Here is a 285,227-nt window from a genome sequence, read left to right as displayed (position 1 = left end):
TAACAATGTGTGCTTTGGAGAAAACAGCAGCCAATACGACACATTACAAGACACTGCTACCTCCTGTTATACCCTCTCCACATGTTTTCACGCTGATAAACGACAGATTTATCCTGACAACTTCACGACGTGAGTGTAGCGCGAGGGTTCAGATTCTTCCCCAATGACACGGCACGAAAAGAAAAAAATCAAACCTGATCCTTGTGCGCTTGAGAAGCAGAGCATCCAAGTATTTAGATATTTACTGTAGTTTCAGTCGGCGCTGATCATATGGGTGTTCCCAGTCAAGACCCGATAACTGTCCATGAATAGGGATGCAAATGGCTTTGAAATGACACTAAGGGCTGATTGTGGTGAACTTGGCTTGAGGCACCAAGAGGCCATCTGCCAGTGTTGTGACGGGCACCCTCTGGACTGGCTGTGGCTCGGACTGACTGCAGCCTTCTACGAAGAACAGATGCCTCTGAGACTGCCTATGGCTACATACGTAATGCGCTTTGAGAATGAAACCGTACTGGGAGTAATGCGCCCCAGATGAGGCCATACTGTATATCAACAAAATCAATGCACTGTTAATTTGGCTGATTTTGGACAGAGGGTACAGTGTAAACAAACGTGGGATTGATATGATTATGCCACAAACTAATACAATAAGCAAAATGCCATAAATCTTTAAGGGTCACTATGCACTTTTGGAGAAGGACTCTGAAACTCTGACCTAAATTATCATTATCATTATTATCAATGAGGCAATAACTGAAATTCAGAAATATACATTTCTTCCATAGCTGAATAAACAAGCTGTTTTCAGCGGAAAATAAGGTCCCCAGAACAACATTTGAAGCTAGGAAGATGGCAGGGTATGCCACATACAAACAAAGTCAAACAGTAGTTTCTCAACAGGAAATGCTACAGGGGCAAAAACAAGGCTTGTTCCTACTGGTCATTATTTTTACATGCAGGAGGAAGTGACAGGATCTCACAACCGCTCGCAGCAGCACGATGAAACTCATCTCTGCACCTCTGCTCCTTCCTCATGTTTCTAACACTTGTGCGCCTCTACCGTCTTTCTCACACCTTGTTTCCATGGTAGCAGACAGGGGATTTCAGACACACGATCAGAGAGACGGCGGTATTGTTCAGAGCTCTACATGCGTTCAATTACTTCCAAGATAAAAATAATTTGGTATCCATGCGGGCAATTGTTGACTAGAATCACTGCATCGGTGCAAGGAGTAGTGATTTCAGAAACTAGCCCCAATGTTGAGCCTCTACTTCTCTCTTGGCTTTGTTGTATGTAAAGTTTGTCAACCTAACGTGATAATTAAGGTTCTTTCCTAACACTTTTTCAGCAGAACATACTATTCGTCTATCCCCTCCCAGCTTCAGTGTCTTTACCTGAGCGCATTTATCAAATAAAATGTTTTTTTGTTGGAAACATAAATTCAGCTGTGAAAATGAGTGGCTGCAGGCGAGTCTTTTTGGAATAGCTGCTAGGTGAAGTAAATCAAGAAACATTCCCCAAAGAATGTTTTCAGGTCAGAAGAATGCTTGAGACTCCTGAGACCCTCCGGGGATATTGTCTACCTGACCAGGCGTGTTTCTCATGTCAAGCTTTGCATTTTTGAGGGCGTGCAAATGGAACAACTAATGCATTACTGTGACTAAATCCCAGCTTCAGCATGCTCATTACAGACAGCCACTCAGTACTGTTGTGTGTAAAATCACATAAAATGACTTCCTGAATTTGTTTATTGACGTTAAACATGTTTGCGACTGTTTTTCCTTGTGAATGTGCAACAGGAAAACCAGGATTCACAGCGGAAGGTCTCCATTTTTTGCTGAGCACTGAGTATTTCTTGACTTTCTTCTTGTTGCCTGTTTTTTCCTACATTCAAACCTGTAGGAGAACCTCTTTTTCCTTATAAAAACAACAGTCACTATCAAATTAGGAATTCATTTCAAGCAAATCATCACATTAAACGGGTGTGTCTAGTTATCGGTTTTGTTCACTGGCATGGGGAAACAGAGTAGAATAAGTATTATATAATAAATACATAAGAGTATTCAAGAATATTTACATGAAGAAGAGGGATGATATCAGATGAGACTTTCAAGAACAAATATAGGTCACAGAGGTAATCAAATGCACATTATCATGTATTCATGAAAATATTATTAAGGTGATAAAATCTTTCCTTGTATCTAAGTTTTACTCCATTTTCCATGGGTGTGGTAAGAAGCTGGAGCTGGGACAAATATGTCCATTCATCTGTGTGAGGATTTTCAGCGTCTTTATGTTCTTGCATCAGAGCGCACCCGGGGAAAGGACAATTCATCTTTGTCTTCTTTATCATAGCCACGGTGGGAAAAAGCAGTGCAGCTATTGTGTGATAGGTAGACACAAAAGCTGAGGGTGTGAGCCGGCCAATCCAGTGACACACCATAATGGTTGCTATGTGTGACAAAGAAACTCCCAGAAATGTGCCTTGTGCTATACTTGAGATTTGTGGCAGAGGGGAGATATTTACAATCTGAGCAGTTCGCAGAGATACACAAATATTTATCTTGTGCTGATTTTAACGGTAATCTCTGGAAAATCTTAGAGGCCGTTTAAAATCTAAGACGGCCATTTGAAACCTGATTAGAAGAGCAAACACAAAGGCTGAGTAGCCGGACCTGTTTCTAATTCTCAGAGGGCTGTTAACCTTTACTCAGAGAAGTGAAGAGTAAATACCTACGAAGTTGAGAATGCACCTTTGCATTAATGGTGTTGGTCCTGCAGAATTACATGACAAGGGAGGCAGCCAAACTGACAGAACAAAGGACAAAACATAAGTTTGTTCAATCATTTGGTCTATAATATATCTAAAATTGATCGACAGGTAAACTTTATTTTGTGACGTATGTAAAAAATTGCAGATGGTTTCATTATTCTACATCCATTACATTGTGCAATCTGCATTTACTTCATAATGATGCGGAACACTTGAGAAGCATGTGACAACATGTGTGAGACACAGACAAACTGAAGTGAAAAAGAGGAAAGAGTACTATTAGTGAAACTATGCGCTGGTGAGTAGCCAGGACTTTAGAAACACTGAGTTCAGGAGTCAAAATTCCTTTGTAGCATAAATTCCTGAAATATTTAAGTAGTCCTAAGACAAGCTCAAAAATGAAGCTAATAATAAAAAAACCTTTTTATTCAACATTCTTTTTTCTTCCTTGTGCAGTAAATGTTCTAATTTTTTCTCTACACTGTGACATCAGACAGACATCAACAGCCAAAGCACAGTTACCAGTTAGTCAGGCAAAGACAACGTATTCCGAGAAGAAAGAGTTGGCTCCGTCTTTGCCTTGCTGCCGTTGACTTTTTGTGGTCTGATTAGCTGGGCAGATGTGGCCTGAGTGCTACGACCGAGACGCAGCATAGAGTGATTCAATGTGACATGTGCATGCAACCTCTCAGCTGCAAGAGTCACCCTGGTGAGCTCACTAGCTCACTAGCTCACCAGCTGTGAGGCTGGCAAACCAAATACCCCCCTTTTCAGCATGACAGACTCGTGTACAGTGTGTGTATGTCTGAACAGGAAGAATTCACGGTGTAACATGCTATTCTCTACTTGTGGAGTGGTCTACATCCATTTTACAAACTGCGTGTCAGTCTACTTCCTGTCAACTCCAAAGTACCATCTCTGGTATCATTACCCTCATCTCCAACCTTAGTAATCACAGCGCTTTCGTCATCCTGACGTAGTTACTTCATTTTCAAAGTTAGTTTTGAATACATACTTTGTAACAGTATTGGTTTTTCTCAGATAACAGTTAGCAATGTTAGCTACTCAGTGTAGTGTGTTCATATCTTAGCTAATGTTAGGTTACAACTGCTGTTTATGCATGGCTAACTCAGCTAACAAGCTATGGATATTCATACAGAGTACCAGAGTAAGCTAGGTTTTAAAAGTGAAGTAACTAACTGAAGAATGAAAAAGCACTGTGATCGCTAAGGCTGGCCAAAGTAATGCTGCTGTACAGCTGAGAGGAAGTAAACGGTATTCGTCATACTAAATTGTGCAAGTTGGACTTACTTCAGAGCTACAACCTGAAACAAAATGAGGTTTTGAGCTGGAATACGACAACAGTGATCATGTGTAACAAAGAGACAGGAAGTGAGAGGAGTAAGTGTGAAGTGAGACGCCAGTGTGCATGTGTTTGAAGGGGGAGATATTGTGGCAGTAATCATGTGATGTTAGCGCTGGAAGTGGGTGTTTTAGGTCGTTGTGCAGAAACAGTTTGTGAAAGAGCAGATACCCGGACATGCTGAGTTAAAGCTGGCAGCTGAGTGAAGTATCTGACATCTGCAGCCAAGAATTACAAAAGACATTTAGAGAGGTGACTCTTGAGATGAGCTCTCAAGTCATATTCATCAGCGGAGTGACTGATTCATGTTAAGATAAGGTCAGAACTATAAAAACCGTCCTATGATCAGTCTGCATAATGAATATCCTTGTCTTGACATTAGCTCAAGCTGAGAGAAATGCTTGAAAGGTAGAACTCAAAAAATGCTAACACTGATGTGCATATGCAGTAATTTCAGGCTTTGTCCTTCTGTCGCAGGTGCTGAGTAAATGGTCCTTTGATCTGGCAGGGTGGGCTGCACTGCAGCATATACATGAATGAACGTCCTCTGCAGGGACATCCAGTTATTAAGTAAATAGGCAGATGAATTTTATGGCTTTTATCTTGTGCAGCTGTCTCCTCTGTGGTGTCTTTTTTGATCGACCCTTTGTTCGCCACGCTAGTTTATGTGGATGATGCTTTGTCACAGTCACAGTCACAACTTTTAGTCAGAGGAAACAAAGTGGTTTCCTCTTCAGTAAGTGTCTCCGTCTGTCCAGTTGTGTAGACTAAAGTTGAGTTTGAAGCAGTGACAAGAACATCATACGTTAAGTCTGACCTCTGCAGCGCCTCATAAAAACGACCCCCCCAGTTTTGTTTTTCACTGTCATATACTGTCTTAGTAATCACATGACAGACTTCTGCCAGTATTTCCCATGAATAATGGGCCAAGGCTTTGATACATCATTGTTGTGATTGTTGTTATTGGTCACAAAGAACCAAAGCTCTGCTAATGATGTTGCCCTGCAGTTAAGACCATGTGTACACATCATCATACCAGGGTAGGAAAATGCTCTTCAGAGCTCGTCAGTGTGTCAACCTCTCCTCCCACTTGCGCAGTCACATTGATGTTTCTCTAACTTGCAGTGCGGCTCTCTAGACTGCTTATTACACTGTCTGCACGGGATTATCTGCTCGCCGAGATGATGTTGAAGACATTTCTGAGCTCTTACAATGTGCAAGGCAAGGTAAAGGTTTTGTAAGAATGTACATTAGGCCCCACCACCTAACTGACAGCTGAACCAGGACAGAACAGCGAATATAGTACTAGGGCGGTTTTCTTGCAAGGTTTGGCTCCTGGCAACCCTGGACTGTGTCAGCAAGGATAGCTTACCGAGCTAACGGCAGCTAAATACATTTAGTAGCAGTTAGCGTTTACTTTAGCAACAAAGCTACCAGTATCTGGCTACCAGGAAAATCCATACATCCCCTTGGTACTGTGATTGGCTTCTGACTTCGCTCGACCAGGCCATGTACAGCCCTGGTCTGGAGGCGCTCAATGAGAAGCTACTGTCTTATCAGTATGTTTGTTAGCAGTTACTTTAGCAACAAGCTATCTGTCTCGAGCTGCTCCTGACAGAGCAGCCCGAAGGCAGCAGAGGGAAAACCTGCAGATTTTGTCTCCCTGAAGCATGACCCAGTTTCACCCGCATACCTGTATAAAGTTACAAAGTTGTGTTTTTGTACAAATTATGAAGTAGTTTTTTTGTGCAGTAATCCATGAAGTCCGGTCACGAGAAACACACGCCTCAAGCATCGTTCCTCCATTAATACATGTGCAGGATGAGTCATCATCATTTTAAATTTGTTTCCAGGAAGTTACAAACTCTAAAATACCACTAAGAGTACTTAGTAATACCTAGTAATATGTTGGGCCTGATAGTGATGTTTAGGTGAGATATGGTGCAAGATGCATCTAAAAAAGAAACAAAATAAGTGATTTTGGCTTGATGGGAGCTTTAAGACGGCATTAAAAACAGATTATTACCACACCTTAGTACACCGGTCTTGTCATAATGTGTCCGTCTCTGGTAAATTTCCTTCACATCTCACCGATTTACAAAGTTTCTGAACGCTACAGGAGCATGTTTGTGAGAGCTCTGAACGCAGAAGTTTCAAAGGTGTGTAACAGGATGTGGTTGAAAAGCTGCAGAGCCATACAGTAGAAGCAGAACTAACATATGAACTGTACCAGAGGCATTACAGCATATACAGACTGAAATACTGTTCAAATAAAACCAAAGATTTTGCAGATCTGATTCCTCATTGCTGAATTTGAAATGGCAGGTCGGGAAGAGGAACTTGTTCATCATGTTACTCATAAAGTTAACTGATGATGCAGATTAGTGTCATCAGATCAAACAAAGATGCCTTTTAAATAAGTTTCATCAGACCAAACAAAGATGCTTGTATTTAAGTTTCCTCAGTGCTTTACAACACCTCTGTATTCTCTTTAAATAAGCTGCAGGTAAATAAAGAAGTGTTTGCAGGGACTTTAAGTTAACTTACAAAGATGTCAAGGGGGTGTTACTTTGTTTGCCAGGATTTTACACTGTTTGTCATATGATCATCAGTATGAGCTGTCTCAAATGTCAACAGAGGTGAAGAACACTGTGTACCAGTTGCACAATGTACAGAACAGCATGATTAATGTGTAGCAGCACCCATTGTACTTCTGATGTGTGAAACTGTGGTGCAGGAGTCGAGTTGTGTAACTTGAGAACTTGTGATGCTGACAAAACGTATTTCAGGCAACATGTATGAGTATGCATTTGGCATGTTTTTTTGTTTGTTTTTGTGTTGTGCAAGCATGTGCAATTCTGCTGTTATTCAATACTATGCACAATGGTCTGGAGCAAAGTTAACTGGAAGTAGACTGAAACCTGGACTGAGACGGCTTGATGAAAACCGTCTGAGGAATGTGCTTAGCTATCACTGCTCCAGTATAGGCCTGGCAACGTACAGCATGTATCCTTTGCAAACGCCTGCAGCCATGTTTTCGTTTGTGATATCTTCATAAAAGCCGGCAAACTCCCGTTACATCTGATGTGTTCTGCGTTTGTTCAGTGTTTGCAGTCGTCCAGAAAGCTTGTTGTGAAACAAGCCGACTAAAGCTATGGCATTTAGATTTGGTCTGAGAATGGTTTGATCTCCCCTTAATTAATGTGGATAAGCACTTGGAGATTGTGTGTGTGTGTGTGTGTGTGTGTGTGTGTGTGTGTGTGTGCCTGTGTGCATGAACAGCTCAAAGTGGGCCTGTGGAAGACAAAGAGACAAAGCCTGTTTCTGTTTTTTGAACTGTAACTTCCGACTTCTGCTATTTCTGACATTTTCTCTCTTCCTTTTGCGGCAGGCTGTTTCTGCTTCATGCTGTGCACCGCTACAGAGGAACATGTAGGTGTCACATACAAGACTTAGTACTGTCTGCTCACATCTGAAACATTATGCAAATATGCATTATGAAGAAATGCATGTTAAAGTTCACTCAAAAAAATTTAAAATACTGCCTTCTCTGGAATATAATGAAACTAGATGGTACTCAGCTTCTGGTGCACAAAGCAACACAGAAATTATGACCTGTTTACTCAGGATAATCCACAGACCTTGTTGTGAACAGTTTCATGTAAGGATTGTTTTCTCCCGAACTACACCCATCAACCGTTTCACTGCACAGGAGGAAGTGTGCTTCTGCTCACTGGCGAGAGGCTAGTTTATAAAACAACTAAGATAGCTTGCAGAACAGCTTAGCATGAGCCTCGTTAACGTGAGTAGATGCATGCTGACTTCTGTGCAGCCATATGGTGTAGTTTGGCCAAAAAAGGTCACATCTAGTTCCATTAAATTTGATAGTATCATGACTTTTCTCCTTCCTGTCTTTGTCTTTTTCCTCTGTTGTATTTCTCGTCACCTACACCAATATAATCTAAACAGATAAATAGCACTACAGGTAAGACAAATATATATTTTTGATTTTGGGGTGAACTGTCCCTTTAAATTACATAATTGTGTATGTATATAACACCAAAACATACAATCTGCTCATACCTTACAGCTTACTAATATATTGTATAGAAAACCACAGTTCATTACTAGAGTCTTTGTGTATCCCTGCAGCTAAGGCTACAAAGCTTATTCTAACAAGAAACAGGAAATTAAATCTGCTTGTTTTCATTGCGCTGATGACCACATAAATCTATAATAACAGCACAGACATGTATATTTCTGGAGCCTTTAACCCCTGCAATAGAGCAGGGACATTAAAACTCTTGTGCAATCACACAGTGAAGGTTAAAAGTGATACTGCAGCATGTCTTATCTTGTTAGGCATGCTCACTTTAAGGTGATGTGTAGAATGCTCAAAGAGTACATAGTTGTGTAATTATACCCAGCATGCCCTTCTTGATTTAGAAAGAATAAAGGGAAGTTTTAAACTCTGACCCTTGGGGTCTTACCACTTTAAAAAAAAAGGTTAAATGGCAAATTGAACCCCCTGCAGACATCAAAGAAAGATGCAAACAGTATAAAACTGTATCACTGTGAAAGAGGCTTCATAATCACAATAACATGTTCCTTAATTATAGCTTTGGTAATAGCAGCATGGAAAAGTTTGTTTTGTATTACGCCGAGAGAACATACAAGGCCTGTGACGGTTCCCAGAAGTAATTGAACAAATGATGGCTTTACCTATGATCTCCTGGTATGTGTAGCATGAGGAGAACGCAGCAAACATGAAGGTTAAAGCAGGACGTAGCATTAGTGACAAAAAGAAAAAGGATTAGGACCTGAGAAAAAAGAAAAAGTATTAAAAATTATAGGTAGGTTAGGTATAATAAGTGATTCTGGAGAAAGATAGTTGCTGGTTGAGTGTCATTCCCACGTCTTCAAATGCCAAGGCTTTGAGTTGGTCAGTCGTGCCATCACCAACCCAAATCGTCGGTATTCAAAGGAGACCTTTTGTGCTTTTTTGCCTTTCCTTCAGGTCACACAGCTCCTGAAACACCTTTAATTCTGTGACTTTGTGACATCGCACTACGTCACCACGTCACATGTTTGCATAAATTGTGACTGGCAACTAGTTTGGAACATAGGATGGATGGATTTAGCAAAACTGCTCTATTGTTGTTAGCGATGCTGGTTCATTCGTACGTGAGCTGACCAATGAGATCAGACTGGGTATTCAGGATGAAGACTTAAAGAGAGAAGAGCTAAAACAGAGTATTTCAGAAACAGGAAAGAGCTGCAGCACTGGACAGTATGAGAAAACTGATGTGTTTTTTGAGCACTAAAGCATGTAATACCTATTCTAGTAGTAACACAAAATTAAACTATGAACCTGAAAATGAGCATAATATGTATCCTTTAAAATTAATATATAAAGAAGGTTAACAAAACAGGCTGTTTAAAAGGGACATGGATTTCAATCTAGTCATGTGGCAGGTGCGTGCACTGGAGAAGTTCCCTGTTAACTAGCCACACATTTGAAGAAACGGAAGTCAACAAACCTACTGAAACATCTGTAGACATGTTATGCATACAGAATTTGTGATGGTGTATGAGGTCTGGTCAGGATCCACTAAGGAGAATGAATCATCAATCAGACTATTGAAAAGTCAGCATTATTGCATCAGACAAAGGCTGGTCTCCTCCTCTAATACAGGAAGACTGTGGTACAACTCAAGCACAGCAACGGATGTAGTTCAGTTAAGCAATATCATCAGCAGCCCAGCAACAGCAGCAGCAGCAGCAGAGTGGGCATCATGGGAGCTTTGCTGCCACTGTGACAGATTTAATAGGCCACTGTAATGTCTCTGACCAGCCAAGCCTATTAATAAATAACAGCGGGCCACACATCAACCCTCTTGAGATGTCTGGTGCTTCCCCATCAAGCCACCCTCACAGCATGGCACGACTGTGTCTGCTGCCGCTGCTATATTATTAATGTGAGGAGAGCGGGGAGGCGTCCAGCTGAGGCCGAAGCCTGCGTTTAAACCTGTCACACCCGTCACATTAAGGGGTGAAAGTGTCTGTGTGATCTCTGCCTGAATCCCCCAAGGTATGACTCTCTGGTTGCATTGGGTTCAACCTCACTTAGCAGCAGCCTGTCATTGTGTTATGTGTGGCCAGCAGATGTTCCAGGAGGAGCACCTGGACCCTTGAATCCAAATTACAGGAGGTTTCTTTTGGGTCAAGGAAAGGACAAAAGTGCAAAACTGAACCTTGAAGTAACAGAAGTGAGGCTTCTTTGGACACCTAACATGAAAAATATAAATATCAGAATGTTATCTTGTATAAAAGTAGATTTGTAGGAGACTCAAGATGTGTTTGATTGTGAATGACAGATACTCCATTTAGAGTAAAAAAGATTTCTCAAGGTCACATCTATAATTGCACGAGGAATTCATAGCTCCCCGGGCTCTGTTGCACAGATCTTCCGAAAAGTATTTCACAATTGATCGAGTAACTGTAATGGAACAGAAAATGTCTTCTTTTGGCGATAGAAACTTTGAAGCAAGAGGGATACTTTTGGTCTAATATATTCAAATAGGAGGGCACCAATAATAGCCTTTTTAAACTCGACTGTTAGATAAACATCTGTAAGATGAGATAGCAGTATTCGAATGTTTCTGATGAGCAGTGGCCCATTTTCACTGCAGTCAGTGTTCTCTGCAGAGCATTCATTGCTCATTTCGTCTCCCACTCAGGGCAGGATGTGGTTGTGTACACACATCACTTTCAAAATAACTTCTCAACAGCCATGTCTCTCCTTTTATAGTAAAAGCCTTGCTCAGTGTGCCAAGGGCCTCGATGAGGGCCTCTGAGTGAATGACTATGTGTGCCCGCGTTGGGGCCACTGACTTCTTTGAAGAGTGGCATGCATCTTGCAGCTGGGTGGAGGGGGTGGGGGTAAAATGGGGTTACTGGAGTCTGCTAATCCAAGTATCAGCTGCATTATCAGATTATAACTTTATCGACTTGTGTCTGCAAGCCTGGAGCCGATTAAAATGAGAGGAGAGTATTGGCCTGAGTGCATGCCAGGAAGTGGGGAGGCATACTTCCTGAAGCAGCCTAAACAAAGTGCTGCACTACTTGCAGCCAGTTTAAAAACGTAACGGAGAAAGAAACTAAAGGTCAATACATGAAAAAATGTGACTTGATTCTAAATTTAAAACAAACTGTAAATAAAACATGAAGAATCAAACACTTTACCGTTCAGAACCCTGCTGCAAAAACCAGTTGCTGTTTTTTTTTCAGCAGGGAACTGCATCTTAATAGCTATGGGAAACAGCAGAGTAAAACACTCATGCATCAATAACCACCTTTATAATGTGTCTGAAACTGTAGTCTCACTCAGAACACAAAGAAGTCTGTGCTGACAGACACGAACGTCTGCTGAGAGAAAAAAAAGACGAAGCACACTAGAAAATTCAACTCACAAACAGTTTTCTGGTTTTCAGGTTTCTGTTCAGGTCGTTGTAGCCAACAAACCACAAGCCGAACCTGCAGTGTTCAAATACATCTGCATTCCAGGTGACAAAGCACAGCTAAGCATGTAGCAGCAACATATGGCCCTTTTGTCTACCTCCAGGCTCTTTACATGTCTTGGCAAGAGCTAATCTATGTTGCCCTCTCCTGGAAGAAAAGAGAACCGAAGATAAGTAAAGAGTCAGAAACTTACCTTTGTTGTCCCTAAAGTGATAGTTGGGTTTGAATGAGGTACTTACCATGAGTCAGTGTATTACCTGCAGTAGATGACTGTCAGCTCTCGCCCTGTGTGGAGAAGCAGCACATAGCACAGAGAAGAGAGCATTGCACTGATCAACAGCCCCGACAGCAAGATGTATTGTAGCCAACTAAAAGAAGGCACACCTAAAATAAATATATATATGTTTAAGTGTACACTATATTTTCAGACAGTCTTTTTCTTTGGCACTACATTCCCTCAGTGCAGCTGTGCCTGACCCGCACTGTATTACTAGGATGTCTGATGACAGTGTAAAGCACCAAAAATGTTCAAACTATAGTGTACACCTAAAAGGATTTATATTCTTTATACGTGGGCCTTTTTTAAGGTGGCTAAAATACGTCTTGCTGTCTGTGCTAAGTGTTGCTTCTCCACACAGGGGGAAAGCAGACAGTCATCTACTACAAGTGACGAGGGATAAGCACCCCATACAACCCTACATCAAAAGATCTGAACTATCACTTTAAGACATGATTTATTTACACTAGGCGCAAATCAGACGCTAAATCATAACTACAGAAACATAACACAGTAAACATACTTGTAGTGTTGTAAGTTAACTATTTTTCCCAGCCGCCACAGCATCAGCTGGCAGTGTTGTCACCTTGTGAGTCTGTGTGTGTGTGTGTGTGTGTGTGTGTGTGTGTGCATGTGTGAGTGTGTGTGTGTGTGTGTGTGTCTGCGTCATCATGGCATAGTCTTGGAGACACAAATTACAGCAGAAGCAGTTTTGAGTATTTTGTATTTGACATGACTGTCTCTCTGTCCATGGACAGAATTTTGACAGAGCAATAGCATCACAACTGTGCAAGACACAGTCATTAAACTTCATATGTGTGTAGTTGAGATCAAAATTATTGGTGAGTTTGAAGATGGGCGTGGTCCACCTGATGAGCACTGAGTAATCTGAATAAACTCAATAAAGATTTTAAGTAAAGTGGCTGCTTAGAAAACTCCAGGTCATGAACACATCTCCACCCCCTTGTGATTTTGTGGGACATTAATGTGTCATACAGTTGGTGTTAAGATCAAAGTTACTGGTGCAATGTGACAATATGTTAAAAATTAGATTAATTGTTGATGAACTAAGTACTAAATATTAATTTCAACCTGCTTGAGATAATTTCATGTTGTTTTAATGTTTTATGTTTGTTTATTTTTTGTCAGAAACTATTATCATAAGTAATAATTTTTGTCTAGGACTTTACAAGTAAGGAAACATTCTTCTGAATTCCAATTCCCAAATTGTGTGGGTCACTGCTGGTCTCAAATGCCAGGGCTTCCTCCTGGACAGAAGATGGTGCTGTTGCAGTGAGAATAATGGCTCCAGCAGGTTCACCCGACACCGACAGCAGCACAGAGCCCACACAGCCTGACATAGCAGCACCAAGGAAACAGCTCTGATAGTACGCATGGCCCACATGCTTGAGATGTCACTCATATAGACTCAGGTTGCAGACTAGAAATGGGACACACGGGAAAAGTGTGTGCGTATATTCGTGTGTTATTATATAGCATAAGAACTCCCAAGATAGCATCAAATGTAGTACGTTAAAAAAGTAATACATGATGAAAGAACATAGTTGCTGTGCATAATATCATGTACAATGCTTTATGGAAACAATTAATTTATTGTTTAAAGCAGTATCACAGATTGGAGCCTGACACTGTACAGAAACCAACACAACAGGTCATTGTTTTGGGGGAATGCAATTCTCATTTCATTGCCTAGATTATCATTCTGTCACGTTTCATAAATTTCACTGTGAACCAGAATAAACCACCATCTGACATGGACGAATTCAGAGTATTAAAGAACGTTGCTTCAGGGTCCTGCTATTGTGCATGCTGGCCCACTGTCATGTCTCACTGGGACGCTTAAATACAGCAGAGCCTAAATTAATGTTATAAGTAACACCTGTGTTTCTCCTGCTATGACAAGTTAAGATGGCTGCAGTGGAAAAGGCCTGTAAAAGTCAGCTAGTTCTAAAGGTTCTCCTCTCAAAGCACTGAAGTGTTATTCATATTCAGTTTTTAAAGTAGACAATTATCCGACCAGGCTTATCCACCACACTTACAGTTAAAGAAAACATTGTTTTGGTTTCCGATGTCACATGTTCAAAACACCTTTCAATTAGTCCCAAACACCTCTCAATTATACTGTATTTAACTACAACATAACAACCAGGTGGTCCTTGTGGACAAACCACTTGGAACGAGTAAAACTACTTGGATTGTGGTCATGACAACTAAACTATTCAGTTAAGCTCCTAACAGACTTCATACTCTCTTGCTAATTGCCGTTTTCCACAACGTCCACTGCTATGCAGCAGTGCTACGACCACTGCTTTGTTCCCAGCAACCAAACTTCTATCTTCTTAGCATCCCCCTGGATAAGCACTGAGGAGTTGCTGCATGCGGATTCACCGATATGAGTTCAGGATCATCTTAATTGCTGTTGTGTATGTCCCCGACTCCGCTGAGGAGTGTTTGAGAGCTCAGAATCAGGTCTATGCATAACTGATCTGATGTGGCACAGCAAACCCAGATGTGTATTATTTTTTCAATAAACGGGTGCAACAATTCGGAATGTCCGGACTTGATCTGCTTTGACCTCACACTGTATAAACAAAATGAAATATAACCAACATTTAGCAAGCTTTTGTAAAGTTTGTGCTTCCCGACATGAGTAATGAATGTCTGGCAAAATAATCACAGACTTGTATGGTGACCTCAACTACAGTGTTTAACTGGAGACTTCCTTCTCATCCGAAAGCCGTTTCCATTGCAGTTTGCAAATCATTTTGCAGTCCATAAAACATTTCTTGAGCTTCACGGCAAAACAGTGTTGCGGCATTCTCCTAAATAACTGAAGTAGATGGAAAAATGTTTAAAAGTGTAAAGAAAAAAACAAACATAAAATGGCTCCACACAGCATGTTCAGTGTAATCCATGTATTTTTTGCAGCTACTTCAGTTGTTTAGGAGCCTGCTGCAACACTGTGAAGCTCCAGAAATGCTATGTGGACTACGAAACCTCACCAGACTTTCTAACTGCATAAGCGTCAGTAATGAATTAATTTACATATGTGGGTGAACTTTTCCTTTACGCCTCCTTGAACAATGCAGCAGTGGGCAGACGTGCAATCTAGCAATGTGTAAATTATATTAAGCGAAAGTGCAAAAGGACCTCTGTCACACTGCACAAAACATGAGAGCTCCCACAACATTGCTTGTCTGTTTGCAAGGGTACAGAGGACCAGGACCAGATGTTGAAGCTGACTTTGAAAGCGTGAAAACTCATTAAAAGTTTTTTACGGCTGAACTTGGAGTTAGCATGTGTGAGAGAGCAACGCTTTATGTTCTACCTGTGAGAAAGACATCAAAGAGCACCGGAGCTGCTAATGACAGGCCATAGCATGTCTGAGTTCCACAATTAACTGATATACCTAATTATCCCCCCCTAAGAAAATATAACTTGGGCTCACCATCAAGCAACAAATGCTCGTGAAGCTCATGTTATCTCAGAAATGGCTCAAAATAAGATCAATACACTGCATCTGACATCAACAGTATGATTTTTCCTTTTTCCGGCGAGTGATCTGCAGGAGGACTTCCATGTGGTCTTGTATAGGGTTTCAGTGAAGAGAGGAGCACCCCTAAAACACAATCCCCACCCCCTGTACAAACCCACTCCTACCTCCAAAAGTCGCAACCTATCCCTCACCGTTCACCGTGTGTCACTTAAGTGTCCGGAATTTCAGAGAAGAAGGAGAAGAGGAAGCATGATTGTGGGACGTAGAGTATAAGTGAAAAGAGAGAGGGAGAGAGAGAGAGAGAGAGAGAGAGAGAGAGAGAGAGATTTTTTTTCCCTGAAGGAGACTCTGACTTTGTGCTCTGAAATTACATGAAATCCGGTGTGCTTTGTGAAACTAAGACTTGTTCCTGTCTAAGCACTTTAATGAGCATATAAGCCCCCAGGAGGAATATTCGAAGCTCTCACCAAACCAAAGTCAGCCCCCCCGTGGGAAACAAAGCTCTCCGGCTGCTCGCGGTCACAGACATGCAGCCGCTCACCTTTGTCGGTGCTCTTTTTCTCCTGCTCCACGTCTCTTCTGGGATCACAGAGGCTCACAGGTAAGTAAATGAACTATGCAGCAAAAGAGTGTCTGATGTCGTAATGTTTCTACCCTTAAAGGTGCACTGTGGCGTTTTAGAGAATACATTGTTAATCTGAGGAGAAAGATCTTTCTTGATCTTTACTGATTTTTATGCCAAAACAAACTAAACTAAACAAACTCTCTTTGTTTTCATGACTGATTAAACTGAATAAACAAACTGACCTTAAAGGACAACACAATTTCATACTGTTTTGCTTTGTTAATATGTGGCAGACCCTGCCACCTTTCTTAACAGAAATATTACTGAGTTTGTATTATTAACTCATTCATATTGTAAATATTAAACTCCTGAGTTTAAATTTCCCCTGCCCCTTTAAACCTGCAACAGGTGTAAACTTTACTTAGACATTTGATTAGATAAGAACTTAAAAGACCTTCCAGGATCATGTCAGATTGATTTCTATGAATTATAAAGTTTATATAACTATATAACTGCAAAAAAATATTATTTTCAATTTCGATTCATCTGATGATTATTTTTCTCGGTTGATTGATTAGTTGTTTGGTCAATAAGCTGTCAGGAAATCATGAGCAGTGTTTCCAAAAGCCCTAGATGGCATCTTGAAATATCTTGTTTTGTCCAAAACCCTGAAATATTCAGTTTGCTTTCATAGAGGAGTAACAAAACCAAAGATATTCACATTTAAGAAGATGGAATCAAAGCTTGTTGATGTTTTTTCTTTAAACAAACATCTGAAGCTAATTAGCAGCTGTAGATAGCAATGATAAATACACTTGCACCAGTAAAAAACCCAAAAGTGTCACTTACAGCATTGGCAAATATACAATTTGGCCCACTTCCTGTAGCCAAAAAAAGTATTACTGCCATTTTAACTGTTGGTTCCTCTTCATGCTTCCATTTCGAGAGGAGCCTAATAAGTAACTTGAAACCCCCCCCCCCTTAATTTCCCCGGAATTATGTGCTTTAAATCTTTACTGGTAAAACTGTTGTTTTAAGATGTTATGTGCTGCTGCCCCTGCCAGCACAGGACTGTGAGAGCGATGACAGTGTGTCAGCTAAATGTGGCACAGCAACTGTTAATAAGTGAAGCGCACCTGTCACACTTAGGAGCCCCTCTCCTGTGGGCTATTCTGGTTGATTTCAATCAAGTCTCAGATTCCTCCAGTCCCGCTGGAGCCGAAGCTGCTTATAGGATGCTTCCCCTGCGACGACGAAACATCTGGGATATCAGAGTTTGGCAACGAGCTTAAATGTAGACGTAATGATGCTGAAAGCTAAAAAGCCAGATTGGGATGTGAGATTGTGACGTGGATTTACATATCTGTGAAGTCAACCTTCGCATCTTAATTGAATTTACAGGTTAAAAATACACTCATGCAATATAATCTATATGTGCAGCAGGTTATTTTGAATGCAATGCTGACTCTCCGGGAATAACTTTACAGTAAATTCTCATCCGCTGCCAGAAATTGGTGTCAGGGGAAGATCAAGGTGGAGTAGAAAAAAAGCGGGAGGACATATGGTTGTGCAGAAGGCATCAATGTGCAACGCAGGAAGTGTCTGATTAGTGTGTTTTTCCCCATCTGTAGCCTACATCCTGTCAGCTGGCTGCTGCTCCACAGGGAGCCACACTTTTATCACTGAGCAAGCCTGTGAGGAGACACTTTATTTAGATTGTTTGTTTTTCTTAAGTACCATTGGGACCAAAATTAGAAAAAAAACGAATGGCTGAGAATCTGCAATATGGAGAGCTTAGAGAATGTGTCATTAGTGTTTCATTGTTGATATTGTGATAAAATTAAGCTTAAAGGTCATATTTGCGGTCTGATGTTCCATGTGTTTACCAGGGTGGGCTATAAATTTTGCTAAGACAGTGAAATTACACATCTTACCTTCTCCTCCCCCTCTCTCTTTCTACGAAGGCACTACCGACAAGTCCTTACTGGAAACCAAGCAGGTGTGTGTCGCTATGGCAGGAGGCTGGAGTGCTGCTACGGCTGGAAGAAAAACAGTAAAGGACAGTGTGAGGGTGAGATGGATTCAGACACTGGTTTATCACATACATGCAAAATATTCATGTCGATAGGCGACTTTTCTTATTTACACATAAAGCTTTTTGAATGAGTAACATGTATATTTTTAGAGACAGAATCTAAATTTACTGCCACAATGCACAATATCCCAACCACTGTTATTCTTTTTTCGTGAAAGGTATTTTGCTAACCCAGGGAATGTGGAGAAAATAACAGTCTAGATTGAAAAACCTTCTCTGTGTAAAAGAAACTTGGGGTTTGACTATAATCCACTCGCAAACCACTGATATTTCTGGTGGTATTTTCTCCATCTTAAATGTTTTACCAGCTCAGTGTGACCACGACTGCAAGCACGGAGAGTGTGTTGGCCCCAACAAATGCAAGTGTTTCCCAGGATACACCGGAAAGACGTGCAGTCAAGGTGGGTATTTGGGGGCCGGGGGAAGAGGGTCTGGAAAACGTGGGTCGAACTGGGTACAGGATAATTGCATTTGCAGCTGATAACTTGCATTACAAGCTAATTCGTGACATGTTTTACTCCAAGCAGATCTTTATCTCTGGTGTTTAAATATAAGCATTCAGAATGTGTTTGAATAACAAGGTTGACTCTTGGTTCTAGATCTGAATGAGTGCGGCCTGAAGCCTCGTCCCTGTGAGCACCGCTGCATGAACAGCTATGGAAGCTACAAGTGTTACTGTCTCAATGGCTACACCTTAATGCCTGATGGATCTTGCACCAGTGAGTCATATCATTTATGCATACCTCACGTGGAAACACAAAGAAAATCAACTTATATGCACTTATATGTACTTATTTGCATTTATATGTTAAACATGTGTTTTTTTGTGTTATTGAATGAAGATTCCAGGACATGCTCTCTTGCTCACTGTCAGTATGGCTGCGAGGAAGTTCAGGGGGAGATTCGCTGCCTCTGCCCATCGGCGGGGCTGCAACTTGCGCAGGATGAGAGGACGTGTGTAGGTAAGCGACCACACTTGTGCAATTACGTTATGTTTTTTAAGCATAGAGAGTCATGCTAGGAAACAAATGTCAGGTATGATTCACGATTAGAGACAGGCCAAAGCAAGAGTGAAAAATCAGACGGAGCAATAACCTTTCTCTAAACAAGGAGCACAGAGTGGGAAAAACGATTGTCTTTGGCTAGTTTCCGTCTGGACTGGGAGTTCTTGCACAGTGGAACAATTCTGCAATCATTGTATTATGTGGCTTCTGCATGCTTGGTTTGTAAATCAGATGGATGCAATTAAGTTATATTTCTTCCAAAAGTGCCTGAGCTCTGACAGAGCCAGTCCGACACACTGGTCACTGACGGGCGAAGGAATGTAAAGGAAAAAGAAGAAGAAGAAGTATTATAGTTCTGGAGCATTACAATTCAGGATTACCATGGCATCCAACACACTCAACAATAGACGCACAGCAGGAGAACACTGCATGACAGGATGTACTGTACTGTAACAGACAAAGAATGAGCCATCAGAAGACAGAAGCATATCTACTGTATCTATCATGAAAGCATCAACTACTGCAGTACAAATTATATGAGTAGCAGTCTTTCCGTCTACAGTAGATACAAAAGACCCCTGAATAGCTGAAGGCCCAGTATTTAAGTTGCTGAACAGAAATACAGTAGATACATGTCAAAACAAGCATGCCGATTAATGGAAGTGAAATAACGTAATTATATGTCTGAATGAAAATACAAGGTAACTGACTGACTATATAATTATCTCTATAGGCTGATAACTATCAGTATTTGGCACTATATCACATTCAAAAGGATTACTAAAGGTGATATCACTAGTATAAGCTTAAAAATCTCCTTATACACATGTTGTCTTGTGCTAAGTAGTCATAGCAACCACAACAATACCAATAGCTAAGTTACCACGCTCAGTGGAAACACAGTTTCCTGCCAGTTCAGACCAGGAAATGCAAATTAGCAGCGATGGCTAATGGGAAGCTAGTGAGGATCATGATTACTAGGATGGTGTAAGGCGCTCACTAAGCCATAGAAGGTGAAGCTCCCTGAACTGCCAGATGGAAAAGAGCTGCTGATGAGTCCATGTGAGTGAATCAAGAAAACAGCCAGGAAATGATAAATGAAATGATTTTTTATCAAAAGATAAAAAAGAAAAAAAAAACCTAGTGGACTGATTTCCTCAATATTGCCTAATGTGATGTGAGTTTTTTATAGACATGCTGCAAGAAATTTTCAAATAGCTATGAAACAGTGCCAATTTAATACTGCTGCCGCTATATGACCTATATAAGCAAAAACGAGCATTAGTGAGAAGCCTTGCTATTTCTATATGGTTATTATAATTAATGCTTGCAACTGGGTTGGATTCATATATAGGATGGATTAGTCATAAAATGAAAACTATTTTTCATGGCTGAGTGCTGAGGATGAGTCAGTCAGCCTGAGAGAAGAAGCTCCTCTGTAGTCGGGTGGTACATTGCGACACTAAAACCTTTTTTTTCATATTACAGTTATTAATTAAACATAGCCACAACTAGATGCATGACCTCTTCACTAAGCATCCTGCAAACAGCTGAGTTTAAAAAAGAAATGTAGTATTAAAATCACATTACATCTTTTTTGTGCTCACTTTCATAACAAATACACGTGCCAGTGAGATCAACATCGTTAGATACGATGTAGTTGAAACACTACTTTTGTCCATGGGGGATGCCACAATTAACAAAAAATGGTGTTCCTTGTATCTGCTTTAACAGTTCTCATGGGGTTGCATATTTTTGTTCTTTTAAGGGGTACTGCCTCAGCAGCAAGGTGTTGTACTTGGTACAAATAAGCTTGCGTTTTTTCAAATTCCCTCATCCAAATTTCATGAATATTAAATCACAGGCCCTTAAATTCTTCCTGTTTCCTTTCCCTTCAGACATTGATGAATGTGTAACTGGGAAGAACCTCTGCCCGTACAACAGACAATGTGTGAACACCTTTGGCAGCTACTACTGCAAGTGCCAGGAGGGCTACGATCTGAAATATGTCGACGGCAAATATGACTGTGTAGGTAAGGTATACGCATTTATTACGGGGAAAAACATTTGTGGCTCAGTTCTGTTCCTCAAGGTACAAATAGGCTTCTTCCAATTCCAGACCATGATGAGTGTGCAGCTGGCACCAACAAGTGCAGCCACCACGCTGACTGTCTGAACACTCGAGGATCCTACAAGTGCAAGTGCAAGTCTGGCTTCAGAGGCAATGGCTTTGAATGCTCTGGTGAGATCCAAGAACTGCCACACAGAATTATGAATTCACAGGTTAGGGATGCCTTTTGATATGTAATAAAACATCTCAAAAGAGATGTTTTAAATCCTCATGTCTCAGGCCATTCCCAGACAAGAGCAGTCAGTCAGATAGGTCAAGAGAAGTTTTACGGCCACATATTTCATTCTGACTTTTTAAACTTCAGCAAACAACAGTCCTGCCAAGGCTGGTTTCCTGCTTTAAGACTCCACTAATCTTTACAGATGTTAGCGAGAGACAGCCACAGATAGAAAACACACCTGTGAAAATATGACATTGTACGGTAGCCAGCCATCTGAGAAATAAGGAGAAAGGCAGGTTGTGTTGTACTCTTTGAACTGGGCCCAGATAGCAACAGGTGAAGTTCCATGTAGCCAGATGACATAAAGGGAATAGGCCAGAGGTTTAAATGAAGATGCCTTTATTTTTCTGTAGTCAAGCCGTTTTATCAGAGGTCGTGGGATGGAGACAAAGGCAGTGCAGATGATTTCCTCAATGGTGAGATTGTGTGAAATCCAAGACCCTGCATCCGCTGTGCACTCCCTGCAATGCAACCCCATTCATCCCCTCCTCTTGCATACTTTTACGAAACAAACTCTTTGCCTTGCTCGTGACTGGAAATGTTGTACGTTCACACAGCTTGATGTGACACCTGGAATCCTCAGCATGACCCTTTGCATTAGGGGTGGGCAATCTGACACTTTTAGACCATGATCGATCGTGAAGCAGGCGGTATTTAATGTCCTCTTACGCCTGTTACCAAACTTCACACACCCTTACTGAGAAGCAGATCCATGCAACGTGAACAAACCAAGAATGATGTAGATGTAGAGAAAAGAAAATTGAGAAAAAAAGGTAGCAGTTCAGATGATGGATTGGGTTATTACTTTGTGGCCAGATTGCCCACCCCTGCTTTATAAACTGAATGTATGTGATAAAAATGTCTCAGTCAATGTTTGTGCAATAAATGTTGCTGACGTCCGTCATCTGCATGGAGTAGAACGACAACAACAGCTGCAAAGTACATGAGAACAAGCAACAAACGCATCTGAAACCTGGTGAAATACTGTATCTGCCACTCATGATTGCGCTTCCACATGTCTAATCTGGTTCCTCTTCCTGCCCGCAGCCATCCCAGACTCCCCAGTGAGGCCCGTGATTCTGGGAGGCAAGCTGGACAATGAGGATATCAAAAATGTTATTCCCGAACCGGTCGCGACGCCGCCCCCTAGGCTCCACCAGCAGCCTTTTGACTATGATGGAGAGGTCTACATTGGCACCCAGACTGAGCGGAGACCGGAGGAGGAATTTCCAGAGGAAGAAGAGGAGGAGGAGGAGGAGGAAGAGGGAGACAACGGGCTCAATCCAAGGGGAGATGTTTTCAGTAAGTGCCCCCTTTTTTTTTTTTTTGGCTCCCTCGCAGTATTTCTGTCGCTGTCGTTCTGGGTGGTCCACAATGTATTAACCATGCACAGACTAAACAAACTGAGTATGTAACTACAGCGATTTTGCTTGTGTGTCTACACAGCATCTGAATACAATTATCGATTTCTACGGTAGGCAGCTGAACTAAGTAGGAATTAGCAGGTCACGTCTTAGACCAGAGAGAAAAGAAGCTTGTTGCTTCATGTCCCCTCTCGACCTCAGGCTCCTCCAAGTCCTCTGTAACTCTTCTTGGAAGGTTCTCGTTGGACTTAGATACGACTCTGGTGAACACTATGCTGAGACACATTGAATCTGATTAGTCAGATATGTCCTAGTCATGCTAATCAGTAGGGCTGCAACACATGATTATCTTCTTTGTCAATTAATCAGTTGATTATTTTTTTGATTGATAATTTGTAATTGACAAGTTGTTTGGTTTCTAAAAAAAGTGGCAATAAGTGTTTCCAAAAGCCAAAGATGACGTCCTCAATCCTCAACCATATTAAATTTACCGTCACAGAAGAAGCCACACCCAAAGCTGGATTTAGAAAAATTATTACCCTTTTCCTTAAAAAAAAATAAATAAAATAAATACTTAAACCAGTTAATTGATTAGCAAAATAGGTGATTAATTTAATTGATCAATTGTGACAGCTCCACTGACATTTCCACCCACATAGAACCCCAAGTGCTATTATTGTCACACTCTCTTGTCCTTTTGTTATTGAAATATATGGTTAAGATCAACTCTAAGATGGTATTTTTAAAAACTCTTTAGTGATATTAACCCACTGGCTCAAACACAGAGAATGTACGAAGATCAGTTACATTTCCATCTATTTATCATGAGACATGATGTCATCCATGCCTGAGTTATGTGTGTACATTTTGTCAACAAATTCAGAAAATGTCATCAGATAAACAGTGAAGAGTGGGCAGTGTGGTCATGCAGTGGTATGCACTTCACTGAGAAACCCCATAAATGAGTAAATGAGACGTTTCACCGCTAATCTTGCCTTTATGGAAACATCTGACTCAGTGTAAGAACTCCAATAGCAAGAGGAGACAGGCCCCGAGACATCCATCACCTCCAGGGAGGAATGTTACTCTGTTGGCATGTGAGAGCCCAAGGATACAACCCATCCTGGGCCTATTTCCCATCTCCTGGGAGGAGGGTGAGAAGCCTCCAAGCCTTTTATTATGTTTTCCCCAAAACAGCTGTTGTGCAAACAGACTTGACTCCAAGTAGGAAGGTCTGTCATCAGCACTCTCGACCTTTCTAACACCAGCCCACTCTGGCGGAGCAGGTTCAATAACCCCAGCTGCTGCAAGAGCTTTAAAATACTTCGGGGGGTTGTATCTTGTAGATCCATCTGAAGACAAGAGTGACAGCAGGGCAGGTCTGCACCTGTTAGTTAAAAGGCCCTTTCTGGCTTTTGTTTCATTCTGGAAAATCTTTCGGGTGCATAATTTTTAGGATCCCATAGTTTCACAGGAAATGATAGGAAAAATGTTCTTTGTTATATTCATGAGGCAACATTTAAGTTGAAGATTTTATAAGATGTTGTAAGAGTGTTATTGTGACACACTTGTGTCGGCTTTGACTCTTCTGCTATTTTCTTTTTTTAGCCGAAATATTACACACTCAGTTGCCAGGTTATTACGTACACCTTGCAAATACTATTGCAATCAAATGCAACATTCCTGCAATAAATCCTTCTTTGAGACTGAACATTATAACTTTCATAAAGGCAGGATTTACTGCAGGACTGTTGTATTAGACTGCAATAGTTAAAGCTATGTGAACCTAACAAACCGGCAAATGGTTGTATACCAAAGAAGACCTATAACACTTTTTTGTTTTTCCCTTTCCCTTAGTGCTTCATATGTTCTTGTGCATGTTAAAAATCTCAAAATGAAGCTCCTCTCTCCAACAGAAAAAACTGCTCCTGAAACACCTCATCTAATACCGCTTTTAACCCTGTGACTTTGTGACATCACATAACATCTCAGAGTCACACATTTTGCACAATTAATGACTCATGGCTAGTTTGGCATGTAAGATTTGATTTAGCACAGCTGCTCTGTTGTTGTTAGCGGTTTAGGGTCATCATGTGTGAGCCAACCAATCAGCAGACACCAGGTATACAGGGGGGTCCTGAAAGAGACAGGAGCTAAAACAGAGCATTTCTGACAGAGAGGGAATACAGAGCTGCAGCACTGGACAGTATGAGAAAACTGATGTGTTTTTTGTTCACATTCTTGTAGTGACCCAAAATAAAATTGTGAACCTGAAAATAGGCATAATATGTCATAAAGACATAAAAGTTGAATATTCCTCAATTCACACTGTTTTTTTTTCCCCTTTCATCTCTAAACACAGTATCAGAGGACTTTGAGTCAGTGTTTGGCCCGTCCACAGAAGTCAAAGAAATCCAAATAAAACCAGTTCAGGAAGGTAATCATATGTCTGTTAATGTGCCATTGTTTTATAATCACTGTCTATGTGACTAATTTCCTAAATTGCTCCAATTGTTTTTCCCTCTAGAGTTCATCATGGATTGCAACTTTGATCAGGGTGCATGTGAGTGGGTCCAAGACAGGGCTGATGACATGGACTGGAGCGTAGCCTACCACGATGACGGTAACAGAATTATGAATCCTTTTTGTTGTTCTTACAAGTTATTTTGTTTCCTGCATTCACATATAAGTGTTAAAAACCCCTTCAGGTGCTGAGTACTACATGACCATGAGTGGGCTCATTGGGGATCAGGACAACGTAGCCAAGCTGAAGTTGCTCCTCAGTGACCGGGCTCAGCAGGGCAGCTTCTGCCTGACCTTTGACTACCGCGTGGTGGGTCGTGACGTGGGAACTCTGAGGGTGCTGCTGGATAACAACGCTTACCCAGTATGGGAGCAGAGCCGGAGCAGGGACCAGGGCTGGCAGACGGAGCTCCTCACTGTGGCTTGGAAGGAGGAGGCCCCTGGATCTGTAAGTCATTTCATCTTTTTATAACACATATTTCTTACAGTATGTTTGAAATACAACTCATCTTGTTCACTCACTGCTGTAAACTACAACTTGAAGGTGAAATTGTACCACTGAATGTCTTTCAGATTGTCTTTGAAGCTCAGCGTGGGAAAGGTGTTGGAGGAGAGATTGGGCTGGACAATGTTGTGCTGACCTCAGGGCCCTGTCAAGAGGATGTTGGCCCCGTCTTTTAAGACTCTCCGCCGCAGATTTAGCCTTTGAAAATCTGCTCTAACTGACACATGTCAAAGATTCCTGTTTCCTGTCCGTATTATGGTCCCTTCCCTGTGGCAGTGTTTTCTCACGACTTAGCCACAGGACGTCCACATAACCACACAGACACACAGCCTCAAGGGAAGATTATGTACAATCAGTGCATGCATGTTTACTTCATCACCATGCTGCTACATCCTCTATTGGGATTTTTAGACTCAGATCTCAGGAATATGTGGGAATGCTAACTTTGTCTGTTAGTTAGGTTAAACAGTATTGTGCTTAGTCCATTTTTGTGTATGTGATCGTGCAGTGCAGAAGTTACCTGAAAATAATCTATGATGTGTAATGTGAATTCTTAGGTGAATTATATCTGAAATTCAACATTAGATAGATAACTTTTTTTTGAAGGCTGGTTAGTATAGAGTGCATATCTGCTGTAAATTTTGCTTTCATATCATCCTGTACTATTTCATTAAATCTGTTTGTTTTTTTTCTAACTCTGTCTAACGTTCTTGCACACATGAGTGCGCTATCTTGATCATGTCATCCACTGTGGGTTTCTGCAGATATCTATCATCACCTGCACTATTCTTATAGAGGTGAGTGCGGTGGTATCATGGGCTAGTGTTACAGCTCGGGCAAAATCCAAGATGTAATGACAAAGTAAAGGGGTAATTTTAGGAAATTCAATCTGCTGACTGAAGAAAATAACACCACAAACGAGCCAGACATGTGCCAGGGCTGGTATTATATGACCGGAAATATTTGTGGTAGTTAATAATACCTGACTTGAATGAGAAAAGTATGCTGTCTCGATAATATACAGTGGGATTCAAAAGTCAGAGACCACAAGCCAAATACTTATATTTTGCATTTGTTATGAATGTAATAGTTTTTTTTTTTCATTATAAATGATTCAATCAGTTTAACAACTTGTGTCCACACATGTCCACACATTTCAGAATATCTTACTATTTGCTATGCCCCCCTTTTGCTTTTATGACTTTTTGTAATGAATTCATTTTAAGGATTCCATAAGTTTGTGTAAAGCCTGATAGCTATACGTGCCAACCATCCCAATTTTCCTATTTGTCATTGCCCTCTCCTGGGTTCCTCCCCGACGCATATTTCTCCTGTTTTCCCTCTCAATTCATGAGAATGTTTCACACTTTTCCCCGTTTTAGATATCTTAAACTGCCATGGCACTGCACGTTTATGCTAGAGAGTGGATTCATCTGTGGTGTTTTCTGAGAATGAAAAGCAGCATTCAAAAGTAGTAGAATTAAAAATATCATACACAAAATGCTGTTGCATTTTCAACAGAATGCAGGAAACAATCCTTAAATCTCAAATTCTTCAGGGGGCAGACTCCACTTTGGTTTTGAAAGCCTACCTATTTTGTATATTGATGACTCATGTTATCCCAGCATGATTTGATAGTGTTCCACAACGTTTCTTGTGCTGCCACCGAATACTTGGCTTTCTTAGTCCTCCAGTCAAGATTCAATGTTCAATGGAGTTGAACAAATGGAGTCCATGATAGTCAAGACTCCTCGGTCTTCAAGTTTTTGCAAAGCCTTGAGGTGTGTTTGGGGGTCATCTTCTTCACAAAGATACAAACCAGAGGGTGTCACGTGTCTGAACAATGGAAGTGGTGCTTATCCCTGGTCAGGGTGGAGTCGATTCTGTTCAGGTATCCCAACTCCAGAGCAGGCAAAACACCCCCAGACTTTAATATTCCACCACCAAGTTTCCCTAAGGGTTTCAAGAACTCTGGTATCCTTCTCTCTCTCTGCAAAGATGAATGCTGGTATATCCTAGCCCACCTCAAGTATCTGGCCTAGTTTCCCCTCTTGGGATGTGGTTTAAAAAATGCTGCCCATCCTCTGAGATCACTACAACACTGTCTTCTTTTGGCAGCACTGTAGTTAATTGGAGTCATGCGCTCTTTATTCAGCAAATTCTTTATCTGTGATGATGTTGCTTTTCTATCTCTTGGGAAACTAAGCTTCATGTACTGATATGTTCTGGTGGCGCGGTCACTTTGGGTCTGCCTGATCGTGGATAAAACCCATCCAGTTTCCGTAAAGCGTTGTTGTGAGTTACGTTACAGATTTGAAACCTTGAGTCTTGCCAAAGCCTCATTTGACTTCTGCAACTTTCACTTACTTTCTGAATCCTCAAGCTTCCTGATTATCCCCAGGTTTATGCTACAATATTATATATTTTCAATGTGGACGTTTGGACACCACTGTAGATATCCATATGTAAAATGTAAAATTCATGTAATACCTTCTGTTGAGACCTCTAGTGATAACAGAACAAGTAGCTAGGTGGAAATGTCACAGTATGAAGGGTATTTTCGGTGAGGTCGACTGGATTTTTGCAGCAGATGAAAGTTAAATGTCGCTCTCTGGTGGCCGTGCGTGAACAATACAAATAATTCAGTTAAGCTAGCGCTAGCTCACACAAGTCGACGAGAACATGTCTCGCTTGGTTTAAAAGTAAATATTGAATTGTACTGGTGCTATAGGAACGATATAATGCGTATTCTGTGAATAATACTGAATAATTTGTAGGGGCCCGAAACGTTACCTCGTCTCTCGTTGGTCCTCTCTGCCTCACAAGATCACATGATCCGAGTCTGCCCATGTTTCGTTAGCCTGTTAGCTAGCTAGCCGCTCAAGCACCACCGAGCCTCTGGAGTGCTCCAGGAAACGGTGCGACCTGACGTTATCTCGAGCCACGCCAGGGCGAGGAGCTGTCAAACATTTGCATTCACATAATTTCGGTTGTTTCGTGTGTGCCTTCTCGTTCGCTCTGCAGCGGTCTGGCCTCAACCGTGAAGGTACGTGACTCGCAATATTGCCTGCAAGTAAACCTGAGCTAGCGAAATTTGGTATATTTCATTAGCCTGACTCCAGCTGTGCTCCCTTGTTTTCCCTGTTTATGTTACCCTAGCTCAGCTACACTTGCTGATGACATAGAATGCACTCTCTGCTAGCATGTTACATCTGTCGTTTTAATACTGTGTACATATATATGCTCATCATAGTGCCAACAAAGGGTTTAATGGTAGCTTGGTTGCCGTTTATGCTTTATTGTAATGGCGCTTCTCAGTAATAACTAACTGCTGCTCTGGGGCCATCTGTTAACCAGGAAACTGAATGTTTGTCACTGTGATACGGCTGGTTAGACGTTACCTACATGGCTGCCCACATCAACAGTAAGCAGATGAGCATGTGACCAAAGATCAGGGTCTACAGCACATGATCTGGAAAAGTGGAGGAGGGCAAAATCAACCAAGGGTGAGACAAAAGCAGAACATCCACCCAATAATTGTTCCTGCAATTGCATTTTAAGTGTTTCTTACTTAGAATATTATATTTTAAACTGATATGATGCTGCTCTTTTGATTTTACTAACTACATTGCACACACAAAGAAAAAAACAGGTTGGATCAGTAAAAAGAAAATGAATATATATTCATACAGTGCATATAGTAAAATGTCTTATGCCAATTGCATCTTCCCATTAGGTACATTATTTCACAGTGGTCGATCACGAGTGAACAGCCATGACAACAAAGACATCCCTGCTGAAAGTCATTCTGTTGGGTGACGGCGGTGTGGGAAAAAGCTCCCTCATGAATCGCTACGTCACCAACAAGTTCGATGCGCACCTTTTCCACACCATCGGCGTGGAGTTCCTCAACAAGGAGCTGGAGGTGGATGGCCACCAGGTGACCCTACAGATCTGGGACACGGCTGGTCAAGAGCGCTTCCGCAGTCTGAGGACTCCTTTCTATCGTGGCTCTGACTGCTGCTTGCTCACCTTCAGCGTAGATGACAGCCAGAGTTTTCTCAATTTAGGCAACTGGAAGAAGGAGTTCATCTACTACGCGGACGTCAAGGAGCCGGAGAAGTTCCCATTCGTCGTCTTGGGCAACAAACTGGATGTGACGGAGCGGCAGGTGTCTGCTGAGGAGGCTCAGGAATGGTGCAAAGAGAACGGCGACTTCCCCTATTATGAGACCAGTGCCAAGGATGCCACCAATGTAGCGGTGGCCTTTGAGGAGGCAGTGCGCAGGGTGTTGGCATCGGAGGAAAGAACGGACCACCTCATCCCCACAGACACAGTCAAGCTCCACAGAAAGCCTCGCTCTGCAGCCACTTGCTGCTCATAACACCCAGGAGTTATCACTAACATTAATTTGCTGTTATGCCTGTTATGTGATGAGGCTGTAGGTGCACTATGCTGAAGTGACATCTTATTTAAACACATGACGCTCTATGATTTGTTATATTGTTGAAGGTTTGATAAATGCTAGTTGGACTTCTGCTTGAAGAAAAAGCGAAGAAACACTAAATCGAACCCCCGTCAAATTCCAAATAAACATTGAAAATCACTGAATGACTCACTCGGTCTGCCACAGTTCAAGATTCAGGCTTTGGTGTAACAGGAAAAACAACTGTATTCATGTTTACCCAAGCCTACCTGCAGGAAACTAAAAATATCTCATGACAGAACAGAGGCAGTAATTATCCCTTTCAAATGGCTGGGACTCTAAAACTGTTTGTAGATGTTTACAACCTTGGGAGTGTGATTGTTATAGGATCTCTGAACCTTACTCCTAAATTAAATGAAGTAGAGAAGAGTGATGACCTGTGTTTATAATCAGAAAAACAACTGCATAATTAAATAACTTATACAGCCCATTTACTTTATTCCTGAGAATTATGAAGTAGCTAAGGCACTACTTTGTGTAACTAACAAATTGAGGCTTGTCGTGATTATTGCACATTTAGTTCTTGTTTGCGCACATTCTGCATAGTGAATAGATAATGGCTATGTGCTGGAAGCACCGAGGGAACAAGATTCCTTCAAGAAGATACAAATTAAAGCAAAGATAACATGCATGGCATATGGTGTATTTAAGTTTCTGGAAACTTTTGTATTTTTTAAACTGTTTTTACCATTTAAAGAAATCACTGAATCATCATTTCCTTTGCGAGAGTGGATGAAATACCGGACGTGATTGACCGAACCTTTTCTCTCATTATTAAGTTTGTTTTAGCTGATGGTTTCTGATGTTAAAATACTGTTTAACTCTTTTTTCTTTTATATACTTTCAGTTGAAAGTCTTTTCAAACAGTGTATTATTTAAACCATTCAATTACCTTAAGTGTATCTTTCAGATTTCATTTTTTATTTTTTTCAAAATTGTACTACTGGTATGCCAAACGATCAATAAACCCCCTGAGAATTGTCGCTTAAGCATGTTTTGTAGTCTGAAAACTTAGTTTATCATTCCAAGGTTTGAACGAAACTGAATATAACACTTCTGCTGTGCTTTTTAACCGCTGCAATTATACTGTATGATGCCTGATCGCAACACAAGATCTTGCATCTTCAAGTCCTAACATTGATCATCAGCATACAGTAATCACAGCCCACCCTATGCATGAAATCAAAACACAAACATCCCAATATTACATTTGACAAGAACATGTTTTATAGAAAATCCATGTGTTGAATACATTTTTACATGTGTTAAATCAGAAAAGACAAAAAGTGACACTAGACAAGGGTGTTAGATAATATGTACAACAAACAGACAAGATGCTTTCAAATCCTTCTGCATGTGATGAAGTGATTAACTCAGGAGATGCTTCTTTCCCAGAAACTGTACTTTCCTCTCAAAAGCCGTGGAGCGAATCGGTGCGTTGATTTCATAGAACGGATTCATTGCAAACTGGAGGAGAGAATAAATGATTAAAATCAAACACACACAAAGGCAAATGAAAAAAAAATGTTAACATATGTCAAGGTATTTAAATCATATCGAACACAACTCACCTTAATGTATAAATCGTACACATCATTAAAAAAGTTTTTGATTCCATCTTCTTGTCGCACATCATGCAGCATGATGAATCTTATATGTATGGCAGATAATTAAAGAAAATAAAGCCACGGTAATCAATTATTTTAAAATATGAATAGTACATAATAATGTCAATGTCTGACTTAGAAACTGATCCAAACTTATTTGTTAGATAATGACGATCAGGCTACATCTGACAAGTATTGTCATGATCATTTTCTGTCTAGCGTAATCTGTATACTGGGATAAAAAAAAATGCCCATCACAACGTCCCAGAGCCTTAGGTGACATCTTCAAACTGCTGTTTTTGTTCAACCAACAGTCCAAAGCATTAAGATAATCAGTTTACAATGACATAAAAACAATAACGCAACAAAGCTCCATTTGTCAGAATATTTGACATTTTTGCTTGATAATTTCCAAAACCATTAAAGTTTCAAACCAATAATTGAAACTGTTGGTTACATTTCTGTGACTGGACTATTTGTCTCCATTATTTTTTTCGATGCATTAATATATCCAAATTACAGTTGAACACCTCTATTATAAGTTTATTAAAAAATAATATTCTAGGCATTTATACTACTGGAGATGAAAAAAGGATATGTCCTGCAGTGACGAAGGCAGACACAAACCACTCATTGAACTTGTCCACCGTTTTAAGGTACATGTTGTTGGACAGCCACATGTTCTCATCCACCAGATCCAGGGCTGCATGTGCAATGAACTGGTTCAGGTGACGATGGTCATCCTGTGGTGAAAGAAACAAATCTCATCAAATACTTAGAGACATTAGGCCTTGAACTAGGTTACATTAATGGAGTTTAGTGTGGTCACGGTTGCATGGATTATATGCCCTGACAGTTATTCTGTTATCAATGTTCGACCCTTACTGGACTATATATACTAGAATAAATGCTGCTGTTATTGATAAAGCCATCTTACCTTGGATTCAGGCTTCCCAGCTGGCAAGAACTCCATCTCGAACACCGGGTTGTCTTTATGACCAACCATGACAAAATAAAAACTCCCAGACATTGTTTGCCCCTTCTCCTTAGCAAAGCCGAGCAGTCCTGGAAACAAGTGAAACCAAACGAAACAGGTTGAACGGTTGAATCTTGTCAAACATCTGTTAATATCACCCTAATGATTCTGATGCTTTAGGCTAGCAAGCTAACGTTGGCCGCAGTGCTCCACATACTACTGGTGTCGTTCAAGTCTTCAGTTATTCTTGTGAAACTATTGTAAACATGTTAGAAATACAACGATGATAAGAATGCAACGTAAATGCAATAAGAAAGAGTATTCGCTTGATAAAACCGATGTTTGTTTACCTATCAATTTTGCTTCCTGGAGAGCAGCGAGAGTAGTCGCCAAATGATGACGACATGATTAGGAAGCAAAATATTTCTATCAGCTCTCTGCTATAAAACTGTTAACTGGCAGTTATTGCTTTTATGGCTTTAAACAAGGTATTACTGAATCAAATTATGGCAATTTGTGAAGTAAGAATAAAAAACAAATTGCTACGTTTCTCGTTACGTCATAACTATGAGACTCCCGTCACACGAATTTCCGTTGACGGATTTAAATGTTTGGGGCACACCTCCTCGAAAGGGACGCGGAGACGCTTACTGGTCGTTAGGCAGGTAACTACAGAAATGATTCGATTTTTTTGTTGTTGCTTGTTGTTTCAGACGTTCATAAGACATTGTGATAAAAGTATAAGTCCAGATGAAAATACTTAAAAGTTGTGGAAAACTGAGGGTTTTGTTCTCTAGCTTGTGATGCTAGCGTCACCGTGCTTTCGTCTGTTGTTGTTTCCCTCCTGTCAGGACCTACAAAAAACCCAGATATGTCCTCGGCCAAGGAGGATGCGTTATCCCCAGATGAGCTAAGAAAGAGACTCTATCAAACTTTTAAAAGTAAAGGAGTGCTCGATACACTAAAAGTAAGTCATGCTTACACCTGTTGATCCTTGTAGCCTCTCACCCAGCCGTCAGAGAGAGTTTGGTCCTCATCTCCTTGTTCTCTTCACCAGACACAGCTGCGGAATCAGCTCATCCAGGAGTTGAAACACCCTCCTTTGACTGGTGGAGATCCAGTTCCCAGACAAGTGCCTGTCAAATCTGAACCCCATTTGGTCTCAGCCTGTAACAGCATAGTGGCTGATCATCTCTGCACCTCTGGGTATGAGTACACCCTTTCTGTATTCTACCCTGAAAGTGGCCTATGCAAAGACAAGGTGAGCATACAATGCATTTGTCTAGTCTACTGTAAATTGTTCAGAACACCTTTGCAGATGAAGAAGCTTATCTATGATCTAATTATGCAGGTGTCAGCGAAAGGAGACCTTCTGCAGCTTCTTAGAATTAGTCCCCAATCAGCCCTTTACAGATCCCTGGTAATTACTCATATGATTTACATGTAGAATATTGTTCTATAAGAAATGGATATTGTTAGTAATAAAAGTGTTGCTATTTCTTTTTTTGCAGTCCTCAAACAAAGATGACAAAGGTAGCTGCAGCATTATGTTCAGTTCATTACAGTTGTTTTCTGCCGCAGAGGGCTCTACTTGATGTGTTTTGTCTTTGTGTAGCAGGGTTCCTGATCAGCCTTCTAACACATCTAACCCACCACCATACTCACGGCTTGTGCCGGGATGCTGACACTCAGACAACCAGCATGGCAAATTACGGAGAGTCTCTCGGTACGATGAAACCATGTCTTGAATTGTATTCTTCAGACCTGTTTGCATGCAAATTTTTAATGTATATCTTTTCTGCCTCCACAGTTGAGAAGATGAAAATGATTGATAAGGAATATGAGAGCTTCAATTACAGTGGGGACAGGTATTTTTCATTCCAATCCAAACTGGCTGCATATAGAAAAGAAATCGAGGCACAGGTGCAGGCGGAAATGAACACAAAGGTACATTTTTTCACAAAGTTAATGAATCAAAAACTGTACCTGTATCTGCAATAATCAACATTTTAAAAGGAATTAATGCTTCATCTTCTGGGAATTAACTGCTGGTTATTGGCCTCAACATTGTGACTTTTTTTTTTCTTCTAAAGATGGAACATTTTAAAGATGTTGAATTCGCCAAGGTAAGGATGGAAGAAAAAGCAAAATTTCACAAGGAATTCGACAAGCTGAAGCAAGAGCTGGAGAGGACTTATGAAACGAAGGCAAGGGCGTTGATGGACCGGGAGAAGAATGCCATTGATCGATTACAAAAACAACAAGAGGTAGAAAACTTCCAATATGATGCTGCGCTCTCAACGTCACAGTGTTCTTTGGCTGAATTTACAATTGCTTTGATTTGAGACAGTGTAATTAATGCTGTCATTTGTATTTCTCGGTTCGTTAGATTGAAGAAAAAAACGTGTATATGCAGAGACAGTCGGTCCTGAAAGAAATTGAAACGCTGCGGAACAGAGAGAATGAGCTGAGGATGAGAATGGAGGCTTTTGAAAAGTAAGAGCTTTTTTTGTTTTAACCATTCATGTTATGCGCTCTCCTTGTGAGCACTGGTTCGTAAGGCATTTTGCTGTGTTCGTACGATGACAGGACTTGTCAAATGCACGAGGAGAAGGTCAAGACCAGTGAAGATCTGCTGAGGAGGAGAGAACTGGCAGTGAAGACTATGGAGGACACATACAACCAGAGGCTGAAGAATGAACTTTCCAGGTATTTTAACAGATGTCTCATTTGTACAGTTTCTTTATGGCCCACATTGTCACCACAAGTTGGATATATTTTCTTTATTGAATATATTCTCCCTATCCTGTTGGTTCACTTTACCCCTCTGAGTGTTTATCCTTGTTAGAGATATTGCCATTGTGTGTCCAGATGATGTCACTGTTTTATAGGTTTAAAAGTAAAATCAGCTTCCTGTACAACGTACACAGAAAGTAGATTTATTCTACAGCTAAATGTTTTGTTCCAAGTGTCCTTAAAGCTGTCAGTAACTGGGTATCCTAGACATATTTATGCCTCAATGTCCCAAAAGCAAATTGTGTCAAGATGCTTGTCATTTGTTAATACATCAAAAGTGTGACTCGAGAGATGTTACCATGTGACTATGGAGTAACATACAGTAAGGGACTCGACTGTCCACTTCACCAAATAATATATTGCTTTGATGAGTCTTTTGATGGCAGCTGGTTTGGTTTTGTTACCCTGCCCTCTCTAATAGGAAAAGGACGCATGTATTTTTTTCCACTTCAGTATCTTTTAGTCACATTTTCAAATGACTTACAGCAACAAAGAAACTAAGAAGTTCTCATCCAGCAAGAGAAACACTGAAAGTCAAATAGATTATTGTGCAACATTAAAAGTGAGCCCTCCCTTATCCGTCAGACATTTGGAAGATGTTAACAGAGACTAACATTTTTTTTAAAAGAACAATAAAAAAATAACTAAATATAATTAAAATAAATAAAACTATATGAGGTTCTTTGCTTTTCCTAAGGGTGCTTTTCATTCAAACCTCAAATGTTTTTAAAGAGTGATTGTTCACCTTTAATAATCAGGGTGTATACAGGTGCTCGAAATTCTTGAAAAAAAACTATGGTGTGGTAATTTCAAGTTTTAAAAAAGTTCCTGGATTTTAGATTTACCGTTGAAACAGCTCATCTTCAAGAGAGATTTTTGTCATGGTGAACTAACCTATGAAGGAATTGATTTGACATAAGGTCAAAGGTCAGCATAGTATAGAGTTTATTCATTTTTGAGGTGATTTTGAGGTCAGATTTCTCCACATCACTGCAGTGGAATCTAACCAAATGTGTACCTGTGATAGAGTAAGACCGCAGGAAGACGATGCAAAGACAATGATGAGCTAACCTTTATTTTCAAAGTTAAAAACTTTATATTGGCCCAATCAAAATACAGGATGCAAAGTCTATTTACCAACAGGTGACACAATTGGAAACATGAAACTTTTTTTCCTTTCCCCTTTTATAGGTCATCCTGCTGTAGACTGCCATCAGGAAACCATATGTTTCTTGTTTATGGCACAAATGCATCTGATTTGATATGATGAAGTCTAATAATCATTTTGAGTGTTTGTGCTGTATCTAAATATATAATTTACCATAGTTGTAAGGTGTAAGAAAGCTTTAGAATACCACATGAAACAGTTTGAAATTGACTATTGAAGATTTAGGAACCCTGAATTTTGGTTTACTGGTCTTCTTCCATGGGAGTGAGGTAATCCCCTTTTGCAAGCAGTAAACAAAGATCCAAGGCAGCACTAGACACATTCATTTTTAAGATGTTTTGTGTGTGATCGTTTGTTAATGTGCCTTTTTATAAAATCAGGTATCAGCTCGAGTTGAAGGAGGAGTTCATCAAGAGAACAGAGAAACTAACAGAGAACGAGAACAGAAACAAGAGTGAGTATTTAGATTAATGCAAGGTTTCTGACAGGTTTGCTTTGTCCCATTTTCTGAATTGTGTTTACATTCTTTTTTGTTCCACAGTGGAAACTGCTCGCATCCAAAATGAGTCAGCTGTAATTGATGGGAAATTAGAGGAGCACAGCAGAGCATGTTCAGAGCTGAGACGACTGAAGGTAAACAACACATCTCCAGTCACAGCAGTATTTACTTAACCCTCTTCAATAGAAAATAGGCACCATATTTAAGTCCTACTAAATGACTGAACTCCTGTCTTCAGACAAGACTTTCAATAATAGTTGTATGTGGCATAATGTCACTGATAAATTAAGTGTCCAGCTTCCCTTTGCCTGCTCTTCTCACGTCTCTTCGGTTGTCTTCCAGGTTGAGCTTGAGACAGCGCAGCAGCAGATCTCTCTGCTGACTCAACAGAAGGAGCTGTTGAGGGAAAGACTGGAGAACGTGAGTGACTACCCCAGCTTGAAAAGAGAGAGAGCAGAGCTGCAGGGCCAGCTGCGGCTGCTAAAGACGCAGCTGGAAGAGGCCCAAGAGGAGAACCGGCTTCTCCATGCAGGTGAGGGCCGGCTGCTGTTGCCTTTCCCAGAGGAGTCTTCCTATTAATTTTACCACGAGAGATTAAGAAAATCAGGGTTTTTTGTAATAATGTACAACTGATTCATTATTATTATTGTTGCTAATGTATAAACCTAAAAAAAACAGTACCTCTTTTTTTAAAACTGAGATGAATCCAGTTCCTGTGTTGCATTCAGAGAGAGCTTGAGTGCTCGTTGTGAGCTGTGGGAGATGCAGTGTACTGTGAAGCATTCATGTTAGTCTGTCCCACTGCTTCTGGCTCTGCTGAGTCTTTTTGAATGTGTCTTGCCTGCCAATGTGGGGCCTCTGTGCTGTGTTTGTAGCCCTGCAAACTAAAACAGTGAGGGAACAGGGATGAGAAGTGGAGTGAAGGGGGAGCAGAGACAGAGGGCTCCCTTTACCCACACAGCCAAAACTTTACTTTTCTCTAAAAAACAGCATTCTTCCTATTTGAGGAAGGGAGCAGTGGACCTCATCGATAACAAAGGGCAGACACATCTGTGCTGTACTCATGCTGGTCAGATCCATACAGCCACAAATCATGAGCTGGAGCACTACAGAAATAACATGATCAGAGCAACTTCCATGTATCACGGGGTGCTTTTTCACCGTATAGCTTATCACTGAAACAGACACCGGACTGACAGAAAGGATTTTCACTTTAAGATGATGTTTTGACTCTGATAACTCCTCTCTCAGATTTGGGCAAGCCGTCCAGAGAGCAGCTGGCCTTGCAGACGGAGCTACGGAGGCTGCAGAGCGTCCGCAGGCAGGATGAGGAAGAGTTTGACAACCAGAAACAGGTGCTGCAGGCACAGCTCCAGAGTGAGGTCAGTCACATCAGCACATCGCTGAGTGTGGGAAACTATGCAGTCAGCTTTATTTTTTACTTTCTTTGTTTTCATGAGATTTTGTCTCACTTTGGGGGATTTCTTTTAGTGCTGACTGAACCGTATTTTAATCATCATTGGGATATGAACCTGCAACATAAACACATCACAAAAAACTGCCTGAAAGATTGACTATAGTTGAACTATTGATACTTGAACTAGTTGAATGGTGAACTAAAAAGCAATAACTAAGAAATGGTTAGACAAGAATCCACCAACAAAAGGCGTGTGGATAGTGATTGTAAAGAAAATATATGATGGAAAAACTGACCTCCTCCCTTAGACTTTGTACGTATAATTTCATAGGTATTGGTTAAAGTGTGTATTACAGACATTCTTATTGTCTTCTCTAATGGTATTTCATTAAATCCCCCTTAAGTGTGATATTTTTATTCTTGAAGGAGCTACTGTTGCGTACCAGTTTACCCCTTGGGTATCAATAAAGTATTCCTGATTCTTATCAGCTACCCTCAGATTAATTGGTTTCTTTTTCGTGGTGATTGCGATGTTAGATAGCACGAAGAAGGAGACAAGAGCTAATATGGGTAATTCAATGTTTCATTAATTACCGCAAATCATCTCATCACGAAGGCCTATGTTCTCATATAATTGTGATTTGTCCTCACATCTGGATTGATCCGAACAATAACTTCTCACGTGTGTTGTCCTATCGTCTGTTGTTTCCTGCAGGTGGAGAGGTGCGCTCAGCTCAGCGCTCAGTTGATAGAATGTGAGGAGAAGTCACAGTGGACGAAGAACCACATGGAGGACATTAAGATGCAGCTTCGCCAAACTCAACAAGGTACCCCACGACCGGGTGGCGTGCATGTCTCCCACATCTTAGTGTGATTCGTCTGTTTGCAGTTATGTATGTTACGATCAGTAATGCATAACTTTAACTGTAGTTAGATTAATTCTGCTTTTCATAAACTGGCCTCCTTTTTTGGCTCATGTTAACATGGGACCTCAAAAGTCCTCTTTTTTCATTGACTGGAAAAACATTTCAGCAAATATAAGAAAAGAAGGCATGTTACAGTAGTGGGTAAAAAATCATAGGTGTATATGCATGTAAATGGTTATTCCAAATTAGTTATATGTCCCCTTTTTTTGTGTTTGCTCTTTAATGGTGGTTGGTCTTCTGCATTAGTGTTCAACTCTCCTCTTGTTTGCCTTTTCTTTTCTTTCCTCTCCCCCTTTCCTTTGTTGACATCCATACGGTGGTGGCAGCTCTTGAAAATGAAGTGCTGCGTAACCCCAAGCCCTCTCTTGTCGATCGCTCAGTGCTGGAACTGAGCGCTGACAAGCTGGTTCCCCCAGACATCTATGTGGACAGAGCTCTGCTGAGGGCCAGGGTAGGTTATGATGATGTTTGTCAAGCAGGTGGGCCCGTGCGAGGACACAAGCCACCCTGGAGCGACTCTCCGGATTCTGACATGGAGCTGGTGGCTGAAGCCAAGGCTCGGATCCAGGAGCTGGAGAAGGAGGCTGAGACCTTGGAGGAAGCATACAGGAACTACCAGCAGAGGGCAGTGCGCTCCACCTTTTCACACATGCTTCCCCCAAGAGCTCTTTCCTCACATCGCCCTGACTCTCCTCTGAGGAAACGGATCTCTCAGCAGTCTCCCCACAAATCAAAGGTCTCACACAGACCACTGTCTCCACAGACTACCAGAACACCCTCCTCAGCACCTTTTGACTCCAGAAACACTGTACGACCTGCACAACACAATGTGACCTTCTCAGAAGAGCAGCCCCAGTCCACAGTTTTCACCGACCACAGTCTCCATTCACTGACTGAACCTCTATTTCTAAGAGATGGAAGCAGTCCTCCATCCAGACGTCTGTCCTCCACACCGCACTCTTCCTCCAGGAAAAAGCCTCAAAGAGAGATTTCAGAAGGTACTTCAAAAAATGCTTTATCCTGTGAACAGCCTTCAAAAGGGATTAGATGCACCAGCCTCTTTTACCTGTAAATAAATAAACAATTACATAACTCCATGTAGAAACAGTCAGCTTACACCTTGATATCACTCTTTATTCCATGATAGAAGCAGTTGCTTCTCCAACGGCCTTGCCGGAGCTCTTACCTGACAGACAGCTCCCTCCTGCCCCCCAGGACGAGGTAGCGACCTCAGGTGACTTCACCTCTGAGCTCAGTCCACCTCAGAGTCCTCAGCTCAAGAGCACAGCACGAGACCAGTCCAGGTACCATCTGGCCTCGCTTTTGCAAGGACATGACATCATTTTTTTATAATACACTTTCAAGTGGAGATGGTGAATACTAATGCCCTCATTTCTGCCCTTGTTTGTCAGTCCACCGCAGCTGCAGCCTGTGGTCTCCAGTTTGGAGTCTTCCCCACAGCCGGAGAAAATAAGCCTGGAAGATCTCACAGGGATGTTGTCAGGTAATCTGAGCTCGTATTTGTGGGTGTGTTTTTTGTTTTTTTTTCTTTAATGGACTGCAGCCTTCTTGTTGTTATGTGAGACCCAGTTTATATCTACCCTAGTTATGAATGCCACATGGGAGTGGGATAATACTTTATTATGGAAAGGCTGTTTGGTCGTGTCATCGTGCTTGACATATAAGAACTGTGATCCAAAAGGGACTTTTAATCTGTTGCACCACTGTGCATTATATCAGAGGTGCAAAAGTGCCAAAGCAGTCTAATTGTGTGAGATTCATCCATCCATATAAAATAATATTAAAAAAAAAAAGGGATCATATTACAGATAAACAGATATATGAATAACTGGCCAGGCTGATTATCGGTCTATCATATTTATCTATCACTCATATGGGTGGAAAACACTTGTATTTCACTTTGGTGTTTTCAAGTTTTGAAAAGTGGCTTTGATTTTGGATACAGTGCTTGAATTTGTAACGGCCTTATTTTCATAATTATTATTTTATATTGGCTCAGCCAGCATGTATAGGATGACAAGTCTATTTCCAAATAGGTGACACATTTTGAAACAATAAACACGTTTGTCTTTTCCTTGTCACAAAACCTCATTTTAGCATGTGTTGCACAATCGATACATAGCATTTGCACTCATCCAGGCACTCGTTGCTTGAAACGCCACTTGTGGATGTGCTAATAAATTGCACTTAAGGGAGCGACAGTGTGCAGACTCTTGTGTTGTGTTGTACAAAACATTAGATTTAATGTGAGGAAGTGAAAGAAGGGAAGTGAAACGGTAAATAGATGTTTAAATGTATCTATGAAGCTTGAAAAGTACTTGAATTTGAATATGGAAAATGTTTAGAAATCTTTAAAGAAATCATTGTATTGACATGTTTCATAACCTGTTTTCATTATCATTAATTTAAACAAAATCCCAGTCTCAAAGTGAATTATATCCGGTATGGAGGATTTTGGAAAGGCTGCTTTTTAATGAGTGTGTGACTGGCCTCCAAAGTGTCCTTTCAGTGGCCCCGCACAATGGTGAAGATGAAGGGCAGCTGATTATGTATTCTGTGCCGGTCCTCTGGCCCTGTTGCATTATGGTGGAGCATAAAAGATCTCTTTGTGTGTGTCTCCCTCCAGAGCCCGGCCACATTCCAGAGCTTCTCCTGGACACTGCCGTCCCTCTCTCTGAGGAGGCCCCTGACGGCCCCGCTGTCCCCCGCCCACCAGACCTCCCAGAAGACCCGGTGGACTTGCAGGGCCAAGCGGGTGAGTCGTTTAGTCTCCCCATCTGTTACTGGCACTTAATCTCGGTTGACCCCAAATAACAAGAATGGCTGCCTTCTACTGTACACCATAAGTCTGACTGTGTGACTCCTATAGTTTAGCCACAAACTGACTGATTCAATCTACATGTTTTCTGTAAGTTACACAAACTTCAGGTGAGGCTGCCAGGAATGAAGATAAAGATGAAGAAGAGGATGAGGAGCAGAGGTGGGAAAGAGAGCGAAAGGAAAGACAAGAACGAAGGCAGAGAGAGCAAGACGCAGCCAGGGAGAGGGAGCTGCAAGAACTTGAAAGGCTGGAGAAAGAGATGGTAATGATCATCTCGCACCAAGCTCTTCTAAATCTCCTCTTTCTGATCTTCCAGATGAAATGAGTATTGAGAGTGTCTACTGTATGTCTAACCAGAGTTTGCAAGATGTGGAGAAACCAGGGCAGGAAGAAGAAGACAAAGAAGATGAAGGCGGTGTAATTAAGAAACAAGGAGATGAAGAGCAGAAGCAAGAGGCGGGTAACGACGGGGAGGAGTCTAAAGGTGAAAATCCACTGGAGAAATACATGAAGATGGTCCTGGAAGCAAGAGAAAAGCAGCATGCACAGGTGGGTTGAGCTCAAGGTTCTCTGTGACACATGTAGAACTTTGCTTTCATGATGTAACTTTTTGTTTTGTTTTCAGACTCCCGGGAGAGAAGAAGCAGGACACACAAGCCCAGAGGCCAAGAGTTTGTCTGATGAGAAGGACCACAGGTAACTAAAAGGACACAGGATTGGTAGACTGATGAACAGCTTTCCTTACTGTAAGATAGCCAAATAAATATATAAGCCTACATAATCCTCCAAAAACATTTAATTTCTTCTCTGGTTTCTCATGTCCTGCTCTTGTTGATGTTATTTGTTCTGGAATTAAGTTGTCTTAAGGAGGAGTACATTGAGATGTTCTTTGCTATTTTTGGTCATCACTTTTCTGTCCCTCATGATTTTCTTTCACTAATTAACTTGATTTTGTTTTCCCAGCATCGCAGCATATTCACCCAAGGATGAGGAGGATGATTTCTGGTGAGCTGGTCGCCCCAGAGTGCGAACATGAACTGATACATTTTACAAGCCTCTGTGGTTTTCCACAGTTTCAACAAGTGAGGAGCATTTGTTGTTTATGTTTTAAGACTTTGCTTATGAGCGTGTATATTTGACACCATTTTTGTATCAATAAATCACATTGGATTGTTTATTTTGTTGGATTGACTGTGAACAACCAAATGATATTCCATCGTACGAAAGGAGAAACACCACAACACAGAAGTTTCTTTTTTTGTGTTTTTTATTTTCATAAAAACGGTCAACAAGCCAGTTGAGTAATGTCATACAGGGGTTTCCAGTCAGACAGGATGCTGGATTGTTGTCCTCCTGGTGATTGATAGGTAGCCTTTTTTTCTTTAGTTTTTGGTTCATTCAATAGTAAACGGAACACAAAGACGAGATGAGATGTACACTAGCTTCATGTACACCTGTGGCTGTTAGTCCTGCAGAGAACTGCAGGTTTTTTTTACTACAATATCTAACAGATACTGTGTAAAACACTGGAAAGGGAGTCAAATTGGCATCCATACTTTGGTTGAATTTACCATTCAGATTGCCGTCCATTTTATAAATGACTGATGTTGCAACTAATTGTCATTAAAAAGTTTAATTTAAAGTATCAGTAATTCGTGAGGAAGCCCTTGACATTCGTAGAAAATACAGGTATACTATCAAGCAACAAAATAATATAAGACTCATATACTTTTGACTTGAATAAAAACCTAAAAAAGAACAGCTATAACTAATCAGCTACATAAAAAGGATTAATTTGTATTCAGTTAGAAAAACAAAAAAGGAAACAGGCAAACACTGCCTACTACTGATGTCAGCGTACACGACTGTACATCACGTGTCACTGCGGAAACAGTTTTTCTTCATGCAACAAAGAAACACATCACGTTATCCCTGTAACTCAACTAACAGAAATAAAAGATTACATGAGTAATTATGTCAGCATTATGACAATTGCACATCGAAAACCGGTGCAATTATAGAAAATTAAGAACAAAAATGAAGTGGTTTTGATCTTCAAAAATAAGAAAACACTAAAAAACCTGACTTAACAAGTTTACATATTTCACACCTTTAAGTTCTTTTGATCTGCTGTAGGTTTTTCCGTCGTGCTGCTACACACACACTTGTTTAATAAGATTTATCAAAATCAAAAACAATTTGATCATATATTACAACGTATGATCAGACATTACAATCGATCAAGGGCTTAAAATCATGAGCTCTCTTTGTTGGCAATCCTTCATCTAAGTTTTTTTTTTTTTCATTCACACAAATGAAAACAAATGGATCCAAACTTTTAAGATATTAAATACACTGAACATCATTCGGTCTCATTATTGGCAGCAGTCCACATATAGCAAGCAAGTGATTCTTATGGCATTTATGCATACTAATTAAATCCTATGATACTGTGATGTAAAGGAGCTCTTGGTGCGTGTGTGTGTGTGCTATGCAGCTACCATGATACATACTGTGTGTCTCAGGCATCTTTTTTACAATGAAACCGTAGTTTTACGAGGGAGAAGTTTCAGTTAAATTGTTCCATAGGCTCTAGTGCACATCTGAGGTAGTGTTAATGTAGGCCATGAATGTTCTGAGTGACTTTAAAAGGAGACTTATTATACTCATTTTCAGGTTCCTTCATTTAATGTTGGTTCTACCTAACATGTTAGTGTTTAATTCCATTTTACATATTACCAGTTTTCTGCTGCAGCACTGGATTCACCGGGTCTGTTTTACAGCAGCTCCTTTCTCTTTAAGGCCCCTGCATGTCATCTCTAATTGGTCAGCTCACACAAGCCTGAGCCAGCAAAATACGAACAACAACAGAGAAGCTGTGCTAAATCAATTCTCACGTGCCAAAAAGCCGCGAGCCGCTAGGCATGAATCAAGCAAATGTGAGACATGGTGAAGTAGCGTGATGTCACAGATTCACAGGATTAAAAGGTGAGGCTACTGATGAGGCGTATGCGGAGCAGTGTTTTCTGTGGGAGAGAGGAGCTTCTGTTGGTGCAGACTTTTTAACTTTTACATGTATGAGAACCTGAAGGAAAGAAAATATTCAGTAGCTGTATAATGAAAATTAGAACCTAAAACCAATTAATAACACTTGGATTATCACTACAATTAAGATGCAGTTACATTCTTGAACTGGGTCCAAACTCTGTATTTTACCTCTTTCCTTACTGCAAAGTCAAAGCAGAACATTTTGTCATGTGCCACATCATAAATCGCGGCACGCTAACTCTGGTTGGTGTAAGGCCTTTCATGTTGTGTGTAGTGAATCTGCATTTTATTGAAAACAAGTAAAATAAACATTCCCTTGTGGAAGACTGGCCACCGCAGCTCAAGACAGAATGACAGAGCAAGCCTGTAAAACAAAACTGACAAGAATAGTGCAATGTCTCAAGCTTCGCCAGCAAAAGGCTGGCTAGTAAAAAAAAAAAGGGCCACTACACGAATATCAGAATTTTTTCCTTTCAGAAAAAATAGAAAAAGAAGAAAAAAATAAAAATAACAAAAAACAGCATATATGAAATATGGAGTAGCAGTTCCAAAACAGAGTTAGTGCAGAAAGCAGCACTGACGCATTAGTGTGTTAGGAGCCTGGTTAGTACTGCACAGCGTCACAGCAGTTGGCAGGTTACTTTAGCTGAGCGTTGTCTTGGTCCAGAGGGGCCACAGTGGTTGGCCACAGTGTGTGTGTGTGTGCGTGTGTGTGCGTGTGGATTCTGAGTGGGTAATATCCTTATGTGTAGGAATTGAGGCATTCCTTTGAGCGTGAGGTGATGTCCTGCAGCTCCCGCTCTTCCTTCATTTTGATGTCTTGGTAGGCATGCATTTGACTGGCGTCCTTAAGGTAGGCCCAGTTTGCTGAGAGAATCATGAGGAAGTGGATCTGGAAGAGAAGGGTGAGGTGGATGGCCGGTGAGCATGTCAAAGATGCAAAGCAAGCTACAGGAGTCAGAGCTACAATCACAGACATACACAAACATAAAAAGTTAAGCTTTTTTTTAGACTGACCGAAATATACAATTATTGTAACATCACTGTTACAATTATTACTAATTCTGGAGTTATGTCGCTATATCGCTATGCACATTGCTACGGAAATGACATTTTTAAGGCGTGAGAATGAGAAGAGAAAGAGTTTGGGCGTGCAAGTTTTATGCTGCGGCAAAAAAAGCGTGAGGTTAGTGCAAAGCGTGAGATTTAACATTTTCATGAACCTGACCCTGTTCCGCATGCAGTTTCCCGCATTACGTCGCTGCTGTAGGATTCATAAGAAAATAGACCAAGTGGGGATACTTTTGTAAACAAAGATTGTTTATTTTATAAAGAAAGTAAAAGCTACAGTCTTGAAAAACTTAAGGAGGAAATTAAATATATGAAATATGGAATATAAGTAAACTATAAACAGATCAGAGAATCTGGAAACTTGTAAGCATGCAGGCTCAGTGTTAAGATAAAAACAAATGGCTCTTTAATGGCACTTTGAGAAAGAATAAAGAAAACAAAAACATCAACTTCACAGCTGAGGCCATACCAGCGCCAGCCCTCATTGAAAAAAAAAAATACATTTACTATAGTCTAAAATAGGAGAATTTCTTTCTTTCTTTCTTTTTTTTAATAAAATACATGAAATTAAAGTGAGGCTTAGGGCCTCATGCATAAGTTTACCCCTGGTACTGGCCTAACCCTTCATAGCGTGCTGTGCTTGCTAGGTATGTGCAGTTACTTTGAACTCTACAATAAACACAACTGGTCGCCATAATACTCATCAGCATTATACAGTTGGTGAAAGGTTTTTAGTTTAGTTTAGAATCTAAAACTTGTGACAAAAAAAGATAATACAGGATATTCTCCATGTAGCGCTTTCGTGGTTTCGTGAGGCCGGCACCAAAATCTTACGGCTAAGGAAGGAAATCAAGAAAATATAAAAAGGACTTTGCCACCGTAGCTAGTCCTTTTTGTTTTTAACAAATGTATCGCTAAAACTCATCCTCACCAAAGCTGCTAATCGGGCAATCAAAAAGCCTGAGAACACCTTTAATATTTGTCATCGGACGTCCTTATGGACTCATTTCAGAGCTTAATACTGTACATCTACATGGGCTCTGCGCAAAATGGTCACATTTCCAATTTAGATCATTTTTATTTGACGTTTACGCCTCAGGAGTTTCTGCACAAATTCGCATGTCGGCTCCGACTGAAACCGATGCTCGTCCTGTTAATCAAGGTGAGGTACTGCATGCTAAATACTGTGTCTTTCATCTGGAATACTCATGCAGCTGACGTGTCTGTGCAGGTCGAAAAATCAGCCTCACACATTACGAATATAAATAACACTGTTGTGGTAGCTGTGCGCATCGCTATAAAAATCCCATGGTGACAAATTTCTAAAAAAAGTGAGTGCCAAGGAAAGCAGAACAAACCCAGTCAGCTCAACACCACCCCAGTCTGAAGACGACTCTCACCAGGTGTCCTCAGACAAGCAGATATCCCTGGATACCAAATGCTAAAGGAAGCATACAATCAGCTATTTACACTAATCGAGAGAGTTTTGATTTTTTTTGTTTTTTAGTTTGTTTGTTGTCAGTGGCAAGTGTCTCTACTCAGTACAACCTCTTAGAAAACAGTTTTAAAACTTAGTGCAGCAGTCTTCTCGACTCTTAAACTTCAAAACAGCAAAGTTATAAGTGGTAGCCATCATGTAGATCAGCTGGTGGAAGAGAACAGAAAAGGTCGTAAGAGAACATGCCGGTGACCTCCTCGTCACGTTAGTGAAGTAACCAGTCATTTTTGCAAAACGTTAAATCATTAAGTCCATCATTTTACAATATTAAACTCATGATTATTATTTCTTTCATGACACACAAAAGGCAAGCCCCAACTACTCTTTCTTCCATCCATCCTAAGTTAAAGAACAGGGCCGTGTGCATTTAAGCAGATGGTAAAACAGCAAATGGAATTGGAGCTGAGAAAAAAGCCTACGTGTAAAACTTCCATATGGGAATGAGGAGGGGAGCACTCGACACATGATCTGCTGATACACACCGTGCAAAGATGGACTAAAGGGAGAGGATGGAGAGACTGGAGGGAAGCTTACCAGAGCGATCACGGTGGCTCCGGCCCCAGCGCACGCTACGATGTACAGGTGGTAGGACAGGTAGAACTGGAGGAAAGAAAAGCAGCCGTGACTATCATTTAGTGTAAGTGATGCCTACGTGATGCTTTTTCTGCTAATGTGTGCGTGCCATTTTCTATGAATGTATGTGGATGGAAGAATCTTACCTCGCTGGTGTTGCAGATGTCACCTAGCGTGGATCCACAGGCCTTCCCTGGTGTGGCGGTCCATGGGATAATTCCTGTTGACGTGAAATTTGAATGGTTAAATTCATCGTACCACGTGAATAATGATCAAACCCGCCAAGTACTATGAGGCCACAGAGCACGAAGAGTGAAATGGATTTATGATGTCTGAAGATTTAAAGGGGCACTCCACTGATGTCTCTTCAAATCTAAATGGAAAGCCTGCATTGTGGACAAGGCGTGAGCAAATCCTGGCCATATCAATCACGGAGGGCAAAAAATGCAGTCGAGTTGCATTGTTGGCAATGTAGTATTCAGTGCTTTGAAAGCCTCACATATAGAGACAAAAAGTTAAGCTATTTTGGCATCTGCTGCTTTGAATAATTGGAGGATTATTTCATTTTAAACAATATGTCAAAACTTCTAAAGTTCTGTCAGAAGTGCAGGACAGATCAAAATAAAGTAATCTCCCAGTGACTAATGGTTTAATGAATATGACAGCAAAAAGGTCACATTTCCAATTGCTGCTGCAATGTACACGCAGGCATCCACTAGATCATGCATTAAAATGCATGTATTAAGTTCGAACCACCAGACATCGTACTTCTATCTCTCTGTATTGATGCATTTAAACAGCCCGCTAAGAACTTCCTGGATTTGTCTGAAGTCTCTGAATCATATGACGATTCTGAACTTCAGTCGCCGCAACTCTCTGTACTCGAAGGCTCTGACACCTTCATGTTATAGATTGCCCCCACTGTCACAACCCCTTAAGTCAGGCGGCATGACACACCTTCAAACCTCCTAAGGCAAATCACTGCTGAAGACACATTAAAACCAAATCACTATTTTGTTATTCGCTGACTGTCCTCCTAATGTTGCCTTTTTTTCCTTGTAAATTCATATCAATTTTACTCAACTGCTCAGATAAAAAATGGGAATATGTGACAGACGATGAGGGCTCACCAGGTTTAGAATATTGTTGGTGCCGAGCCACCTAAGTGTGTGAGCTAATAAAAATCTATTAGTTATAAAAGGAAGTAATTGATGCCAAACGAAGACGAAGTGCCACCCTCTTACCGTACTGACGGACATCCACGCAGATGGAGTCAATGTTGGTGAGGTTGGCCATGGTAGTCCTCATGGTGGCACAGGTGGACCACATGTTGTAGAAGAGGAAGACCGGCACAGCGGAGAAGCCGAACACACCGAGCCAGGCCACACCCAGGATGTATGTGAGGAACACAAACTGAGGGCACAGAGACGACACAACAAAACTCATGCTCATGCTCCGATGATGAGCATCTTCATCTTTGCATGTCTGATCACATGGAGTGACACCTATTGTAAGCACTCTGTGTCTAAGAACCAGGTCGTATACATACCATTCCACTGATGCAGCGTCCACAGATGGTGGTCTTGAACTCGCTGTGCAGCTCCTTGACTGCGCTGGTTGTGTAGAAGCCCTCAGCCAGCAGAATGATCCCGTACAGGAAGAAAAACGAAGCGATGCCATAGATGACATACTGCATCAGCTGTATTCTGTTAAAGAGCAATGTCACACATCAGCTGTAGTCGTGCCAGTAAAGCTGCGATAGGTAAAAAAAAAAAAAAAGCACAAATCAACCGCCAACATGTTTTTAGCCTCCAAATGAACACCTGGAGAGACCCACTAAAAATGTCAGGTAGAGTAAGAGCATGACGTGTGTGGAAAATAGCTGCTTACACTCATTTGCATTTTTTTTGCATGGAAACTTTAAAACATGAGTAATCATGAACAGATGGTTAGGGTTAAGGTAGTGCTCCAGCTTCCCCCAGGAGACGTGAAGCCCAAATGTGGAGATAACAGGTGAGGTATGTCTCTGGGAATCATCCACCGAAGAGACAGTCTGCCTCTGTAGACTTCTTAAATTAAACAGTCCACTACGGCAACATAAAACACATGTGCAGTCCTCTCCCTGTCATTCCTCTTTTATTGTCTGGACTAATGGATGCACTGTAAATTAAAAAAGAAAAAGCTCCATATTAGGACTGTTCTCCAGGATAGAGTGACGAGGGAGATATCATCAGCTAAAAATAGCCTTCAAAAAGTCAACCTCATTACAGGTGTTATCTATCTTACCTTCAGGGCCTCTCTTTATGTGACGTTATGTAAGGACAAATTATCAAGGGGAGCATGTTTAATGACAGATCCCACTGTGACGTTCAAGAAGGCTGAGGCAGTCGTGTAGTACTTACACGTCAGTCAGCATGGCGTGATCAGTGGTGACCTTGGAGAAGTGGGTTTCCAGGATGGTCACGGTGCCGGTGAGAGCCACATGGCCACATCCACAGAACAGGGCCACACCGGAGAAGCAGAGGATTGTAGCCACCAGCGACGCGTACGGCACCCCGCCTAAACATTTGATGCAGCACTCAAAGCAACCTGAAGAAAAAGAAAACAGGAAAAAATCTTTTTACTTTAAAATGGTCTAAAAAAGGTCAGGTTCATAAATGTTATTTTGGATATTTCCTAGAAAGTTTGTAAAGCTTTTAAAAAAGGTGCAACATGTAAGAATTGACCATCTGTTGATTTCATACTCCAAACAAACAAACAGGGGGCAGCATATCACAAGAGTAACCACTAACAGTAGCTGCTAGCTCTGCAGCTAGTGGTGGTATTAGATTACCCTGCCCTAACTGGCAACTGTTGGTCACCTCTTGAGGCACAAAGTGGCTAGCTGGTTAGCATGCTAATTTCAGTAGATACATCAGCAACACATTTCATAGAGTTCTTGAACATAACATCAAAACTGTTATTTCTTCGCATCCAGTTAGTACCTTTTGCTAACTTTTAAATGTTTTTACTAACATTTTTACACCTTTAATATAAAAAAACACATTATTTTTTCTCATATTGTTGACTGCTGCAGTACCTCTATTCAAGATTCAAGATTCAAGATTCAAGAAGCTTTATTTACGCTGAGGGAAATTGCTGTGCAACAGTTACAATACAAATTGGGAAGAAGAAAATAGAGAAAGTAGAGATAACATTAATAAAATAAAATAGAGTAAGATAAAAATAAAACAGAGGCTAACTTAACATAAATCAAACAGCAACTCAATATAACATGTAACAAAATTGTAGTAAAAACCTAGGTATATACAATATACAACAATACGCAGTGCAAAATCGAAATAAAATAAGTACAACCTAAATGAGTAATGAGGAGCGATTGGGTGAAGTAATTCACCCTCTTTGTCTCTTTAAGGCCCCTCCTTCCAAGAAGCCCAGTCTGCTCTGATTGGCCAGCTCTCACATGCCTGAGCAGGCACCGCCCACCGTGTTTCCACATCACCTCTGGTGGTGTTTTTACAACTGTTTGCGAGGGCATTGCTGACAGTGATGACTGCGTAGTTGTGACATTAGAATGTTACAGAAGTCCTGGCTCGTTTAAACGCACAGTTTCCAGATAGGGACTGTATGCATTTACCCATGGATTGAGTATTTCGATACTTACAATATTTGTTTAGCACCTAGATGTGCTTTATAAAAATATAACAATATAAAAAAGAAATATCACTTTCTGCAATATTGGACCTTCAAAAAGCCACAGAGTAAATTCTTTGTCAACATCAGTCCATGATTCCATGTAAGGGATTGACTTTTACTTGCAGGACAGAAAGTGATCTCAAGGGAACTAAGTATGAAACAAATATTCACATGACTCATCTATTTACCCACTGAGCCTATCCCAGAACACAGGCGAGAGCTGTGGTTCACCCTGGACAGATCACCCGGCTAACATATGGCTACATGAATCATTGTCTACTTAATCACCCAAAGTGGTGTTTTGTCACCCATCAGGACACATTTAGGGAACTCCACACTGACTTCACTCCGAGGTTTAAAGAACAAACTCATCCACAGTGCTGCAAAGGAAGTCATACAGACAGAGCAGTCAAGTCTGTTCAAAATAGGTCTCATAAAATTTGGCCTGTGGTCACACTTGATGCTCCGCACCTCCTTTCGAGACCTTTGCGATGTAAAGTACCAGCAGAACCAGCGCGTACGCTGTGTGCGGCTGAGGATTTACACTCTTCACTCTCTTTTAATGTTTCCTCTGACAGTTCATCACTACACTTAAAAGGGCACTAATGACCGTCCAGCAGGTCAGAGCAATGGCTGTCTACCGAGCCGTAATGGAAATCAATGACAACTCACAACGAGGGAATGAAGTGACCCAGATGGATCTGCCCTCATGCAATGGGTTCCTCTGCTTTGTGAAATGGAGCCATGCAGTCATCACAATGCCCTGTCTGTGGAGGCATGCAAACAAACCACAGTGTGCTTCCAATCAGAGCCACATGTGGCTGACAGGATGCCGTAGAGTCATAGGACGTCCAGGTCAATGGCTGTTAATGCTTTACAGGACTCACATGTGCCTGATGCCACACTGCAACGTCTGTGTTTAGAGCTGTAATCAATAGTTTTACATTAACAGCGGATCAAATGACAGAGGCTGCTCGAAGTGACGGACCTACAGAGAATTATCTCTTACTTTACAGTTCCCTTCAGTTCTACAGTCCATTTTAGCCTCTTTCAGCTCATTGTTTTGCCAGATTCAAGATTCAAGCTGAGCCAGCACGTTCATACAGAAAAGCCTCCAAAGAGCCACTCATTTATTTAAGGAATTGGTGGAGACCAAAGCTGAGCCAGAAGGAAAGTGATTATTGGACTTGTACATATGTATGGTGCACACGACACATCTCCAGATGATTGTTAATGCCACTCCGTATCCACTGGATGAATAAATACTGTAAGTGACAAGATTGCCATATTAGTGAGTTGCACTGCTCCCAAGTGGCCATAGCTGAGAAGCACCAACCTACCAAGAACAGATAATGCACATTTCAGCACCATTACCAAATCACAGCTTATGTAATCAGTCAAGCATGCATTCAACATTTAGTAGAAAGTAGCATGTGCATTATTTTAAACTACTTAGTTCAACACAAATTTGAGTTTTTCTTCAAGACGTCTCCTCTACTTCCTGCCTCATCCATGAGGCGAGAACCCGAAAGTTCATCTGTGTTTGTGCTCTTAGCCGTGACTAAGGAAATTAAACCAGATATACTGCTGCTGGGCCAATACTTCTGCAGTCAGACGCTTCATCCTGACTGTTTGTGTAGTACAGGGAGATAAAAACATTTTCATCCCATGGTGGGTGAATAGGAGTTGCCATGGCAGCATGTTAACCACAACTCAATGAGTGTGCCCACAGCAGAGTCTCTAACTTCCACCACAGGCCACATTTCTGTGATGAACATGTCGGGGAGGTCGAGCAAGCTGCTGGGAGTTGGAGCGCAGAGCTCCACAGGATATTGAGCCCAGCTGTAAAGTAAACACAGTCCATTTAAACGGAAGAGCTGCTCTTGTAGTGGTTGTCACGATCAGGTAGTTCTGATCCTCCAGCAGACTACGTATTTGCTATAAATCAAGTAGCTGTCACCCTGAAGAGAAGAAATGTTTCCATATGAAAAACTGTGGTTAGGGTTTATCTCCATTACCAAATCGCTCATTTTGTATGTGCGGAGAGTGACAGAGCCAGCAACAACAGTCACACTGGTTTATTATGAATCCATTTGATGTTAATCAAATATGACACGACAATCAGCGTGGCTGCCCAACTCATCAAGTGTCTCTTTGGTGTCCAACCCTGCCTTGAAATGCGTCACTGTTCCCATTAGATCAGCTGTCTAAAAGCTGATAGCACGGTGCTGAACAGCATATTATCATCATCATCATGACAGCCAGTCCGCCCCGACTGACTGAATTCTCGCTGGATCTCAAAACATCTGAACACCGAAAGGGATGTCTATGAGAACTGTTTATAGGCCGTTTCTTCTTTTAAAAAAAGGTCAGATTGACCATGTATCCTCCCTCCCCTGGAGCCCGTCATGGAGCAGGTCAGACTGACATGTCTGCATCTGCCATGCTTGTCTAACTCGGAGCACTTAGTGAGAGAAAACCGGCATTATGTTTGAAAGCCACCAATCCAATCGATACGCCATCCGTTTGATTTGTGTCCGTTCCACAGGAGTGGTTTGCTTTTGAAGCATCCAGACTGAGAGCGCTGGTTAGACATCTCTCTCTCAACGGGGAGACCTTGTGTCAGTTACTGACTGTTATGCCTAATAACACAATGAATCCGTGGTGGTATTTTCATAGCTGGACTTGACATGTTGGCGGGTTGGTATAACTCCGTTCTGGCTGACTGAAACAACACTGGCACAAGGACCGACCCGCTTCAACTATTAGCAACCTCTGGAATACTGCACTGTTCACAAAGGGCCTCTGTGCAGGCCTTTAGTCTTGGTATTAGACAGGAAGGGAGACAGGAGCGACATGAAAGCACCAGTACTTTTAAGTCGCCGTGCTCTAAGTACCGCGGGGACAGTAGTCCGCCAGAGTGAAATCAGTTTCATTCAGTCGATGGATTCAAAGCGGAGGAAGGATTGTGAAGTAATCGCAGCGTCTGTGAGATATTACGCGCATCCTTATCATGAAATCTGCCGACTTTATAGAAGGCTGCGTGTTTATCCTTCTTTTGTGAGGTAGGCGGGGCTGCGCTTTTGGATGGAACTTGGGAAATTTGCTTATTCGTTTTCTTGCCGACAGTTAGACGGGAACATTGACACCACTCTTATTTACACCAGTAAAACTACCACACAGCTCAAGTACAGACTGTTTGCACTGAGTGCACTGTGTGGGATTTCATAGAGTACAGGACATTGCAGGGCAGCAGACTTAAGCCCAAATCATCCTCCTCTGCAGCAAACCACGGTAGGAGCTGGTGACTCTTCAAACAACAAGCTCATCCTAAATGGATCATGCTGGCTTGTTCTGAGTGGAGCACCACAAATGAAAATCACGTTGGGCCCCTTTTTTCCCCTCTGATGACTTTCACATGCTCTCAAGTCCCTGACTAATACTCCTGGTTGGGGATCAACCACTTCAAAACTCTCCAACTAGCTGCTACAGTACATGAATGAGAGAGGAGGAGAGACAGAATGAAAAACAGAGTGTGAGAGGGAGACACACAGACAAGTTAGCGACTGTCTGTAATGACAATGTCAGGCCTTACAGCCGAGGCTACATTTGCCACATCGGGATCACGAGGGAGGGAGAAAAAAAAGACGCTTGTGTGAAAAAAAAAAAGTGTGTGTGCATGTACAACATTGTGTGAGAGAAAAAATAGAGACAGAGCGAGAGTCCAAGAAAACCCTGATACAAAGAGCCAGTGTGTGCAGCTCTACACTGTCCATCACATTGGACTCTCAGGGGCCATTCAGAACGGCAGTGAACCACGGTCCCGCTCTTCCGGCCCGCAGGCTTGAGGCCCAGGACAAGCCCACCGCTGAGCTCCATCCTGTGTGCCCCCCCCCCCCAGCACCGCACATAGCTTGGCCACAATGGGCCACAGCAGCCCACTTCACACTCCAGGAGGATCCTGTTTGTCAAAGCAGCTCTAACCGTCCAGTCTGTGGATGAGATGGCTCGTTAAGACCGACGTGAGTGGTAGCAGGCGAGCTGGCACACGGACCCACAGACGGACAAACAGACAGAGGCACAGCTAGACACAGTGGGCAAGAAAGCGAGGGCACATCTTAGCCTCGCGCCCTAATGACGACAGTGCTAGACCCCAGACTTGCAGAGGCCCCCCCGAGACCCCCAGGTTTGATGTGGGTCAGTTTTGTTTTTTTTTGTTGTTGGTTGTTTTTTGAACATTTTAATACGTTTATTTGATAGCCAACAGGAGAGCAGGAGAAAATGAGGGAGGGAGAAAGAACGAGGGAATGATGCGCAACAAATGTCCTTGGGGGCACACGTTCATAGTTGGTGCCTTAACCCTCAAGCAACCAAGGGCGCCCCAGTTTTTGTTTTTGGTCTTTTTGTTAAGGAATTTGCATGATTTAACGCACTTTAAGGAGTTTTTTAACCAGTTATGAAACAGTCTTCATTCAATACTGAAGACTCTATATGACTTAAATAAAAAAAAACTCAGGCAGGCTATTTCTATTGAAGTTTTTCTTAATGCCTGTCATCGGATCACATTAACTGAGAAGTCATAACATTACTAGGTAATGTTAACTTACTTATTTCACTCGCTTCCAAAACAAATTAAGATCCTTGTTAAACATGACAGTGGTGCTCATACCGCTTTTGCCCACAGGGGTCGCCAGAATCACCAAAATATTCAAGTTCCTTGTTACTGCTTTAAAAAGGACAATATCAGCTGGGTCCGGCATCAACCCGGTGGCACTATCTTTTTTTCAAAATCTAGTTCTAACACTTTTATTATTTTAGAGTTTATTGTGTTGACATGTTGCCTTTTTATTAAATGTAGACGTCTTCCATCAAAACACCACAGACTTACAGAAAACCTGGGGCCAGGCTGTTTTCCAGGAGTTAGAGCTGCGACGATTAATCAACAACTATTATATAATTATCTGGTTCTCTTAGCTTCTCTCCTTTTTGGACTGTTGATCAAGGAAAACTAGCCAGACTTGCAGTCCTAATCCAGAGACTACCGACTACTTACTGGGGCTGCAGTCACATCTGTTGCACATTTGTTCCATAACATGCATAGGAGAGGGATGATTAGATCAGAAGTCCAGCATACTGTCTAACCTTTATTTGCAATGTTTCAGATAAAGGTCTAGTACTAAAACGCTGCAAATTAACATATTTTTGCTGTATGAACAGTACTTGACAGGTTTGGGGGGCAACAGGGGCCCAACAGCAATTGTTTGCCACAGTGCCTCCAAAAAGGTTAATCCAGCCATAGATCACCACAGTTTGACTCATCACACTAACAACTGCAGCTGGCTCTGCTTCATCACCACCCTCCATCCTTCAACACATCCAGACCTCACGTGTCGACAACACAAAGCTGAAACCTTCCAACAGCTGGGACCTTCGGTGGAAAATAGTGGGGGAAAAATGCCTAAATTAGCCCCGATTGCGTAGAGAAACACCAACTGGCTATGATCAAGTGAGCAGCAGACTTTTTGAAGAACATTGTTTAATATGATGTCCATACCAGACACACCCAACACCTACGCAAACAAAGATTCACATGCAAGACAAACACAAACAAGTGCCACATAATCACAAGTACGAATTCAAAGTATACGTTTCTGATAAAAACAAAGCTGGCTCTCACAAACGCACACAACTTATGATGAGATGTTGCGGCTTGTCCATCTCACGCTGGTTCCAGCGCTGTCCACAACAGGTTTTAATCCATCATGTAGCCTCATTGCGTCCAGATGTGTCAGTTTACAGCTAGTGCTAAGTGTTGTTGTTTGTTGCTTCATTGGGGCGAGCTGCCAAAGCACCATTTATGAGAAACAGTCTCATTTTCCACACTCTCTTCCACTTTGAGAGGAGCGATACTTAAAAATGCAATAATGGCTATAATGGCCGTCCTCGAGGGACGGGGGAGATCTGAGCCTGGAAATTGGACAAAAGTGGTCTCACTGTTTACTTATCCAACAACGGAAACTTACACTCTGTCAGCTAATAGCTGTTGACAGCAGCTCACCCATGGCTGTGTGTGAAATGAGCTGAGGGAGACGTGTGTACGTATTAAATGACAATTAAAGGCAATGATGGCCGTAATGGCTCATTAATTGTGTTTGAGTACAGCAGAGGAGTAAATATGTGAATACCACTTGTGTGATTAAATGATGGCTGAGTGGAGTCAACTCTGATCAGTATCAGTACAATATACAGCGTCTTAAAGGGCTTCATATACTCATAGATCCTAACCTAGGACCAAGCCATCTCATACAAAGAGCAGCTTTATATGTGCAAGACATGTGATGGAACATCCCAGGCTTGATGGAGGCAGGGGATATTTTTTTGAATGCCATGACCCATCTCTATTTATCCTTATTTCCTGTCTGCCCTTCACTGGCTGTATTTAAAAAGTCCCAAAATATTTGAAAGTAAGACATAAGTAAATTATTATTATTATTATTATTATTATTATTATTATTATTATTATTATTATTATCAATAATAATAATAATAATAATAATAATAATAATAATAATAATAATGATGATGATGATGATGATGATGATGATGATAATAACAACAACAACAACAACAACAACAACAACAAAACTTGGCACCCATGGCTGGCAGTGAACTATAATCAGAGCTGTAGGGAAACGGGCAGTTCCACAAAATGTTCCACCAGAATGTTGCAACATTGAAATATTGCAGATTAAAATATAACTCTCATACTAATAATACAAATCTAAGAAGTCAGGAAAAATAGGGTCCAGTTAACTGGAAACCAATACTTAATTTCCTATGATGCCTTGTTTCATGAGTATATATAGTGTTACTAAAAAAGTACTGAATGATATGTAGTTCTCCTGGCTGTAGAAATAATCCACAGCAGCATTTAAGTACAGCGTTGCATCAGGATTTAGAAACAAGATGAAATTGACTGGCAAATACAGAAATCCAAACTAAAACCTTTATTATTTTATGATAATTCAGATCATTTGGGGGTGGAGGTTACTATTTGAATGGACAAACAGTATCTGTCTCCAGCTTCTCAAATGTGGGGACTTGCTGCTTTGCTCTGCTTTGACAGTTTTATATACCTGTAAATGTAACACGTTTGGATATTCAATAGGGATGCATGATATCAATGATTATCAGTTATCGCAGATAAGGGAAATAAATGGAGCCAATAACCTGAAGACAAATTGCTTTTGCTGGCAAGGGCAGCAAATACAAGAAAATTAAGAGGAGGAAGACTACAATGGATTTGAATAAGAAGAAGAAGAAGACGACTATAATGCATCTGAAGAAGAAGAAGAAGAAGAAGAAGAACATAATAATGCATCTGAAGAAGAAGAAGAAGAAGAAGACCACAATACATCTGAAATAGAAGAATCTGTATAGGCTGAAAAAATCCATATCAAGCACCCCTAGTATTTAAATGTTGGTCTGACGAATCTTGTGAGGGATAGGTATCGTTACCAACATATTTAATAAATGACAAAGTGACATTGTCAACATTTTCATTCATCTACTTTCGGAACAGAATTTAGATAATTAAATATCACTTTAAGAGTTGCTTTTGCCGCATCTGCCATTAGAAAGCACCGTGAGAAACACCACAGCCTTTCTTGGGAAAGGAGCTTGTTTCAATGTGCAACATTCTACCTGGAATTAATGTTGAGAACAAAGAGCAGCAGGGAAATCAATGATCCCTGCTGATTCCTACAAGAAGCAGGTGAGCAAGTTAATGACTTTCTCTCTCTCCTCAGCGTACACACTCCTCACGGCCATGTATCTGTGAGACCGGTAACGTCTGGTTCATTTATCTTTCTCCTTGCCAGCCCCTCATCCACCTCATTAATCATCGCTCCCCGCTGAAAGAACAACTCAGATGCACCCTGAGGTTTGATTGAGCGGCTGTTGATTCTGCACCGGGCTCGGTGTCCTTAAAAAGTGACACTAGCATGATGGTGATGATGATGACGACGACCGGGGGGCAAAACACAGCACCCCTCCTGCTGCAGCAGAGAGGTCTGCCGAAAACATCCCACATACTTAAACTAATTAGATCATAAAAAAAAACACAAAGCACTGCAGGATGAAAACTCCCTGGAAACATGACGGATGACAATTCTGCAGAGGCGAACGGAATATCAACAATTAAATGCGCGCAAACAGTGAAAAAAGGATGCTGTACTGACAGAAAAAATTCCCCGCTGAGCTGAATCTACCCAACTATTGTGCAGAGTGAAACCAAGCAGGCTGGAGTAGGTTAAAGCCCCAGTAAACACAGCAGTGAAAAGAACTGAACTGGCTCTTTGTGAGCGCTCATTGGTACCTCTTTTGTCCTCCCTCTGGTCTTGGTTTTCTTCTGATGGAGTTTCCATGGTTGTTTTTCTCCCATCCAACAAAAATGCTTCCTTTCAGCAAAATTTTCTCTTCCTCTCTCCCCCCCTCTTTACTCTCCTGTCCTCTCTCGTTCCCTCGTTCACTCACTCCCACTCATTTATGCTCTCGCTCCCGCGCTCTCCCTTCCTTCTCTTCGCGCTTCGCTCTTTTTTCGACTCGTCACGAAGGCACTTCTCGTCCGTACATCACAGTTCCTTTTTTCAAGATGCAGAGGTCCTGTCAGAAGGGATTTGGGTTGAGCCTAGCGCGTGCCCCCGGTCATTTATCACTTTCACAGTTAAAAATGTGCCTCAGTTATTTATTTATGCTTTATTTGACAGGGAAAGATACAACAGCTGTCCGTCGCAAGTATTAGTGTTTACAGCAGATGCTAATTTGAGTACACTTTCCTGGAAGAGCTTTTATGAAAATAAAAAATCAAAACAATGAAATAAGAAGAAGACAGTAAAATTCTTACATTGCATTCTTACAAACAAAAATAAGACAGGTTTGCGGTTATTAAAAATGGTGAAGTTTGCAACGTGCCACATGGGGAGGGGGACGGTTACAGCCAGGCAAGAAAGCTGCTAAGCCAGGGACCACCGTTCAAGACAGTGTTTCAACATTTGGATATTTTCAAAGGAAAAGTTGGTACATCTCCAGCTGTGTAAGTGGTAACAAAACTGGTTGCTTGTGACCAAAATCTGGACATTTCCAGCTGTGTTTGAGTTAAAGAAACTTTGTGTTTATAACAAAACATCTGGCCATCTCCAGCTGCGGCTGAGGTGACAAAACTGTATTTTTTTTTTTTTTTTTTTTTACGAGACACCAGGAAATCTCCTGCCGTGTGAGTGCTGACACAACTGGGTGTTAATAACGAAAATTCTGGACACATCCGCTCATTTTTGTGCTAACAAAACCAGTGTTTTAAGTCATAAAGTCCTGCTCCTTACCCTAACTAAGTGGTTTGTGGGCCTTAACCATATTGTTGTCAAGAAGAGAAGGCAAGAAATGTAAGGGCTTACAGAAACGCACATTGCTCACATTTATTCTGGCAATTAGGTTGTGTATTAGCCTCAGGGCTGAGGAGTGTTTAAACACAACACGCTTTACATATTGAAAATCAATAATGTTTGCAAAACTGCGACTGTTTTGGAATTCAGTTCAAGTGAAATCTGTCTTCCTAATGACACAAAAAACAACGCCTGTGCCTCAAACACACTCCCTCTTCTCAGGTGTCCCTGCAGTAACATCCTGTAAAGCAATTAAGGGCAAGGTGCCTGCATGGTGACACAGGTCTGTTATAACAAAGAGGGGTGAAACAGGACCCCCACTTTAGTTGACAGAGTGGGTGAAAACCCAACTCAGAAAGAGTACAGGGACACAACCACCTCAGTCCAGGAGAGGGGGAGAGAGTGTGCGTGCTCTGGTGTAGTTGAGAGAGGGGGGGTTTTAGCCCTTCATCTTCTGATTTGCACCATATGCCCTCTGCTCCTGCAGCATACATTAGCAACCTCTGACCGCTGTCTTCCCTCCATCTGGTGGTTTCTAACTCACATAAAAAGGGACACAGGAAAGAGAGGCAGATTTACATTTCCTAAACAAGGAGACCAAACGTCCTCTGGGCTGATCCGAACAACAGAGGAAACAGCGTGTGGAAATGGGAGAACCAGAGAATCACACAGAGGGCTAAAAGAGCAGAAAAAAAGAAGGTGGGAGAAACAGGAGAATGCTAAAGGGATGATACAGCGAGGAACAACTTGTTAAAGATAACAGAGACATAGGAAGACGGAAAAGCGGGAGATGACCAGGGAGACAGAAAGCGAGGGAGACTGGGAAGAAGATCTTGGCTGTGTTTGTTTGGCAACAGCAGGCCGAGGAGCCCCAGGGGCATGCTAATGAGAGAGAGAGAGAGGCCTTTCAGTGGTGGGGGGAGAGCCCTGCCGGAGCAGCGCTGGAGTAGGGTCTTCTCACGGATACCAGACCTCGGGGGGGGGGGGGGGGGAATGATCAGCAGGGGAGGGGAGCCTCAGGGGTCAGGGAAGTGAACTTAGCGGGGATCCCATAACAACAAATGCTCCACTAATCTTCAAGCTTTTTCACCGTTAGCCCTGTAAAACGCCAGCAGAACCGACATCCAAGTGAAGCGAGAGTGGGGGGGGGGGGGGGAACAGAGACTCTGGCTCATGTGTAGAAGAGATAGTTGCTGGAACTCTTTAAAATGTGAGAATACAGCTGATTTAGAGGAAACCGTGCTTGTGATTTCCCCGAAGTTGCACTACGGAGCTCAAGGGATGCTTCAAAAGGACTCAATAAAACATGACTAATAAATGAATCACAACGGAGCACACAATGCACCGAAATCCAAACAGATCAGTCATCCATCTGCAGGTCTTTAAAGAAAGTGTGTAGACGGCGCAATGTCGGAGTTTACTGCGCACACATGAAAGGAAATTCGAAACATGTGATCGGGCCCTGTCAAAATGTGTTTTCAGACCGATATTAATGCATTTGATTCTCATACGAAGCAAACACATGCTCTTGATTGGAAAGAAACACAAATCAATCCAACAATTAAAAATAATGCTTCCGCGGCTCTGAGGTCAGGCATGGATAAAAATTCAACCCTTAAATAACTCTTTCATTATATCACAAGAACTTGAACTCTTGCAAACTGCGATTCCGGCTTTATTTTTTTTGCTTTTAGACCTAAAAAAATATGTACACAGTGGCCCTCCAATGCGACTACAGTTTGCCACTAATTTGTTGCTTCTGTGTGTGTTTGAATGCATCATGGATTAGCTGGTTTAACAAAGTGAATGAAACGCTTGAAGACATGACATCATGCGTGAGGTGAGTGAAGAAGTGTGCTCAAACCAGTGTACAAGTACAAATGTGAATACAAATCTGTGATTTTGACGGATATGCATATCCTCCACGTTGGCCCTAACTTCTGTTTCAGTCAGAGACCCTCATGCCGAGGAACTGATGAGTTAAGACTAATGGTTAGATAGATTTGAGTTAAAGTCAACAATGCCTTCATTTTAGCTAGGGTTACAAAATTAATATATTAATTATATTAATATTATCAAAATCATAATATGGCAAAGTGCAATATCCAAACTGCAGACGATGCAATTGTTTAATAAAGGTGAAGGTGACATAACACCATCATAATGAAGTACTGCAGTGCTCTAAAGATGCCCTGGATACAAAGACGACCATTCCTACTGATGGACCAAATACGACCGAGCATTACCAGTCAGCTGGTCGCCAGTCAGCTAATGCAAGCACAACTGAGCTTGTTGATCGTTGTTTAATCTGTCTATTATTCTCTTGATTAATCAATTAGCTGTTTGATTTATGAAGTCAGAAAATTGTGAGTAATATCAAACAGTGTTTCCCGAAGCCCGAGATGACGTCCTCAATTGTCTTGTTTTGCTCACAACCCAAAGAAATTCAGTTTACTGTCATATATGAGTAAAATAACTGTAGCTGCTGGTGGATAGTTCAGTTAGCTGTGTAGCTAGCCAGCAGCTTGTAGCACCAGGGGAGTGTTGGTGTTTACACCACTAGCACAAGAGCTTTTGACCCAGACAGGCCAGGGCTAGTTAGTTAGCATGCTAACTTCAATAAATATCTCTGCAACAAAATACACAGACGTCATAACATCAGAACTGTTGCTTATTCACATTCTGGTGATTTTTTTTTAAGGTTTTCAACTTAAATTCTTACATATTGCACCTTTAATTGTAGTAGTTGACAATTAATTATTTTTTCTATCAATTCTTGCATCTCTAGTAGTCATACAACTTTACAGTCAAGAATACTTTCAAAAAGTTACAACTAGAGTGTTTACAGACTTCATCAAGACATAAAAAGTTGTCAAACAAATCTATGAGTAGTAAATAAATCATTTAATCATGCTCAGTAGTCTATAATGGAGCAGATACAAATCAAAAAGCAACCCTGTATTAGCATTAATTTACTGTTAAGCTGTGTTTTCAGCCATCTGATAATTCTAAGTCCAACATTTACCCTGCTTTGAGCTCAGCTTTGGTCTCCACCAAATGGGAAAACAGGTCTTTAGCAGTAAGATGTTCAACTTTCCCACCAAGACTGTATTGTGAGTCTATTTAAATTCTTGCAGGAAACATCTGTCCGTTGCAAGGGTTGATTTTGAGCAGAGAAACTAAACAATACCGCAATAAAGTCAATGTACTGGCCTTAAATGAGCTAAAAAAGGAGTTTAAATGTTGTGTAAAGCTGCGGAGTTGGGTGATGAAAACACCCTCTGTGCCAGGCTGAGTGTCTGTGGGAATAATCATGTGAAAGCCTGAGTGCCTCATGCTAAACTCCAGCACTGAGAGACCGACACTCCCATACTCGAGGACGCAATCTGAATGACGATGAAGCTCATACAAATGGAGGAGGCTTCATTGTGGGTCAACCTTTCATGCTGGGAGACCGGGGGCCCTGAATACTCCTCAGTGTTCAGTCACCCGTGAAGACCTGCACCCTGCTCGATTCACACCGAGGGAAGGAGTTTCTCATGGACGGAGGTCTGCGCCGGGCCCCGGAGCACCACTTACAGACTCTAACTACAGCCTGAGAAAGCAGCTAAACCACACCAGAGCAGAGGAGTACGGGCGAAGCCAAATGGGTGTGTGGAGTGCCCAAAATGAAGTATGACTTAGAATGAAGGCGCAAGCGTGTTGAAAGGAGAAGGAGGGCCAAACTGATCATCTTAATACCCCTTAATAATTCTGCTGCCCTCACGGAAAAATCCCCTTCTCTTTATTTGACAGTGATTGCGACATCAGACACCGAAATTCCCGTAAACATTGTTTTGTAGCTGTCAGCAAATCATTCCTAATACTGCAGCGGACTTTCACCGACCTAGATTTTAAATGCAGGACATCTTCATAGGTCAATCTGCTCTACGTGGCCGCTTTCATGTTTGGCACGCTGAATCCGAGTCATTGATCGATTTAAAAAAGCATGGCGCTACAAACTCATTACACCGATCCATTCCCTTGTTTGCTGACCCATTTTGCTTGGCGAGTCTGCAGGACAACAAAAGCTTCCCCAAAAAGTCTGTAGAACAATTTAGTGAACGATTCGTTATAACAGACAACGTTTTTGCCTTTAACTCATCCTACAAGAACAGATGATGCTGCCATGCAATGATTAAACAAACCAATCCAACCAACATGAGCCTCTAAGTTGCATTCCTACTCCAGCAGAAAAAAAAAAAAAACTCTATCTGTAATGGAAAAAATGACTACGCAAACTCTCTTGATTCATTATAGCAAAATATGTGGACAGCGAGGGGAGAAACCACAATTGGCTGACTTATAATGAGTCTGGTGCTTTCCTTTAGGAACTGTCATGAAGTTTTAAACTAAGAAGCATCAATATCAAAAATTGAGGGAGACTCAGATTTTGAGGAGAGTGATGGTTAAAAAAGGGATCAGATTCTTTTATGGTCTCAGGCTTTTTAACTTTATACTTGAACTTCGATGAGTGCATTCGGTGTTTCTCTGTTCTCCGTATCTCACTCCAAACGCATCAAACAGCTCCCCGGTAAAGTGCTCCTCAAGTGTGGTACCACAAAGACAGAGAGAAGTTCAAGTCAGGGTGATGGTTGGATGGGTCACACACTGGACTTTCCCTCCGAAGACCAGGGTTCTTGTCCAGTTTGTGACCAGGATTCAAGAGAGATTTGTTTTTGATGTTACGTTAGTATGTTGAAGAGACACAAGTTACGTCTTTACTTATTTTACTTGAGTGACATACTTAAGTTACTAAGTACGGCAAGCCATGTTACCCACAGTGCAACTTGACTCCCAATTGCTCCCTCTGAGATTCTGGTGTGTTATGCTTGCAGCGGCTGATGTAGCTTCAAGCTTTTAGCCCTCGAGCAGCTACGGATGTTTGGTAAGTTCACTTCTTTCCAACTCCAAACTCCAAGATTTGTTTAACCTCAAAATTGTAGTTTTTTGCCACAATTGACGCTGACTCGTGTGACATCCCTTGAGGCAGTTTATCAGGTAAAAAGTCTTAACATAACTTTTTTCGCATAAACCTGTAAACGCTGGTGTAAAACTGTGGAGTTCTCTTATAGTTCCTCTGATTCACTCAAAGAGATATTGGGGGCTGCAGCTGATAATGATAATGATGAATATCAAAGCAAAACATTTTTCTTTAAATATTATCGAAACCACAGTATGGCCAGGTGCAATATCCAAATCACAAGAGAGAAGGTAAAATATGTTACAACATACCATTATAAATTAGGCATTGTGGTGCTACGGAGATGCCATTTAAATCATATTCACCAGTAGTAAGGGAAACATGCTGGTTTGGTACAGATGGGGTATTAAAATAAAAAGAAAATTACTGTGAACATATTACCATTAACACTGCAATGTCACTCATTTTATAATCACATTATCTATCAAAATAACTGCAATCTGATTTTTTTGCATATACCTTAATACAGGTTTGTCGTCTGATGTCTTCTTTCCTTGATCAATTCAACATTTGGTCTACAGATTACCAGAAAACGGTAAGAATCCAAATCACAAATCACTGTTTCATAAAGACCAAAGGGATGAATAGCTTGTTTAAGTAGCTTGATTGGTCTGACCAACAGTCCTCAGCCCAAAGATTTCTGGTTTACCACCGCATGAGGAACAGACGAGAAGCAAAACCTCACTCGCTTTTTTTTTTACCCACAATGTCTAGAAATCAAAGATGGGCTGTGCTCTCCTTTGAAACACTGATTCAGACTTCAAATTCAAATTCAATGAGGTTTTGAAGCAGAATTTTACCAGCAGCTCACTCACCTAAGTTCAAGTTGTGGGTGGAGAATTGTTCACTCAGCCAGCTGAGAGTTAACCAGTCCTGATATTTATGTGAGAACCTTATGAACTAAAGACCTCGTCCTCATGGCCTGCCAGCCCCTAACCTCAAAAATCTAATCTTACAACCGACCCCTGCAACACTTTGTGGTGCAAAACGCCATCCCACAGTCCAGCACATTGTTCTTCAAGCTGAAGAACACTTACGTTCTTGCAGCACGGTAGCGGAAATCCAACTCTGCTATTCGATTTCAACCATTCCCTAATAGAGACATACTTTGTGTTGACGTTTCGTCCATTGTACAATTTCCAGATAGTATTTTTCTCTCCACTGTAATTACAAGTGTTTGACCAAACAATGCCCGCGGTGTCTGACTCTGCACTTCTCTAATTACATGTTTGTGTTACTATCGTGTTAGGTCTGGAAATGGAGCAAACACTCACTAAGGGATGCCTGGCAGCCATGTTTTTCCTCTAAAAATGCCTTCACAACCCTGACTCTCTGGCACCTCCACAACCACTGTGGTTTCAGGGAGAGTGAGAGGCGCAGATGCTTCGTATTATCCGGGCCTCCTAGCTTACAGTACTTTGGAAGCTGCCACCACGGCTTGGCCGGACAGAAAAACCAATGCGATATCAAAACCTGAAGACTAAGAATTTCATAATCAAATCGAGCGGATCAGTGCCAGAAACACTGGCCTGGAAGAAAGTGGAAGAGAAAGTAACAGAGGGGAAGAGAAAGAGGTAGTTGTACTCCACAGCCCCCCTATACAAGCCATGGAATACTGCCATTTTACAGAAAAATAAAATGTCTTTGCATAATTGTTTGTTTGTCTTTCAGTGTGCACTAAATAATTTAATGATACAGGTCTGGACGAGGCTTGGCTGTCTCTGTGGTCGGCCACGCTTACATTATGGAGCCAGTGAACCAGCCAAGAGGTACAGCGAGCAAACACCTCTCCATTATCCTGTTAGAATAATGTTACATGATTACCACCAGTCCTTTCAATATACATTCTAAATCATACTTTGCCAAGAAGTGGGGGGTAATGAAAATGCCCAGCTACCCCCGAATCGTTTGTCTGTAAGCAAAATTTGGGGGTTTAAAACACGTTTTTCATTCCCAGTGGGAGCACAAAGATCATTCAGAGGTTTACCTGGAACAGATGAGCCTCGGAGTGCACAAGTCTTAGTAAAAGGTTGCAGAAAAGGTTATATAGCAGATATGGAGCAGTATTTTCATTAGCATACTCAAAACTGGTCTTGGAAGTACAGCTTTTAGCATCAGTGCAGCAGTCTCATGGAATCGCTTGCAAGATGACTTAAAACTGAAAACTCTGAAAACTCCAGGAAACTTCGGGAATGTTCTTAATAGCTGTCCATCAGCCCCTGTAACTGCTTTCACTGAGTTTTGTTGAACTATATATTTGTATTTCATACGGAACTATTGGAACTGTTGAAAAGTTACTTCTCTGAAAATCTGGAAAAAGGAGACATTATTGTTATTTACAGGTTCATAATTCTATTCTGAGTTACTACCAGAACAGGTTTACGTGCTTTAATAATCAAACACACATCGGTTTTCTCATTCTCTCCAGTGCTGCAGCTCTGTATTCCCTGAAACAGTCTGTTTTAGCTCCTGTCTCTTTAAGGCCCTGCGTCCCGAGATTACCCAGTATGCTCTGATTGGTCAGCCCACACACACCTGAGCCAGCTCAGCTCACCGTGTCTCCGGTCGGCTCCGTCGTGTTTTCAGCTGCCTGATATCTGACCCTCTACTGTGTGTGTTGGCATTAATTATACAAATGCGATGTAGCATGATGTCACAAGGTCATGGAACTGAAGGAGGGACTACCGATGAGGGGTTTCAGGAGCAGTGCTTTTCTGTGGGACAGAGGAGCTTCTGTTGGTGTGGACTTTGGGCTTTTTAGCTTTTAAGATCTTTTACAGGCACAAGAACGTTTATAAAACACTTAAGGAGAGGAAAATAACAAAAAGCGTTATAGCTCTACTGAAATAAAGTATGTTTCTAGCCACCTAAGGAATAAAAATCAAAAATTAATTTATTCATTGATTCTATTTTGGTCACCATAAACTCCTGAGATAATGTCTGGCTGTTTAGCTGCTAAATGTTCACATATGGCCACGAGCTAGTAGCTAACTGAAAGATGCTAGCTGAATGACGCTCAAAACGTCAGGTGATATTTTTCTGTAGGCTCATCACGATAAGCAACATCTTCTACATACAAGTAGTTAAGTGATCCTCTGTTCATTTATAAATATTGATTACAGCCACTTTAAAGCTCCTTCGTGTGATCATGCCCCCCTGAGGTGTAGATGTCCTTCTAATCTGATTTAATCCGTCTTCTCTCTGTACATATTAACTGCAAACTGCACCCACCCTGCAGTCATTCTGACACTGAGCACCTCCCAAAGCCATTTGAGACATATGACGGTCCATTAAACTGCACTGAGTACGAAATAAATCCCACAGGTACTTCCCTTAGTGGTGTTAATCCTTTAAATACAATACCTGTCAGCGCAAGCATTTTTATTTTTAGCTCAACACAAAGAGCACTGAGTGGACAGCTGTCAGTTTGGATGATAAGGAAATTAGCAGGTTATTTGTTTTATCTTGTACGACACGTGCACATATATCGACTGAATTATGAATACTCTGTTGGAAAATTAAACAATCAAGAGCACGCTGTTATTATTCATTATTAACTAGCCGTTAGCATAACATCAAACGTGTGAAACTAGCTCCTGTAAAATGTATCCCAGTGGTCTGTGATTTCATTCATGGCAATAGACAATATAATTTAAGACTTACTGTAGGCAAGGATGGTACTAACAAATATTTTCATTATCAATTAATCTGCAAATGATGTCTTTAATGGTGCAATATATAAGAATTGGCCACCTGTCGAATTCACCCCTAAAACAAATAGGGAGCAGCAAATCACCAGATTAACTGCCAACTGCTGCTAAATGTAGCTGCTGTTAACTAGTTAGCTCAATTAGCCATACAGCTAGCTGTCCCGACTCCGACTCTGGAGCATTGGGGAAGTGTTGATGTTTACCCCACTGGCACAGCAGCTTTGGATGGGGAAGGGCCAAAGCTTGCTAATTAGCGATCTAACCTAAGTAGATCTCACTGTAACTCAAGACGTAGATGTCGTAACAACAAAATTGTTACTTCTTCACATTCATTTATTTATTCTTTTGTAATTCAATTATCTTTTGAATGTTTTCAGCTAATTTCCTTGCATATTGAACCTTTAAAATGTCACAAAATGGTGAAACATTTCTGACCCCGTTTCTCAGAATCCAAGGCGAATGTCTTTTTTTTAAATTTTCTGACTTATCGGTTAGCATACTCATCCTTGCAGCAAAATGCTGAATCAAATTTCATTTAGAATGACATTCATTAGGATATTTATAAGGAAAAGGTAGCAAGTTATGTCAGGGATCTAAAAATTGTGTGAAAGCGAGAGGATCTCCACAACCCAAACTTTCTCACACTTCAGCCACCAGGATGGCAAATACTGTAACACAGGGCTGGAGACAGGCTTTTATTTTCCTACTTGTTGTACAGCGCATAGGCATGTGAACACACACACACACACACACACACACACACACACACACACACACACACACGCACACACACTCTCACTCACACAATAGAGACATAATGAAGCATCGAGACATGGAGACATCAGTCGAGACTCTCCAGCTAATCTTGGGGTTGCTTCCCATGAAGAGCCCCCGCCCTCCTCTCTGTCTGTCCCAGCTGCTGGGATTTCTTTCTCTGCGTCGCTCCCGCCGCTCCTATTGTCCTCCGCTTCATGCTGCCAACCTCTCACCCCTGACCCGAGACATTCCCCCTTTCAAACCCTCCAGCACTGTTCCCCCTCATTAGAAGGAGCAGAAACTCTCCTCCTCCTCAGCCCCAGCTTGTCGGGATTCATCACCAGCGCTATGACAACAGAGCAGATGACACAGAGATCACTTTAATGCCATTGTTCCACGAGGCAATCCTCTCGTGTCTCAAAACCCTGCGTCCTGCGGCTGGATCCTGGAAGGACACAGAGTCAGCCATACCTGAACCTGACACTTCCACCCCCGCAGAGACGCATTTGTCCTCAGATTCGCAGTTAAGAAGCGGACTAAGTGCTTCACAATGAGTGGGAAAAAAAAAAAAAACAGTTCATCACAACAGAAAGATGGAAGCTAATCTCTCTAGCGGTCGGCTCATGCGCTCCCCCTGGCTGACCTCTGCGAGAGTGGGTCAATCCATTACTTTATTGCTTTAAGCACTGATAGGCAGTTTTCCAACAGCAGAGGAGGCTGTAATGACATTTTGTCCATCATCCTGGAAATGAGAGAGCATCCACTGAGCAAAGTAGAGCCCATTTATGGCACCGTCTGACATGATGTAGTCGCTTCATCACTATCAGCGTCTAAACATTTACACTCTAAGGAATGTTTTCTGTGCACACTCTGTCTCTCAAATGATGTGGACGTATCCGTAGATGGAAATACATGCTGCACACACACACACACACACACACACACACCACTCTGATAGTACATTATAGGAGACATATGAGGCTCATTATTTTAGTTTGGGTTACTACTAGAATAAGTTAGTATACCTTAATGCTGACAAAACACAGCAGTTTTCCTGTCTCTTTAAGGCCCACCTTCCGAATGCCCAGTCTTCTCTCATTGGTCAGTTCACACATGCCTGAGCCAGCACTGCTCACAGTGTCTCTGGTCAGCTCTGTTGTGTTTTCAGCTTCCACTTAGCTTGACCTCTACCATGACTGTAGGCATAAAATTACGCAGATGTGTGACACGGTGACAAATAGTGATGTCAAGAAGTCACAGAATTAAAGGCGGGGCTACTGGCGAGGCATTCTAGGATCAGTCTTTTCTGTGGGAGAGAGGAGCTCCCATTGGTGTGCACTTTGAGCCGCTTACCTTCCAAGACCTTTTCTATGCACAAGAACCTATAAAAAACACTGAGGGCAGTTTGTGACAAAGTGGCGAATGTGATGTCTTCAAATTGCTTCTTTTGTCCGATTAATCATCCAGAACCTAAAGACTGCTCATTTGCTGCAATGAACGACAAAGAAGAGCAGCAAATTCTTACATTTAGGAAGCTGGACCCAACAAATGTTTGACACGTCTGCTTGCAAAATGACAAACAATAAACTGATTGTTAAAAGAGTTTCCAGGCGGCGACCTTTGTTGCACCTCTCCCCCGTTTCCTGTCCGCCTTTCAACCTCACACGCTGTCCAGTAAGGTGCAAAAGCACTCAAACATGTCATATTTCACTTTCAGATCACTTTGAAAAACATTGAATACAGAAAATCATGCTCTACATCTACTCGGAACATTTCAACAAACATGTGACAATGTGTAGAAACACATCTGCAAGTTTTCACACATTTTTCACACTTGCACATTCCAGATGCTCCGTTCCTTCACACCATCGCGTTCCCATTTTCAGCTGTGGCCGGCTCTATTGTTGCAGTATTGTTTTCCCATAGAGTGGAGGTCAAAAGCTAAGATGACTTATGAGGCCTCTCGGTGGTGTAGCTGCGATATTAACGCTGCTAACTGATCTCTCCTCTGGCCTGCGTGTGGTTGGGGGGTCGAGCTGTTTTTCAGACAGCAACATCTGGGATTTCCTCTCCCCTGAAGCTGCTGTTAGCTGGTATTTTTTTCTCCTTTCCTTTTCAACCAAGTGAACCTACAGTCAGTGACAAAAGCATCAAAACCCCATGAAATGTGCAAATGGTAAAAGCATCACAAGATACGGAATGAATGTGGGTTCAGCGTATGCCAGTTTAATTCATTTCAAATCCAGCGTTCAACAGTTTAGTCAAATTGAAATCTATCTCCTCAAACTCCCAAACTGTCTGTCTCTGAAGCAAACGGCCGTCCCCCAGCTATTGGGTTTCCTGCAGCTGTCGCTTTATTGAAGCTCCGCTATTGCAGATTTTCATCTGCTTGGCAGAAGTGCCTCTTCCTGCCGATCAAACCTTTCTCCAGAGGATAATAAGCAGACAATGAAAACTCTCCCTTGGAAACCTTTTTTTTTTTTTTCCTTGGGCAGGAAAGTGACTCCTGGCATATGAGAGAAAGAGTGTGTGTGTGTGTGTGTGTGTGTGTGTGTGTGTGTGTGTGTGTGTGTGTGTGCGCGCGCGTGTGTGTGTGTGTGTGTGTGTGTGTGTGTGTGTGTGTGTGTGTGTGCGTCCAGTGGCCTCCAACTCTGGTTTCAGTGTGTCACATGCAGCACCACATCACAACAACATGAGCAGAGAGGAGTCATGTGCATTTCATCTAAGACACGTAACACAACAAAAACGAAGGAATTAGTCTCTGCAGTTTTGCTTTTGGCACCGTATCATCACAAAAACATCTTTCAGTTCCTCAAGTAGGATTTTACATATAATCCTGACTATAGAGGTGAAGAGAAAAGTAATTTAAATTCCTGCTTAATTCATCCCAAGCGTAGCATTTGGCCGCATCCAAATAGTCTCTGGCTGTCTGGCACGGCTCTTCATATGGTGAACATTTCTCATTGGTGTGCTGGGGTACCCCAGATTCTTTTGTCTTACGGTTGTTTAGCAGCTGCGTAAAAGCGCCAAGGACAAAGACCTATCTGTGGAGGGTTGAATACACTCAGTGGGCACACAGCCAACAGCTCAATCCTACAAGCTCCCACAGTTGAAAAGCAGACTAATGCATTCTGCTCTCACTCCTCACAGATGATCTTACAGGGAAATTAGCTGGGAGGCCCCTATTATTTCTTCTCGTTTCACCTAACCACTCTCACATCTGAACTGTGGTCGCATCCAGATCCTCAATAATCAAAGAAGAAGTTTGTGAAAAAACATGACATGCACTTTGTTCCGAAACAGGAAGAACGTATACACGGTGTTGAAAGAACAACTCAGTTTGACGTTCATTTTGTAAATTATAGTCTCATTTAGACTGAAATATATGATACAGTAGGTCTGCTTTGGGGCATGGACACATTGCTATTGACAAGTTGCTAATACAAGTGTCTTGGAATACTCAATCAGCTCCAATCAGGATATCCTAAATAAACGCCCTCTTATCCAAATTTGGTCACTTCTGGCTCCAAAAAATGGCGACGACCTTAAGTCCAAACTTGAGGCTAGAAAACAGTAGTCCACAAACCACTTGGGGACACCACAGTGGATTTGCATTTTGCCAAAAACAACTTTATTAAAACAATACAAGAGGTTCCAGTGATGTGGGCGTGTTGCTTCTTGTACTAAATTACGATCCAGGAAGTCCAGTTAGAGGATCGGTACGTTTGAAGGCTCATCCGACAGCTGATCCAGGTTCAACTTACAGAACAACACTGTTATGTGCTGTTTTGCAAGATTTTGTTAACCTAATTCAAATGAATAAGGATGACCTTTTTCACGCGAGGCTAACGTCAACGTGAACTCAACTTTAGAGTGCAGCCGGCCACGGCATTTAACCCTAGTTCATCCCAATGCTAATCCTCTGGCCCAGATCCTGACCATCACAGAGCAGAGGCATTAGCTCCATGTAGCACGGGTCTCTCCGCCACAGGCATGCAATCACTCCACTCAATGACTGCATTACGATCTATTTACTTGCTTTCACAAGACCGGGCGAGAGAAAATGGGTCATTGCGGGGAAACATTATTGACTATTTAATCAATGTCCCCCTCTGCTCATGTGACGGAGAGTGGATCAAATGCGGTCATACAGGGTTGCTTTGGTGATGTGGTTTACTGTAGATAGCAGAAAATCCTGCAGTGATGCTGAAAGCCTGTTGAATGAGTGAGTGCATGTTCATCAGCTGCAGGGGCTCTTTGCCTTTCGCCAGCCCCATTATCTCTCAGAGGCCTTCTGGAACAATCATCTGACTGTGAACAAAACACTGATACAGATTTGCTGCTCCGCTGGCAAATATCACCTCCGCACTCGATGTGTGTGAACATGCACTGAAGCCAACATATTGTCAAACTAGGGGGGGAAAAAAAGAGGCTTTATTATGCATGTATTTGGCAGTTTAACCTTGAAAATCGTTTTTCGGAAGTCTTGCAGATGAGATAAAGGCCAGATTGTATCTTTGGCATATTTTCTGCGACACCGGGGTTCAGCTGCATGTGCACATCTGAAAGCCCGTGGTCTTTTGCATATAGGATATTTTCAGATATGGAAATGCCATCCCGCTTCCACCATGTGTGCAGCGCGACTGTGACATCTCTCTAGCAAGGGGTGAACTTGCACACACACACACAGTGAGAGAGAGAGAGTCACCCACGCACCCACTTCAGCTCAACCGTGAATGGGCTTTTAGTAAAAGTGACGGCCGAGGCACATGCTTGAACAAGCATCCCCACTCAGGAACTTCTATTCCTATCGGTTCGTGTCACAATACTCAATGGCCCCCTTTGTTGTCGGAGGAGTTATTAAGCTCAACAAATTAACATGACTGCTCTGGCAGACCTGCACTGCTGGAGAGAAACAAAAAGCAGTGACGATGAGAGAGGAAAGGAAACCCAGAGAGAGAGAGAGTGAGAGTGAGAGATGAGGGGGGATTCAGAGGAGCAGGAAGGGAAGCAGGAGATGAATGAAGACTTGATTGAACTTCTTGGAAAAAAAAAAAGGGTCTCCTTTTTGTTTTTTTTTTAGCTGATGCACGGTTGCAAAAAAAAGCACTGCAAGGGCCTCATCATCTGTATAATTACCGAGGATGCTCGGTCATATCCTATGCCAAATGGAAGGAAGCCCAGAAATCATGTAACAATGTCAGCGACTACCTCATTATGGAGGAGATTCGGTGTAATTAATGATCGCAAACCGAAGACGAGAAGCAATTTAGGAATTATTGATGGTGACATAAAAATGTGGGATCAGCCATCAAAAGGTTAGCACATACTTTATTTAGACTGAACCACATTTCCGACTCAGGGAGTTATCTTTTTGGAGTTAAAGGAGCAGTTCACCCATAAATAAAAAAAAGTCAGACATTATCTACTCCAGATAATGTCTGACAGAGACTTGGAATACGCCAGACAAGCAATAAGGAGCCATTTTATATGTGCTTCTTGGTCGCCTTTTTATGTTTTAAAGCAAAGTCCCTTTTAATTTCAGTTCTTTAGGTAAATGCTGCAGCGCTGTTTAACTTGGAAGCTCCAGAAAAGTTTTGTTGACTGCAAAACTTCACCTGATTTTCATTGGCATCGGTGCGAGTAGATGATGACTGAATTAGCAATTTTGGGTGAACTGTTCCTTTAACATTCTTTGATTCGAACAAGTCCAGAACAGCAAAGTTCACTTTTGCTCCCAGCACCCTTTGACCATCTCTGTAGTGACTCATCCTTACAGTCCTGTCTTGTTTTTCTCTTGGAAGCAGAAGCATGACCGGGACATTACAGCGTGCCTCTGAGGACACTATCTCCATGAGTCAACTAAAAGCAGGACGGGGGGAAACTATCTGGATCTCTGTTATTGCTCTGCCATCGGTTGACAACCTGTTGATTCCGCACAAAACACCTCCGCTGGCTCGGGATTAGCAGTCATGGGTCTTTCCTCTCCTCAGACTCAGGATGCAGGGTCACAGCACACACAGTCCGTGTGCCCTTGACAGTGACCGCCGCCGCTGCTGATGTGTGAGCTAAATAATCAGACACTTTCCAGACATCCTAGTTCAGATGGAGGAGGAATGTGATGAACATTAAAGAGTGCGAGAGAGCCGGTTCTTTGGAGACACTCCACGGACACACATGCAGAAATCAGTATGAAGGTCACCGTCCAACTCCTGTGTTTGTGGATCACTGAGGAAGAGAATCGATTGTCTTCACTGCAATCATTAGATTAACACTTAGGCCTCTATTTGCTCACTTGCAAACTCTGAGTCGGAACAGCTGAGCCGTCGAAAACTACGGCGAGATGTTTAATTAGGGACACATTCAACGCTGTCAGCTGTGATTAACTCTCTCTTTTTTTTTTTCTCGAATTCCTCAGAAACAGTGATGTAACATTTGGAACTGGTTCGCATCCAGCCTCTGTGGCCTTTTCCACAAGACCACCACGCTGAATAGAAAACACTCCGACTAGGAGGTTTCCATAAGGAAAAACAATCTTTCCCCTTTTCTTTTTTCCTTTTTTTTTTCCTCTTTAGTGACCCGGATCTGGCTCCGAGAAGAGAAAACACAGCGTTCAAAGCTGTGTCTGTAATTTGCTGTATTTGATTAGTTGAATCTCCTGTCATGAGTTGGCTTTAAATGCTGAGTAATTCGATTGTATCTGTGAAAGACATAAATTGAGAAGATGGTTAATTCTGCACTATGTGTGAGACTGACAGCTGTTTTCCAAAAGGGTTTTAAAAAAGGGCACTACGTAGTTTTGGAGAGTTTAAATTAAAGAGTTAATGATACAAACTCAGAAATGTAACTGAATAAACAAGCAGTTCTCAGAGGAAAATAAGGTCTCCAGCTCATTGTTCTAAGCTGGAAAGGTGGCAGGGTCCGCCAAATATGGCTTTGTGTTGTCCTTTAAGGTTTATTTAGTCATGAAAACAAAGAAACGTTGTTTATTGAGTTTGTTTAGGCGTAAAAAAGATGTTTCTCTTCTGATTAAACTACGTGGTGCTCCTTTAATCTTTATGTTTGACAGTTTTCTATCTCTGTGGCTTGAGGGCTGTAATCTGCAGCAGGAAGCATCAAGCTTTGCATGCAGTCATGCTATTCTTGCTAAAACGAGTATGATCATCAGATGCAAAAAGGGTCATTTTTTTCTCCGGGGCCAACAACTTTCTCTTCATATCTTCAACTTCATTATAAAACATTGTCATAAACACAAATAAACACATTGTCCTCCAGTGTGTTTGGTTATCGAAGAGGCTTCTTGGCAACCGAATGTCACAGGACCAACACCAAGAACCTGACAAGATATTTGCGGTACACAACTTGCTGTCTCCCTCTGAATCGAGCCCTGACGCCAAGTTTTCCTCCCACATCCTTCACACAGGCGCTGTTGAAGCGTTCGCGGCGAGGACATAGGAGAAGGAGCCCTCGGAAAAACATGTGGCCCCTGTGCGAGGTGAAGGTCAGCGTAAAATCGAATCAGACACGAGTTATAACTTCTGACTGACATCTTCACTTCAGCTTTTTCGAGACGCCCCGTTTGTTTTTGGGGAAGTCGATCCATTTTTTTGTTCTGCTTTCAAAGCGTTTTCACGAGAAATAAGGCAAATCACAGCACAGCGGTGTGATATCCGCTCCTCTGACACAACAACAAAAGGCGACCTTTACAGCAACTTGCATGTCTCCAAATTAACAACACGTTTCGCTGTTTCTCCTCCAAAAAGGGGCCATGGAGATTCTGTGAATATAAAACAGGAGCTTTGGTATGTGGACAATGCACAAAAGGTCGAGCAATATCCTCCATGATACAGTGAATGAGGGTCTGTGGGGAACTGGTTCACAGGGCCCACAAACTTGCAATTCAGTGAACTTCTCTCTCTTTCTCGCTCCCTCTTTCCCTCTCTCTCTCTACATTAAGAGCCACTGAAGTCTCACAAAGGAGCGGCTCCAAATTAGGAGCACAAAGACGCCTCTGTGAGGAGCTTCAGAGCGAATTAATGAGCATTGATACACATTCGCACACAGTGTTCTTCTTCCCTGGCCTCAGCAACACCGCCGCGAAACAACACAAGGGGAAAAAGATGCTGTGCAGAAAAAAAATAATGCAACGCAAAAACTCCAACGAGGATGAGAGGAGTGTTTTTCCATTGTACTCCCCCCCCCCATCTGGTCCACAGGTTATCACTGCTGAGAAGTTTACAAGAAGTCACTGAACATCCACGAGCACGGGCGCCTCGCTCCCCCCTCCGCGCAAAGGTTGGGAGCACAGATGGCCAACACTTGTGGCTGATTTCAAGACAGGACTGTGTCAGCACAGGCAGTCAGATGGCAACGACAAGCTTGGGCACAACACACACAAACACACAAAAGATGGCTTCAGCTATGGAGCATCTGACTAATACAACATGTTGCCTGGTTTTCCCCAACAAACATCCTGTGTGCAGTTCGGTTCAGACACACCAGCACAGCAACCAACATGATCAGTCACTGCTGACCAATAATGATCAATGAAGACTCATCATTCAAAAAAACAAAATTAAAAACAAGGTTGTAATGAAGTACAACAGACAGGAGAGACAGTGAAGGTAGCAGCAGCATGTTGATCTGGACTTAGCACACACTTGTACAGAGTTGACTGCAGGAATCCTGATGGACTTAATCTGTCTAATCGCTTTCCTCAGGTTGCTCCAGCAGACTGCTCCCTCTCTCTCTAATACCGACACACTCCTGAAACCGGGTCAGGTAAACAGCCCGCGTTCGTTCGTTCGTTCGTTCGTTTGCAGCACTGGAAGCTGACATAAAAACAATCGGCGCGCCCCGAAAGTTGGAGCGACAGTAACAAAAGTATGCAGCATGCTGTCATGAAAGTAGTGGATGGGGGGGAGGTGGAAAGGCGGTATTTATATCCGACTTTCAGCCACATGAACAAGACTTACCCATCTTGGTAAGTGTTTTCCAAAGTGTCCGAAGTGAAGCGATCGGCTGAAAGTTGAGCCCCGGCTACGGCTGATGTTGCGTCCTGGGATGCACACTGGCCGCCTGGCTGCTCCGACACTCAACCCTGCGTCCCTTTGGAGACAAGCCTGTGTGACGTCACCACAGAGGGGGATTACTGATGGGAGGACGGAGCTCGCCCTCCTCCTCCTCCTCCTCCTCCTCCCTAAACTCCTCAGTCCTCACTCAGCTCACCATTGGCCGCTTTATCTCGAAGCTGCAGTCCTGCGCGCAAAGTCCTCCAGTAACCACGAGAGAGATATAACTGTCATCAGATGTTATCAATCAAAATGCAACTCAAGCAAGGTATCTCTGTGCACACGAACAACACAGCAGGTCAATGCTGGGGGTGACAGACTGACAGGTCCGGTGAGGTGTTATCACAGGTCAGAGACCAGCATCAAAGCTGTCCAAGACCAGCTGATCATTAGATTATCAGAAAAATAAAATGACCAATGATCTTTGGACACTTACACTGTTTGTTAGAATCCTTACAGACCATTTAATATATGAGATAAGATTTTGATCCTGTTTTCCAAAGTGTGACTGTAGTGGCCAGAAGATGTCTTATATCCAGTGTTGTAAAAGAACCCAAAAGTCATGAGTCTTGAGTACAAATAAAGGTATTGTGTTTAAAAGTTAATTTGTTAAAAGTGAAAGTCATACGAAGGGTACTTACTAAATTCTTAAAAGTCTTAAAGTATCTGATATAAAATGTACTTAAGTACCAAAAAGAATTTTCCTGGAAATAAATGTACTAAAGTAGAAAAAGGACAAAAAGTTAAATTATACATATATTTACATGTTGTATCCGACGTGCAGCATTTGTCTGATGATCAGCTTTGTGTTGTTTATTTTTTATCCAACTGCCAAATAGATACATTAATTTAAGTAGGTGCTTCTTTGGCTCTGGTGCTGCAGAGAAACTAGTAACTGAAGTTATAAACTTGAGAGGAGTGGAAGTTTAAAGCAGCCGAAAAACGAAACACTCAAGTAAATTACAAATTCCTCAAAATTATACCCAAAGGTCCTATTTGTAAGAAAAGTTCCCAACTAGACAAAAGTGCTCTGGGATTGTAGGACGGGTCGACCGCCATCCCAAAGTGTCAGTTTTGAAAAGTTGGGAACAAGACCTAAGAACAGTAAATGTAAATGTACTCAGTTACATTCCCTGCAGGAAGCCAGGAAATATCTTCAGTTTTGTTAAAAGAGGTCAAGAGTCATACTTGAGATGAAGTAAAATCAACATTTACAAGTTTGAATCATCATAAACATTGTTTCACATCCTGCAGTCTGAGCAAAGACGTGTCAAATCCAGTTTCCTGGTAAAACAGTTGAAACTCAGGAAATTGTTTGTGCAACAGGTGAAATTTTTTTTTTTCCCCATCCCTATGGTAAGAAGAAGCTTTAAGAGTTTTTATACCTTCAGAACAGTGATAATTGTTAAATGACCCGGGTCTCCCAAACATCACTCAGGATTTATTTCTCAATTCACCAGTGTTTAAAGGTGCACTTTGGAGTTTTGGGGAGGACATTTTGAATTGGAAATCGGGCCACAGAGTCTGACATCTATACTCTATCAAAGTGGGGTCCCCAGGGGTTCTTGAAGGGGGTTCCATCGGGCCCCCCGCAAAAAGGCAACCTTTTTTTCCCGCTGTCATTCCATCCATAAGTAACACAATAACAGGATGCATGGTTATTCTGGGCCTGTGTTTTATACACCTTCTTTAAATTCTCATCACACGAGGGAAACTGGGACGAAGATATTCAACAAATGGGAGTCCGTTGTCTAACATGTGTCACTGTGGAAAAAACAATAAGTAACCCCTTTTTGCATAACTACATGTGCATTGGTGTGTGAGCTGTCTGCATTTAAAGATATAAAGATATCTCTTATGTTGGACATTACTTCTGTGAACTTGTGGGATAAATCATTCCCTTCCTTCACAAAGATGAGGCCTTCACAGAAACAATGCCAATCACCATCACTCCAGTGTGCTGGTATCCGGTATCCAAGGAGTTCTGAGCACCCCCTAATCCAATCCAACCTTTTCACTGGTGGCCAAGTGGCAACTCTCAATGGGCTGTTTCATGGCCAAACAGGGCATCTGCCCAACATGGCAAACACAAAAGCCTCCGAAAGGCAAATATTGAACTGGTCAACTTCAGCGTTAGAAAAGACAATATCATCCTTATTCCCAAAGATATTTTTTTTGTTTAATCCGCTGTCCTCATTAATTTATTCTTTTTTGTTTGCTTTCCGTGTCACTTTGGGCTGTGATACAGAATCAGCAGGTCAGGTTTACTTTCTCAACGTTTTCACATTTGTGTTTCTTCAGATACAGATCTGCAACACCTGCAAATATGCTCTCCAGACACACTGTGATCTAAATCTGTGAGTGGTCAAGCATATCTGTTTTTTCTCAATGCTTATTCTATCATTCAGTTACAATCCTGCTATTCTGCAGTTTTGTTCCATATGTGTCATAAGTAACATACATCAAGCAGGTCTGCTGTTTAGGAACTGTATTTAACCCACATCTCCATAAAGTGGAGCTGTCTGCTTTGCTTTTCGACTTCCCTCCTGTCCGTGTACATGAGCTGCATGTCGGTGTGTGAATAGAGGATCTGCATGGGAACATTCCAGCACCGCGCTGGCTGTTACAGCAGGCACTGCAGCTGGCAGACAGCAGGCATGCAACTGTTATGAGGGTGGACCAGGGCAAAACAAAACACATCGGACAAAGCCTTTTTATCTAACATTAGACAGCACATATGGCCGTGTCACTTATGGAGCGACACAAGGTGGGACATGCCTTTTGAATTGATTGGTGGATGCTGTATTCTGCAGAAAACCTTCAGTGTTTTCTTGGGAAGTCAATTATTGAAGGTGTAATATGAAAGAATTGGCCATATGTCAAGTTAATACTCCAAACAAATGGGGAGCAGAATATCACCGGAGTATCCATTAACTGCTGCTAACTATTAGAGGCTTTTGCTCGTAAGCTAAGTTAAGCAAAAAAAGATGATGAACAGAACAGATATATCAACTGATATATCAACTGAAGTAGCATGCTAAGCAGTTAGCCACTTTGTGCCTCAAGAGGTCATAGTCTGCCCCTATTTGTATTTTCGAGTATGATTTTGACAGGGGCCCATTCTTAAAGTGAAACTCTTGCCAAAAAGCAACCGAGGTCTTAATTGTGATTGAATATGAGTCAAACCGTTGTGTAAAAGCATATTTACGACAAAAGAGGCACTTTTAAGATTTATCATAGTTTCATTTTCGGGCAAGCTAAATTTCAATGGAGTGCATGGGGCACTGGCATGCTAGCATCAAAATCACTATTTTTAAAACACTAGAAGGCTCGACACAACATGAAACTTTGCTCGTAGTATCACCAGGGTCTCTACACATGAACACGAGCATTAAGAACATTGTTTGTGTACGCAGAGTTTACTAAAAAGAAGGTTTTTGAACTACTCACAGTAGGAGCTGGATCTCAGGGGCGTCCCCGTCATGGCAGACAAAAAGTGTTGATCCCCGAGTGCGACCTAACAGGCAGCATAGTAATGGTGGACCGATCCTCAGGCCTGCCTGTTAGGTCGCACTGAGGGATCGACACCTTTTGTCTGCCATGACGGCGGCGCGCCGGAGGTGCTACTGCTAACGTGAGTTGTCCAAAAACCTTCTTTTTAGTAAACTCTGTGTACACACACAATGTTCTTAATGCTCGTGTTCATGTGTAGAGACCCTGGTGATACTACGAGCAAAGTTCCATGTTGTGTCGAGCCTTCTTAGTGTTTTAAAAATAACGTTTTTGATGCTAGCATAAAAGTGCCCCTGCACCCCATTGAAAATTAGCTTGCCCAAAAACCGAAAGTACGGTAAATCTTAAAAGTGCCTCTTTCATCGTAAATATGCTTTTACACGAAGGTTTGACTCATATTCAATCGCAAATAAAGCCTCGGTTGCTTTTTGGCGAGAGTTTCACTTTAAATATTGCACCTTTAACCATACTGCTAGTGGTCATATTAGCTAACTCTGCCCGGACTGGGAAGTCAAGAAAGTGGGAGTGTTAGTGTTGTTTACTGTCAGACCATCAACACTTGAGGTACAAACTGGCAAGCAATTCTCTGCAATACAATACATAAACTAATAAACATCCCAAAGTTCCTTGCGATGGTGCAATAAAGGTGCACTGTGTAAGAACTGGCTACCTCACAAGTTCAAACTCAAAACAAATAGCGGGCAGCATATCAGAGTAACCACTTACTGCTGTTAACCATCGCTGGGGTTAGCTTGTTAGCTTAGTTAACCTTTCAGCTAGCGGTCGTGTTAGCTGACTCTTCCCTTCACCAACTGGGAGCTCGGGAGTGTGGGTGTTGTAGGCTATAGGACTATTGTTGAAGAAAATCATTCAAGTCCTGTTGAGCAGTTTGCTGTGGTGATGTGTTTATTCAAAGAATACCGGTAAACTGGTGAACCGACAGGCACAGAGCGGGTCCGAGCCGGTGAGTCGACCCAGAGCAAATGAAACTACAGCATCTTATACAGTACGAACAAAGGCGACAATATGGCAGGTTCAAAGAATAGGAATACAAAGCAATAAGGGGGGGGGGGGGGGGGGGGCATTGTGGAGAGTGTGATTAGCTCATCACAACTGATCACATCAGTTTGATCGCATTTAGCATGGTGATCAAATTGGCCCTAGGTGTCTTTTGATTAAAGGGATAGGAGACAGACAGGAATCACCATTTGAGGTCTGGAGGTCAAAGGGCTCCCCCCACTCCAAATGTGTATTTTCTTCCTCAATCCACCCTTTTTTTTTTTTTTTTTTTTTTTTTAAATACACGCAAGGTCACAGTCAATTTGTATTTCAAACGGAGAATTGAGATTTTCTTCCTCTATTGGTGGAGCAGGTTGGGTCACAGTGGAGCACATGATTTTAGTAGTGGTTTGGGTGATAAGGGATTTGCACATAGATTTGAGGCAAGTGATCAGGGGAGTGATAACAGTCAAGGCTCCAAATGCAAACAAAACAAATTCAAAACTTAAATAACCAAAAGACCCTAGCTTTTCTTTAAACCAGTCCAACAAACAAGGGGTAACAAGGTTATGAAATGTCTTGGCAAAGTTATGCAAGTGGTTCGTTATTTCTTGTAAGGTGGCATTGTGGTCAGGTATGAACATACAGCATCCAGTTCCAATTACAGCACAAGTTCCTCCTTGGGAGGCCAGTGCCGCTCGAATTTGTAACGTCATCATTCTTCCTGTGGTCATTTCTTGTGAGAGCATGGACATGTCTTTTGCAGTGGAGTTTGCAAAATCTTCCACTGCATGGGAAAGGTCTCTTATTTGGTCCAAGGATGCCATGAATCCATAACTTGGAATGAGAGCACCAAAAATCTTGTCCATGGGGTTTGTGTGTGTGAATATAAGTCTCTCTTTACCATGTGAAGCTCCGGTAGCCCGGTATGGACTCTGATAGCTGGTATCACATGACCCAGACCACATACTCCAGACCATCCTTTTGGTAAGTATTCGTAAGCCTTTGTGCTGCAAATCCAGTACACACCATTCTCTGCTCTGTGGATGTGCTGGTGGGTGTTCCACAGCTTCTTCTGGGCCTCCAGTGCCAGCGTTGCTCCTCTGCTCCTCTGGAAGCCAGCGTACATCTTCTTCTGGGTCTCTGGCGTTGTCCGTTGCGGGGGGGGGGGAATCCTTCCCAGGGCCCAACACTTTATGGCTCCATAGGCCATAAGGAAGATGGTCCACTGGATGTAGAGGGACCCTGCGGATTTCTTATGCATGGACGGGGTGTCTTCTTACAGTGTGATGCTTGGATCCAAGAGGAACGACCCTCACGCTTGACTTCTATGTTGGTGGTAAGCAGGACGTGTTGTGTTTTCGACCAGCGGGGTGTTTTTCCTCTGGAACTTTCTGATGCAGACCCAATCTCCTGGTTGTAGCACTGCTGGCTGCTAGGAGGTGACTGGACAGTTTTTACTTGTCTGTGGAGTAGCTGAATAGCAGAGGTTAAGGCAGAGCACATTGTTCGCATAGACTCATCCATGGCATGGAGGTTCATCTTCTTCATCCTTGTTGCTTGGCAAACATTTCACTAAAGAAACGAAATCAGCCTTCTTACAGGCCCAGGCTTCAGCCCGGTTGGACAACGTATCTACACATACAACAATATTGTCATATCCAGAATCAGCCTTCTTGTAGGCCCAGGCTTCGGACTGGTTGGAGAACGTCTCTATACATAAAAGAATATTATCATATCCATTACATTTCTAAGTACAAGGAAGCTGGTGCCACAACGCGGCCGTCGTTGTGGACCCACACATTATTTACATTTTTACAAACATGGGAAAGCCACAATTTATGCTCCTTCACATCACGGGATCACATCATTATGAGAAGCAAGATTGTTAGCGGGTAGGGAAGGACAGAGCTTTACAAGGACAGGAATGTCAAGTTTTGCTGCTACTTTTGGCTGCATGATCAGCTAGAGCACTGCCTCTTGAACCAGCGTTCTTGGATTTGGTGTAAGCTTCCCAATTAACAACAGCAAATAGATGAAGGAAATCATGTAAACATCCAAAAGCATGTTTGGAGTCTGTGTAAATGGCGACAATTTTACCTTTTGCAAGATGACATGGTCTCTTCAGTGGAACAACTCAGCTACGTGGGCGGAACTTGAGGGTGGCAGGGCGGTGCTATCAATTATTGAAAAATTATCACAAATTGCATACCCTGCGCATGGCACTCCATTTTCTCTATAAGGAAAAATTATCAGTGTAGAAAACTAGATCAGAGTTGGAAAAAAGTTTCTGAAAGGTCCGGAAGAGGTTTAAAAGAAAATTTGAAGTGGTGCAGCAAGTGAGGCATAGTCACTTATCCATTGTCTACAATGTCATTCCTAGAGATGTCTTCATCTGTGACATATTTTTGGGTTTTGGCATTTCCACTATAGCTTTTATCCTGGATGGAGGAAGGACTCTTGTAGAACCGGATCATGTGTCTCCAAAGTATTTCTGACACAACTGATTACCTTCTTTAGTGAGGCTTTGGTGGCCCTTTGCTGCTAAAGCTTTGAGAAAGACAACTGTGTCAGCCTCACATGCAGCAGTAGAGGGAGAGGTCAAATGCAAACAGATACTGGCTATCTTTATGTAGAGGAACAGAGAAAAATGCACTGCAAAGGTTGAGATCGTATAATGAGTCGAATTGGCTGATACTGAAGATAATACAGTTGTAGGATTTGGAACTAAAAGAAAACAGGGGAGTACCACTTCATTAATAGCTCGCAGATCTTGTACAAATCTATATTTTTATCTTTTCTTTTTTTTTTTTTTTTTTTTACAGGAAGTATAGGAGTGTTACATGGACTGTTCGATGACACCATTATCCCTTGGTTTAACAGAGATAGAATTATGGGACAAATGCCTTCACTCTTTTCTTGAGAGAGGGGATACTGCGAGATCCTTGACAGGGGGCATTCTGTTTTATCAAAATGTGTGCTGGCTCAGCGGTTTTAATCAAACCAATGTCATTAGAGGAAGAGGCCCATACCGAGGGGGGCACACTAGACACAACTCTATCATGGACTTTCCCTTCACCTATTGGTTGATTTTGATCTATCAGAGCATCTAACACAGTTGTTTTGTGTTCATTAGTCTCTAAAAAAGATGCCATCAGGTTTGCAACAGATGGTGCCATTTAGGTCATGTAACAAATCTCGTCCTAACAGATTCACGGGTGTGGTATCTGATAGAAGAAAGGAGTGGAAGGTAGTGAAACTGGACATGCTTTTAGTGAAAGGATCTATAGATACTGGAGTAGTCTTAGATACAGGTAGGCAAATAGGAATACTTCCAACCCCCACAGCTCTAACTGTTTTCTTTAGAAACTTTAAAACGAGAAAATGTAGTTGGTTTTACTTGAGAAAAAGAGATCTCCTGTATCTATCAAGAATTTTGTTAATTCACATTTATTATTTAATAAGGTTATTCTTTAGTTTTTGCTAATCTAATTAGTGGAGCTTGAGTTACCGTTTCTTCTGTTTCACTGTTGTCACTGTCTTGACAGCGTTACTGGTTATACTGTTGCGTTGGTGGGTCTTCTGTTTGGTTAGTTGATGGAAATGCCATGGCAGAGTACGTGGAGCTACTATGTTTGGACAGTTTCTTACCCAGTGACGTGGCTCACCACATAAGAAACACTTCTCATGGTTAGAGAAAGGTGGCCTGTGGCTTTGCTCATGGTGCGAGGGCCAGCATCTTTTGCACCCTCTCTCTTTTTGGAAGCTTCATTTGCCACTGCGTTCTCCTCTGGTTGTTCCGCCTGTGTAGTGAGACACTTGAGAAACCATTAGCATTTCATGCATTCTTCATATTCTTTGTTCTGTGTTATCCCAATCCCAATCGTGTGGTGCTATTTCTACCAATTCAGTCATTGGTTTTCTTGACCACCAAACTCTCAATTGTACCTTTGTCCTGATTTTTGGTTGAAGACTATTCACAAGCAAATGTTGCATGTAATCAGGTGGAATTTCAACAATTGGACTTGGTGACAGACCCTATTTTCCTTTGCAGTTGTCATCGTGCACACAAATCTCCATTCTTTTAATATTTTTTGATGATTTGTCCTTACATCCTTGGGAAAATTTCTGACTATTGCTTTTAGCTCCCTTCAGCTCCAAGGTTTGTAGACAACATATTCTCCCATTGTAATTTGTCAAGGTAATTTTGCTGGGTTTGTTTTCTTTGGTTTTCAACTTTTTCTTGTTGGAACCCACCCTAGTTCCTCTACTTGAGTATTTATCTCAGGTCTTCGTTATTCAGAAACCCAGTCTTCACCAGTGTTATCAACACTGGTTTCTTTTATCTCTCTTACAGGATAAAGGCTGTTTATTTTGATCGTATTTCTTTGTTTTAGTGTTTCTACAGGACATGTCCGTTTGACTGTCCGGCATAATCTTAGTCTGCGTTGTGTTTTTTTTTTTATTGTTTTCTTCTTCTTCTTCTTCTTCTTCTTCTTCTTCTTCTAATTGAGCTATTAGCTTTTTATTTTGATCTGTAAGAGAAACTATTTTAGATTCTGCATAACAGCAGCTACTTTCATCCGTCTAAATTTTGAGGGAGGAGAAATGCTTATTTTTATCTTATCTGGGAGAGTACTAAATATTTCTCTCATATTTTCCAATCTTAGAATTTTTACTTAACCCAATTTAAACAAATGTTGCAACACATGACAAACAAACAACAAACAAAAGCTAGCGTCACCATAATTATCATGCATGTACTTCACAGGACCAGTAAATCTCTCTCAGACCTTCTACTGAAACAACTTCCCATTTTCCTTTTGAAAATATAAAACGAAAACAAAAAGTTTCTTCATACTCTCTTACTTTAACCAACAATTCACATACAAATCTTTTCAATCAACGCTCTACTCAGAAGATACAAATCATCCCTTTTTTGTGTAACGAGAATAAATCAGATCGTTACGTAACGAGAATAAATCAGATCGTTACAGAATAAAAAATATACATCAAGTATTGGGATTTCTTATCCCTGGGATAACAAATTATCCCTACTGCTTCCTACTGGTCCTACATAGGCCTATCTTCTCAGTGGGCAAACCTCTTGTTCCCCAAATCAGCGCTCTATATCACCATGTGGATGTTAAGTAAGATGCTAATCCCTAGATGCTTGGCCTTTATGAGAGCGAATCTTCATAAGACTAGGAAAACACAAGCAATTCCACAACTAATCAAAAGCTATGAAAACAAGCATTCCTATACATCTAAAAACTAACTTCCCAATAACATCGGTTTCGAAACCATACAACACCAAAAGGAATTTCCACAAAACACACAGCAAACTTACTTTAATGTCGGATGGCGTCACCCTTCTTTAGGACTCCCTCCTCGACAGACCTCCAACAATGCACAGCAACAGTAATTCGGTTTTCAAAAGGACCTTTTACCTCTGCAATTTGGTTCTCAGGTCACTGGCATGTTGTTGGTCTGGAAAAAGGAGTCTCTGTAGAAGGTTTGTTGCCATCCGGGTCACGGCACCAAATTGTTGAAGAAAATCATTCAAGTCCTGTTGAGCAGTTTGCTGTGGTGATGTGTTTATTCAAAGAATACCGGTAAACTGGTGAACCGACAGGCACAGAGCGGGTCCGAGCCGGTGAGTCGACCCAGAGCAAATGAAACTACAGCATCTTATACAGTACGAACAAAGGCGACAATATGGCAGGTTCAAAGAATAGGAATACAAAGCAATAAGGGGGGGGGGGCATTGTGGAGAGTGTGATTAGCTCATCACAACTGATCACATCAGTTTGATCGCATTTAGCATGGTGATCAAATTGGCCCTAGGTGTCTTTTGATTAAAGGGATAGGAGACAGACAGGAATCACCATTTGAGGTCTGGAGGTCAAAGGGCTCCCCCCACTCCAAATGTGTATTTTCTTCCTCACTATCAATACTTGAGGTACAGACTGGCCAGTGGCTAGCTGGTTAGCATACTTACCTCAATAGACCATGGGAATATGGTCTATTTTGTTGCAGAGATATGCTATGTGGCAGACATTTAGCTGCTATTTTCCTCTGATGTCACACTTGGGTTTGGATGTTCAAATACTGTACCTCTGTGTTCTCAGGTGCAAGTCATATAAGTGTAAGTAATCTGACAAATTGTTGAAATATCAACACGTTGGCCGAACGTGCCTCCAGATTTTCCCTATCCATCATCGTTTTAGTTGCTGATCAATTGGGAAGCTGTTCAATGACAACAGTTTGTCTGATTACCTACGTTTATATGACTCGCAACCTGGAATACATCAGCACAACATCATACCGGCATTTTTCACCCTGAGTGTGACGTTGGAGGAAAATGGCTGCTGTGGTTGTGGGATTGATATATACTGTAGATGAGCAGCTAGTTTCTCACAATTACAGCTTTATCTGCTTGATGTATTTATGTATATAATTGCAATGCCATCCAGTAGATTAATAATAAATAGGTGAAATAAAAATGATCCCTTCGCATCCTAAGTTTGGAGCTGTCATCCTACTGATTTATTATGTGTTTGATTTTTGCAAACTAATATCTCAAATATCTCTATGGGCAAAGTATCAGATACAGTAATACTGTCTTTTCTAACCAGGGAGGCGATATAAGGGGGTGCAGCTGAAGACCAAGCCTTTCTTGAAGCAATTTCTTCCTGCCTAAATCATGCTTCTCATTAAGAATAAGCACAGTCGAACGAGGATGATGGCAGGCAGCAGAGGCAAATTGAGGTAATCCTGCAGCGTCTAATTGCACATAAAGAAAAGCTGTTGAAGCACCGTACTAAACACAACAGCCACCATGGTTACAAACCACTGAGAAAATGGCAGACGCCGCGAATGGGCTCAAAATAAGAGGCAGTTTAAGGCGTACTCGGAGTGAAGTTGGCATCAGCCCCTCGGCTTGGTCGGGTGATTCTGGCCGGCAAAGTGTTCCTCAGTGTGTCTGCTTATAACAGAACTCTCAGAAAAAGCAGAAAAAACTCTCTGCTCATGTCAGTGATTAAATAGGACAACAGACTTTCAAAATAATACAAAACATCATCATTTTTCTGGAGATATGCCGTCGAGTTGAATTGGTTTCTTCAGTTTTTGCAAATACCTTTCTCGGGTAAACAGATGTTCAGAAATTCATCAGCAAACATTCAGTGACTACACACATTAACTGGAAGTGCTCAGTGGGGTTAATACAGAGAAACTTCTTCCAGCTCAAATGTCTTGTGGCTGAATCTGTGGCACTCATTATACATGGACACATGGGACTGTTTTCCCAGAAAAGTCATGGTTCAACGTGGTTCAAACACAGATAAATATTCTCACATATGACACTTCTTAGTGCTTTCTGTATCCTTTATCCTTTGTCACGGAGACGTTGAGTCATTTTTTGCACAAGTGAGCATCGGTGACTTTCCTGTTTTAAGACGAGTTGAGGGGCTTAGTTGCTCCTCGGTGGAAACTTCTTACCTCATAAAACCTTCTTAAACAAAAGCAAATACCTCGACAGGAAAACGATGGAGAATGTCTCAGAAACTGAATACAACTGTTCCTGAGACTTTGACCTTGTAGTGAAGTGAACAACACATGAGGTTTAGTGTGGAATTAACATCTGGTTTAGCATTTGAGAAGAAGTGGAAAAACAATGTTTCATTGCCATCTTAGGGAAAAATACAGAGGAAACATATTGTTTACCGCTACCCACAAAAGGCTATCAAACGAGTTTAATCCATTCAACTCGCCTATAAAACTAAATCCTGCTTACAAGTTGAAAACATATGCCACTTAGGGACAAAATATGTTTCTGATTGAGGCTTTTAGCCAGTGTTTTTCTGCTTTAATCCACATCGTGATCTCTGATCACGTAAACTTATTGGATCTTAGAATTGGCCTCTGATCAAGTGAGATCTCGAAGGGGGTTGAACAAAAATAGCTGTCATGTCTTGGAAAGGTTTTGGAGGTATGTCAGTGTCTGCTGGAGGTTCAGCAAACACATCGAGTCAAAACAGACTGTAGTGAAGCTGTGGTGACCGACTCAAGCAGGTCAAGGGGAGTGATGAACATGTAAGCAACCACGCTGAGCTCATGTAATTTATCGCCCCCGAGGCCCCCAGGCAGAGGGCAGCCACAAAACAGCACCACGCACAGCTGGGGGCTGGGCAGGAAGTTACATCCAGGCTAGTTATCTACTCAAAACCATTTGTAAAAAGAGAGGGATTATTAAAAAAAAAATTTTAGAAAACAAGAAAAACCTGAGCCTGAAATGGAGTGAGGAGACAGAGTCCAGATGCTGCCCGACAAATTGTGTTACATCTGTGGCTGCTGCCCCTTGGTTTCTGCTGGTGTGAGGAGTGAAAAAGAGTTGGGAGTGGCCAGATTTTTGGACGACTCAACAGACAGACTTGACTCCGGGAATGGAAAAACAGAGAGCAACTATGTACAACCTCGTGACTCTGCCTGTAGAGATAATTGGGTCAGTCCAGCGGCTCTGTATACAGGATGCATCATGAAGAGAGCATCAGAGTTCAGATTAACACGTTTGATTCCTGCACATGTAACACGGGGAGCGGGGGGGATTAATAGACATATGTCAGGAAGGAAATTCAGATTAGAGTTAGTTCATCTTGGACACACTCTAAAGCAAACATCGCCCTAGTACTGGTGTAAACCTTTGCGGAATTCCTCCACCACTCCCATCATTTGCTGGCTGGCAGCAGCAACCACTGGCAGGCTCAATGTTACAGTGAATAATTCACCCGAGCCCGACAAAGTTATGTTTAGGGCTTCTTTTTACATCTTGTTTGAAACTGTTTCACAGAAAAAGTGAGCTGTATGAGAACTTTTTTGCTGGAAAGGAATCCTTAAAATGTATTGATACAGTCACCGAACTGGCAGTGACATGGATGCTACTCTAGACTGTGCTGCCATCTAGTGGATTGTTTAATGGTGCCCCACGAGGTGCAAAAAACATTTAACAACACATTTTTCCTTTATAGCTCATATGCATTCGTGCCAAATGTGCCCTAACGCAGCAAGGGCTTAAAGAGTGTTCACTTAAGTTTGCATTATTATCACCAAAGAGTGGTTTACAGAGGATTTACTGTTAGTGATTTCCCTTTAAAGTCCTCTTTACAAAGGTCTTAATCTTGTTTCCAGTGATGGTGTATCTGCCCCTGTTCCACTGGCTCATTCACTGTGTGAGAATATGTAGCCAGTTTCTAGGTTGTAGTATATTCATTCAGTCATCACACATAATACAATTCATATAAACAGCTGTGTAACACAGTCAACAGTGTATGTATTAAGTCATAAATGAACAGGCTTTTAAGCAGAAGCAAAATGCCTATGCCCTGAAAAGATACAGCTTTGCAAACCTTTCTGTTGAAAGCCGAATGTGAATTGCACATTTTTAAGTTTATATTTGCATCATTCCATTATTCAACCCTAACAAAAGTAATACATCTCTTTTTTTCATTATTATTTAGCTATTTGTACACAAAGTTACAAACACCTCTCAGATCATGTTTGCTCTCCTGAATCGAAAAAACACAGTCTGGGAGAAACTTTGAGTTTACTCTGAACATTATCTTTTATTATTTTACAATAAAACAAGTCATTAAATTTAATAACATGGAAATTTAGAGACAGCGGGTTTGTGTGGGCATAATAATCAGTCCTGTAATAGATTTTATACAAGGCCAGATGATGTATCTCTAGATTTATACAGGATTCCCACTGACTTTGAATTTTTTCCTCTGGTAGAGTCAATATGTTGTTTCCATGTGAATTTATGATCAATCATAACCCTGAGGATTATGCAGAAGTAAAAAAAAAAAAAAACTCTGACTCAGTTAGTGAAGTCACATCTAAAGAGCCATATCCCTGCTGAGTGTCAAAAAATGAAATGAAAGGAAAATTAGAAGAATGTGCAGCTGTGTACGTGTAAAAATAGGTTTTGATTTTGTCACATAAGACAAACTGAGGCTCCATCAGGCTGGAGTCAGAGAGTCTTTCATTCCTCAGCCTGTCCAAGAATATCATCAGTTTATCCTCCAAAACAGTCTCCGTTCCTCAGAGGAAGGAATTCAGGGTGAAGATGGAAAGTTTTCAAACACAAATGTTGTAGCCACGTTTACACATACGGAGGTCATGGACCCGAGTTAAACTGTTCATACAAAGCAGTTTTATCCGGTATAGTTGTCATTTCCAGGACAAGATTACAGTGTTACAGAGACTCTCTGATGTAACCGTACAAGGGACGGAGCAGTCAACACTTTCCGTCACAGATGTTGTTAATCTTAAGTACAATAAATGAATGAATGAAGGTGTGTGAAGCTAGATCTTTGACAGGATGCACCATCACACTATTTTGTTATGTGATGCTGAACTGAAGATAAGTAGTGCTATCGGTCAAATTCATCTTTGTTTATTGTGTATTTTGTCTCTTTTTTTGTCAAATTAATTAGGCCTAAACTATGAGTGTATGAAAAGAAACTGTGGGGGGTGCCAAATCACAAAAAATGCCCATTTCTACATAATGTTGCTTTAAGAGGAGAGGAGAGACCCCTCGCTCAGGACGGACAGACAGACATGCTATTGATGTTACAGAACAGAACAACAAAAAAACACTAGAGTTTACAGTAGAAAGTATTGTCTGCCTAAACATATGTTCAGCGTGTGCTCCTAGTTTTTAATATTCGTTCAGTTTTTGTTTTGTTTTCCCATTGGGATTAATAAAGCAGTATTTATCTGTCTAAATAAGGCCATGCTCTCTGATTTGTATATGTTTTTTTTAATTTGTCCAATGATGATGTGCTTTGTAGATCAAGGCCACTCCGTTATTTGAGTAGTGTTGTGACATTTATCATCCTTCAGTAAATCAGCTTTCTTCATTTTTTACCATAACAACGCAACACACCACACAAAATGTGTCGATAACACTTAAACCCCTGGTTGTGACTGAAATGTTTTAATTTGCAAATTAATCAGGAGCTAATGTTTCTTCAGACAGAAGTCACTCATCTTTACTTTGACATTCACGGGACAGTTTCAGTCATTAGTGGGTTTAAATTGGCCCTGATAAGAAGACATCTGCATGTAGAAATGGCTCATAAAGTCGACGCTGTCCGTTTGTCAGCAGATTAGTAGACGTTTTCAATTAACAACGGGCATTAATGTGATTTTCTTCATATCGCAAGTGTTGAAAGTCAGATTTCTCCAGAGGACTCCTGTTATGTTACTTGACAGATTAAGAAAGTGGTGCGCTCGAGTTTACCTGAGGGAAATTATCAACTCGTTGGATGACAGGCGACTTAATGTTGTTTGAATGGTATCACCTCCGAGCAGCTGCTCTCCTGTTGACTCTCCAGAGTCTGAAATGAAAGCATGTCATCATGTGTGTGCATGTGTGCGCCAAACATCTATATCCTTAAGATTACCACACTTAAAAAACTGTAAATCCAAGGTACAAGGAGTTGATAATGGATTATGAAGAAGTTGCCAGCATTTATTTAAAAATGTTGTCAGAAACAGTATGGTACTAACATGTGTGTAACAGCCTTTAATTAAGAGTTAATTTGTGTCAAATATTTTATTGATGTCTTTTCAGAAAGATAACACATTTTTGTCAGGTATTTAAACTGCACTCTTTTTTTATGGATATCTGTATGCATTTTGTCAGACTTTTGCGATTTATTTTGAAAATAAACAAACAAATAAATAAGCTACAAAAATAAAATTTGACTTTACTGAAATTTTTTTACAGAATGAATTCTGGAAAAAAATCTGTAAAATGTTCTCTCAAAAATCTTGAAAATATCTTAAAATTATTGGGAAAATATCTGAAAAACATTTTTAAAATGTGCAGAAAAGAATAGTGAAAATATTGTAAGATAAAAACGAGATTTAACAGATTGTTTTGTTGATGTATTGTTGTTGTTGTTTATGTTGTTGACATTTGTAGTATTTATTTTGTAAAAAAAAATCACTAATTTATCAGATTAATGTCTGTAACACAGCCTGTCTCTAAATCATTGGTAAAATATCTGAAAAATAACCATTGAAAACAAAAGTAAAATGTTCTTTGGTTAAAATGTGAAAAATTACAAGAAATCAATAACAGTATTATTCCAGTATCAGACAAAAATCAAATCATGAAATAAATCTGGAATATTCAACAAAAAGTATTAAAATGTCACAAAATGGGGGGAGCCAAAATATTCAAAACAAAAGGATGTTTAGCAACCGTGAGCATGCTAACACGCTAAACTACGATGGTGAACTTTGAGAACGCAGCTTAACATCACATTAGCCAATGGCATTATCACCGTGATCATACTGATGTTAGCATGTAGCAGCATGTAGCAGCATGTAGCAGCACTGTGCCAAAGTACAAACTCGCAGATTTCTCGCCTCGTCCTCTGTAACCTCTCAAATAATTATGGTTAACTGTGAATGTGCCTCCCTCCCCCTTCAAAAGACTGATGAGAGGTGTTCTCACTGTACGGTTTAGTGATGTACAGTCTCCAAATCAATATATTGATAGCACTGTGTGGTTTGCCTTCACTTGTTCTGTAAGCATATGTTTTCTCTGAAACTATTACCATTCCTAAAGGCCATTATGTCAAATTGAGCGGTGGCATCGCTCAGCTTTTATATTGAAGCAATGCATCACGGCCTCCATTCGCTGGCTGATTACTCTCCACCAGGCTTACACATAATTTCCCTGCTGTGTCTTTCCCCAAACACAACGTCAATACTAATTAAAGATAAATGCATCTTCTCATATCTTATTCATTTACAGGTTTGGTGACCTCCAAACAGCGAGGTTTCAATGTGGTTTTGTACTTCCTTCAACAAACAGGACGTGAAGCCATTAGTACGCCAGGGTCGCACATTAACACGCCGCAGATTGCCAGCTCCTTCTATTGTTTACTGTAATTACTTATTTGCAAAATGATTTTATCTACATGCTCTCTCTGGTGCTGTCACAGTTTGCCCGGGAAGAGCAGAAGGGGTGAGCGCTGCGGTGAGGACTGGCGGGGTCCGCCACACTCATATCAGTGTGACACAGATGCGTTTATTACATCTGAAGGCTTTCCTCCTTTTATTATGACCACATTACACACATTTGCTTTAACACTTTTCACACACTCTTCACTTTTGTCTTAACAGGCTGTTTATGTTGATGTCACTCTGGAGTCTTGCCTGCAGCTCCTCTCCATCAATAGGAAATTGGGCTTTTATACTGAGAACATAATGGTAGATTATCTTTTGCTGACCTTGCAAATAGCATGCACGCATTACCATTTTCATTATTTTACCAATGGCTCACTGAAGCTTTTGAATGCTGTGCTGGTTTTTAGTCTCTGTCACGTTGGAGCAATTTGACCCAAATTTTCTTTGCTTTAGATCTGTCATTTCAAAACAGCCAAATATCTAATCTTACTTCTCACGCTCCCCGTTTCTTTTGCAGCATGAAATGGCTTTTGCAGGATCTTTGCACCTGCGTGTCATTAAATATTGCCGTGGCTCTGCTCACAGCCCCCACTGTAAAGGCAGAAAGGAGCGTGGTCAGGCTCTAATCAACGACAAAGGCCAGTGGAGTGTCATCATTTTCTCAGGAGGCTGTTTTATTAGAAAACAGACCCATCATATTGCCAGCGGGGAACAAGTTCATCACTGAGCCTCTGCCACATTGATCCACTCTCAGTGCAGCGACAGAATGAGAAATATAAACCTCTGAGGTGTGTGTGTGTGTGTGTGTGTGTGTGTGTGTGAGTGAGTGTGTGTGTTTAATCAGCCTGTTTTCACACCCAACACGTCAAATACAGCAACCTGGTCAGTGGCCCCGTGCTCTAATTTTGAAGCCCATCAGACAGAACAAGCTCTGTGTTAAGTAAAAACCACAGGGACACGCTTCACCTGTGCACCAATTTGCTCCATGTCACTAACATTCGGGAGTTAATGGTTGTTTTGCGCATTATTTCACCGTTTGGTTCGCTGACACTCCACGAAAATCAACATGCCGTTGGTGGTGCGGGCCGCTCTCGGAGCTTTGTGGAGGGGAAAGTCTGTTTTTTAGGTCAGTGCTCTCGTTCTTTCTGTGCAGCCCTTTTAGGACCACAAAAGCCACAGAGGGGAGATGTGCCGCTCTCAGGCAAAGCATCTCTCACGACACCATCACTCTGAGTCTGCCCTCCCAACAGCTGAGTCTCAGCCCATAACCCTGGAAGACTCGGGACACAGAGTAAATACAGGCTCCTGGTTTAAACATTTTCTCAGTGTGCAACAAGAAAGATCCCCCTGCAGACGCTTAGAACAATGATATGATTGTGACTTTATTAAAGGGACAGGTCACTCAAAGTACATATTTTCCCTCTCACCTGCAGTGTTAATTATACATCTTGATAGGAGATTTGGGCCATGGAGATGTCTGCCTTCTTTTGAATATAATGGAACTGGATGGCACTCAGCTTGTGGTGCTCAAAGTGCGAGGGGGGGTTGAAAAATAAACCTCAACAGTAATGTCTCTATTCAGAAATCATGACCCAGTTGCCCGAGATAATCACAGACCTTGTGAGCAAGTTTCATACTTGCCGACCATATCACTACGTAGAAGGAAGCTAGCATGTCCTCATGGACGAGAGGCTAGCTGAGGAGGACACTTGCAACTTGCGTTTCCCCGCGCACTTCCGTCTGCACAGTGATTCACTTAAAGGAAAACAGTCCCCCGACGTGAAACTGCTCACAACAGGGTCGGTAGATTATCTTGAGTAACTGGTTCATGATTTTTTGAGACATTAGCTGTTTAGTTTTTTTCAAGACAAATAAATAGCATAACTAGCACTAGCATAGTGTGTTTTGTGTAAATTGTGACTTCATATGCAAAAAATAACAACTCTAAAAAACTCTCTAGGAATAATAATTTTGTGGGGTTTTTTTCCATCTTAAAGCAATACTATGTAGAAATTAGCATTTTTATGCAATTTGGCGCCCCCCACAGTTCCTGAGTGCAACACCACCAACATAAAACACAAATCCCATGTCTGTCACAGTCTGTCAGACGTAAGGTGCTGACTACAAACAAAACTCACCACGTCATAACAATGTTACGTGTTTAAAACTCGTAGCTTGAAGTAAACATGTATGTAACGCTGTGATCCTACCTTCTCACTGAAGTGCAGAAACAGGTGATGGTGGGGCCGAGGGGCTGAGACAGAGACACCATCCACCCTATTACAAGACACTGTACCATCAACATAATTTGGAAGCTGTTATTTTAAGGTAGGCGTTACATAATGTTGCTTTAAAAATGCATCAAAACACAACTGCTCCTTCTTCCACATCAAAAGCTCCACAAACTATAATACATTTTTCATTTTTAAAACTCCAGACTAGGTGTGGGATGTCCCAAGATATAAAAAATGTGCACCTCTGCACAGCTAAGGTCAAACGTCAAGGTGAGGCAACAATGATAATGACATTATCATGTATTGTTGGGTGAGATTAAAATAGTGTTGCAATGATTGTAGGCTATATCATGATGATACATATATCTCAGTACTGAAATATCCTCAAAAGCTGCTGGTGGACAAACTTAAATATCATGATATTTTTTTTACCATATATGGTAAAAAAAAAGTCATGATATTTAAGTTTGTCAGTCAGTGGTGAGAGCGGAGGAAGACATAGAAAGGTCAGACATGTTTAAAAAATAATCGGCAAAAATGGCACATCATGAATTTTAAACAAGCGTTGGATTACATTTCTGTCATCAATCATTTGTCTTCTTCCCTCCCTTTATTGAAAGATAATCTACCAAACAAAACACACAATATCTTTCTATGGCCCAACAATATATGAGACCACATATTGTCTTGGATTTTGGATATGGTTAACTTTCTCCCCCACGGTCTTTTCACAAAATCCATATCAAGCTATAGCTTGATATGGATTTTGTGAAAAGACCGTGGGGATGACTCTGGGTACTTTCACAAATTAGTTACACAAATAAATTTTTGACAAATAATCTTCAGTATGTTCTTTTTAATCCAGTTTAATCTTAACAAACATTACTGTAATAATGCCAGAATGCATGTATGAATGGAGTCCTTCTAACCTAGTCCAAGTATAACGACAATTACACTTCAGTTTGTTGTAAATGCAACCGTTAAAATTAGGAGAAGGATAACCATATCCAAAATCCAAGACAATATGTGGTCTCATATATTGTTGGGCCATAGAAAGATATTGTGTGTTTTGTTTGGTAGATTATCTTTCAATAAAGGGAGGGAAGAAGACAAATTATTGATGCCAGAAATGTAATCCAACGCTTGTTTAAAATTCATGATGTGCGATATTGCCGATTATTTTTTAAACATGTCTGACCTTTCTATGTCTTCCTCCGCTCTCACCACTGACTGATGCCAAATTAAACTGTGCCTGATTGTTTCTCTGCAGCTTGATGAGAACAGCTGCAGCAGATCAATACATCCATTTGTAAAGTAAAAAATCTAATTGGAAATTGTTGCCCATTTGCGACTGCGCTCAGATACTGAAGCAGACCCGGTGTCAGGCAGAGCCAAAGGGTGCTTTGGGCAGAAAAAAAAAAAGAAAAAGGAAAAGAGGGAGATAAGAGTCGTTTGTTATCTGACTCATAATGAAAAATCAAATAGATTCCTCTGCTTATGTGGATCCCTCTTTTGCCCTGCATATATTGGCAGTGTTTAATTGTGTTCACCAGCTGAAGCCCTCTCAGCTTTTGAGGTTTCATTCGTCATCAGAGAAATACAGCTGCTCCAATCCGCTTATCAATGTGTGTCTCGCTGATGTTTCCATGGAAACTGTGTTTACTGCCCCACGGTTTTCTAAAAATGGTTCCAAAGTGATAACGGTGCCAGACGAGTGAGAGCAGTGCGAAGATGTGACGGACAGTGACAGTGATTGACACAGTTACAAGCTGAAATTTAAATGTCCGTGAACCGCCACATATGTTCTTCTTTAATACATAGAATTTAATTACTTAACATTCTGTGATGTCAAATTGTTTTGCCCATTTTCTGATTATTCAAAGCTTTGAAAAGGCTGAATTAAAAATATCTTTCCTCCTCTACTCTTCTTTCTCCCTGTACGTCTCATTTTCTCTTCTAGCCGCTCTCCATAAGTCTCGCCGGCTGCTCCGGAGAGGTGCTGAATACGTTAGCCGATGAGAACAATTTAGATAGAGGCAAATTAGAAAAGTGAGGTTGACCTTGTGGCAATGTACGCTCAGTGTGAAGCCCAAATAGTGGAATTAAAAAGGCTAACTAATGTCATTATTTCTTCTTTCTTCCACTCATAATAATAATATGGGTTTTTGTTGGCACATTACCCAAAACCTGGACACCTCCAGATTATTTCCTTTTCATGCCAGGAGAAGATATTTTGTGAGGATGATTATGTGTCCGCTCCTGCAGCTATGACAGCACCCTCCTCACTCCAACCTGCTGATTGCTCTCCATCACTTGAAGGTGAAGGACACGATTGAAAAATTTCAAGCAAATTTGCCTTTTCAAAAATATGAAAGAGCACAAACAAGTCACTCGTATCCACAATTATCCAGTCATTTATCTATTGTGCTGTGTCTAACGCTCTTCTCTGTGTTATTATAATGTAGTAGTTTCTTCCTCGCCTTGTGAATGCTATTGGATGTCTTTTGAAGAAGACAATCATTAACTCTCTTAGATGGAGGAGACAGTTTCAGCCCTGTTCCCATGGCGATCAGCGTGGAGGAAATAACTTTGCATTCATCAAGTTTAAAGAAGGATTTGACTATCACTGGGGGAAAGTTGGTCTTCAGTAAAGCTCCCATATCTTGTTTAATCATTTCAATGTGATCCGCATGAAGGAACCTTTTTCTTTTTTTCCTTTGAGTGAACTTCTAAAAATCTTCCCTCTCACTCAGTGATTTCCTTTGTTTCCATGTGTGTGCTTTTGCGATTATGGGATTGATTAGTTAACTCTGTAGCTAATTAAACCTCTCCTGAATATGTAAATCTGTTATCTGGTTCTGTTTGCAGAAGAAAGAATAGTGTTGGCGGTCATTCGACACTGTGCGATAAAAAAAAAGAAGGCCTCAGAGTTCATGTGGTTCATGGTTGTGAATGAATAACAGAAAAAAAGGCTTTGATAGTTCTGGTTGAATTATTCAAAGTTCAGACCACTAACTGGTCAGAGAGTGAATTCAGTCAACCTTTGACTTAATGAAACTCAAAGATCCGTATAAGACCTCGGAGCTGTCAGGAGTATTAACTCTGACCGCCTCTCACCGCTGGAAGATCTGACAGCTCCACATCCAGAGTCCACCAGCCAACGAGAAGCAAAATGAGATCTCGACTATTTTACTGTAAAATATGTGAGACTCTGGTGAAGAGAGTGATCAAGATGTGGGCCTATCTTCTCTTAATAAATCCAAACTAGTGACTAATTATTGTATTTTGATGATAAAGTAGAGAAATACAAAATGACATAACTTGTTAATTTTTAAATATTTTTTGAGCATTTTACATGATCAGACTAGAACCAATCTTCAATAAATCAGTTGTTCAAAGATACAAACCATTAAGAAGAAAAACGTTTGGGTTGCAAATTATTTTAGAGTTTAGGTAATGATTTATTAACCACTGACAGAGCCATTAGTTACAACCTTTATACTTTATAAGGTGTGATGTAATAGAAATGTAATTGTATTATATATCTATAGATGTGAGTAACACTTTATAATAGCCATCATTATTAAATGGTAGGCTGATCATTCATTCATTACATTCATTCATTACAGTTGCCACTTTATAATGGCCATCCACATAATGTTTATAGATGAACTACACAGTATTTATTAACTACTTACAAAGTATTATCAACATCAGTTGCAACTTAACAATTAACACTTGCTTGACAAATGTTTCAGTGAGCATTTCATTGTTTGCAAAAAGTGAAATAACTGTTAACTGAAGTTTGATTAACTATAAATGTACCATTTATTAATTATGGTTATTTAAAGTGTTATCTAGATGTGGCATTTTGAAATTAAATGTTTAAGGTTTGTGGTAGGAGACAATATCCTGCAACATTTTAAAAAAAATTTTGGCACTACAAACACTGGTGAAATGCTGTGCTGCTTTACTGTTTTCATAAGGACACAATCCCAAAGGAAAAGATGATGATATACTGGAGTAATTCATTGATGATGCAATGAACTCAACATGAAGATATTTTTCAAACATCTTTCCTTTGTGAACTCAGCCAATGGTCATTCCTTAAAAAAGAGTGGTTCTGTCTGTTTAAAAACAAAACAATAATGCACTGAAACCATCATTTTCCTTGTCTCATTGAAATTGTGTAAATTCCATCACTGGTTCATGGATTTTGCAGTGGTACTAGAAGTCTTGTTTATCTGTAACTTTTAAAAATGTAACAAACACAAACATACAGTTTTACATGTAATGTTTTTTAACCACTAAAGGGGCTATATGCAAGAACTGGCCTTCTGTTGAAATCATTCTTCAAACATGTTGCAGGCATTGGACAAACAGCTAACTTAGCAAACATATAAGCACTGTGACACAACATTATACATTTGGCTACCTTGCTAAATCGCCAACATCAGCAGGTATTTAGACTACTTACTAGTCTAGAAGAAATGTTGAGAGTTCAGCATCAAACTTCATCCCTTGCCCAGAGCTGTCGCCAGCGATGGAAATAAACACCAATATTGGCTTTTGGCATTAAGTCTGTTATTGGGCACCTTTTGCAGGCGGAATGAAGTGATTTTGAAAACAGTAATTCTGTGTATTACTGCTTTCGGAATCCCTTCATACATGAAACGACAAACGACAAGCAAGCAACCTACATGCTGAAAATGGCAAGTACCCTCACATTAAACTGGTTGCTAACCTAAACAAGCTAACAGTTGTCTTTTTTTTTGTCTTGGAGGGATTTAGCCTCATCCAAGTGCACATTGATGAAACTAGTTTTCATCTGGAGCGTTAACTTCCCCTATCTCAGAATATCAATTGGTGCAAGACTCTCATGTTGGACGGTGGTACAAAGTGATATCGTGCCACAGACCTGGCCAGGGCTAACTGGTTAGCATGCAAATTCCAGTAGATATCTTTGCCAAACAATACAAGCAAGTCTTTGATATAATGTCAAACCTGTTATTTCTTCGCATTCTGTTGATAATTTTAATAAAATGTTTTATTTTTTATACTAAAATTCGTACATATAGCTCGATTACATCAAGAAAAGCAACCACAACCGAGCAAGAAACGAGTCAGGTTCTCGATGGAAACACGTCTCAGCTTGGAGAGAAAATTTCGAAGTAAAAAAATACAGCTGCAGCACAGCTGTGAACGTGGCGAGCCTTCGATACTTTCTGACACTTAAAAGCAAGACAAAGGTGAGGAGTATGAGGAGAGACACGGCGAGTGTCCGTTCAGGAAGACACTGATGCTTGATGATAGAGGACAGTGTTTCTGTGTGCTGTCAGCCGTCCTTTACCTCAGAACCACACACACAGCGCAGCTCAGCTCACAAGCTCAATTACCTGTAGGTGGCATTTAAGTTTAAATTCACTCCTGGAGCAAGAAAACGACATAGATAACCCTCTCTCGGTGCAGCGTGCCGCTCACTTCTATAGAACGGGATTCATTTTGAGTGTGACAGTGAGTCAACTTTAATGTGTTCTCCAGTTTGACAAGCTGCATGCTAGTCACTTTTATGAAGCCATGTTTGTGCAAGCACATCATGTCTTGTGTTCTAACAGCGAGACTTTTAACGGCGCACCTGCACATGCCCCGCTATATGACAGATATGATAACGTTTCCTGTTTCTTCTGACAGAGATGTTACATCTGACAGTATTCCCCCGCCGCGGGCGTTTTCCCGAGCGCAGTTTAAAAAATGGTCACATTATAGTTGAATACCAACACGCATTAATATTCAACACAAGTCCTGGAACATAAGAGATTAGTTTCCTCATAAATATCTAAAAAAGCCAGGGTAAAAGAGCTGCGGCTCTGCCAGTGTCCCTCTCGTGGGTAATTGGTCCCATAACATACATCTAGGCTGCACTGAAAGGAAGGAAACTGATGTAAACCAGTTCAGCAATTCAAATTGCATCCAATCTTCAATCTATTCTTGCATCACTTTGACAGCTGCACAGCTCCAGTGACAATGCTCAGTGAGACAAGCCTGCGAGCTAGAAATAGATAAATTGTGAGCCAGTGTCAACATGGAGCAGACATTGGCCAGGGAATGAGGATGTGTGTATGTGTGCTGTTTAAGGTTTGGGTGACTGCACAGAAACTGGAACTCAGGGGAGACATCCTGACATGCAGATCTGAAGGAAAACTACATGACAGATTCAACGTGCGCTTGAAGAGCAATTGCTTAACAAACTGGCACAAACATCTTCAGCATTCGATATGATGTATACATCCTGTGAAAGGGATTTTATTCAGTTTTTTTCGGATGTGCAGAGACAGAGTGACTGTGGAGCGCGGACGGGGGTCTAGACTGGGGATCAGCGGGTTTTCAGTGCTCAGTGATGGAGAAAGGCTCTGTTGCTCCCACTGATGAAGGAAAGCTGTGATTGACAGATGAGTGTTGGTGAAGACTCGTGCTGCTCCCTTTACTTGGCCTGAGGAATAATGCGACCTATAGGAGGAACATCCTCATGAGCATTTAGGCTGTTGATTCACACAGCTCCTGCTATATCTAGAATGAAGTCTCCTATAGGACACATATTCTTTTCAGGCTCATAATTTTATTTTGGGTCACTACTAGAATAGGTTTACATGCTTTAATGCACAAAATTTAATATCAGTTTTCTCATACTGTCCAGTTCTGCAACACGCTATCTCCCCTCTGTCTGGAACTCCTGTTTCTTTAAGGCCCTGCCTCCTGAATACCTAGTCTGCTCTGATTGATCAGCTCACACATGCCTGAGCCAGCACCACTAACAACAGCAAAGCAGCTGCGGAAAATTAATTCATATGCGCCAAACTAGCTGCTAGGCATAAAATATGCAAATGTGTGACATGGCGATGTAGTGTGATGTCACAGAGTTAAAGGCTTGACTACTGAGGAAGCTGAAAAAGTAGCACCTGTTGGCGTGGGATTTTTAAAAGGTGCAATATGTAAGAATTTGCCAGCTGTCGAATTCATACTAAAAACAACTACATATATCCAGTAACTGCTACGTGCTGCTAACTGCTAGCTGCCGTTAGATAGTTAACTCAATTAGCTGTGCATCTAGCAATCCAGACTGGCAGCTCGGAGAGCATTGGTGTTTACCAGGCTAGCACATAAACCTTGGACTGGCAGACAGGGGTTAGTTGGTTAGCATGCTAACTTTAGCAGATATTTGTCCAACATTAAAACTGTTATTTCTTCACTATTTGTTAGTAATTTACAACGAAAATCCTTCCATATTGCACCTTTAAGTTTTAAGAGACTGAAAAACACTGACCGAAAGGAAAGAAACGCAAAATTCATAACCAGTCTCCTTTAAACATTTGTCCATGTGTCTCAGCCAACATAATCTAAACATGTTTATCATTCCCTTGTTCGCCAAACAAGCCCTCAAAATAGCTCCTTTTTGCTCCGACAGAGAGATTATGATAAGTGTGTTGGGTGTTGTGGCACCAGAGGATTCACAAATCCTTCCTTCTCTTGGAGAATCCACTCATTAAATCCTTCACACTCCTCCTCCTCCTCTTCCAGCATGTTGCCTCATCAAAACAGCTCCCACCACAAGTTACCTCTCTGCCCGTACATCCCTGCTAGGCCCCGGGATCAGCTCCATGAGTTGAATTATAGAGCGAAAAAGTCATTAAGTGGGATAAAGATACAAGGAATCGATGGAGCAATAGATACTCTGCAGCTCTCAATTGTCTCCAGTCCAGTGCACATGAGCATTGGGGTGGTAAAGCCTTGCTTGTTGTTGCCAGGTGAGCTCTGCAGCCGGTCCACAACTCCTCAGTTATTGAGGGGGATCAATGACAGCAGCACGCTACATGGAGCATCCGTCAACTTTGTTCTTCTTCTTCGTCTTCTTCTTCTTCTTCTTCTTCTTCTTCTTCTTCTTCTTCTTCTTCTTCTTCTTCTCCTTCTGCATACTCACATAGATGCAAACATCAACTGATTGGTGTGTTATTTTTGGGTGTAATATTATAACGGTGCGATTACTGAGGAGGATTTCATTTTAAAGTTATAAATCGAGCTGCAAATCCTTTTAGACAACACAATAAACCAGATGATGTAAAAGCCTTAATTCCCCACAGAATAACGGGCAGCGGCGACCAATCTTTGTTGTGTGTGGGCAGCTTTAAAATAGCGCCTTCGTCTGTCTTGAGCCAGTAATTTTAATGGCTTGTGCGGAAGCTGCCAGATAAATGAGGCAGACAGACAGTTCTAGTCAAAGGGATTGTTCTGTTTTATTCTCTCCCTTTCTTGCGCAGGGACAGAGGGACACTACAACCCCCTCGCTCGCCTTAATGACACGCAGATTTGACTTGTTCTCCTTTAATTACATGACCTACCTGGCCCAAAGTCTTTTCCTCATGGAAACTAATGGCCAATTGAAGCTCTGGTTGGTTGTCATTACGCAGACGAGCCAACTGCAGCTGTCTCGGAGATGGGGAGTAAATGAGTTGAGCTCATGGAAGATTTTGGCCCTTATCGGTTAGGAAATGTATTCATTAAAGCAGCTTTTTCTGATTTTTATAGATGTTATTTCTGCCATCGGAGCAGGCACAGTGACATGAGAGTCATCCACATGAGTCTGGGTGATACTTAAAGGGGCGCTATGCAGTTTCCAGAGAAGAAGTTCAAACTGAGAACTTTGATGCCTACAACATAAATAAGGTAATGATTCAAACACAGGAACATTTATTTCATAAACAAGTTGTTCTCAGGGCAAAAAAAGGTCCCCCGAACACTGTTTGAAGCTTAAAAATTCGGCGGGGTTCGCCAAATGTAAACAAAGTTAAACCATATGAAACTGTGTTGTCCTTTGAAGTGATAGTTGGGGTCATTTGATGCAGAGTTGTGTGAGGTACTGATGACCATCAGCTCTACGCCTGTGTGGTGATGCAGCATGTACTGCTGGCAGGAAGCAGGGCATTGTACTGCTGTAAACTGGACCAGCCGCAAGACGTATTTTAGACACCTGGAATGAGTCCCACCAAAAAAATATATATCGGTGTGTGTGCTAAGTTTAGAATGTTTTCAGCGCTTTGTGTTGCCGTCAAACAGCCCTTTATTTTGTCACATCACGGGGGGGACCCTACCTATCACTGTAAGGTCAGTTTGCTTATTCAGTTTGTTCAGTCACGAAAGCAAAGCGAGTCTGTCCATTTTGTTTGTTCAAAGGGGATCTCTCTCGTCTTCCCCGAAACTACACAGCGCACCTTTAACACTGAGGTTGTTTGTTTCTCTTTGCTAATAAAAACTATATATGGACATTCAGCACACATGCCTGTTGGTAAATAATTCAAACGAGGCATGCAGTATTCATGAAGCGGAACATTCTGTAACAACACCAGACCTCTAATGTTAAATCCCCACACCAGAGCAAGCCCTTACATCTCCCACCATGAGATACATGGTGACACTTGTAATTTGGAGGAGGAGGAGGAAGAGGAGGAGAACAAGGATGGAAGTCCTCGGGCTGAGATGATCTGGAAACTGGTCAGTAACCAAGTGTCAGACTAAACTGTAATATGGCCCCGGGCGTGTCACAGCGTTGAGGCCTGTCATGAGTAGAGAGTAATCTCTCAACACCCCAGCCTGATGTGAATGAAACACTACTTTTTTTTTTTTTTTTCTCTCCTCACATTAAGTTTAGCTGTTTCCTCCACAGCAGCACATGCCTGGAATGAGTCATTGATGCCTGTGGTCCATCGGCCCACTCACATCCTCACGCTGCCAGGTTCCCATACAGGCTCTGTATCAATACTAGGAACAGCTTATATGCATATATACTGAAAAAAAACTATGTCTGGATGTGGCCTACTACACCTCCGCTCCTCCACCCTTGGGCTTCAGCCAGCCTGTAGTATATTTCCTGCCATCTCCTCTCCGTCTGTCTGTGTCTCTGTGTGTGTGTCTGTCTGTCAGTCAGCTCTCCTCCGTCTCGCTCTGGGAGGCCAACCTTTCAGCATTTCCAATGATGTGCCTCGGAAATCTGTTTCCAGGGCAACAGGAGTACCAAATACTCTCCCAGCGGCTTCTCGCTGGTGCGTCCTTTGTTTACACTTTTCATATCTCTGCGAGGATGTAGGTTGCACTAAACAGGCGAGGATGGGAACCCAAAAAAAGGCACAGTGCGTACGTAAATATAAGAGCCAGTGATGATGTCAGAGAAACCCAGTCCATCTGACGTTTAGCACGCGCAGAATAAATCTGTATTTTCAGCTGTACTACATCTCTGACTGATTCTAATCGTGCGTCATTAAAAGTGGCATATTTTCAACTCCATGATTTCCACTCAAACATTATTCAGATAATTAATTTTACTCCATTAAACCGCTGGAACACATGAAACGTTCCTCAATCCCGGTTGATCCGGTTGCGCAGCTGCGCGCACTCTCATGTGATGCCAAAAAAAAAAAAACTGTAACATTTAAATCTGGCACCTTTCGTTATGTAAGGCGCACCGAAGACAATGTTTGATTGTGTTTCTCGTGATTACCTCCCTCGTTTATTGAAAACCAACTCACGTTCACCACTTTTAAGCCTTGCGCTTGCGCGTAACGGAGCCGGGAGCTGTCCAAGTGCTGAAATAAGAGAAGGCGTTCCACTCCCATTCCTCAACAGAGGATCGTCCTCCACCTGAAGAGACAGATTTCACTTCACAAGTAACCACACAGGCCAGCGGGGGTTTCGTCTCCTGTGAGTTCTGAGCGCAGCGGACGAGCGGAGAGCGCCCAGCCGACGCGTTATGGAGTTTTTAACCATCTCGGCGCGTCCGTCCACACCACAGCACTGATGTTTCCTCGCACCTCCGCGCCGACGAATCTGTTTTTGGGAGTCAGAGTTTCGTGAAACTAAACTATGATCCGTGGCCGCGTTGAGGAATGTCTCCTGTATTTTTGTGTGCCACAAGAGCAGCCAAACGCCCACGACTTATTGGTCAGGAAGAAAGCGGCGCCCCGATTTGGATTATGTGTTTGACCAATGTAAACATATGGGAGAAATAGAAAAGTGAGCACATGGGAAACCCACCAGGAATGAATCGCTCCTTTATTAAGGTTCTGGCAGCTTTATTCACGTATTTCATGGAGACAAACAACTTCAGGTAGGCCGAGTTATTTACCCAGGAAACTGATTTTTTATTATTATTTTTTTTTTTAGAACAAAATCATTGCTCCTTCTAAAGTAATGAAAATCATTAAATATATGCTTGATTAAGCGAAGGAATAGCATTCGGTAACTGCTTGTTATGCACAGATAAGTTGGTAATTGTTTGAGTGCTGCTGTGATAACATCTGATGAAAGTTACCCTGTTTTTTTCAACTGTTTTTGATCGTTTTCTTCCACCTTTTAGAATAATCTTAAAATATATAGGCTACATGTACGCACGTAACAATGTTGTTTTTATTCTCTCGTGGCATCATGACAATATCCATTTAATGTTGCTTGGCAGCATGCTGTAATAATTGTGCAGCAATCTGGCATGATGGGAAAGAAATACCGCTCCTGAGAAGCCCACGACGTCGAAATCACACCAGATCCGTCTGATACGTCTGTGTGTGTGTGTGTGTGTGTGTGTGTGTGTGAGTGTGTGAGTGCTCTGTAACGCATTTTCTAGTTTCCCTGTGCTTGCCCAGTAGGCAGCTGCTAGGCGACAGATAAGCTTTAACTCCTGGTCTTCAGCCACTACTGCTCACTTATAAGTAATTTTCTCTCTCCCTCTCTCTTTCCCTGTGTGTGGTGTGTTCCAGAGTTGTGGATGCCAAGGAGCACGATTCCAGATCATCCTCCAACCTGTCTCCATCAGACTTTCTGGACTCCCTCATGGGTCGCACGTCCGGGTATGACGCACGCATACGACCAAATTTTAAAGGTTTGTTTACGTCTCTTTGAAATCTTCACACACCTCATGTTACACTCCCAACAACCACCTTAGAACTCACATTACCGCTGTAAGCGCACCAGACTTTGGCGTTATTGCTTATCTGGAGGTCCACTGACTGCTATGTGATGTCCTTTGATAAGAGACAATCAATCACTTCTCTTGACAGTAACATGGTTGTCCTGGCTTGAATGAAATCATTAACTAACCCTTCATTCGAACGTTGCACGCTCGTTTTCATTTGGTCAAATTATGTCAGACAGAATCTTCATTAAACCAAAACAAAAAAAAGGGGGGGCTTGTAGATGTCACAGTCACAGTTGCAGACAGGGATGCCACCATGACAGGCCAAATGATGGATGGTGCCCCCGTGGCAAGGCTGCAGGCTACCGACTTCCTCTGTTGTTGTTGCTGTGATGCTGGGGACAGACACAGCATCTGTCACTGGAACTGAGCTGAGTGAGGAGGAAGAGGGCCGGCCCCACTGGGGGGCTCAGGCCCACTCCAGGCCGGGTCAGGTGGGGCTTGGATTTGTTGGGGTTTGGGGGATTCCAGCGGTTGAAGCAGCCAGACGGTGAAGCGCAGGGATTGATCTGTAGGATTGAGAAACACATGGTCCTTTCCTCTCCATCGAGAAATGTGGACAAGATTGCTGAGATGGACTTAAGATGGGAGATGGGCAGCCTGTTTAACACCGGCAAGAGGGGGGATGAAGTGGTGGCAGCTGTTTTCTAGCTAATAAAGAGAGCATGAGTTGTATTCACTCTGTATTTTGGGGTAGATAAAGCTTCCCGTCTGGCACACAGCAGGAAAACAAACACTTTTGCACGAACCCACTGCGATGTAAACAGATGATTTTCGGTTGCAAACCTGCTTGTCATACTTTGAAGAGAGTGTATTTCTGAACTGTATTTCTGAAGGCTGACCTAGATTTTCCTTGCTGAGTTGGTTATGAGGATGCTTTGTTTTTCTGCCTCTGCTGTTAAATGTTGCTACCTGACGACAAACCGAGGCAAATATTAATACTGAGCGCCATGCAGTATTGATGAGGAAAGCACAGGGGAAGGGCACTGGGAAGGGCTTACAACTTCACTTATCAGACAGTGGAAACAGATTTGCTGTGACTTTAAATGGCACAAACCTCCCAAGCCTGGCAACGAGATTTCAGTTCAGGCCACTCTGTGGAGTAAAAATGACACTACTCATTAGAGCATGCTGGGTACTTTTTACCCACAGAGTTGAATGGAGAATGCTCGGATTTACTAAAATATTACGGGCTGCAACTGATGGGGACATTCATGATCAAATAATGTGCAGATTTACTTTCTCTATTGATTGATTATTCATGAAGTACAAAAAATATCAGGAAAACCCAATTCTATCCTAATCAAACAGCTTTTTCCAACCAGCAGACAAACGGCCAAATGCAGTATATTTAGCTTAAAGCTGCTGTAAATGTTGCTTACTTCCTGTCTGTTTTGCAGGGTCCTGCTCTCTGTGCATTCACCAGCAGACCGGACCACCTCTTTCTTGAGTTCTCTGTCCTGATTGGATTAAGTGGGCAGGGATAGCAGAAAATCCTTTTTTTTTCTTTTACTGCATGAGCAACGGGAGGAGAGACCTGGGGTACTGACCAAACAATCTGTAACAGTGATTATAGTGTCAGAATATTTAACAATCATTCTTATAATAAAAAACAAAACAAACAAACACTTACAGCAGCTTTAATATCACAGAAACTGGAACCAGTGGTTTGTTTGGCGTTCTGAATGATTCATTGATTTTGTGTAATATTTCTATTACACAAAATATTTAGTTATTGCCAAGAAACAAATGGGTAACTATCTGCTAATTAACTGTTAGTTAATGAGTAACTCCTAATCCATTTAGTAGACTAGCTAAGGATTTAGGTAACAAGTGATTAATGAAGAGTAAGGAATGAATCAAGAACAACTTATTAATTGATTAATTGATAATAAGCACTTCAATAATACCCCAAATGGATGACTACATGATAAATAATGAGAGTTACGAGAGAACACAATGAGAGATCCTTTATTGATATATCATGAAGTAATGATTACTTTGATCAGAATCAGAATCAGAAAGATTTGGCAGACTTATTGCCAAGAGGGATTTTACACCAACGAGGAATTTGTCTTAGTGAATAAGGTGCATACATTGAAGACAATAAACAATAAATAATAATAATAATAATAATAATAATAATAATAATAATAATAATTTAAACAATCTGAATAATAATAATACAATTAATGATAATAATATCTGATCTGATCTGATCTGAATCGATCATACTGAAAGCTTTCTTCATGAGAGGCTCAAGATTAACCTTGAACCCGCCGGTGACGGAACAAAACTGTAACCGACTTACTCTATACTTATTACTTAAACATTAGTTAATGCTTGATACATAATACTGGGTAGTTACTAATTATTCCCTCATTACTTCACCATCATCTTATAATAACCTACTCCTTTTGTGTCCCGTCAAGTTAAGTCGTGCATTATACTGAATTAACCATTACATCATTAGAACCTCTCTGTTAGTTAACAAGTTTCATTTTCATTTTTTTTCCTCACTAATTTCTTTATTAAATAATCATTAACTAATCATTAGCTACTCAAAATTGGATTAAGAGTTATTCATCAACTAATGAGCAGTTTGTTTGTCAATTTTTTCTCATTTGTTCTAGTGACAACTTATCAAAATAGTCGATTCATTTACAGTCGATCAATCCGTTATTTGTCTAATTGTTGCAGCTCTAAATTGCTACCTTTGTGTGTTCATGGATTTGTCTGTGTGTGCATGCATCCTCTGCTGAATCTGTATAGACTTAGAGAAAGATGTGTTTCAAGTATGTTAACCAAAAAGAGATTACCATACGAGCTATCATCATCAAAGATTACGAAAAGCTGACACAGTTTGGAAGATACATTTATTCAGATTGAATATAACTGGATTTTAACAACTTTCAGCAAAATTTAGGAAAGATTATTTCGTTGGTTCTTTCATGTTTTCGGTGATCTTTTGCCTCTGGTTCAACAAAGCATGCAACGTGTCACCATCTACTCCTGGAGCTCCCATGAAACGATAAAAAAACAACGACAAAAAGCAGAAACAGTGCCTGTTGGTATTGATGCATGTTGACATACACAGTGAAACAGCTGCTTGTGTACTCCAAAATTTCATGATGAAACATCTCTACTGGTTCCAAACCCAGTCGTCCTTGATCATATGGTTTAAGGCTTTTTCCTGTCATGTCATTGTCATTCCATTTCACAGGTCCTCCCGTAAACGTTACATGCAATATTTTTATCAACAGTTTCGGCTCTGTCACAGAGACAACCATGGTGAGTTCCTCTGGCATTTCTTTCTCTGGCTGATTTCTCCAATGTGTCAATGTGTTATCTATCCCTCAACCTGCAGGTCCACCAGTTAATGTTACCTGCAACATATTTATCAACAGCTTTGGTTCTATAGCAGAAACTACAATGGTGAGTCGAGCGTTCAGGGGTTAAATTAAGACTGAATCATCCTGTGTTTTTTCTTACCTAACCTTCTTTTATTAAACCTTTATCATTGCTGTGTTATGCATTCACGAAAATACTTTGTTTTTGCCATCAAAGAGTGTATTGGCGGGCCCACGAGAGCCTGTTTATGTAAATTAGTATAGCCTTCTTCCCTCATACACATGTTACCTCGTGTTTAATAATTCATACAATAAATCCCTAATGATAACTCACTTGTAGTGCAGCCAGCTGTGGGTGGGGGTCTGGGTTTTTAAACAAGCTGATCTACAATGTACGATGTGTGAAGGCATCCAACTTGCTTAAGGGATAAAAATATACAACCTGCAAGGCTGCATTGAAATCATCCCGATCGAAGCCTTCATAATGAGTGATAATAACTACTTAAATCTTAATTGAAGGATGTTTATTTGCGCAGGAGCCGGAGCTCATGAGATTGCCAGGGAATTACGCAGCTTTAGACATGCCCGCAAATATTTGGAACCGCCAATATGCTGATGAAATGTCAAACAACATAAGGATCTCTCATCATCATGACATATCAATTACCCTGAGCAACTGAGCTTTGTGGCACCCCAGTTTACCACTAACTGCACACTGTCAGACTTTTTATAATCACATTTTATAAATCCAGCTTTAGTGTCTATAATGCTTCTTACCAAATCATGATTATTAAGAAAAGTTATGATAAGATCAGTGTTTTGCAAGTTGCAATTATTGATAATCAGCAAATTGGCCATGTGGACAGATTAAACTGACACCTAGATGATGTTGGATGATGTAGATTTCTCCAGATGTGCATTGGAATTCTTTTTTGTTCACTCATCATTCTTTTTATTATTTGTTATATGTTGGTTTTTTATATATATTACAGGACTGTTATGGATCATATTTTGTATGATTGCAGATATGATTGAGTGAATGTGACATTGTGAATTTAACAAGAAAGTCATTGTTGCAGGGATGAGCGAGTACGCCATTATATCTGTATCCATTCAGCTAACTAAATTATCTGTATCTGTATCCGTAATTGGAATTCATAGCACTGAAAGCTGCAATATGTACACATTTTAGTTGAAAAACATACTAAAAAATACCAACGCTATTACATTCAGCAGAAACTGAAGAAATAACAGTTATGACATGGATGGATAGTGTTACAGAGATATCTCCTGAAGTTAGCATGCTAACCAGCTAGCTGCATCCCACTAGCATATCAGTGTTTCTGGTCACAAGAGGAGCAGTAACTATTCGTGGAAGTTTTTTAAAAATACATTTGAATAAATAAACTACCATATTAGGGTTTTCCTTCATGACAAGCAAAGATAATGATACATTTTACTTACTTTTACTTCAATCATACTTGTAGTAAAAAGTACTTTATCTGTACCAGATACTCATTTCAGCAGAGTACTCGCTCAACCCTCCATTGGTAGAAAAAGTATTCAAATCCTTCACTTAAGGAGCAAAAATACTCAAAGTATTATCAATAAAATGTTCTTAAATACTCAAAAGTAAAAGTACCGATTGGTCTCTTCCAGAGCATCATTGTATATTATGCTATTGTATAAAATTAAGGTACAATATGTAAGAATGTTGGTTTTAAATAGTCAAAATTTACATTAAATTATCAACGGAATGTAAAGAAATAACAGTTCTGGCTTTATCTCAAAGACTTATGTATTGTGTTGCAGATATATCTATGGAAATTAGCATGCTTAGCCAGTTAGCCAACTTAAGAGTTGAGGTTTACTCAAAGTAAACAACACCAACAACCCCCTGGTGCTCTGGGTTCCGAGTCCAGGCAGCTAATTCGACTGCAAGCTGCACGGTTAACTGAGCATACTAAGTAACAGCAGTGATTACAATTATTACATATTGCACCTTTAAACATGCAGGTGAAAGAAGAAAACAATTTTGCTACTTTTTTTATACTGCTCTGTAGATCTGTAGAATCAGATTTTTTAAGCTGATCATATGTTTTGCTTGTAAAAGCAATCTCCAAAGCTGTCAAATAAATGTAGAGTTATAGGTATAGAGGCTTCCTTGCTATTTATTGTTTTTATTAAGCTGCTCTTTTGAGCATTTGAATAAGACATCACTTTACCAATTCAATTGTCCTGTCTACCTCATTAAAAAGAGGTTATATTAAATATTAATAACATTTTTACAATATTACAAAATCAATACCTTTTATCATAATTCTAATAACTGCAGAACAAAATATCAAAGCCACTTGTCGTCTCCGCAGGATTACAGAGTGAACATCTTCCTGCGGCAGAAGTGGAATGACCCTCGGCTGGCTTATAGTAAATACCCAGATTCCTCCCTCGACCTGGATCCGTCCATGTTGGACTCCATATGGAAGCCTGACCTCTTCTTCGCCAACGAGAAAGGAGCCAACTTCCATGATGTCACGACAGACAACAAGCTGCTGCGGATCTTTAAGGATGGGACTGTCCTCTACAGCATCAGGTGATGGTGTTGGATAGGATGTTATCAACAACAGAACTAAAAGTGAATCATGAATTAAAGACAGACATGTATACTATGGCAAAAGTGAACTACATAAAATATTTTTGCAACTATTAGTTGGTTAGTCGGTTAAAGGTCCATATTCACCCAACAGCCATTTGTCTCTGACCTTACACTCAGTGTGGAAGGCTCAAATGCTAAGATGATGCTATACGACTGTGTTTCAAGGTTCCACTCATTTAAACGTAGGGAATTTGACAAACTGTTATAATTTTACCATTTCCCAGTTGATCCGGAACTATAAACATGATGGCTACTTTATTATTACTGTTTTAATAACATCCAGTGTGTTTCACTTCCAGACTTAAGCTTAAAAAATGTGTCAAAGATATGCATTGACATTTTAGATTTAATGTATACATCATATTGTGTAACAATAAAAAATGGAAGTGATACGTAGGAAGTGGCTGAATGCTAACGCTAGCTGATGTCCAACGGAAGCTAATGGGTTATCAAATATGTTGTTTTACTATGTCCCTCCATGTTTTCACTATCTATGTCTTGAATCGGGTCTAATATGGTCTACACCACTTTGTACCTCAAGAGGTGATAGTCTTAAAGTGCATGCATAGTTTCAGCTGGAAGATGTATGCGAGCGGCTAACTGAGCTAACTAGCTAATGGCAGCTAGTAGCTAATACCGTTGATAGCTACAGTAAAGGGTATAAAAGCAGTTGTTAGCGACTTCTCTGGTGATGTGCTGTCCAATATTATGCAACAATCTTCAACAACACTTTAAAGAAAAAATAAGTAAACGAAAAAGTAAAAATTGTACTGCTTCTAGCTTGTGACTCGATTGTCACTCTATTCTTGTTTTCTGCATCTTCTATGATAGCATACTGAAGATCTTTTTGGCTTTGAACTGTCAGACAAAAGACTATCTGTCTCTGTGGGTCTGTTGCTCAGGTGGTTAACAGTAATGAGTTGTACTGTAGAGAACCAAACGCTCATGCATAAATCACCTCAGGGCATGCTCACTTATTGCTTTCCTTACATTTCCTCTCAAACATCAAAGACCTTCAATCTGAAGAGATACAGTTAAAAATGGATTTTACCTCATTACAATCACCCCTTTGAAACGGCATAATTCACTGAACTACAGTACATCCCTATGTGCAATGTAGATTTTTAATAAAGGAACACGTATTGCAAGAGGGTAAGCTAATCTCAGTGGCATTGTTGAGAATCTGCAGCAAAGACACGAATGACAGTCCCTCTTCGCATCGAAATTGTGGGTCAAACGCTTAAGTCAAATTTTCGAGCTTGGTGTACTTAAAATAATGTTGTCTCTCGTTGGTTATATTATGTCCGACCGCTCTCATGTTTCTTTTGAATAACATCAGCTTCTACCATCAAACAGAAGATTTAGAGTCCGACAGCCTCAGCCCGTCAAATTGTTGAAGCAGAGTTCTGGTTCTATGTAGGTCTCAGTGCGTCAGTGTGGACTGAGAACTGAATGTTAAAGGGAGAGATTAGATTCATTACACAGCAGCAATGTACTCATAATGTCTGCTGTAATACATATGTATTATTCATTTTGTTGTTCAGTTAATGGTCCAGTGTGTAAGATTTGGGGAGACATATTGGCAGTAATGGAATATAATAATTTTTTTTAGTGGTGTACAATCTCTTGTGGTTTTTAGCGGTGTACAAAATGTAATTTCAGTAGAATATTTTCTGATAATAAAGTGAAATCAATTAATGGTACCGACTGAATTACATTGGTACTACCGAGTACTGAGTCACATTAAATCAATCTGTGCCAAGGTTTGGAACCTGAAAGTGCATCTTTATAGTAGTGTTTGCAATATGTGTAACACATCTAACCTGAGAAAGCACCAAACTGCTTATTGACGTTATCCTAACATTTTTACTAGCCTTAGCCAAAACTCCTTGTCCTTTCATTTCTCCTTTGAAATTCCTTAGCAACATGCTGTTTAGTACGCTAAAACAGTAGATTTTTTTGCATATCTGGAACCTAAGTATGAAACCTGAATTGCATACTTTTTAAGGGGAAATATTATAGTATGCAAGCACTGCTGTGGTGACATCCTTATGACGGTTGTTTATATTTTTTGTATAGTCCAGTACTGTGCTGATATTCCATCAGTTTATCCATTTTTGTCCAGTTATCCCGTTTGAGTAAAGTGCGCCGAGTATAAACGGTTTCTCGAGGTCTTTGAACAGCTTTCTCCTTTTAAGCAATGCCATTCATATTGGTGACTTATGTTTATCAACTGAAGTGACATTTTAGTCATTACAGAGAGAGTAAAGTATCCCAAAAAGTTACCGAATTCCAGGTACCGATACAATATCAGTTTAAATGCGAACAGTACCCAAATCTACGTGCGACCCAGTCAGGAAGAATGACACTATAAAAGCCTATCAGACGAAAATTTGAGCAAAACTCAAAGTACAAGATATGAAAATATGTTTCATTTCATTTCAATGCAACTTCAATCACGCACAGCATTCAATTTTCTCTGCGATGATGCGATCTAAAGCAAATCGATTTCGAGTCCATTTAGGGGGCTGCCCGAGGCCGAGCGGTGGTCAGGTGTGGAGGCAGAGTGGGTCAACAGGAGAGATGAAAGGTGGTTAGCCGCCCGCTCGATTCATGAGAGAAATGACAGAGCGGAGAGGACCGCGGACCACAATGCATCACAGAGACAATAAGTTGCAGTAATGAAAGTGTGATAGGAACCTGCTGAAGGGAATCCTACATGATACTGTGTGTCAGAGGCTATCACACAGGAGACAGAGGCACACAATAGAGATAATACCCCCCAAAAAAGTACCAACTGTGGTTGAAATTTTCAAGCAAATTCCTGTGTCGACTCACTCACAGGTATATTTCTTCAAATAACACACCTTCATTGTGTACTCTGCTTAATTCATCTCACTGATTGACTTTGTCTTTAATCGCAGGTTGACTCTCATTCTGTCGTGCCCGATGGATCTGAAGAACTTTCCGATGGACGTCCAAACTTGTACGATGCAGCTGGAAAGTTGTGAGCATTGGAATTTTTTTCCCTCAGTTTTGTCGTTTCTCTTTCTAAAGTGAGTATCGACTGTTTATCAAAATTTTGACTCATCTGTTCTCTTCTGTCTCTAGTCGGCTACACCATGAATGACTTGGTCTTTGAGTGGCTGGAGAACGGTGCAGTGCAGGTGTCAGACGGGCTCACACTGCCGCAGTTCATCATGAGGGAAGAGAAAGAGCTGGGCTACTGCACAAAACACTACAACACTGGTCAGAACACACACAAGCGACACAGTGCTGTTTTACCATGTGACACCTGGTTTGGGAGCTGATTTGGGTTTCTCTCGCTGTTGGACAGGTAAATTCACCTGCATAGAAGTTAACTTTCACCTGGAGAGACAGATGGGATACTACCTGATCCAGATGTACATTCCGTCCCTCCTCATCGTCATCCTCTCGTGGGTGTCTTTCTGGATCAATATGGATGCCGCTCCTGCTAGAGTGGCGCTAGGCATCACCACTGTGCTAACCATGACCACCCAAAGCTCCGGCTCCAGAGCTTCTCTTCCAAAGGTGAATCTGGTTTAGTTCGCTCACCAGCATAGGTCCTGCACTTGCAGGTCTAATACATATCTACACATAGAAATTGTTGTGTCTCCATCATGTAAAATAACATAAATACTTCCACTTTTTGCAAAGAGACAGAGCCGGTACCGATGATGCATTTTAAGGAATTGACAAGGAAAACACAAACTTTAGGGTTTAGGAGGAAGCAAGAGAACATAAATTATGACATAATAATTAAACATAATTGCGTATTGCAGCTAAATGTAGCTACTTAGATTAGATTAGTAAGCAGTGCAGCTAGCAAGCGGTCATATTAGCTGACTCTGCCAGGACTATTAGTGGGTGTATACTGTGGGAAATATCCTCTCTTAAACGGACAGGCACTGAAACTGAGCGTTTAGATAGAGGGTGAATAGAGGTGCTGCAGCAATGTAAAAGGTAAACATCTTATATAGGAAAATTAACACAATATGGAACCTTTAACAGAGTTTACAAGCACAAATTGAGTGTTAAACGTAGGTTAAATGAAAGTTGTGTCATGTAATAATTCAATTGCTGGCAGATATATCTATATATACACATATTTGAATTTTGATACATGTCCATAAGCAAATAATAATCTCTAGCCCTGTGTAATACTATTCACTGATGATTAATTAAAAGGTCTCTATATATATCTATGGAGGACTAAAGACCCAACAGAATGGCAGAGCAGCAAAATATTGCAGCTACTGTAGACAGAGAGCAGATTTATAAGAACCAAGCAAATATGAAAACAAATTAACAATCCAAACAATGAAGGAGCCAGCAATGAATGAAAGGATAGTTCGCTGCTGACTGTTTGAAGTACTTCGAAAGATAAACAGTTCTATCTCTTTCAAATATCTTTTATATGAAGGCCACTGTGTTACTCCAGTGAATAATAATCACATTATTTCAGAGATGATTAGACTTTAACTGTGCAGCTCCTTTATCCTGATTGCTGCAATTCAAAGCTTCAACATTTCTCTTTTCTTTTTTTTTTTTTACCGCGATGAAGTTGTTGTCATCTTAATCATATATACATTACAGGCAGCTGCGGTAGTCTGTGGTAGCTTATTTCCAATCAGGGTAAATTGCCATGCACATGTTGTGAAGGGTACTACAGGCACTGAGAGCCAGATCCTGATGATCAATCACTCTCTATACATCAGTCTGCACACGAGCACTGCAAAGAGGTCTCGGTCACGTCAGAGATTCTTACATAAAAGGCTTATGCTGATTAATATTTAAAGAGAAGCCTTTGAGATTGGAAAAAAAACAATAACTCAATACGCCTTAAGTCCCCTCGAACAGCTGAGTTGTTTTCTTCGCATGCTAATCAGCTGTCAGGTGTTCACAATGATGAGCACGACAGGCCTTCAACTTCATCCTCACAAAGGAAACAGACCAAAAACCAGTGTTAAAGACACAAACTAATGCTACAGTTCTCTTTCCATTGATAATTAAAGCAGGTATTACTCCCCCACTGTTTATGGCTGTGCAATCACTGAGTCTACTGGCAGCTCTGATACCTTTGTTACCAAACATTACCTCTGATAATTATGGTGATTTAGTCCCAGTTAACATAATGAGCCAGATAAAAGGAGAAATGCAGATCACCATTTTATAGATCTCACTCGAATTGAATACAGAAGGGTAAAAGAGTATGAACTAAGATTTTAAGTCAGTGCATATTTTCACACTGCATTTCAACTGTTAGCTGCTGCTCTCACCTTTGAGGATCTAACAAAGGAAATCTGTTTTCTCTCCCAGGTCTCTTACGTGAAAGCCATTGATATCTGGATGGCTGTGTGTCTGCTCTTTGTATTTGCTGCATTGCTAGAATATGCTGGGGTTAATTTTGTCTCCAGGCAACAGAAAGAGTTCCTTCGCCTGAGGCGAAGACAAAGGAGGAATCATAAGGTAGGCTTTCAAAGTCTTTACAAGGTTGCTGCTTGGTTTTCAAACTTTTTATACACACTAATGGTGTGGCTCTAGGGATACCGATGTCAAAAGGTCAGCTTGACGAGCTGGGAATGACACTCAAAAATCACCTATCCTAAGAACAGGAGCTTTAAATAAACGAGACCACTTTTATCCAGACTGGAAAATCTTGGCAGCCTCTGGATGGATTGTTATTAGATTTTGAATGAGATTCAGGGTACGCAGAGGATGAATCCTAATAACTATGGTGACTCTGTGAATCCGCTTTAGCTCCACTATGGTCAATGTTTTAACTCCTACAGTGAAGCACAGTATTTTGGGTAAATTGGCACAGACATTCATGGCTCCGAAATGATATATTCTAATACCTTTGAGGATCCCTCGGCCACCACTACAAGGTTTACTTTTAATTTTTCACTGAAATGTTTCAATATCATTTGAATGGACTGTCACCAAAAATTGGTACGAACATTCATGTACCCCTCAGGATAAATTGTCAAGTCAGGTCAATTTTATATATCTAGCCCAAAATCACACATTTGCCCTAAAGGGCGCAAAACCTTTAATGGGGGCAAAAAATTAAGAAAGCTCAGGAATATGCAACGGTGGAGGGATTCCTCTTCTTGTAAAGACATTTAAATTGCCAAATGTTTGGTTTATGATTAAATATGTTGAGAACTACTGACATCATCCTCAGTTATACTTTGTGTTTGGGGCTAATTATCAAGTGTTAGCATGCTAACGTGCTTAACTAAGATGGTGAACATGTTAGGCATATGTTACACATTACCATGCAAGTATCGTAACTGAGAGCCTTTAAACATGCTCACATTAGCTTTTAGCTGCTAGCATGTTGTAGACCCTTGTTGGAATATTGAAGTAATATTATTATTTGCCTGAATTAAAGGTCCAGTGTATGGGATTTTATCTAGTGGCAAATTAGAATATAATATTCATAATTTTGTTTTCTATTGTTTAAAATCATCTTTAGTAGAATTTGCCTTTTTATCTACAAAGGGGGTGGGTCCTCATCCACTGGGTCCACCAGTGCCTTTGCCTTTTAAGCACCACAGTAGGCAGGTGAAGTGGGGGGTTGCAGTCTTCAACCTAACTGCTTGAAATTCTACACACTGGACCTTTAAGCTTCTTCCAAAAACAGTTGTTCTACATGTTTTGTCATTGAAGGGCACCAGGTTATCTTGGGATAATCTTAGATTTGTGTTTCTAATATCACGATTGATGCTCGTGTTAGTTCACTGTGCTACAACAACCCTGGGTTGTGGCCTATTAAAAAGACTGAGTACATTCACTCTGTCCACATGTGCATGTTCGTTTTCCAGGATGATGACATGCGTGAAGGCCGCTTTAATTTTGCTGGCTACAACATGAGCCAGTGTCTGCCAACGAAGGACGGCTCAGCTGTCAAGAACGCTGCTCCAGTTCCGAACCCTCAACCATCAGTCCCCAAAGACATAGACACCATGAAGAAGAAGTTTGTGGACAGAGCCAAGAGGATAGACACTATCTCCAGGGCGGCCTTTCCTCTGGCATTCCTCATCTTCAACGTCTTCTACTGGGTCACCTACAAGATCATCAGGCACGAGGACATCCACAGCAAGTAAAAGACATCTGCCGTCGACAAACATTATTTATTCTTCATTTCTCAGATTGAGAAATGCTCGGAAAGCACAGCAAGGTGACGTATGAGACTGTGCGTTGAGAGGCACCATGGTGATGATGGCGGTGTTCTTTCAGGGATAATGTAAAATGTTCATGCCTCATACAGTAATGTTCTGATAATGTGAACAGCTCTTGAGACACAGATGCTTTTTGTTGTTGTTGTTGTACTGCTGCATAATATTTCCTGACAAATCTGGGAAAATGGTTTTAACTCAAGGCTTAGAAACACGCTGGAGAAGACGGACCAATTCAATCCTGCCTTGACTTCAAACAAGGTACAAAGAAACATTCCATTTGGATTTGTAACTGTACGGTAGCTTAGTAAGACCCTCAAAGACTTTTTGTGATTGTCAAAAGGGTATTTCTTATCGAGGATGTTTGGGGATGTTTTGTATTGTACTATTGTCACAGCACTGGCTCTCCGTTTATACAAAATTAAGCAGCAAAAGTAGGAAATCCACAGGTGAGGAGAGCACATCCTTCGGACATTATAGGCAGCAGCACACATTTCAGGCGCGAGCGTGAATAAAGCAGATGAAAATCTGGAATCGGGAATTGGATACTGAATTTTTATGAAATACCTGAGGCCTTAGATATCAAAGATTTGGTGAGGTGAAGTGCAGTGCTTCTCTATTTTTTCAAGCATCTCCTCTTGTTTAAGACGAACGCACCGTTTGATCTTTTCTACCTGTGGCCGAACAGACACCCAAAGGTACTTCTCGTTGTTTCCTTTATCTCTAAGTGTATTATAAATCATACTCATGGACGACTGATGTCACTTGAAGTCAATGTAAGTTTATTCAGATGTTTTAAAAAGTCACACATTTTCCTTTCCACGCTGAAAGTAATTTATCGAACATGAGTTTATAAAAGTATATCGGCCAATTATGAGCAAGTGTATAGGTAAGCCTACAAACTGTGAACATGCACTGCATTACTCAATGTCGTCACACGCCCGTATCCACAAGTTCATTTATATTCCAGGTAAATACTCCAGGTATATTAGATATGGTTTTAGAGCTTGACACTATATGTTTTTTGTAGATTTAGTCAAATAAAATATTTATTGTAATGGATGAAAGGTTATGTTTATGAAAAAAATAGCTTTCTGTATACTTCTTCAAAACCTATGCTGTGGACTGTTTTCCTTCACTTAACGTGTTTGTTTGCTGGATGTTTGAAGATGGATTCAGCAGTGAAGGACAGATCTGCATAATATCCATGGTACAGAGCAGCTAATGGTCCTTGCACTCCTGATATACTGTGGTGAAGAACTCCTTTCTTGAATGCTACTCCTGATAACGGTTATTTACTGGTCTGTACATCAATAAAATTGACTGTGAACCATATTTACTTTATTTCCACTTCTCCTGTCATGTGTAAGGTGGTGAACGGCCTTGTTTGATATTTCTCATGCACTTGTTGATGACACACTCGATATTGCTTTTTTTCTCATATACAAAATGAAGACACGGATGCCTTTCAAGAAAGAATAACAAAGCGCCTTTTGCGCCCCGGCTGCAGATCGGATCAAAGAAAAATGACAAACACAGTCTCTTCTCCTCACCGAGCCCATAAGTCAGGGTGATGACACATGCCATGGATCACTGGGTGGCCTGGGGTGACACAGATATGATCTGACAGTGGGTTTCCATTAATGCATGATAATGGACTTCACACTGTAGTGTAGAGATTCCATCAGCTTCGGCTTACCTACCAGTTGAATGAAAAAATAGTGGATGCATTTTAAACAGATTCCACTTGTTGTTACTGCATGTCAGCTCAGACAAAAGTCTGGTGGCCCTGAAGTGAAAATCAAAACTGCAAAGAGAAAAACACAACTGCAAATTTGTTTTTGGTTTCTATTTGCGGTTGTGTTTTTGGCTGTTTTGATTTGCACCTCTGGGCCACCTTACAAAAGCAATGAGTAACTCCAAATATATTGTCCTTGAGACTGGAGTAACCACACTAGCTCTTGAGGCATATCATGTAATTACATTAATCTAATTCATAAACAAACTGTGGGTAATTTCAGAATCAATCAACCGTATACATATTTGTCTTATGAACACATGGCCTGCGGTAGGTTTATTGAGGATGCAGCATGAAACATCTGACTACTTTTCTTTTTTTTAATGCTTAAAACACAGGGATTATAAACTAATCAATAACACTAATCCTCACATGGAAATACCATCCATTTCACCAACACAGCCTCGCACAACCGCCCGTTATTATTTCTGTTTGAATATGCGGGCATGCAAGAGGCCTTCATGCAATCAATTCAGTGTGACGGCGTTTGAAAGAAAAATTATTTGCAGCTTATAATTGTGTTTAAGAGGGAAACAACTTTGCATCATTCATTAAGGTTTAGGGAGGCTGCTTTGTGAGCTCCAAGAGAGAGGGACGAGAAATGAGGGTTGCCATAGAAACTGCACAGCGATTGAGAAGGCCAGTGTGAGAGAAAAGCGGGAAATTAGGAACACTGGTGCATGATTCTGCCAAAAGTGTTTCTTATGCCCAAGCATGAACACTACACTAAATTAAACATTAATTTCCACTGTATAAAAGAAATAATAAAAGCAGGAGAGGATTATGCTTTCATGACACTCTTCAAACTACAAACAGGCACTGCATGTGTATGGAGAGCCTGTGTTATGTATGGGATATCTGCCTGATACACTGCACTCCTGCAATAGACATATAGTTAGTTGGTATGACATCATCTGCCTGTTGGTGTTATTGATCTAGTTTTACCTCGTGTCTGTGAATTCACACTGGGAACAGTTTTTGTTCCCTGGATTCAAAGGAAAAAATATCATTTTCAGATTCATAATTTTATTTCGGTTCACTACTAGAATAGATGTACATGCTGCAGTGTTAAAAAAAAACACAACAGTTCTCTGATACTGTCCATTGACACAGCACTGTATTTTGTCAGAACGTTTGGTTTTAGCCCCCCCCCCCCCAAAATGCTTACAACAACAGAACAGCCTTGCAAAAACAATAATTGTTTTTATGTGCAAAAACTGCCGCTTGGCATAAATTATGCAAATGTGTGACACAGTGATGTAGTGTGATATCACAAAGTCACAGAATTAAAGGCATCCTGTAATGATGGGGCGTGTTGTGATCTTTTTAACTTTCAAACACCTTTTGCATGTACAAGAACCTTTATAGAAACAATGAAGCAAAGGAAATTAAAACATAATAGGTCTTCCTTGAAAAAAAATCAGAGGCCATTTTTGCACCTTTTAAACCAAAACGTACAACTGAACCATCTCCAAGATAACCATCTGCTGAAGAAGGCCATGGGATGTGGCTGAAAGCCTCAGAAACAAAATAAGTGGACCCTGTGCTGAGAATTTCATGTGGAATCCCAGTGCAACAGCCTGCATAGTTCATAATATCAATTAGAAGCCTGGCATATCAAAGCAGAGTTATTAAGCCTTGGGGCTTAATGAAAATGTGTTGCCATGTGATAACAGATACGCAACAGATACTCAATTTTTTTAACTGTATTGTATGACTCAGAAATGTACCCCATATGGGAGCTCTGTGCTTACAGAATCATATGAGGGCTGTGCAATATGCATTACGGTGTAGATTCAATCAATAGCCTCCCACTTTGTTTGGTTGACCTACTTAGTTACAGAGTCTAGAGGACAGGGACCCTCTGACCCCGATCAATAACAGTCGACTGCCGGCACAGACCAGACCAGTGCACTCATCACGACGACATCAACAGCGCAAAGCTGAGCAGCACCATTCATCATAATGCATGTCTTAAGGTGATTTCATTAAAACAAACAATCTTTGGTTCAAGTGTGAGCAGAAGGCTCAGCCCAAAATTAAAACCTCATTGGAACACAATTTAACTAAAATGTTACTATTCAAATATTTGTTTACCTTAGTGATATTTAACACATTAATAAAACAGTCTGACGTACAGTATGTTCAATCAGTTAAGCAAATTAGCTTTTGGTTTTTCAAGACAATTTCTTTTTAAATAATGATTTAAGTTACATTTTTCTTCCTGGCAGAAATGAGCTTCTATACCAAGTGTCACAATATGCAGCTATCTGTCATTTGTCAATTTGACTGCAAGTCATATGAAGCTAGATGGAGTGCAGATTTTGGTTTCTCATTGTCTGAGTTGCCAAAGTGTTTTTTCATCAAACACATTTTCATTTCCCATTCAAGTGAGGGGACCCTGCAGCCCTCTACCACCACTCAAAGTTAATACAAGTTAACAGGAAATAAGGGGATGACAAACCATATATCTTGCTCTAGGTGACAGTCGGGGCTTTAAGGGAACACCAATTCAATTGAATTTTCGTTTTCACGTGTGATCCATTTACAAGTGTTATTTACTGTACAGAATTCACAACTCTCCTTCGATGCTAGAATTAACAGGAGTGTGTGCCGTCTTGCAGCTGAATAAAAGGCATGGGGAGGAGTTAGACTGTTTTCTGTGTCTGAATATAACGAGAAAATCTAACTGGTCTACAAAACTTTTTTTTTTTTTTTAAAGTAACACTTCAGGAATGACTCATGAAAATAAGAAACTTTGAAGTCCTGTAGCAGTCAGTCCAGTAGAAAGCTGTTACTTGCAATGAGGCAGAGACATTGAAGGTGTAAAAGGGGGGGGGGGGGTTATCTCTCCTCAGACTGAGCACTACAAACACATGGAGCAGCTCTGGGAACAAACAAAATGCACATCCTCGTTTTTTATGCCCCACTGGGAGAAAAAAAAACCTCAACAGCAATTTTCTCAAACACCACTGGTCAAGCTGCTGCAGACCGTATGTATCCAGCAAAGCCATGGTCCTTTAAAGTAGGGTTTGATGTTTGCTTGGACGAATAGTATTTTTAACAAACTGTGCTGACAGCCTGTGCCGCATCACAGGAAGAACAGCATCCAAGGACTTTTTATTTATATCCTTTCACATGAAAATAACTGAACCATGGGGGGAAATGCAACTAAAAGCTTTCAGTCAACTTTCAGCCACTGAGCAGATGTATAACCCTTTTCATCCACCATCATCTGTTGTCTATTTTTCATACACAAACAGCTTCTCACTCTCAGAGAGGAGGATTCCTACTGAATAGCACACAGCAGCAGCAGAAGACGATGACATAAAAGAGCGTTTACTGAACACACAGAGGGTCTGAAGGGACATCAACAGAAGAATAAGCAGAGAGCAGTATCACATCAGTATCAGATTAAGGCTGTGAAGCCCAGGAAGTGATCCAATGCAAATAGGCCGAGGCTCTCTACAGCAACAGACACCAAGCAGATAAAAACCCCAAGAGGCTGGAGCAGACACACAGGGTTATAAGCAAGCCAGCAACCAGAGGAGCTCTCAGGTGAAATGTGCAGTGCATACATAATGATCTGTCCTCTCTGTGATTACACTTGACACCATTCACTATTAAAGCCTTTTTTTTCCCCCGTTAATACAACATGACTGTCCAGGAAACACAGATTAAGCACTGAGTTTTCCAATAACAACCACATGTGCAGCAAATTAGCTGGGCAAAGTTGTTTGTGTGTCTAAAAGAGCTGCCAAATCCCCATCGAGCAGCACTTGGGACATGCTTTGGGTCAGCCTACGGTACCTCCCCACATCCACCAGGGGGCTCAACCTCTTCCTGCTCCTCTCGACATCCCGCTGCCACACCTCTCGACACCTCTGGAGACCCTTCACAGTGGCTGGCTCAGGGGTCTCCTCATGTCCAAGGCTCTTCCTATCCTCATCCTCTTCTTTGTCACAGAGTAGTAATGATGTACACTCTCGGATTGACACCACCTCTTTCTCTAATGCCAAAGACAATATTTGATCTGCTCCCTGCCCTCTTGAAGCTTTGACAGGCTGGATGGAACAGGACACCGGGAGGTAAGCCAAGAGAGAGTCCAGGAACTGTAGCATCTGTAACTGGCTGTAAAAGGAGCAACAGAGCAACAATTTATATGTAATCACCCAATATATGCTGCAATGAATTGAAACAAGATTCTTGAGGTCTTCTTTACACTTATCAGCTGCCTCACACCCACCTACCTGCAGAGTTTATTTGCAGAATTTGACATTTTAAGGGCTCTGCATGCCAGAGAATCCTAATCACTTTGATATTCAGGGTATATTGCACTGACATGCATCCCAGTCAACTTCAAAGCCTTAGTCAACTTTGAATCCATTGAGTGTTGCCCTCTTCTACTTGGGAGCTACCTTTCTTAGTTCCATTAAATAAAATGGAATAATTTGAGAAAGTCCCTGGCAGTGGAGTTTGAACCAATACACGGAGAAGGAACATCAAAGCTGACAAATGAATAGAAAATCTCTCTATTAGACAAATTATTGTACTTTTCTCACTTTACAGGACTATCAAATTAGCACAATATTACAACTCGTAAAATGCAAACAAAAGGAATTCTTTGTTAAAAAAACAACAAGAAAAATGGCATTAAGACAACAGAATATAAAAAGGTCATATCAAGACTTATTAACGAGGTATTCGCATACGTGGGAGGTGCAACACACACTCCTGCCAATGGTTTTTTTACACCAGTCCAAGCAAATGCAGCAAAGCGCCAGTGTATGCAGGGAAGAGGACCTCCAATAGGGAGATATGGATGTAAAAGTATAAGCTTTTTACAAATATTCTAAAAGGAAGAAATGGATTCACCAGTTATTTTTACATGGAGAATATTGATTCATACTGACTGAAATTGTTCCTTTTCAAGATTTCAGGTCAACTGTTTACATTGGATGGGATTTAAATGCAACAAGGACTTTAATTGGGACAGCTGTGTGACATGTGCAAATGTGAAGTTGTGTCATGGCTTCCTCTTCCTCATCAGATGTTTGATCAGCTTCTTATCCTGAATATAGATATATATTGTTGTCTATGTTATGTATTCTAAGAGTTTGTAAACAAACTCTCTGCAAGAGACAAGCACACCCAGCAAATGTCATCTTTGGTGAGTGAAGAAACAATTATATCAGCACCAAAGAAAATCCATTCAGTCTGGACCTGTTCATTCTGTTTATTGATTTTAATTTTATTTGGGCTCCAAACTTATAATATTCAGAATATTATTACAGGCTTAATGTAAACACAGATACTGTCTTTCAAAGATACACATAGTGTATTTTCAGGGTTTTACACTCCCTAACAAGTTAAATTTAAAATGTATATGGCTGGGGTTGGACAGATCTTGTTTGAACTTGCACTTACATTAGATGAAAGTAAGGGTAACAGAAACATTTCAATGTATTACCTCTAGTAGTACCTTTTTTGTGATGATGAGCCCACATACCCCATTATGACACACTAGCTGGGTGTCCACCAGTATATCCTGACGTGGCTGCAGTTTTTCTATTACTGGTTATTGGTTTCCATGTTTGTTTTGTAATTTTGTTATTGAATGATCAATACATTTTTTTCAAGAATGAGGTTAATGCAAAATCCATAAAGTAACACTGATTATTGGATTTAAGACTTTTTAAGGACCCAGATATACCCTAGTTTTAATAGAGTTTAATTCAAAGATGAAAAACTCATTCTTTTACATTAACTGATAATATGACCTGATATGATATGATATGATCTGCAAGACTAAATACTATCCAAACCATCAACACCTACAACTCTTTGGTCAGTAATACATCCACCTGTCTGGTATCTGTAAATAAAAATGATTTACCTGGAGTGGACAGACAGTTCCCCCTGGAAAGGGGTTATCTGATGCCAGCGCAGCAGCATGAGAGCAGATGGTCCCGAAGAATCTAAAAGTAGATACTGAGGACTCACTTCTATCCTCTTACAACCCACTCTTTTCTGAATCCAGCCATCTATATCACCTAAGCTGTGATCAGGACAGTCTATGTGGAAGACCCAGCGGTCCAGCACCACCATCAGACTCAGCAGGTCCTCTTTAACCTCATCTGGGCACAAAAAAAAGACAATAATGAACATCCATGGGTAAAAATTTAAGTCGCACTTTGTGGACATTTGTGATTGTTACCTGTTTTGAGTTCAGGGTTTTTCAGCAGTCGGGTTTGGAAATTACTGTGAATGTCTAAGGCGACCTGACCACAATGTAGGACGGCCGGTGTTGGGTTGCTCACGAGGCCAAAAGCGTCTTGTCTCTGGACGTAATGGAGCATGACATAGCACTTGACACAGCCAGAGTTCAACAGAGGTGTCAGCCTGGTCACAGCAGTCACAGCCAGTCTGCATGTGTTGGGATCACCGGGGCTGCCGGCGTTGTGCTGCTTGCTTCTTTTGGCTGCTGGCTCCTGGAACGTGGAGGCAGAGGAGGAGGAGGACAAGGAGGAGGATGATGATGAGGAGCAGGGTGCAGGGAGCCAGAGCACTTGGCTCTGGGTTTGGATGACTGCAGGCGCTGAGCTCCGGCCCGTCTCTGTCAGGATGGATAAGCTCACACTGACCACTGGTCTGGAATAAAAATAACAAATCACTTAGAGTGAGATATCACATGGACAGTAGGTAATCAGATACAAAAATACATGAATGTGTGACTGCTCGTGAACCAGTTACCAATACTGATATCTCAGTGGTGGAGAAATTACATCAGCTAGATGAGTGCACTAATCAGAACTACAGTACGGAGTTCTCGAGGCGGCCATGCCAGAAGTAGTTTTCCTCCACATGTTCTCAAAAGAAAAGAAAGGAACAGGAACAGGTGGATGTAAGAATCTGATCTTGTTCCAGCAAAAGAAGCTCGGACAGTTATCAAAAACATGTTGCCATGGTGACCACGTAGCCACCCTGCATCTGCCTTGACAAAATTCAGATCAAGTTGGGGCAATCAGAGTTACAAAAAAGGTTCAAATAGAGACTACAGATGGATAGAGTAAAACACCACGAAACCTCTCCATTCGATTACTTACATTAAATGTGAGATATGTAAAAATTTGCCATGTGTCACATCCACTCTCAAGACAAACTGGGGGAAGTATGTCACCAGAGTAACCACTGACTGCTGTCAACTGTGGCTGCCATTAGCTAGTAAGTTCATTTAGCCATGCAGCTAGCGGTCCATACTGTGAACTTGGAGCACTGGGGGAATGCACTGCAAGCATGGGACCTTTGGACCAGGAAGGGCTAGCTGGTTAGCATTCTAGCTACAGTAAATATCTCCAACATAATATACCGTCAAAATTGTATTCAGAAAGTCCTTTGAAAACGAGTCCAAATATTACCTTACAGACATGATGTGTCTATCTCAGAAAAGGCAATGTAATGTTTTAGTTTGGCAGATTTGATCAGGTAGCAGTGATACGATCTGACAGCTTGACAGTGTTACGCCTCACTAGGAGCGCCATATGAATTTTGCCTGTATCCTTACCATAAACACATGGATTCACTCAACCAGATGAACTCATTATGCCTGACAAGACATCAAGAGGACGAGCTTTAAAATAAAAATCAGTGGACCCTACACGGGATACCTTGATACCTTGGTGCACATCAAGAAAAATATGGAAAATTTCAATTCATTTTATAATCCAATATCATGCTTACACAGAGTTGTCAATAGTTAGTATCACTCCCACAACCAATCGGTCCTTGGCAATGCGACGCCACAGCTTGTCAACTTGAGGTCTTGAAGATACTGCTGGCATGTCTCGTGTCTTGTCATCCGAGGCCTCCTCCTTGGACTCATCATCGGTGTCCCAGAGAGCAGTGAGACCTTCCTGGACAGAGTGCAAAGACTATAATCAGTAATGACAAATTTGTGACAGCATTGACAGCAGTAGCAAATCATGTCATGACATGTCAATTTGACCACCGGCTCATTACATATATAGCAGGGACACATGTACTGGACCTTATAAACGCTATTTAAAAAGAAAGAGTTGCTGCAGGGATTTGAAATTCGCTTTTCAAAAACTAAGTCTTGGGCCGTATAGATGTTTGTTGTATCAGTAAAGCCTGCAGTTACCTGACGTTAAGGCTTTTTGAATAAAGGCTAGTGGACAAAGCAAAACTTATCTACAAAATTAAAATAACATATAGATAGATATTCAAATGTAAAAATAAAATGACAAGATGAGCGCCAAAGTACAAGGAAACAATTGTGGCATATGTTTTTTATTGCCCGTCTTTTGCTCTTGCTTCCTCAATGCCAGTGGCAGCATTAGGAACGCTGACCGCCTCTGCCTCATGCGAGCTGCCATTTTGGATATGACAACTTATCAACATGAGTGACAAGTGCTGGAGCAAAACCAAAGGACTGAGGGGGAGGAGGGTGGGTCTAATAATATAACTTCCTGTTTTATGGGAGAAAAAGTTTTTTAATTCAGTTCACAGCCATCTAAAAAAAAAAAACGTCTTAATACAGTAACAGGCTGTTGTATATCTTCTTTGGTGAACAGTACCTGCTCCGGCTGTTTAAGAGTAGATTCTTTCTCCGAGACCACATCAGTGAGGGCTTGGACCGACTGCTGCAGGACTCTTTCTTTGACCCTTACTTCTCTTTCAAGCTCCTGCAGTACACTCAATCCACTCTAAATGAGAGATTATATTTGACATGCTGGAAATTGAACACAGTGTCACTTTATGGAATACTAGCTACATAAAACAGCCAAATTGATGTTAATTTACAACATAGTGTGCCATTGTTACACATTACATCAGACACAACTCTTCACACATGTAAAACAAAAATATCAATGGCTCAATTTGTTAATTTTTCCTTGGAATCATATAACGATGTGAACTTTCACATACATACAAAAAGAAAGCACAAAAGAAAGATAAATAACATACGAGTGCTGCAGTAGTGTATACATGCTCACCTGCAGTCTGGACTCTAATGCTTGAAGAGTGAGGAGGTAGTTCTCTGGTGGAGGAGATGTCTTTGGTGCTTCACTGTCCTGGCAGTGCTAAAAACATGTATTTTCTTTTAGTCAGTCTGACTTCTGTCACGAACAGGGATGCACGATATGGAACTTTTCCACCTAATTCTTATAATTACAAAGCCAACACGGATAAGATAACTGATATGTTCACTCTAGTGTTCATAACCTGTAGTTTGTGCACACCTGAAGGTAAGAAAAGCTAAGATGTAGTGAACAAAGTTGGATGATTTAATATTCATTCATCTATTATTTAATATTCTATAGGTCTAAGCTAAGATTGTTTCCCCTTCCTCTCAAAGCTCTTGCGGAATATTCACTGCTAAAACTATTAAAAAAACATGCACAAACAAATGTTGCCATGTTTGGCTCTCTAGTGTACACTGTGTGACCCTCTACCCAGGTGCAGCAGCTTGATTTTATTAAGCGCAAAAACAGTGTGCTGCACTCATTTTTCTCCATCTTCTTCTCTGTATTTTTTGGCAGCTCGCAAAACCAAATTCAAAGCAACATTATGTAACTTTTTTCCCTTAAAATAATATCATGTCGACTGTACAGTGTCTTGTAACAGGGTAAATGATGTCTCTGTTACTTGTTTCTGCACTATGTAACTTAAGTGAGAGGGTAGGATCACAGACATAAGTTTTCCACCTATAACATTGTTACGATGCAATGAGTTTTGTTTGTAGTTAGTTAAACTGTTACAGACCTGGGATTTGTATTTACAACAGCTGTGTTGCAATCAGAAACTGTGGGGGCGCCAAATTCCACACAATGCCAATTTCTACATAATGCTGCTTTCACATTACACAGCTCTACTAAGATTTGTTGAGTTTAAACTCGTAACCTTTTCGCTGTCTCTCTAAACTTTTGTGGTATGTGATATCAAATTGCAATTTTATGTAAGCGTGTAAGTAACACAGCATATGTGAATGAAAATTATGCCTTACAGCATATGAGATGCCACAGAGGTCAGTGAGGAGGAATCTTTCCAGTGGCTGTCCTGTTTCACCTTGGTCCTTAAAAACCAACAGCATCTGGTCTGATCCACATTCCAAGAAGTCATCCACCTGGACCAAGCTGACATCTGACCACTGGGCGGCTATCTGTCAAAAGAGAGTTGAAAAAAGTGGAATTAAAAAGCTTGTGCAGAGACTGAAATCCGAGCTACAGGAAGACAGATATTCTACATACCTGAAATGTTTCCTTCCATATTGCGCATAGGTGCCCTTGGTGAAAAGAAACGGCGAACAGACAGCCGTTTCTTCCTGTGTTGACCACCTGAATATCCTCAGGTTGTTTAAAGGGGAGCTGACAGATGTCTTTCACTGTGCCGTTCTCAAAGTAAACAAGTTGCTGATGAGAAGTGGCTGCAACCAGAGTGGATTTCAGCACCCCGTCTCCATCCACCTTTTCAGCTGAGAGCACCAACATGCACCTTGTAAGGCAAATGTAGGGATGGGGCAATATCATAGCGCCATCAAACACCTGTCCACTCTCAACAAAATAACCCAGGGTTTGGATTGGGGGTTTGATATCCAAGCACTGTTTTGGACCGTTTTGCAGTCCAAGAACAAACAATTGTTCTGTGTGGAGGGGCAGTTCTCCAGCAACACTGTGGGACAGCTGAATGGGGATCTGTCTCACCTCTCCTGCCTGCAGAGATGTATAGAAGACATCACCTGCATGGCTCCACAACACTGTGGGACCCTTCAGGATATACACATCCTCCTTGATTTGATAATTGAGTTTAAACTCAAAGCAGGGCTGCAGTCGGTTTGAGCTGCTCAGTGTGAGGAGACTAAACTGGAAGCTCTCTCCTGTCTCACTCTTCTTCGTCACTAAAACACACGGTGTGGTGACTCTCTGCTGCACATTTAATGCGCATTTGCATTTTAAGATATCCACATGCGATGATCTCCTCCCGCTGATGACAGCCGCCCCGTCTGCTGCTGCCGCTGCCTTCACGAACGCGTTGGCTTCCCGGTCAAATGAAAGCCTGCAGAACACTAACTCGCTTCTTTGGCTGTCATGTGTGACAGAAGCTCGTTTAGAGTCAAATATGAATAACTTTCCAGCGAGGGAAAGGCAGTGGGGAGTTTGACACGACTCACCAGAGAGCAAACTCTCCATTATGAGAAACTTCGGGTGCCTACCAGCTCCGAGCTCTCCCTTTTTGACAGCTTTACGTTACTGCAAAGCTGACAGCAGTCACTCGCATGGCAGAAGTAACACCAAGGTGTACAACTGGACGACTGGTTGCTAAATTAATTCGTAAATGAGAGATTTAGCCGTATTTAACGCTTCACATCGACTGTTACGACACTCACAGCGGCGCGCCAACTGAAGTCAAACGCTTCCTGTCAGCCCGAGTGCATTGTGGGTGAGAGCTGGTAAACAGTGGTGAGTTGACGACATTAGGAGAAAGTGCTAAGCTCGCTTGTCATTTTTGAACGAATCAAGTTATGTGAATGATTAGATAAACGCCTCTGTTTTTAATCTTGAACATAAGCCAACACTCCCAATGCTAATGTCGGTTCAAACAAACAACAAACGGAGAGGTGTGGCCACGGCTGGAACCAAAATGGCATCGCCGGGACGTCAGTTTCACAGTTCGCACTGATTCCTCCAGCTAAACGTTAGCTTAACTAGCTAGCTCAACAAGGAACTATCAGAGAAGGGAACTCGGGCACAGTTGAATATGGCTGAAATTGAACACCACGAAGGAGCGCAGGTATTGTTAACTACCGTTAGAGTGCATTTGAGCTATTTGTATACGTTTATATGTCGAAACGAAAGACATGTCTAACCGGAGCGAACTCTTTTGACAGGATCTTGAGAAGAAAATTGAGGAGACGAGACAGAGATTTAAGAATGAGTTCCTCCAAGGTAACAGTTATTTTGAATAAGCTGAATTTAACTTTCTCCATGAGCAGTCACTTCCTTTTGCATTTATTTTGTGTTACCATCAGCCGGGTACATTCAGGTATTGTAGCTTAGCTGTGCACTTGTTACAGCGAGCCGTTACTTTACTTTGGCAATGTGATGTCATCATGACCTAAATGCTGAGAGCCCAGATAAGCTCCAGCAGATAACTAGCTAGCTTTAGCTCTGTTTTGCCACATGTACTAGTTTAGACTAATGCAGCCTGTGTGGGTACAATGTTATTGCCTCCGGGTGGAGCTTATTTGAATCTGCAGCTCAATATGATTTTTGAGGCTTTAACAATGTGTCTTTAAAAGTCAGTGGTTGAACTTGAAAGTGATACTTGACCTCTTTGAATTTGAACTCCATGTGATTCGGCCTTTGTGTCATGTTTGTTTACAGATTCAACAGATAAATATGACTCCAGAGATGTGGAGAGGCTTCAACAGGATGACGCTATCGTGGAAGGCTACCTGACTTGGAGACTTTATGTTGTTGATGATGCCTTGAAAATGATTGATGAGAGTTTTCAGTGGAGGAAAGAGTTTGGTGTGAATGGTAGGAAGTCACGCTGACCGTTAATTTCCCCTTGCCCAAAAGTAGGGCTGGACTTCCTATATGACACTAACTGATACCAAACAATATTTTATTTAAAATTTCTTACGTTATTAAGCTGTTTTTTATTTATTTAATGATGCCAAAATGTGCAAATGTTAAATATTGTTAAAACAGAACATTGCCTAAATAAAATGTAGGTTTAATTCATGAACAGACGCTAAGTTAACAAGATGATTCTGTTTTGTAAATGTTCAGTACAGGCAAGAGTTCAATATCCAGTCTACCTAAAAGCAGAAATGACATTGGTGTATTCAGAGGTTTGCAAGCTTACGCCACAGATCAGTAGTTGTCTTTGTGCTGCTCTGGGATGAACCCAAAACAGAGTGTCATTGTGTGGTAAATACCCATTTCTCCATGCATGTGCTACCCTTGAGGACAATACCTAGTGTTCCTGTTTCCTGAGGAATTTTATGATACTGTTTGTTAGTCTTTAATCCAACAAATTCAATTTGTCAAACAGTTGTTTCTAGAAAACTTGATTTATTCAAGTCATTAGTATCCGTGGGCCATATGTTGTGAGTTCTTTTTTTTTCAGTTTCTTGACCTGGATTGATGACAAGTTTGTTATTTACTATCAACTCAAGCGGTTTCAGGTTTTAGGGGAACAGGGATCCTCAGCAGATTCTGTATTGTATAGCTTTAAAGTTATGGTTAATCACACTTAGGTTTTATACAGTTGCGACTGCTGTTGACCAATTTTATTTGTGCTGATGGTGACTCATCTCCAGAAATAGAGCAGGATGGTCTCGCTTAGTGTTGCTAAGACATCATGAAAATTCATACAGTCAGAAAAGAAAAAGTAATTCAAGATTTTTTTAATTCCATTTTAGAAGTTTATTTAAGGTTTAAACCAGTCTGTAGAAATCTGGATGGACCCTACAAGGCTAATAGTTTACAGTTTAATTGTGTGTGTGCATGTGTATTTTAGATATCACTGAGAGCACCATTCCCAGATGGATGTTCGAGACTGGTGCTGTCTTCCTCCACGGCTATGACAAAGAGGGCAACAAGCTCTGTATGTACATCCTCTATTACTATTGTACGAAGTCTAATTTTATGCAGTTTTATACACTATCAGAGATGTATGCTGCATTAAAAGAGTAAATCTCTCACTGAAATTCTGTAACACACAAAACTACTAATACATTTTTAATAATAATTTTCTCTGTTTACTTTGTTTAGTCTGGTTCAAAGTAAAGCTGCACGTGAAGGATGCAAAAACAATATTGGACAAGAAGAAGTACGTTGCCTTCTGGCTGGAGCGGTATGCAAAGAAAGAACCTGGGATGCCACTCACCGTGGTGTTTGACATGTCAGAGTCCGGCCTCAGCAATATAGTAAGTCCTTGATGATGGTGTTTAAAAGGAAACACATCACTTCCTTTTTTGTTTGTGTGTCGTTCTATAATCTAAGTTTGATTTTGGCTTTTAATATTCACATCTAAGCAGCTGGAAACAGAGTCTCTACTTGTTTTTTCTTTAATTATTCATATATATAAAATATTCAAACCAAATGTCAAAATAGCTGGTGATCAATTTAATGACAAAAAAACTGATTAATCATTGCCGCTCTAGTTATATCCAGGTCTCCAGTATAATTTTTTTTGCATTTTCTTTCTCTCTTTGTTAAATAAGCTCACTCTAATGTCACAAAGAGAGCGTTTCCTGGCTGTGTCTGTCACTTAGATGCTGTGTAGTATCCTCACATTTCTTGCCGTTTGAGCTGTGGTTTTGCAGGGACTGATGCTCCTCAATGGTTTTACACTTTGGAGATTAAAGTAACCTTTAAATCCCATTGGTCAAATCGAGTGGACTGTCTTAATCCGCAAGACTCACTGTGTGTCACAGGCATTAGCTCCTTGATGAAGCTCTCTGTCAGCCAGGGTGTTTCATTGGCTAGGCTCTCTCCTGGAGAAATGGTTCAATTAAATACAAATAAACCAACATAAGCAAGGCAAAGGGGGATAAATAACTGTGCAACTCGAATATGAAATGAGTAGATTAGAAAATCATACTGGAAAGCAGCCTTATGGAGGCTTGTTGAACCACAGTACAGGCTGGTGCAACGGTAGCCAGTGTGATCCCATTAAGGCCGGGGAGTGAGTCTCCTGCATAGCAATAAGGCTTCTAGCCAATTATGGAACCTAGCCAGGGAAACAGGGGCTCTATCTATTGACGTATCGGCTGATGTCTGATGATTGTGATTAACGTAAAGCAGTAAGAAAATAAGCATTTATCATTTTCCAGAGAAAAAAAAGGCGAGATTTGTTAGCCATGCATGATTTTTGTAGCACACTGAACTAAAATTACCTGATTGAATACGAGCCCGGTTGTTACGTATGTGGAGAAGATACATTCAAGTCTTCAACTTGTTTTTATGAAGATCGCTGCCTTGAAATGATAAACACTGTTAGATGTAGGTGGTGCAATCAAATGGTGGCAAACAGCAATTTAAAAACATGGCGAGATAACATCCTCAGGTCGTTTGAGGGGGATTGAGTGAGTAGTCATTGAGAGGAGCTTATAATGAATTTTCATGTTCTGTGAAGTAGGTCACCACAGATCTAGAAGTGGTTAAGAGTGAACAAACATTCTCCCTGTTGAAACCCATAAAGTGTCTTTTATAGCTGAGGGGAGCTTTGATTGTGTGGTTCTACTGTTTACGTCAGTGTTTTTTCCCACTTTGTGTTTCAGGACATGGAGTTCGTCAAGTACGTTATCAACTGCTTCAAAGTGTATTATCCTAAGTTTTTATGTAAGTCCCAAACAGACGTTGTTATAAAAGCATAACAAATATTAATACACATTCACTTATCTTTTATTCATAGCTTTATAGATACTTTCATGCTAAATCTGGGATTTTTTTGATTTTTTTGAACATAATACTCATGCACAAACTTCTTCTTTGTATCATTTTAGCCAAAATGATCATCGTGGATATGCCTTGGATCATGAATGGTGAGAATGAGCATGCCCTCTCTAACTGGTACACACAAACTTTCACACAAAGTGTTTCTGACATCTAGAGCATAAACATGTCTCTATTTCAGCTGCGTGGAAGATTGTGAAGTCGTGGTTGGGTCCTGAGGCCATCAGCAAGCTCAAGTTTGCAACCAAATCTGAGATCCAGACGTTCATCGGCCTCGAGTACCTGCCACCTCACATGGGTGGAACGGTATGTTGTTATGTCTTTCTGTATATGAACTCAATCATACAAATGTGCAAAAACATTTTGCAATTTGTGCAAAGTAACTGCATCAGAAGTCTTCTTAGCCCGATAAACAGCTACCTACTCAATGATTAAATCTTCAATATTGAATTATTACTTTGTTTATTGACACTGTCCTTTGTGAAAGAAAGGTTAATCAGGTGTGTCAAGTCACAACTGTTCAGTTGAAAAGAATAAATACTTCATCACTTCGGTATTAAATGGCAAATGATAATCTAAAAAACATCAGTTCTATTATTCATCAGAATTCCCCCTGATTACACTTATCTTATATGTATTCATATGCAAGTCATGGGACTTTGTTTACTCATTGAAGATATTAAATGTGACAGTCTCATCTTAAATTGATGTATATACTTAAAAACTATGCGTTCATTGATATGACTTATCTGGCTACCTTGCAGGACCCCTTCAAATATAGCTACCCACCTCTCCCTGATGATGACTTCCAAACACCCATCTGTGACAACGGACCCATTGTTAGTGAGGACGAGACGGAGAGCAAAGAGGGTGAACTAGAGGGCAAGGATGGACTTGAGTCCAGCTTCAACTCAACTGAGGTTGCTGTAAAACCCAAAAAGGTACATTGTCTTCTGGGTTTGTTTTTAATTATGATCAGTCCTTTCAGAAAGCACGTGTCTTCACTACTTAATCTCTACAATATAAAGCAGAACTGCTCCTTGTGTGTTTTGTAAGGCTCCACAAAGTGTGCAGGGACTTCTTCTTTGATCTTATTGTCCACCTGACTAAAGATTAGTAATTGAGGTATTTGAATAAGATTGGCAAATTAATGTGTTAAAATCAATAGAGTTTACAGTGCTAGTGTTTTTGTTGTCGTCAGTGTAGCTACCCTCAGAGGTGATTGAGGCATGGTCTATTCTGATTCTGGAATTAGTCAAATAAGATGTCCTTTAGTCAGACATTTAGACTGTTTCTCCTTTCACTCACGTTCTTTAAGTTAGGAGCCTGAGATTACCGCATGTAATCAGACCGCTCTGTGGAGACAGCTGTGAATTAAGTGGCAAGTAATGTCCTGATTTCGTTTTTCGTTAAGCTCTTGCTTATTGTCTCTGTGAAGGTGACTCATAACGTCTTTGGCCACAGTTAAATCCCGCCAACAAAGCCAATGCATCACAGCCAGCGCTCTGCCTCTCATCCTCTCAGCTCCTTGTATGGTCCGCAGAGGTTGTAAAATTAGTAATTTAAGCTCTTCCCTGCTGTAGCTAGATTCATATTCCCGCCAAACAGCAGCATGCAGCCCCAGTGGAGCACCGTCACTGAGATGCCCCACAGGCTTCATCTTGAGTATGTCTACAGCGACCGTGAGCCTCCTTCTCACTGTGGTGTCAGGAAATGCTACCTACATGCTGTCAAAGCTGCAGCTTATGTCATATTCTACTCACTCCGTACAGGACCATCCAGCCCTGGCTTCATAATCTTTTTAGCGTCTTTTCTGGCGAGCAGCATGCAGAGAGAGCCTGCAGGGAAATAGACAGAGGGCATCTCAGGATATGCCCGCGATCAGGGAATGACTATTGAAGACTTGTGTGTATGATGTTATTTAGTGTTGCAGCTGTTATTTTCAGATATCTTGTTGTTTTGCTGTCACAGCAGGGAGCTGCAGACTTGGCCTACATTTGATGTGAGGACATAACTGTGCTGTAGTTTAAAGAAACTGTTTCTTGTCGTCTGCTGCCTATAGGACACGGTAGAGAGAGACATAGCTGCGCTGCGTCACCCAAAGCTACTCCCATGAGCCTCCTAAGCCCCAACAAACAAACAGTGCTCCCATTGTTAATAAACACCACATTCGTCATGCACAACAGATTTAGATTCACAAAGCAGAGATATGCAAATCATTCAATTGTTAGCCTCAGTAATAATCTACAGGCACGAGTTCAGAGTTTGTTAATGTTCTTACTGTAAAATACAAACTTGGCTGCAACTCGCACTCACTTATGGTTTATTTTTAGTGCGACTGGCCTAAACTTGTTCATATAACCCTGGAAAAAGGTGCAAAGTTCCCTATTATAGCATTCATAGCTTAAATTGATCTCCAGATACAAAACCCAATTTTGTAACAAGCACTGCAGTCTTCTAAGGTGTTACAAACCAAAACATTTGAGTCAGCTCTGCAGGAAAGGGCAAGATCCTTTTCAGGTTTGCCCGAGAAACTAGTTATGGCCACTTTGTTATGACACATACACAGTGAGTATGTTATGACGGTAAGCGTGGGAAAATGTCTGACTACAAATGCTTTCAAGGGGCTGTTAAGGAATATTAATGGTAAGAGGAAAACAGTTCTCTCTGGTTAACATCAGCCTTGAATTTTAAAGGGAAATAAAGTGACGGTTATTCATGTGGCTTCTGATAATGCCACTGGTTGACGGTTACACACTAATTACAACCAAAGGAAACTTGGAAACTTGACAAACCTCGCCCTTCAGCCTGGCGCACATTCAAGGCTTTCTGTTAGATATTGAGTAAAAACAAATGAAAGCATCTAAAGCAGACACAGTACAAAGAAAGAAAATGTTGAGAGAGGTTAAATGGTTGCATTATATAGTTTTGGGGAAGACATTTTTAATAAAGTGGACAAAGTCATGACTGAATAAACAAACTGACCTTAAAGTACAACACAGTTTCATACTGTTTGACTTTGTTTATATTTGGTGGACCCTGCCACCTTATTAGCTTCAAATAGTGTTCTGGGGACTTTACTCTCCTCTGAGAACAGCTTATTTAATCAGTTATGGGGAAAAAATGTATTCAGTTTATATAATTACCTCATAAAGATTGTTCTTCCCCAAAACTACATATTGCCCCTTTTAAAAATGAAAGCTTATGTGAAATTTGTAGTTGTCATAACAGGTTAATTGATGTGTTTTAAATCTTCAGCACTCCTGCTTGCAAAGTGAAGTCGCTTCATCAGACATCATGAATTAGACTTTGCTACCGGTTCCCCGTGCTGTGACTAAACCCGCAGCACTTCGTTAATATAGCAGCCTCTCAGCACTTTGAGCCAGTCTGAACGCATTCCACGTTACTTGTGCTCATCTCTCTGCTGCTTGCCCAAATAAACAAGACTCCCCACCTCTCCCCACCCATCCCCTGCCACCACCCATCCCCACCTGAATTCCAATGGGTTCCATGCAGCACTGCGCTGACAACCTGATAAGCTAATTGCCTCTCTCTCTGTTTTGAAACAAGGGCTGGTGGTGGTAAGGCAGTGTTAAGATCACACCCCATCTCACACACGGAGCTCAGAGTCCGGAAGATTTCTACGGGCTGGAAAGGCAGGTGTACTCAGGAGACTCCAAAATTATAGTGAGCGCACCTCCCTCCCAGTCGACCGATGTCATCACCGCCCCTTGACCTGCCCTGGATCCTCACATTTCAATTTAATCCTCCTAAATTGTATTGCACTGTGTAAAGATCACAACATTTCTGACGTTGTTCTCAAGGGATGTAGGCTATATAATGTAGCCTAGCTTTTGCACAATATCATGTAAACACTGAACCAAGCGAGACACATTTCACATTATTATCAGCTCGAGCAGAAAGAGCTAGTACTGTCACTACTGCTTTAACAGTCTTATCTTCTAACCTCAGATTAAAAACAACTAATTACCATTTTAATATTGTAGATTAAGTTATTAACCCCTCAGCACTACATCTTTGACACACTTGCCGTTTGAGGGAATTTTAAACAAAAGCCCTCTGTGCCTTGTCCTGTAAGATTATCCTTTACCAGGTCTGTGACTCTGGAGGGTGCTAAATATGTATCTTGTTTTTTATGTGCTTTATATAACCAGTAGACACTCCTTTTTAATGAGCATTTCACTAGTCCTTCCATTTAGGAACATTTCAATGATGATCTTCAGTGAATGTTTTTTCAATGCCTTTGAATCTCATATCTTACACAGAATGTGTAGAAATCATGGTCAAGTTTACTAATTTTAGATGTTTTTTTTTTTATGATCTATTTTATTTCTTTGTGCATGGTAATTATAGTGCAGTTGATCTGATTTAATCAATTTGTTTCATAAAATTAATTTGTTTTGTCCTTTTTTGTAATCTAAAATGACATTTTGGATGAATTGATAGGGCAAAACCAGAGCCAATGATTTTCGCTAAAACACTGTAATTTTGACTATTAAAAACTGCCTACTATTTCAAAGTTTTGTTGTATTCAATACTCAAACATGTTTTGCTGTTTTTTCTACCCCCATTATTACCTAATTGTGTTGAGCTTTCTATTCAAAATGACTAATAAATAGAGACATTTCAGCAGCTGATTATCTCTTGATGTCTTCATTGTGGCAGTTGCATGACAGTCGGCCATTTAATTAAGATGACATGTTATGTTGCTTATCACAGCAAATGACACACTTCCCCTCTGAGTCACAAATGTTCCCATCACATGCGGAGTCCGTTCACCTTTGCCCCCCTTCCTCCCACGATGTGTTCACTCTCCCCATCTGTCTTATCACAATGCGTGGCAACAGAAACACAGTGAAAGCATCCATTTACCCAGCTCACGTGCTTTATTTTATAATATACATCACTTAATGCAGACGTTTCACAATTTCTATCCTGTCAGCTGTTGTATGGTCTTCTGATCCGTCTGCTGATGATTTGGGTCAAAGTTTGGGGATGTGAAGCAAAACACTCCCTGATTGAGGAATACTATGATGATTTGTCTGTCTGGTTGAACTGCTTTGGTTCGTGGTTCTTTGTTTTGTCAAGAGTCATGAATTTGTGGGTTACTTAGGTTGTGTCCTCAAATGGCAATGTTGCTTGTTCTGTAATCCTTCTGTGAACAAAGGTCAGGAGTCGTCACGGGAGTTCTCGGTACAAGGAAAAAATTAAATTTTCAAGGAAGATCCTATTTTGATAACATAACCCTTTACCCTTATTTCACAAGAACCATTTATTCATCATTACTGATTACTGTTGAGAGCTTCATTAACTGATAGCTTTTTCCGCATGAAGGGCAAGGGTCAACACATTTCATTTCCAGTGAAGGAGCCAGATAAGGGTCGATAATTACACTATCAGTAGTCTGACTTTCTTTTCTAATTAAGTGCTCTTTGTTGTTCCAGGTGAATTTCCTGGAAGACAGTTTGAGGGCAGAGGACAATGATAAAACAGACACAAACGCCAGGATCAAAGGAGCCAGGAAGCCACTGACCACCTTCAAAGGGCATCTGCTGGATGTTAGGTAGGTTACAGCTGACTGTGGTCACATTGTCTTGCAGACAAGACCCTTGTCCCCTAAAGGGTCCCTCGTAAAGCAAGTGTTTTATTTACACAAGATGTTTACCTGACTGTGCATCACAAACATTTATGGGGCCATGCAAATTTACGTGTGCGTACAACCTCCCCTTTTTCTGTTGGTTTGTCAATCTATTGACAACTTTGTCCGGTCTGCAATATCTCCACAACCACTGGATCCAAGCAAATTTTGAACAGAGGATGCATCCTAACGACTTTGGGGATCCTTTGACTTAACTGTAACACCACTAGTGGGCTGACTTGTTCTGATTTTAGTGAAGTGTCTTTAAAACTTTTGCCATCGATTGCGTAAAAACATTGTACAGACATTCATGTTGCCCAGAAGATGAACCCTAATGAGTCAATGAAGTGTCTTGACAATTATTGGATGGATTGCCTCGTAATTTTGTACAGGCATTCATGGTTGGCGGAGGATGTATTGTAATCACTTTGGTGAGCCCCTGACTCTTCACCCATCATTGCCATCAGGTCAAAACTTCAGTCATGGCTAAATGATTGCAAACCTACTGACACTCCCATCAGCCTTAGCTGCGCTTTGTTTTAAGTGCTGATTATCAAATGTCAGCTAACATAATATGACACACATGCTAGCCATGGTAATTGTGTCATCATGAACATGTCAACATGCTGACGTTAGCATCTAGCTCAAAGCACCATTGTGCCTGCAATAAAAACAGTGTAGAGCCCTGCATATACTCCCAAACAGGCACGTACACAGATGGCTGCATTTTTTTCACTGATATGCAGGGGTTCTGTGTATACTATTTTTCATGTATGCTTTCCACACATGCTATTCTGTAGATTATTGTGGCATCGTCACAACCAATTGGAGATGCTCACACGGAGCCTCTAGATTGTATAATTTTGTAATTCTTTGGGCACTAACACCTGTAGATTGTTTACTTTGTTCAGAACTAAAGAGGAAAGAAATAAACAAGTTCTTGTCCAGGTTCCTCTTCCCAATGACTTTTTAAAACATAAAATATAACAGCATACAGACCAACAGGTAATCATTGATTGAACAGTTCTGGCAACTGTCATCTTGTGTCATCATCGCTACACGGAACAACATGAAGAAATCCAATTCTGGTGGCAGACAGCAAGTCATGCGGCACTTTAGTGCTTCTCCGGGGTATATTTATGTTCTCTGGTGCCACAAAGAGCGCATGAATTACAAGCATTAGTTGTATTGTTAGACCTGCAAATCTACCTCATGTTGTGAGAAATAACAAGGGGGTTTTATTGTGTCATGCCCTTTTTATGGGCTTCAAAGCACTCCCAAAGTACACAGATTAAGGTTCAAGCTCAACACACTGCTTTGATCAAGGAAAATCCCCGCATGGCGCTCAGATGTGACCATGGTTACCAAATGATTTGAATAAATGCACTCATCAAAGTGCTTCCTGTACAGCTCACAGTCAGCAGATACATCTAAGTTTAGCTTTGGAACTCATCGTAGAACTTGTATCTTCAGTCACCTAGACGATCCGTTAAAAGGGACAGTCTTAGTCCAGTTGTTCAGTCCGGACCAGAGTTCGAGTGACGGTTTTTACAGCAGCCTGAGCAAACTGCAATTGTTCCAATAACATTTTGCCTCCTAGAATCCGGTTCTGATGCCTGAACATGAAGAGAGTACCAATCCAATACCAGTGGGGTTTAACTGTGTCATGCACTTTTTAACTGCCTTATTTCTGACCCTGGATGGACCTCCTTTAACTTAAATAAGTTGGTTGCTGAATACTGGCTACTTGTGCAATGAAAATTGATTAGGTTTCACAAACCTGTATAGGTCACTACTGGGAAGTACCAGTGTCCCGTTTCTAAAAAAATATTTATTTGGTGGAATCGGATCAGTGCATAGGTTCACTCCTGTACTCGTCGGTACTGATTCCTGCATTTTAGGCAGTGTCAGAATTTCAAATTTCTGGTATTAGAACCTGTATCCAGTTGGTTTTGGATGGGCTCACAATCAAGCTTCTTCGCACCGCTTTTAAAGCCTATTCCATTCTCTGCTCCAAAAAATTCTGCCTTGAAAAGACACTCCAAAACTTTTCAGGTGCACTGTGAGATTTATTGTATGATGTTGTAATAACACTGCATTATCCTGGCTAGGTGTACCTAGTGAACTGGTCATTGCGTGTTTGTGTGTTGGGTTGCCATACGTAAAAAGACACATTTTAATTGCCTTGTACATATTGACAAAAATGTTCTCCACACATATTGGCTCAAAGCCCAAAGCCATTATTGATGTGTTTGTATCTTTACAGCCTAATTGATCTGGCCACATGTGGTCAGGAATTAAGGAAGCTACCAATCAATAGTTCAGTGAGAGACAGTGGCCAATGATCAATTGAACTTTAAGGACATGTTTTAATTGAGCATTCATTGGCCTTACAAAGGAGCTTTCGACTTGGAAAGGGGTGTATTGCTAAGGAGTACAGCAGTAACACAATGCTCTGGCTCGTTGTGGGGCAAAAACTTTGTAGTGCATTCACACACTGTATGATACTGCTCCTCGTTCTCATGAATACTGTCCGTTGAGTTCTGTTTTTACAGAGTAGTGGCTTTGATGTGAGGATTTTGACAGCTCTGGGCTGTGAATTATAGTGATAAACAGATTTAAATGAGCCTTAAATGCAATTATGCTTCTGAGCTGTGTTAGCCTTAATTCGAGGCTGTGGGCTTTAGAGGGGAATAGGGGGGCTTTGATCTTGTGTATGCCAAAGGTTTCCAGAGCCCGAAGACTAACTCTGAGCTCCAGCGAGCGCCAAACCCTACAGCTGGTTTACTGGAGGAAAGGGCACATAAAGGCATGAAAAAAAACTATATCTTTGTTCCTAGCAATTTTAGTCCATGACGCATCAATGAGCAGCTTTATACATATGAACCAAATATTATAATCCATTTCCAGGTTTCTTCTTGGCAAAGTTAAAGTCCCCAATGCAATAAATGTTCACTGTTCACTGCAGCTGAATACGTCAAATCACAAACTACTTATAGCCAAGTTACACTGTTGCGTTATTGGTTAGAAGAATCATCAAGTGCACAGCAGCAGCATGCATCAGAGAACGAGGCTATGTGCCTCCAATTTTAGGCCACAGATTTGCTTTGGCTCAAGATTTCACGGCTTTGACGTATGATCACAGCTCTTTTCTGTTCAAAGTCCAACTGAAATGCAACGTGTTCCTTCTTGTAGACAAAATAAGAAGCCAAATTTATGTTTGATGATGCCTGCATTTTTCTTGCATTTATTTGCAACAATAAGATTCGTTCTCCAACTACATGGATAAACGTTTCCATACAGCCAATGTAAGTGCCTCATTTGCAACCATATTTGCACATTGGCGGTGTATCATGGGCAGATGATCACTCCGACTAAACTTGGGCAACATTCAGCTCCACAGCACCAAAGCCACAGCCTTTAAGCAACAAACCACATTAAACTTTCAACTGAAGTTTCCTTCCTGTCTGACTTACAAACTGGAACATGTCTTTCATTGCTTGTTGAATAGAGCTGGTCAGCTGCAGAACATAAAATAGAATGTAAGAAAATTTGCAAATGTCACTGGTCCATTTAGATGATGGTGTGGCATCATTCAAGCCAAATCAGGTGTTGTGTTAAAAATTCTGGTCCATACATTAATTTTCAGTCTGGGTAATGCTGTTAAGCTGCAGGGTTGTTCTAAAAATGTGTAGTGGCGCTGTGGTGAAAAGTTGAACCAGAATCAACTTTGGGAGAAATGAAACCCGGCGTCATGCTGTGATGGCCAATCACATGACCTGCTGGTCAGCAGTATTGTTGTTCAAGCCATTTAAACTAAATATGCAAAATGACACTATAAATATAGCCTTCTGGTTTGCTCAGTGCCTCAAACAACATGCTGCACAAAGATTGCACCAGCAGGGAAGGAGAAATGACACTGAAAGCTCTTTGTGGATGGATACAGCCCCTCTGGAAGAGTTGTTGCTCCCAAGCTGGAAACATTGCGCTATCCAGGCAGAGTTTTACCCGTTGTGTCCTCCCACACCACCGCACAACCCAGTGCTAATGGCCACGACTCCTGATTAGATCTAAATACTGTCTGAATTTGAATACCACTACTAATACACTGTGCTCCTATGACTTGTAAGCCATAGCGCAGTTTGTTTACGTTCTCTCGATGATCCTGCTGAGGCTCAAACACAGACATCAACTTATTTTCCATATGGGTCAAAAATAAGCAGTGCATCAGAGGCTTTGAAAGAGGTTCATACAAATGCAGCAGGAGCTGTGAGAGAAGCTGTCTTGAAATCTATAAACTACAGGATGTTATCTCTCCTATCACTTGGTAAACAGGTCGATCGCCTAATAAATGAATCAGCTAATTATTCAGCTCCTGTATTATTTTGTCAGTTGGTTTTTGGTTTTATGATTAATTGCAAATATGTTTGGTAATATGTACCACAAAAGGCATCTTATCTGCTGGTATGATAAGGGAGTCAACGCAGGTCGTGCATTATTACCTTTCTTATCTGCCTGTCTTGTAGAGAAGGGGAATGGAAGGGGAAGTGTCGCAAGAAAAGCTTGCAAGAGGCACAGAAATTGTAGCACCCCATTTGGTATTAATAAGACACATAGGAGAGAAACAACAAAGCATGCTGGGAATAAAAGCGGAACTCCTGTCTGCATCTAGCGGTTGTATCACTATTGAAGTCCACAAATAGACACTTTATAGCGTAAAATGACTGGGACCTGAGCCTCTGATTTCCGCCCTGGCAGCTCTCTAAAGTAGCTCCTGTTTCTCACTGTTTTTTTTCTCACCCTGCAGCCCTGCAGAGGAGCTCAGCTTTGGTTCAGGGGAGACAGAGAAAAAAAGCCTCATTATCCTGAGCAATGTGACCAAAAATCAAGTGGCCTTCAAGGTGAGTGTAAAGGCACTCACATGCATGTGTCATCTGTTTACAGAACAGCTGCTAATTTGAGCATTCATAGCAGTGGTCTATGTGTCTGCTGTGTTGATTTTCTTTTTAAACAGTATGTTCTATAAAATTACCCAAAAAACACACCATGTTTTGGGGATTTATTATCCACGATTCCATATTAGCAAATCAAATCAAATTGGAAATCAGTTTTATTTATATAGCCCAAAATCACAATCTCATTGCCTCTGTGGGCTTCACAATCTATACAGTGAACAACATCCTTTTTCCTTAGACCCTTGAATCAAGTAAGGAAAAAGTTGTATAATAACAGGAGATGCAGTAGATGCTCCGATACAGAAATCTGATACAAGTAAATTATAAAAAAATAAGTGAAGAATGATGACCAAGGAGGACGACTCAACAGGCTGACATGTTGCCAAGTGGTCTTGCCTCTCCACCGGGGTGACCTGGAAAAGGACATTAGTGCTTAGCCACAGCATAAAGATATGGATTGTTGCTTTCTCATCAACAGGACAGGCATGAACTCTTAATACTGACGTTAAGAGACTCATTGAGACTGAGACCGATCTTACTGAAAAGGTAATAGGAACCGGTGCAAGGACTTGGCAATCGAAGACTGAGGATTAATTAATGTTTAAGCCAAAGACATAAGTTTTAAGTTTGGATTTAAAGTCCTCAACAGAGTCGGAATGTCTAATGTCAGCAGGGAGGTTATTCCAGAGGAATGGGGCAAGATGGGAAAAGGCCCTGCAGCCAAAAACAGCAGAGCCAATTGTGGAGGAGGCTTGGTGTCAATTTAGTAGCCTCGAAACTACTGAAACCAGTGTGGTACCAAATGACATCACAACAACCAGGTGCACTTAAAAGCTTCTAAAAAAACAAGGGAAATTGTGACTGGCTTTAATCCTATTTTCTGCCATTTTACAGTCACACAATGCCCCTTATGTCTTCACAGGTACGAACCACAGCACCTGAGAAGTACAGAGTGAAGCCCAGCAGCAGCAGCTGTGAACCCGGAGCATCAGTAGATATAGTGGTGTCTTTACACGGAGGTACTGCACTTAAGCTCTGCACTCTTCTCCTCTCACAGAAGATACTTCCGAATCTTGAACCTCAGAATAATCAAATGGTCCGGTCTCTTACCTTTCCAACGAGCCACTTTTGCTGTACCTGACATACATATTTCAGGAGTGATAAAAGAATCGTCTTTCCAAAAACAAACCGTCAGACAGTTGACAGCACTGTGCGAGTTAAAACTTTTTGTAGCCTTCAAAGCGTTGAAATGTCAGCTGCAGGTCATGATGTGCCGCATAGAACTCAGAGGAATCAGCACTACCTATTCCAGGGTTTCTTTCTTTCCCCCTTAGCTTTTATGCTGTGGTGGGTTTTTTTTCCTCTGTAATGTCATGTCTAGCACTTAGAGCCCCTCCGTTGCTGTTTCTCAACCAAGTCCGTCAGATACCTTGGTTTAGCAATTTAAATTCTTCTTTCATATTTACTGAAAAATGTAACTCTTCACCTAAAGACTGATAAACAGCAACAACATTGTATTGGCTGCCATAACTTTTTGTTCCTGTTTCATGTTTTGTTCAGGTTCTCAAGCCTCTCCACAGGATAGATTTTTGGTTATGGCTGCCGAGATGGACAATGTTGGATCACAAGAACTTGCGCAGTTCTGGAAAGAAGTACCAAAAAATAAGATCATGGAACACAGGTACCCATCTGTGCTGTCTTATTGAGCCATGCCAGTAAATATGTGAAATAATTTGTACAATATCTGTGATGGTCTGTTGCACCGCAGTTCTCATTACAGCTGTGACGGTGGACTTGTAGGCTTTATACACCCGGACGGCCTCCACTCATTAGATTGTGACTTTCCCACAGATTGCGCTGTCATGTTCTGGAGAGCTCTAAACCCACAGTGAGTCCTCTCAGGGACAGCCCTGTGGAGATGGGGAGCAGTGGACAGCAGGAATTAAGCACAGCGGTGAGTTATGTGGAAGAGAAAGCCTTGTTCCTCTAGAGTGCTTATAATTTTTGAAGGATCATTTAAAATTTTAAAAATACAAATTCAGTCTTTATCTACTGAATCCCATGTTAATGGAAAGTCAAGTGAAGATATGTAGTCCACTCCAGTTCATATCCAGATAAAACACCAAGTCAGTCTGGACCCATCCAACACACTGTGTTATGAAGAAACTATTAAACTAAACTACTGTTTATAAATCCATCTGAGATTTTAAACACACCGATAAGGATGTATTAACAGTTTTTTGTATTTTTACTGCTTAATGTAAAAACACCCACACCCAGACAATGGATGATGACTCAAATTCAACATCATTAAGGACGATATCTGGGTTAAGTGTACAGCATGAGCCACAACTACCTGGTTTCTTAGACTCTTAAAGGAATAGTTCAGCATTTTAGCTTATTTGCTGTCTAGAGAGTTGGATAAGAAAATCAATATAACTCATATCTGTGTTCTAACTGCAGAGCTGGAACAGTGAGGCAGTCAGCCTAGATTATCAAAAATACTGGAAATGAGGGTAAACAGGTTACCTGGCTCTGTGCAATGTCAAGATTGCACAGAGCTTTTCTAACATTTTTAAAGAATAATTGATAATTTGTGGTTTTAGTAGGCATCGCGTGCTGTAACTGTTGCTGTTGTTGTCGAAGTATCTTGACAGACATTAGTTCAAGTGCCCGCCCAGCACTTCAGTGTCTCCTCTCTGCCAATTGACTCAGAACCTCAAGGTGACAACAAGACTCTGCACTTGACTGTTGTTCACCAGGGACAAGTTAAAGCACTCAAGTTCCCTTAAAACCCCCCAAAAAATCATCTTTTCATTTTGGTTTATGTACATAATAAACAAACAAAATAAAACAGAGGTGTATTTTTTAAACTTAGTTAAAGTAGTCACTTCTCCTTGCTTGCAGTCTGTATGTTAAGCAAAGCTACTGCCTCTCTTTTCCAACTCAATACTTCTCACACAGACATGTGACTATTATTTCTCATCTCATTTAACAAATAATGTCAAACTATTCCTTTCAATTAGTGATTGGCTACATGAGGTCTTAATTTTATAAATAAACTGGGTCGGTCAACCTTTTTTTTTTCTTTTTTTTTTTTCTTCCTATCTCACTAGCTCATGCGTGTGATGGCCTGCAACTCCCGACTGGAGCAGAAGCTGAATTCGTGTCTGTGGGTGCAGAAGGTTCTCGTCGGGTTGGTGCTGATCCTGGTGGTGCTGAATGTGCTGTGTCTCTTCCTGCTGGGTACTTCCCAGCAGCCATCCTGACCTGCCACAGCTCCCTCCGCCTGCATGTGTCGACCACAGACAAACAGACGGGCGGCTCCAGCGGGGCCACAGTCGACCACCTGAGGGAAGTTCCTCTGAAACTCTCCCCTCTCTTTCCCCTGTCCTCCTCACCGGCTGCTGTTATGGAGGAGAGAAGGGCTGACTTTAGGGACATGTAAGTTGTGATAGAAGGAGATTGTCTCTTTTCAGACACTTGAGAATAAAAAAAGCAGAGACACTTTTAACAACGTGGCATCAAATCAGTAATGTTATTTTTTAAGACTGATCATGGAAAGGTGTATTTATTGCAGTTATTTTTGTGATCAGAAATGTAAATTTTTTTTATATTGTATAAATCTACAGAATATAAAATAAACAATTTGTCAATTTGCATATATTCTTTTCATTTAACCTGTGAAAACACCAGAGATCCTGAGACGGCAGTCATTTGATTGACAGCTCATTTAAGCAGACACGAGCTTCTGTGCCCACCCTAGATCCTACAAAAACCAATGCATGATTGTGTAGACAAGTGACCCACTCTCACTTCTTTCTCCTCTCTCCTGTGTCTCCTACTTTTATGAATTTTGATCTATGAATATGCAGTTTTTCCCACCTAAGCACTTTTTATTGACTATTTCAAATGCACAAAGTTAATGTAAATAAGGAAATGAAGAACTATAATAAGTTTGTGCTCCTAGTTCTCTCAGGCGGGGGTGGTTTTAGGTATTGAATTGACATTTTTCTCAGAAAAGTGTTAAGTGTCCACACTCAGTGATACAGTTAGCAGTTACAGGTCATCTGCTGGTTAATTGTTGCATTAAAAACTTTAGGTGGGAAAAATAAATAAATAATTCAGTGTGTTCAAACACCTAAAGATTAATGCCAGAAGCACTTACAGAGCTTCAAGTAGCTTGGTTAAAAATTCCAGCATAGGCGCTCCAGGATAACTTTACATACATTTCCAGTAATAAGGACAGGTTGTGTAGCTAAAAAGAACATCTTCTAACCTCTTTTATCTTGAGTCATAGCTGTTTCAGTCACCCAGTTGTGCTGGTTTACATAAGTGCTCGCACTCTTTAATAAACCCTCATTAGTATGGAGGTGTCTAATTGAAAACATTGTGGTGTCTGACCTTACTAAACCTCTTCACACTCAGACCAAGCACCCACAGGAGATCTCTGTCTCCACTATCTCTCCTATTTGTTTTAATTACCCCGACACTGACAAACTAAAAATACCAAAGCAATTACTGGCGAGTGGAAAGACGTGGCACAACCCACTTGTAGCTTAGTAGAAAGCACCGATATCTATAACGAGATCCAGCTCGGAGCAATCAGGATGTAACTGGGTTATTAGATGTGTGCACATAAGGGTTGTCTGGCATCAACATCGGAAGCTTGATCGCAGTAGGTGGCGGCTGCTCGCATGGGAGGGGGTGATTAGAGTGACTCATGTAATAACGAGTCAACTAATCCTGCGTTGATTATGAACACTGGGATGTTTTGGTCACCACAAATTGTTTATTCCCCGAAGATTTGTGCTGTGTTGCCTGTTCTATAAGTCGTGGTTAGCCTTCATATGGGTCCTATAAAAGCTCTCCTTTAATAGCTGTTTGTAGAAGGATAGTTTTAAGCGAGCGTGTGCGCTGGGTGTAAAACTTGCATTACATGTTTTCCTCTTTGCGCTATTTGGGTAGAAAGTGCTCTATATGCACTAAAAAGAGAGATGGGGGGGGGGGGGGGGGAGTGGTAAATGGAGCGATCGCCTCCAGAGAATGAAGGTAAAAGCTTAAGTATCACAGGTTGGTTGATTCTAAGTGCATCTAAGTGCTACCCAGTACCTCACTGAACCCAGGATGTTGTATTTTGCTGTGCAGTGTAGCTGAACAACAGCTCCGTCAGTGCCGCCACTATCGCTGTAGTGGAAATTATTTGGCCGGTCATTCCACACTGACGCCCAGACACACGCGTCTCACCTGATACGTCTATATTGAAGTCATTAAAGGCGGCACATGTGGCAGGTCCGACGCCCCGCGGTATTGATTTAACATTAAACACTAGTTAAATCGAAGCCCGGTTCAATGTGTGGCCGAGCCCCAGGGCCCTCATGTGACGTGTGAGCGGGCGATGATTTAGTTCAACCGACAAATTGGGACGAGGGGGGATTTATGGTCAAGTTAATGAATGCTGCATGTAATAAGAAGGGTGTGTTCGTGTTGTCGCCATGAAAAAAGGTGTTGAGCTACAGCACCACAGACGGCTTTAACTTTCCATCCTCTCTGTGTTTAAAAGTCACTGTATGTATGTAACCGACAACAGTTGGAACAAAAAATCTGTGGTAGAGGTGTCAACGTTCTCCACATCCACAAGTCGGTTGTCTTTTGATTCTAAGGTCACAGTTGTTGGCCTTTTGAGTCTTGATTTGTAAAGACCAATAGATCAGTGGTTTTACGCTCTCACAACTGTCATTTCCATTTTTCAAATTCCTCTTTAAAAAGTGTTATGACCATCACATATTTGTAATGGCCACATGGTCAAGATGTGTTTGGCCTTTTCTTGACTTTATTCAGTAGTACAGCACAAGTGTGACAGGAAATTGGGTTGAGAGAGAGGGGGGATGACCCTGGGCTGCTGCCGCAGGGACACAGACTCTGTACGTCTGTACTGCCGCACGTTCTACCAACTGAGCTAAATTGTTTATTTAGAATATAACAACTTGCTTTAAATTTCAGTGATCATAGCTGAAAGCCAATTTCAATGGACTTTGGGGGGATTTTTTCCCATTTTTTTTTGCGAATTAATGCAATAATTAACTTGTGATCTTGAGATAAGGGCATTCAAGAAATAATCACATCTTTGGCCGTTCCTGGCTTCCGTCTATATTACAATAACGATATATGATCAATATATTGACCAGCCTTAAGTGGTGGTAAACATGACTCGGCTTCAGTAACCATGTAGCAATACAAAAATGATACAATCCATACCCAGCAAGAGAACGCTTATGGAAAATTGTCCATTCTCCTTCTTCACCGTTTTTCTTCTTTTTTTTCCATCAGTCCTAAACCTGTTTCCTGCTTTTACCTCCTCGCGGGGTCTGTCAGCCCCACTGATTGGCTGTATGCACAGACAAACACACAGGTCAGAGGTCAGTGAGCCCTTGAAGAGTTTTGGGTACAGATGGTGACAGCTGACATGCTGCTCTCAGCTGTGCGGACATCACAAAAGATGCCTCGCTCACACTCAATATTTATGCGACTTGTGTGGCGAAAAGTATTGAGAGGATCAAGAGGAGAAGACGGATCTGTTTTGCATCTCATGCTCCTGCTTCAGGCCGCGGATAAGCAAATGATTACCATGAAATCTGCCGGCACATCGCAAATACGAGATTAGGGCAAAGCAGAGGACAAGTGACCTATATAAAAACAATGTTTTTTTTGTTTTTCAGCATCTGAAGTAATGGGAATGAGAATGTTGAGATCACTGCTTCATCCTTGTTGCAGTGTCCCCTCTTCTCCTCAGGTTATTATAACAAGTAGGCTAATGCGGCACCATAACAAAACAAGAAGCTAATAAATGCTTGGTTCCTCTTTAAACAATCTGCATGAGACTGAGCTGAGCTTTGAGGACAAATTGGCAGAATGTAACTGGGTTATGACGCATGAATTCACACAGCAAACGCTAAAGTGTCACTTCTTTATATATGATCTGTCTCATGCTTTTTTTTCTCCTACTGCATTCAGCGTTCACATTATGTTTGTTTTTTTTCTTGCGCGGAGCATATTTTCAGCCTCTTCAGTCTCTCGGGGAAACAGCTGATTTTTCACAGAACTATTCCATAACAATAGATTCTTGGAGACATTTCTTTTTTTGACAGAAAAAGAATATCATTTTAAAAGCAGCTCTCTCCACATTCAATGAATTTCCATATTTTTCTTCTTCCTAAACACAGACTGGACAAAAAAATTACGCAGAGCGTGTCTTAAATAGACACACGCTACACACTGCGTAACTGGATAGTAATCATGTCCGTGGAGCTTTTGTGGCGTGCTGAAAGCCGGTCGTTAGCTATAGTAAGCAGACTCCATTTCTAAATTGACATTAGCTACTGTTGCTTTCTGTTAGCGAAGCTGGTAGAGGCACTGAGATGAGGTCCTTCACCTTTACAAAGAAATCCACGGACAAATTGTGACACAGAGCCGCCCCTTTAATCCCCCCCCCCCCCTTTTGGGGACTTGGGACTCGACTTGGACTCGGAAGACAAACACTTGTGACTTGACTTGAGACATGATGACAAGAATGACTCGTCTGTGTTCATTTTCTTTTTTCGGTTTAGTCGTTTGCTGTCTGGCTGTCAGTATTTGGCTTGGATGGGAAGGACATATTTTTGTGATTGGGAGGAAATTAAAAAAGCTTTTATGGAGTCTTTTTGTTAGATTATATGTTTTTCACTGAATCTTTATAAACGCATTTGAATGATTTTTACACTTCTTGAACAGGTTGGATTGGAACATGGTGTGAACGCATGTCAGAAGCAAAAGTGCCGTTTCTGCACGCTGGTGCTCTTTTTGTACCTGAAATTCTTTTTTTTCACCCCTGCCCCTCATCAAGAGTCTGCCACTGACTAACACCTTATCTTTTCTTTTAAGAAAGACCAGATACTGCAGGAAAAGTGAAATGACTTGGGATTTGCTTGAGGTTCAGACCAAATTGGAACATTGGAACCATTTACAAGAATTCTGTAAAGAGGACACGGACAGCACATAAAGATTTTACATGAGAAAATGTTTAATGTCCTGTAGGTCTACGGGAAAAACTCTCAATACAGCAGCGTTAAGAACATGTTTCTTAACAGAAAAAAATACAATATTAGCTAAATGTGGAAACTTGTGTAATTCCAAAAACTATTATTTCAGTTTATTAAACATTATTAAACTCATTAGTAAACCCATATTCTCATATATATATCAATATGTACATCTTATTGTTGATGAATATTTAACGATGCTCTAAGACTTGCGTTTCCACACAAAGTCCAGATTGATCTCGGAGATCAGTTTGTGTTCGGTTCCTGCCACACAGGAGAATCATTACAGTTAATTACAATCTCAACCGTGAGCCGAGAGACATCTCACTGCTAAGATTATGCAAGTACACCCCCTGCTGACTTGGAAGTGAAACACTCTACCCGTGAACGGTCCCGCGTCGCTCAGTGCATTCGATCTCCCCCTGGGTCTAATCGGTAGAGAAGATACTGTTTCACCTCTGTGGGAAGGTGAAGGTCGTGAATCCCGGCCAGCCTCTGCTTGCCCACAGTTTTCCTGATGTGTATCCTGCACAGCTGCGTCAGAGGAGACACTCCTGTGCAAGGTGTCGGGGGAGAAAATCAGGGGCCATGATAGAGAAATGTTTTGATTAATGTCGAGGCCATGAAAAACTCCCACAGTGAAGGCTACTGGGCTGGTTTGGGTAGAATACCTCCTGCCTGTCTCAGCAGCTTCTGCACCAGGCTGTCCGGAGGGGCGAGGTCCAGCGGCTGTTTGCCCTCTGAGTTCCTGAGGGAGCCGTCGGCCCCGTGGTCGAGCAGGACAGACACCAGCTCGGGGCTGGACAGACGGGCGGCGATGTGCAGCGGAGAGTCGCCGGACACACTGCTGTTCACAGTAGCACCTGTAGGAGAGCAGAGAGTGATGATCTCCTCACATTACAGAACAGCTGACAGCCAGTTAAAGCTTTTCTTCTGCAGCAGAGCACAGAGCTGCATCGCACCCTCTTAATTACTCAGATAAAAGACTCTGGGACATTTCTTACCCAGACTTAATTTACTCAGGTCATATTTACTTGTTTTTTATCCAAGTTTTTTACTCTACTACAGTTATTTGGCAGATTGAGGAATTATATACAAGGTATATGATCAACTTACTACATCTGATGCTTCTGCAGTGATGGAGGAAGAAAACATGATTATCTTAAGTAGTAATGTACCTTAAGTATTACAATTAAAATGTCTAATAGTATTATATTTCTGAAGTGGACATGTGTTTTGCACATACTTAGATTTCACTCTGGTGCATTATTACATCATCAATAAAGATATAATGCTATAATAATACTATAGTGATGAGTATTGTATTATTATAATTTATTATAATACAAAAGCTCAAAATGGGGCCATTCTGTATTATAAGTACACTTATTTCAGGTACATTCTTTCACTCACTTCCATTTTGTTTAGCTATATTTTTCGTTCTTTCATTGTATTTTAATAATAATAATAATAATAATAATACATTTTATTTGTTTGATGGCGCCTTACATAGGATAAAAGCATAAAATCACACTGTAATATCACCACATAATTTTATTTATTTTCCCCTTCTTTTACTCAGTGTATGACAATTTTTGTCATTTTTTTACTTGGTGATATTTTTACTTTTACATAAGTTAATGACCTGAGTACTTCTTAAACCCTTCCATTTTTTAATTTTTGTTTTTTGTTTTTTGAGTAGCAATATGATTTAGCCCTTTTGTTTTGCTGACACTGGCTTTTTCTCCCTCGCTGTCTGACTCCATTGCTTTAGGCTTTGTGCATAGAAAATAATAACATTCGCAAAATGATGAAATGAATTGTTTTCCTTCAAATAGTTATTGACTTTTTTTGCTGTGTCAATTAAATCCCAATGTGTAGAAACCAACTGAAGAGCTAAACCTTTGTGACAATTTGAGCTCTGACGTGGGTGCAAAAATGCTAAATTTACCACAAATCACTGTTATTACAAATAAGAGAAATACGTCATACGTTATGTATTACATGTGTTATGCATGAAGATATGTGATTTCCATTTGTTTGCCAAGAAATTTACAGTGTGTGTTTTCCTACAGAGTGACACTGGTCATTTTACTGAGGTCAGTTGGAGCCCGGAGATGTTGATCCACCTGTTGGATCTCTGTAAACAAACTGTAATGCTTCAGGTCCTTGTTATAAGCATTTGTTAGTAGGTCATAATGCACTTGTAAGACATTACCAAATAACACACAACATTAAACACTAACAAGGGTAAAAGTTGAAGTTATTCTTACCGAGCTGAAGCAGTTTCCTCACAGTACTCAGATGCTGATTGGAGCAAGCAACATGCAGAGGGGAACCTGATTGGTCGATATACTGATCCACATCTGCGCCATGCTGAACGAGCGGCTCAATGCACTCTGGGTGACCTAGACAGAGTTACCACGATCATCACATTGAGAGTTGATGTACTTGAAGGGCCTTGCCTTGAAATTTGCTGCCGTGTTGAATCCCGATGGAAGAATATGCAATCATTTTGCTTTGTAGGCTACAACAACGCATGCTACGCTGTTTTGTAATACATCAACACATCTCAGATGTGTGTTTCTGATGTTTTGGCGCTCTGTATGCATTTTGTAGTGACCGATTCTGGTTCAGCATAGATTATCCGTGTGTGTGCAGTCAGTGGAATGTGACCTCTCACCTTTGGCGGCCGCCCTGTGGATTGGAGAGCTGGACTGGCTGGTCCCTGAGGGAATCGCTCCAAGTCGAAGGAGCAGCGAGACGCAGGTCAGATGGCCCCTGGCGCAAGCCTCTGACAGCGGAGTCTGTCCATCCACTGTTGAACTGTTTACCTGACACGAGGAAGGATAAAAGTGAAGTGATAAAAATGTAAAAGTGCAGTATGTAAGAATTTTTGTTCAAACCATTCAAAAATGATCTAAAATTATCACCAGAACGTGAATAAATTACAGTTTTGACATTATGTCAAAGACATGTATGTATTATGTTGCCAAGATGTCTACTGAAGCTAGCATGCTAACCATCTAACCACTTTGTTCCAATACTAACTACACTAACTGAGCTGACTGAGCTAATAAGCTAACGGAAGCTATAGTTAGCAGTTACTCTGATATGATATACTGCCCCCTGTTTGTTTGGAAGAAGAATTCGACAGGTGGCCAATTCTTACATATTGCACCTTTCAGAATCTTCGTTCATAACTCATACATAAACTAAGATTATCATCATGATGTAAATAAAGTTTTGACATCATGACGTCTGTGTATTGTGTTGCCAAGATATCTACTGAAGCTAGCATACTAAAATACAAATAGCACCTTTAATGAAGCAAAATATCTTCCACTGATTTTTACATCTTGTTCTGCAGATCTGCTTATCAAGCCTGCTAATGCACATGCACCGTGGCTTGAGAAGTCAGACTTTGTCTCTACAAATTTGTATTTGTTAATGTGTTACTATGCATGCATTGATGTGTCTGCATGCTTGTTTGTGTGTGTGTCTGTGTGTGTGTCTATTGGGTTAATCTCTTACTTAATTGCAGCCACACAAAGTAAAACCCAGCAATTATTGATATGGTGTCCTTCTAACTAGACTGAAGCAGGATTTAGGAATTTCTTCTAAAGCAAGACACAAAGCATAATGTCTTCATTTAGGATTGTCTTGAATTGTGTTACACACACACACACACACACACACACACACACAAAAATACAACCAGATGACGTTGCCTTACTGACATTTGCCCCATTTTCTATCAGGAGTTTGGCGCAGGCTGCGTGGCCTTGTAAGCAGGCTCCATGGAGGGGAGAAACCCGGTCCAGAGTGTTCAGATTCACACGTGCACCCTGCGAACAAAATAAATTCAGATATTTACAACAGATTCACTGAAATACGGTTGATGCACATTCAGAGATTTGCGCCAAAATAAACTCCATGACTCATTCTAATCTTTGCAATATTAATGAGGTGCTAAAAACAAACACATTTTTTGAAGTGAGTAAACGAGCTGTTCTCAGAGGAGAATACGGTCCCCCGAACACTGCTTGAAGCTAGAAAGGTGGCAGGGTCCGCCACATATTAATGAAGTAAAACAGTATGAAACTGTTTTGTCCTTTAAGGTCAGTTTGTTTATTCAGTGTATTCTGTCATGAAAACAAAGAGAGGTGTTTTATTTAGTTTGCTTAGAATAAAAAGTCAGTCAATGTAGATCTTTGTCTTCACTAAAGTACATGGTGCACCTTTAATGAAAACAAGTTTTTTTCAAACATAAAATGATTTCCTTATCCTACATGTAAAAATTGCATGTGATGATAACGTTACCTGTGCAGTGAGCCTTTGCAGAACCAGGAAACGTCCGTTAAAGGCAGCATCATGAACTGGAGACCAGTCTGATTCAACATCTGGGTGGTGCAGACATAAAAAAAACACTCACAACTCAGTCAGACATGGTGAAACTTTCTGAGTGAGACAGTAAATGTATTCCAGCCGCAGTGTCAGCACTAACACTGCCAGCAGCTACTCACCACTCATCAAAGGGTTCGAGAAAAAAACAGCAGTCCCACTCTGACATGTCGAGTCTCGTGGAGTCTCTGCATGTCCAGCAGACATACTTTACGGTGGCTCTTCTCAAAGCTGCTCTGTTTCTTTTTTTTTTTTTTTACAGTGGAGGCTGAAGTGGACGTTGGGTCCTCATCTGTTTTCAGTGTATTTGTGGCACAGCTCTTGGTGCTGTGATGTCATTTCCTCTCACAACAGGCAGTGTTTGCCCTGCAGGAAGCAGGCTGGTTGAATGTAGCAGTAGGGTCTCGACCAATGAAGGTGAAGGGGGAGCCTGTTGAGCAGGTCTGTAATTTGTGTGTAATTTGACACTGTACGTCCACACCCATCCTCTGCAGCAGGAGGTGGGCGGTGTTGAGGATGAGGAAGAAATCACACTACATGTAAAAGGCAGAATGTGATCTATGGTTTAAAAACTTTGCGAATGTAATGAGTTTTAACATTTAAAGAAGTTGTCCAGTGATAACACCTTTTTAGGTGATTTATTTTATTTTTTGTCCTGAGATTTTCATGAAAAACCATTTTAAAAGTTTATTTAATACGAAAAAACGGAGCTCCAAACTTCTTTGTTCTTGTTGTTTCTCTGCAGTGACATTGACATGGTTTCCTCTGCAGAGCTGCTGCTTTTTTTTTTTGGAAGAAATGTGTTCTGCTTATTGTTGCTCCACTTGGATGTCTGACCTTCATTATGCAGGAAGATGTTTGTGCAGAATGTTTGACTCCAGAAGGCTGTTTTCACATTCATCTGCTGAAGGGAGGGCAGTATCTCTGTGCTCACCTTGAATCTGGGTTTCATCTTAGATTACTGTGTGACATCACAACTAGTTGGCAGCCCAAAAAATGCAACTTACACTAACACGTCTTTTAAACAAATTAGCAATAAAAGTTTGGGAATATTTGCATATTCACAGTTTCTGGATTTTATTTACGCTCATTTGTCCTTAAGAAATTGTGAGTACATTAGCTTTTTTTTTTTTTTTTTTGAAGGGGGGGTCAACTCAAAGCAGAGTATTGTAATCTGCAATTTGCACCTTCATCTTGGTGTGAGTGACAGAGACATCTTAAACTTGATTTAATCATCATTTATCATTTAATCATGTGATAAATTAGTGCAACATTGGTAAATACATTGTCTTGATGTAATTTGCTCTTTCACTCTTTTATTTCATGTGACAATTGTATTATTATTATTATCATTATCATTATTATTATTATTATTATCTTTATTGAATCTAAGTGGGAATATGATTTGTCCAATGAATATTAACAACAAAATCAAACAAATAAAAAATGACCATCACAGGGAATATTTTGATGCAAATTGCTGTTTGCTATTAAATGCTGTTCTATAAATTGAGCCTTTGTGACAAAATCAGCATTTGTACTTTGTTTCGTCTCTTGTCATTTGATTTTAATTTAAAGAGAAACCTCCACAAATTGTACACATTGAAGTGTGTCCGAAGGTCCTGAGTCATAAGACTGCATATATGTGAAAAAAGCAGTATAAAGCCTTTTTGTGGCTCCAGAGGAGGCTGCAGGTAATCAGTTGAACTGACTCCAGTGATGTCACTCAGTGTCTAAGTTGCATTGTGGGTAATGTAGGTGCCAGGCTACGTAAAGGAAGAATAATGTGTGGAATAAAAAGGTATTATCTCTGGTTCTGTTTATCATTTTGTTTTTAAAATGTTTCTGTAAAAAGTGTTATATGAGTGTAATGTAACACCGGAGGACTGCTTTCCAAAACCTGGCACCTACATCAAGGAGCTCTGCGGCACTTGCTTGAGGGCCGAGGGCTCCTGGCTTTCATGGGCTTTCCTCACTTGGGAACTGGGGGGAGCCGGGCATTCTGTTATGTTGTTGTAATTTCCTTGTGCCGCTGTGGGTTGTGCTGGGGTGGCATGGGTTTTGCATGGGGTCCGTACTGGCTGGGAGTGTGTTGTCATTCAAGCGGGAGGGAGACATGCCGGGTGCTCGGATATCCTGAGAGTCATGGGTATTTTTCGGGGATTCAGGTTTTGACTCGGATTCTCGAGCCTGTGTCGTCATTTCTGGTGGAGAGGGTGGTGTGTGGCTCAGGACGGGTGTGGGGTGAAGGTGCTTTCCGACTATAGTGGTCTCAGACTTTTTGACACAGCTGTGTGTATTTTATTTATCATAGCCTCTTATTCATGTATTGTATACTTTATTTTATTCTTTTAATCTAATTTTATTTCTTTTTCTGTATGTATTCTGTATGTGTATGTATTCACTCAAAGCGGCGCTTCCTCAGCTCGTATAGGTCAAACCCACTTTAACAAGAATGTGCTGTGCTTCAGTATCTGTGATTTTCTTGAACTAACCGCTTAATTATGGGATACACCTCTGTGATTATTGATTTAAGATGCTATAGATATCATGCAATACTGGTACAAATTCACAGCTATTCCCAAAAGTACACCAGCAGAAATATGTGCTGTGTTTTGAGAGCTGCAGACCAGCAGAGGGCAGCAACAGAAAGCAGACTTTTTACCAGCCTGTCGATACTGACTGTATTCCTCAGGGGGTCGTTATCCCTGGCAGCAGGCTACAAGCTTGCCATACAATTGACTTTGTGCCTTGTCAGAGAAAGGTGCATATGGATTAGAATGCCATTGTAAAAACTCAGTGAATGCCCTCTCTGTTAGTCCTGAATAATGAAAGCCCTTGATGCTTTGTTTCCCAAATAAATCTGCGTCAAATGTCCACCCGGTCTCTCAGATCTCGGTCCAAGCAGGCGGGCCCAGCAGCTGCCATGACCTCTCCTGTATCTGGATGTGGTGGACGAATGTCTGCTGCATACATATCATGACGGGGGGTTGTTTCAAATATAGGCTTCAATGCTGGAGCGAAACTCAGCTAACCCATGCAAGCAAAGTGCACCAAATGTTATCCTTATTGTCATGAATCTGAGGGGCTGAGCCTACTTTATTCTGTCTGTGTGTGCCTAAAGCATTAAACTATAATTGTCACAGATGTGACCTTCTAATGACTTGCCTGAACAGATAAAAGGACATTGTTTTCTCTACATGAGCAATCTGTTTTATCAAAGTGAGACAGTGATTGTCTTCATGCACAAATGAATTGCTTCATAACAATAATACAACAAAAACAAAAAAAACCATGACACACAATTAGCACAAGCAGCAGATATGTAGGTCATTGGGCGGACCACGTGTCTCCCAGGTGTTATGTGTTTCTCTTACTACTGATCTTTCACAGAGTTTGATACTCATCAGCTCCAGAAGACCCGCCATTAATGAAATGGCCTCTCAGATTTCAACCACACACAGTGAGGATACTGTGACAGATGGGAGATCTTGGTTTCCCATCCCATCTGGTTGTTGGTCGATCGGTCGGTCGGTCAGTCGGTGGAAGTGTTCAGCTCATGTCCTTAAGTTAATTACAAATAGCGCACTGTAAAAATACTTCATGTGCTCAAAACCTCTCTCAAGAAAAATGATGTCAGTAAAATATACAAGTACTAAATGTAAAGATACCCTCACCTCCCTGTCAGTGTTTTACAATTACATCTAATGTTTTGAGCACTTTTTCCTTTGGTTTATCAGAATCATTTTAATTCAAAATCAACTTTATTGAAGATGCACTGTTTTCACTGGACATTGAATGTATGCAAAATGTCAATCTGAAAAGTAGTTTACAGTGTCTACATGTATATAGTTATACATTATGCATATCATATGTATGATTTATTCTTATTTAATGTTATTATGATCATGAATTGCGAATGTGTTCTTTGCTTCTATCTGAGGTTGTTCTGACTCGCTGTTTGTAGTTTAACTGTTTGCAGTAAATCAACTGTGCATTCCTGAGCCCAAGACAATGTCTTTCCCTCTGGGTTTATATAAAATGTGAAATCAAAATGATAATTATTACTTGACTGGAGGGTGTGCTCATCACACGGGGCCAGGAGCAACAAAGGACACTGGTCATGTGTAAGTGAATGTAAACATCCAGGAGCTGAACTCACCAGACTTCAGACTTTAACCCTATCACACAACAGCGCTTTGTCGGCTTTCTTGCATTGTGGCAACAGTTAAGCCACAACTGCAGGGATTAAATGGAAGCACATGATGATTCAACCCCGTGATTTCTCACGGAGTTGGGTCATGTACCCAGCCGTTTCCTCTCCTTTTTCTCTCTCTGTCCTGACACTGTAGCCCACTTTCTGTCCCCCTCTGTCCGTCTCTCCCTCTGTCCTTCCTCCGGTCATGGCGTCCCCGCGGCTGGAGACCTTCTGCTGTCCGAACAGAGACGCGGCGACGGAGTTTGTGGTCTCCTTCCAGCCCGTCTTGTTCGGGGCGTTGAGTTTGGGTAGCGCGGCTCTGAGCCTCATGTTCGCTGTCCTGCAGCTTCTGCCGAAACGCAAAGGATACAGACGACTGGGACAGTATCCTCTGCCCAGGCCCGCGTCCTCCTCCAGGATACTGTTCATCATCAGTGTATGTGACATACTGGGATGCGCAGGTAAAGAAAGGCTGACCTACATTTTGTTTTCTTTCTTAACAGAGAGAGGAAGGGCGAGTGGATTTCACAACGTGGTTGCTCGCTGGTGCCAATTACGCACGCAAATATGCGCCATATTTATCCAAACATAGAGGAGACATCAAGTGTTGTGCAGCTATGAAAAACTGTATTTTACAGGCGCACATAACGTTTTCTTCTCTCAGCCTCAGTGTGTGTTGGTAAGATATCATAAGCAAACGCCCCTTGAAGGAAAGCAGGAAATTAAATAAAGATAATTGTGTTAAAAATGACATTTATCTGCCATCAAAAAGAAAAAGGTTTGTTTCTCCAGTATAAAGTGATCCCACATGAGCTTTTGCAACATTTGGATTTAATAGAGCTGTGAAAAACGTCACTCTTTTCTCTAGCCAACCTGATTACAAACTGTACAAACTCAAATCTCAGCTCTGATGAAGTTTGTGCAAAATAGACAAGAAGCTTATTTCAGAGTGAAAGGGTGAACCGTGCTCCTCTCAAGTGAGTAATGAAATGACTCAACAATTGCAAACCTTTTTTTATTGGCATGTGTTGAGCTGAAAGCAGCATTGTGGGGACCTAATTCCATCACAATTTGCAGGTTTACATCAACAACGTAGCTACTTGTAGACATACAGTATCAGGATAATAAAACAGGTACATAAGCAAAACATAATAACACATACAATGATTATTTGTACCCTCTCTTAATATATTAATGCATTAGCAAAAAACAGATAAGTAGCATTAAGGAAACACCTGCACCTGATCACTTCTTAACTGTGACCCAGTTTGTGCAAACATGCGCCTTCATCACTGGAACGTAAAATGTTTTTTACACAAAGAAAGAAATATCTTCATGTATACCATGTGCCTAATTAATAAATAGGCCCAGATGCTCAAGAATCTGTTGAAGACAGTATTTCACAAAGTTCATAATGTTTCTCCTTACGCAACAAGTCTTAAAATTTGGGATTTTTATAAGGGAGTCTGGGAGCTTTGTCCACAGACGACGAAGAAATCATCTTTATTAGTTACTTTTAGAAATACTTTATGTACCATGTGAAGTTTACCGTCAAAAAATGTTTGCCTAATTTCATAAATTTTGTGTATGGTGGCACTGTTTACTTTATGTGTTGATGAGCACAGACCTTATAATGTGGGTTATACACAGTTGGAACCTATTTATTTAGGACTTTTTGAAAAGTCATCTCATGTCAGAGTTTGAAATTTAAAAAGAAAACAAAATATGAGTCTGAAATCATACCGTAATTCTATCTGGGTAAATCGCCTCCTTCTTGGCCTCGAGCATGACATGGCCTGCCCCATTCATCAACGCAACAGATAAAATCTCTATTAAAGAGTAATTCCACTGTTTCATGGAAAGAATATGTAGCGGCTGACACACACAATAACATCTTTTTAGCAACGGTGCATGCTGATAGCCACAGGTGTAAATCCCAGGGGGGGACAAGGGGGACACGACCCCCCGATCTGTTGATAAATATGATTTGTCCCCCCATTATATCACACCACATGATACAATATAACACATAATCATCACCAGTCTTTATTTCCACTGCAGTGAATTACAAGTAGCCTGTTATCGGTTAGCTGCCGTTTGTGATGGAAAGTTTCATACAACATGTAAAAAAGTCCTCAAATGATTCAAATCACATAGCGTGCCATTCAGAGAAGTAGTTATATTCATCACCAAATAAATGCAGCACTGTCGTAAAGTGACTGATAAGAAAAGGCTGTCAATTATTTTCACATTCTACTGCCGATACTTGAACTGTTCATTCATAACTCTACTCTGCCCTTGGAGAAGGCAGATGAGGTCATGTACATCCACGGCTGCAAACTAACAGCGTGAAGTACCATCTCAAATAAAATAAACAACAGCGTACAGCCTGCATCACATTAAGGTTGTGGGAGAGCTCCCATTTTTCCATTCCGTAGCGAGGGTGTAGGAAATGGAAACACCCCCATAAAACACACCTGGAGGCAGTTCATATTTCCATGATACAAAGCTGCTATTACGAGGACTCCGTGTCTGATTCCAATTAATTAATTAACCTAATAATTCTGAGAACAAACAAGTTAAATTTATTCCTGTCCTCTGCCTTGCCGAGCAGGAATCGCCTAATTTCCTCAGCAGTTACAGTCGGAGATCATGTGTTGTTTTCCTCTGCCAGGTATCATGATCCGGTCATCCGTCTGGCTCGGCCTGCCAAACATCATCGACAGTATCTCGGTGGCCAACAGCACTGATGTCTGGCCAGAGGTCTTCTGCGTGGGCAGCGCGGTACGTAGGACAAAGCTTCACCTTGTCCGGCCGTCAAACAGCTCACTTCAGACTTCCAGCATGCAAATACTTCTTGTTCAAGTGTGACTAGGAGATTGACATTTTACAGGAAAGGGAGGTCATTGTGAAAAATCTGGATTCCATGAGTAAAAGCAGTCATTTCCTTTAATGCGTGATCGGCAATCATGTGAATAGCCATCTGTAAAGCTACTACAATGCATCTTTTGAGACTGAAAAGGCACAGATAAACAATAAGCCTCAATAATTAAGCACAATTACACCCATACTTCTTTGAATCAGAATGATTATAGCTTTAATGTAATGACAATGCTGTATCCAATTCATGTGTTACAGATGTGGATCCAGTTGTTTTTCAGCGCCTCTTTCTGGTGGACCTTTTGTTACGCCGTTGACGTCTTCCTGGTGGTTAAAACATCTGCAGGAATCAGGTGCTCTGAGCCTCCGCCTCCAGTTGACACAAGTCATTGTCACCTCAACAAAATGAAGCGCGGAGCTTCAAGCTGGGCTCCCTCACTTTGCGTCACTACGAGATATTTAAAGGAAAAGTTCTCCCAGAAATGAAAATTCAATCATTATCTTCTCACAGCTTTGCTGATGGAAAGATGAGGAGAGTTTTTTAGTCCATTGAAAAAAAAATTCTAGAGCTTCACAGCAAAACAAGGCTGCAGCATTCTCGTAAACAACTGAGGTAGATGGGGACTTCTTTTAAAACAACACCAAAAAAGGGTTTAATGGTTTTATGCAACTATTCCAGCATAATCCAAGTCTCCGGAAACCCCAACATCCCAAATTGATTTGAAAAGATGTTATTTATACCCCATTGAAAGCCAAAGTCTTCATTGTAACTGCTAAGCTAAAAGTCAGTGCGTTTACAGTTTAGTAGGATTACAGCCATAGTTCGACTATGCTACTCAATCAGACAACTGCAATTGTCCGAGTATACATGCCGGTGAGAAAACCGGATTATTGGGCCGGAGCATGTCATACCCCGGTACGCTAGGTGGCGCTGTACCCATTTCAACTAGTGGTAACAGAGCCACCTCCGGCTGACCTCTTTACGTCACCAGCTGCCTCGGCATTCAAGGAAGATGGCGTACGAAGAGCGAGATGAAGCTACATCTTTGTACATTTCGTTTATGGTGTACATGATAATTACACAAACTATGTGCACTATGACGCTCTTTTTTGCGGTGATTTCGGAGGAAAGACACCGCCGCCACCGTCCGTCTACTTCCGGCTCACGGCCCCGGGGAAAGAATCTCGCGCCTGCGCAGAACGCAAAGTCCGATCCGATCTGATGGAACGTATTCATGCAGGAGTAATGTGACTATCAATCGAATAATCTAGGTGTTTTAATTAGACTATGAGAAATCCGATCCAGTCCGATTTTAGTCAGACTAAGGTGTATACATGCATCTTAAAGATCACATCATAGTCGGACTAACCCAGTAATTCAGTTTTCTTGAGTGTCATGTAAACGCACTGAGTGTTAACAAGCAACTGATCTAAAGTAGATGCACGAGCTCAACCACATGTCAAGGGTGTAAATAACATCTTTAAAAATCACTTTGGGATCTCTGGGTTTTGAGAAACTTGGATTACACCAGACTAGTAATATTTTACATGTTTTATGTCCTTTGTTTTAAAACAAGTCCCCATCTACTTCCAACGTTAAGCAGAATCCTACAACGCTCTGGAAATGTTTTGTGGGACTACAAGTCTTTCCCAACTTCCTATCAGTATGGGAGTGAGTGGATACAGATTTATTTTTAATTTGTGGGTGAACTTCTCCTTTAATGCTTCTTCTTTTACTATTTGTTGCAGAGAAAGTAGTATGAGTCACAGTATTTCAATATTCTTCTTGCGTTTCAACAGGCCAAACAATATGCATTCCTCCCCCTAGTCTGTGTTCTACATTTGCTACCGGCACAGAAAAGAAAAAAAAGAAAAAATCACCCTCAAGATACAGAGCTGCAGCATGTGTTGTGAGCTCAGTCTCATGACTCTGTTTCTTTCCCCACCAGCACCATTATCCTCTACCACATGATTACGTGGGGTCTGGCTGTGCTGTTGTGCATCGAGGGAGTGGCCATGCTCTACTACCCATCCATCTCTGAGTGAGACTCTTTGTTCTTCCTTATTACACCATCAAGCACCTTTCAGCATCTGCTGGTCTTGTCATGAGATAAACAAAGAAGACAAACCTTTTTGTTTGTCAGAAGACCACATGGCGGCCATTTTTCCTTTGAAATCATGCTCAGGGTGGGAAGCTCAAACGATGTTATGACTTAGAATTGAGAGAATTTCTTCATCATTTCACCACTTTGGGCCAGGAACATTAGTCCATATTTCAGTGTGAAACATATATGATAGCTAATTAGCAATCTGCCAACAGCTAATGTTAGCATTCAACCTCTACCTAGCTAACACTACCATTAGTGGTAAACAATAAGCGTAGAAAGGTGTCAGATTTACTTGTTTTGAAATATCAACGCACACCTTGACAAGACTTGCTTACTGTTGTGTCATCAAATGGTAACGTTGGCCAGGACGCAGCGTGTTAATAGTTTAATGGTAGGTGTTATGTAAAGGTAACTAATGGGTTGTTTAATCTTGATATATTGACCAAGGTCCCTCCAAATTGAACCCAAACATTGTCTGTTAAATTGCTTGGAAGAGGTGAAATGAATAATTTTCAAGATTCTCTACATTTATAAGAATTGCAACCTGAAACACAGCAGCATGACATTATTGCAGCATTTGAGCTGAGTGTGACGTCAGAGAAAAATGGTCGCCATGTGATTATGGTCTGTTTACAAGAAAAGACTGTGGATAGCTTGTCAAGGGATGGTGATAGAAAAATGTTTGTTGTCCTGTTTGGTCACATTATAGTACTTCTGCTTTAGCTGTGATGCTAATGCTAATCTTATGTTGCATTTTCTTCACACAGTTGCGAACAAGGCCTCCAGCACGCCATCCCACACTATGTCACCACGTACGCACCGATGCTGCTCGTCCTCGTGGCCAATCCTGTCTTCTTCAGTCGCACCATATCTGCAGGTTAGTTCCTCGCCCTGAGTCTCTTTATGCAAAAACACTTTCTCACACATGACCCTCATTAACCACCTCCCCCCTCCATCCAACCTACAGTGACGTCTTTACTAAAAGGACGACAAGGAATCTACACCGAAAACGAGAGGCGGCTGGCCACTGAGATAAAAATACGCTTCTTTAAGATAATGCTGGTGTTCTTTATTTGGTATGTTGCTGTTCTTTATCATCAAAGCTACACTTAAAGGAAAACTTTTGACATTTTTTAGAAGTACACTTTTATACTTTCTTGCCGAGAGTTAGATGTGAGGATCAGTACTTTCATGTTATATACGGTAAATATGAAGCTAAAGCCAGCATCGTTGAATTACCTCATCAGGTCATTGTCAACTTCCACCATATCCAAGGTACTGACATGGTGTTCATTACGGTGGATTACCTGAATGGTAGTGCTTTATATTAAAGGGTAGCTCCAACAATTTGTTGTGTGTTTACATGTCTTGAAGAGTATGAAGTGTTTTTCTGGCTCCAGAGGAGGCTGCATGTAGTCAGATTTTACCTCTGGAGATGATGTATCTCAGACAGTGCATTGTGGGTAGTGTAGGTGGCAGGTTTTGAGAAGGAAGAAGGATGCTTGGAATGAAAAAAGGTCGATCTCTGGTTCTGCTGTATCGATTAATTATAACTGTTCATAATAAGCTAAATAACCAGCGAAATCATCTTCAAAACCTGGTGCCTACATTACCCACAATGCAATTTAGCCACTGAGTGACATCACTGGAGGCAAGTTACATTTTTATATGCAGTCGTACTCTACAAGACCTTTTAAGACAAAAAAAGGTCAAATTGGTGGAGCAACCCTTTAATATAATTGTTTACTGTTCAGGTAATCCACCACAGTGAATACCATGTCTGCACCTTGAATATACATCAGAGGAACTAACCATTGTCTTCCGCAGCTATTTCAGCAGAATACGAGCTTTATATATCAGCTGCATAACTATATGATAAAAGGTTTAAAACATTTACATTTACAACTGTTGATGTTTCTGAGACATATTATTTATGTGTGATGTTTCAGCTGGGTCCCCAACATCATCAACGAGAGCCTCCTCTTCTACCTGGAGATGCAGACAGACATTAATGACAACGGCTTCAGGGACATCAGGAACGCAGCCCTCATCACGTGGTTCATCATGGTGGGTGAACAAATATCAGCAAACAGAATGGAAAGCGTTCGGTTTATTATTATCCAACACCTTACAATATTCTGTACTTTTACTCTTATAGGGGATCCTGAACCCCATGCAAGCTTTCCTAAACACACTGGCCTTTCACGGCTGGACGGGCTTCGACGTGGACTTCAGCCTGCAGAGAAGGAGGGAGCTGGCCTGGGACTCCGTTTCTACCTCAGTGCCCAACGCAGGAGGCCACAATCCCACGGTGGGAAGCACTCTGCTCTACCAGAGTCACATCCAGGACACCAAAAAGAACACGATGGGCAACGGGCAGCACCACTCCGACGGCATCAGCGTCCTCTCAGAAGGTAATTGGGCGTTCAGTAGCAGTAACAGCTCACCTGTATATCAGGGCTGGTGAAGCTCCGTCACATGGTGTCTCCTGATGCTGTGCTCTATATCTGATGTGTTTTTCTTTTGGGTGATACTACAGCAGCATCCACTGGGGAAAGCTTTTGTATCCCTGTGATAACATGAGTCTCAGATGCAGAGCTCCGGAGATATTGAGCGGAAAAAAAGTCTGACGAACAAATACTTGCACATCGCACAGAAAGTTGTGCATTTCTTTTAATTAATAATAAGGAGATGACAACAGTGTTGCTACTATTCTTAATCCGCCGTAGCGGGACATGCTTGTTTACTGTACAACTCTGATATGTGTGCACAATTCTGTCAAGCATGCTGCTTGGGTGCCATGTCATCACAACGTTTAAATGTCATTATTGATGTAATATGTAGTCTGTACACTGATTTGCATTTTCTGGATACAAAATGTCAATATTTATACTTTTATTGTAGCCGAGTGATGACATTGGGATTTTACACACAGGACACTCTGACCTGTCACGGCTGAGAGAACATTCGAGGTATAAATAATCACATTAAGGATGGCTGAATGACATTTGGCTGCTTCGGTTTCAAGGTCTTGGGGCCTCGCTTTGATTTGATCTTAGAAGATCTTCTTTTAATCCCCAAAATTAAAATTTCAGTCATCTGCTCATCCGCATGCTGAACTTCAGGGGACGTTTTGTGGTCCACAGTTAATTTCTGGAGCTTCACATCGAAGCAGTTTTGCAGCATTCTCCTGAACAACTGGAGTGGATGGGGAATTGTTTTAAAGCTTAGTAAAAAAACACAGAAAATGGCTCCATCAGGCGTAATCCAAGTCTCTGGAAGTCACAAGACCCCCCCATTGATTTAAAAGGATGTTACTTATACCCTCTCTCCCGACATGGTCAAGCTCGTGTACCCACTTCAGATGGGGTACGTGCCAACGGCAGTGAAGATTTTGGCTTAAAAAGGGTGAAAATAACATCTTTTTTTTTTTTTTTGTTAATCAATGAGATCTTGCAGCTTCTGGGGACTTTAATTACCGGATCAAGTTGTAGAGAGCCTTCTTTTTTCTTTAGTTAGTTTAGTAAACGTTTTTAAACCAATTTTTGAAAAAACTTTTTTTTTTTCCCAGTTGTTTTGGCGAGTGCTGCAATGCTGTTTTTGTTTAATGGATAACAAAACTTCCCCGATGCTCCACTGAAGCAGGGCTGATAAGATAATGAGGGTATTTTAATTTTTGTGTGAACTTATCCTTTAAGTGTGACTCCAGCAGAAAAGCACATTGAAGTATTTCTTTTTAAATCCTTATTTGGAGCAGAGATGATTTCATTTCAAATTCTATACTTCACGAAAGCGACCTCCTGCTGGCCATGTAGGTCTACTGCAGTTTGGGACACATGCGTCCATGCCTGTGGTGAACTTTGCAGTAGCTACCTGTTGAGATACAATGAAATGTATTTTGGGATGATTTTTGTAAAGCATTTTATACCGTTTTATACAAGCTTGTGTTTGTGCACCATGAGGATCATGTACAAAATCACTGTTTTGTGTCACTATTCAGTCAGAAATAAAGTTAATCTTCTAAAAGATTGATGTTTTTTACTCATTTATTAAGCCTTCGATTATTTTATTTTTTTCGGTCAAAGGTGAATACAGACTGAAAAAGACTCATGGTTCAGATGTAATGTAATGTAATCAAATGTCCACATTAAAAAACTGCACTTGCATGATACAATTCCCAAAATACATTTGTAAATCCATGAACACATTTTATGATGAACGGATGTGTGACTATCTCAATGGATCACTAAGTTTATAAGCTGTGAAGGTGTCCTGTGCAGTAACACCTGCCCCTATTTTGTCTTGCTAGGTTCAGAGTCTAGTACAGTTGAAATCAACATTTCCAGCGAGCTACGAGACTATGACGATGTAGACGCTGACGGAGAATCCTTGGAGAACTCTGTGAGGCACTAGCTGGGGTCATCAACAACCCGCCTCCCTCTACTTTTCCTGTGTGACATTGTTTTTTTTTTTTTATAAGCTACTTTTGTTTTAGATCGTCTCCTCTTAGCCTCCATTGTCCAGGTATTAACTGGTCATGAGATTTCATTAGTTAGTGCGACAGGATAAGTCTAATTCTTGATGATTTCTTCCTAAGCTTTTTAAATCTGTCTGCAGCACAGTTTCGTTTGACATAGACTGTAGAGCAGCTGAACAGTCCTAAAGTTTTACATTTTTTTTAATTAATAACTGATAGCTGACTTTCAAAAGTGCCTTAAGTGCTGGTGGAAACATTTCCCCTGGAGAATTTACTGAATTAGATGCTGGTTTTGGGATGCACTATCTTTCCATTAAGCTCTCAAAGAATGTAATGTCAATTTACTGTGTTTCCAACTGTCCATCTTGTATTTTTGCACACACCCGTTTTATACCATATTAAATATCCAAAAGATTTCTTAAGGTTTCGTTGGTCACAGTTTCTTGTTCTTTTGAGGGGCTGCGTTGCAAACACCAGAGCTTTGAAAAACACTCAATTAAAGACACAGTCTCCATGTTTTCTGATATCAAAATAGAGTGATTTATTTGAGACACTGAATGACTTCAACGTTTTGTCTTGGAAACAGGTGACCGCACCCTGGACCAGGGTGCGAGAGAGAGTGAGAGTAAGAGAGAGCGAGAGAGAGAGAGAGAGAGAGAGAGAGAGAGAGAGAGAGAGAGAGAGAGAGAGAGAGAGAGGAGCTGTCAAAGCACTTATTCCATTTTTGGGCTCCATAGCATGCCAAGAAAGGCCACCGACCCACAGCCCAATTCTCAGTCTGACACAGACAATAATGGCTCTCAAATGAAAAAGTCAGAAAACAATGAACCACCCGTTAAAGGACCAGTGTGTAGGATTTAATAGCACCTAGCGGTGAGGTTACAGCGCCTCACCCTCCTCAACAGCAGCCGCTTAAAACGTGGAAAACATGAAGGCTCCCTCTGTAGATATAAAAGGCTCATTCTAAGGTAACGAAAACCACGATTCTTAGTTTAAGGTGTTTAAACACTCATGAAAACATAATTTATGAATAGATCCCCCTAAACCCTACACACTGGACCTTTAATATCCAAATGTGACAATTAAAAAAGAGGGAGAAAAAAAAAAGACAAAAATAAAACATTGGCCCTTCACTTTCAGCACAATCTGAACATTTGCTGAACCGCCCATTACAAAAAGTGCACTTCACATAGCTAAAGCAGAGGTCGACTGAAAGGAAAAGGGACCAGAAAAAAAAGGCAAATCAAAGTGGTGGCGAGTTAGTTTGAAGATCTTTTACATGAGATCCCACTAAGTAGAGGGAGGCAGACTTACTGCCCACGACACAGGCATTTCAAATCTGACCAAATCTGATCATCCGGCAGCGTTCGGTGGGACTTAACGAGACCAATCAGAGTTTTTTATTTTTTATTTTAAAGCAACAGCAGGACTTTTGCTTGACCTCCACACCTCCACCTTCTGGCCAAAATGTGCTCTGAATTTTCAGTAGATTGTTCAGAGGAAAGTGCCAAAGAGAAACCATGGTAATGCTACTCAAGCAGTAGTTGTTTTCCTGCATGATGTCCTGTTCAACATACAATACACAGTTAAAGCAGAAATCAGGCAGAGGACTCTGAAGACTCCCCCCCGCCCCCCAGAGGATTCCCTGAATGCAGGTGAACGAGTTGCACATTTCCTCCGTGGCTTTTCTGCGTCAATGCCATTTGCGACTCGCTGAAAATCAAAAGAACTTGTGGTGGGTTGTGATTGGCCCAGTTGAAAAAGAGTATTAAAAAAGGAGCTGATGAGACATGCGCTTCGTTTAAAAAGAGTTCTCATCACGTTTTGTCAGCAAAGATGTGACCGCTCTAGCCATCAATGAGTCCCTACAGGATGGCAATAAAGTGTACTGTATATAAACATATATACACAGTATATAAGTCTGTGTATTAATCTAATTTACATATCTTTACATTCTTAAATTTACATCCAAAAAAGGGAGAAAATTCTCTTTGTAAACCACACTTCACATTTTGTCCACAAAATGACATTTTCTAATCTCGAGTGAACTGAGCAGGTCATTTTAGGAGGTTAGGACTGTTTCTTGGCAGGTTTTCCTGGTGTTAAACGTGAGATAAGCACTAACCTCGTAGCGGCACATTCAGTTTTAACTTTCAAAAGTCCATCTGTGGAATATAGACCAAAAAAAAAGCAAGAAGCACTCTTGAATCAAACTATTATCCACTGAGTAGAGTTCAGCACCCTGTCCTCTGACAAACCAGTGCTTCAGTATCCGTTACTTTTATCACGTCCCATGAAGTAACATTTGCCCAGAGGGAAATCTAAAACCACAACCTTTCTTTCACAATTTGTTGCCTTTGACAGCCAAACACGTGTGTCTCATTAACACTTTTCTCTTTATATAAAACTCATCTTTGTGTTTCCACCCTTTCACCCCGATAACAGCTGGACCAAAGGCCCGGAGGGATCGCAGCACTTCCTCATTAGAAACCTTTTAAAACGTGGATGCACCCAGGGAGTTGGATTCAGTCCAGTCTTGGGGATCTCTTGACCGACGTGTTTCAAATAGGCGTATCATAAAACACACATCGACAAACTGTAAGGTGCACTGGAGTCAGCTGGTGTCGGCTCCTCAGCAGCTGCTGCGGTAAACTGGTTTTGTTTCATTCCACCTTATGGCTCTTCTCGAGCAGTGACAGTTTGTTTGCTGATGTCAGAAGAAGGCAATTTGCTGCACATTCCAGGATTCATCATCAAAGTCTCACGTCCACTATTTTCGGAGATCAAGAACACAAACCTAAGGGGGAGAAAGAAGGCAGCTTTAATAATACATTTCAAGCAACATGTCTTTTTTTTTTTTTTTTTACACTTGTTCTCTTGGTACTAGACGTACATTTTCTGAGCTGATTGTATTGGCACTAAACCCTAAAAAAGGAGATAAATAGGTGAGCTGCAAATTGTTGTAAACGATTAGGCATACCGAGCCGTCTGACGCGCTGGCACCGACTTTGTCCCCAGTGCCGTTCCAGCACACCTCGAAGATCCCACCAGTGCCCCTGTAGCTGTGTACCAAGGCTCCGGTCTGAAACAACAGTGCAAACACATAAATGACCAACTCTGTCGCAATTTAGCGATAACAATAATCTTCTTCCGTTTAAATCAGATGCTCACCGTGGTGTTCCAAATGTGGACACACTTATCAAAGGAGCCGCTGGCCAGGTGCTTGCCGTCGGGGCTGAAGGCCACACTGTAGACGGGTTCCTGGTGCTTGGTCAGAGTGTGAATACAAACCCCCCGCTCCACATCCCAAAGTCGTACTGTCGAGTCGAAAGAGGCGCTGTGGGAAAAAAAAGTGCATAGATTAGAGCAGCACCAAGGACTTTTTAAAAAATGTATTTGTACGATAAAACATTGATCCGTGTCGGAAAAAAAAATCACTGCAAGTCATTAAAATGATCCAAACTCCAACTCTGTAACCTGCCTGCAAGACGCCTCTCAACAGCATAGTTCATTATTTCCAAGGATTTATGCTGCAGTGTAAAACGCCAAAAGTTTTAGATCATTATCATGTGTTGGTTGTTTCTGCATCACAACATCTTGTCCTCACAGTTCTAACAAGTAGAAACATCTCAGAAACATCATCAATCAGAACTTATATAAGTAGAAACACGACACACAAAAGGTCACACTTTGATACTACGCCAAAAAATGTGTGAACTTGTTTTTTTAACGTGACAAACTGCCTCTATGACTCTAGAGCAGCAACACTGTTGAAAACCCAATGGTGATATAAACGAAGAGGATTTCAATTAACACATCTTCCTCACCCAGGTATAAATAGACAGGGCTAATCTTCTATGGTTGCCCTCGGCAACAAATTAAAGTAAACTCCTAAGGATATTATGTCTGGAGCAAAACTGAAGTCAATTCAAATGTACTGCACATGTACAGTTCAACAGTGGCATTTAGATTATCAAGATCCTTTCATGAAGTGGTGATAATGATGACAGCTTTATTTCCAATGTGAACTTTATGTAGGTATGATGGGTTTGTCAGTAAGGGCTGTAAATTCCTGTCATACTTGAACTCGAATAGCGACCAAAACTCCAACTCGCTCATAATAACAAGAACAGGCTTTCTTCTGAATGCTAGGCTATGTCAAGTGTCCCATTATCTCACACACACACACACACACACACAGGACTCCTTAAAATTGATGTCGCAGGTGTGACGCAGCTTTTTGAGAGTGAAGTCAAGTTGTTTCAAGCACTTTCAAGGTGACTAAACCAACAATTTAGAGACTCAAATCCTTTATCGTCACATCTAGATAGCTACCAAAAAAACGAGCAAAAAAGTTTAAAGGTTTCCTTCATACCCACAGCAAACAATGTATAATGTAATTTTGTTATTTTACCAGCTGTTTATAATAACATTGCGATTATTTTTGATATTTTGATTGCGATGTGATTCATTATAAATGGGAGTGAAACATTTTGCATAACATTTTTTATTTTTACTGAAAAAAATTGTCATGATTTTAATAGTAATCACAATGAAATTACATTTATTTGGGAATTTACCAAACCGACAACAAATAATATGACAAGAGGATTGTTTCATTGCAAAAGATTTTTGGTTAAAATGACTGATTGTCTAGATTGTGTAGTACATTTGAATTCAAGCATATTCCCACCCTTATTAGTGCATCTTCCAAACGTACAATATTTTGTTTGAAACCTGTAAATGTGTGTTATGTGTGAGCGATTTCCCACCTGGCGAGCATGATATTGGAGTTGGGGTTGCTTGTGCCGGGGCCTGTGGGACTCCACTTGATGGTGTAGATCTCTTTACTATGAGCCTGGAGGTCGTGGACACACGACTCTTGCTTCATACTCCAAATCTGGAAAAGCAAAATATGTCTGAATAAAAATCACCACTCACGTCTGTTGTCTCTAACCACTCAGACTGAGGACCAGTCTTACCTTTAAGGTCATATCGTCTGAGCAGGAGGCGAGTAACATGCCCGATGGATCCCATTTAATGGCATTAACTTCATTCTGCCAAACACAAAAACTTGTTAGCTTGACTGTCAAGGGAGCGAGCGTGGTATGAGGTCAGATGAGCAGCTGAGAAAAAGCTGTTTACCGTGTGGCCCTGGAAGGTCTTGAGGGGCCGGTCACTGCCAAGGCGACATACGTGGATGCACATGTCTGTGCTGCAGGAGGCAAAGGTGGTGTTGTTCTGCCAGTCGACATCCAGTGCTGGGGCTGTGAAACAAATGAATGCACAGGGTCATTAAGGGTTTGCTGAGGTTTATGAGCCCAAGCAGGAAACATTTTGGGTCCTATTTATTATCTGCAATAATAAGCTCTTATTGTTGTGGATACACAGTGAATTTGCTTTACCTGAGTGAAAAGGGAACTGCTGCTTGGCTTCTCCTGTGTGTGCGTCCCAAATGATTGTCGTCTAGAAAATGAAATGGAGCATTTCAACAAATGAATACAGCATTTCTGCATGCATCATTATAAACATAATCACATATTAAAGGCTTTTTAAGAGGTACTCCAAAGGAATGCCAGGCCTTGAATTAAACACTAAATAGGTAGGTAGGGTAAACACATAACTGATGCATCTAGCGTCATAGTCATCGTCCTTGGTGTGTGTCTTTGTAAGTTGAATTTCTTTTCTCTGCCTGTTCAACTTCTCTCTGATACACGGCTTTATTTTCAAAGAATAATGCACAAAATAACACGTCACTGTAGCACAAAAACTGCAATTAATGTAAATAACTTGTACAGATTCAATTTTGTCCCAATTAATTATTAATTAAGTTATATCTAATAGATGTTAAAACGACACTATGATATAATATTATGAAATATCTAATAACATATGCAAGACATTAATAATAACATTAATAATTTCAGGGTTCTCTCTCTGTATCGACTTTATACCGTGAAGAAGATTAACTGTTAACACAGTGAGGTTTGCTTTAACATTTATGGACACCAAAAAAAAAAAAAAGATATTCTAAAGATGTTTACTTGAGTTTTTTTATTCTTTGTGTCTGTTAAAAGATACAAAAACTGTCTGACATACCTTATCTACACCAGCACTGAGAATAGAGTTCCCCTTCTTGTTCCACTTGAGTGCAAATATGGGCCCTTTGTGCTGCCCCAAGGTGCTTGCCAGATTTCCTAATGGATAAGACCCATATTAATTTCTTGTAGAAAAGATCCCTCCAGAACATGTCACAGATGTTGCATTATTCACAATGCCAGAAACCTAATGAAACAACACCATGCTGGAACGATGGAGGACATACCATCCTTTGTCCATATCCGAGCAAATCCATCATATGAGCCCGTTGCCAGGAGAGTCCCGTCGCTCTGTTGGAGGGAAAGATAGCAAACCTGTTATTTAACCCTTCCTCAGCTGCTCAGTCCGCTCCCACAAGGTAAAACTAGAACAGGAGAGATGTGGACAGATGATCAGGAACTTACATTCCAGTCTAGTGAGGTGACGTCTTTGTTGCTGGGGACATCCTGGCCACCTTCTCGGATACAGTGGCGCAGCACCAGCTGGGTGGAGTTGGAGTTATTGTTCTCGTTCAGGTTCCAGATCCGAGCGGTGGAGTCCCCCGAGCTGAACAGAATACCAACGCAGCAGGTGGGGGGTCAAAAGATTATAGGAACATAAGCTGTCAGCGGTGGATCTTATTAAGCCATATATCTTCCAAAATAAAAGCCAAAGCGTGCATACAATATAATATGACTCATCCAGCATGAATTAAGATCAGTTTCAGCACAGACAGAGACTCACCCTGAGGCCAGCAGATCACTGACAGGGTTCCAGGCACAGATGAACACTTCAGACTCGTGGCCTCGCAGCACTGTGGCTTTACTGGTTGGTATCTCCACATCTACATCCATCTCCATGGGCTCATTGTGGTTATCTGAGAGTGGGTACACACAAATTTATGTATGCACCAACACATGCATGCAAACACGCGTGCCCACACTTGTCAGCAAGCCTAAAGGATGATTCTGGTATTTTTAAACCTGGGCTCTATTTTTACATGTTTTACAAACACAGCTTTGGTAAAGTGTTAGTTTGGGTCTGAACTAACGTGTCTCACACAGAAATATGTAACCATAGACCATTAAATTACCAGAATTAGGTAACCCTTTAAGAGCTGTATAGATAAACTTCTAATTACTTCCATGACTATTAACTGTTACCAAATGTTAAAGGAGGTAAAGGGCTACCTTTAAATAACAGGAAGATTTAAAAGAAAATCAATAATATGTTTGGGTTACTATATGCCAGAGCTATTTTTATTTATCTCCATCTGAAAATACTGACCGACTTGGAGCGCACACAATTATCACAGTATAACGAAGTAAAGAAAAAGCCACGGGTAAAGAATCTAGCCTCAAGATTATGGTAAAGCTTCCCTGTGTACTTTTCTTACACCTGACTCTTCCTGTTGTCTTCCACACATTCAAATTAAATTTCTAGGCGATGTTTTGACACAAACAGCCACTCCTCTCCACTTGTTTAGAGTTCCACCTGATCTACACCTCTCTGGTTTCACTCACAGAGGAAGCTGCGAACGATATCACATTCTGTGAAAGCCACACGGCTGTTGTTGTTTCTCAGTGTAAAGCTGTGCGCTAATTATGGCAGGTCATCTGTGTTTGGTAGGTTTAAGAATGCAACTTCTAGGCTGCTTTCCTCTAAAAGTACAGAGCCAAAACACAGTGTGGGAAGAGTAGCTGCAGCCTTGTCTTTAAATTCTCGCCCCTGCATGAGCCACTGGGGCCCTGTTGAAGCATTACTTTTGCCAAAATGCTCCTTATATCATCTAAAATTTCGATAAAAAATACAGGTTTATTATGAACTGCAGATCGAGAAACTAGAGACTTGTCTGCTTGTCCCTTTCTTTTTACCCAACTTTATCACATAATTTTTTTTTTTATGTCAGTTCAGTAAAGTGATAAGAAGAGTTGCCTTACTCATGTTGTGAGTGCCGTTCTCCTCCCCGTTATAAGTGGCTTCTCCATTCTTTGGTGTGTTGGACTGCATTCCAGAGGTTGAAGCTGCATTGCCACAGGCCGCCTGTTGCTGGGCCAACTTGTCACGGAAGGCTTGTTGCCGCGTCTGCACCACATCTGGCATGACTGCGTCGATGAGCGACAGCGACTCGATTGGTCGACCGTCAAAGACTGTACCATCCTGTCAGGATTAGGCAGTTAATGATGCATCATGAAGCAATGTGATCAATTACAGAAGCGAGTGTTTCCTGATTCTTCTACAATACAAACATTTGCAAAATCTTTTGCATCTTGTGTCTGTCCATTTGTCATTAAGCAACAGAAAACATCTTTAAGTGTCAGTGACAGCATGTCTCTGCCAATCACCTCATTGATGCTGATTTCTGCCTCCACATACTGAAGCCCCTTCTGCAGGATGGAGATGAGGGCTGCAGGGGGCACTAGTGTTCCATTGATGTTGGACTGGCTGATGTGGCTCTCGATGCCAAAGGTGAAAGCCGAGTGGGAGAAACCTGAAAACAAAAACACCATTCACATTCATTAAACGGGAGAGTGCCAAGCACAAGATGTGCACAAACACAACACAAATATTCAAAGAAAAGACTTGTCTGATCCAAACAAAGCCAACAGTAATCGCATACAAAAACCGAATGGCATAACAAGTGTGACATTTGAGAGTATAATAAGACATGCCAATGTCAATGTGGAGCTCTCAGGGCTACTAGTAGCTTGGTTTCTGCCAGATGGCTGCAGAGACAGTCTCAATAAACAGTAATGAAGAGACAGAGTGGAGGATTTCAATAATTGATACAGATCCTATCCAACAGTGAATAGCATGTTGATATCTAAATTTCCAACACAATATTCTTTGTTCCCACATTAAAAGGGAGGGGGCATGTTAATTTAAATCTACCATGAGCTGAAGATTTTCATAGCTTTATATAAAGTGAAATGTTTGACCATGCATAACATAAAACACATTACGTGCTTTGTCCTTAGAAAATTGCTTACAGATGACAAGACTTTTTTTCTAGACAATGCTCAAATAAGATGTGCACATTAGGGCTGCATATACCAATCATTATCGTTACTGATTAATCTGAAGATTACCAAGATCATTGCTATTATTAATATAGATTATTTCCCAGAACCTTAAGAGGCATCTTCAAATTGCATTTTTGTCCAACCAACTGTTAAAGACTCAGATACTCTTCATTCACTGTCATAAATGACAAAGGAAAGCAGCAACATTTAAGAAGCTGGATCCAGCAAGGGACATTTATGCTTGACAATTATCTTTAAGGATTAAATCTACCAGAATTGAACAGTCTCAACCCCAATGTCACCAGAAAGTTGAAGCAAAATTCTTAGTCCACAAAATATACCTGAAGCATTATTGCAAAACAGTGTTTTAGCATTCTGAAGCAGAAATTGAGGTAGATTGGGACTTGCGTAAAAAACAACCCAAAGAATTATCAAATGGCTCCACAAAACTTGTCAAGCATAATCCAAATCTCCAGGATCCCCAAAATCCCGAATAGATCTGAAAAGATGTTATTTACATCCTTTTGAAAGCTGAAATCTTTACTGAAGCTGCAATCTAAAAGCGTTGGAACACAACCCGTCTGAAGCGAGTGCACAAGCTCGACAGCACGTCAAGGGGTCTTTTCAACATCTTTCCAAATCACATACAGATCTCGGTGATTGCAGAGACTTGGATTATGCCAGATGAGCTGTATGGAGCCATTTCAGTTTTTTTCTTCAGTCCTTAGCTACTTCAGTTATTGCTGCAACACTGTTTGTCTATAAAGCTCCAGAAATGATGAGCGGACAACAAAACTTCAACTGACTTTACATATACATGGGGGTGACTAGATAATAACTAAATTTTCTTTTTTTGGTGAACTTATCCTTTAGATGATTATTCGATGATCAAAATAGTCAGCTGCCTAATTATCTTGCAATTGACTAATCAACTGTAGCAGTTTTGATGCGCAAAGTCAGCAAAAACCCTGGAAATCTAAAAAGAAAATACATGCATGTATCAGGCTCAAGTACATTCATTCAGTGTCCATGTGTGTTGCAGACATAAAGAAGACAAACCTGATTCTTGGAGGTATCTGTATACCAAGAAATTCACTTCATCACTGGTAATACTCATCTTAGCCCACTGAAAGGGGGGAGGTATGATGGAAGGCTGGGTTCACTCCTGAAAATAGAAACAAAAATAAAAGTTGAGATTAGCATTCAGGTCTGTGGTCGAGACTCTGACATATTCTAACAAATGATATCTCTATCATGGTCCAATAAAAATAGATCCAAATCCTGCACACTGCAGAGATCTGTCCTGATCCTTGTTTAATGATGCAGTCATGGACTGACATATTTTAACAGGACAGCGCAGACATCTGACCTCTGTTAGTAACTTCACATTCTCGTCTCACCCATATCATGATTCTTTCCTTCGACAATGTCAATGGCTGGGTCACTGAACCTGTAAATCCATGTCTGGTAGTGAGTCTCAAGTATTTCAAGCTTCTTTTCTTGGGACTAATGGGAGTGTCCATATCCATTTGGCTATCACTGAGAACTCACTGGTGCTTTCCATTAGTGACCTGGCCAACCATCTAGATGGAAAAAGCCCTGATAAAGCAGCAAGGATATTAAATGCCTGTCTACTGCCCATTTAGTGAATTACAGAAGAGTGCAAGAGGCAAATTATTCATAGCAGCCAGCCTGACCTTCCCTTTTGAGTCATTTTCAACAAACAGTGGTGTTTAATAGAGCTTGTGTTACCCATTTGAGATTGAGATGGTCTCAAAACTGAAGGGAGCTCAAGAAACAAAATGGCAATTATGTTTTTAATTCCATTGCGTTTTATCCTCCGGCTGATGAAGAATATTGCAGTTTGTAATTTACCACTGGCTCAGGCACATGCTGTACAAGTGCAGGGTAAAAGGAGCTGGAACAACATTGCTCATACACCCACACACAATGTAAACATACACTAATATACAGTACATATACAAGGAAAGAATGGTCTATGAGTAGGTTATGGTTTGGAAAAAAGGTACAACAAAATAAAAACTGCGAATGAGTAATCACATTCTATATATATTATAACTATAATAATTTCCTGCTCTCCCACTGGGAGATAAAGCAACTGATATTCTGCTGAGAGCACACAGTGAAATAAAGGGGGGTGGTGTCAGGTATGAAGACTGCATGGCTGTCCAACTTTCATTCCAAACACTGTCCAGGCCCACTCAAGTTCCCCTTTGGTAGCATAGCAACAAGAGAGATCGAGCAAAATAGACAGAGAACGGTGTTGTCCCAATTACCAGTGGGCATACAGCCAGAGGGGTTGAACATGTTACTCAACATGAATTATTCACTTTCACCTTGGTATATTCTTTCAGTCTGCCTTTATTGTACCACAGCAGACACGCTAAGGACTGGAAATATGACAAGCTCTGCAACTGGTGCAGCAACAAAATTAAGTTGAGCACTTTTCAACACAGGAGGAGATGCTGTTGAAGGTACCCTGCAGAGTTTTATTCTAAACAAATATAAGTTACGTTTGCATTCACTCAGCAAAACTCTGTATGAGGTAGGGCTGGGCAACACTACATTATTATGGTGATATGAGATTGTTTATTGTCTTACATTCTGGATATATGACAGAAGTGTTGTCTTTTCCTAGTTTTAAAGGCTGCATTACAGTATGGTGCAGCATTCCTGAACTTACCAGACTGTTCTACTTGTTCTAATACTTGTCTTTACCCATGTCGTCATTATGTCCACATTACTGACGATTATTGATCAAAATACCCAGTGGGTTAAGTACCAATAGCCATCACCACAATATGTTTCAACATAGATATTTGATTAAAAAATATTGTGCGATATTTGATTTTGTCACCTGGTCCCAGCATTTAGCTAGTCCTAGTTGCTAGATATTTGAAAAGAGGGATGCATGCATAAACAGACAGCATGGAACTACAAGAGTTCAAATAAATCCAGTGGTTACCTTAAAATACACTTGGATTAAAAAACAGCTGCAATAACTGTTAAAAACAGAAGAGATTCTTACCAGAATATTTCCTAAAAACAAATCCTGGTTAATGATAATGAGAATCCAGCAAAGTGAAAATCTCAATGCTCTGCTCTGCCAGAAAACACAACACTAAGCTAGCCTATCTGAGTCACCATGGCCTGATTTGACCACTGCTGCCATGTTTGTCTTCAGTTTACATGTAAGCGAGGAAGGGGGCAGCCACATCAAAGGAAAGCGGCCACTGCTCCCAAAGCTGCTACAGCTACATACCAAACAACTGGAAACGTAATTAACAGGCAGCCTGGAGGGGCTTAGGTCCGTCAGTGCAGGGCAGATGCAATAATCCCTCTATCAGATGGGCCTATGATGCCACCATCCATTACACAACTCCCTGGGCATCGGAGCCTCCTTTGACCAAACAATGAGCCTCCACAAGACCAGACAAAATGCTAACCTGGCTCTGAGATGTATCCACTGAAGGGATAAGTGGAGTCAGAGTCTAAAGATGTCTTTCTTTTTGCAAAGGAATCACATCACAGAAGGCTGCTGCTTCAAAAACACTGTTTACACAGCACAGATCTACCACGAGAATAGAGATGCATACAGCAGACACAATACAGACACTGATATAAAAACCACACAACCCTAATCATGATTATTTTAATAATTTGACATTACAGCAATAAAAGAAAACTTGTTTTTTAAAGATGTTTCTAATATTTAATCTGCCCTCATTGACACAAGGTGGACAAAATTGAAGAAACACCTCTTAGTGTAATACAATCCAACAGCACCAAGAACTGCTCCAAAATGATCTCACACTTGAATCAACACCTCCTCAAAGCAAGTCAAACAAAAACTGAACATTAAAGCTTTCATTAAGACAGCAATTGTGTAGGACAGTTTGATTGTGCTATATTAGTAGCTATGCAGTGAATCCCACACATATAGTTTACTTGGGCGGTCCGCCCAGAGAGGGGGTTTGCCCTGCCGTCTGTTTTCCTCTCTGCCAGCAACGTTATCTGCTTTCTTTGTCAGCAATAAGCTTTACAAAGTTGCTAAAAAAAACACTTCTGGCATTTAGGATGTTTTCAGGCATGATTATGTTGTCATAACAGCAGGTGAGGAGCATCTGGGGGAGGCTTGTTGCTAATCTTTTTTTCAACAGAGATATGTCTTATATAGATCTGTGTAGCTAAAAAACTCTTCAGACATTATACCATCCGATCACCGATCAGCACAGGCCTAGTACAAAGCATTCTAAGTTAAATAACACTTTAAAATCACCCAATTTTGCTCATATGTTTGTCACAGAAGTCCAGCCACAGAAAGCTGCGTGCAGGCATTTTGATAAATTGCATGTAAAATCACGAAGACACTGAAAATATTTCAAGCTACCTCTAGGCCCCACACAACTGTTCCATGCAGTTGTGGCATCACAAATCATACCAGCCAGTCAAAAGGTAACAGACAAATCCCACATCCTTTAAATGTGTGTTTGAATCACAAGAGCAACAAACAAACCTAGAAATACCACAGAGCCGCTTTGCCACCTTAAACCCAACAAGAAACCAAATTACAAAAGTGTGTCAATGCTGAACGCCGACGAGGATCAGTACATTTGAGGAATGACACTAGATTATGTGTTACAAGCAGCAAATCGATTCAATCCTACCATTGTCAAAACAAGGCATTATTCTCACTGTGTGTGCAATAACAAGCCGTTTAATGTTACTCGTCAGCCCAGCACTACAGCTGACAGAAAAAATGGGTTTCAATTCATAATTCATTTGGAAAAAAAAAAAAACTCACCCACAAAATTCTTACAATGGAGCTGCAGCACCACGCTCTGAACTACATCTTGTTTACCAGCCCAGTTTGTTGTTGTCTATCCATTTCTGGCTGAGAATGTCACTGCATACAAATAAACCTGTTATAGTCATTCCCTTTTCCTCACTTTTATTCCTCGTGTTTCATGTTGAATTATCATGCCAAATAAAGTCTATCCTTTGATAATCCTTCCACCGTTGTTAGTTATCTCATCTAGCAGATTAGATTAATGACTTGTCAGTCACACATTAACGACAACACCCAGAAATGAACAATTTCTGTTGGTGTGACAAAACAGTGTGGCAACAGACAGCAGAAACAAAGAGGCTGGCCAGAGTCAGAACATGTATTACCATGCATGATCAGCTCTAAGTACGTCAGATCACACCTGATATGAACATTGGTCTCAATATCTATTTTTTGTGACCCGATTGTAATTAGATCTCATTTTACTGCTCTACATGCAGATAAACACATACTTTTAAAACGTACTGTTCAGCACCCATCAATTCAGAGTACAACCAATATACTGTACATTCAAAACTGTGTTAACATTTCCAAATGCAGAACAGACAAATGGAAACCCTAATAGGTCAATGATCAGAACCCCCACTGTGGTCATTAGACTCATTAGGGTTTACGTCAGGATGTTTGCAGCACTTGCATAACAATGTAAACTACACTACCAGCTTGCCATAGTTAAGAGTGCCTTCATCCATGTTTCAGAAGAGTTTTTCAATCTTTTTTTTATTATTTTAAAACACATCTGACAAACATACATTTAAATGTAATCAAATTTGTTATTACAATAAATTACATCTGAATAACTAATAGCGCCGACTTAACTCACATTTGTACTACAAAGTGTGGCTGAATGCTTCAGTGATGGGACTGTAGCTTTTGTGGAGGTGCTGCGTTCACTACACGGCTATAAAGTCAGCTGCAATCATTCAGAGTTAAAACAAAGGAAACAGTCTTTGAGGTTTTAAATTAGGACACAATCAGTGGGTTTACATGCACAGCTTAGTCGGATTACAGCCATAGTTCGACTATGCTACTCAATCAGATAACTGCGATTGTCCGAGTATACATGCCGGTGAGAAAATCGGATTATTGGCCGAAGCATGTCATACCCCGGTACGATAGGTGGCGCTGTACCCATTTCAACTAGAGGTAACAGAGCCACCTCCAGCTGACCTCTTTACGTCACCAGCAACAACAAACTGTCTCGCCATTCGAGACAGATGGCGTACGAAGAGCAAGACGAAGCTACATCTTTGTACAAACATTTCGTATAAGGTGTACATGATAATTACACAAACTAGATGCACAATGGCGCTCTTGCTTGCGGTGATTTTGGAGGAAAGACGCTGCTGTCGTTGTCCGTCTACTTCCGGCTCATGGCTCCAGGAAAGAAATCTCGCACCTGCGCAGAACGCAAAATCCGATCCGACCTGATAGAACGTATACATGCAGGAGTAATGCGACTATCAATCGAATAATCTAGGTGTTTCAATTCGACTATGATAAATCCGGTCCGATTTTAGTCAGACTAAGGTGTATACATGCATCTTAAAAATCCGATCATAGTCAGACTAACCAAGTAATTCGGTTTTCGTGTCATGTAAACGCATTGATTCACTCTAAAGCTGTTTGGAGACCTACTTGACCCTAAGGTCTTTTCATTGTAGTTAAAATATAATAAAATAGACATTTGCAAATATAACCTGATCTACTTGGTCTAAAAATAGAGAGCAATCCTTTTAGGTGGGGTGATATTTAAACTCTGTTTCTTCCATTTCAGCTACCCCGATTAAAGCAAACATGCAACTGCAAATAGTTATTTGAACAGAACTCTAAATGGGGCTTGTCTATAAAAGCATCCATCCATCACTGAAATCAAATAAAATGCTTTCTGAACACAGACATCTGAATGTAAAATAATGGAGCAACGACATCTACACAACCAGCCGTATCCTACACATGCAGGTTTTTGAAAAGAATGATGTTGAAAACCAGCACACCGGGGACCCCATTTTCTCCTGAACGGTCACCTCCTGACAGATGTGCAAACAAGACCTGGAAACAGCAGCCATTTTCTCTTGAACTGCTCTGCTGAGTAAAACCCGCCTTTGAAGCTTCTGGTTGGGCTGCAGTCTTGAGGGGGAGGGGAGTGAGACAGAAAGAGAGAGAGAGACAGAGAGAGAGTGGGGGAGGGAAATCAGAGGGGTGGAATGGATGCAGGGTGATAAATAATGATCTCCACACAGGTAATCACAACAACCATTTGTGCATTATTCTTTGCCTCTCCCAATGAGTCACTTAGCGACAGCCAATGTAGGTCGGCAAAGCGGTGGGGGATGGGATCCTTCAGTCTCCAGGGGAAACACTTCTCCCACGCTTCCTATGGGTGGCAACACTTTAATGTTTATCTGGGGTGGCCAACCGTGTGCCATGAGAGCCAACAGTCTGCAGAAAAACTCTACACACTGATTAACGCGGCTTTAAGTACAGGGGGAGAAGTCGTACGTGAAATTTCCTTCGGAGGTGATCAGTTGGAATGAAAACCAGTAGACTAGGAACTCTGTGTGCACACACGTACATGGTTGGCCACCCCTGCAAACAGTAGGCCTAAGCTACTGGTTCTTTCAGCAGTCAACAATGACAAAGGTCATTGGGGTAGCAGATTAGTGCAACGACTGCCACTGATACTGCAAACATACCCCCAATGTTATTATTCACACAAATTACAATGGGTCAAATCTTTCATAGATCTGTGCCATGTGAGCCTTGTGTGTTTAATTTTCTCTTTCAGTAGAGAATACCACATTCACAGGCACCACCATCAAATATATAGTCACCCTGGGAAATGAATGGGGGGGATGGTGACAGACAGCATGGATCACTGAAAGGATTCATCATAATGGCTTCTAATCAGGAGTGTCAGGACCGAAGATCCACCCTTATGCTGAAGCCATTAGCATCAAATAAAAATGACAACTCCCACTTGCCTGTTGGTGTCATTTACTATTCTTTGTGGAAACCAAAGAATATCTGCCACCTAACATTGTTCAAAGAAGAGAACTCCCGGGTTTTTTTCCTATTGATGTGGACATCGCATTTCATAAATAAAGAAACAAAACATCCCAAAAAAAAAAAAAACTATACTGACGCAATAAGTACTAAGACAAAAGAACCATTGTAAAAGAGTAGAAAGAGTTAAATCATCATAATCTTTAACAGAAAACCACAATGAGGGGGACAAAAAGACAGATCATAATGTGCAACAGCTCACTCCTCCAATCCAAAATGAACTACAATCACTCCTCTATCCAAAATGAACTACAATAAAATGTGTCTATTTTATATCACTGGTCCTTCTGGGGATTTTACACAATAGTTGACCAAAACCACTCAATGCTTGCACACTAATTGTTCATCTGAGATTTTAGCATGGTGCGCCAATAAGCGGTGTTATGATGTTGCATCATAGTCGGTTAATCAGAATGTATGATACGTTCTTCTAACAAAACAAGATGGAAATCACTTCATTGTTGAACAACGACAACACTTTCTACATTCTGCCATATTACTTAAAAAGAATTTAAAGTATTTAGATTAGAGAAAAGCTTTGAATGCAGTCGGTTGTTACCCAATATCCAAAGCTCAGGTGAGCTTGGGGTCCAATCAGATAGAAGTACATTTTAAAAAACAGCCTCACATACCCAAACCAGGACTCCTCTATTTCATCTACTCCTAGGTTGGTCCCACCTACATTAGTTAACCCTTTACTGGTTGAGACTTCTTCCAGGGTAGGTATTGGTTATATTTATTGGGTGAAAAAAATACACTACCTTATGGAGCTTCTTTGCTTGTCCAACACTGCAGAACTTAACTACTGTACAGTGTTGTAGCGATTCATTATTAATTTATTATGAGCTTGTCTTCCTGCATATGTTTTTTTATCCTGTACCTGTAGCAACATGCACACAATACTGATATCACTAAAAGTTTGGATGAAAATACCCTGTAAAGACTTTAGTTGCCTTAAAAAAAAAAAGAAAGAAAAAAAGACACACCAAAAATGTAGTGTTGCACATCAAAATAAATGCTACAGAACCTGAGATATCCTTAGGTCTTTGACAAACTGGCATTTATATTACCCACAATGCAGTACAATTGGAGATTTGGTTCATTATGCTAGCAGCTAAAGCTAATGAAAACTCAAGCTGCTAGCCACAAACAGAGATGAGGTGCGGCCGACAGATGTCAGGTAAACTTGTTTCTTTTTCTCTTCAGACTTGAATGACATAAGTCAAAGCAATTTATTTATTTATTCATTTATTTATGACTACTAACCCCCCTCTGGAGCCACAGAAGGCTGTACACAACTTTTTTTTTTTTTTTCTTTTTTACATATGCAGTATTACTGCCCCATTACCTGTAAACTAAAGGAAGTTACCCTTCATAGACAAATAATCATAGATTCAGCAGATCAGAACTCACTCGCTTGTGTTTCTTAGTCACATCAGCCATTTTGGCAGAGACGGATGACCCATTTTGTCAAGCAAGTATGTGGACTTTGATCTCGTGGACTTGTGGGCATTGATCTCAAAGTCTTACATTTGCCAGTCTTGGTTAAAAAAAACATACCACAGGAAATGGGGGGGAAGAAAATCTGATTATGGACGGGCTGCATGTAAAGACAGCTTTTACAATAAAAAGGCTATTGCAGGGCATTCCAACACTTTGATTTTCCTGCATTAATCTGGTTTCTTCAAATAACCTGGTTTCATATGTGCATGTAAGCACAAGGACCCGTCGCTGTAGGGCATGCATGTGTATATGGCTGTGTGGGGGTGGGTGGTAAGTAAATACATGGTGTAGAGAAGATAGTGGGACACAGAAAGCTCTGTTGATGCTCAGTGCAGCACACATACACGAGAATAAAATCTCATTTTCCAAATGCTCTTTGAAATATAAAAGGTGAAGAGAATGTAACCTTCCTCAAAGACAATAGATAGAATGCCTTGATTCGATATTCTGATCTTTCATTCCTATCACTCCTTGTATAGATACCAATTGGTACAAGATAGTTGTAGTATCACTCCATTTTAACATCAAGACAATGACTAAACAACTGAACACATCCTCTTTTATATAATACAATTCATTGTGCAACAACACGTTTGTAAAATGAGGTGGCTTCAAATCTAGGCCAGTGCATAATTTGTACTTTTATGCTGCATGATATGAGAAAGAGCCACGTGTTCCTTTGTATTACATCAGGAGTCAAGATTAAAGATCTGTACATTTGAAAAAAAAAAACAAAAAAAAAAACAGCAAGTGAATAGTGGAAAGAACCCTCGGCCGTCTTCTCCAGGCTGTGTTGACATTGTAAATGTGACCAACATCTCCACCGGGTTCTCCACAGGAACCGAAACTATTATTTATCTTTATCGGAATGTACAGTATGTCTTTACTAGCTTTTACGCAAGCACTCTTTTACAAGAGTAAAAATAAAATGTAGGAATTTACCATCTTATTTGGTACAGTAAATGTATATTTCTACAGTCATTCACTAGTAAGAAAGATTTGTGTGTCCTTGACGCTGTAACTGTCGACGTAGAGGTCTCAGCCTGGCTGTTCTTTTTTTCAGCGAGATGAGGATTGCACAAATAAGCTGTAAACACACAGTGTGGGCAATACAAGTGTTGCCATGGTGACCAGAGGATCTTGGTTCTCTGTCAACAGCTGCTCATGCCACCCTAAATACCCCCCACTCTCCTTGAGCTTTCCTTCTATCTGACATCAGGGTCAAACAAACAAGGCAGGCAAGTGAGCTGAAACACTGATCTTCATTCTCAGCCGTTCCTCGGATGTATCCTTACCTAGCATTTACACAGCACGACACTAATACCACACACAGGAGATTTGCCTTTGTAGCGTGCATGTGTGTGTCCTCACACAGCGCTCATCCTATTAAGCAAGTGACACACACGGAATAAAAGTTTAGAAAACGTTTCCAAATGTTAGTGTCGTATAACTAGAGACAACTCAAGAGTGCACACACCTCTGGTAAAGCCACACAGCAACCCCTCTTTGTTATTTCAGAAACAGAGGTACATTCCCTTCTTTCTTGGTCAAATTGCACTAAAACATGTTTCAAGACACCAGACCAAAAACAATCTCCTTGGAAAGCAATGAAAACACCATTTATTTCTATTAATAAAATCTGATCTTGATATATTTCACCAGGCCCTGCTGAAGAAAGACTGCATGTTTGTTTACAAGAAATCTTGTGTAATTAAAAGCAACCACCACTGTTTAAACTGTGTATTTACAGTATCTGTCTGTTGGTGTACATCCATGTTTACAATTGGTAGACCCAGACTGTGGTTAGACGTTGAAAGGTGTAGAAAATTACAAAACGATGCAGCAAACATGAAACTTTCACTGGCATTCTACAGATGGTCGTTTCGTTTCCGTGGCAGTTCACTCAAAGCCACAATTCAGTTATCCTGAAACTATGAATGTACATTGACAACAGAACTGATCTGAACAATGCTGTCCATGTCTTTCGAAACAAATTTACTTACTACCACACACGTGTGAGGTGGCCCGTCTAATGTCAGTTTAGTAACATGCAATGATGCTTGAAGGTGTGAAAAGAGATTCACTATCCAGGAAAACCATATAGCATTTTATAGACAACATAACGAGTCATCTGTCATGCACTTTACATCATGTTAATGCTAAAATCCTGTGAATTCAATAGAATCATAAATAAGCATGAGCATTGTTAAGAATAACTTATTTCAAACAAAGACGTTTCAGGTTCAAGTAATGCTAGAAAGGAACAGGTTCATGTGATGTGTTTACAACTGTTCTTTATGCCCACACTCAAAAGATGAGCAAAGGCCTTTTCATACAGAGATCCCAAAGCACTGCCAATAAGAAAAGCAATCACTATTCCGCCGTTATTGTGTTTCATTTTTTCAACACAGAACAGAACTGTGCTTGCCCCGTGTGTTATTTTAGATGGCATGCCAGTGTACCAGAATCAAAAGAGACGTAGTGTATAACATGCACAATGGGCAGAGACATTGACAATAACAAAGGCGAACGCTGTGTTTTTTGCTAGCCGTGGACATTCTGCAAACACAAGTGAAGTCGCTGACCACCATAGGCAACATGACGCGAACACTGGTTTCGTGCAATGCCAAGTGTTGTGCGATCAAAAATTAAACAGTATCAGTTGCTATTCTTCTTCTTTGAGTTAGCTGCCAACTGTTGCTAGTTGCTATTCAAATGGAGGTTCCCACACGTCATTAAAACAGTAAACCTCTGTCCTGTCACGCTTTATACGGTATTTCTAGGCTGAAATACAGCAACATTCAAAACCATTCCCACCTTAAACAGGCAGTGTAAACGAGGCTGTAAAGAGGGGTGAGATGTGATTAACATTTGAATCTGGCAAGACAGAACAATGACGACCATTTTCAGACAGCCTCTCCAGGAAAGCATACATAGTATTGTACAAATGCAAAGTAGAACAGTAAAGACCGAAAAAGGAAAGATTAAGAGGAAACCTGTTTCCTTTCTCATCTCTGTACACCTGGCCAATTACTGTATGAAGTAGATAAGACTCTCGATTTGGCCTCAGAAGTTGCTGGATGCAAATTTGAGCATCCGTTAAATCTGGTTATTCTAGTTTTGACCATTACATGCACTAAAATATGTACTTAACCACAGTTTAAAGTTGTCAGTGCTCTCCAGTGAACAATCAATGTAACAACCACACCCAGAACTACATCTGTACTGAAACTTTGTTTCCTCGCAGTCAACATAAACAGCAGAGCAATATGTCTTTTGTAAGCAAATATCAGTAAATATAATATTGAGTGTATCATCCGACCAGCAATGTTATGGATTCCATGTCTGCAATGGTGTTTTATCCTCAAATCACTTACTCCTAACATAAACTATATAGAAGACATGTTACAACAATTACTCTTGCATTGTTTCAATAGCAATGCTATAATATTTACAAAATCATACAAGAAATCAAGAGACGTTTCTGTCCTGCAGGGTTTCTAAGAGTAGGACAAACTATTTGTCCCAGTCCCCAGTTCTGAATGTTTAAGTCCCATTCATTTTCTCCAAAGACAACGTTAGGCAACTGGCAGATGGAGAACCTACATGGCTTGTATGCATATGAAACCCTTCTGATTTAATCAACAGCACAAAAGATGAACAACTGCATTGCCATGTGTTGAATCAGAAGGTAATGAAAAGACAGACTACGTGGAAAAAAGTAATATTCCTTTTAGTAAAAAAGTGGCTCACTCTGACATGCATGTGCTTGCACAACTTCCTCAACAGTCATCCACCAGCAAGCCTAGTAATAGCGCTAGTTAAAGATTATAGGCCTTCTTCAGAACACACTACACTTGAATGATGGCAACACAGCTTAAAGTATTTTCTACATTACTTGTCAATATTATGAAATTAGATTGTTTGTGCTCACAGACTGATCTGTATCTATTAACTTGACATATACTCACACAGACACTGTCCACAAAAGTGAACACGTGCCATTAACAATTCATGTCAAGTCATTAAAGGACACTGAATCATTAGCTATGACGTGTTCGGACACAATAGAAAATACAAACCGATTAGCTGCTAGACATTGCGACGGTTAAACATTTAACACACCCTTAAAGGCATGTGGTTTCCTCCCACTCGCTTTAATTTAAATACACACAAGGACGGAGTCAGAGCACAACAGACGTGAGCTCACGCAACGATAAACAAATCCAAAATAAATCCAAATAAATAACCATAACCTTGAACTAGCCAGTACTTGTATGGGTGTTATTTCAGAGTAACCACTGGTCTGCCAGTTGGCTGGTGGCCCATGCACACTGTATGTCTCTTTTGGAGGGAGAGAAAGGCTCACCTCCCCCCCTGGCCTATCATAAATAAATACTGCTACAGAAATATTTGGACAGCCCGATACAGAGCTCTACAGCACCACAAGGCTGACATGGGCTTTCTCAGGGACTTCCTTGCCCTACTTATGAGCAGAGGATACATTTCTCTTTTGAGCACAGTCAATGTACCTTGGATTCGCTATTGTCTCTTCTTTGGCTTATTGCGGAGTACTTAAAAGTGAACAATTCATCAATGAGGACTGACTAAAAACTATTAAATACATGAATAATGATTCTTCACATACTGCACAATCAACTTTTTCAGTCCTCTGACTGCATACAGCACTGAAACCACAGACAATAAGTCTCGTTTCGAATCCAGTCACTGAACAAGAGGCAGACAGACAATAACCTGTAGGCCAGCAACATTACTCATTGATGTGGTTTGAGAACTCTGTACAAAAGGTAACTGTGTCCACCTACTGAAACATCCAATGAACCAAATGTTAGCCAGAAATGATTTGAAGTCGATGAAGCAATGAGAAACCTTACTCTGGAAAAGCAAGAGAGTGAGACACTAATGAGGCACTAAGACACTGGCACTAACATATTTAGTGTTCAATAAATGGCAAACGTAAAGTGGTCTAAAACACGCAGTTAAGACATAATAAAACTCCTATTGTTCCTTAAATAGGTGGCACTAAACCTGTTTTTGTAAGCACTGCAATTAAGGGTGACTGCAAGTGCATGACCCTGGTAACAAGACGGGTAAACACACCAACAGGGCAAGGCAATAGGGTTGAAATTTCAAAACCTTTTGCTACTGAAATTTATAATGGGGAAATTTGAGCAAATTCACATATGATGTAATAATGCACTGTGTCTTACTTTTATGCTCGACATTAGAAAATACCCTTTACAAAATATAGCGTTACCTTTAATCTAGTTTGCTTAGCTTAATTTCTTACAACAGATATTGTAAAACCATATAACAATAAATGATTGGAAAGCCGCTTGGGAACATGGGCAAACCATGATATACTCAAGCTATAATGATCTGTTCAAATTCAAAATCATCAATGTTAGTGACAGAATCATATTGGCTCTTATCTCTATTTACTACATTTTCAGGAATACGAAGTTGGGTGTTTAACTGATGATAGTCTTGTTTAGAGTCAATTATGTTTTACACCAGCAGCGTGTTGGCTCTCTCTGTTAATGTACTATGGCGTGGTTGTTTGTAGCCTGCTACTCATCATCCTGGATTTTCCAGCTGTTGCTCTTATGATTTGTTTGGGACCTGCCGCTCATTGCTTGAAAAACAAAGACAGGAAGACAAAATTATCTAGAAGAAGTAGATGGAGTCAATCTTGCGTCAAGAAAATTGGGTGCATGGTTGAGAGAGTCCATTTTAGACAAGGCCCAACATAATTTGGCGCTTTTAAGCTGGTGATGGCAATACATCAGGAAATAAGTAAAGGCATAATGGTGTTTCTTGCTGCCGCCGAAATGCCAATGGAAAAAACGAACAAGGGAGGTTTAAATGTCTAGCTGTAAATTGAACAACATAATTTGGCTAGATTTACATGCTGATTACTAATAACTGCCCTGCCCATACACAGCTATTCTTTCTTTAAATGTAAATCCAAAGAACATAATGGTTATGGCCTGAAGAGAAAAAAAAGGTGTCAGCAACAGCTAAATCAAATCAAGCACAGTCAGCATCTTCTCACCAAGGCAACTTCTTTGTTAAAATGCCTCCATCTGATTCCAGTAGCTGAAAGAAAGCACTGACTCTGAATATATAACAAACAGCAGCTACTAGGTCAACAAGAAAAATGGGGCCATCAATTATTGGGCCATTGATGTAGAAATCAGGTTAAGACAGCATTCAAAGAGCAGTGTGTTTTAGCTGTTATTTCCACCCTGATCCCCTCTCCTGTCTTTCTCTAATGGAGATAATGAACACTTTGATGTTCAGAGGTGAGGCGAGACGTCTCAACTGTGTCTGTACACGCTCTATCTCCATTATGCCACAAACTACAGAGAACAGTCAACGCTGGTAGCCTGGAAATAAAAACAATATATAGGTCATATAACATTTCCTTAAGCTCCTTGTGAAAGTAAACTGGGTTTTTATTACATGATCTGTGGACATGTGGAATCACCAGGTCCTCAAGCTTCACATTTAAAGGATATCTTTTGGTATGTGTGGATGCCTCTGTAATGTTTTAGGAAAACTATAGCTTTTAGTTAGGAAACAGCTTATTAATGCTGCTGTAAAGTAACATGTACTGTCCCTTGGAAACTGGTGGTTAGTACAGTGGAGTGTCCTACCCCCCACTCATGTGCCTGCCAAGTCTGCATGGACATCATAAATATATATCATTCATTGACCAAATAACTGGAATTGCACATGTGTAAACTGATGTGGTTGAGGCTTTCTCTTTTGTGCCATTAAGCGGGCACAATGGATATCCTGGTAACTCATCAAATGGGTACAACCTCCAACCTCTAAAAACTTATCAGTTATATGTCTTAAGTTGTCCACAGCTCGGCCACTACGGTTTGCTGCGAGTGTGAGACGAAAACACCCGAAAAAGTAGGTTTGTTGGGGTTAACTCGCAGCGACCGGAGAGGAAACTGAAAGACGCAGGCAAGGAATTTCAACACACGTGTGGAGTCAGAGGGGTGACTGAGCTGTGTGCCGGCAACCTCATAATCAACGCCATAATCACCAATTTTCTGAAAGTCATTATCCTCTTCGCACATAACCCACACACACAAACACAGAAGCGAGCCCGGACGTGGAGCAGCACCAGAGCCACGCCAATCGCACTTTTTTCTCCCCCCCTTTTGCCTTACCTTTTATTGTGAGAGTGAACTCGTGGTGTCCGCCGCCGCCACCTCTTCCTCTTCCACAAGGAGAAAAACCTCCAACTTCAGCAAGCTAGCTGCGACTTTCCTCCCATTATGCTTCTCGTCATATTTCAAGTTCCGACCGCTGCCTCGTATGACTCACTGTCGGCTAATTCTCTTCTGGTGGGCCAACGAAGCGTATTTTGGGGGCTCGGGCAGCGCTCACTCACAACTGGGCGGTAAAGTTGGAGAAGGGGAAAAAAAAAAATTACACCCGAGTTTCTGTGGGCTTGAGGCTGCAGGCTACTCTGTGGAGTTTCACCGTTCACTGAGAACAGTAACATAAAGAGACAGCAGCAGGCGCTGATCGGCAGCGGGAGAGAGACCTACACACAGAATGGGAGAGAGAGAGTGTGTGGAGGGGTGGAGGGGTGGCAGGGGGGGTGAAGTGAAGGCTAGCTGACCTTAAACCTGAATAATGGAAACACGACCGAGCGTACAAGCCAATTTAATAAAATAATTAACAGTTTGATATCTTGTGCGCCCTCACACGCTTGGATTATACGCCACAGATATCAGTTTATAAACCCAAATTAACCCGTTTTGACGCCAACATACATCGTCCCTGTCGTCACAAGACCACGTCTATGAGTCGTTACTACAAAAGCGGCTGTGTGTATGTGTGTGCTGTGGCTTAAAACGTGTGCCTGAAATGGGAGCGAAAAATGGCTCGGATTTGAACATACAGTCGCGCAACATATACCCTCAACGTGGCACACACTCGGAAGAACCCGTGCTAAAGTGAGTAGTAGCGCTGATATTTTAGTGTTTAGTAGCTGAGCCTCACAGGCTTACAGTGGAGCATGTCGCCTCTCTGGCCTGCGTGAGCTGCCTGCTTCCCCTCCCCCCACACGCCGCCACTATTTTTCGCCTGCCTGGTCACGCAGCGGTTGATTAATTCTCCTTTCGCCTTGCTCAGTCATTCAGATTTGGAAAGTAAATAACAAGTTGACATCATTACGGCTCTACACTGGTGTGACACATTCCTCTGGTTACCGTACACACGGCAGTATGCGCGCACGGCACATTTCGCATTGGAAAAGCCACAGCAGCAACGGCTCCCAGTTTCTGTTGAGGAGGCAGTGCTCGACGTGCTTTGAGCTGCGTAGCCATGATGTTAGAAAAAAAAAAAAGAGTTTTTTTTTTAATGCGAGCATATAATGTTGCATGCAAGAAAAAAAGGTCAATTAACAACTATGTTTTTTTTGTGAGGAAAATGACATGCATTATATCTGATTGTAAGGTTGCGTCCGCTCTTTTTGCTTAAAGGCGCACTATGTCGTTTTGGGGAAGACAGAAAAGACGGATCTTCACTGACAATTTTTTTTTTTTATGCCGTAACCAACAAAATAAACAAACTCTCTTCGGTTCATGACTAAATAAACTGAATAAACAAACTGACCTTAGTAGATGACTGTCAGCTCTCCCCCTATGTGGAGAAAACATTACTGACAGCAGGATATATTTAAGCCGCCTCAAGGCCAACAAGTGAAAAATATGTTAATTTAAATGTACATTAGGTTTTGAACATTATTGGCGCTTTACTTTGCTGTCAGATAGTCCTTTCCATTGGCACTACATTCCCTCAACCATACAATGTTGTATTTCTAAGTTCAATCGCAGCTGTTCCTGCACAGCACTGTAGTACACGGCTGTCTGATGGCAATGTAAAGCACCAAAAATTTTCCAAATATAGCATTAACTAAAACAGATATATTAATTTTTTTAGGTGGGCCTTCATTTAGGTGGCTGAGATACATCTTTCTGTCTGTGCTGTTTAGCAATACAATGCTCTGCTTCCCTGTTGCTGATACGTGCTGCTTCTCCACACAGCGGGAGAGCTGACGGTCATCTACTGTACAACACAATTCATTCTGTTTATTCTTAGTTTATATTTGTGGGATCCTGCCACCTTTCTAGCTTCAAACAGTGTTCTGTGGACCCTATTTTACTCTGACAGCAGCTTGTTTATCAGCTTCATCAATATTGTACAAAATTTTGAGTTTGAATTTATTTTTCATAAATTACATATTGCCCTACATAGGGAGAGAATGAATATTTGTCAGTCAAAAAATAGTGCATGTGTGTATTTCAGTGGGTACTTTTGATATTTTTAGACTCAGAATGCTTAATGTGGACAACTTCAGTCAGGGGTGTAAATATAGACAGTGCAGGCAGTACTGTGGTTGCACTGGGGCCACATAGAAACGGCCTCTAGTGCAAGATTCAGATTGCCACTCAGAAATATGCCCATATTAGAAAAAGTACACACATCATTAAATTATAATCGGTGGCATTACATATATGCCCATTTGCTGTAAGTCCACATTGTACATAAATACAACATATATATATGAATACCTACTACTATACTTAACTATGACCTAGCATGCACTAGGGCCCATTATAATAGTGTGCACTGGGACCTGTCATAACTACCTTATGCCATTGCTTTCAACCTAACACAGTCAAAGAAATATGCATACAGTATACATGTTTTCCTTACACTGTGAAGAAGGCTTTGAAACTGTTCAGACCTTTTTATTGAGAAATATAATCAAACAGTTATCAAGCTCGATAAAGTATGAAAAGAAAAAAAGTCTGAGACTGTCTGATAACGAGGGGGCCTTGTGTCGGTGGACTCTTTAGTATTTCTAAAAAAATGGCTAAGGCCCTGATTGTGAAAATTCACAATATGCTTCCTGAAAATGAAAACCTGAAACATTATACTCCCAGAAAACAATCTAAAAAGAAAGCCCACAATTTTCAATACATCATAGGGAAACATAAAAAAAGCGGTAAATGTGGGACGAAAATGAAAACACTATCTCATATACCGAGGGAGATAAGAGATATTTGAAGACGTGATGAGGTCTTTGAGGTCAATAATGAATAGCACAGCAAGGCATTCCCTGTTGTAAAATGACAGGGTTATTACAGGGATTTTTCATTTTAGGAAGTGAGTTAACGGCTGATAAACTCTCTCCCGGGACAAAGGATCTCACTCTTGTGTATATCTCCAGCCATGGTCATTATCTAACTCTTTCTCTGGGTGTCATGTCTTTATAGGTCACTGGTACAGTTTATGACAACGCCTCTGCCTGTGTTACTGGCTGGTAGTGTTGATATTAAAGCTAGGGCTGGTAAGTTATGCTAGCGTTTTTTTTTTGTTTTGTTTTTTTCACAAATCAAGTGCTGCCCAGCTTGACAGTGGTGAGAACTAACAATAGCTACGTTCATCGTTTACATTCATCATGATAGCGTTTGTGGTTTTCTTTGTGTGACACATGAGGTAATGCTAGTCGGATACAGATAATGATGACAACAATGGGCCAGAGACTGTTGTTTGGCAGCTAGCTAAGCCAGTAGCACAAAGCACACAGCCCTACAGCCAAAGAACAGAGATGCTGTAGCAGCAACAGACGTGTTCAGCAGCTAACATGAGCACAATGAACGGAGTAACTGTAGCGCCAGGTAGTGTCCTAATGCCTAAGGTACGTTTTTATGAGGGCTATTTTGCTTTTGTTTATGTGATTGTGGCATTTAACCTTGTTTATTCATTGACATGTTAGACTTAAAAAGGTATGGGATCCTGTTAAATCTAACAAATGCGAACAAACATCTCCCAGGTTGATGAGCTACATGGGTGTCGTGTGCGTTCATGTGTTTCAATGGCGCTGGAGGGCAGGCTGGAGGGAGGGGAAGGGATTTCTAGTTTCTGCATTTAAATGCTTTCAAAACTTAGTTTGCTTTTAGTTTCTTCTATCATACCAACGTCAGCTTTAAGCAAAAATGTCATGGGAACCAGGCAGGTTAATTCCATTCCCAAAGAAATATAGTTTAATTATAGCAAACGTAACATGCAAATTATAGTCACTACATCAAGCTTTGGCTACACAGATAATACTGGTGGGACAAACCCATTGTTGGTTTGGGTTAGGGGTTTCATTTTGATGACAATGAGAAGAAATTGTCACGGGAGGCAGTTACATTTCAGAATTCAAGCTACTTTAGCTCTTACATTCTGAGCGAGAGAAATAAAAACACACACACACACATACACACACACACATGGTTCACAGAGGACATGCAAATGTCAGCCAGTCTGATGTGCAGATGTTGCAGGACCATATGCTACAAAGAGAGTCCTGTCAGATATGTTTTCTGCAGGAATCCATATTTGATGAGAGCATATGAATGGATACATTACCTCAGCTCTTCCGCCTGCCAAAAGAACAGTGTCCGGGCCCTTTGTTGACGGTAAATTGTTCTACAAAGTTCAGGGAGGAAGTGAGACATCTCATTTCCAGAAAATGACAAATTAGAAAGTTTCTACATTCATGCATCCGGCCCTGTATGCAAATGGAACCAATCTGCATTTTACTGTATGTTCCTCAATCAGTACTTTGCCTGTCATTTCATAAGGTTATTCCCCATAATTCTTGAGTTTTGATTAAAAAAATGTATACAAACTTCCATGATCTTATGTATTCAACACATTTCTGAAGTTGTGCCATTACTCTGAAAGACCCTGTAAAGGGTACTTAAGATTATATTACAATTTCGTTGGAATGCTGTACTGTGGCAGAGCTGCATTCCTACTTTGATGTGGTAGTGTACATATGATCTGGTGTTCACAATGACCTTTAGAATGTACCCTTGTTAAACACATTTTGCAGTGTTTGCAACAAGTGTTTCAAGAAGTGACTACTGCGACACGAGATGAGTAATAAGCAACTGAATACCAATTAGCAGTTTGTCTGCTCTAAAGTATGTCTAAGAGTCACCACTTGAGAAACTGTCACTGTTCCTCTGCGACAAGAAAGTATAATTACTTCCTCGCCAACACTGAAAAATACAAGAAATGTCCTTAACTGCAATACAAGTCATGGCGCACAGAATTACCAGGCAAATTTCATATGATAGTATAGCATTTCTTTTAAATGGTCCATTCTTGTTAAGTTGGATTTAAAGGTGCAACATGTAAGCCTTTGGCCACTTGTTGAATTCATACTTCAATGGGGGGCAGCATATCACCAGAGTAACTGCCAACAACTGCAATCTGTTGCTACCATTAGCTAGTTAGCTCAGTTGTAGTTGGAACACCGATAAAGTGTCTAGTGATTCCACTAGTACAGGAGTGGAATGGAAGGTTGTGGGGGCTAGCTGGTTAGCATGCTGAACGTGCTCTGTAACACAATACATAGACATTTTAATCACAAAAGTTTTATTCCTTCACATTCTGTTGATAAATGTATAATTTTTTTTAATGTTTTTTTTTTTTTTAAATCTTACAAACTGCACCTTTAAGATGTTAAATTACATTTTGATTAGAAATGAAACACGATTTTAAGAATACACTCAGCCTTCCAGTATTTAGCATCTCATTGTTTCAGTCAGGAGTCAAAGCAGACAGTGAGGAGTTTGAGAAATAAAGATTGAGCATTTAAGTAAAAGATCATAGTTCAGTGTTATCATCACAAATATGGCCTGATAAACAGACAGTAATGTACTACAGCTTATCCTACCACCTGGACTGACTATCACTCGCAAATGTCGTTCCTGAATCCCCTCTAGACGGTTTCAAAGGTTTTATTGTCATGTGCAGTTGTCAATGCGATGAGATGCTTAGTTCACTCTGTCTTCACCTAATGCCATCAGTCAACCTATTAAAAAGACAGTGGACACAAATAAAATAAAAAAATATAATATGTCCCATTCATATCCACTACCCACCACTTGTGTACATTCATACATACTGAGGCAGATGATTGCTAAAAACAGTCTAAAAGTATGTGCAAAATGAGGTGGTGGGAATATAGTCCAGTTGTATGCATTCTAGAAAAACAACTATCAAGGTTTCAGATGTCCTTGATCTCATCCCAACCCGATCACAAACTGATGAGCTTACAGTCCGATGAAGCCAGAAGGCCAACATCATCTGCAAACAGTAGCGATGCCGCGCAGCTTTGTAGCAAGTTCCCACTGAAGGAATATTGCCACTCATTATTTCTTTCGTTTATTTCAACAACCAAATAATGCAACTTGATTTTTTGTCCCCCTTCCAGCTGTAAACCTTTGAGCTACCTCTCCTCACACAGACAGCCGTCTTAATGTCAAGATTGTAATAACTGAGCCTGTGTAAATAAAAACAGAGACTAGGGCCTTGGAGCGATTCACTTGTTTTTCTTTGTGTTGCATCATCCTCTTGCCATTTTATATGAAACCATGCTTGCCTGTTCTAGTCTCAGTCGAGTCAGCTACGTCTAAAAGCCTCCACACTGCCTTCTGCACTTCTATTACATGCTGTTCGGTAGCAGCGCTTCCTGCCATAGAGCTGGGGCTGACCTCCTAACAAAGAACAGGTTCAATCTGCCTCCCCTCCCCCAACCCGGGAAGCTGATGAGGGTCACATGACCTTTCTAGACAGCACTGAGGAGCAATGGTAATATGTATGGGTGGGGGAAGGGTGCCGCCGAGTCACACGACTCTTGTTGTGTCGTTATTAGACTGAGGAAGCGTGTGGAAAGCTCAGTCTGTAGCAGGGGGAATATCCAGTTGGGTATCTATTCCTCATTGTGCGCCGGTGTCCATTGACATATTGGATTTAGCTCCCTAAGCCCTGCTGCTTTATTTACACTGTAAAGAGAATAGGAGCATGGGAGCTGTCAGAACCAGTCTGGAGGAAAGGGCTTCACTATTTTGTGTGTGTTTGTGTGTGTGTGTGTGTGCACATTAGAGAGAAAAAGGAAGCCCTGTGTACTGTACAACACCTCCTCCACTGTCTTCATCCCCTCCCCCTCTCCAGCCAGCCACACTGGCTAGAGATGCAGAAGTCTTTCTGTGGTACACTGTTATGTCATAGCCTACAGACCTACTTCCCAGTTAGCGCAGAGAAGAATCAAAGGGGGGGAAAAAAGACCTGTTTTCGGAAGTAAACGCTTTGTTCATATCAGCAGAGAAGATGTAGATGTAGATGATGCATCTGGGGTGGAAAGTAGAGCTCAGATGAACTATACAGTATGCGAGCTGCTAAAAACAGCCTGTTTAAATATCACACTTGATCAGTGAGTGCCGGTGCATTTTCTCGAGAACATCGGAGTGTATACATTAGAAAAAAGTGTCACACTTCAGGAAGCAACATTCCTCCTCCTGCCACGATCAAATTCCTTTGACAGAACAGGGGGAGGGAGAGAAGGCTGGAAAAGCAGACAGATGTCAGAGAATCAGGGGGTTGAGGACAGGGGTCAAGGGTTGGTGACCCGGGCATCCAACAGACTCGCCTTCCCTTTCCTCCCCCACCGGCATAATGGCGGTCATTGAGTTTACAACGCTTTTTTCCTACAGTGACATTTAAATCTTTTTGTGGCAGAGCTTTGAAATTCCCCCTCAAGCTGCAGATTGGTCAGTTTGACAGTGCGTTTTTTCATTTTGAGTTATTAAATGCTAAAAATGCAACTGCTTTGAATAAAAAGGCCCGTGGACAAACATTTCCTTGGAACAGTAAAAAAAAAAAAAATAGTGTCAGGGTATGTTTATTTTCAAGCCAATCACCAGAATAAATGTTGGCAATGCTGGAGGGAGCTACCTGTTAGCTTAGCATTAAGAGTGGAAACAGGGGGAAACAAATTACCAAAGAAAACATTTTTAAAACATTTTATATCATATTTGTTTAATTTGTATAAAACTCTGGTTGCCACCACCTCCAAGCCAAGAAATATTGGCCTACTAATAGATAGCTGATATTCATCAATGCGGTTAATATATTTAAGTGTCGTTTCGATCATTTGGACTAAATCAATAACTTCTTCAGCTGTATATCGTTTAACTCAACTTTATTTATAAAGCGCTTTAAGCAGCCATAGCTAGGACAAAGTGCTGTACATGAAAAGAAATAGAACATAAAACATAAAAACATAGGAGACAAAATACATCTTATACTTGGGCACATCCACACCGTGTGCTAAAAATGGTTGATGCTGATGTTGAAGTGGTTCATGGCACAAAAACGTCTCTGATGGGTTTCCATGGAGACAATTGTACAGGATGTAATTAAGATGTGATGCATTCTAAATATTCCTGCACGGTATCACAATGTATTAATTCAGTAATTTAATTAGATGGCATGATGGTGGAGTTATGCTTCAAATCCCTTATGCACAAATATTTGCATCATCTCTTCTCCCTGTTTTACTGATAATGAAACTGTTCACTTTTGTTATGCGTTACACTAATTTGTCTTTGTATTCATGGTGAGGCCAAATGGACCATATAAGGGTCAACACAAAAATGTCCACACCAAAAAACAAGTGGACTTATTTCTGATTTGATCTCCTAAATTCAAAATAGATCAATGGAAACTGAGCTGGTGAGCTTTGCTGAAAATATAGGACTTATTTGAGAGTATAACTTTGAAAACATTCCTACTGTATGGAGCCTCTCACAGGAGCTGTGATCTCCCAGTGACATTGTATTGTTCGCTCAGAGGCTGGGGGATGGGCATGTCTGCCGTTCAGTGGATCACTGGTTTCAGCCTCCTGCTTTGTCATAGCAACATAATGCTGCGTAATGGGCCTCCGCTCAGCTAGACACCCAATACAACACTGTGGCATGTCACTCTACATAATCACTCTCCTGACCTCCAGGTTCAGGGGATGACATTTGAACAACACTGTCATGGTTCTCCCTGTTCCCTCTGGAAATAAATGATGATGACATGAAGAAGCGTGGAGGGATTTACATGTGGCTGAGAATCATGGGGTTGTATAACAGGCAGGAAAGAACAAACTGTGTTATCACACATCCTGATAAAAGTCATTCACATGGAGATGTCAGGCACCTCGTGATCTGATATGTAAAATGATTCAAAGAGCTTTACCACCGGCAAACATTTACCTACCAATTAAGGTTATAAAACATAGATAAATTCTGCCTCGCTTGGTAAGACTCGTGTGTATGTATCTCTGTGTGTAAAAAAACATCCAAATGTGTCAGTGTGTGTGCATGCTCATGTGCGTGACAGACACAGAGAAAGGGAGATTACATTGAGTCTCAAAATGTGTTCTATTTTCCATCATATCTGATAATTGTTTGCCTCAGACGAGAGGACAAAATCCTCCCGATAAATTCCCCATTGTTGGGTATTAATGCTGGATCATCTCCTGGAAAATAATGTGAGAAAAGGAAAGAGGGAGGAAGAGAAGGGGAGAGGTTTCAAAGCGCTTGAGCCTTGGCTGAAGATTTGCCTGTGGACACATTGCCATCTAGTGCTGCGATGTGGTACATGAGCACTGAGATCATCCTCATTTGGATTACATGTTTTTCTGTCCTCAAAATGTGAATAGATGCTGTTTCATAACCCCATCCTCCCTGTCTCCTCTCAGGCCTATTATATCCAATCTGAAAATAAACACCAGCACGCTCTGTAGAAAAGGTGCTGCTGACGACCACCGAGGGACACTCAGCTGTCAGTCAACCATTACTGTCTGAACCGAAAATGTAACTCTGAGTGGGTGGCTTATATGTGAATAACAGCTTGTACTGGACTATTGCACAACGCCGCATTGTTTTTCGGGACATGGTGAAAGAAGAAAAATATTTCATGCAGGACATCTATTTAGAAGTCCTCCACGCCAAGTAGGTTTTTTTCCCCAAACCTCATATACAAGACAAATATTTTCAGAGGGAACGTTAGACAGGAGGAGTGAATAGACTTTTTAAAATCATGAATAGACAAAAGAGGGACTGTAGAGCTGAAGGGGTTTTATCAGTGAGACAGAAAAACATTTCCCGCATGCTGTTTTTTTTTATTAGTTTGGGGACATAACCAGTCACTCATGGGGTCATGTGAAAGGATGGCAGTGTGCAGGCGTCCCGGGCGTGAAGGCAAAGCTCAAAATAAAAGAGCAACATCGATGTATAGATACTAGGGAGCACACTGTAAATCTTTAAAACTATCCTACCGGTGGCTCACATATCGACATTCAGTGTTAAGAAAAAAATTCTAATGGAATAGAATAATTAAAGGGGCAATATGTTTGGATAAGAAATTTGAAGAAATATTATTAACGATATTTAAGACAAAAATAAGGTCCCTAGAAGACTGTTTTAAGCTAGAAAGGTGGCAGGGTCCGCCAAATATAAAGTAAAACAGTATGAATTGTGTCGTCCTTGAAAATCACTTCGTTCATTCAGTTTATTCAGTCATGAACACAAAAAGAGTTGTTTATCGAGTTCGTTTAAGCACAAAAAATAAGTCAATGAAGATTTTTCTTCTCCTCCCCGAAGCTGCATACTGCACCTTTAAGATGCTCGCAGTATAAATCAGCCTGCTCCACTTATCTCGGGCGAAATCGCAGGAATATGACAGAAGGCCGGGTGAACTTTTTAATCTACTGCCATCATTTGAAGCCCTGCAAGTGAGGCAGTGTCTTGCCATGACATGTTATTTGACTTGGTAAGAGGAACAAAAGAGGAAGAGGAATAGCGATTTCTCAACTTGGCGGGTGATGAAAGGTGTTCAATCAAACGCGGCCGCCGCAGTGAGGATTGAGGCGATACTTCAGTGTTCGCTGCCTCTACCTGGTGGATGACACTGTGGAAGATATCCGTTACAGTGATGTCACTCTTGAAACTTGGTCTTAGAGACAGACCATGTGTTCTTTATACAACACTGGCTGCCGGTTTACCAAAAGCATTTTGTTAGTAACAAACTGGAGAATTAATTTGTATGAGATCACAGCCTGTGCAGATGAAGCAGCGATAACGTCATGACTTTTGGGATTATAGACTCAGAGTTTTGGCTGCAGAACGAACGTGAAATCTTTGAACTCTCCGTCTCGTCCATTGGCAGGCATCAACCTGTTCTGTAGCAGGTGTTGAACCTCTGAAAACAATAAAATCTTACATAATGCAACACTGTTTGAAATATCTATGTGCCCCTTTTGTTCTGTGAGCCCTTTCTTAACACACTGTGTGTCCATGGTTGCAAAGAAAAGAAACAAGTTAAATTCAGAACCTACTCTGACGTGCATCTACACGATTATCGCGCTCTCTGTTCAGCCTTCAATGATCCATGCTGGAAAACACCGCCTCTGTCTGAGCTAATCTTCTCTTTTGTTTGCTATTTGTTCGCAACAAAAGCCGCTCTCCTCTGATTCGGGGCTGGGGGGGCCTTGCATCAAAGTTGTGAACTCCGAGTCCACCTGCAACTTTAGAGATCAAAGATACTCAAAGTGTTTGATCGCCACACACCTTCTTTTCTCAGGAGCATGCAGGCTGAAAACCGATACCGGCGTGTGTTGTCTTTTGAGATGCCTTTTGTCAGATAATATGAGAGAGACCAGGTTTTTCTTGGGGCTGCAGATGGTCCCCTGTCACACCGCCGTAGGGCTGAGTGCTGTTGAACAACACTTCCAACGTAAAGGTGATGATCAGTTCCTAGTTAGGACTGAATCTGGGGATGTTGGTTGGCTGTCTCACACTGATGTTTACTGGTGGGTTGCAGGCGGAGCCCCATGTTCCCTCTTGGATGCCCACATGATAAATTGCATTCTCAGGCGCCCTTCCAGTGGACAAAACACAGTGAAGCACCCTCTCTTCACTATAAATATAACACAACTTTCTGTGCACTAGTGGCCCCCCTGTATACATGTGGTGGCCCTCAAACATCCTGAGTCCGCCACTGCTGATGTAACTTTTGTGAGACGGGGCAAATTAAGCTTGAAAACTGGGGTAAATGTGGAGCAATCACGAAGTCATGACGACTGGGTGCACTGATGCAGGAAAACACAAGAACTGCATGTTTCTGTAGGTACATGTTTTATTGGATTGTGAGCTGGTTTACGTACACATGGGTTTATTTGCATCGGTTGTTAATGATGACTCATTGAAAACAAAGGTGTGAATGAAAGCAGGGACGTGAGCTCGAGATGAAATCCGGTCAGACAAGCACGTATGCCCTATCTTGATATCTTAATAGCTGGAGTTCACAATTGGCAGAGGCTTTTCCCAGTCAATGAAAGCATGGCGTCGGAGGGATACGTGTCCCACAGGCTGCAGGAGACATCAGGACCGCACACAGACAGTGTGTTTCCTTCACTGCACACCATAAAACCCGCCCCCCCCCGCCACACATGGCTGTAATAAGCCAACAAATTAAGCCATTATGCCGTTTTTTAAGGTACACAGACATCCGCGTTTAAATGTTTTAAGAGTGGCAAGGGATCTCTCACCCCGAGTTACATTGTGTGTCTGAGACCACCAGGGAAACGATCGCACATCCATCTTATCATTAGAGAGCTGTGAGATGATTTGTATGATACACACACTCAAACTGTAGCAGGCTGTTGCTGTCATTACAGCGGTCTGCTAACCCTCATCATACAGGATGCTAGGTATTCATGAATGACATGGGAATTAAAGAGTATGATTTCATGATCCCCGTCGTAAAGAGGCTATATTCGGTTCCGGACGTGCTAATATGGGCATATTACCATTCCAGCAGAGGGGCATGGGTCGAACTATTTGGCACAATCTATAATTGGCCCCCGGCAAGATGGCGACTCAAGCCAAATCTAATGATGGTGTGTGTGAGTGTGCTTCCACTCCCACTCTGCACACAGTTTAAGAGCAACACCTATAAAAGTTCATTATGCTGCTGCTGTAATGGGGTTCAGGGAAGTACTCCATGAGCTGACAAAAGCACTGAGTGTCTTGTAAACCCCTCGAGGGAACTTTCTAATTAAATACTCACTCTTTAATGCCAATAAATAGCGAGGATTTCAAGCTTTTCCTACATGTCATATTTTCTCCACACCTGAGGCTATGAAATGATGCCAGAAGTTGGGAGTCCATCTTGAGGAATTTAGGCAGGATGGTTTTAATAGTTTTCCAAGTCGAATTGTTTTTCCAAGCTACTGTTAAACTGAGGAGGCGAGAGCTGAAGGCGAAAGGGCTTCCCTGGGATGTTGGCAAGCTTCACCAAGGCCATATGTGAGGGGTATGATATAGAGGAGCTGGCCTCTCCACATTTCTGATGAGTTGTGTCATCAGTAGATGGCAGTAGGTCTAACCCTCCTGCTCATACAGTAGCCAGGTGTGTGCTAACTATAGGCCTACTTGATGTTTCGGTGTATTGTTGGGGTATTTTATGAAGGCAAAGGGAGAAATTAATTAATAAATGAAACGATGGAAGCAAATTAAATACACGAATGAACTAGAAATGAAGTCAGTAGAGAGGATACCTGTTCTATTTAATTGAACTCAGCCCAATCCAATATGAAACTTGATAGCCTTGTATCACATAAAACTTCTTCACCATAATCAATGCTTATAGATCTAGGATCTGTATCAAATTGTATTCAGTCATAGATACCAGCCACTGAAACACACCAGATTTTTTCATCAAGATCTGTGCATAATTTCCTGAGCAAAGAAACGCAAAGATAAAGAAATAAAGGAAACATTCCTGGATCTGTCCCTTTATCTGGATCTGCACCAAAAGCTAATAGGGTCTATTCTAGACGCAGGCCCATCGTTCATCTAACTTTCATGGAAATCTGATTAGTAGTTTTTATGTAATCCTGCTCACAAACCAACCAGCCAACCAACATTAAATAAGCACAAAAGTGCCATTTCCCAAATATAACAGCAATAAAAAAATGTGTTGTATGTCTGTTATTACACTAAACTGAAACCTGTGAACACATCATATGCATTAAATGGGCACTTTGCCAATTTTACACATCAACTCAGCCTGTGAAAACATGTGAGTCTTCAGTGGCGCTGGAAGGAGCTTTCTAAAGTTTGAAAAAATAACCCCAGTGATGTCATCTGGGTTATCTCAGATCAGACTATAGACTCTAATTCATATCAGAATGCCTGCTTCACAAACAGTTATGGAGTGGGCGCTTGTAGGTGATGATTTGCTATGCATTAGGGGGAATGTAGGATTCCCATACAGTTGGGGACAATTTGTGACAGGGAACTCGCAAATGCTGTCTATCTCTACTGCCTTTATTCTGACCATCCCTCATTTAAAGGTGCACTGTGTAAATATCAGCTGCTTGCTGAATTAATATTAAAAAGAAGTCGGGGGCAGCATATCATAGTAACCAGTAACTGCTGCTAACTGGAGCTTGCGTTAGCTAGTTGTCATGATGTCAAGACTGTTATTCTTTCACACTCTGTTGATGATTTTAGTGACGTTTTAAATGTATTCAACCTCAACTCTTACATGGTGCACCTTTAATGAGTTTGTTGGGAGTCCACCCAACTTTTGCGTATATGTTTAGGTGACAGATAAACGGTCATTACCACTAGACAATGTGCTCATTGATAAAAACATTAGTCTAACAGGGCAACTTGTGCACTCCACAGCCAGGTTCTGGATTTATCTGCTGTAGATTATTATGTGATTAACATAAAAACTCATCTGTTTCTATTCAGCTCGTTCTGTTATAATTTATGATTACAGGACATGATTTGCATCCGCACACCCACCCACATTTTCCCCCCTCCTGCTTTGTGGACAACCTGCCCCTGCTGTCTGAGCGGTGTGCTCCGTGGGACTCTGCAGCAGCAGCAGCAGCAGCGGTCTACCTGCTTTAACGCTCCTCGTGCCCGTCACTCATCGCCGGCTCGTCCAATGGCGGCGCCCGTGAGCCCGTGACTCCTCCCCAGTGTATAATTGAAGTTTCTTTAGTTTCTCCGGCGGAGCCCGCACGCAGTATTGTCCGATCCGTGGAGGGATTAAATACACATCGGCGGGGAGCATGTTTTCCAGGAGCCTGAGCGCGTCCGTGACCCTGTGCTTGTGGATTACGGCGTTAACGAGCCCGGGAAGTGTGTGCGCGAGGAAGCAGGACGACTCTTTCTTCACTGCCAGCATTTACCGAGCGAGATGCGCCTCGAGATGCCTCAGCCTGCACATCACCCGCATCTCCGCTTTCTTCAAGCACTCGCAGGTACGAGCATGCGGCCGCAGGACTCCCCAACTTCTGCCAGAAAAAAACAAAACAAAAACAAAACCGAGGGGATAAAAAAAAAAAAAAGGCGCTGTTGTGTGCGTTTTATTGATGAATGAGCGCGTGTGAGCAGCCGAGCCAACCCCACATGAGTCTAACCTGTTTCTCCTCGGCTCATTTTGAGGAGACAGTATGGTGCTGAAATACTTTTTCAACGTTTCTTCTGTCAGGAACGAGTGAGATCTTTTTCGAGTGTCACCAGAATAATAATGAAAAAAGGCACCAGTTGCAGATATGAGCATCTACATGGAGGGTTGAGTTCACCGCAAAGTTGCCACATGCATTACCTGCATATCACAAGTGTGTAGAGTTGGTTAAAAAAAATCTAATTGACACACGGGTTTTTCCGATTGAAAGGCGCATTTCTGCTGTGCCAGTGTCCATTCATTTTGCTTTTTAAAAATGAGATTTCTGTCACGGTGAATGTGATGGACTTAACCCTGGTGTTTTTTGTTTTTTTTTCTGCTGCCCACTTACTTCTAAGCCATCTGTCTTTCCACTGCCTTACATATTCACAGGGAGAATTTTTTTTTTCTACCAGGGTCCCCGCAGAGCCCGCTGCTGTGATGCACACCCTGTTTTATAAATTAGCTGTATTCCTTTGCCTGATTTGGTATGTGTGCTATCAGAAGTTGTTTTTCACCCTCCACTGGACACACTGTTCTCTCCCAGGACTCCAGAGAAAAGGACCCCCGGTCACTGATCCTTCTCCCCTCTGCTCCCCTTTTCACCAGCTATCTATCTGGTGCTGGCCGCCTTTCATACTGGGGCTTCATTTGCATTTGCAAGGCTCGTCTTTTTTCTCAAGGTGCATTAATGAATCCCTAATTGTCAGGAAACACTGCGGCGCAAGGTAAATTTGCAATTAGTTGAGAGTTCAGTCTCTTGTTTCTTTGTCACCAATTCGGTTGACTTTGAAAGCACTTATTGATCCTGTGTGGCGGGTCTTGATGCATGCGGACAGAGAGACTTTGCGGTTTTATTAACGGACATTATACACCTGGGGTGAGGGATGAATGTGCTTAGCTGGAATTAAAAAGGCAGCGCCACGCTTCCAAAGAACACAGATTGAAAACAGTGTTCCTTAATTCACAACTTGGCAAAGTGCAGTTGGTGGATTTGCTTTGAGAAGACTCCAAGGGTATGTTGCTGCAAAGTTTGGGAATCGAATTAGTCACCAGCTGACTGAGAAGTCAAATAAGTGATGGAAGTCCCACCTCTAATGAGCGGCTAATAGTCTACATAATTGACTGCAGAGCCTCAGAGTCTGAGGGGAAAATGAGAGGGGGGTGTTTTGTGGAGCGCTTTCCTGGTGAGTGATAAGCAAAGGTTGCCCGAGCAAGCCTGGGTCTAAGAATAGAAAGGCAATTGTTGATAATCTGCAAGGACTGTCTTATGCACAGGCCTTTCATGTGAAAATGGGGGGTCTGGTCAGCTGCAAAAACATATGGACCCAACCTCCACCCCTCCTCCTCCCTCCACCCTGCCCTCTACCCCCTGGCCCTGCCAATAAATGCCAGCATCACACCTCATAGGCATGCAGAGGATGCACGCTGAGCTGCCGATGCTGCTCCGTCGAGGTCACCTTCCTGCTAAACGCCGGCACCCAATTTGCGCTAAATGTGATAAGCTCTCATGTGCTTTTGCCACAACACTGGAGCATGCTCAGTCAGCACAACCTACAGGTGGATCTGCTTCCTCCGGGAGATCTTATTACAGGCGGACAGGCAGCTCGGAGCTCCACTCCTATGATTGAGACGACAGACCTCCTAATTCAACTCGGACATCCTTCAGGGGTCATTCAATACTCGATAGGGAAACCAAGACATACAACACTTTCCATTTTCATGGAAATGAAATGTCTGGGCTGCATGTCAAAGCAGTGACTTTCGCCTACTGTTTCTCAATATTTTACAGTGTCTACTCAATATCTAGTAATCTATTCAGACTACTTATTTTGGTTACGGTACAAGAGACAATTTGTCCTCTTAACACGTTCTGCAGCTGGAATTTAAAACCTCTGGTTTTCATATCAGCTTTTTTTTAATACGATCATTCTGTGAACACTGGAACGATACTTGGAGAATTTAGCGCTTGCAGATGTTATGAACACCCACGCGACTTTCCCTTTTTATGTGGCTGAATCCGAGAAAAAATCCGAGACTTTGTTTTAATTGTTGCAACTATGAATTAGTGTGAAATGGAAACAAGGGCAGAGCTGCAGGGCTGGGAAGCCCACAGGTCGTCCATAGGTTGTCAGATTTATTGCAACTGTAGATTTATTGATGTAATAGTATTTCCAAATACAGATTTATTGACATTTTACTCCACGTTTGGGGAACTTGTCACCCCGGCACAATAGACAGAGGGGAACACCCAACCATAAATATTAGCCTTGGACACTTTAAAATATTAAGAGCGAGCTGGGAGCCCTGTGCAATAATGTATTCTGAAAGCATCAGCCTTGTAGTGGATTATTTATGTGGGGACCCGTGAAGCCAAAAACAAGGTGTGTCCATGAGGTCTTGTTATTACATTCAAAGCAATAAAACTCCAACATTTTAAATTCAGTCATTCATTTCTAATGTGCCGCAGAGAAAAGTCTGAGCATCTAACTTGAGAGATTTGTGTTTCAAGCGAGGGGAAGGAAAACATTGGAAAGTAGTTTTTCCATGTCACCCTTGTTTTCGCCCTTTGATATTAAATAACGTGCGGTGGAATCAAGCCCCGGCCAGTGATCGTCTCATGTGTGGAGTTTTTCATTAGCGAAGACAGCGGATGAATAGGGGTCTATGTAGCTTGGCCTCACCTCTCCGTAAATGCTTTTAAACCATGACACTCCTGTCAGTAAATCTCTGCTACACCCCGAGCTACCTCACTTGACAAATAGGCTCCGTTCCTAAAGTGGAGACAACTTTACACCAGTGTTGTTTGAGATCCCTGAAACACCCTTCTATGTTAACATTGGATGTGCGCTAAGCAGCGCATTAGCTCACTTTCAGAGCGCCTGTCAAATAATTCATATAAAGTGAATAATTGATGAGCAGAGTGACCACAGCCCTCACACCCACTCAAGCCGAAGCTTAAATCTTTAGGCTCCTTTATTTTAGTGCTGCATGTGTGCCCTGAAGGATCAGTTATTTTGGTGTAGACTGAGGACCCCTAGGCTGACACAGAGACACCAGTCTGTCCTTTGAAGTCCTACGTCCTGTTAACCAGAAATGTAGCTATGGTATCTTTCAGTACTTTAAGGGCGCACAATGTTGTTTTTGAATATTTACAGTATTGATAATGTAACAATACAAACTCAGAAATATTTGTATATTCCATAACTGGATAAACAAGCTGTTCTCAGAAAGAAATAAGGTCACCAGAACACTGTTAAAAGCTAGAAAGGTGGCAGGGTCCAGCAAATATAAACAAAGTAACACAGTATGAAGCTGTGTTGTCCTTTAAAAGAAAACACTTTGATATTCAAGTTTAAACTCAATAAACGATCAATGGAGATTTTTCATTTTCTTTCTGATTAAAATTTCTTCCCAAAAACTGAACCTTTAAAGATTTAATGCAACTGCTCCTTTGAAGGGGCGCTAATTAGCTTTGGAGAAGAAATTCAAACTCGGAATTTTGGTATTTACAGTATTGATGAGGTAATAATACAAACTCAGAAATATTAATTATATCCATAACTGAACAAACAAGCTGTTCTCGGAGAGAAATAAGGTCCCCAGAACACTGTTTGAAACTAGAAGGTTGGCGGGGTCCGCCAAATATAAATGAGGTAAAACTGTATGAAATTGCAGTGTCCTTTAAGGTAAGTTGGTTATTTAGTTTGTTTAGGCATAAAACATGAAGATCTTTCTCTTTTGATTACATTTTCTTCCCCAATCCCACATAGTGCACCTTTTTAATGCTGCTAAACATATAGGCAAGATCGGACACCATTCAAAAGCAATTCTGCGATGTAACCTGAGATCCATTTAACCCAAATCAGAGCCTCGTAGGAAACAAAGGATTCCCATTTTCAAAAGGTGGAATGCTGTCCTGGTAGATAAAAGGGGTTTTGTCCATGTTTCCCTCAGTTGTCTAGACAATACAACACGCCCCTGGCCACCTGCTCCAACTTCTCAGCTGACAACCGCCATAATGCATCTCCGTGATAAATTCCCTGTTTACATGACTCCACTGCAAAGCAGCAAGTTCACCTTAGCGTCACATTTGTAGACCACTGTCTGCTCTCCTCTCCTTGACCTGCCAGTAACTCAGGAAGATATCTTGAAAGCATTCATTTACTTGAGTCCTTGACTGTCCTCAGCACTGCATAATGTTCAGACTGCGGAGGAATGTCATGGTGAGTCAAAGGGATGAAGTCCTGACCTATAATTATTCCCCCGTTGGTCCCTGACATGGTGGGGTCAGGCCTGGACAGCTGGGGCAACATCCTGCTGAGCTTCTCTGCTACAGTGATGCTGTCACACAGCAAAATTAGCTCCTCTGTGGATCTGGACCTGTCGCCACTGATGGATGGGCGAAGAAAGGTGTCAAAAACAGGATTGATGATTTAGGACATGGTCTAGAGTTGTGACAATCTGTATAAATTACCCCCGAGGCATTGGCTGCCAGCGAAAATGTCAAGGTTTTATTTACAGCGTGTTACCAACAGGGGGTTTGGCTCGGTCGCATTTTTTTTGTAAGTAAGCGATCTCCACAAGGATTTGAATCATTTGATAGAGGAATAATTCACATTTTAATCAACTTTCGGCCAAGAAGAGTGAAGATGCTCTATTACACAGAAAACTTGCTGATGCACACTGAACTCGTCAGCCAAGCTCGCACTCATTTCCACCAACAAAATCAAACTATTCCAATTCTCCTTGGTGCTGCGGTTCATACATTTTTCTTCCTTATCTGTACTTTTTTTTTCGCGTTGAAGTTATTCTCCTAAGACACGACCATACAATCGTGGATTCCTTTGAAGCCATTTGACCATTATCCTTGACACTAAAAGCATAGCACTTACTGGTACTGGATGTCAAATTAAAACCCTTTAATGATAAGTTCTCTCCTAAGGTCTCATGGGAAATTTCTTCTGGATTACATTGTGGGAAAAGGCTTTGAACTTGACATTGAACTTAAGCAGACTTTTTTGCCTTCAGAGCCTGAAAGTTTGGCTGGATCCTACTGCTTCATTGCTTTCATTAAGAAGTGCTGGGAAGTTCCAGTAGTGAAGCTCAGATCCAGGTCATCGACGGACGGAATCCATTAATGAAGCTCAAAGGCTCCATTGAGAATATTTGCATTGGATTTTCTTTATAACGCATCCAGAATTACAGCAGGAAAGTGAAGCAGCTAGAATCAATATTCTTATGATTAAAATGGACCAAATGTCCATTGCGGTGGTAAACCCTCAGCTCTGTGCAGCTTTTGGGCGTCATTTAGCTTATTGTTTTGTTTTTTATGGCCTGCATATAACTTTTGTGGTTCACTCAACTGCAGCTAACTTAGCTTAGTTTTTCTGCAAATTATTAATTATGCAATTAATATGATGCCATTAAAGGTTGAAAAATGCTCATCAACGTGCCCATACGGCTGGGTATGGTTAAAGGAATCTAAATGTCAGTGCTAATACGGATACCTTGACTTCGATAACAGTTTCTGAACACCAATTTTGTCCTAAATGAAAAAAGAAAGGCATCACATCCTTGACATCATTGCTTGAAAAATAAAAACGGTTATTTGATAACCAAAATATTTGGCCACTCAGTTTCTTTTGATCAACTAATGAATTATTGTAAGAAAGTTAGCCAAAGGGATTAAAGAAATGGCTGTACCTGCCCACCCAACAGCGGCCAATCAGAGTTGGCGATTAGCTGGCTGACATAGCGTAGCTATTTCCCGAGTAAATAATTTGCGTTGGTAATTTAGAGTTGGTAGACACCAAAAATGGAGCAAAAAGAAAAATGAATAATCTGCCTCACAATCATGAAGTGGACAGACACTCAACTCCAAATTTGTTTTAATGTTTTCCTGTGTCTGCTAAATGTGTTTATAACCCCAATAGCACATATACATCTCCCTGACGTCAGCGTGAGATGCGTTGGAAAGGCAAAGTCGTAGACGGAGCGTATGTGTGCTATATGGGAAGAAACAGTTTCACAGATTGACCTAAGCGTCCCTTTTTCTGTCGCTCATCACATTCAAACATTTCGCCTCTTTCATGTTGATCCTGCCAGTCGTTTATTCTGAAGCACCAGCTTTGCACTTGCGCCATCCAAGCACAATTATGTTTGCAGAGGCTGACAGCATAATTCTCCGCCCTAATGGAATTCAGGAAATGACCACTTGCACAAGCCATTTACCCCCAACGGCCCTCCGCTCGACAACTCTCATATTTACACGTAGAGGGGTTTATAAATACGCAGCACTATTAGGGCCAAATGTTTGCCTTGTCTGAGCGCAGAAGGTGGCACTTCCACAGCAATTAGAGGAAATTGGCAGTATCTGCAGTCCAGGCAGGAGTGCTGACATCAGTTCCCACCTCGGCGGCCTTGGGGACGTCTGTTGAGAGATCAAACAGGCCTGGAGATCGCCGTGCTCTGCTGAAACTGACCAGAGGTTTGCCCTGGCTCTGGTGCCGTTGACCCCTCTTTCCTGCTTAGGTTACAGGCACTCAGGAAGCAAAAGCTGACTCTGGAGTCTGTTTTTGAGATTTGTCTGCCGTTAGCACTATTGTAACTCAAAATAGGATGGGGATGGAAGAGGAATCAAAACTGCGTATTCATTCATTCGATGAACTGATTATTTTCAATGTCTCTGATGTTTTTTTTCCTTCTCTTTCACAGAATAATGGATCCTTGGTGTGGTGCCAGAATCACAAGCAGTGCTCCAAGGTAATGCGGTTTCCCGTCTTTCATGAATGAGACGCATGCCACATACATGCCTCATTATTAGAGGATAATACAGCATAAAGTGCGCGAGTCACGACAGGACTAGTTTTGTCATGCCTGCAGGAAGAGAACCTTCGAGAGCTGTTGACATAGACTATCATGAAAGAAACTCTTTTCTCTTCAGCGAGTCTTTTACTAGATGGCTTCTGCTTTCATTGATACCCATTTGCTTCTGTAAATGGGACGCGATTTAAATAAGTTTGGAAGAGGCTTATGAACGCAAAGCGTGATTGTTTTCTCCCCCCTCTTGCTTTTTGGAATTTTGGTCCCGACGCGCTACGCTACGCCTCCCGCAGGGCTTGTTTGTGTTTTGTGCCCTGTCCCAAAGAGGGTTGATACAAAGCTGGCGTTGACAGGCTCCTCTGAAAAAGATGGCGCTGACATACTCTATCAGACTCTCCGGGAGCTGTTGACAAGGGCCGCGTAGATGTGGTGTATAGACTGTAGACGGGGAACACTATGGAGCTGAAATAAGAAGGATGATACGCTAGCAGAGGTCCAAGCAGAAATCTAAACAATGCTCTCTGTGGCTGTCCAAGGGTCTCATCTCCTCACACACGGACCGTGAAAGCAGGATTTAATGCTGTTAGCCCATGAGGACTCAAAATAGGACACGGACGGCGTGTGTTGTCTAAATAAAAGACAAAAGTATGTAGGAAGTATGTGTTATTGCCTAGGTGATGACACATTACATGTAGTCCTTGTCTGTATTTATTGTTTTTTCCACAGACCTCAGACTTTGTTGTGCCTATAGAGGAATGCATGCCGAGTATCTGGGCCAATCACAGCACTGCAGTGATGGTGATTAATAGGAAAATGCAGTTTTTTTTTCTTCTCATGCTTACTTAACACGGCCTTACATTCGCTGTACATATTAATCACAATCAGTGTCGAGTATCGGCGTCCTCACAGAATGACCCCTTGTGCCTGATTTCTAAATTCCCCTTTTTTGAATTTCAAATTGTTTCCTTGACAATTTGCATTCGCCTGGACCACAGCTGAGCTATTGTGCTTTGTGCTTTCTACTACATCTGCAAATGTATAGGTGCCCCCCCCCCTCGCCAAATAAGCAAATGTTAACAACATGCTGTTCTGTCACGCCGCTAAATGTTTCCTCAACTGTACGTAAATCGTGAGCTGTTGTTATGTTGTGTTTCTTCTCATTGTAAAGCTCTATTGTTGAACTCCAGGTGGTGACTGAAGCAGCTCAAGGCAAAGCACAATCCGCTTAAGTTTGTCTTTTAAATCATTTTAAAACTTCTGTGGTGTGTTTAGAGGTAAAGTGCATATCTTTCCTCTTGCCTGTAGTGCCATTTATCCGTCTAGATTGTTTTGGTATGAGGCAGTACAGGCAGTAGAGATGTCCTGAATTGTTTTGTCTTGTCTCAAATATAATGGAACTAGATGGGACTCGACGTATGTGACTCAAAGCGCTGAAAAAAAGTTAATTTGGGAAAAACGCAACTGCAATGTCTCTTTTACAGAGAATCATGGTCTGGTTTTTCAAGATAATCTTCTGACGTTGTTCTGGTGGGTGTCATGTGGGAACTATTTTCTTTCTAGTGCATCACTACACAGAAGGAAGTGTGACCACAACAAGGTCTTTAGATCATCTTGTATTACCTGGTCATTATTTGTAGAAAGACATTTTGAGCACAAAAAGCTGAGCGCCATCTAGTTCCATTATATTGTAGAAAAGGCAGATATCTACAGCTGATAGAGACGGGTATTGAACTACAATACTTTCATGGCACTGACCGAACTGATCCGATGCTATCGAGTTTGGAAAAATGTCTCCTTGTTCGATTCCAAATTTCAATACCTAAGGAGTTCATCCCAGCCAATCAGCACATGGCATGCTTGTTGTGACAGATAATAAGCACTGCAGGTAAGAGGAGAAACTGGGAAAAATTTTTTTTCCATTTTTGTGTGAACTATCCCTTTAAAGCCCATGTTTTATTCACTTAAGAAGGCAGGTCTCCGTTGTTTTCACCATAATGCTGTGAAACTTGTTTCTCTCCTTTCCACTGTGATGGCCAACATCGGTTCTTGGCACCGGTTGCTCCTCAGTCACTCGGCAGTGTTTTACGTTTGAAAAAAGCCTTCTGCTGGCTGTGAGTCCCGGCACAGCAGACTGTTTTCATAATCAACCAGCTAACATTGCTGAAAGTCTGAAAATGCCCCAAAAACTTTTTAATGGACTTCTTGTTCTCTGTGCTGTAACAAGCGTGTCAGTTAGGACTTCTTGATCCTACTTGTAGGCTGTAAATAAATGAGGCTGGATTTGATGTAAGCCCTCTAAAAATAATGATGTGCTTGTGTTACTGCTGTGTTACCAGGTTTGCTCTGCCACTCTGCTGCTCCGAGTAGTTTCAAGGGGCTCCCTGAATTTAATTAATTTAATTGTAACCTCGGTTTTTTTGTTCAGCCATTCAGGACGCCGGCCAGGGCACGGCGCTGAGGTTTAATTTGCGGCCAGAAGTCAATATTTTGGTAGCAAACATTACCACACTTCACAGCCACGTCAATGACTCGAGTGCACACTCAGGGCCAGTGTGCAGCCTGTCAAAACATGGAGCTATTGTGGCCGCTCTAACAATCGTACCAAATGGGCCCATGCTTTACAGTGGTTCCCTGTGAATAGCTCTACAGCCACTGATTAGCCTCTCCACTTCATGAACAGCACACACTCAAACAGAGAGACAAAGGCAGCGGCTCCCGGGGAGTGCGTTAGGGCAGAAGGCTTGTCCACCCAGAGCTCTGTTAAAGAGTAACAGAGGGCTCCCTGCCTGTGAAGAAAATGCGAGGAAGGGCCGCCTAATAATCAGACAAAGATGCTGTGACCCCGTCCATCTGTCCGCGTTTTAGGAAATCAAAGCGTCCCGTTTGATGAGAAAGTCATCCCGGTCATCTCGTATGCAGTGTCCGGAGTTAGCACCCCCCCGCTCCCAGCGTCCCCATTCCCCATTGTCATGGTAATTAACCTGCTTGCCCCCTCTCGTCAGTGCACAGCGAGGTGGCATTTGGAGAGCTGGGGAGTCATTATCATGCCATAACGCTGGACCAGCAGACAAACTCCATTCAGCATGGGGGAGACGCCAGGAGAACAGACACAGGCAGCAGCGTCGGCAGCATTTTCTATGAGGCCATTGTCATTTTGTCTCCCTACTGTTAGAGCTCCCCTGACTCGAGAAGTTTGGACGTGTTCCCTGAAAGTTTGAAAAAATTCCAGGGTGTTTCTTTTTTATTTATTTTTTTTGCTCTCTCTGCCGGTGCAAAGAAAATAGATTTTGTGCGTGCGCTGAGGCGGCCAAGAAGCTTTTCCTCATTCAGAGCACGGCTGATATTAGCAAGGATTGCTTTCCCCCATGGGTGTGATCCAGGCTCCAAAATCAAATGCTAGGATTGACTTAAGGCAGCTAAATGCCGCTGTGCAACAAAGCAGTGCGCTTCATTAATCAAACTCCTCTCAGGGAAGGGAAGAGAGGAAAGGACATGTGCATTATGCCTGGATAAGTTTGCCCTGTGGTGAGTCATTGGAACGTGTCCATCACTTACAGCTCCTGAGGAAGAAAGTGTAATATTTTTCTTGTAAACACGCTGAATATCCTGAACTTCCATTGGAACTCTCAGTGAATTAGAGTGGTGGTTGGTGAAAGTAGTTTTGAAGAAGAAATTAAAACTCAGAATTTCAAGATTTACAACATGAATAAGGTGATGATACAAACTCAGAAATATTAATTTATTCCATAACTGAATAAACAGACTGTTCTCAGAGAAAGAATAATGTCCCCAGAACACTGTTTGAAGCTAGAAAGGTGGCCGCCACATATAAATAAAAGTAAAACAGAATGAAACTTTGTTGTCCTTTGAGGTCAGTTTGTTTATGAAGCTCTTTCTCTCCTGATCAAAAATTCCTTCCCCAAAACTACATACTGCACTTTTTAATCTAACATCCTTCAGCAGGGTTGTCTCTGCCTTTCATTTCTCTACACCAGCCACATCCCTGCCCTTTATTTATTTCCACAGGGAACGCCTTTAGAAAGCAACCTTGTCTGGTCACCATTTGACGGCAATGAGTCGTGCACGTCTTCTTTCACGGACGTCTCGCGTGTCCCTGATGGCTCTCTCGGAGCGCTCTCTTTCCTCACCAATAACACCCCGAGCCGCACTTACCAGCGCAAGAATAAGAAGTGTTTGCTCTTTAGGATTACATGCGCCCTCGTCTTCACATGTTTAAAGCTTTGGAGCTGTTTGCCTGAACAACAATCACAGGAATGCTACTATGTGTCATTCAAAAGCCCCACTGTCAACCCCCCCCGCTCTCCTACCAACCCCCACGTTTTCTCACGCCGAAAAAAAACAAAAAACGGTCGAACTTCCCATTAGTTGATTTTTAAGGGTCAGTTGAAGCTATAAAGTAGAATCAGAAGCGCGGCGGGCAAATCTCACTTTCGCTTGAAGCTTCGAGGCGGGTGTGTCATTGCAGTTTACAAGTCTTTTTGTGTGGCCGTCTCTTCTTTGGCGGGAGGTAGTATATTCCGAGGCGCTCTGAAAAGATGTGATGAAGTGGGTGCTGCTTGCAGTAGGTTTACGGCCGGGCATGGCCGGGATTGTTAGGCGCTTAGACAGACTTCAAAGCACCTTTTGGTCATGTTGAGGCCAGACACTGCTCTCACCTCCTTGTGTTGGACACATTACCAGCCCCAACACCTTCAAAGCGAGCTAGAAATCAATCTGTCAAGCGGGTCAAGCTCGTCTGAATTGAAGTGTGGCTGCTAAACAGGATTGTAAAATTTGAAAAAAACAACAAAAAAAACCCAGTCCTTGCTGGTTTAATTGATTATCTAATTTCACATATACGTGTAAGACTTCTGAGATCATTTGTGCGGTTTCTCTGAAGCCTTATCCTCTTGTGCTCTTCTATCTAGTTCGAGGCAGTGTGAGTGTTAGCGTGTGGGTGGCGGAGGAGTGTGAAGCGGGGCTGGTCAGTCCCAGCAGGAAGGACCTGATCTGGACATGGTTGTTAAGTTTCATTGGCTAAAGGGGGGGTCGCTTCATTGGCTGCTATCTGTGGAGCTCATTATTCACATGGTGGGTGGCAGAGAATGAAAAGCCCCCACAGCAAAGAAAGAAAAAAAAAAAGAAAAACCCAAAGACATGGCCACAGGAGACGAGGCCGTGGAACTGCACTTTAGACTTCCTCGGCAGTCTGAAGCTGCTGTCTGTTCAGTATGCGAGTGATGAACTTTCCAGGAAACCCTCCAGGAAGAGGTACACTCACCCTCTCATACCAACCTGTGTTTTTATTGATCCCGCAGACCACGGTGGCCTTTTAAAGAGTAGCCATTTATATTTCCGGGATAATCAAGCGTTCATAGATTTCACATGTTCTCCCTGTCAGAAGGGATTTTATTCTCATGAAGGATTAATGTAATCAAAGCTGCTGTGAAATCCTCTTTGAGCAATAATGACCAGTCACACTGAGACAATCTGCTGTCGTCCAAGTGTTTGTGCTCATCCTGAGGATGGACTGGCTGAATATCATAGATGGGAGCGCACCTTTTCATGTTGACTGTGCTGTCCGTTTCCTCTCCTGAGCTCACATGTTGAGAGGTGCCGAGGCAAGAAAAGATTCCGTGGCTTTGTCCATGGCCTGCGTTCATGTGGCGTCGCCAGAGTAATCGTGCAGACAGTCACATAGACGAAAGGAAAGATTAGAATGTAAGAATCTTAAAGCTGATGTACTTAGCAGATGTGGGCTTATCAATTTATCCTCAAAGCCGCTGCATCCTGCCGATAAATCCTGAAGATTGTGTGTGACAGTTTCAGGACGGCGGAGATTCAAGAATGTGTGTCAAAGACTCGGTGATCGACAGCTCTCTTCACCTTTGACTTGAAGATGACAACTCCAGTGGAGCAATTTATACTTGAGATTTCCAGAGCAGGTATCAGAGATGAAGAAAAACCGCCTCCTTTTGACATTTTGTTTGTTTCCTACATCAACAGAAATCCCAAATTCCCTACTCGGCTCGCCAAGATCTGCCTGCTTTTTGTAAAGCCCTTGTTCTCAGCTTCAGAAAAACATAAAAGAGAATTCAATCATCACTTCAAGCAATTAGAATGTGTAATACCACTTTTATTGGGCTGCATGTTATGGCTCAATTAGGGCTGCAACTAGGGATGCGAATGATAAGGAATTTCTTTAATAGGTAGTCGGCTGCCTTAACAATCGATTATCAGTAGGTAAGTGGCGAGGGAGTCACAGTATGTACTGGCGTGATCTATGTCTGATGCTAAATCTGTTTAGCATCTGGCTCCAGCTGGTCGCTGTTCAGCAACTGGCCCAACCAAATCCAACCCACATTGATATTATTACTAAATTAATTGCCAAATCAGTTTGGATAGAATGTCTTTTTTGTATTTTTTTTTTAATTACATATGACTTCTAATGCTAGTATTTTGTGCTTTATTTTCACATGTTCAATTGGCAAGCATTTGTAATTTGTAAGAAGATGTTTTTTAACATCTCTTTATTGGTATTTCAGTTCTGAAATAGTACAGGCTGAATGTAAATGATATGAAATATCACAAAAATAGTGTGGAGATTACATGCACAGACAACACAACACAAACAACACAGGAACAGGAACAATATAAAGTTTGTTGTACAAGGTACCGGGCTGCTTTGCCTGGTAATTGCTGACAGTTCATTTGACGGAGTTGAAGTAGCAGAGAGCTGGCAGGATGTTTACTGCTGAGCTTCTATATAACCTCGTTTATCAACAAAATGTAGGCTGGAGCTTGTGCCTGTTTCCAATTCAGAATATTCATCTATTTGACAGAGAGTTATGAACCTAGCCACAGTTGCAAGGAGTTCTTTAAGAGGATTGTCATAACAAGATACTTTTTAATGTATTTGTGCCAATGTCTGGCTATCAGTTAATAGGTTTTTAATTGGTTAAACTCTAAGTAGCAATTAATCAATTAATGATTAATCATTCTGCTTCGTAGCTGCAATTAATTATTATTTTCATTGACGATGAAATCTCCTATGCAGAACCATCTACTGCAAAATGTTTTGAAAAGGGCATTCTCTTTGAAAAATATACATGGCAGGTGATTGGACAAATCACCTGCCAAATAATCTACAGGCTGATTTGAGCCAATAAGATCCACTGTAGGAGAGTGAAACCACCAGCGGAGCCAAATGGTTTTACCAAAGCCAGTTGGTAGAAGATCAAAAACATGTTATCCGTTATAAAAAATAAAAATAAAAAAAGCCTTCAGTACTATAGCAGCATCGATGCTAACCTCTTGAGAAGCAGCCATTTGCAAGATCACCTGGTCTGGTGAATTCAGTGGCCTCACAGGGTATGTTTGCTCTATAAAATGTCAGAAAATGGAAAAAATGTAGCTCAGTGTTTCCTAAAGTTTATTGTCCTAGAGGAGTAAAGAAACCAGAAAATACTCACTTTTTAGAAGTTGGAATCAGAGTTTTGACTTTTTTTCTTAGAAGATTACTCAAACCAGAGCAGATACAGTGACAAATCAAAGTAGGTGTCTCTTTTAGTAGTTGACAATTAATTGAATGACCAATTATTGCAGCTCCAGTCTCGATGTGTATGTGGTACAGTTCAGAGATACTGGAAAGAACAACTGGTGTTAGGAAATGTTGGTGGAGGCTGGAGAGGGCAAGTAGGATAAGTGAATTTCAAGTGTTTCTAAGGCTCAAATAAACAAGTGTAAATAGTGCTGGAATGTGACTGCAGCATGGGATTAGGACAGCTTTACTCCCCTCAACGGCGTGGCGTGTTTTACATGTTGTTGGCCTACATTGACACAGAATCTCCAGGTCTCATTTCATTTGGGGCGAGGAGTGATTGAGACGGCTTGAGTGGTCACCACGGGGACGTCCTTATATCTTGTTTACCATCTCCTCAATCTGCGGTGACCGACGTCGCTGTGACAGAAAATGCACATTTCATCTCCTGCGAGCGGATAGCGCGAGTTCATTACCGCCGCTGTAAATCAACCCAACGGACGGGTTGAATGAGTGGAAGTGCTTTATCAGGCGATCACGCTTTCAACTCCGCTCCACCGTCACATTATTCAGTGTGATGGTGTGGGAGTAAATACAGTAAATCATGCGCCGGGCATTCGTTTTCTGAGAGGGGTTTCTGCTTTCCCATGCCACGTCACAGCCGGCCTCTTTATCACCAATCTGACCCCACATGATGGATACATCCTGTTGAGTCTAATTGTCATGAAATGTAAACCGAGCCCAGAGGTAGGTGATAACTGTGGCTCTGGTTACAGCCACTGTATTTCCTGACTCCTGCAGAACATAACAACGTGAGATGGCAGAGGACCTGTAAGAGAAGGAGGCCTCGCTGTGTGTGTGTGTGTGTGTGTGTGGTGTCTGGGTGAAACTTCAGAGTCATTAAGTATTAAGTGCACTGCTATTGCATTCCACAGCAGACAAAGCACAAATTCTGGCTTAAGCTGTGCGGGCTTTATGCTCATAAATAAGGCAGGCACCTCTGATTGGGGGCTAAATGTATAATTCATGCACTGCCCCTCCTGCTCCTCCTCTTTTTTCTTCTCACTTTCTGCCAAGCTATTCCTTTTCAGCTCTTTGTTGTCTGGGCCCTCAACTGCATTTTAATCAATAATTAAAGTGATGCTCAAAGAATGTCTGTGTGACACCACCTGCTAGGTTACTCACCGTCTCCAAGAAACAAAACAGAAAGTCTTGAACCGTATACATTTCAGTTCACCCCACCGGAGCTGGAATAGTACAGTGTTTTAGTTGGTTGTAAATGTGAAGGAGTTATGAGACTGGCAACAGCCGCAGCATACGTCTTTCTCAGGGCTGTAAAACACTTGGAGATTTTGGAAAATGTGTCGTTAGTCGTGTAGGAGTAATTTGAAGAAGACTGTGTCGGTCTGAATTCATTAGCCTAGTTATCACAACAAGGCTCCAGACTGTGACCATTTAGTGGCGTTTTGGAACCATTTTTTGGAGACATTGCAACAAAATGTTATAATTAGGAGCACTGGTGCAACTTGTCCCTCATCATTTTTTTTTTCCATCTCATCATCATCCTCCATTGGTAACGTCTGCCTTGGCTGCCACAGCAGTAAAAAAAAAGACGAATCAAAGCAAAAGCATTTCTTGATCAGTCATCTGATACACTTCGTCAATACCATGAGAGCTGAGTATAAAGTATTTGTGTAATGTTGCAATGTCATGAGCAGCGCCCCTGAATGTGTTGTGCTGCATCGGTGTTATATATAGTACCCAAAAGTTAGAATTGAGTAAAAGTAAAGATATCCTGTTAAGATTTATCGTTGGTTTTAATGAAAGTGCCCCATATGAATAGTACTTGAGTAAAAGTTTGACTTGACTTAACTGCTGTTGTTCTTACCGGCAGTGGCGTTGTAGGCAGTGGTATAAGCATTGGTGCTATTGGCAGTGTCGTTACAAATTTAACAATGTGCTTCTATGCATAGTTTCTTTGCATGCTGTCTGTAGAGTAACTAGTAATTAAAGTTATCAAATAATCGTAGTGGAATAAAAGGTACAGCAATGGCCTTCAAATGTAGTGGAGTGGAAGTATAAAGTAGCAGAAAATTGAAATGCTCCAGAAAGAAAAAAATACCTTGGAGTTGTACTTGAGTACAGTGTTTAGGTAAATGTACGTAGGGAGCACCAGTGCTACTAGTGGAAAGAGTTGTACTGGAGCCCTGCATAGTTGTATGAAATGATGATGAGTTGTCTTGATATTACCAGTAGTACAAGCCTGTGGCAGCTCTGTATGTCATTCCATTTTTAGACGATAATTTCTAAAAAATCCACGTTGGCAGTTCTTAGTATTTCTCGGGTGCTGCAGGGCATCGCTGCAGACAGCTTGTCCTTCCTCAGAGCGGCTGTGACAGAAGTGATAAACAGATGCAGGGACGATAGGCTTGACTGCACCTAATTTTCATAAAGTTCTAGTTTGAGACAAGAGGAGAGCAGACAGCCACCAATTGGCTCCACAGACGCACCGTACATTATACCTGATTTGTGCACACCTAAGCACATGAGCGCCTTCATGCTGTAATTGTTGTCTTTCCTTGCTCTGAATCCTCATCTGACACTGCGAGCCGTCCATGTTTCCTGTTAGTTTGCAGAGGCTTACGTAACTGCGGAATAGAAAACCCCACAGCAATCACTGCGGTATAATTTTATCTGTGCATCCCCCTGAAATATGTAAATATAAAACCCAAACTCTGTATGAATATTTAACATGCACTTCCATTGACTCACGCAGTCTTAGTACTGTAAGTTTAAGTTGCAAATATATCATCGACACTACTGGGGATAATTCCAACAGCTCCAATACAATTCCTTATTGAAAATTTCAACCGGTTTTCCCTTCCAGATAAGTGTTTAGATAGCTATCCTTCTTCTTGCTGGAACGCCTCATCTCATATTTATGAGCGCCCATGTGAGCTCGCTGCGTATAGAGTTGCAGACTCGCATCTCAAGTCGGCACGCTGTTAATCTTTTTTCATCTACCTGATCCACGCCACTGTCTGCTCAACACACACCTGTGCTGATTTACGGCAGCGCAGAAATTAAATACACAATATCTCATGGACCTTAATGCTCTATAAGGTCACATAAGGTTGAGGAAATGGTGTGTCTAGACTATATAACAGCCCAGGACGAGGATATCTTCTTCCTGATTTATTTGCTGGATTTTTTACAGACCTTTGAAACTTAATGGCACGTCAGAGACGTACTGGAAAGCCTTGCTAGCATATGATTTTACACTCATTGAGATCACGGCTCATGCACTTGATGAAATATGTTTCAGCCTGGCTAATCTGTAATCATAGCCTCTGTGGGCATCATCTCGAAGGAAAGGACAAGGATTTTAAGGCGTGCTACTCAATTATTGTGTCCAGAAATAGACTTAAACTTTGAATATAAATAAAGCTGAGTTTGAGTGAGAATGGGGGAGAGAAAAGAAAAATCATCAAAAGTAATTGTCCTCACTGCGGTATTCCACTGTGTCCCTGGTAAATCTGAAAGTGTTGTCCGCATGTCTCAACTTTTTCATCCATCTATGGATTTTCTAAATCCATTCACGCTGAAATGCCAAAAATAATTGGAAAAACAGGAAAATCTCATATTTTTCCTCCTCTTTTATGTTTGTGGTTTTGGTGCAGCATTTCATTGTTTGAAAACCACCATTAATTCGGAAAAGAAATGGGATCGAATCTAAGCTGTTGTGACACACACAGCCGACATCTGTAAGAAAAGAGAGGCGAGGTCCTGTCCCCTCTGGTGTGACCCATGGGACCGTATTCCTGAAAACAATTGTACGTTATTCAATGCAAGAGACAAATGGAATCTTGATACCGTTTGAATTGTGCCATTAAACACATGATATTTGTTGGTTCAAAAGATATGCATCCCAAGAGTTTTGCAGTTTGTTGTAAAGATAGTGAATACCATCTAGTTTTGTGTGAAACCACTCAGTGAACCACACCATCTCGCTCATCACACCAACACGGCTGTCATCTCGGTATTGAAAACGGTGAACATCACAATAAATCTAGCCATAATAACAACTTGCGTTGTGAGAGGAGAGTTTATCCGTTCTGTGAGCTGCTAATATACAGAACCAGCTCTAAAAGGTTTTGGTTATGGCTTTTGATGGACATAAAACAAGGTCCCATGGTGGTCCACCAGATGGGGTGTGACTAATAGTTGAGACAGTTGAGATTTAAGACGGTGTCAATTGATTTGTTGTGGAAGTCTGTTGTGAAAACAGACTTCTAATAAGCCTGGAAGAGGAGAATACCATGTCAAGGCACAGGATTACCAAGACGTGAAGTTATTCAAATACTGAATATTTAAGTTGGTGCCCTGAAACCCTGAAAAAGGGGGAAAAGTCACCAAACTTCACAAGTTATTTTTTCAGATTTCAGATTTGACTGGTGATACTGTACATGCAGTTTTTTTTTTATGTCCTAGTGACCATCAAAATTTAGTTATGGCTGTCTCCCCATTCATTAAGATAGGGGCCTTATATTGTTTGCCAGAAATAACTGCCCAGGGGTGTTGGGTTACGGTTTGGTGATGGTTTCCTTGGGCTGATTAATGATTAATAAATAATGATACCAACAGTTGTTGAGTCTTTCAGAGTGGCCAATTAAGCAACGCAGGTGTGGTCACTGACATATTTTTGTTCTGTGTTGGTATAAATTAATGCGTAAGTAAAATATTAGTCTTATATCCTTAAAAAAGCTGTGCTCATTTTGGGCAATGTGGTGTTTTCTGCACAGACAGTATTGGGAAGTTGGCTTGTTCAAGTGCTTCAAAAGGGTATGAAGCTCCCCTGGCCGTCGTTGGCACAATGGATCATCGCCTGCATCGAAAAGAAGTCGAAAAAGTTCTTAGATGAAATGTCAAAGGTATGTGAGGGATGTGACTGCCTGCTCGCAGTCAGCCGTGGTTGTGCTGTGGCTTCCATGTCCCACCTCAGCTCAACCCTTCCTCCACTTCAACCAATGTGAATTTCTGGATCCTTCAGCTGCCAAGATTGCAACAGTAAACTCCAGACTGCGAAATGTCTCTCACATCTTACATGTCCCTCGAGAACCTGTTCGACAGTCTATGATTGGCATATTTCATTAAACGACTTCTCTTCTTGTGCAATTGTCTCACAGCAGATACAAAACATGTGTCGGTGACATCACCTGTACTGTGTGGTTGTGTGGTTATAAGCTGGGAAAATGCACACAAAAAGATCACAAAAAGAAGTTGGAGGCTACAGAAACATGGCCCTGTATCGTTGTTGGCAAGTGAAAGTGCATTGGCCGTGTTTTGCGAAAGATATATCACATGATAAAAAGCTCATTCTTGAGCCTGGTGCTCTCAGATCTATCCGACTTTTGGAAAACATCCATTTTTAGTATGATCGCGCTGGCTTAGGGCAGATGGAAGGCCGAAACAGAGAGAAGAGATGAGTTTCAAAATTTATCTGGATTAGAGCGGACATGGTTTGAGAGTGAAGGAGAACGAAAGGCAGATAAGGACTGAGGAGAAGCTGGGCAAGCCGAGCGGAGGCGACAGCCAAATAAAAGTGAAATAGAGTGAGAAGTGAGTGAGTACGTGGAGTAAGTGCCTGTTTCAATAGAGGAGGGAGCAGAGGCCCCGCTGACTTGCTCCTGGATGGGTCGATAGATATGAGCGGGGGGCTGAGAGCTGCCGGAATAATTGAGTCTGGTCATCGGGAGTGTGAAAAGCGCGAGGGCAGCAGAAAATGGCCATAACTCAATGAGATTGGGGCTGAGATTTACGACGTGTATGATCAACAACAGAGATTCCTCCATATCGGAGTCTCCCAGGGAAGCGGAAAGCTGCTGCTCCGTCCCAAGGGGCGGCAAAGGCACCTTGTAAATATCTGTTGGCACCACTCAGGCTTTCCAATGACCGCTGGGATCGATGCTCCCAGACAGCATCCCAGAGCTTTCGAGTGACAACACACAGGAGTGGGAGCTGTGTAGGTGTGTGTCTGCTGAATTTAATTTACAAAATAACTAGATCAATCGGAGCTGTCTCACTCATCACCCCCGCGCCTGTACAAATATGTTGTGGCAAAATGTCAGCTGCATGATTATGAATTATAGCCCGTCTTTTATTTTGTGTGTTTTGTATACAGCGTGTATTGTTAAGCCCCGGGCAGTCTTGACTGGTAGCAGCTTATGCTTCATTAACTAAAACAAAACCCTTCTGTGACATTTTATGCATGCACTCTTTTGCGTATGTTATTTCAGCCGTTCACTCACTCGGGCCATTTTTTAATGATGTGTGTCGATGCTCCCATGATGGAGAAAGGCCGTTCAGTGCACGGCAACCACAACCCCCCATTGCTCACCCCTTATCCCCCCCCTCCCCGTCGTCCCCCCCTGCCTCGTCCCAGCCATGACAAAGTGAAGATGGGCTGTGGCGTTGGCTGCCATTCAGCCTGACTCTCTCATCGGCCCCACAGAATGCCTTTCAGGGTCCCCCAGAGTAACGACCGCTGCGTTTTATTACAGCGTGAAATTGGTAGTGAAAGAGCGCCATGGATGTTCCTACTTAACCATGCAGAATGTGTCACTGTTGGGTACGAAGATAAGAGGACAAAGGGGAAATCAGCCGCTCAAATGCTTTTGTTGGGACTAACAGCTCAAGTCCATAGAAACAACCCAGTGCTCTTGTTTACCTCTCAGAGTAAAACCATTGGTGCCTTTTTAGGTGAAATTTGTCCAGGAATATGTTAACATCACATAGGATAATGACATGCATTCCCATTCAAACAGATGGTGGCTGCTTTGCCAGCTGGAGAGATTTGCTCGAGGGAGACCCAGACGTTGGCACCCAAACCCGGCAGATACACTTTGTCCAGCTCAATTATGTTCTCCACTCCAGTGCCATAGTTTGTTTTCCCAGATCAGATCTCAGAAAAGTCAGACACTGGCATTGCTATGGACGGCACAAGATGTGAAAATGTTTGAGGGCTCTCAAGCCTTGAAGGGACCACTAACACTAACTGTGAGACTGCGGATATCTCCTGATGCGATCGCTGGAATAGAATGGCATTAGTTAGGGCTGTAGCAAACAGTCATTTTCATGATCGATTAAACTGTTGATTATACTCGTTGTTGATTAATCACATTCTCCCAGAGCCAAAAGTGACTCTTCATATTCCTTCTTTATGACCACCAACAGTCCAAAACCCAAAGATTTAATGTCATAATTGACACAGAAATGCAGCTGGAACCACAAAGTGTCAAGACTTTTGCTTGATAAATGACTGAAACGATTGTCAAAACAGTTGGCAATTAATCTTCTCTCAATGAACTACCTGACTGATTGACTCAAACCCAGTTTCCACCTGGCCCATCTGCACAGAGTTTTGGCTGCGCTACAGCTGTGCTATGGTCATGATATGGTCACAGTCAAGCTGCACAAAGAAAATCAAGCAAGACAGGGAGTCAGGCAGTGGAGCTGCATCATGCATCATGTCAATTTTCAAAGTAAAACAAACGTTGCAGACTTGGGATCTGCAGCACCAAAAAAAAGTCGGAAATATTAACAAGTAGCCGCACAATAATCAAGGAAAAATGACATGATCTGATTAAGTCAACAATATCAGGCCGACATGATGCTCCGCCTCTGAAACGATATGAAGCCGCGTGGAGGACGAAACAAAACAGCATCACACACGGCAGGTACAAGAGATGTGCCCACTGGAAACTAAGGGTCAACATCGCAGGTTATGAGCCGCTCATTGATACTCTCTTGGTTTGTTGTACTCAGCAAATCAGTGGTAAAACGCTTACTTTCAGATTGATCTGCAGTGATTGGTCAATTCGTCATTTAGTTGGTTGAAAGAAATTTGATGTTTATCACTATTTTGATAATCAATCATTTCAGTCACTTTTCAAGCAAAAATGTCAAACATTTGCTGGTTCCAGCTTCCTCAATAACATTATGCTCCTTTTCTTTGTCATTTATGAAATTAAATCAAAATTTGAGATTTGGACTGTTGGTTGGACCCAAGAAGCGATTTGAAGACGTCACTTTGAGTTTTTTTTCATTTGTTTTTATAGACTAAATGGTTAATGACAATAATCGAATGCAGCCCCACTTCTAACAACCAATGCAATATATCTTTTTCGATTTCGAAAGTACATGTTTCAGGAGGATGAGGGTGTGTATGTCTGCATGGGTGGAAACTGCGACCCCCCCCTCCAACTGCAGTTGCACAACATCTTACAGAAGATATGTGATGGCATTCTCCCAAGCATGCTTTTGGCGGTGTTGGTGCCATGGTTTAGATTGAGCACCAAACTGTGTAAATAGGAATCAGCAGTTGATTGATGAGAGCACCTTTTGTAATTATATACAGCCATCCTATTTGCTTTGGCAAGACATCTGTCGTCGGTCCTCCTCTTCCCTGCTTAAATGTCAGGTTGTGGGTGTGGCCGCCGAGAGTCGCTGACAGATTGTCAGTTTCAGCACACCTGCAGAGAGCTCTCACTGCCTCCACACAAACGCTTATCTTTGTGAAGAGTTTACATGATACCCGCTTATTCAGCAGAAATCAAAGAATTATTTAAAAAAAAAAAAAAAAAACCCTCAACTTCCTTAGAAGAATTCAGCAGTTTTTCTTAGTTGGGAACTTTTGCCCTGAGGAGGAAAAAAAATGAAAATCTAGGACTGGTGGAGGGTGAGACAACACAAAACACACAGCCAGCATTCTGATGTGTGTTGCAATATCCTCGGTACGCAATGTGCTGTGTTAATTCATGCTGCTTGGCACGCAAGCCCGAGCATCTTGAGGTAACGATGATTCTATTTTCACTTGCATAGTTGCGATCGCGTTGAACCAGACGGGGATTCGTCCTCAAGAAAAGCCCGTGGAATGCATTCAGCTGGTGCACACAAGATCTTTCAATGAGTAAAATGAGCTTGATCCCCCCGGCTTATGTGTGTATGTTCAGTGATTTGTAGTAGGGATTTGGGGGGCTTTAACATGTGCGTCTACTGGCTGCGTGTCCTTTAGACACTGGTGTAGGCGCACACAGCCAATCGCCTCAACACCTCATTGTTCCAGCGCCTGGCTTGTGCGAGGATGCTGAGGTTGCTTGCTACTGCCCGTCTTCGCCGCGGGGCTGCACTCTCAGAGGACACAATCGAGAACAGAATAGATGACTTAAGGTCAGCGTATTATTAATAGCAGATGATGATAAAACTGCAGAGACTGTCTGGACGATGCAATTGAGCTCGTATGTCATCTTAAATCTCTGAGGTGTTGCGGCAGTTTCACCTGATCGGCCGTGTAGAAACCACATTAGTTTCTTTTTGCAGCTCTCAGCTGTCATAACTGCGCGCTCTCCTTCCGAAGTCTCCGATTTCCCCCTTTGGCACGTTATGTTTAATTTCATCACCGCAGAGACATCTATATTGCTATGAAGTAATTAAGAAAATACCCTCGCTCTTCCCGCCCTCTGGAGCCAGGTTTTTAACACCCGACACACTGTCCACATAGGGCTTCTCAGTTTGCCCAAGATGAGGCTGGGCACAGCAGAGAGCCGGGGCCCAGTTGTAATCGAGCGCTGGCAGGCGTGTGCACGGTCCTGATTGCGGCGCGTTCCTCCAGAAGCAAGGTTTATGTTTCATCATGCGCCCGTGCACCGCACTCCATAAAAAGCAAATAAACTTTTCACTGGCTATGGCATAATAATGACAGAGTCGGCTAATGAGCGAATTAAAGTCGTAAATACAACCCCGGCCCCCTGACTCAGATGTGAAATTTCTTACATCAACTTCGTGTTGAACACACTCTCTACTGTAGGCGCCCTCATTTAACCACTCCACCTTATGTAACACCACATATTGCGCTGATGATCTTCTTTTTTTTTTTTTTAAGGAGCCTCTTATCCGGGCTAAAAGTGGACCTCCGCTGATGGCAGATCTCCATATCTGTTCCATCAAATCTCCCTCTCCCACTCACTGAACATATTGGACTGTCCCAGTTGAAGAATGTGTTGAAAATGTGCTGCTGTGCTTCATCCCAGACAGCACTGTAGCCGGTGCAGGAGTCTAAATTAAATGGAGTTGAATGAGTGACTTTGGCAGGTCTCTGGTTGGTGTGGTTTGGGCTGCTCCCCAGTGCAGCACAGAAGCAGCCTGGCAGCCATTTGACTGTTTGACTGAGCTTACTCTTTCTCTTTCACACCAGCGCTCGGCGGCCAGCACCAGGAGCATATAAGACCTGAGCTTCTCTCGGTCCCCATCGGAGCGCCTTTCCCGTCCCTGCGTCGGCATCTGCTCTGATTCCGTCGGACACGCATGAGCCTTTTGTGTTACATTACGATTGCTTTCATTCAATTAGATTCACTCAGGGTATAGCGTTTTAAAAGCAGGAGTGGTAAACTCTCATTAAAAATTTTTTTATCATCCCGTTATGTTTGGCAAAACTACTTGCCCATGCCCATGCCAAGCATTCACTAAATTCGTTCCACGTGTTTAAAAAAAAAAAGGGAATCCCAAGAACATTAAATCAAGTGTATCATTTATTAAGTGCTCTCTGTTCAGACGATGGGGAAGTTTGGTGCCAGAATCGCATCAGGCCCAGACATGACCAGGAGAAGCGACAGTATAAGAATGAGGCGTAGACAACATGGTGTTGAGGCATGAAGAAGGAATCCGCCAGGTTACTTCCAAGCATTGGTAGATTTCTAGACACACAGCGCACACAGGGTGTGTCGGTCTGCTCATTACGGACAACCCCTCTGCCCCGAGTTTGCTTTTGTAGAAGACTTTTTATATTCTTTGAAGGTATGCCGGGCTTCTGTGACAAAAAGGGGTGTGACAGGTTGCCGTGAACGGGCGCGGGGATGTGGCTGAGTGAGGTGCCTGTCAGGCAGCCAGCACCATCTCCACAGCGGTGGCTCTTTGATGTGGCTTGCTCTTTGAAGAACTGACACCCTTCTCCTTTTCACAGTGCCTGGAGCCCTGCAAGGAATCCTGGGACCTGAAGGAAAACCAGTGCCAGGATTTATGCGAGGTATGTCACCGCCGCAAATACCGTGGTTGCCTCAGACACGTGTTTGAGCTTTTTTAATTTCTTTCTTCATGCTTAGTGGGAAAATTCAGTAAGAGGAAAGTTTGAGGAGTGTGAAGTAAGTCTTTCTGCACTCTCTGTGCAGTTGAATCAAAAGCTGTTTAATGTAGTCGGCTGCTCCTGTGAGTCATAAGCAGAAATGTAAACAGGACAATCCCTGTTAGCTCACAGAGCTGCCAGTTCGCAGCCCAGGCAGGTTAGTCTTAAAAAGTGACATATATTTTTCCCTCTCCTCCTCCTCCTCCCACTCCTACCCCTTAGCCCCTCTTTCCCAAGAAGCATTATGAGTGTCTAACGAGCTGCGAGTTCCTGAAGTCGGTAGAGGGAGTGAAGCAAGGCGACTGTCCTGCTCCGGAGAAGGCCAGCGGCTTTGCAGCGGCCTGCGTGGAGAGCTGTGAGGAGGATGGAGAGTGTTCGTCTGTGAAGAAGTGCTGCTCCAACGGCTGTGGCCACACCTGCCAGCTGCCTAAGAACCTCTACAAAGGTAACGCTGAAGGAGTAACTCGCAACATTTTTGCGTTAATATGAATTATGCTGGAGCACAAATGTCTTTTAAAGTTGAGAATTCATCGTTTTAGTTTCCCATAGAGCTGCAGGGCATTGCGGAAGGAGTTGGCTCCCTCATTGAGTTTGAGGTTTGCAGCCCATCGCCGGCATCTTCTTCATCCAAGAGCTCAGTTTGGCTGCTCCTCTGTGTATCATTACTCCCTGCAACAGTTAAAATTGATCTGCCGTCGACAGATGCGAAACAAAACGTCCATCAATGTCCGTTTCCTGAGACTGCCTCACAATAAAAGCCTCCCCCGTTTTGCCAGTTGAATGCTTTTAATGTGAAGGTGCACCAGTAGGAGAGGAAGTGGTAAACAGACAGGCGGTTATCAGTGATGGATTTCATAGATGCATTGTTTTAATGTGAATTCTATGAGAAGGCAGTTTGAGTCCAATGTGGGAATGAGGCAGTGAAAACTACTAACTACTGTATAGAGAGATCATTTCAGAATATAAACTCACTGGCTGACTTTTCCTGAAAAGATGCTCACCATAAATAGTATCAAAAACAGGGTATGGTCGCTTGTAAATCTTGAGGGTTATAACTTCCAGTGTGGAAACGCAGACTCCGCCACAAACAATGAAAACTACCACATGGAGAACTAATTTCAGAGTGTAAACCCACTGATGCTTGTTACTGTATTGCAAGTAAAAAGTCTAAATATATATACAGTATTGTTCGTCTCGTAAAACGTAATGGTTGCATTGTCTTTATACATCTTCATCAGTGTATGACTTTAGGAAAATCCTTTTTATGGGAAAATCCGAATTAAGAGAAACATGAAGCTGCATAGTCATTAACCCCTTAACCACTGTGTGTAATGTAGGCGGCAGGTTTTTGAAATGTAAGGAAGAACGCGTGAATTAAAAAAGTGATCTGATCGGCGTGTTGTTGTTGTTCCTCACACATTATAATTAGTGTGACACCAGGAACACCATCTCAATGTACAAGAAAGAGACTAACTCCACATTTCAAACAAGCTGTTGTGGATTAATAGGTCGAGCACATGACTCTCACCCAAGAGATCCAGGTTTATATTCTGATTGGAACGTATTATCAAATAGTGCAGTAAGTTCAGTTATTATTGTCTGTTTTCCTTTGTTTTTCTGTCAGTGGTTTGGTTAGAATCAGACAACACAAATATTTAGATAGGGTTAGAGAACATAGTTTGGGTTAAAATAGAACCTTGCACAGCATTTAACAAATATATGATATATATTGTTATAGTGACGTGATACATACTGTCTAAGATTTTGGATACCACTATGTAACGATATGGCAAAGGTGTTATCTTTTCCGTTTTATGGCTGCACTACAATAAAGTCATGAAATTTTCAGACTTTCCTTTACCCACTTAGTCATTATATCCATATTATTGATGATACTGATCACAAATCTCGTTGTGTTAATATTTCGTACCAATAGTCATCCCTGCAATATTTTCACAATATTAATATAAAAGTTTTTCTCTGTGAAAATGTTGTGATTTGACACGTAATCCTAGCATTTATGAAGTGCCTTTGAGGACATTTTAAAATCGTGCTATATATCGTTTATCGGGATACTGCCTAAAAACGCCATCGTGGTATTTAAAGGCCATACCGCCTAGCCCTATTTACAAAGGATAACTTCATCCACTAAACTGTTTTTCAAAACTTGCGGCCCACATTACCCACAATCCAATTTATCAGACTCCATGCAGCTTCCTCTGCAGCCACAAGAGGATTTATACTACTTTTTCCCCCTCCACATAAGAAGTTGTCACTCCACAATACCTGAAAACAAATGTCAATGTGTAAAATTAGTGAAGTTACCCTTTACAAGATGATATGTTAATGTTGTGCCCTCAACTTGTCCGCTGCCCCCAAGTGGGAACAAAAAAACAGTGTCTGCAGGTTTGAATTAAAAATGTGTTGATAGATTATGATGCGAAGCCACAACTTCTTAATTGCAGGGAGAAGGGATGCACTTAGCATCTAAACGCTGGACTGTGTGCTCTGATAAAGATGTTTAATTGTGCCTTCACTCACCGTCTCATCTCGCTATTTAATTATTGCTCCGAGATTGACCAAATTAACACGGTTCGTCGCTCCCTCCCTCTCTGTTTATCCTATTCACTGAATGGCGTTTCATCAGGCTGCTAATGCTCCAGTGCAAACATCTTGTTCTTAATGTGATTAAACTGTCGCAGTTTACATAATTTTCACAAATAGTGTCGAACCAATTAATCCCTCTCTGTCAAACATCAATTGTAAATCGCAATGACGCAAATTGCAGATTATCTCGGACCATTTTTTAAACTCGCTTAAGAACCATGAATCTTCATTTTCGTCTCCGCGTATTGTCGGCGCCCACACATCCCTCACGCCGTCTCTGTTGCAGATTGGAACAAATCTTTGGTCTCGAATTCGCTGGATAAGCTTGAGGGTTTTGCAGACACAGATGTACCCAAGAATCTTTGCTCCAGTAAAATGGTTTAATAGCGCAGCCCAAGGCGACCTGGGTGCTGAGTCGTTTTGTGAGACAACCAAGAGCCTCTGAACTCGGGAGATGGGAGCTGGAACTACATTATATACACTATCAGCACACAATTGCCGGCAGCCCGAGGCCATAACACTGGGGAGATGCTGAAGTGAGACCAGTGGCGGATGAGTCTAAATCGAGCTTTGAACTGCGGCAGTGATGGGCTGTAGCTGCTTTGAATCACACTGCAGCGAGTGTGTTTTATTGTGTTGAGCTGAAAGAAGCAGCAGCGTGTGATTCGGAGTTAGAGCTCCTGCGCACACAAGAGCTTGCTGGTATTTACGTATGATGTGGAAGAAAATCCCCAGGGACTTCATGGTGGATGTCACTCTCAAAAGGTGAACAGCACGTTAATCGGAGGAAAGATGAAAGCAGGCGTAACCTTGAATAATTCAGAACAGCCGCCCTGTCAATGAAAGGCATTCAGCGCGCTGCAAGACTTTCAAATCAAGCAGCCCGCTGATTCTGTCAGAGCACCGAGCACCGTCTGTGCTGTGTTTACTCTGAATCACACCGAGTGGTTTGGTAAAAAGTCGGGATGGAATTTCTCGTCCTGGTCCTCCTCTGTGTTAAAGGTCTAATGAGGCGCTCATGGGTCGAAGAGCGTAATTGTTTCTATCTGTGCACAAGTGTGTGTGTGTGCGTGTGTGTGTGTGTGTGTGTGTGTGTGTGTGTGTGTGTGTGTGTGTGTGTGTGTGTGTGTGTGTGTAGTCTTTGCTGTGATGAGCTGTGATGCTGGAAGCCATTAGCAAACACAAGCGGGGAGAAATGGAGCGTTTCCCTTCAGTGAGATCATTCTCAGATGTGTGTGTTCAGGTTAGGGTCCCCAGTCCATGTGCTTGTCCCTGAGAGAGAAGACCTGAGGAGACACTCGAACCCCGTCGGGTTTTTGATCTGGAGCAAGAGTTATTCTTATTCTTCATCCACTGTGTTTTGGTGGGGGTGTGCATCAGATAGAATTGCTTTGTTTGTTCCATAACTAAATAAACAAACTGTTCTCAGAGTAAAAAAAGGTCTTCAGAACACTGTTTGAAGCTGAAAAGGTGGCAGGGTCCGCCGTCCATAAACAAAGTAAAACAAGTATGAAACTGTTGTCCTTTCAGATCAGTTTGTTTATTTGGTTTGTTTAGGCATAAAAACAAACAGTCAATGAAAATCTTTCTCTTCTGATTATAATGTCTACCCCAAAACAGCAATTTACACTTTCATATCTTTTTCTCTATTCACTTCGAGAAATGGAACGAATCCGACTTGTTATGTGTTTTTTCTGATCGAATGCAGCACACAGTTCAACACCATGCTGTGAGAGCACCAGGAAAATGAGTTGTTGGGTGGTTAAATCAAACAACATGTGAAAAATGTAGATGTCAGATTGACAGTGAATTAAATGAGAGCCATCCTCCGATTTTTTGGTAAGCCCTTGTGCTACAGGCAGTGTTAGCAATGTTTTTCTCCTCAGTCCCCCCCCCCCCTCGTAATTACAGCATCCATTATGACAGTATGTGCGTGAGTATTGACAATTATATTCCTGCGAGTGTAATCGTTGGCGCGATTAACACATGAATGGACGCCGTGCTCTTGATCGTGCCTCCGCAGCAGCAGTTACATCATGCTTTTGGAGTAAGCGTGCGGCCATTGAAAAATGAAACACTGTATGATTCTTGGACCGAGCCTGACCCTGAAAGTTATCTTTGGAACGAGCCGAGCCGAGAGAAAGTGCATTCGCCGCCCTCCTACATATTGCGGAAGAGAGGGGTTGTGTGCATGTGTGTGGTTTTCTTGTGCTCTGCAGGAGTGCCTCGTGCGACTTTGTGGGAAGATGAGCTAAGACGGAGAGGAGCGGAGGAATGCTGCGGTTACATTGGTGTTTGTTATTGCGCAGGAAATGTGACGCGCGCACACAGGGCGTGCACAAGCTTCAACTGTGGAGCTGTGAAACCGCAGCACAATGACCCCCAGCTGTTAGTGTGCAGAGAGCTGTTATCAGCGGCACCAAACAAAGTACCAGCCCCATATGCATGGGACTCAAGGACCCTCCTCCATCTTCCGGGGGTTTTTTATATGCATCAATCAATCACTTTTACATACCCTGGATGAGGACTGAATGGAGATATAAGTAGATCAGGCGCTCTGCATGCAAAACACTGTCTTGATTATGTTGTTTACCGACACGCAGCGCAGTAGCCTTGAGCGTGCGTTGATGCTGTTGATAAATGCGGAGCAGCGACGGGGCCACTCCGCAGCGGCAGAGGTCCGAAATGATGGTCTGGAGTGCTGTGTGATTTATTGAGAACTGCGGGATGTATTCAGCCTTCTCCCGTACTTCCAAACTTGCTTTTCCAATCTCCATCTCATTATCACTATGCCCGACGCTCAATCAACAACTCACTACGTCTCCACTGCAATAAATCCACTTGAGAGAGTCTGCCTGACTTGGCTGAGCATTTGGCCCGGTCCTGCACTTAATAAATCTCTAATTTATTGCACATGGCCGCGTCGACTTTGTCTGAAAGGGCTGAATGTGAAGCGCAATGATGCGGATGAGATTTAAATGTATGTGTGTATGTTTGCACTGAGGGAGTGAGGGATGTTCCGCGCGCCATCTCGCATACCTCGATGTAAACGGCGCGTATCATCGCTAAGAAGCGCCGCAACTCAAACACAACGCCCCAGCCAGGAAATATCACAATCTGTCACAGGAGAAAGATGATGCTGTTGACCCACAGCATGTATTAAATCTATTGCAGTGAGGTCATGTCTCGCTTTTAAATCTGTATCTGTCCAACTCTGATGGTGTCATTTCACTTTCCACCCCAGAAAGTAAAAAAAAAACAAAAAACCCAACACATTTCATGTTGGAAGTTCACCTACAGTGATGATATTAACTCCTGTCACGCTATCCTCTTCCCTGCATGTACTTATAGGAGTCCCGCTGAAGCCGAGGAAAGAGCTGGTGTTTTTGGAGCAGCCATCCGGTCAGCTGGAGATCCGCTGGTCGTCCAAGTTCAACATTTCCGTGGAGCCCGTACTGTATGTGGTGCAGCGCCGCTGGAATTATGGCATCCACCCCAGTGAGGATGATGCCACGGAGTGGCAGACTGTGGCACAGGTAGGAATCCTGTAAAAACACACTCAATGAAAGTTTTGTCTTTAGATCTCATCAAATGTTGGTATTCTTTTGATCAGACGTGTGGGATTTGTGTCACAGCTCCATATGTCCCAGCGTGCCAAATGCTGCAGCTGTGAAAGTGCTGCACCGCGCTGACAGACTGTTGCACGCGGTTGCACATTCCTCACAGTCACAGTGTCTTTGAAAGTTTTGCAAAGAGAAACACACAGATGACTGATGTGGCAGCAAACTCACACGGGGCTCTGACCCCGCTCGAACTCTGACCCCTGCGGTGTGCTCTCCCCCCATCTGTCCCTCAGACTGCAGAGGAGCGCGTCCAACTGGCCGACATCAGAGCCAGCAGATGGTACCAGTTCAGAGTGGCTGCAGTCAACGTGCACGGGACCCGAGGCTTCACTTCGCCCAGCAAACACTTCCGCTCCTCCAGAGGTCAGTTTGTGTGTGTGTGTATGCACTTATGCACGTGTGTGTGGCCTTGCTTTGTGACTGAGTTCCTGTTTGACACCCACTACCCTCCATTTGTTACGGTTAAGACCTTGGAACAGGTGGACTTTTCAAACCTGATTAGACTTGTTATCTGTATTTGGAATCCAAGGGCATGTGGTGCCAAGCCTTTTTTTATCGCTGACTCCAAGAACATGTGTATTTTATTTAAAAAAAAGAAAAAAAAAGAAAAAAAAAAAAGAAAAAAAAGTTTTAATTACCTGCATTTTGCAGCATTCATCTCTTTAGAGGATTATTCACAGATGCTAAACACCTTGGCTCCATACAGCAGCACCAACCGGATTATGACTGAAAGATTATTCCACCTTTTTGATGTGTTTATTGAAAAAAGTGTTTTAAGGTATTAAAGGAGTACGCTGTAATTTTGGGGATGAAATTTTGATCAGAATATAAAGATCTCCATTGACTCTCTTAGTTCTCATGGCTGAATAAACCAAATAAACAAACTGACCTTAAAGAACAACACGCTTGACTTTGTTTATATGTGGCGGACCCTGCCACCTTTTTAGCTTCAAGCAGTGTTCTGAGGAACCTATTTTCCTCTGAGAACAGCTTGTTTATTCAGTTATGGAAAACATAAGCATTTCTGAGTTTGTATTATTACTCATTAATATTGTAAATATTAATATTCTGAGTCTGAATTTCTTCTCCAAAACTACATAGTGCCCCTTTAAAACCTTGGATGTGTTCATTTAATCATGTATTAGACCTTTGAATTCTTCTGTTTACCTGAATTGTCAGTTTTTCCCACACATTTACCCAGTACCCAGTGAGCTAAGTGGAAAGAGTAATTCACGCCGGTGCCAAGCAAAATGCGAGTAATGAGGAGCGACTGGGTGTGCAGAACATTTGCAACCAGATCTTCATTTATGCCTTCAAAGCAGGGGTTTCCCCCTCTTTATAGTCATATAAAATGTAATATGTCTGAATTAGTCAGGATATTGCAGGTTTCAAATGAATGCAAGTGTTGTCTTGCTTCCCAAGGGAGGCTGACGTAACCGAGGAGTGCTTCAGATCTTTGCCACAGATTAGCAAACGAGCTCTGATGGCATCCCGCGCTGCTACTCTCCACGTTCAATGTTGAATGACACACAATTGCAGCGTTGTGCTGCAGATGGCATTTGTTAAAGCGACGGCCAATTGTTGGGCGGTTCCCAGGGATTACAGGTTTGTAAATATAATGTTGTGTCTGGATTGGATCTGATGTGGAATCAGATTCAATCTAGACAGTGTGTTTGTTTGACATGTAGAGGCAGAGCCATGTGGCCACCTTCTGTCAGCCTTATGCCGCCCCAGACCTGGGGAGTAACAGGACCCATGGAATGGGATTACTGGGATTGTACAATAAGGATACAAAAAGAGGATACTTTATTCCAGTGACGTTACATAAAAAAGTTGTAATTAGATTTCAGGTATACAAGTCTGTAAGCATGGACATGTGCACATGCTAACAGAATACACATCATTCTTTATTAAGATCAAATAATCAGTCCTTTTAATAATGTTTCAATCAAGTGACATAACTTTATAGGTGCATTATGAATTTTTTTCTTCATTGATTACATTTATTTTTATGTCTAAACAAACTTAATAATCAAACTCTCTTTGTTTTCATGACTGAATAAACTGAATAAACAAACTGACCTTAAAGGACAACACAGTTTCTTACTGTTTAATTTTGTTTATATGTGGCGGACCCTGCCACCTTTCTAGCTTCAAACAGCATTCTGGGGACCTTATTTTCCTCTGAGAACAGCTTGTTTATTCAGTAAAAATAAATATTTCTGAGTTTGTATTATTACCTCATTATTATTGTAAATAAATATATTGTGAGTTTGAATTTCTTCTCTGAAACTAGATAGTGCCCCTTTAATATTGTAATACTTGGATATCTTACTGATTCAATTTTTAATACATTTTTGAAGTGAACCTGTGTGGGCCTGAGTTCAGTGTCATGATAACATGCAGATTAGTGTCCATATTGTGTGGACCACTTTCCAACTTTGTATCTGTCATCGATCATCTGATGCACAAGCCTCAGAAATACTTGTATTATTTATTCATTAATAAGAAGTTGTTTAGGAGTGGAACTCTGGCAGATGTTGCAAGCGGATTACATGTTCTGCCAAACACTAAAAACCGGTGCCAAATCCAAAAAGTATTAGCGTGCGTGTGTGTGTGTGTGTGTGTGTGTGTGTGTGTGTGTGTGTGTGTGTGTGTGTGTGTGTGTGTGTGTGTGTGCGCGTGTGTGTGCGCGTTGACCCGTCCTGTCAGGCCTCTGTCATACATCCACTGCCCTGAGCGTTCTGGACGGCTGTCAGGCAGCGCCAGACACCAGGTGGGAAAAAGTATTCTGCTGTGGGGATGGAAACAGATCTCCAATCAGGCCAATCAGTGCCAGAACCATGATAGATTGATGGGAGCTGTCACGGATTTGATGAGCTCCTGGCCACTCTGTCATGCCATTGTTATTTACATAGCGCGGCTGTATCATCTGATTGCAATTTCGCACTACTACTACTTTGTTGGGGCAATTTGTAAGGACTGACTGCTTATTTATGTTGAGCAGCCAACATCAGCTGGTATTGAGAACCGATGGAGTCAGCTTGTATTTTTGGGCCGGATTAAATGTGTTTCAGGTGGAAACAAGGCTGAGGCGTGAATCATTTTCTCATTAAAGGGCTATTCCCTCTGGTGTGGTGTCTGGCGTGTGGCCCTGCCTCTTCTCCTGACATCAGCAGGGCCGGGTCACAGCACATACGGATACTTTTAGAACCAGCTTCTTACACTGGACACACACACACACACACACACACACACACACACACACACACACAGTACAGGAATGTTGAGTGTGGAGCCAAAGTGAGCAGCATGTGTTCGTTAACCTCCGACCTGTGCTCTAGGACTCGTCATGGACGTGACATGACACCTGTCATAACATCTCACGGCAGATTGTCAGTGCAGGACTAATTACTTTACACAGTGTCACACCGGTCCCCCTCCTCAACTGCCATGCTTACCCTCAAGTGGTGAAAGGTGCCTCAGCCTGTAAAACATTCAACCTGAAATTATCCTGCCTTGATGCAAGATTTGTCACATACATGAACCAGAGGCCCTCTTTGTCTTCCTCTAAATGTCTGCAGATGTACTGAGTGTTATTTCATGTTGCTGCTATGTCTTCAGATCCTTCCGCCCCTCCCAGCCCGACAAGCCTGCGCGTCGCCAACGTGACCATGGGCGAGGAAGGCCTCGTGACGGCCCGTCTCAACTGGACCCTGCCAGAGGAGCCCGACATCCCCATACATCACTACAAAGTGTTCTGGAGCTGGACCGTGCCCACCAAGTCCATGGTGCCATCCAAGAAGAAAAGGAGAAAGACCACCAACGGGGTAATCTTCTCCTCGGCCTGTCTCAGTGACGACTTCTTTCTCCTTCTCCTCTTTTTCCCCTCTCTAAGTCCTGTCCAGGATTATCTCAGCATCTCCCCCTGTGGCTTCGACACGTCACTGTAAATATCCATGTGGTGGAAAAACATGGAATAGAAGTTGCATTTATTTATATACACTTGCGAGGCTATCAATCACACACAGATTGGTACAATGTGTTCTTCACTGTTATAATTCCTGATACTGATGAAAGAACCCTTAAACGCACCGTTAAGCTTTGAAAGAAAACACATTAAGCGTGATAAATAGCCCGTCTTGTTTCTTAAATATCTCAATTTGTATTGCTCACATTTTTCTGGGTATTTTGGAGGTTTCATTTTTTTCTCCTACTCAGTTTATGATTGTGTGATTCAGACACGTCTGAAGTGGTACATTTATTTGTCTTATTTGTAACATCTATCACGGTCGCCTCAAAGTTGAGTGGTTATATAACGACACTCACACAGTTCCTGTCCCGTCATTATCGTTTACATTAATGCACAGCATGTCTGGAGATTCTGCACAAAAGGGCAAGAGTTTGAATTTTGTCTCCAACGCTATGCAGTGCAGTATGTTAGAATTGGCCACCTGTTAAATTCATACTCCAAACATAAATGCTAACTGCTGCTAACTTTTGTTGCCGTTAGCTAGTAAACTCAGTTAACTGTGCAGCCAGTAGTCGTATTAGCTGACTCTGCACGGACTGGGATGGGACATGTGATGGTACGTGTCTCGGACGATCATCTCTTGAAGTACAAAATGGCTTGGGGCTAGCTGGTTAGCAAGCCAACATTGTGCATCGATGTCCTTGACAAAACTTTTCTTCATATTCTAACATTTAAAACTAAACTTTCTCCAGTAATGACACAAATATCATGTTTAAAGTAAAAGACGAATGATTCCGACTGTTAATTCCTTGGAAGAGTTTACTCTGCACGCTGGAACTATCTCAACTATGTGGCCCAACCAGACCGAGAAGTTTTTATGGCCTTTTGTCTGGGATGTCACACAGACAAAGAACCCACTCGTGATCACAAAGAAAGATAAATATAATTTGGTTATGAAAGCTTAAAAAAACAGGCAAGCTGCGAGCTAACAAAGTTAGACTTCTTGGCTTGGGCAGCTCAGAAAGCCACAGACTAATATTTTGACTGTATTACAAATATGTTTTTACTTAGAAAATTACACAATTATGCATGCAAGCATTGACTGGTCTGTCACAGAGTGAAGCGATGAGGCCATAGGCACATAGAAATCGAATTGACCTTAGAGCAGGATCATTGACTGTCCTAAAATCACATACTGCTGACATGAATAACTGAATAAATTTTGCATTGAACAGTTTTGTGAGCTATTTTCAAAATATCTCCATGTGACCGGACATAGCTGTGGTTCAGTCAGTGAAGAGCTTTTTAATTAGAAACCCAAGCACAAAGACAGATAGTCTAGACGGTCCGCACACACCTCTATAGAGTCTTCTCCTGAATTAGTTGATGAAATGAATAGCAGATGTAGCACACAGGAGATAGAGGTGGGAGACACCAGACACCTATTGACACATGTACCACTGGTTTCCACTTTGGCACCTCGGGGCTTTGAAAGCAGCCTGCTGGTAGAAGAATGTCAAAACACGCACAGTCAATAACAAGAACTCATCAAGCTCACGCTGCTGGTGGAATGTTGCAAGTCAAACACAGCGAGGAAGCCCTGGGAGGCTCTGATAACACGGCTCCCTCACAAGGCCCTGAAGGCTATCTCCTCGCCACGATACCTTCCTCAGCTCCACATGTGTTCTCAATAAGTAGGGCTTTCCCAAAGGCCCCTGTTGGCCGGGACTGAGCCGAGCTGGAATTGCGTCTGGGACAATGACGGGGCTTTGAAAGGGGCCTCCAGTGACTGTGTGGTGACATAGAATTGCCAACAAGTGTTTTGTGTTTTTCGCAGGCGCAGAGCTGGGTGGATCTGGAGGGGCTTCAACAGAACAGCAGCTACACTGTGGAGCTGCAGGCTGTCACATACTGGGGACAGGTGCGACTGAAGAGCGCCAAGGCCTCCCTCCACTTCAGCACCAACCAGCATAACGAGTCAGGTAGAAACTGGTGCCGATTTTCTGTTGGTCATTCAGCTGTCATCCTGTTATGTTTTGTAGCCACTAGGCAACAGTCGGTCAGTCCAATATTTGGTCCGGACAGAAAACCTGCAACAGCCATTGGATTGATTGTCATGGCTGGCATTTCATTGAGCGTCATCAACATCAAGTGAAATATCTCAACATTGGTCTGACGCCTTGGCACGAAATTTGGTACAGGCATTCATTCTTCTCAGACGACGCATCCATGCGACTTGGGTGATCCTTTGACTTTTCTTCTAGCGCCACCGTGAGGTTGACACATATGGCTTTTGAGGGAAATGTCTCAACGGCAATTTTGATGAATCATTTCCCCAACATAAACGTAAATGTGTTTGTAATTGTTACCATGAACACGCAAGTCACCTGACTATGACAACAAAGGTCACCTGACAAAAGTTTCCTGACGACCTTTCCTGCATGGCCAAACACACAGACATTAAGGGCACAAAACTCCAGGGAGAGTGTGCATTTTCGGATCACAGGGCCTTTAAAGCACTGGGCATTTGCTTTCGGAATAATGGGCTGTTGGACAAATGGCTTTAGGTCCGGTGACACACTTTCCGAACTGCCATTGAGGCAACTGGCAGTCTTTTTTCGGATTCTAAGTCTGTGATAAAAGAAAAGGCCTCACAGAGCTGCTGGCATGGCTGCAGACTCTTATTCAACTATATAAATGCCATTTGGTGAATAATTGTCACCTAAATATCCTGGCATTGGTCAAGTGCCTACTCAGAAATTGATGCAGCACATGTGGCATCTAAATAGGCATGGTTAAGGCAATGAAGAGGCAATTTAATTGCAGTGTCATGCAGTACCTGAAATCAAACACAAACCTGGATGTATCTGCACTTTTGTGATTGCAGAACCATGTGGGATTGGCTGCACTAGCATCGCGGAATCCAATGTTCCCTTTGTTTGTTTGTATTCCTTGATAGTTACATTTTCCTAAATTACTGAGAGTCCTCGGGCAAACAATCACCATGAGAACTGCAAAAGAGCAGAAATGGCCAAGGTACGCTGACAGCACATCTGCATTCATTTGGAGCTCCTGTGTGTTTAGGAAACACAGACAGAGCCTCAGTGCTGCGAGTGTGTACATTCTAAGCATGTGTGGCCCTACAGGGAACTGAACCTCTAACCTTGGCGGTGATGGTGCCGTGTGTGTGTACCCATCAGGTTATGCATAAAGAACGTGTTGTAGTGGCTGTGATCTTACAAAGACATAATTGTGTGTTTCTGTTACCAAGCTGGAGCGTTTGCCACAAAACAGTCAGTGTCGTGTCTTAGCTACAGCGGCAAATATTTCTCCTGTCTCTTCCCAGCGAAATCAGCGCTCAAGCCGAAGAAGGAGGAGATATCCCCTGTCGGTTCGACCATGGCCAAACGCCCTTCTGGCCCTCTCGAGGTGGGGACGCCCTTCTACCAGGATGGCCAGCTGCAGGTCCGCATCTACTGGAAGAACCGGGGAGGTACGCTCTCTACTGTTTTGATTTATTGCTTTGTTAGAAACCAATTAGCACCTCGTTAGGCCTATCAATCACCATGACTCATGTGCACCACAACAAAGTGATTCTGAGTCACTCAAACAATGGAAGATTCCCTTTTGTTAACGTAGCATCGGACGGTATAAATGAAATAAATAAAACAGCGGGCGCTTGTGCTCGCCGAATTGGTGTAAACCTGCGCACACGGGCTGGTAGAGCGGAGCCACTGTTTAGCAAACAACAATAAACACGGAGCTTAGCCGTGCGATGGGATTTATTGACAGCTGTATTTAATAGATCCTCGACCGCGCATTACAGTCGAAGCGGCCCATTTTGTTTTACAAGACCTGATGTCATAGGTAACAGGAGCGGTCACGGGTTGAAGCACCGCAAGGGGTTAAAGCCTATAGGAATGCCTGTCCCAGCGGCGTCCATTCCCCCAACCCTTCTGTTAATACCAGAGTGGAAATATGGAAACCTTGAAAGCCATGCTCTCAGGGTAACCTGTCAAGTCCCATTCACTGGTCTATGTTATGTTACTAATATATGTCATCGCCTCAGCCAAACTCCACATCTTAGAGTCAAGAATGCAAACCCTGGCTGAAGGAGAGGCCTGGTGAGACACCAACTGCTGAATCAGAGTGAGAGAGATGGGGGAAGATGGAGTTGGCCCAGAGCTGTTAGCGAGGTTGGCCTGGACTTCGAGAGCTGAGTGATGCTGACGGGGATCAAGCACGGCTGGGGAATCGCAGAGTTAATCCCGGTCCAGCTTGTTTTTTCTTCCCCTCTTTCTCTTGTTTGCAGTGTGTGTGTGTGTGTGTGTGTGTGTGTGTGTGTGTGTGTGTGTGTGTGTGTGTGTGTGTGTGTCACTGCCACTCATTAGTCTGAGCCGTGACACCCAGCTTTGACTCTCCACAACCTGCGTTCCACTACTGTAAACATACAGACGTGCAGATGTCCCGGAGAGTTGAGAGTCTCTGGACATCTGGTTTGTGTGACGGACGAAAGGGACAGGTTAACTGAACCGTGATTAAACTCTCACTCATTGTCTCTGCGATCCAGAGCAGCCCGGGCCTCTGGGTTGTCTCCAGAGAGCCTCACTGTACTGCCAGCTCAGATAATATATTGTTGTCTGCCCAGCGCCCAGACAATAGCCAGCAGTCCGGACGGCGTTGGCTGCACTTCTGAGGCTCGCTTCCAGCCATGATTTATAGAACACCGCCGAGGTTGTGTTCCCTACCTGATTTCCATGTCCCATTTCTTGTTTTACATACCACTTCCCCTCTCCATCAGACCCCGCTCAGCATATCTTGTTTATTTTTTCCCGATTTCCCGCTTCCCTGTAATTCCTCTCTTCTGCTTCCAAGGACCTAAGGGGGCTCCTAGTGCCAGATCTGTGTCTAAGCCTTCAAAGGACCCCTTTTATCTCCCCCACTACAACCCAGGCCCACGCCGAGGGGCGAACATAGCATAACTCAATTATTAATCGGAGAAGTATCTCACATATGCAAGCGACACAGTTGAATGAATAATAAATCTAGTAACATAAGACGAGGGTGATGAGCAAATAAACACAGCTGATGAGCTCAGGAGTCGCTACTGTACAGTAATGAAGCGAACGGCGCCGCGGCGGAGAGAGCCGGTGCGTCCCAGCATGACCAGCGCTGCCAAACAAAGAATTAGAATTCAAAATCTTTGGGGAATTTAGCCTTCAGCAAACAAAAAGCTAAGGCAACAAAGAAGGAAGTGGTTTCAAGTTCCTCTTTATTGAGAGTTATCGTGATCATCGACAGTGGAAGTGGTGATATCAGAGCTCAGATAGGGAGTGTTGCAAATGTTGTGAGATAGACATCAGTCGATCATTTCAGTCTGTTGGATTGTCTTTCATATCTGATCATGGTTCAGCGTAACATAACATTTACTCAAGCACTGTCCAAAGGTACAACAATGATTCCAGTGATCAGAAACATGCTGGATATCAGATCTAATAATCAGTCAACCCCTGCTATATAGTATTATGCAAAGTGCCTACACGTCAATGTACATGCAACTTACTCAGTGTAACTTGTACTTTTGATTCTTTGATATATTTATTGCCAGAATGACTGAAGGACAGTTCGTATCAGATACTTTTACTTCAAGTACCATGCCTAGGAGTGATGCACTTTCACCAAAGTAACATTTTAGCACTAAAGTATGACTTTTAGCCTCTTTTTACCACACTGTTGTTTAATCTGTAAAAAGTAAGAAAACACTGAACCCAGAATTGTCTTGTTTTGTCAGTGAACAGTCCAAAGCATTATTTGTGCCAACATCAAGAGAGAAGCAGCAAATCATTGAATCTGACAACCTGGAACCTGTTAAAGAATGAATCAAATGTAAAGGTTGTTGTCACAAATACCATAATGTAACACTGACAAGAGATAGTCTGGCGCTTAACAGTATAATATGTAACATGTTTTTTGTTAAATTATCTGAAAACAACTGGACCTTTTTTATGTATTTTGTTGAGTTGTGTACTGACATTCTCCCAAAAAGTTTCCAACAACGTTCAAACCCCAGAGAAATCCATAATTGTATTCTAGGTAATGTTTTTTATTTTTTTTATTTGGCTGCCTATCAATGCCGTCACATCCACTTTATCCCCTCTAGTTGAAACACCAGATGCCAGTTCATACAGTGAGGAAGGAAGTCGACAAACTAGCTTGCAAGCCAGTGTATAATTTGATATAGTTTCTGTTGCTCACTCGTGATGGTGCACGATTATTTATTGTCATTGGCAATGTTGTTTGACGATGAAAACAACAACTGCCATGAGCCCATAATGCTACTTTACATTAATAATAAAACTCTGTCTTTTGTTATTGTTTTGGATTGAAAGATCCCTGGTCTCAGAAATGACTTACTTTGCATAAACGTTATGTTTAACACTTAAGAACATTTTGCCCCTAATACTACCAGACATTGATCTAAGTAAACATTTGATTGCAGGACTTAAAAATGTAGAATCGTTTGCTGATCTGAATGCTGAGTCGTGTCTCTGTTGTGATACATCCTCTCCCCTCATCCTCTTCATTTCAGACCCCACTGTGAGTCGCTATCACGTCCAGTGGATGCCGGAGTACTGCAGCCACAACGAGACCCGAGGACCAGAGAAATCCGTCACGCAGGTTAGTCTCCAGCTACCGTTTCACACGACACATGATCACAATGAGTGCAGTGCCCAGAGCATGCAAGGCCTGTTCAGCAGCTCTGTGCTATAGGCAAAGCACGTGCCTAACCTTTTGTCTGACGCAAAAAAAAAAGGAAGACTGCTCCGCTAAAGAAAACAACTCCAGCGAGTGAGCCGGAGCCCTGTTGCGTTGGATTTGCACCGGGCAAATTACTGGCTGTTGTTTTGAATATTATGAGTCAGTCGTGTGGTCAGGCATGCAGTGTGTTGGCCAATAAAACGCATTTACTTAAACATTGTTTCCCGGAATGGAGGAATCACTCACCTCCAACGGCCCCGGATATGCTCCTGCTCAGGGCTTTCTTTTAGGGTGCAGAGGGGTCTGTGCAAGCGTTGGAGGAGTCTTGGGGTGGGGGGTTAACTGTTGGGGCTCAGGCTGAAACAAGATGGCAGAGTCCTGGCAGTCAACACATTCTTCGGGGGGGGGGCGTGCTGGTTGCTAGGAAATATACATCCACATTTTCTATAGATCACTGGGAAGGATTCCAGGATCGTGCTTTCATGTGAGCAGAGCGCCTCATTCACTTTTAATCAAAGCTGTTCCATATCAGAGAGAATATACACACACCATTTCTCAAGGGACTGCCTATTAATGTAGAACCTCCTTATTACAAAAGCAAGATCTAAATCCTCTAGTCAGCACAATTTTTTTTCTTGTTTTTCTCGATAATGGATGAGAAAGGTGGGTTTTTTTTTTAGTTGAGATCAATCAAAGATTAAAGTTTGAAATGAGTGTAAAGTCGAAGACTGCTGCACGGAATTCATTAACATGGATTTACAGGCCATTCTCCTTTCAGATTACACATGAATTCACTTTGCTCGCTGCTTCTTAATTAAGTTCTTCTCATGTTTTACCACATGTGGAAGTGATAAAAAACCATTCTTATTGTAAGCCGAATAGAAAGAATAGTGGTCTAACCCCGACCATGTGACTGTTCAAAGTGGTCCTGTAATGTGGGGCATGTTCCTGCAGCCTTAGTGGGAATGCGATCTGCCCTGGCGCTGTGTATTTAATTATCTCTGAAGCTCCATGGGACCTGACCTGGGTGACATGTCAAAGTCATCATGGCTGAATAATGTGTTTCTTGGCTCAGGAGAACTACATCAACCTCCCGGGCCTGCTGTTCTCCTGCAAGTACAAAGTCACCGTTCACATGCTGAAGTCCAAGAGACGCTCCAAGGACGAGAGCACCACCTTCCTCACCCCATCCTGCGCCACCATCCGGAGCAAGACTCACAAACACATCCCCTGCCCGGGGGAGGGAGGTGAGTCTTCAGCTGATTGACGCGTAAAAGGGCGTTTTTAAGATCGATCTGTGCTCGTGCAGACACTGTAGCACATTATAATTAGGATGATCAGGATGAGTTTGACGTTTCAGGAAATACATTTATTTGCTTTCTTGCCAAGGCTCAAATTATAAAATAGACACCTCTCTCATGTCTTTTATGAAGTTTCAGCCAGTAGCCGGTTAGCGTAGCTTAGCTTAGCACAAGACTGGAAACAGGTGGAAACAGATAGCCTGGCTTTGTCCGAAGGTAACAATTCACAAACCAGCAGCTATACTATATGCTCAACTATGTGATATCTTACTCCTCTTTTATAATCTTGTCGTCACTGAGGGGTTTTCAGTCAGCCACGGGCTAAATTTTGGTTCCTTGGGGTTGCAGCAGTTTACTGTTTTCGAAGTATACCTTGATGTGAAAATAGATGGTTATCATACCTTTAAAATTTACTTATCAACTGTATAAATGTTATTAAAAAGTTAACAGGGCCTATTCTGGGCCAAGATCCATCCTCTATCCAAGTTTTGACGAAATCCGTTCTTTGTTTTTTTTGTAATCCAGCTGACAAACCAGCCAACTGATTTATGCTAAGCTAACTAGCTACTTGCTACATAATAAGCAGACATACATGAGAGAGGTATCAAACTTCTCATCTAACTCTCAACAATAAAATGACAGTGCCTATTTCCCAAAATGTTGAACCACTCCTTTAATATCAACACCCTAACTGAGATCACCGTTCTCCCAACAGCTCCAGGGCTTCCAAAGGTTTTGGCCAAGCCAGAGAACCTGACAGCCTCTTTCTCCATCAATGAGGGAAACATCACCGGCAACTTCCTGTGGCGTGTGTCCAGGATGGCTCCCAATCAGCGAATCACAGGCTTCCAGGTCACCTGGGCTGAGATTACTACTGAAAGTCGGCAAAACAGTCTGCCCAACAGCATCATCTCCCAGTCGCAGATTCTGCCTCCAGTTAGTATATTTTCTTTAAAACTGGATTGATGTTTTTTCTGTTATCGTCACACAGTAAGGGTTGTTTTCAAACTCTGCAGTTTAAATATGATTTCATGCAACACTGGGAGCCTGCTCTGTCATATATAGTGAGTACAGTGCAAGTATGTTCTAGCTCCAGCGCTTCATATCTTTACATCTGTCAGAGGTCAGGGTGATATAAGGATAACACTGTTGTGGCCTCTTTGCATTAATCTGGCGATAAGCGGCGTTGTGTAGACAGACAAAAGGGGTAGATCTGAGGAAGTGTTGTGTCCGGCTGGAAGTTTTCCTCCTCTACCTTTTCATCTGCCTTTGCGTCGTCTTCTTCTTTCATCCTCCGTTGCGAGTTCAGAAAAATCCGCTCTTTGACATAATCTGCTCCATCAACAACACGTTCCGCCTATCTGCACCTCCCAGCCTCTGGAGCTTGTCTATAAATAAAACCACCCACCGCACACTTTATCAAGCTGGCGGCAAAAAAGAGAGACAGCAGGCCTTATGAAAACAAAGTCTTTGTTTTTGTCTGTGTCTTGTGCAAAGACAGCTCCGCGGCTGATAGTCCCAGGTCCTGTCAAATTCAGAGGCACGTTCTGTTGTATTTCAACTGATTGCATGTCTTCTGCTGCACTCCCACCCCCCGCCCTTCTCTTGGCAGGATCATAACTTGCTTGTCGTGTCCAACCTGCGGCCATCCACCTATTACAGGCTGGAGGTGCAGGTCATAACGACTGGAGGAGAAGGTCCTGCTACTGTCAAGACCTTCCAGACCCCCAACATATTACCAGTCATTCAACACCGTAAGTACCAAGTCACTGTCAGCTGTTGCAATGTCAAATAACTCAAGGAATCTCTGAGTTGAGCCTTAATTAGCTCGGGATTTAAAAAAAATCTTGGTATCTGTGATGCTTCATTTCTCTTTTGTTGCGACCATTCACACGGTGGCCATTTTCTTCTGATGTCACGTTCAGGGCGGGAAGCTCAAGTGTTGTTATCAAAGTAATAATGTCATTCTGCTGTAATTCAGGTTCCAAGTCATATGTAGGGAATCAGACAAAACTTTATCATCAGCAATTGAAAAGACAATGGATAGTGAAAATCAGCTAAATAGTTAACCTTAGCACTCAGCCACTTCCTAGCTAACGTTAGCATTTGATAGTCTTACACATTACGAAAGGGAAAGGCGCAAATTCATTTTGAAATATTAAAGCACTAGTTAGACACATTCATTTAAACCTGGATGCAAAACACAGTCGTTGCATCAAGCTTGCAGTGTAACTTTAACTAACTGCCTTGCTAATATTGCTATTTGGCCTACCTGCCTAGCTCATGTGTCCAAGATATGTGTTGATATTTCAGAATTAATTTAGGCTATTCCTTACGTGTAACACTATCAAGAGGCCATGTTAGCCAGGAAGTGGCTGGATGCTAATGTCAGCTGTTGTCTAGCATTAGCTAATGCGTTATCAAATATGTTGTTTTACTTTGAATGCAGGCCTGATTTGCCTCCGGATTCGTTTCAGCTCCCCATCCTGAGCGTGGCGTCAGAGGAAAATGGCCGTCATCTGATTATGTGCTCTTGTTTAATTTGGTGGCTATTCCTGCTCAGTGCTAACTTCATACTGTAGATCTTCCATTATCCTCGTCATCCTCAAAGCATCAGTGTCACATTTTAGTTACTGTGATTGCTTTCTGTCGAGAGATAGAAGACGAATACTACTCTTGTGTCTGTGTAATAAATAGAAGCCAGCAGCCAGTTTAGCACAAAGACTGCCAACAAGTGAAAAAAGGCTAGCCTAGTAACAAAATCCACCCACACACACCTCTAAAGCTAACGCATTAACACTTGGCAACTTCTCAGAGCCAAGAAATGATTCAGCACATAACCCTTCTGCCAAACAGTGGAGTTGTACACTTATTGTAAGTTTTAAACCAACAAGATATCACATGTTGATTAGTGTGCTGATAAGTTTAGTTCCTGAAATTCACAAAACTATTCCTTTTAATATGATCAATATATATTTTACATATCACCACAGAGAATCAAATGCCTGCTTGTATCACATGTAGAGAATTAAAGGACTTCCCCTTTGCTTCCACAGAGGGCATTTACCATCTTTCAGCTCGCTGTTTTGGTCTTCCGGCTCAAAACTCTACTGTTTTGATTCAAAAGACGCAAAAGTCGGCTTTCTTCCGGCAAAAAATCTCCAGACTCACAGCATGAACAAACGAATGGATGGTGATAATAGTGAGGTTGTCAAAAGTATCGATACTAAAATACTTTTCTCAGTACCACAAAACCATGCAATATCTGCAATAGACTGCATCCAACGCCCTGAAGCTATGACAAAAACTGATCTGCAATCCAATTTTCAACCCAAAGCTGCACAGATATTAAAATTATACAAATGTGTTGTTTTTTTCAGTCACCTTTTCAGTGCCAGCACTGTGTGCAGCCTGTAAATCACGAAAAAATGAAAAAAGATTGTCCTCTTGTGTGTGTTTGTGTGGATTTTTTTTTTCTTTGGTCTTTCCCTTTTATACTAGAACTGTATTAAAATTCTGTCTGCGACAACCTTTGAACAGGGTCAGATATTTCCCTTAGGAGTTTGTGAAGCGCATAACAAAGCTAAAAGAAGAGAAGTTACTGATCTGTCATTCATCTGGTAGCCAAAAAAACACGACTCTGAATACATGCTGATGTTGCTCTGTGTCTGCCGGATGTGTAAATTTGGATGTGCTTGTTAACAAGTCCACCATATCGGCTTTATAAGTGGATAATACGTCACTGCTGTTTACAGCTTGTTTCCACTGCTTTTAAATTGGCAAATAATCAGCAAGAAAAGATGCTTTGCTTCCACATCTACTTGGTGTTAGGCAGCATATTTTCCAGGAAAAGACACAATTAACTGCAGGTGTTTAGCTCAGCAAAAAGGGAGGATGTAAAAAGTATTTATGACCTAGATAACAGGTGAAGCACTGCTATGTATCAGCAGCAAGAAGCAAAACAAGCACATTTATACTGCATTAAAAATAGTTAATTATTACTAAGATCTGACAGATCTCTTATTATTTCAGGACCCAGACTCCGGCAGCACCACTCTCACCACCAGAAGCCCTCAGTAGAGAGACACTGAGCTGCAAGCAGAGGTAAAAAAAAAAAAAAAAGCCCCAACAGGGAGAATCACCAGTAGCTCTCTGCTCCAGTCTGTCAGGGAAGGAACGTGTGGAACCAAACAGAAACACAGCGCACCAGTCCATGAACTGACCCCCCTCTGCTCGTGAAACATGGGTCCATCCTCTCCAGGCTCCACAACACATCAGCTATTCCTTCTTAAAAAAAACCTCTGTCTTGACTGATACGCGTCACTGGACAGGTTGGTCTGTACAGTGAAATTTATACCCGAAGGTCTCATATTCGGTGTTGGGGAGCGCACAGCTCCCCAACACGTCCCCAACTCACCAGGAAGTTATGACATGTGGAAAAAAAAAAGTAAGAAACCTTTAAGGGAGGCACTATGTAGTTCTGGAGAAGAAACTAGAACTCAGAATTTGAGGTGTGATACTAATGCAAACTCAGAAATATTTATGTTTTCCGTAACTGAATAAACAAGCTGTCCTCAGAGGAAAATGTGGTCCTCAGAACACTGAAGCTCGAAAGGTGGCAGGGTCCACCAAATATAAACAAAGTCAAACAGTATGAAATTGTGTTGTCCTTTAATATTCAGTTTGTTTATTCAGTTTATTCAGTCATGGAAACAAAGAGAGTTTGTTTATTTCGTTTCTAAATCAGTCAGACCCCAAAGCTACATAGTGCTTTAAGATGCTCGCAATCCAGACGTCGTTGTCGTGGCAACGCGATGTAACAAATTTGATCGGCTGATTAATGACAAGCGATTTGCGGTTTAGAGGGGAAAACTTTGGCGACTTGATTGAAGACGGTCGAACCCGGACGGTAGGAAATGCCAGAACTGTAAAACAACTGTTTATTGAAAGAAACGTAGAAATTCATCTATTTATTTTGTGTTACCCGTTAAAGAGGCGCTTAGGCACACAGTCAATACTGATGGATAATGTAACTAAAGTCATTGTTGTCTAACCCAGAATATTCCACATAGTAATGTTGCATGTAGTACATTTGATTTTTAAACCTGTAAATGAATTACTTGCTTCAAATTGAAAGCCTGTGATGGTTTTTGCATGACAACCGTTCGCATTCTGTTGGCATGAGATGATGTCTGTGTTACCTCTTTTTTCAGTATGTTAGCAATATTTCATTAACAGATTAACAAAGAATTATATTGGGAGTAATATGTTATGTTTATTAATGAAATTATAACTTGTGTGGAAATGATGAATTGTACATGTTCTTGGCTGTAGAAATATTTGTCGTGGAGCAGTCAGTGAATGTCTATATTTATTTATGTGTGTATTACAAAGTTTGGTTTGGATGTGTGTGGATGTGTCTGTTCTCGTGTGTTCTAGTCTCAAGTTTTTGAACCTGGCAAAAAATCTTGTAAAGACATTTTGTAAAAATGGAATTGTAAATACAGTCTTATGTTACATGTTATTTTTCCATGGTAGAAACTGTAAAAAATGCTAAGTAATAAAATAACCCTTGACCAGTTCCCTTTTTTTCACTGTTTGTTTTTAATTGAGGCTGCCGTGAGCAGTAAACAGACATGCTTCTCGTCCCCGAGCTCCACTATTTGGCAGTTGCCGTTGCTTATTTTGGCTGTAAAACCAGTCATGGCAGACTGTGTACAGCATATTCACTGATCGGCCCAGGAGCCTGAGACATGCGCTCTGCAAGTCCAAATAAACAGGTCATCCCGCTCAACGGGCCAGAGTGAATTTACCATCGCAGAGGTCGGGCACCCCTCGACTGAGTGCTCTGCTTCTCAGAGCGCTTGTGTGTTTAAAAAGCATTAAATCCCTCCTCCGCTCGGCAGCCTTTCACCCTCGTAAAATGAAAAGTGGATATGTTTACAAGAAAATAAAGCGGAGAGTGACACTGTGAGAGCCGAGCCTGTTTGTGCGGAGCGTGTGAGATTTTTTTGTGTGTTTTGTTGGATGCAAACCTCTTTCTAGGACACACATAATAATCCTGAAAGAGAGGACGGAGAAGAGTGTGCACTGGTTTACTTCTTTTGCATTCTGTCGTGAGGATCAAGGCTACAGTGAGATATCTGACCAGAGTAAGACTGTGTGATACATGTTTGTTGTCACTGCATTTAGGTTTTCTTTAGCAGATACTTTTGAACAAAATGACTCGAAAAGAAGTGCATTTATCTTCCACGTGCACGAGAGATGCAGAATCACACTGCATTGGTGCACATCAGTGTCTTCCTCAGTTAATGATTCACTCATTGAACCGTTCATCAGCGTATTCAAGCCGCGCATCTGCCCTGTTTGTGCCTGACATTTGAATCCGGGGCCTCAATTATAAAAAAAATGTTCACATACTTATACTTGAAATTATGATAATTTCAGATGGTGTGCTTATGTTCATTTCATTGAAAGATGCTGAGCTTAAGCAGGCTCTAAGAATCTTAGCTTTAACCACGCACCTGTGATATATACATTTCAAATCAACATAAACTGACGGCACCTGCCTTGCCATTTTCTCTTCTAAAATGCCAGCACAAATTAGGGTCTAGTCAAGAGTAGCCACGGACCCAAAGAGAAAAACAACCTTTTTAGAAGACAGGATCATGGGCAACACATAGGATAATCACTTTCATTAAGTTTAGGCTTACAGATAAGATAATTTCCATGTCAAAGTGAGGTTTTATAAAAAAGCTACTTATATGTGATTTTCTGCTTAAGGCATACTGGAGATTAAGATTGATTTTAAATCTGTTTTATAAATGAGGCCCGTGGCATTTTGGACACACACATACACCGACTTTAAAGTTTTTGTTCCGACGACAACGTGCAGAGAATGTTGAGTGATTGGATTTCATCTCTGTTCTCTCAGTATGGATTCAAAAATAAAAACAAGTTGCGTTTTCCATTCTGTCCAACGACGTTCGCGCCCAGAGAAATCCGCATTTTACCCGAGGTAGCGGTGTGTTTTTAATCTGGTCGCCTCTCGCTTTGATTTCCCGGGAAACATCGGATGATTGATCAGAGAGCGAGGAAGGAAGTCGGCGAACGTGAGTAAACATAACATGAGTTCGATTTTAAAACACGACCTCGTCTGTGAACGGTCGTGCCTGGGCCACGTCGAACAGGCTTTCATCAGCAATGGTGGCTACTTACGATGACGATGTTGCAAATATGTTGGTGTTGAATAAGAAATCATAAACCATGCACTGTATTATTTGTGTCTGTGTGAAATGGGCCCAGTGTTTGTACATTTCCTATGTGTCCTATGATGTGTGTGAGGAGCAAAGCCGTCCAGATGTTTACATCTGAAGTCCGCTCTTGTCACCGTTGATGTGCACCCAACGACAAATAAATTCGGAGCCCCTTGTTTTCACCCACTCAGCCTCTTCAGTCAGTCAATGCTTCGCCGCTCACTTCTCAGGGATGTTGTTTATGTACAGTTCTATTATGTCACTGGAGATTAGTTCCTCTCGGTCTGTGCACGCTAATCCCTCTCTCTTTGCTAGGAGCCGGGCCAGTGTTTAGCCAAGGCTCCTTTCTGTGTGAGCCAGCCCAGCCCCTCTCCCTTTCAGGCTGTCACAGTCCCTCTCTGCACAACACACACACACACACACACACCTACACACACACACACACACACACACACACACACACACACACCAAATACCATGACCCTCAAGTGTGAAACCTTCAAAACAAAAGGGCCTCTAGCCTCTTTTGAGTCGTGTTGCAAGACGTCCAAGTCTCCGAGGACATAAAAGAAATGGAAAAAAATGCAACAACTAAATAATAGGCCAGTCGTCGTGCAAAAAGCTTTGTCTGTGATGGTACAAGGCCAGTGAGGGCTTATTCACTTTGCAATGCATTACATCCCCGTTGTGAAAGTCAGGGAAGGGATATCGCTTTCAAATTTAAACACATTTTTCCGAAAACAGCATTATTCATTTGGCTCTTTGAATAATCCGAGTCAGTTAAATATTTACCCGTCTTCTGGTCGACATTAGCCCTCATTCTTTTTTTTTTTTTTTACCAGAATTGAGAATAGCACAGCAAGTCCATTGAGGGGGAGCGCAACAAAGATGGGCTGTTTTCTCCCACACATTTCCTCTGACCCCCTTCGCAATCGTTCTGCAGATTAACATTGCAATGAGCCGTGCATCGCTATCTATCACATTTAAGCCACTTTTATGGGTCATCCTGCGATGGTTGACGGAGTGACTGCGACCGTCGGGATGGGCGGAACTGAAGTTTTGATGATAGGTGAAATCCCAGCGTGACTTTGAAAGTAAAATGGATGGACTTCACGTTCCCATCTCAGATGATCGTAACCTGAGCGATTTGAAATCTTACCCTGATGTGAGCTTCAGGTCATGTGAGATCATCCAAATTACTACCACATGAACTACATCCATTTCCCTCAATGTGATGAGATGGAATATATTGTCTGTGAGATTGATGAAAAATAACCTGTGTTTCCCCCTTTTCCTCTCCATTAGGAGAGGCAATGTTGCTTTAATGCCGCAGTATGGTGAGAAATCTGACCTTGCCCTGAGCAGTGGCATGTTTCTGCTTAGGCTCTGGTGAGTGGGACCAGGCAGGGGACACATGAAAGGATCCCTCTGTCAGGCCGCAAAGATGTTCAGTCTAAGTCTAATGAAGACCAGAACACATGAGCAGACCTGAGAACATGCATGCCACACATTATATGAGCACCAGAGCTACAACACTGTTGACAAGCTTAGCATTCGTCTGCTGTTCTTTGACAAAGTGAAACGCTCGATAAGCGAATGTGTGTGCTGTGCTTAAAAAGCCGCTACCAGGTCATTCAAAGTGAAAACATCCAAAGACAGACAAATACTGTGTGTGTTTTTTTCTCTCTGCCTTCCATTTTAGCAATAATTTCCTTCGCCTCTGCGGCTCCACAGGGGAACTTGATTTCCTAGTCTCTGAGCCTCGAAAAGCTTTCTGTTCATGTATATTTTGGATGAAATGGAGGACGTACTATCTTTAGGTGTACAGATCAGGAGCTGAGCTGCTACAATAACACCACAACAAAGTTATTTCATATAGAATGTTTTTGGTTGGTGCGTGCCGTCACGTTGTCAGTCCGAAATGGAACCAAACGCAAGACACACACGGAGGCAGGCAGGTAAAGACAAAAGTGAGCTTTAAGGGTGCTGTTTGTAAGAAAAGTTGATTTTTGGGTCTCAGTCCCAATGCCTCAAAAACCCGTCTTACGATCCCAAAGCGCCAGTTTTTGAAGAATTGGGAATGACACATAAAAGACAGACGAACCAACAAAGAGTGAGGACACATGACAGGATTATATATCCAAACTGATAAGGAGACGTGGTGCAGGTGGAGAACAGGGCGGTGCTAAAGGGGTCGGTGTGAGACAGGTGTGAGGGGACAGATAGGCTGGGGAGGAACACAGGAGGGAAACAGAACACCAGGAACACTGCTGAGAAAGAAGTAGAGTGTAACAAGACACAAAATAACTACAAAATAAAACAGGAAATCAATGTATGTGTTCATATCCTCAGTGTGCAGCTCACACTCTCATATAAACAAAGTTACCTGTGCAATCAAATGCAGTCCGATACAATAACTCTCCATAACTCAAACTTATTTGTGTTCATTCACGCTGTCAGAGAGCTGTTGATTCAGCTCTATTGTCACTTTGTGGCAGTAGTTCTAGATATATATTGGATTGTTACAAAGAAATGTGTTGTGGGAGGCAAAATATAATCAAATATAATAATTCATATACATATATTATATTCAGTTAAATATAAATATTCAGTTTTTCTCAGTAAAATCAAAGGCGGAAAATGGTCAGTGAACCTTTTAAAGTAAAAGTATCAAAACCGAAAATGCTCATTTATAAGGAAAAGCAAACTGTTACTTAGGTAAAGTTATTGGAATTACCAATCTCTTTTATTTAATATGCATTGTTATTATTAAATTAGAGCTATTATTGGAAAAACTATACAATAAGGTAAATTAAAATGTGGGTAGTTATAAGGTGCGATCAAGGAAGGAATCAGGTATGATGAATCAATCATTAAGGAGTCATTTCTGAGTAACTGGGATTTGATGACTATATGAGTAGATACGATGAGTTACTACAGAACAGATTGGGCAAATACTATATTAATGAATCATTAAGTAATGATTTTTGTGAATTGACTTACTAACCACTTTCTTGATTAGTTTTTCCTGATTAACTATCAACCAGCCGCTGAGTGGCACAAACTAGTGACAACTCATTAAATACTGATCACTTAATCATCCGTTACTCTTTTTGTGCACCTTCAAGTAAGTGAAAAGTAATACTTAGTACCTACTAACTAGACATTACTGTATCACACTGTGTTGTTGTTGTTTTGCTGATAAAAATGTGCATCTGCAAAGTAACTGGTAAACGTAAGCTGTTACATAAATGTATAAAGTACAATATTTCCCATAGTTACATGGGCAGGAAATTTAACAGTGTAACTCTCCTCATCCCTCTCTTGATTATTCGTCCTGCCTGTGTACTTGTCATGTCCTTGTAGTGTCAAACTGTCTGTTGAGTAGAGGTGTGGAATAACATGAATATTCAGGAGAAGAGCGAGTACTTAAACTGTTCTTGAACCTACAACAAATAACTTCTAACTGGCGCGCAAGACTATAAGCGAGAAGATTTGTTGTTTTTCTGTTTAGTTATAATATCTTTTATTAAGGCCTGCAACCAGGCTGGATTCAGACTTATCCAGGTTGGCTCATGAAAGTCCTGAATTTGAAACTATTTTTCATTTCGGGCGCTGAGGATGAATTGAGGAGTCTCAGAGCCTGAGGACGGAAGCGGCTCTGCACAGGGTTCCTTTCCACCATCGAGTATACTGCAGTATGTCTCCATCAATCAATCTGAACATTTCAGCAGAACTTTTGTATTGGATTATACAGACTGAACCATTAAACTGGTCACTCGGTGCAAAATATGTGACCATTATTCCCACAGGCCCCTTTGCTGAGCCTCGCAATCAGTTGACCTGCAGTATGAAACAATTCACACACGCTCTTCTCTCTCCTGACTTGAAACACACTTTGTTTAAAGGACTTGCCATTCTTTGGACTTTGGGTCAAAGGTAAGCGAGAGGTCCAGTGTGTTAGTGTTTACAAAGAAAACGTCACCAGAGGAATCGTTATCCAGCCCCCTCTTTCCAAACCAAACATCCTTCAACCTCCAAAGTGAAGAGATCAGGCAGGGAAGGACCATCCAGCTGGGTAATAGATGCTCATAATCCCCTCTGATTAGTGTTAATCCCTCTATTGCTCCTTCCTGAGAATAAACACATGTTGACCCAAGCAACCCTCGCTTAATTAATGAAGTTAGGATGTCTGCTATCATCTGTTCGTCGTGGTCAATCCAGTGTTACATGAAGCAAAATGTGCGATCGATGGTACAGATTATGGGTAATGATGCTTTTAAATTTGACTGGTGTCAGCTTTTCTTCAAAACAATACAGCCCCGGGCGTGACTAGCGATGAGAGGCAACTTTCCGTCTTGTGTTCTTTTCTCCTGTGAAGTCGGTGCATGGGGTCGGTAGCCGGGACCTCAGAGGCGAGGCAGAGTTCACAGGTCAGCGTGTACCCAGGAGGATGGACGGCAGCGTGAGGGCAAGACCTGGGCTCGGGGACAAGGGGAAGGGGTCAGGGGTTGAGTTCAGATGGAATCCACACAGAGGATGTTGAAACAGATATTGTCAGGGGGAGAATTCAGAGCTTCCTCCACTTTTCCTGCTGCGGGGCTGAAGACTTCACAAGGCGGGCAAAAGGAATCAGAGATGGTAAACACATCTCCTCTAATTCGGAGGTGTTAATAAGACAATGCATTTGCCGACCAAAGTGTTGCAGGTACGTACTAGCGGCAATTATGACAGGAATGATTTGATGTGTAAACACCACGCTCCAGCGCCTGTGCTTCCTCCTTGTGTCTAAATAAACATGCGTGACAGGGAAAAGAGAAGAGAAAATGTGTTCCCGGAGATGTTAAGAGGTTAGAATCCATGTACTTCATTGTGCTCTTTCGTAAAATAAACATAGCATTTTATTTTGGAAATCCCTCCGAAGGGAATCTGCTCTGTCTCCGTCTTAATTGGCTCAGACAGTCGGTCCACACGTTCCACCCAAAATGATAAATGTACCTGCTTGTTTACGCATTGAAAGGGTGCATCAGAGGTAATCATGCCTCACAATGAGGGAGCTGGGATGTCTTTCAGAATTTCTGTTAAATCCGCCTGTTGTCCTGGGAAAAATCGAAAATGAGGGATGTGCTGAAAAGGGAGCATGAAATTGATTAGGCTGTAAAAGAACAGCTTAGACGTGCAATCACTGCAGCTACAGAGGCAAAAGGTTTTACATGGAACAGCAATTTGGCTCCACAGATAAATTAGCACCGTGATGATATGATATTTGTTGTTTTTTATTTTGTACGAGGGTGATCTAAATGCGTTAAAAGCAAAGCCGGCACATAGCTCAGCAAAGCATCATGTTTATGTAATTAATGTGGAGTATTTTATCCAGTGTGTGTGTGTGTGTGTGTGTGTGTGTGTGTGTGTGTGTGCGTGTGTGCATGTGTGCGTGCTCCAAGGCTAAGAGCTCATTTCCACCCTCGATGATCACAGGCACCATTGATTGTAATACTGACGAGCAGGCTCGTTCTGCCCGTGGCACACAGAGGAATCTGGACATGTTTAAAGCACTAACTTTCATGTTTTTTCATGCTGGTATGAAGCTGAATTCTGATGTCGCGGGCAGCTGGCTCTCATTAAAAAAACATGATGTCAAACAGAGGGCCTGGCTGGTGAAAGTCAACCGCTCCGGATCTCATGGTCGCCGTCGTCTCACGGTGTATGCCAGCCGCAAATGAGAAGGCCTCCAAAAAATAAGTTGCAAATTTAAAAATGGCCATCCAATTAATGCCTACAGATGAACGACATGGTATTTATTAAGCATTTATATTTAGGTGTTTTAAACATCAGTTGCAACTTCGCAATTCCACAATAAATGATTTATAACGTATTCAATTGTCTGTTAGCTGTGAAATAACATTTATTTCAATTACAAATCACAAATATTAATATGTGCATGTTTTTAGTTCATATGTGTGCCAATTTCTAATAAGACTGATAAGAGGTTTGTACAAGTTGTTGCAAATGGTTTTATTAAAGCAACATTTTGTAGAAATTGGCATTTTGTGAGATTTGGCGCCCACCACACCAACAATGTGGTAAATTTACAAATCCCAGGTGTGTAACAGTCAAGTAAACAGATTACAGAGACACCATTCACCCTGTTACAAGACACTGTACCATCAGCATGGTTTCGAAGCTTGCTGGGGACATTCTGTTTCTTGCACGTCAAGCTAGTTTCATCAATCTGCGTAGAAATAACAAGACTTTAGACTTTCAGATTGTGTGCACTGCTTGTGTCAAAGTGCAGGTCATATTCCAGTCCTTTCTTTTAAGTTCTGTGAGAGCAGATCCATAGTTGGGTGATCTTCATCATGATGGTAGCAACAGTACACAACCTCGCGTCTTAGTTAGGTTTAGGATAAAAACACTTAGGAGAAGATGATGTTGATATTGCTGAAGTGAAATAATTCACGTCAGTTAACTGAGAACTAAAGGAGTTGATTTCTGAGTCTCATTCCAAACTCATGAAATACTGACACTTTGTGATTGTAGGTTGGGCGGGCCGCCATCCCAAGGTGTCAGTATTTGACGAGTTGGAAAATCTCACAAATTGGACCTTTACTGAAAGTCAACAGTGACTTCTGGTTTCACACGGGACACACGCAGAAGGAGAGGCTGGTTATATTCACATCACGCGGCAGGGAAATCGCATGACTGAAAAAGAAGGTAACGCCTGCACACTTGCTCTGTTCCACAAACGTGTAATAATGATTCGAGCATGATGAATTTGACATAACAGTTATTTATACACAAGATGTATGTTTGATGTTTTGATATTTGGCCTGGTATTTCTCTTGCTCCTCGAAATATTTACTGATTATCGAGTCGCTTTTGGACGTTTTTGGACGTTGAGTACTCAGGACAGTAACCACACCTGCCATTGTAGAGCTTGTGGGCCTATTGTTGTGCCATGATGTATAAATATGGGTGCGGCTTTTCCATTTCACAAACGGTTTGACCTGATGAAGATCCAAGTGGGCTCGAAAACCGCCGTCTTTATTAAACGTCTGTGGCATGGAGTAAGTGTGCAGGCGTTAACCTTCTTTTCGTTCACACGGAGACACAAACACACAGTCTCCTTGGTGAAAGTCCTGTGATTCTTCGACCCGTCCATCGGCCCCAATCTCCACTCTGCTCAGACGTTCTCGCTCTGTATAAGAGGTCACTTGAAAACTGTTTATGCTCGGCCGCGCTTGTGTCATGCAAAACTGGACTTTGACAAATGCACTGCGTGCAGGTTCGAGTCTAAAATTGTATTATTTGTACGCCGATTGAATTTCTAGATTTCTGTCATCTTTCAGCTGACCTCATATAAAGGACATTAAAAAAGCACAAAAATATACCTGAAAAAGACGACTCTGACACTTGGGCCGTTGGAGTGGAATAACCCCAATTAGCCCTCAGTCCAGAATTTAGTTACTACAGTTATACATAAAATTCACACTTTGGCAAAATGTGCCATTATTGATGTCTAAAGCACAATGATTACACAAATTACCAACCATGACATAAACTTTTTACACCTTATCACTAAAAAATGCACGTTTCTTTAAACATGTAATACTTTCATGTCTCCAGTTTCTGACCTCAGTGATGGCTGACCGTTTCCTGTGCCTCAGAGCCTGGTCTTGTTTGTCTCAGAGGGAGAGGGCGATAGTATATGCCTCGCTCACACCGCTGGAGCATTTGTCAGAGTCCAAATTTTCACTGTAAATGACCGATTATTTGAGGCGTCGTACATCTGCAGTAACTGACACAACAGGACATCCGCATCCTGGGACGGAGGGTGGGTCCAACAACGCGAGGTGAAACAGTGACATCCTGATCATAAATCCCTTGTCTAAACGCAGCGTTGCGAGGGTGCTTTTTGGAGCCCGTTTGCGACATAAACAGTTCCGTTTGTGTCGAGGTGTTGAGTGGAGCCAAGATTTAGGTGAGCTGAGGGAATCCTGTGATTCAGTGTCAGGACAGGCCACTGTGCCCGTGCAGCCTGTAACACGTTTACGGCACTCGGGAGGGGGAAAAAAACATATGGTGTACATGTTAGGGAGGCTAAACGAGGGATGATCGGTCTTTTTCCACGCTTTGATGCTAAGTGGCTGTTAACCACGTCCCACCTTTGGGATGAATGACATTATCAGCTACTTATCTGATACTTTTCTGGGACAATCTGCTTTTCATCTCTCATGACAGAAAACCTAGAGTGTATTTTCCAGGCTCAGTTCGCTCCCCCATTTCTTTACACTGACATCTGACGACTGCTGCAACTTATTTTCGGGGTTATGATTGTTTGATGTTTAATTACTCTACACAAGAGAGCCTGTTTTAAGCAACATCAGCTGTCATTCGGCTGAAGCACCTCAAGATTCGTTGTTAAAAAAAACAAAAAAACACATAGTTCCTACGAGATCCACATGTGCTAAACAAACATTTTTTTTCTCTTCTCAATTCAGAAACAATTTACTGCTTCGTATGATTTGTGCCTTCTCCCTTCTCACGCCTGTGACTGCACGATGCTGCCAACGATCCCCCTCGACTCAGCTCATCCCTGTGATCATGTTCTTCTCATATTCAGAGTCCTTTAAAGTGAGGCTCCAAAGACAATGAAATATTGGGCCGATCTGATTGGAAACAGCTTTCCTAATGTGCAACTAGCAATCTCGCAGCCTTATGTCATTCCAGTTTGAAAATAGACTGTTTGAAACATCACAGTAATTTGATTAAAATGGATTGACAGCCCGGTGAGTTACTGTCAGAGTGCCAGTGGGAAAAAGAGTGTTTCTGATTTCTCCTGAGGAGAATCCTTCACCTCCCCAGCAGCTCTTTTAATATCAGGGCACCGCCTTTCATCTGCTCCTCTGAGCGAGGCTCTTAATGGGTTGCAGACTCTTTTCAGCTCTGACAATATTTCACCATCATCTCTTTAGTGGCTCTCTGAATAGCGTTTCAATTAATCTTAAGCAAAAGCAAAGTCATTACGCTTTGTTTCGATGTTACATGAACAGCATGTGGATTAATAAGAGAGAGACTGCAGGATTTCAGATCATATACCTATAGGTTAAGCTCTTAACACACAAATGCACTATTTAATACAATTTCAACGGAGCACATCAGTCAATTTCAGACTAAATACTCTACCCATGTAAAGGAATAGTTCCTCATTTTCGGATATTACACTATTTGCTTTCTTGCAGAGAGTTAAATGCAACCTAATGATTAGGTTTATAGTATATATGGCATTCCATTTCCCCCTACCATTGCATTAACATCGCTGAAGTTTGACTCATCTCAACACTGGACTGGAAATTGTACTTATAATCTAACAAATACAAATGCTGAAAGGCAGACTTGAACTGTGGTCCCTGGCTTGGCAATCTTGTCATCTGCACACCCACCCCAAAATGTCATGACAGTATATAGCCTGTGAAGCACACACATGTGAGCATATCTCTAGTTTCCAGAAATGTTAACTGCTAATTTTCTATCCTGGCCGCAGGTTGGGTGAGCAGATGGATGACACTCTCATGACACCATGCTAAATTTTACCTAGTGCCAGCTACTTTATGGCTTAGCTTAAAACCATCTGTGGAGGAAAAAAACACTTACACTTTGTAATTTTTTATTTTATTGAGTTAGCACACGAGATGCAACATGTTTTTTGGCAAGCCTCAGAGGTGCTTGTTGGCGGCTCTTATTATCTTTGGACACAGCCCGGCTAACAGTTACTCCCTTGTTTTAGTTTTTGGTTTAAGCTAAGCTCACCGTCTCCTAGCTGTAGCTCAAATTATTGCACAGTGGTATCGATCCTCTCATCCAACACATTTCCGAAACTGTTTAACCACTCTTTACCAAACTGCTATGTTTAATTAACACAGTGTCTCAACACTCTCACAGGTCATTCAGTTCCTTGTTGTTTTATAAATGCCTCTAAGACCGAATCAGCCATGTGCCGCAGTGCACAACACTCTGATCCGTCATTTAGTATGACCAAATCGAGAACCGGAAGCTACAACGTGTAAAGTTAACACAAAAAGCAAACGTTATATTAACTAACCACTGCAGTGGTTTGCTGCAAAATCCCCCTAGTAGTCCTCTGGCCTTGCTGCATGATCTGTCTTTCATAGACGACCAGCACTGACTGCCAAGAATAGCACTCTGGCTGATGTGTCTGGCTCTTGTTAGTGGAGGATAGGTTTGTGTCAAGCACGGCTTCTCCGCAGGCTGGGCCGTGTTGTTGTTGTGGTTTTAAAAGAGATCACGGGATCGTTGTGTGCAATCGCTCACTGACAGAGATGTCGGAGCTGCTAAATGACACACCTCCAATCAACTGATCCTCTGCCAGTGTGAGTAATCTCTTTCTCATGGCAGAGGCCCGCGAGAGCAGGCTTTGAACAGGTGTCCAAAGCCGTTGTTTTTCTTTCTCATCGCTCTTGTTCTCATATATATTATTTTCTTTTTTCACTGTTTGTGTATCTGATCCCATCTCAGTGCACCCCTCCCGCTCTCTCTCTCTCTCTCTCTCTCTCACACACACACACACCCACACGCTTGCTCTCGCTCTCTCTTGCTCTTCTCATACAAAAGAAATAGTGTTAGCCTCTGGCATTTATCAAGGATGAAATGTGTTCAGAGAGAGAATGTGCCTTTGAATTTGAGCCTATTCAACGCACTTTATGAGAAAGTATTGAATTGAGTTAAACTTTCACACTGGCTGGGTTATCTTTTTTTTTTTTGTACCAAAAGAAGGGGGATAATATTTCTTTACTGTGAATTTTCTTCTGTATTCTGAGACGCTTTCATTTGACTAAAACTTATGAATTTCCTCCAAGTGCAGTGTCACTGAATAAATATCCAGTGACTTTCCCTGTTGAAGGTCTGCCAGCTATTGAGGGGCTGGTTTTAATTGACTCATTGTCCGCATCACGAGCATTGCCACGGGCAGAATTTTCTTCTCATCAGAAGCTGCTGTTGGCTGAACATCTCAGATCTGAGGCCAGTAATTGAATAGATAGGGTTTTGATTGATGTTTAGAGGAAGTCCCTTTCCTATTTAAATATTCATGGGTCTGTAGCCTGCAGGGGTGAGACAGGAATCCAAAGCAAACCTGTGCACAACAGCTCAGAGTTCCTCCTGTCTGCTTCTCATTACAGTAAATACACTCTAGCTACCAGCGCCGCTGCATTCCTGCTCTCCGCTCCGCCTAACAGAGGGTATTTGGCCTCTGAAGACAAGCCTAAATGCATGGAATGAAAAGACAAATGTCCTGTCTTGTCACTGTTCTGGTAAATAAAGCTCACCAGAAACTCAGATGACAGAGTAGATTTAGATTTCTCTGGACTGAACTGACCACAGTGCTCACTTTTCTCACAGGATTGAAAGTGACTGCAGCGCTGCTTTGTTTGAAACATGCAACTCATATTACAGGTGTTGCCTTTGGCGCCGTGTCTCCTCTCCTAATGCACTCATGGTCTTTCAATCCCACCAAATCCCACTTGAAATGTGTCAATCAGGCCCGTTGCCGCTACTACACAGCAAAGCGCCGTGGTGGAGTCCCCAGTCCGCTGTGCGAAAACGATCCCCAGCCGTGAAACATGTGCGAGAGAGCAGCATTATGTATGATTTAGTCTGTGGCTTTCCACTCTTGGAACAAACCCCCAGAATGATAATACAAGAGGAATGCCTTTACAATTCATATCAAGTGGCTTTAAACAGTTATTCTAGGCTGGATTAGCATGTGATGACATCCAAACCATTAACAGTCACTTGAAAGCTAAATGTAAACTAAGACAGATGAAGTAACCTTCTCGTTTTGAAAGAGATCAGACCGTAATGTCCAGCAGGTGTCATGCAGAATAAGGCGCCCGTTCAAGGTTGTCCACGATCAGAACAACCCATATTTTCATCCCAAGCAAGCCATCGATCCATCCATTTTCTTCTGCTAATCCGGGGTCGGGTTGCGGTGGTGGCAGGCTAAGTAGGGTAATCCAGACATCCCTGTCCCCAGCAACACTTTCCAGCTGCTCCTGGGGGATTCCAAGGCATTCCCAAGCCAGATCACATATGTAATACCTCCAGTGACTTCTGGGTCTGCCCTTGGGTCTCTTCCAAGTTGGTCATACCAAGAAGACCGCCAAAAGGAGGCGCTCAAGAGGCATCTTGATTGGATGCCCGAACCACCTCAGCTGGCTCCTTTTGTTACGGAAGTAGCAGCGTCTCTTCTCCAAGCTCCCTCTAGATGTCCAATCTCTAATGCAGAGCCAAGTTACCCCACAAAGGAAACTTATTTCAGCCCCTTTTATCTGTGATCTCATTATTTTTCTCAGTTCACGACAACAGATGAGAGTTGGGATGTTGATCAATTAGCCTGCCCTCATCAGAAAAACAACCACATGAAGTCGTAAATGAAAGAAGTTTAAGATGACCAGTGTGAAACCAGAAGTCAACGACTTCTTTAAACTTACTAGAATAGTTTTACCTCATGTACAGTAAGTAACGTAACAGGTATGTTTGTAAAGGAAGTGGTTTTCTTGCCTAACCCAAACCCAAGTTATATTCTTCCCCTAACCAAGTCTAATTCAAGTCTAAGACCACTGTCTAAACCTAACCAAGTACTTTTATTGTCTAAACCTAACCAAGTACTTTTATTGTCTAAACCTAACCAAATAGTTTTATTGTCTAAACCTAACCAAGTAATTTTATTGTCTAAACCTAACTAAGTAGTTTTCTTGCCTTAACCTGAACAAACTGCTCCCGTATGACGGAGGTCTAGCATGGTGTGTCCCTGTTACACTGCCATTGGAAAATCAAGAACTTTGCCTTCTGGCTCAGCTGCTTTCGCACCACAACTGCCCGTATTTCTGGTTTTTCAGCCCAAGCATACTCAATAGAAATTAAATTTCATCCTAGCTCTCAAAAACAACCATTTTGAAGGCATGAATCAATAGAGGTGGTGACAGCTTCCAACAAACCAAGAATGCAGGCTTTTCCAGGGAAACATCTCCTGAGCAGATGCCTCATTAGTGTTATAAAATCCACATTGTCAAATATGGAATCCTGGATGCGCTGAGTATTTTAATTGCTCATATGACCTGGGTCTCCGTTTGACTGTCAGCTCACGGTGGTGTAAAAAAATCCACCACAGCCTCGCAACACTAGAAACGAAGGGGTGGGGGAGGCTGTTGGAAATACATTCAGCCACTTATAAGCCAACAAACACAGACACAATCTGGGTTGGAGCGAGTGCAGCCGTCTTTGGGAAAACAAAGGGCCGTGAATTGCCTGCAAAAGTGTTTTCAGCACGGAATATCTCCTTTCTTTCCACAAACACATTTTCAATCGAGGATTTAATTAAGCGAGTGTGAGAGTTTGTTTGAGGAGTACCGGGAAGCAGCACTATAATAAAAAGCCCTGTTATGGAGCCAGAGAGTCAAACAGCATGCTGCTGGATACACAGCTCACATTTCTCTCCTCTAATTTTCCTTTCTTTTCTTTTTTTTTATTGTAATTTGTCAACACATTTTAATTTATGAGGTCTGTAGGTGTGAAGCCAGCGTATTCCTGTTGATAGTGCTTGGCCACCGTGAAATATGGCTCCCTAAGTGGAATCAGAAATTGTGTTTTTTATCACTGGCTGGTTTCTGGGGATTTGTTCCCTCATTTTGATCGAGAACACTTTACAAGTGAAAAAACTATCCAG

General features: G+C 41.5%; 12 protein-coding genes across 24 annotated transcripts; 7 read left to right on the top strand and 5 right to left on the bottom strand.

The window, feature by feature from the left end:
* The first annotated feature begins 15,608 nt into the window (after positions 1-15,608).
* Positions 15,609-26,557, top strand: egfl6 (EGF-like-domain, multiple 6). 3 transcript variants are annotated; one of them, XM_030427614.1, is made up of 13 exons: positions 15,609-16,056; positions 17,985-18,091; positions 18,424-18,516; positions 18,715-18,834; positions 18,958-19,077; positions 21,018-21,152; positions 21,239-21,361; positions 21,824-21,886; positions 22,518-22,772; positions 25,197-25,271; positions 25,362-25,457; positions 25,543-25,805; positions 25,931-26,557. In XM_030427614.1, exons 1-13 carry the CDS (start codon positions 15,983-15,985, stop codon positions 26,036-26,038), a joined length of 1,632 nt encoding a protein of 543 aa, XP_030283474.1. In that variant the 5' UTR covers positions 15,609-15,982; the 3' UTR covers positions 26,039-26,557. The 3 variants fall into 3 exon arrangements, with proteins under 3 accessions (XP_030283474.1, XP_030283475.1, XP_030283476.1); XM_030427615.1 differs by lacking the exon at positions 21,824-21,886; XM_030427616.1 differs by lacking the exons at positions 21,239-21,361; positions 21,824-21,886 and having other exon boundaries at positions 15,611-16,056.
* A 1,949-nt stretch (positions 26,558-28,506) lies between these two features.
* rab9a (RAB9A, member RAS oncogene family) lies at positions 28,507-31,331 on the top strand. Of its 2 annotated transcripts, none has more exons than XM_030427620.1 (3): positions 28,507-28,908; positions 29,220-29,368; positions 29,599-31,331. In XM_030427620.1, exon 3 carries the CDS (start codon positions 29,638-29,640, stop codon positions 30,244-30,246), a length of 609 nt encoding a protein of 202 aa, XP_030283480.1. In that variant the 5' UTR covers positions 28,507-28,908; positions 29,220-29,368; positions 29,599-29,637; the 3' UTR covers positions 30,247-31,331. The 2 variants fall into 2 exon arrangements, with proteins under 2 accessions (XP_030283480.1, XP_030283481.1); XM_030427621.1 differs by having other exon boundaries at positions 28,701-28,908; positions 29,257-29,368.
* Positions 31,332-31,552: 221 nt separating this feature from the next.
* On the bottom strand, positions 31,553-33,936 carry trappc2 (trafficking protein particle complex subunit 2). Of its 3 annotated transcripts, none has more exons than XM_030427624.1 (5): positions 33,914-33,936; positions 32,893-33,020; positions 32,554-32,698; positions 31,920-32,005; positions 31,553-31,815 (listed from the first exon to the last, which is right to left on the bottom strand). In XM_030427624.1, exons 2-5 carry the CDS (start codon positions 32,983-32,985, stop codon positions 31,717-31,719), a joined length of 423 nt encoding a protein of 140 aa, XP_030283484.1. In that variant the 5' UTR covers positions 32,986-33,020; positions 33,914-33,936; the 3' UTR covers positions 31,553-31,716. The 3 variants fall into 3 exon arrangements, with proteins under 3 accessions (XP_030283484.1, XP_030283482.1, XP_030283483.1); XM_030427622.1 differs by lacking the exon at positions 33,914-33,936 and adding an exon at positions 33,282-33,510; XM_030427623.1 differs by lacking the exon at positions 33,914-33,936 and adding an exon at positions 33,149-33,253.
* On the top strand, positions 33,497-43,756 carry ofd1 (OFD1 centriole and centriolar satellite protein). 2 transcript variants are annotated; one of them, XM_030427610.1, is made up of 23 exons: positions 33,497-33,596; positions 33,783-33,898; positions 33,989-34,192; positions 34,283-34,351; positions 34,443-34,464; positions 34,547-34,657; positions 34,742-34,878; positions 35,025-35,198; positions 35,321-35,427; positions 35,521-35,640; positions 37,276-37,349; positions 37,437-37,528; positions 37,737-37,926; positions 38,646-38,776; positions 39,527-39,638; positions 40,064-40,735; positions 40,885-41,041; positions 41,150-41,241; positions 42,385-42,513; positions 42,672-42,841; positions 42,937-43,128; positions 43,205-43,275; positions 43,543-43,756. In XM_030427610.1, exons 2-23 carry the CDS (start codon positions 33,803-33,805, stop codon positions 43,586-43,588), a joined length of 3,168 nt encoding a protein of 1,055 aa, XP_030283470.1. In that variant the 5' UTR covers positions 33,497-33,596; positions 33,783-33,802; the 3' UTR covers positions 43,589-43,756. The 2 variants fall into 2 exon arrangements, with proteins under 2 accessions (XP_030283470.1, XP_030283471.1); XM_030427611.1 differs by having other exon boundaries at positions 34,550-34,657; positions 43,543-43,705.
* Positions 43,757-43,828: 72 nt separating this feature from the next.
* Positions 43,829-80,552, bottom strand: gpm6bb (glycoprotein M6Bb). Of its 3 annotated transcripts, none has more exons than XM_030427618.1 (7): positions 80,370-80,552; positions 51,172-51,358; positions 50,319-50,475; positions 50,014-50,182; positions 48,916-48,989; positions 48,731-48,796; positions 43,829-46,519 (listed from the first exon to the last, which is right to left on the bottom strand). In XM_030427618.1, the coding sequence occupies exons 1-7, from the start codon at positions 80,371-80,373 to the stop codon at positions 46,370-46,372; spliced, it is 807 nt and encodes a 268-aa protein (XP_030283478.1). In that variant the 5' UTR covers positions 80,374-80,552; the 3' UTR covers positions 43,829-46,369. The 3 variants fall into 3 exon arrangements, with proteins under 3 accessions (XP_030283478.1, XP_030283477.1, XP_030283479.1); XM_030427617.1 differs by lacking the exon at positions 80,370-80,552 and adding an exon at positions 60,843-61,014; XM_030427619.1 differs by lacking the exons at positions 43,829-46,519; positions 80,370-80,552 and adding exons at positions 46,927-48,343; positions 60,843-61,005.
* Positions 80,553-110,613: 30,061 nt separating this feature from the next.
* glra2 (glycine receptor, alpha 2) lies at positions 110,614-126,769 on the top strand. Of its 3 annotated transcripts, none has more exons than XM_030427670.1 (9): positions 110,614-111,353; positions 112,000-112,121; positions 115,438-115,505; positions 117,934-118,157; positions 121,145-121,227; positions 121,332-121,469; positions 121,558-121,772; positions 123,561-123,710; positions 125,072-126,769. In XM_030427670.1, exons 1-9 carry the CDS (start codon positions 111,268-111,270, stop codon positions 125,351-125,353), a joined length of 1,368 nt encoding a protein of 455 aa, XP_030283530.1. In that variant the 5' UTR covers positions 110,614-111,267; the 3' UTR covers positions 125,354-126,769. The 3 variants fall into 3 exon arrangements, with proteins under 3 accessions (XP_030283530.1, XP_030283529.1, XP_030283531.1); XM_030427669.1 differs by lacking the exon at positions 115,438-115,505 and adding an exon at positions 115,582-115,649 and having other exon boundaries at positions 110,617-111,353; XM_030427671.1 differs by lacking the exons at positions 110,614-111,353; positions 115,438-115,505 and having other exon boundaries at positions 112,018-112,121.
* A 1,460-nt stretch (positions 126,770-128,229) lies between these two features.
* On the bottom strand, positions 128,230-138,676 carry fancb (FA complementation group B). Its single transcript, XM_030427667.1, has 8 exons — positions 137,495-138,676; positions 137,251-137,406; positions 136,241-136,327; positions 135,821-135,949; positions 134,964-135,136; positions 133,441-133,874; positions 133,120-133,360; positions 128,230-131,354 (listed from the first exon to the last, which is right to left on the bottom strand). Exons 1-8 carry the CDS (start codon positions 138,431-138,433, stop codon positions 130,943-130,945), a joined length of 2,571 nt encoding a protein of 856 aa, XP_030283527.1. The 5' UTR covers positions 138,434-138,676; the 3' UTR covers positions 128,230-130,942.
* A 13-nt stretch (positions 138,677-138,689) lies between these two features.
* Positions 138,690-156,987, top strand: mospd2 (motile sperm domain containing 2). Its single transcript, XM_030427668.1, has 15 exons — positions 138,690-139,034; positions 139,132-139,189; positions 139,628-139,783; positions 140,772-140,858; positions 141,026-141,180; positions 142,537-142,597; positions 142,762-142,800; positions 142,893-143,017; positions 143,476-143,652; positions 148,177-148,295; positions 153,178-153,271; positions 154,248-154,344; positions 154,886-155,006; positions 155,177-155,279; positions 156,442-156,987. The coding sequence occupies exons 1-15, from the start codon at positions 139,002-139,004 to the stop codon at positions 156,592-156,594; spliced, it is 1,578 nt and encodes a 525-aa protein (XP_030283528.1). The 5' UTR covers positions 138,690-139,001; the 3' UTR covers positions 156,595-156,987.
* A 4,379-nt stretch (positions 156,988-161,366) lies between these two features.
* On the bottom strand, positions 161,367-166,145 carry LOC115587592 (ankyrin repeat and SOCS box protein 9-like). The gene is made up of 7 exons (XM_030427508.1): positions 165,930-166,145; positions 165,727-165,806; positions 165,144-165,251; positions 164,087-164,237; positions 163,677-163,811; positions 162,075-162,266; positions 161,367-161,957 (listed from the first exon to the last, which is right to left on the bottom strand). The coding sequence occupies exons 1-7, from the start codon at positions 166,012-166,014 to the stop codon at positions 161,806-161,808; spliced, it is 903 nt and encodes a 300-aa protein (XP_030283368.1). The 5' UTR covers positions 166,015-166,145; the 3' UTR covers positions 161,367-161,805.
* A 3,901-nt stretch (positions 166,146-170,046) lies between these two features.
* On the top strand, positions 170,047-179,872 carry gpr143 (G protein-coupled receptor 143). Its single transcript, XM_030428647.1, has 9 exons — positions 170,047-170,466; positions 172,680-172,789; positions 173,144-173,238; positions 174,835-174,927; positions 175,761-175,870; positions 175,961-176,069; positions 176,943-177,060; positions 177,152-177,407; positions 179,303-179,872. Exons 1-9 carry the CDS (start codon positions 170,211-170,213, stop codon positions 179,404-179,406), a joined length of 1,251 nt encoding a protein of 416 aa, XP_030284507.1. The 5' UTR covers positions 170,047-170,210; the 3' UTR covers positions 179,407-179,872.
* A 114-nt stretch (positions 179,873-179,986) lies between these two features.
* On the bottom strand, positions 179,987-206,168 carry tbl1x (transducin beta like 1 X-linked). Of its 3 annotated transcripts, none has more exons than XM_030428645.1 (16): positions 205,219-206,168; positions 195,439-195,571; positions 189,631-189,736; positions 187,894-188,039; positions 187,489-187,708; positions 186,293-186,425; positions 185,974-186,115; positions 185,796-185,859; positions 185,570-185,667; positions 184,876-184,936; positions 184,616-184,737; positions 184,453-184,527; positions 184,243-184,370; positions 182,642-182,807; positions 182,451-182,552; positions 179,987-182,267 (listed from the first exon to the last, which is right to left on the bottom strand). In XM_030428645.1, the coding sequence occupies exons 3-16, from the start codon at positions 189,686-189,688 to the stop codon at positions 182,241-182,243; spliced, it is 1,542 nt and encodes a 513-aa protein (XP_030284505.1). In that variant the 5' UTR covers positions 189,689-189,736; positions 195,439-195,571; positions 205,219-206,168; the 3' UTR covers positions 179,987-182,240. The 3 variants fall into 3 exon arrangements, with proteins under 3 accessions (XP_030284505.1, XP_030284506.1, XP_030284504.1); XM_030428646.1 differs by having other exon boundaries at positions 195,469-195,571; XM_030428644.1 differs by lacking the exon at positions 195,439-195,571 and having other exon boundaries at positions 205,219-206,166.
* A 13,675-nt stretch (positions 206,169-219,843) lies between these two features.
* anos1 (anosmin 1) lies at positions 219,844-269,809 on the top strand. Its single transcript, XM_030429171.1, has 14 exons — positions 219,844-220,238; positions 227,141-227,188; positions 245,806-245,868; positions 246,187-246,409; positions 251,923-252,107; positions 252,428-252,557; positions 255,819-256,024; positions 258,005-258,149; positions 259,514-259,660; positions 262,757-262,845; positions 264,002-264,173; positions 264,943-265,163; positions 265,840-265,981; positions 268,260-269,809. The coding sequence occupies exons 1-14, from the start codon at positions 220,047-220,049 to the stop codon at positions 268,316-268,318; spliced, it is 2,022 nt and encodes a 673-aa protein (XP_030285031.1). The 5' UTR covers positions 219,844-220,046; the 3' UTR covers positions 268,319-269,809.
* Positions 269,810-285,227: the final 15,418 nt, after the last annotated feature.

Source organism: Sparus aurata, chromosome 9 (genome assembly GCF_900880675.1).
Source record: "Sparus aurata chromosome 9, fSpaAur1.1, whole genome shotgun sequence".
Classification (NCBI taxonomy): domain Eukaryota; kingdom Metazoa; phylum Chordata; class Actinopteri; order Spariformes; family Sparidae; genus Sparus; species Sparus aurata.
Note: the sequence above shows the minus strand (reverse complement) of the source record. Positions and strands in the feature narration are given on the sequence as shown.

Coding starts and splice junctions, on each gene's coding strand:
- egfl6 (XM_030427614.1), top strand. CDS start 15,983: ATGCAGCCGCTCACCTTTGTCGGTGCTCTTTTTCTCCTGCTCCACGTC. Junction 18,517..18,714: donor CGGAAAGACGTGCAGTCAAG/GTGGGTATTTGG, acceptor TCTTGGTTCTAG/ATCTGAATGAGTGCGGCCTG. Junction 21,362..21,823: donor CAATGGCTTTGAATGCTCTG/GTGAGATCCAAG, acceptor ATTTTTCTGTAG/TCAAGCCGTTTTATCAGAGG.
- rab9a (XM_030427620.1), top strand. CDS start 29,638: ATGACAACAAAGACATCCCTGCTGAAAGTCATTCTGTTGGGTGACGGC.
- trappc2 (XM_030427624.1), bottom strand. CDS start 32,985: ATGTCTGGGAGTTTTTATTTTGTCATGGTTGGTCATAAAGACAACCCG. Junction 32,699..32,892: donor CTGGGAAGCCTGAATCCAAG/GTAAGATGGCTT, acceptor CTTTCACCACAG/GATGACCATCGTCACCTGAA. Junction 32,006..32,553: donor TGCCTTCGTCACTGCAGGAC/ATATCCTTTTTT, acceptor TATCTGCCATAC/ATATAAGATTCATCATGCTG.
- ofd1 (XM_030427610.1), top strand. CDS start 33,803: ATGTCCTCGGCCAAGGAGGATGCGTTATCCCCAGATGAGCTAAGAAAG. Junction 34,465..34,546: donor CTCAAACAAAGATGACAAAG/GTAGCTGCAGCA, acceptor GTCTTTGTGTAG/CAGGGTTCCTGATCAGCCTT. Junction 35,199..35,320: donor GATTACAAAAACAACAAGAG/GTAGAAAACTTC, acceptor TCGGTTCGTTAG/ATTGAAGAAAAAAACGTGTA.
- gpm6bb (XM_030427617.1), bottom strand. CDS start 60,891: ATGGAAACTCCATCAGAAGAAAACCAAGACCAGAGGGAGGACAAAAGA. Junction 50,476..51,171: donor CACGCCATGCTGACTGACGT/GTAAGTACTACA, acceptor GCTCTTTAACAG/AATACAGCTGATGCAGTATG. Junction 48,990..50,013: donor CGTGGATGTCCGTCAGTACG/GTAAGAGGGTGG, acceptor TCACGTCAACAG/GAATTATCCCATGGACCGCC.
- glra2 (XM_030427670.1), top strand. CDS start 111,268: ATGGGAAACCCACCAGGAATGAATCGCTCCTTTATTAAGGTTCTGGCA. Junction 121,228..121,331: donor TACGATGCAGCTGGAAAGTT/GTGAGCATTGGA, acceptor TTCTGTCTCTAG/TCGGCTACACCATGAATGAC. Junction 123,711..125,071: donor GACAAAGGAGGAATCATAAG/GTAGGCTTTCAA, acceptor TTCGTTTTCCAG/GATGATGACATGCGTGAAGG.
- fancb (XM_030427667.1), bottom strand. CDS start 138,433: ATGGAGAGTTTGCTCTCTGGTGAGTCGTGTCAAACTCCCCACTGCCTT. Junction 137,407..137,494: donor TATGGAAGGAAACATTTCAG/GTATGTAGAATA, acceptor CTCTTTTGACAG/ATAGCCGCCCAGTGGTCAGA. Junction 135,137..135,820: donor CTCTTAAACAGCCGGAGCAG/GTACTGTTCACC, acceptor CACTCTGTCCAG/GAAGGTCTCACTGCTCTCTG.
- mospd2 (XM_030427668.1), top strand. CDS start 139,002: ATGGCTGAAATTGAACACCACGAAGGAGCGCAG. Junction 139,035..139,131: donor AACACCACGAAGGAGCGCAG/GTATTGTTAACT, acceptor CTCTTTTGACAG/GATCTTGAGAAGAAAATTGA. Junction 142,801..142,892: donor TATGCCTTGGATCATGAATG/GTGAGAATGAGC, acceptor TCTCTATTTCAG/CTGCGTGGAAGATTGTGAAG.
- LOC115587592 (XM_030427508.1), bottom strand. CDS start 166,014: ATGTCTGCTGGACATGCAGAGACTCCACGAGACTCGACATGTCAGAGT. Junction 165,252..165,726: donor TGCAAAGGCTCACTGCACAG/GTAACGTTATCA, acceptor TTTTGTTCGCAG/GGTGCACGTGTGAATCTGAA. Junction 162,267..163,676: donor GAGGAAACTGCTTCAGCTCG/GTAAGAATAACT, acceptor GCTCTCCTACAG/GTGCTACTGTGAACAGCAGT.
- gpr143 (XM_030428647.1), top strand. CDS start 170,211: ATGGCGTCCCCGCGGCTGGAGACCTTCTGCTGTCCGAACAGAGACGCG. Junction 170,467..172,679: donor TGACATACTGGGATGCGCAG/GTAAAGAAAGGC, acceptor TTCCTCTGCCAG/GTATCATGATCCGGTCATCC. Junction 176,070..176,942: donor ATGCTGGTGTTCTTTATTTG/GTATGTTGCTGT, acceptor GTGATGTTTCAG/CTGGGTCCCCAACATCATCA.
- tbl1x (XM_030428645.1), bottom strand. CDS start 189,688: ATGAGTATTACCAGTGATGAAGTGAATTTCTTGGTATACAGATACCTC. Junction 184,937..185,569: donor TCAGTGCTGGTGTAGATAAG/GTATGTCAGACA, acceptor TTCATTTTCTAG/ACGACAATCATTTGGGACGC. Junction 182,553..182,641: donor TCCACATTTGGAACACCACG/GTGAGCATCTGA, acceptor CTGTTGTTTCAG/ACCGGAGCCTTGGTACACAG.
- anos1 (XM_030429171.1), top strand. CDS start 220,047: ATGTTTTCCAGGAGCCTGAGCGCGTCCGTGACCCTGTGCTTGTGGATT. Junction 252,558..255,818: donor ACACTTCCGCTCCTCCAGAG/GTCAGTTTGTGT, acceptor CTATGTCTTCAG/ATCCTTCCGCCCCTCCCAGC. Junction 256,025..258,004: donor GGAGAAAGACCACCAACGGG/GTAATCTTCTCC, acceptor TGTTTTTCGCAG/GCGCAGAGCTGGGTGGATCT.